The sequence below is a fragment of the Harpia harpyja genome, chromosome 12, assembly GCF_026419915.1.
Source record: "Harpia harpyja isolate bHarHar1 chromosome 12, bHarHar1 primary haplotype, whole genome shotgun sequence".
Classification (NCBI taxonomy): domain Eukaryota; kingdom Metazoa; phylum Chordata; class Aves; order Accipitriformes; family Accipitridae; genus Harpia; species Harpia harpyja.
Window position 1 is genome coordinate 12225645 of NC_068951.1, and position 285200 is coordinate 12510844.

Sequence of the window (285200 nt, forward strand, 5' to 3'; positions counted from 1 at the left end):
AGATGCAAAGGGCTGTGCCCAGGAAATATCAATCGGTGCCAGAATGTGTTCCCTGATAGTCAGCAAAACTTTTCAGCCCTTCATTTCATTCTGTTATTTCTGCTGATGGCACTATAAATAATTACTCCCCACCCTCCGTATACTTGTGAGGCTTGAGTCACTTTGCTGAACTAAGATGTACATTTTGTTCGTCTTTCCTTGCCCCACTTATATTTGTCGACGGTTTTCAAATCCTGCCCTGGGTTTTCCAGCTCTGCACGGTAGAGGAAACAGGTTTCAGGGGCTTCACCCAAGAAGAGTTTGTCTGCAGCCCTGCTCGGACCACAGGAACAGGTTTTTTTACTTTCAGGATTCCTTGCCAGGTCATTTGCTCCCTCTGCAAGCTGGAAACAAGGGAGCTATTATCCTGTGTCTCGGTCACAAGGGCCAAGCTCCTTCCTGATGTTACCAAAAGTCACAAATGGTTAAATTGCTACCAAAGAGATGGGAGCCACTGATGAAAGCAAACCCTATCAGGAAAACTGATAAATGCAAAACCCCATGGTACACAACATTTCTTTTCCTCCGCAGCCCTGCATCCCTATGGGTTAACTGTGGAGCCTGCACTGCAGATTTCACTCTGCCCTGGCATCTTTGCTTTTGCTTGCAGGCGCTGTGCCTCCTCCTCTCTAGGTTTCATTCCTTCGACTGCTCAAGTCGAAACATCTCACTGCCCACAAACCACCTGATACCTCCAGGTGCTCTTGCTCAGCTGCTCATACACCGATATACGATTCCACTTCTCTTGCTCACTTGCAAGTTCCCTGTCCCATTGCGCTCTCACTTACAGCAAATGCTGTCCTGAGAAAAAAGCCCATTTCCCCAACACTGTTGGGCAGCCCCGCAGTCCTGAGTTCTTTGGGCCATGCTGAGTTCACAGTATTCCCTATACAAGCCCGCTGTCCTGCAGAATGATGGCAAGGCAGAGGTTTTGCTGGTGGATTAACAGAAGGATTATTTTTTTTTTTGCTGTGCTAACGTCTCAACATGCTGTACATAAACAGCTTGTCTCCTGATTTACTGAGAGCGGTGGCCACCATCTAGCACTTCTCAAGGAGATTAGTGGCTGTTTTTTCAACCCTATTTCAGTCCTCGAGGAGGTCTGCTATTTGTCAAAAGTGCTATTAACCACAGATAGGCACCAGGATAAATGTTTTCCTGGCAGAGCCTCTGCTCCCCTCCGGGGATCCATGTGGGAGAGAGGCTCCTTGGGAACCACGCTCACCTGGGACCCGGCTGCAAAGATTAAAACGGACTCTCATTAAGGTCAGGGCATCCTAACGATGCACCAACCTGAGACAGCGATGAAGGAACTGCAATACATAATTTAAAGAAATAGCAGTGTTCATGAAAATACAAATGAAGAGATCACTCAGGAGCAGAAGGGGAGAGAAAAATCGATCAGTGAATGGGATAGTTAGCAGTTAAATGTTCTCCGTGCACAATGTTCCCGCTGAAGGGCAATTTATAAGCCTGGCTAAAGCTGCTATGGGTTATACTGCTGAAGAGATGAGACTCCAGTGTGAATACAACACCGTCTTTCCTAATAACCCCAGGATTCGGTCTGTGAGGCTCTTAAGAAATGCTCTGCATTGAGAGTGCAATGCGCATGAAAGGATATGGCAAAACTCTCTTAACCTGGTGCACTTACAAGGGGGAGGCAGAGGGGAGAGGAGCCACGAGTGGAGCCGGTGGGGGCAGTCAACGGCGAGAGCATGACAGGGACCAACTTCTCCGGTGATTTATGAAACAGGCATCCCAACTTATCTTCTGCTGAATGGCAGCTCTTTGATTTAAGGAGTGAGAGGGAAAAAAAAAACCCCAACTCTAGATCATGCACTTAGTTATTTAAAAGGGAGGGAGAGGGGAGGGAAGAGAGCAGCAATGGCAGGACAGGGAGCCCCTTGCCCCCAGGTGTGCTGCGGGAGGATGCCCTCTGCCACTGTCCCTGTGCAAGGCGGCAAGCCAGAAGAAACGTGTTAGACTTTCTCTCCAGCAAATGAAAATACATTTAAAAAAAAGGGGGGGATGCTTCCAGCTGACAGGAGAGGGGAAGAAGCCATGCAAGCAGCACCGTCCCTCTGCGCGTACCTACTGCTGCTGGTCCCAGGTGAGCGACTCCCCCCATCCATGCCGCGGTGCCGGCGAGCCCCAAGATGTCCTGAAGAAGCAAGAGTGACTGCCGTGACTTGGGAAGACAGAATATGGTACAAGCTTTAATTAAAAGAGTCTGAAGGCTCTCTCCTTCTCGCTCGCCCTTTTTTTTGCAGTACTGGATTGGATTTAAAGGGCTAGAACCCCAATTTGGCGTTGCTGCTCCCCCAGGAGCGATGGTCTCCTGCCCCAGCCTGCCAGCTTCAGCAGCATCTTGCCGCCCGTCAGGGGCATCCTGGCAGCTGAGCAAGTCTGTAGTAAGCAGCAACAGTAGTTACTCAGTGGCAGCAGCAACAAATTGTAAATCAATGTTCTGGAGAGCAGGCACAGCGGGTGGTGAGTGGGGATGCTATTGGTAGTGGGGTGGGCGAGGGGAGCCCGAGCGCTCCTGTGGATGCAGGGAGGAAATTTTGTGCGCTACCAATGCTCTGGTGAGTCGGGAGGAGGGTCATGTCCCCTTTGTCCTGGTGCTGCCACCACTCTGCGGTGGTCCCCAAAGGCATTGCCCTCCCACCACCAGCTCGAGCCAGGTGGCCATGGGGGTTCTGGGTGGAGGGGGGCTGTGGGGAAGGGTTGCATCACCCCAGCTCAGCTCTGCAAGACGGGGTCCTCGGCCTTCTCCTGCCTGTGGCCAGCAAGCATGGCAGCGTTTCCATTTGGATTTGATGGCCGCTTGCTCGTGCCAAGGCAGCAGGGAGAGGATCTGGCGCTGGCAGACGTATGAGCAGCGCTGGTCTATCCTTCGGTTTCAGGTTCCTCCAGCCGTTTTCCAGATGTCCATCAAAATGCCCGTCTGCAATAGGCCAGGCCCTCAGAGTATCCCAGCCTGCTCAGCATGGCAGGGATGGTCAAAACATGCTGTCAAGCCCTGCCAGACTGCTTTCCCATTCCTTCCCAGCAAAGAGGTGCTGAAGATTGAGTGCAGGGTTTTCACTGAGCACTACTTGGTCCAGATCTTGAGTTGAAATGATAAAAAAGAAGGGGAACAACCAGGAAAGAAAGAACCTCTTCTCCTTTTCCCCATTTTGGCCCCAAAATGCAACCCACCCTCACCAAGGTCGGCTTCAGAGCACCCTGGCTGTGAGCTGTGGCACTGGCTGTGTCCGATCAATCCCTTCCTCATGCTCAGGGCTGACCCGCATGTTCTGGCTTTCTCTTGTCTTATTAATTACACGAGGCGGTGGATGCCAAAATGAAAAGCTGGTTTTAATTCCATGCTGCAACCCAGTTCCAAGCTGCTGAGATAATTAGCAGGTTTTTAATGAATGAGAAGACTACCAACATGGAGGAAGGAAGGATAGGGAGGGAGGGGAAGCGCAGTTTGGGCCTGGTTAGGGAAACCACATTCAAGTCGGAGACTCCCTTCTTCAAGCCAACACATTGGACCACCTTCAGTGTCCGGTGAGATGCTCCTGCCCGCAGGGCTGCTGGATGGCTCTGCAGAGCAGCACATCGAGATGTCTGCTTGGCTGGGGGCCATGCCAGGGAGTGAAATGGCTCTTTCTTGTCACCATAGCCTGTTGACATCCATCTGTCTCTGGGGAGTGGAGAGGAAGCAGTTTTGGAGCCTGCTTTTTCGCAAGTCTTGGGCAACCGCAGCTGTGAGTTGCATCGACCTGGGGCTATCAGGTTTGCTGGAGCATCAGCACCACTCTGCAAGGGTTTCTGCTGGCAGCTGGAGGGTTTCACCCCAAAACACATCTATTTGAATTGCTTATAATCTATGTGAACATCTCCGCATCTTCTTTCTAAATCAATCTGGTAACAAGCATAGATACAATTTCCCAGGCTACCGCTGAGGTTAGCCATCAGTTGCAAATTGCTAGGTAAGACGTTCCTTGGCAGAGGCTGGTGGGAAAGTGCTTTTCTAAATAATGAGGTATACCAGGCAGAGGTGAAATGTCAGCAAAAACAGTGTGTCCCCAGAGACTCCAGCCTCTAGCTTGAGCTGTTGCTTTCTTGTGTGTATCTTGGAGACAAGTGGTTGTTGTTCCTTTAATTATTAATCCTTGCATTGACGTATTCAAATGTGCACAGGCTTCTAAAGGATGCTCTGATATAAGAAATGAAGAATAAATTTCCTTCTCTCCCTCAAAACTTGTCTCAATCCCATGACCAATTTTATTGCTGTTCTGCTCTAATTTTAAATATAACAAGAAACATTAAGGCTTTCAATTAAAAGATCCCTTCCTTGAGATACTGGAAAGTAGCCTGAAGTATAGACCACGTGTGATATTTTTCATTGGGATGGTGTGTGCTATAGCTGATTTCCAGATCAAACGCCTTGGCGATCAGGCACGGGCTTGCACGCTGGCTGGCTTGGCCAGGCTCAAGTGGCAGCACCAAGCTGTTCAGCTTTTGGAAGATCCTCAGCCTGTTTGTATTCTCAGCCACTGACAGGTGTTTCTGAAACAAACCTTGCATTTACTCTATGCAGTTTGGTCAACCTGTAAGTCCCCGGTGAGGGGCAAAAAAACCCTCAGCATGATGCCACCCTGGATTCTTGGATTTTTTGGCTTTTGACTGTGAAATATTCATCTCTTCCCTTTTCTTTATAATAGGCCGAGCCATGGCCATGACACAGGAGGTCATCCTTCTGCAATGAGCTCAAAACCGCTCATTTGCCACGATTTCAGTGTTGGGTTCATTGAACACCATTAAGCATGAAGTTTGGTTCATTGAAGGTTTTCTCATGTCGTCTTTTCTCCAGCAACCTAAATCTTGCACTTGACCTAATTTGGTCCTGTCTCTGCAGGCAGCAAGTCTCCTGGAAAGCTTGCAGCTAGGGAGATATTTAATCTCAGGCAGAAATCAGTGTTTGCAGGTATTTGCATTACCAAGGTGCTGGCAGTGCTAGACCCAGCTGAGCTTGTGAGGTTGCAGCATTGCTCGGTCAGTATTGTAGCAGCTGGCAGCTTGTTTTACTTCTGGTGGGTTGCTGCTTTCTTAATGGAAAAGATGACTTTATTGCCTATGAGGATGTTAGAGGATAGCTTCTCGTGACGCCGGGGTAAATAGCAGGTTTCTGAGGATGAGATTAAAAGATAGAGCTGGATATTATAGCAACATGTAAAAAGCACCAAGGCAAAGGCATTTCAGGTGAGAGGAGCAGCTAGACTGGATCAGACCCTGGGTCTGTTTACCTTGCCCAGAGCACCCAGACTCTGCAGCAAGCAGAGACACTGCTTGCCCTTGCCTGAGGCACCTCTCTTATTTACACCAGCTTAACCATCCTTCCCCAAATCTGTGGGTCTGACTGCAGTTAGGCAGGATGGGAAGGCCACAGAGGCAGGGAGATCACATGCAATCCAAGAAGCAAGGCGGCAGAAACCCCATCAGCCAGATGCAGAGCTGTACAAGATCTTGTCCAAAAATCACATCATGTTGCTGCTAGATTCCTCCTCTGACCCAAATGGTGAGGCTGCCTGGAAAGCCAGGGATGTCCAAGCACACAGGTGAGCTGGCTCTTCCACTCTCAAGCCAAATAGTGTTAACTTTTGTCATTACTGCATGTTTTTGAGGCATCAGGATGCATCTTGTCTCTCTACATCACGTTTTCTGGAGGGCAAACCATCTTCTCACTTGCATAGATTTTGAGGCTGGAAGACCCCAGCGCTGCTTCTGTCATTCAGTTTCCCACAACACAGACTAGAGAGTTTCATTGATATAACATATTGCTACAGGACAGCCATGCTGGCTGGAGACCCTAAATCTGATTTAATTAATTCATAATCCAAGGAGGAGTCTGTATGATAACCCTCTTTCTGCTGACATAGAAGTAGGATTAGGTGTATCTGCTCTGGGCAGATGATGGATTCTCAAAGTACAATACTGTGTTAGGCCAAGAAAATAGCCATATGCATTTGCAATTAATCACACAAATTACAGCCCTTTAATAAAGATAAAAAGCAAAGAGAATAAAACATGCTGGAAACCTATAGGCAGAGTTTTACTCTCCTGAATTCAAATGCAAAGCTTTGAAAACCTTGTTTGCTTTCACCAAGTATCACAGGGGATTATTTAGAACTTCAAAAGGAATTTGGAAACAAACAAAAAAACTAGTTAAACATGGGGGGAGCTGATGCTTAATCCACTTCTGTATATCTGCCCCCAGTCTCTCCTTCTGCTGACTTTCCAAATCCCTCCTGGACATCGGTGTCCAAGCTCAGGCCATGGAGGATGTTCTCATCCATCTCTCAGAATAAAGGGGTACTTAACTAATTTAATCACAAATTATTCTTTTTACCCAGATTTGCAAATGAAAATAAATTCATGCCACGTGGATGTGCATGTGTCCATCTGTCTCAATGGCTTCTGCATCCCTGGAAGCAATTTAGCTATATTTGGCAGGGACATGTCCAGCTGATGAAAGGCTTCAGCCGACCCTGATAGATGCCAGGCTGTCCCCTGAGGAGAGAGCCCTTCGAAAGGTTGAAATCTGGCAAAAAAACCCCTTCACCTGGGCTCTTAAGACAGAAATCAGCAGGACACTAAGTTTTACTAGGTCTAGTGCAAGGGGATAGGATGAAGACACATAAAATAACAGTATCTGGGCTCCAGATAATGGCTGTTCAGAGTTGGAAACTAAAAACCAGATTTTTTGTTTGCACAGTTAGTGGGTGATATTTTGAGCAAGACACTCTGAAAGCAAGGGCTTAGCAGAACCCAGGGAAGGACTGCTTACAGGCAAATGTTGGGAATCCCTACTTCTACTGGCAAACAGTTTGAAAGAAAAATGTGAAGGAGACCTAAATCATCCTGCTTCAGTACATATATCAGCCTCTAGCTAACAGTGGAAACAGAAGATACCTTATTGATGGGCTGGTTTAAGTTTTGAAAATGTAAAAGAAGAATTAGGAAACTGTTCGCTGGCAGTTTTAATAACAGCTTCTCATTTTATGGCTGTTCCTAGCTTTAGTCTAAGGAAAAGCCAAGGTCACAGAGCCAGCACATACACTCATTTAACTATCCATCCTTCTTCACTAAAAATCATTTTGCATATATTGGCCAACTCAAACTCCATTTCATACTGGAGCAGAGATCTCAAAGATCTGCTCTTCCAGCAGGTTTCATGACAACTGGCTAGATAGAAGAGAAATCCAAAAATAATGTCGGCAAGAGGAAGAGGCAAATTCAACTCTGCCATGTACTTACTGTCCAAGACAGGACATCTACTGTCCAGCCCATCAGCAAACACATAGCTCCAAACCAGCAGCAGTACACGGTGCCACCTGCCCTGCCAAACTGGCAGGGGATAAGGGGAAAAGCTGGGAGTACTAGGTAAAGAGTTTAAAGTCATAAATCCATAGGAAAGCAGATCCTGTTGATTCTGCCATTCACAGAGTTATTTGACTGCTTTTTTCCCTTTCGACTTAGAGACACAGTTGGAAAATTTCAAGTTGCCTCGAATGGGGAGAACAATTCAAATAAAACCCACCAAGGCTTGGTCCATGCAATCTGTTCTGCTTCTGAGCATGACCTCTCTCCGCAACACCTGCAGGACTGGATGGATTTGCAGGGCTCATCCATCACGGCAATTCCCACTTGCCAGCCTGTGCTGTGGCTATAACGTGATCACCATCCCTTTATCGCCCAAAGCTAGGCTTTGCCTACAGGAGGGGAAAGCTGAGAGAGCGCCTTTGCAAAGGGCCAACAAGGCCTTATCCCCAATGTGTTTCATACTTTTGTGGTCGTTTTGTTCTCTTTTGCTCTTTCAGGAGGACACAGAGCAGCCTGCACATACACGTACAGTGGAGCAAGCCAAGATGCTGGTTTTGTTACAAGACCTCAACAGCCACCTCCCCATCTGTGGGGTTTTACCATGTGCTGTTTCACCAGCTCTCCATCCAGCACAGCCAAACCCAGCTCTCGAGCAGTTCATGCCCAGCTCCAGGAACCCTGTCCTTAGCCACTAGTCCTGCTGGGTGGCCCTGGGGGTGCCAGATGGACCCAACCCTGGCATGGACAATGCAAACCTTCAGCATTATGTGTATCGAGCTCAGCCCTTGGGAGTCCAGCTACTGCCATCTCCACCCAAGCTAAATCACATATGAGAAGGACATGGGAAACAGCAGTTTCCATATTTTAATGGCAGCTCCCTGCATTCCAGCCCACTGAGAGCCAAGAAAAGGGGCTGGTAACATGGTGGGAGAGGACATGAGCAGTAAAGGAGTGTTCAGATGTCTGCACAAGGCAGTAGCACCTGCTCAGGAACTGGGGTCCCTTGCCAGCACAGAGACTAGGTCTCAGCATCCTACCCTGCCTATGTGAAAGTGTTCCCCAAGAGGATGAGAAAGTTTGAGTCCCCTCTTCCTAAGAGAAGAAAAACATGTCCTGACAACCAGGGTGTCTTTCAAGCAATTTCCAGCCCCTCCGTGCTTGCTCTCCACTGTGAGTTTGGATGGATACTGGCATGCTGGGTGCTGTGGCAGGCAATGCCATGCCCACAGGCTGTGGCCTGCCCCGCAAAACCCCGCTCGGTGTTTCAAGAGCCACAGCGCACTCACAGCTGCTAATTGGGTTTTTATGAGCTCCTGTACTGCTCTCCTGTGAGCAACTCAGAGGGCTCAGCCAAAGAATCATTAAGCAATTCTTTGAAGTGTAGCTATTATTACCTAAAATGCTAAGCACAGTTTAATGCCACTGAGTTGTGTAACCTGCATCTGGCTGCATGCTACGCAACCTGTGTTTGCTCATTTATGTGCAGCTGGCACACGAGTGCGTGCAGGAGGAGGGAAGGTTTCAACGTGTTCTTGAATATTTACATCCCATACAGAGCTGAGGCATTTGCTTAACATAAAAGCACCAGTGAAGGATCCTGCCAGTGATGCCAAACTGCGTCGTTGCAGCTGGGGGAATGCTTCTTTCCCCGCTCTCCCCTAGCAGATGCTGCAGGACTCAGGGTGAGGTCCTTGCTCTCAGGATGCTGCCAGGAGCAGCACGGCTCCTTACCTTGGCTTTCTGTCTCCATGGCAATGGCTCTGCGTCATCCTTTTAGCACAGCAACCTCAACCTATGCAAAATCTGGCCTCGTTTTGGGATCCCAGGGTGGAAACAAGTGCAAGCAAGTTATCCTCACTGCCGCATGCTGGGTGGAACGTGCTGTCCCGCTGGGATGGCCATCACGTCAGGTGCACGACGCTGAGCTGCCTGTCCACATCCAGCACTCATGCAAGGGAGGGATGGACAAAGCTCGCTGCTCAAGGGGGTCTGCAGTGCCCAGTGGAGGGGCTTCAAAGTCGCCTCCAGCATCACCTACCTTCACCCCACAGCACAGTGGGTGAGCCAAACTGAGGAGGAGTTTTGTCACCCTGCCGCCTCATCCCCTGCAAGAACAGCGCCTGGCCCTCCCTGCCAGTGGCATCTGGGCTGGCGTTTCGGGCTGCTTTTCAGTTCTTTGGGCCCTGTAGATCTGAATCCCACAGAGAGGACGGCTGACCAAAAATACCATTACTACTGGTGTTCCCTCTACCACATGCAAAGAAACCCTCAAATGCAAAGGCAAAACACCTGCCTGACTTGCACACCAGAGAAAGTCCAGAGGCTGTCTGATGGGCTGTGCCATGCCACAACCTCTTGATGTTCACGCTGCCCCTTCCCTGCAGCTCTGCCTGGGGCTGCTCCGGGCAGGGCTGCATCCCTCCTGCTCTGGCACCCACCGGCAGGTACAGAGGGAAAGTGCGGGGCAGCAACAGGGGTGGGACAATGCTCCCTCATTTTGTACCTGGCACACAGCAGATGTGGCATCTGTGTTTATCTGCCTCAACTTATATGTTAATGCAGGCCCCAGAGGAGAGGAGGTGTCCTGAGTATTTGCTCAGGAAAAAGATGATTTTTTTTTTTAACATATTTTAGATTAAAATTAAAGAGTAAGAGATTCTCCCTCCTAAACCCTCATTTTGGGTTAATCCTGTATTTATACTAAATGTGAATGAATCAAATAATTGAAGGACTAGGACACTACAACAACTAATATCATCATACAGAGCTTCTCATTAGCATATGTGGGATTACATCAATTCAATTCAGTCCTGGAGAGCAAAGATTAACCCTTTGTGTGGCCCTTACCTCCTCATCAGGCATCTGGGAAACCTCTCAGCTGACTGCCCCTCACCAGCCATCCCCCATGCTGGAGGAGAGGCACAAGGAGAGCAGCCCATGGACCCACCCAGCCCTCCTTTTTGGGGTGGGGAAGGGGCCAAAGGGTGCTGATGGATCTTGAACATGAGCAGACGGAGCGATAGGATGGGAATAAACTTAAATGACCTGGGAAGAACAAGCAGGTGACACAATGCCCCAGCGCCACCTTTTGCTTGGCCACTGACCTTCTGGTCACACTGCAGCCACCTGGGAGGTCCTCGGGGATGGAGGATGTAAAAGGGCCTGTTCTGCAAGACAAAAGCCTTCAAACACACGTTGACTCATGGTTTTGGTAGAGGACCATCTAAGACCATCTAAGCATGGACAGCCCTTGCTGTGGAAGCCAGGTGGGTTGGCTGGGCAGAGGCTTGGAGAAGGGACCTTCACCATGAAGCCCCTTCAGCCTGGTCCCAGACTGCCAGAGGGACTGTCTTTAGCCGGGAGTGGGACCCTGAGGAAAGATCTGAAAGGATGCTAAGGACAAAAGGGATGCTGGAGGCAATGGGGGTGAGAGGGCACAGGGAACAGCATGGTGGCAATAAGGCAGGGGTGGGAAATCCACATGATGGCCTTGTTCCTGGGTACGTGGTCAGTCATAGCTGTTCCTTTCCAGCCTGCTCCCATGGCACAGGCTGAGCCAAAACACTCGAGCCAGGCTCACCTGAACTACGTCCATGGGGCCATCGTGCAGGAGCTGGGCAAGGGCCTGCGGGCTTTTTTCCAGATGGATTTACAGGCGCATGCATGAGCAGCCCCAGTGTATGAGCACATCTTTCCATACAGGAAATCCCCCAGCTAAGAGTGCGCTTAGGTATAATTCCCTGGCCATCTCCATAAGGAGAGGTGGGGGGTCCCACCACACTCCCCTCTCCGAAGGATTATTTGAGGAGACGTCTGCAAGTAAACCCTTGCAAACACCTCCTCCCCCAGAAGCATTCTTTCTCCCATGGTTGTTCAGCAAGTGACTAAAGGCCTCAGGATTTTGTCCACAAATAATATAAAACAGGTGCAGGAGTAAGAGCGAGTTGCTAGCTCCATTACTCCTTTATAGTTCCTGGCCGTTCCAGAAGCAGACTGGCTTTGCACAGTGCAGGACTGTGGCACACTAATAATGCAAACCCGGTCCTACTGGGTTTATTCAGATTGCAGGAATCCTTGAGTTCAAAGGAAAAGAGGCAGCATGCACCTCTGCCATGTTACCTGCCACCAGACCATCACACCAGCACAGTCCTGCACAGCAGAAACACTAACTTGAACAGTAACCCCTTGATCTATGGGAAACACATTTCCCAGATTGAACTGACAGTGGAAATTTCTGGGCAGTAGTCCTGCTCCAGTTTCCCATATGTACTCACTCATAGTCGTGATCACAGTATTATTTTTATATTCGTGCTTGGTATTAATCGGTTACTGATATCACCGTAACACAGTGACCACTGTTTGAGGCACAAGCTGGCAGCACTGCAGGACTGTTACCTGCACAACTTCCATGGCATAATTAAGGGTCAAGAAAGGCTGCTCAGACTCTCCAGCTTTGTCATCTTGCTAACACGAGCCAGGGAAGTCCTCCCAGCCATGTCTTCAGCATTACTGACCACAAAAACACCTTTGCCAGAAAGACAGCTCTACCCCCATCTCCACCTGGGATTCACACTGGTGCACAACTAGCAAAGGTGGAGCGCACCAGTTTCTCCAGTTTAAGGGGAAAGGATTGAAGCGGTGGCATATTGCACAAGAGCTCAGCAGTTAAAAAAAACAACCAAACTTTAGAAGAAATGAAGGGAAAACAAATCCCAAGACCAGGGTTGTTGCAGTGATGGGCACCCCAAGTGATGCACAGGCATCTAATGAAACCAGACTGAGGGCAGCAGGTGCAGAGAAGGATGGTGCAAATGCCAGTAGTGGGCCCAAGCTGGTGGGACAGTGCTCAGGGAAGGCTGCTGAGGACACCCTGTTTTGCCTCTGCCCATCAGTGCTGCCTGCTTTTCTTGCTAATTTTGGGATGTTTCCTCACCCCTGCCCTCTGTTCCTCTCTCATGCTTTTTGTGCAAAGCTGAGCACCCAGACGTGCCCTCAGGGTGTGTGGGGGGTGATGTCTCCCATGGACTGTCCCTCCACGACACCCTTCCTATCAAGTCTCCTGCAGACATGGCACCACAGCTTGGTTTCAGAGCAGACATGTCCCTCCTGAAAAGCTTTTGCTGGAGCAGGCAGCAATTGCAGGCAGCTGGCTCAGTGGAAGGGAGATGGCACATAAAGGCATAGTGTGGGAAGAGACCTCACAAACCCCAAGGGATTTGGTTAACCCAGCCCAGGACAGCACACACCCTTGCCCAACCCCAGCACGCCGTGAGCAAGCTGGGGTGTTATCCAAGGTGGCGAGATGCCTCCTGCCAGTGAAGAGCTGCTGACACCATGCCATCATCCCCATCACGAGTTAGGTCAGAGCAGGAGCTGTCACAGGTTGGGGGCTGCAGTTTGTGCCCTCGCCATGGGACAGACCCTGCGGTCACACCGGGGCCGGTGGCTGAGCTAAACCTACTGTGATGGTAGCATCAGCCCCAGGGGGATGAAGCCCTGTACCACCTCTCCCCAAAAGGAGATACACATCTCCATTTGTGAGCGCAAATGCTGCCTACATGCAAAAAAACCCCCAAATCCTGGCTGAGCGGTGGTTGGGTTTGGCTGCGTTTCCCAGTGCATCGTGCAGTGCCCTCTGGTGCACGGTCAAGCAAGGGAGGTTTGGGGTTTGCAACAGAGTCTCCCACTTCAAACACAATTTCAAAGCCAATGCAACCCTCACTTCACTTAAATTGAAAGAAAAAAAAACCCCCAAACTAATCCAAATGGTTGGGTTTTTTGCAGGAGCTCAATCTATTTAAGATGGGATCTTTTCCAAAATAATAGAAGCTATTCACCATTAAAAAAATATCTATGTCATAATATTTCTCATATGAATGATGGTATTACAGGCTCTGATAGAGCATTAGACATGACATCACACATTTCTATTATTTTAAGGGACAAAGTCAGGTTAAAATTAACAGTCCTGCCTGCTCATTCAGCAATACGAGACAGGGTAGCAAATCTGGCTTCAGTAAAATTGCTCTTTACTTCTGTCAAAGCGATGTGATTTTTTCAAATATGTATAATTTCCTTTCCCATTATGTTAGGACTGGAGAAAGATGCAGTGTCAAAATTCAGATTGACATTATCTAGCAGTAACAGAGACGGCAACAGCTTATCAGCTGGGGCTGTTGTTCAGCCAATAGCATCCCTCCAGGAGCAGAGGTCAGTGGGGAGCTGTGCCCCATTGCTCTCTGGGGTCTGCCCCAGCACCCCCAGACCTTCTCAACACCCACATCTGGCTGAAAAACCTCCCCTGGAAAAACCTCAGGGGAGTGGGGAAAAAACCACAGCATTTCTTGCCCAACTCTAGAAATCTTCTCTGATTTCTGGAGTTAGCAGCAAGAAGCTCCAGGGATGCTTGGGCTTGGCAGCAGACTGTCAGTTAGAGTCCAGGATATAAAGCGTAATGAGCCAAAGTGAGCATGACTATTTGGTGGGATGGAGATATAAAAGAAGAGTGAACGACCAGGCTGCTCAGCCTGCTGAAGCACTTAATGCTGTGAGGAAAATAATTAGCACCTAAAATGAAAAGGGACCAGAATCTGAAGATGCCAGGAGAATTAGAAAAGAAAACTTGCCATGGAGGGTCCAGGTAAACAGAAATAAAGGTGCAAGTAGTGACATTTTCAAAAGTGGTTTAGGAGGCCTAAATTTCATTTTATGCAGGGCTTTAATTTCCATGGGCTTCCAATGAGGTCTGAGCTACAGGGGACCTCACTTGAAGGATATTTAAAACACCTAAAATGCAGTCCTGAGTCTGGGGCTGCAATTTATTCACTATGAAGTCCTTTGGTTTGACCAGCATCTTTAAAAGCCTCTGGCCAGACTCGTGCAGATTGATTCTATCTCTCAGGACCATCAACCATTTCAGAAATGGGATTTGGGACAGCCTGAAAACTTTGCCCAAAACCCCATTTCTACAAGCAAATGTCACCGTGAGTTTGGCTAAAGTGTAATTTTGAAAAATCCCTCCAAGGGCTCCAAGCCACTAACAAAAGCCCAGCGCAGTCTGGGCAGTGGCTGCACTTCCAGCTTGTCAACAGAGTCCAGGAACAACGAACAGAAATCCAAAAAGGACTTAAAGGTAGGAGGCTGCAGGCATGAGCTCATATAACATAAAAAAGGAGAATAAAGTGATGGCAGGGAGGACCCAGGTCCTGCCCAGAGGACATGCAGGAACCGTGTTTATCAGGGACACAGATATGTGCTATGGGACAAAGCAAGATCAATGCTGACCAGCACATTAATAACAGTAGAGAAGATATTTAGTGAGCACAAAAGGGAGGGATTGCTGGAGATAGCCACTTCGTTACCGTGATTCACAAAATGGGTGCCCAGGGTGTGATCCAAGCACAGCTCCTTGCTTTGGAGATGCATCTGTTATTTCTCCGTCAGTAAATCAGCCTTGTAGGAGAGGCTGTCTGATAATGCTGCCTAATTGCCAGCAAGGAGGTACAGATAAACCCCTCCAGTGCCTTTTTTTTTTTTTTCATTAGTATTCCTGCTGTCAAGGAAGCTTATTCTGATCCATTTGATCTCTTCTTAGTCATCCAGCCCAGGAGACGGGCAGCTCTGGAAGTACAGGCTCTACATTTCACTCAAATTTGCATTTCCATTTGTCCAGAGGTTTTCTCCTCCAAATGATCCACTGGGCCATCAGCCAGCAAATGCACAGGGCACCCACAGGGTGTTTCCTCCAGCCACGTCCATCAGTGACAGTCCCACATCGCTCGTCTCTTCCGAAGCCACCTAGAGCTAGCTCAGCCCAGTGCCAGCATCCCTGGGAACTCCACACCAAGATCCTAATGGGATGCTGCTGGCTATAACACCCATGTTTCCAAACATTCACTCTTGAATGTCACACCCTGGTGGGTTAAGACCCTCTCCAAAAATCTACCAGAGAGGCTCCAGCATTGCCCTCGGAGCATGCAGCTGGGAGTGCTGCCAATAGGTAAAACTGCATTTTGAAGCTCATCAAAGCCCTTGATTGTGGATTTCCTCAGGAGTCTTCGTCACCCGGAGACAGCAGCAGTGCAACATAAGGAGGGGCATAGAGGGCAAAAATAAGCAGAGAAGAAGAGTCAGATATGACTCAGCTCAGGGTCTTCAGAATTTTGGCTGGCTCTTACTTGGAGCTGGCTCAGTGCTCTTCTCCACCTTGTCCTGGTCCCTGCCAAAGCTTTATTTTCTCATACCAAAAATACAAAATGAACAGAGAAGCTCTAGAGGACTAAGGCACTTGCACACACCACAAATATGTTGCTTCATAAATCCTTGTGTGGCTGAGATGTTTGAAGCTAGAGGAAGGAATTGAATGATGGTATATTCCATCCTTATTCAGCGGATCTCAAAACAACTTTCTGTGCAGCCTTAAGGCTTTGTTGCCTCCTCCTTTCTTTGGGATACTGAGGAGCCAGATCTAGGGCAAAATGAGAAATATGCCTTCTCCTGACATTTTCTCAACCAGACACCAACCAAACCATGTTGACACTTGAAGGTTTTATCTTCACACTTTTGCAGTTGTTGTTCTGTTGGGAAATTCATTGGGTATCTGGGGTGAGGTCTTGATGTGCCAGGCTCTCCACACACACATGAGAAACTATGACCTTCATCTAAGCAACTCCCAGCCCGTGGTTACAGAGCCTAGACTTCCAGGGATGTGCTGGGTAAAGGTCAGTCCCACAGGCATCGAGCTCATCAGAAAACCAACCAGCCTCTCTTCCCCCTCCTCTACAAAACTTAGTAATTTTTTGCCATCACGTGAGAATATACATCTCAAGTACATAATTCCCATCAGAGACAGAGATTATGTGGCTGCAGCCCTAAACTGTTACTCTAAGAATGATGTTCATGACTCAGCCACAACTTCTGCTGTGAAGCTGGACGTGTCTAAAAACCCTTCTGTCTCGGTCTGCCACCTGCAAAAGCAGGACAGTTAAGGACTGGTTTTCTCCAAGTCTTTGCTATTTTTCTGTATCAAAATTGTAAACTGCCGTGGCCAGAGATGGTTCGGAATCACACCACCTCTAGGCTTTTCCTTAATGCAAATAAATACTTCCATTATGACTATGGTAATCAAAAGCTCAATAACGCTGACACAACATCAATAACAATGCCTTAAGTGAATGAATGTTACAATTTGGCATCTTTGAACAGTCACGACTTATACCAAAGCTCTTGGATTTAACGTACCACTATAAAAAAAAAGCCTCAGTGACAACCCCCAACAACTTGTAAACAGACTTATAATAGCCAGTAGCCATCGGTGACATGCTGAATTACCTGGGTTGCCATGTGTTTGGGAATGGCAGATATACCTGGCAATTCTCCTTTGAGAGGTAAAAGAAAAACATCAAAACACCCCATTTGATCCCATCTAGTTCTATTATTAGAAATGCAAAGAAAGTAACCAGATGCATGCAGGTAGCACCAGGATGATTTATATTATTACTCCTACAATTACTATTAGAGCTGAAAAAATCCTTAGGCACAGCAAGACCATTATAGAATAAAATATGAAAGTAAATTGCAGAGGAAAGTAAAATAATTGAAGTAATAAGTGAAAATACATAATGCACAAGAAAATACTGTAACCCAACAATGACTTTCAGTGCTGTAAAAACTGGAAGACTCCCATAAGAGGAAAACCAAGGAGCATCCATTTAGGAGAGCCTCCATAATGCTGAAGTGTTTCTGTGAGCTTTAAAGCACACAGCAGAAAGCAATTCTGCCTGCACAGTTGATTTTGGGGGAGAGCTGGGGAAAAATGCCAAGACTGGGGGATCACAGGCAAGGAGGCATCATCTCTCAGCTTCTGCTGGAGACAAGAGCCTGGGCTAGAAGCAGCCAGCTGCAGGCGGAATCACTCAGCCTCAGGGCAGAGCCACAAGCAATGCCAACCTGCCCCTCCAACCTCCCCCAAATTCAGGGTTTCCACTGGGGTCCCAGTTATAGCAAGGGGAGCTGCCTGAGGAGTCCTTATTTCAACAGCTGCAATGAAAACATCTACATGAGTCTTACCTCTGTTTTCTGCACTTTGATGCTCTCCAAGTTTGCTGGGCTCCTGCTCGGTCCAGGCACCATGGTGATCTTACCCCCCTTGCGTCCAGATTTTGCTGATTAACCAGCATGGTTGGGGCTTGAGTGAAGTTCTCCCATTGAGCCTCCTGAAGCAGCAGCTTAGCCTGCATCATTAAAGCGCATCCCTGTGGCCTGAGCAGATGCTGCAAAACAGCTGCGGGCTTTGCAATGCCAACCCAAACAGTGGTGACACCTACACATGCACAGAGGAAAGGTCACCACAGCACCTTTACCTTGCTCCAGCTTTTCATTCCACCTGAAGCATGTGGCCTCAGCAGATCCCAGGCTGCAGCATGCTCAACACAAGGTCCCAATGGCTCAGAAAAGGAGAAATGCTCACAGCAGAGATGAAAGACTAAAGGGCTGGGACTTGTCATGCCTGCAGCACAAATTTTGCAGTGGTTATAGGTACAAGGTGTCTATAGAGCAACGTGCTAAAAGGAGAGTAAATGAAGTATTGGCCAAGAGCTGTGGGAGTCCCAGGTGGAGAAAGGCACAATTTTCTCTTCACAGTGAATGTCTCTCTGAAGAATTACTGCCATTCCCACTAATCTGTTTACTAGTAATGGTGTGGCACTTCAAATGATGGGACAAGAGCACCTTGTGATATTTTAAGGATCATGCAGAGCAATTTCTTGTTCTCCTGGGGGATTTGTTCTTCTCCTCCTGTTTCCAAGCAGCAGCAATCACAGCGGTCTGTGTGTCAGGGTTATGCTTATGGGTTTTACAACTGCCACAAGAAATCAGAAACAGATGCAGATGTTGGACACCTTTTCCCCAGGGCACTAATGACAGCTGTCATCTCCTCTACCTCCATCAGTGGCATTCGTGGAAGATAACAAGCTACCATGCAAAGAGCAGCTGCAAGGAGGTGGGAGGCTATTTATGGTTGGGTTTTGTTCTTTCCAGCTTCTTTACACCCCTCTAGATGGTACTGGAAGGGTTTGGTCCTGTTTTAAGCTGTACTTCTCACAGCAGCCCTCCAACTCTCACCTACCTGTAAGGACCAGCAGGGTGCTGTGGGGCTGGAGGAGGTGGTCTTGCTTCTTCCTGGGGTTCAGGTGGCTCCCTTGGACCTCATCAAGAGCAGGCACAGCAATCCCACCTGGTTATACCTGGAAAAGGCAAGCTGTGTTTTAGTCACAGCCTTTGCAATGCAGGCTTAAGACTGCTGAGTTCACAGCAAAACACATTGTCCTCCTAGCTGAGTTCAAGCATGACATTAAGTACCTCTTTCAAAGCAGGAAAGACTCACATTTGCTTTTGCATAAATGTTCTTTCTGATGCATATAGGAGGACTGTGTTTGGTAGGAGATGAAGTTAACATCAAGCAGTCCCTAAATCCTCCTCTGATTTCAGAAATGCATCCTCACATGGTGCTGTGGAGGCCCAGCTGTCCAGTGTAAGATGTTTACAGCAGCTTCTTAGCTGGGAAGATAGTTCCTCCCTTCACTACCATGTACCAGCAAGACTTTTTTATTTTTAAATCTTAAACTACATCAGATTTTTTTCCACTTCTCCTTGGTTTTGTTGGTTGGATTTCAGGGAACTTGCCAGCATGAGGTTATCAGCAAAGCTTTTCTAAGCTTATTGATAGGATGCTGAGGAACAGGTCAATGTGAGGTTATCATTTCAGCCCTTCCATGTTGGCTGGTCTAACAGCAAGGCAGAGGACTCCACAAAGTTAGTTTCTGGACCTTGGAACCTCTAGGTAGATCTTTGCTCATTGGCTCAGTCGCTGCTGCTGTCTGCACACGAAAACACAGGCTTGGGCAGATTATGGGCTCAGCTGCATTAGTTTCCCAGAAGAGCAAGTTATTTCTGAAACACCTGGATTTCTCAGGAGCTGCAGGCAGTCTCTACACAGAAGAACACAGGGCTGTGCTGTGAAGGGCTGTAGGCATTTTGCCTCTTGGTGCAGTGAAGATGGCAGCAGGCACGTACGGGCAGGATTCCTGGAGAATTCATGTCCCAGCCAGGCACCAAAATAAGCCTCAGTATTTCAAACAACACCCACCAACCTCTGATGGGAGGCTCACAGCTGGATGTTCAATGTGCAGTATGTGCGCCATGTGGTTTTGAAAATCTGAGCTTTCTGGGTTTAATGGGTTTTTCACAAAGAAATGAAGCAGAGGACAAAAAGAGCAGTCAGAAAATGGTTTTGTTTCAAGCAAAAAAACAGAAAAATGTGAACTTCCCAAAGCTGCTGGCATTTGCTAAATTGCAGTGGGAAGAATGGTGTGCAGGGACTAAGTCTGACTCCTTCCTCCAGCATTACAATTACAAACAAATCACTACTGTTTTCTCACCATTCTCTTTCTGTAGCTGTGATTTTTTTGTTGCTGATATTTTCCTGTGACTAGTGCTACTTCACTAGCTAACATAGCTTCCAAAACTTTCTGCGATGCTGGGCTTTGAGACCACTGCAAAATGCATGTCAGAGGAGTGATGAGCGGTATCACCAGGGGCTTTGCATTTTTAATGAAGGAACAGAGCTCATACTGAAGGGGAAGCTCTGGCCAAGCCACAAGTGCAGCCTGCCCGCCTTTGGGACCTGGGTTTTGGAGGTGAGCTTAATTTTATCATCATTAATTTCTGCAGAACATGCTGTACTTGCTGTTCTGGAGCGGTGGAGCTCAAACTCACACCCAGCAAAAGCACCAGAACTCACCCGTTTTGCAAAGACTACAAGAGCAAACTGTGCCCCTGGACTGCTCAATGCACTCAGCTAGCATTTGCAAAAAAAAGGTAAAGATGTGCTATGCCACCATCCTTTCCTAGAGGAAAAGGCTGCTGAGGCACTACTTAATAATTAATGCAGTCTCTTAACTCCACTTAACTCATATCGTTAATATTTACAGCCAAGAAAAGACAGGTTGTGGGGCGGAGCCATGCAGAGACCAGACAACCTGGGCCAGGGATGCTTTCCTGGTGCCATGCTGGGATGCACGAACCAGGAGACGAGTGCTCAGCAAACACAACCTGCGGTCAGCCCATCACCAAAACACAGACCCGGGTGTAAAGGTCCTGGAGGAACAAGACCCATGGATCCAAGAGACCATGCCCCAAAGCACATCTCCCAGATCAGGGAGCCACTGTGCACCATCCATTGGCAAAGGGACTTCAGTATCAGAGGGGTTTGGAAAAGCTTAACAGGGTGGTCAGGAAGGGGGAATAAAGCAGACACAGTTATCGTAGCTGTTTTCTCACTACCCAGCTCGCACATTGTCATTGGAAGCAAAGACCTTTATCCCAGAGCCTGGTTTTAGTGTTAAAGGTTTAACGTCAGCAGAATAAATCAATGGCCATTAGACTACCAGAGAGTGCTAAGGTCAGCTGAATTAATCCAGTCTAAGGGTTTTAAAATTTCACAGCAATGTTTTTTTGGATACATTCCCTTGGCTGTAGCACACTGGGGATGTGACTCCCCATGCAAACCAGGGCAGAGTGATCCAGCCACACACTCCCCCGTGTCTCGCAGGTGGCAGGAGTCAGAGGCAGGGTTGTCAGGAAAAACACCCACCCTCCAACCCTGGCATGATTGCAAACCATACTGCAGGAGCAGCTGTAGCCCTCTGGAGATGGGTGATATCAGTATGTAAAGTGTGTGAAACATCTGATAACCTGGAACAACAGTAACACAGATGTTTATGATGACAGAGCAGCTCCTGCACCATGGTAAGGGATGTGATGAATACCCTGTAGCTATTTCTACTTGCAACGCACACCGGATTTACAGCCTCATCTCCAGACATCCCTCCAAGGAGACCAGCTCTGTGTCTTATGGGAGGACAGCCACTGCCTCTCCTCCTCGGCACGAAGACACCATTAACACAGTCACAGCCCAAGCTCTTATCCCACCTTCCCTCCAGCTCAGCTTTTAGTTAGACCAGATACCTCCAACAGCCCATAGCTCCAGAGCAAAACCAGCCATAAGCCACACCAGCTGCACTCTTTGCTCTTGCAGGGGACCAGCACCCCATCACCCCCAGCCCATGCTCCCCTCTATCTTATCTTCAGATGTTCACCTCTCACTCCTCGACGCACCAGCTCACTGCTCTGCCTTGCAAACCTCTTCTGCCTGTGTCTGTGCCCACAGATGTCCATCTGCATCCTCCTTGTGCATGTTCTTTAAGGAGAAGTGACTCTGTGAGCCCTTCCCTGAACCCCTTCTTCTGCACTATACACACACACACATATATATAATTAGATCATTAATACCGATGAGATTAAGCGTTTTCAATTTAGCAATTTTCAAGAGCCTGAGGGCTATCAGTTCCTTTTATTTTCCTTCTCCCTTCCCACCCTCACAGCCCAAAGAAGCCCATTTTAAGGAGGTCCATGCATTGCTGGCCTGGCTGGGGGGACCTGGCACATGCGGGGTGCCGGGAAGCCCCAAGCAGGGCTCATCAGAGCCGTTGCTCATCTGGTATACACAAAACAACTGCAAATAAAATCATTTAACCCAGCTTACTGAACCCTCATACCACCCACCCTCCAAGATGTTCCCTGAGGCTCACTTGAGTTTTTGCCACAAGGCTTTTAGTTTAGTTTGTGGATTTTTTTTTTTTTTAAATTGCAAACTTGAAACATGTCTTGATAAATTACATCCCTGCTTTTATGGCTCTTGCCCTTGTCTCTCTCATATTTTCCCCATTTATGCAACTCTTTCTTTCCCCTCCCTGCTGTCCCTAGACTTTTTATCTTATGCATCATTCATCCCAGCTTACTGTCTTCTTTTAATACAGGCTTCTGGGAGATGCATATCTCCTTGAATTCCTTTTTCTCCTTCTGCCTTGCCCTGATTTGCACTCACACACTCACTTTCCCATCTCTACTGTCTGCAGTCTTGCTGGGAACACTACCTCCATGGAAGAGCAGAGGGAAGGAGAGCAGCCTCAACGCACCTTTCACCAAACCTTGGAAAATATCCATGCCGTTTTAACAACCAGAGCCTGGCCCCAGGTTATCCAGAGGGAGAAGCCGCTGCTTAGCAGTGTCTACTGGCATTAACACATGGACAATGGAAGGTGACAGAGCAACATAATGGTGTTAAATGTGGTAAAACACAAGGCTAAATTAGCAGGAGACCTGCCAGGCAGGTTTCACCAGGCTTTGGGTATGCTCCAATGCTAAGGAGGATGCTGTAGCAGCTTCACAGCAGCACTGGTGAGGACACCATGTCTCCCCACCAGCACGCTGCAGGGTGATGCTCGCTTCTAAACCCCATAGCTGGTCTTTCTCTGAGCAGCATCTTTGGGAACAGCCCCTACAGATGCCATCCCTGAACCTGCCAGCTGGATTTTTAACCGTGGTTCAAGCACCCAAAGGCCACCATGGTGTCCTTGGCACGCCCACCACAGCAGTGTCCATCCCAGCAGGTGCTAATATTTCCACCCTGGATATTTCTATTGCATTTCTCTGTTGTTTGCCAGTTCTCAGCTAGGGACCAGCCAATGTACCAGCACAGCTGTGGGATAGCTCAGTCCCTCCTCTCCTCTCACCCTTTCCCTGTGCTCCCATTCAAAACCACAGTGCAGATTTGCCAGAAAACCCAAGTCCTCCTTTGGTGGCACCTGCCACACTTGTGACATTACAGCTGACAGCTCAACACACCAGGAAACTCCCTCAAATTCCCCGAATGTGCTTTCTTCTGAACAAAAATGACAGTCCTGGGTAACATGAACTGAAAGACAAATGCAAGCACAGAAGTAAAAGCTTGGGAAGCGCTTTCCAGTCCTTTTGTAAAGCCTCTCAGATTTCTATCAGCTACAGAAGCCTGTAAATGTCCCATCTCTTGTTTCTGACACTAGTTAAAAAGGTAAAAGCTTCTGAGAAATTACCACCTATACCTCAGGGCTGTTAGGAGAGCTTACAGCTGGGTATTTGGCCTCTTGCTGGTGAGAGAGAACAAGACAGAGCCATATCCATCTCCTTTCATCAGGTACTGGCCCCTGTGACCATGCCAGGTGTTATTCTCCAAAGTGCTCACACCTGCCAAGTGCATGGGACTAGCACATGGCCAGCACTTTGCTATTGGGTCATAAAGGCACATAAAATTTTAGAGGCAGAACATGGCAAACTATTGCTGAGAAGACATAACAGCTTTTCAGATGCTTTTTGCCTGTACTGAATGAATTAACACAGCAGGTCCTTCCCTCCAGTAAGCTCCTCTGCTTACCAGTAGCTCAGAGACCTTTTCCAAGCAAGTCCATAGCTCTAATGCCTTGTAGAGCTGATAAATAGATATACAGGCAGGTATACATAAGCATGACATGGCTTTCAACCTTTCTTTAGGGTAAGATGTTTGACCATTGACCTGCCAAAGCAAAGTCAGCAGGAAACCACCTTCTCAGTGCCAGGGTCATGGGTGCTGCGCAGCAGAAGCAGGGCTGAACCAGGGAAAACCATCAGTGAAGTCGTATCTGGACATGGGGCAGCCTAATGCCAAACCACCACTGGAGGCCTTCTGGGAGTGATGGACCTTCATGAGGGTGGGGAGAGACACAGGCGAGATGCCTCTGGAGGCGATTTGGCCATATCCAATTGCAATTCCCATGCTCTTAGTGGATCAGAAATGCTTGGGCTCGTCCCAAGGCAACCCTGCCAGGCTCCACCCGAGGCTTGACATCCCACTGAAGGGGAGGGGGACCCACCCAACTGTTTCAAGGCACATCTCAGGAGAACAGAAGGGGTGACCAGGCATAATGAAGGACACCGGGATTGCTCTGTGACCCTGGCTGAGGGCTGATCCCACCTGGAGCTCCCTTCTGCATCCAGGCATGGGATGCACAACCAAGTGGGACCCTGGGTGGGGTGATCAGTTCACGATTCCCTTACTCAGCATTTGCAAAGTGCAGTTCACTTCTGAGAGGATTTCAAATTAAGCTCTTTAAGTAACAAAGCAAGATTTCTCTTTTAAACCTCTATTTAATCACATAATCCTGAGGGAAGACCTCTTCTCCCCTTGGGGAAAGAAAGAGAAGTAGGTTTGCTGAGGGAGACATAATTACTTTATCCCCATATAATTAGATGATATTTGCTGATTAAATACAGAAAGCCTTGGGGAAAGTTTGATTTTTTTTTATAACAATTTAAAGATCTTTAAGAAAAAAAATATACTCCCTAAAAAAAAAACCCCAAAACCATAGGAAGAGCCAATGAAGAGGCTGAGGAAAAGAATGGGTTGTCTTCTGGTGGCTTTGTGGTGCAAGCAGCAGAGCATGTTTTGCCTTTGCTGCAGGAGGATGGAGGAAGGACTCACAATGACTCCCGTTATGGTCCAATGTGGCAAGGAGCTAAACCACCCCCAAACCCTGGCTGGCTGTGGTGGGAACAGGGGGGGCTGTTATTTTGGATGACCCATGGCAAAGTTCAGCTGTTAGATGAAAAAGACCACCACCAGGCCAGCCTTCTTATACATGGTCAGCTATGGGGTCACACCAGGTTGCTCAGGGCTTTATCCAGGTGGGTCATAAAACCCTCCAAGGATGGAGGCAGCACAGGCGCACAGGGCCAGAGCTTCACCTCCACCCAAACACAGGAGGCTGCAACACTCCCACTTCCCACATTTGCTAAAGCCAGGGCTGCTGGGGGATGGAGTAGCTGTGACTACTCTGGGTATGCGTGCAAAGCCTGATGCTTTGATCACCAGGGCCTCCAGGCACATAGAAACACAGAGAATGAGGACCACAAAGGCCACCCAGCACAGCCATGTGGGAAAGTGTGTTTCACTGAAGGCAACAAAGTGCTTTGAAGACTTTAGATGGAAGATAGGAAATATCAAAAAAACCCCACATTATGTTATCAAAGCAACAGTGAAGCAAATCTGGAAACAGCCTAGAAAATATTAAATACTATTAAAATAAAATATTATTGAATACCTAAATAACAGTAAGTCTCATTTTCTATCTGACTCTCCTGATTTTTCTATGCATCTTTCTGAGGTTACTCAACGCTACTTATATTTAATGTGATTTCAGCACATATATACAAAGGAAGCAGCTTACATGGGTTTGAAATCTGTTTCAGATGTGGAGCAGTTGACTACTGCCAGTGCTCCTACAGAACTGATCCTCCATCCATTGATTAAAATTTAGAAACTCTGTCTACAAAGTTGTTAGAATAGTGAGAATAAAACTTACACCACTGGTAGCTGCTTTTTATACTACTCTGAGACCACAAAAGGTTATAAAAATAGCAATATTTGCAATATTACTATTGAGTATTTAATGATAATGAATACACTGGGCCATTACACATTGCACCTGAGAAAGGAGCATGCAGATGTGTTTCAGCTGCAAGCCCACACTGCAGCATGGGCATCACCTGTGACAGGGACAGCTGAGCATCAGGACAACTCTAAGTGCTCTGTGGAGGAAGCCAGCTGCAAGGACATCCTAGAAGATTTCCCCAGAGTCATCGAGCCCCAGCCCCAGAGCTGCCTTCTCTGCTGCCGCGATGCCAGCAGCCCTCACACAGGTGATCCCCACAAAGCCCCTTCCCTCCTCCTGCAAACCAGGTGGCATCGATGGCCACCAAAGAGGCATCAGGGACAGCCATGCTTGGCAGCAGGGGACCAGGATGGGGCAATGAGTGGTGACGAGCGCTTGGCACCTTTCCCTGGTGGCCCTCTAGGGTGGTGGTCCCCAGAGCATCATCTCCCCAGCATTCCCAGGGCTCCCAGTCCACTCTGCAGACATCCAGATCTCTTACAGAGACAAGACTCCCAAGACTCAAGTGATTTGGGGAGATTTGGCACCAGGTTCACATTAAAAGTCTTGCCACGAAGCGATGGCTCAGCTCCCTGGTAACCCAGGACCCTCTGCTCCTCTTCCAGCAGCAGAGGCAGCTGCAGCACTGCACCAGCAACATCCCACCCACAGCCACGACGAGCCCCATAAGGAAAACCTGCACAGCATTGTTTACAGCAGACATCAAACAGGGCCTTTGAAGAGATCAGAACTTTACAAGGATTGTTCAAAAGGGCCTGGGTGCTCCCAGTGTTCTCTGTTTAATCTTGGGAGAAGGAGATAGAAAACAGGGAGGAGGAGAAATGCAAAACCAAGAAATATCTGCTGCATGGGTGAATACAGGCAGCTGGGGTAGGGCACCAGCCTCGGCCCATCTGGCATCTGGTAAGCAAACACATCCCATCCCCTTGCAACAAAACTAATACCCAAATTAACCCTCTGCATCAGCTGCAATTGGGGAAACCCCTACCCCATCACTCCTTGCTCTCTGCTACAGTCACCTCAGTATGTGCTGACAAAGCCTCTTCCAAAGGCAGATCAGCACATCACAGAGTCAGATTGGGTGCACAGGAAAGGCTGCCAACACAGACAGAAAATCTACTGACCCTTCCTCACTCTGAAGAGACCGACTATAAAATAATTTGAAAATCTGGTTTAAAAAAAAAATACCCAAGACCACTTCAGAAAGACAGCCGGTTGTACAGGGCTCATTTGGTTTTTTATGGAAGCTTCACGGGATTACACTTACGAACAGTCCTCAGTTTGATGCACTTGGTTATTAGAATATCAGCAGGAAATACATACCTGAGACCGGCTGGCCAGAACAAAGGCAGGAAAGAAACACTCACCTACAAATTACAGCCTGAAACTCAAGCTTTCAATATAAACACTGGCAGTTTTGCCTTATTTTTTTTCCACTGAAAGTATTGCCAGTGCCAATGTGTTGCCAGACCCAGAATTTGGGCCAGGTTCTGGATAAACAGGCAGTTTGGCACGGCTGGGCTTTCCTGTGCCTGGTCTGAGGTCAGAGGGTTCCTTAAACCTGCATCTGCTGGTGGTGCATCAGGTTGGACATGCAAGTGCAGGCAGGGAGCCCCAGCCTGAGAGCCTGGCTGCTGCCCACAATAAGGGGGATGAAGCCCCCACTGCCACAGGGGAGGTGGAAGCATCGCTGGGGGGCCCTCAGCACCCTTTGGGGCAAGCACTTAGAGGCAGGAAAGAAACACCCAGAGCCCAACCTTGCAATCGTTTTTCTACAACAAAGGAGAGGAGCACAAGCACTCAGATGGGGCAGAGGGAGGACCAGCAGGATGAGATGAAGCCATGCCAGAGATGGGAGGGATAAACGAGAGCTTAAATACAGTAATATATATACATATTTTGCCTTTTCTGGGAAGTCATAGTGTGCTTCTGGCAGCTCCTGCCCAACCCACCCCAGAGTGCCGAGGTCATCCGGCCCCCCACAACACATCTCCCATTGTGCCAAGCTTTAATGAAGGAAAATGAAGGATTCAGGCAAACAGAGATGCAGGATGAGTTACACACTGTTCCTCTCAGCCCATGGGGTTCCGGGCAGCACCACAGCCCCCAGGAAACTGGTCCATGCCAGGGCTCCCAGTGGAGATGATTTTTCAGCCTCTGAGAGGCCAGAGCAGACCTCAAAAGAATCCTAGCAGTCCCTTTTTTTCTTTGTTCTTGAAATTATAAGATTGATTTTGGTAACACTGTAAAGCACCGGAGCAATTGTTGCTCTATTTCATGGCCATTTCCTAGCAGGTTTCCCACCCACCGCCTGCCAGGATTCATTTGCCACCTCTAACCCCAATACCAGGAGTGGGGTGCACCCTCCTCATCTGCCTGCAGCAGAGCCTGGTCTGGCAGGGCAGAGCTGCCAGCAGCCCTCACCCCATGGGTCCCCAAGAAACGTGGCCAAGGGACCTCAAAGCCACAGTCACCATTAACCCCACCAGCACAGTTTGTCTGATGTGGCACCACAGACAGCACATCCCCATCCCTGGTCACACCAGGCTGCAAAACTCACCTCAAGCAACATCCATGAGCAGAGACCTCTTTCAGCATCAACTGCCCCATGCTGAAAGATCTGCCTTTGAAGCTTAAAACCAACCTCCTTTCATTTGGGCAGCCCCAGTGGCTTTTATAACCTTCCCAGTGCCCTGCCCGAGTCCCCCCCCCCTGCTGTCCTTACAGCAAACCAGATCCACCTGTAGAGAAATCGTGTGCTGCTGGTTGTCCTCCTCCAGAGCCCTTTGCCAGCTGCTTCCACACAGCAGTATGGCCCTCACGGGCATGGGAAATACCCTGTAACACTGACCTGAGAGACCACAAATTGCAGAAAGTGGAGGTTTTATGAAAATAATTACAGGGACCAAATGGGTTTTGCTGTTGGCCATGTCCACCTTTACAGCGGTGCATCAGGATGCAGGTGGAGATGGATGCTCGCTGCTGCTCTCCAGAAGAGCTCTCAAGGAGCCATGGTGGGCTTCTGGGGAAGCAGTAAACACCTTGACACCAGAGATAAACACATCTCCTTCCCATAGATTTGATATTACTGACTGCTATGGGAGTGTGTATCCCTGGAGTTTGGGTTAAGCATGGGTCTCCCATACCCGGCAAGCACTGTGGGAGCACCAAGCATAATGCTTCCAGCCATGCACACCACCCTTGCTGTCAGTCTTCCCAAAATATTTAAGAAAATATAAAGAAGGAAAAACATGTAAAAAGGGAAAATTGGGGAATAACATATTCTTAAGCCCCACCACAGCATGCAACAGAGCGCTGGCAAGCCCTGCTCGCCTGAGAAGGTCCTGCCTGCAGCAGGGCAATCAGAGCCAGCAATCCCAGCAGGGAGGACCACAGGACCTAACTCCCATTTGCCATTTTCACATTTTCCCTTTTAAAATAATAGGCAGCAGATCTCACTCCCTTTAGATAAGCCCAGGACGAGCACAGCATCATGGGCTGGCAGCCTGACAGCAGGCACAGACAGCCTGCAGCAAAGCCAGGGCAGGGAGGGTGCTCCATCCCCACTGAGACCCCAGCAAGATATCATCCCTCATTTTGTTAAGTGAAACTTGCTGCTTTCTTATGGGCCTGTTGAAAAACCACATCGTGTCCACTCCTTGTCTTTAAGCTCACATTAACCACCCCACTGAGGCTGATGGAACCTGTCCCATCCTCTTCCCAAGGGCAGCAGCAGACCCAGAGGGAGTGAAGGGGAAAAACATGGTGTCCCCATCCACTCTCCACCCGTAACCCTCTTTGCAGAGAGCTCCAGGACCAGACAAAACCCAGGGACAAGGTGATGCCCCATCCCCAAAGAGGGCTTTGCCCCAAGCAAGGTGAGCCCCAAAACTGCTGCAGACTTCATCATGGAGGGGCCACCTCCATGAGATGAACAAGTTGGTTTAGTTACAGGGAATTTGAGCAACCAGCTTTGTCGCTGACATTTTAAAAGTAGCCACGAATGTGTTCAAGGAAGGTGGCGATTACCTTGGCACACCTCTCCCAGTGATGCATGGTGCCCGCAGCAAAGGAAGCGACAACATTGATTTTAGCTCCGTTGTCTTAATACTGTGCATTACACAACTGCACGCTGAGGCTACGCTGCTCCTAGGATGCTCTCCGCTCCAGCAGTATTCGTTGTGGTCAGGATACATTCATCATTGCTTCCTCAAACCAGAAGGCATGATTTGGTGCTTCATTTTGAGCAGCTTTGATGCTGTTCTCTCAACCCATGAGCTTTTTCATCTCATTTTCTCCCCATGTTGCCGAGGAGGGAGGGTGAACGAGCGGCTGGGTGGGCACCTGGCAGCCAGCCACACACTCCACACGTTTGCTCCTTTTCCAAGTGGGCATCTGCAGACCTTCTAGAAACCATGTGCTCCCCAGGGTACAAGGACAGTGGGCAGCTTGGCATCGGAGACGGCTCCCACGGGATGGGGGCTTTTGTGCCCCCATGTCCCCAAGGGCTCCACTTGGCCACTGCATGGGACCATGCATGTAGCTGCATGCCACCACCCTGAGATGTCATGAGTGTGCACGGGCTCAGAGACCTCACCAGGAATGGAGATCCCATCCCTCTGAGTGAGGCTCGAGTCAAAAAAGCTGGATAACAACTTCAATTTCTGTGGCCTTGCTTTCTCACTGCTGTTTCTCCATGGTGTTTAGCAGCTTTTGTATCTTATTTGTTTAAAGGAACCAAAAAGCTTTGTTCTGAGCAGACGTTGGGAGAGCAGCGGCGCAGATATTTCGGCACTACCCACATAAGCTGAGCAGAGCTCAGAGCAGCTTTTCTTGTAATGCTGTAAGCCTGCCGCCAAAGAACAATATTTTATTATTAGCATGCTAATGCCACGATCCAGCGTTTCGCAGCCTCAGCTCCTGCCTGCAGAGCTCACCGCTGGTTTTCCTTCTGCATTAATCTGGAGAGTAGATTTCAATAATACGTGGACGATATATCATATCATTCATGGGGTGGTCTGCTGGAGGAGACCAAAGCATGCTAGAAATCGCTCCAGGAACCCCACATTGTGCTGAAATATGCCACACAACATCAATCCTATGCAAAGGTACTGAGGTGGACTTTTATTTATTAGCTCCCTTGCAAGGACCATGCAGCCTCAGTGCAACAAAATCCACTGTCACAACATGCTGGAGAGGACAACTCTGTTATAACCTATATCACCCTGATGCTGCAAGCACAGCCCATGCTGGCAGATGCCCCACCAGCCCCTGGTAAGGTTTGACCATGGCCAGGGGGAAAACAGACCTTGGTATGCAGCGGTTCACAGGCAGAGGGCTGGTTGTTAATCAGAAATAGAAAAGATGGGTTAAGGCTTTCTTTACATGCCCAGCCTGCACCTGGGCAAGAAGAAAAAAAAAAAAAAAGGAGAAAAGTCCAAGTTAAACCCCCAGGCTGAAAAAAATGTGTCTGCACTTCTCTGGCTTGCAACCATAGAGAGATCGGAGCCAGTGACGGATGGCTGGGAAGAGCCGTCCCCAGTCCAGAGGGGCTGGAGCAAGGATGGGTGAAACTCAAAAGGCTCCTTGAAGTGCTGTCAGTGCCCATCCACTGACGGGAAGGGAAAGCAGAATCAAGCCAAAGACTTGTCCCAAAGTGGCAAATAGAAACTGTAAGGCACAACTAATTCTCTTTATGATTATTGTTTTATTATTTATTGTCTTACTGTATTATTGTGATTAATTAGCCTATTTTCACATAAAAAACGACTTGCAGGATCTCATTAAATAATACATAACCTGTGCGTTTTATTTTAAAAAAAAGTCAAGGAGAGTTATTTCACTTTCATTTGTGGCAGCCTTAACACCACGTGTAAATTATACCCTTACCCATTGCAGCCTGACGTGACTTTGCCCTGGCAGCGGGTGCCACAGTCACCTCGCAGGGGAGCAGAGGCGCCCAAACTGCAGTGAGGGGCACGGCACGATGGGAGGCATCGCCTGCCGATGGAGCCAGACCCCCCAGGTCAGGATGAAATGCCTCTTCTGATGCGGTTTGCTTCAAAGCAAGCGGTCAATTAGCAAATGTCATCTTAAATCAGTTTTTTTGAGTTGAATCACACTGTTCATAAGCATGATTTGAGGGATGGAATAAACATGGAATTACTGGAGGCATCTTTGCTCGTGCTGAGCATATGTGTGTCTCAATGAAATGAAGTGCTGGTGGGTCTGTTTCTGTGTTTCTGGGCTAGATTCCTACAGATCTTGCCTTTTATTGAAAATAAACCCCAAATGAACATATTTCCGAAAACTCTAAAGCTGCTCCCCCCAGGAAAGGGGGGGTGTGTGGGACACAGCAGTGGTGGCAGGGTGGGGAGATGGGGAAAAGAGCAATATTTTAGCATCATCTTCTTGCTGGGCAGCTGCACCAGCAGGGTTTCATGCAGGACCTCAGGACCTGACCCCCCAAAAAGGCTGAAAGTTTTGCACCTCCAAGTCCTGCAACCTCCTGGATGTCTGGGACACCCTGTCCCTCCTGGGCTGCAAGAACATCAGAGCCAAATAAAGCCAGAGAGGAATATAACAGCTGTGGGATGGGAATGAGTAAAACTCTGATTAAGCAAACATTTAAAAGCAAGTGCATGTGGTTTATATCACATATTTAAGCAGGGAAGGCAGGAACTGGTGACCCAGCACAGGGTGTCAGCAGCTCTATGCAAACCTCCCTGTGGGCTCTCCATCCCCCCAGCACCACTGGCTTTTGGGGGTTTGGACTAAGAAGTGGAAATATCAATGCTAAGGCCAGGGGAGCGAGGCAGCACTGCCCCTCTGCCAGCTCCAACAAGGGTGTGAGATGCTACAGGTGATACACCAGCTGCCTAAAGGCATCATTCCCCCCTTATAGAACTTCATGGCCAGGGATGTAGCAACAGCAAAGGCTGCAACAAGCCCGTTTTGCTGCAAAACTTCACAGCCAGGTCCCGTCTTTGTGATTACAGGGGAAATCAACCTGCCAGCAGGGTTTCACCTGCTGTCCTCCCCCAGTCCCAGCTGGAGGAGAAATTACCAGTTGCTGCGGACAGCTCAGCAGCTCCGGGGGCTGCGGATAATTTGACAAGTGGCTTCACATTTCCTGGGGCAAGCCACCACACGTGGCTGCAGCATTTAACAGCTAATTATTCATGTCTTTGATGCTTTCTCTCTGTTTTCCAAATAACATGTATTTAGTGCTAAGATGATTTAAACAGCTGATCTAATCTGAGTCCCTGGCAGAGAGGATAAAATTTAGCAAGGCAGTGGCAATTTAAGCTCCCAGATGGCTGCCCCAGAGGTGAGGATTATGTTATTATCAGCATCCCTAAAAAATCCCGGCAATAGGAAAGGCATACAGCAATGCGGTGGCGGGACAGAGGTGATGGAGCTGGCCCTGGCACAGGTGCAGGTGTTCGTAGGATGCGAATGGACACGTCCCTTGTCCCCTGTGGCCACCCAGACGGGATGGCCAAGGGCTTCTAACTCACCCTGCAGACAAGGGACTAGTCCTCCGCTGGTTTAGGGAGCTGAACCACCTCATGCTTATGCAAGCCAGGCTCCATCAGAGCAAAAAAAATGACACCACATTTTGGAGGATTTTCCCCATCAGCATTTAACCACAATTTTTTTCCAAGTGATTGCTGCTGTTGTGAATTTTTTCAAGGGTTTTTTTGGCTGGAATGATTTCTTGCAAGCCTTCTCATCGATTTTGACCTACCCTGAAAAGATTTTTTTGGTTTAGAAAGTTTAATTCCAAAGATGCCAGCAGTCACCATGGAATGGGGGAGCCAGAGCTGTCCCGCGGTCTGGCTTCCTGTGGCCAGGATGTCCTGGCAGCAAGCACCCACCCATCCTGGCAGCTGCCCGACAGGCTTGAGCCCACCCTGAAATGAGATGGGGAAGAATGTGAAAATACCAAAGCAGTGAGGCAGAAACTGTCCACAAGGAAAGACCCTTCCCAGCTCATCTTCCAGTTCAAACATTCATTTTTAGGTTATGAAACCGTTGAAGTTTCCTTCTTCATTCAAAAGAACAGTTTATGTAAAAAAAAAAAAACCTTTAGTCACTTTATTCCTTAAAAAAAGGTTTCAAATACATGACAGTAGAGAAGTGTAGGAGAAGATAAAAGAAAAAAAAAATCTAATTAAATCTCCCAAGCGATTTAATCTAAATGTCATGGAAAACCAGAACTGAGTTTTTTACCATTTATTGGAAAGCTTGGACCCCCCAGGCCAGTGCGATTGCTGCCGACTCCTCTCTGACCTGGACCACACCGGCATAGCTGAGATGAGGGATTAGCTGCTGTAGCTTGTTCCTGCTGTAACAAACCCTCTTGTACTGGAGATCCACCAATTTCTGGCATCTTCTGTGTTGCATCCCCCCCAGATTTCCCAGTGGAAGTGGGGAGCCCTATGCAGGAATGCCGTCCCCAGTGCAGGGCTGCATCTTCACTACCCCTGTAACATTCTTCAGAGGAGCCAACAGCCGTCCTGGGAGATCTGTCACTGGCAATAACCATTTTGGACACTTAATAAACGCGTGGAGCTGTGGCCTTGGCAGCCTGAAGACAGAGAGGCTGGGAGACAGAAACAGGGAGGATGCTCCAGCCCTGGGCTGGGGTGTCCCTAGGGCTGGGCACTGCAGCCAGGCAAGCATCCCCCAGGGAGGCAGCATCGAGTGGCATTTCCAAGCCACTGCATTGGGTTTTTAGAGGTATAAAAGGAAAAGGCCAGGTCAGGCACAGCAATATCACATCAGGGATGCACATGGCAGGTCCCCCTTGGCTGTGAAAGGCAGCCCAGGGAGCTCTGGCTACATGGGTCCCTGGGGAGAGGGCAGAGGGTCAGCCAGGAACCAGGGAAAGTCACAGCTGAGGTACAAAACCTGAGGGATAATGCTGGGAACATAGGGCAGGTATTTGTTAAAAAAAGAAGAATAAATAGTAAAACTAATAGAAAGCCTGCTGCGACAGTAAATTATTTCCAGTCTGACATGAACAGCAGCTTCTGGGGGAAATGCTGTAAATCACCAGACTAAATATAACTGTTCCCAGCATCTGCCTCTGCATCTCCAGGGCCCTGCTGTGTCTCCAGCCACCCTCAGCACCACCGGCTGCAGGACTTCAGGAGCCATTCCCTGTACCCTGCCTGGGCCAGCCCAGGCTCTCCCCACCCCAGGCACCCCCAGCCCTCTCACTCCTGCAGCCTTTCTTCACCTGGGGCTTCCCCACTTGCAGAAGATGCTGATAATTAATTAAAACCAGCGATTTGCTCTTGGAGGTGGTTATCGGCACCTCTGCCATCTTTCTGCGAGCATTTCCCAGCATCACCTTCTGGAGGATTGCTCATGACACGGTGTCACCAGGGCTGTGCAAATGGCAGAAAGACCTTTTCTTCCTCAGTCTTTCCAAATAATAACAGAGGAAGGCTTTGGGATGAAGCGAGAGGCCAGGATTTGTCTAAGAACCGGGGGGACAACCCAAGCACGGTGGCCCTGCTCTGGGAAGCTGAAGGATGCAGCCACATGGGCTTGTGCCGCACACCGGAGGTTGGACGTAGGCATCAGGGATGGGGCAGTGGACAGTGACAGCCATAAAATCACCCCTGCTTCGTGCTCTCACTGGCTTCAATTGTGCCGCTGCTCCCTGGATTTTGGGAGCAAAGATTCAGACTGGCTGAAGGAGCCAGGTGATGCCTGGTGTAGGTTCCCTGCCTCCTCCTAAATATCCCACCACTGCTGGAAATGAGACCCAGGAGCTCCTGGCACCTCCACCCCTGCTGCAGTGAGCGGTTGCTGGTTGGTCTCACTTGGCCGGGGAAGGGAGGAGACAGAGACGGAGCTGAGGAGAAGGAGGGGAACGAACCAGTGAGCTCCTACCTCTGGGAAAGCTCAGCTCCAGAAAAGCAAGGGCTTCCCTTGAAATATTTCCCCAAGATTAATTGCCTCCCCTTCATCACAGCGAGATGCTAGAGCAGCACATGTTCTCGCTGCTGGGTTGGGTCCCCTCCCACGGGGCCCACAGCCTTTGCCAACTCCTGGCTTAGTTTGCAGTTGATGAAATAAAAAAGATGCCCTTCCTTCAATTAATTCAGATAACTTCTACCTTTACCCTCGAGGCACAATAGTGGCTCTAACATCATAAATGATTTAGGAGCAGAGCTAGATGAAGACAAAGCTGATGGATGACAATTCTCTCTTTGAGGGATGTTTTCCTGCTGGAGATTTTTGGAAACAAATACATTTATCCTCATTCAAAAACGAAACACAACCCCCATCCCAAATGACTCACCCCGTGAGTCAGGGCACAACAGCAGCGCAGTCAGACAGAGCCCGCAGCGCGGCGAGGAGGGACGCCAGCCTGTGCCATGGAAGGACAAGCTGGACCAGGTGGAGGAGCCGGGGCACAGGGCTCCTCAAATGCTCCCTGGCTTTGAATTATTAAAATAATTTTTGCCCAGTTTGCCTTTAGGACGAAACCTCCTGAGCCTCCAGGTCGGCTATTGAAGCAACAGGTTCCTCTTCGCTGGGAACAGCGTCCAGGACGCACATCGTGACCGGGCTTTGGGCAAAACTTCCCAAACCAGAGGGAGATCAGTCCTTTGGGAGGGTCCTGGGGGCAGCGAGGAGGATGGAGACCCCTCCTGCACCCCAGCAGCACCATAGGCATGTGCTGCTGGAGGGTGGCTCTGGTCCAGATTGAAACCTATGGAAAATAGGTTGGCATTACCCAGTTAAATATATTTAGACCGACAGAGCATCACCATCGCAAGAGCATGGGCTGATCCTGAAATCATGAATTTGGAGAGGTTTTCCTGGACTGTATCTTTTACCAATCTCTGGAAGAATAGAAAAGACTTCATTTAACTGAAGATGATTTTTTTTTTCAGGGTGCATCCCATATCATTAAAGTTTCCCTGTGCAAAAACCACAACCTCCAGCCTGCACAAGCATCCCGGTGAGTAGCAATCTATTTCAAATCTAGAAGAAGCAATTTCAGGTGAGGCATGAAATGCTGCTGTTGGAGAGCAGGTAAAAAAACCCTCCCAGCAGAAGCAAAGCTCCCTGGCCCCAGCACACCCGGAGCATGATCCCTGAGACTGCCTGCAGACAGCTGGAGCTATAGCAGCAACCCATGCTGGCTGGCTGGGTCTTCAATTTAGGATGTCCCCGAAATAGCTATAGATGGTGATTTGTATTAAGTTGTACAATTGAAAGCTACTTGTGTAAGAGGATTGCTTTTGGATACATGCGCTGAAAGATTTGCTTTAAGCACAAGGCAAATCCAAGTGTAATTGCAGAAGTGAATCCTGCCCAAATTGCTCTCGAAGCAGCTTCTAGATGTCAGATGGACCCCAGGAGGGACAAGCAGGCAGAATGCAGCCCTGGTTACCATCCCGCCTGGTATTCAGGGGCTGTGTTTTCCCTCTAGCTGCCAAGCAGGGGAAAGCATGATTTTTCTAAGACATCTCAGCTGCCAATCCCCATGGGGATGCCACAGCACTGGCCTCAGTGCAGGTCACCCACCTTGTCCCTCTCCACTGACCTGTCCACCAAGTCCCAGCGGTGGTGGCCCAGTCAGCCCCATCTTCAGGGCTGCAAACCAGCCACCAGCACCCACTCATGACAGACTTGCCCCAGAGCCCTGGACTACAGTGGGGGGGATCAGGGAGAAGGATGGAGGGAGCACAGGGGGACAGGGAGGATCAGGGAGAAGGATGGAGGGACCATGGGGACACAGGGAGGATCAGGGAAAGGCCTCTTACAGCACCAACAAATTATTTCAACTGAGCCAAATGGTCCACGGAGAAGCACTGTGTAATGGGTTCAGCAGCAATTTGTGTGTCCCAAGGGGGGCTGGGAGAAGAAATAGTGCTAGTGCCACAGCACAAAGAAAACACACAGACAAAGTCTTCTTTAGGGCTCCCCTAGGATTTCTAAGCAAAGGCATTGTCAGGGTTTTATGGAGCATTTTACATGAAGTGCTAATCACCATGGCAGCCATTGAAGGCAGCAGCCCCAGGGCTCCTCCGGCATGGGGGCCACATCTCCCAGGGCAGCACCGGCTGCTACCAGGGCTCACCATGGATGAGCAAGGGACTGGGGTGAACACTGGTGATTTATGGCTGCTTTGTCTGCCAGGGAGGTGGGTGCAGGATGGAGGTGTCTGGCCCAGGAAAGAAGAATAGGTGCAGAGGGGAATCGAGGGGAATATGGTGGGTTATGGTGGACACCAAACACGCCAGCCCAAAACTCCAGCTGCACCCACATGCAACTGATGCTCCAGGGTTAACAAGAGAGTCCCACAAAAATGCCTCATGTCTTGCCTGAGCAGCTAATGACCTCAGTTAACCTGACCCACAGGAGGTTGATAATGAGGAGGCAGTGAAACACTTACAGACCTTTATTTCTTATGGCATGAAGAACTTCCCTTCCCTAGGACTTAGCTACAGGAAGGTGCCCCCATCCTCTACATTTACAAAAGGTCACACAGAAGAACAAGGAAGACAGTAATCCCACAGCTGATCAGGAAACAGTGAAGACCACTACCTAAACACACATCTGGTGGTTTGGGACATGCCCTGGGACAACTGCCAGGGCTGGCAGACGTGAGCCAGATCTTCCAAGAGTTTTGCAGAGCAGAACTGGTGCCTGGAGAGGTCTCTGCACCTACTAAACATCTGTGTTCACGTAGCTGCATCTCACCCCCGATATTTTTACTGAAACTGCATTAGTTCTGCAAAATAAGCCCAGAACGCAACAGTTTTTAACTAAAATGTGGTCCAACACTGGGAATTTCTGAGAAGTCACCTTTTCCACACAGCATCCCTCCCATCAGAAACAGGAGTCAGAGAACAGGTGTCACTAGTAAATGTATTTTTTTTCCTGTTAACAGCTTCAAATCTTTTGGCATGTAGCACCTGGGCTTTCCTCTGCTGCTAACCTTCACCCCAAAGCCCAGATGAGAGTTAAATGGTGTCAAACATGACTGAGAGAACAGGGGAGCAACTGAGCAGAGGATGGGATTGCCCCTGGTGAAGCCACGGTGGGAACACAACAAATCCTTCTCCACAAGGGAAAAGGACAGCATCTTTTCTCTAGCCAGGTACTTAAGGAAACCAAATCCCTATTTTGAAAATATGGTCAGGAAAGGAAGAAAAAAGTCATTTTGGAGACCTTGGTTGAAGACAGGTGCCCACTGCTGAACCAAACACAAGAAGATCCTCACCCAGAGCTTTCAATGCCCTTAATGAATCCATGTCTTTCCTCCACCGTTCACTGAACAACAAAAAGTATCACTAAGAACATAAAAAACCATTTTCTGGTGGAAGAAGGCAACAAACAGGAGCCCTCCCAGCTGAGCTGGGTACTCGCCAGCTCCCATGAATGGGCTGTAAAGGATGAAGCACATGGAGACATCTTAGCTAGGAAGCAGCACTAGCAGCCCAGATCAGATCTCACCATGACCATGGCCTGGCTCATCCCAACCACAGCTTTTGAGATGGGCCATGACACATGAGGCCTAGGCACAGGGTCTCACCAGACTGGCTGGGACACTTGGTACACTGAGCTCAGCCTCCAGCCAGATGCAATCACACAGTGTGGACACCTTGGGGTTGAGAGTCCCACAGCTGGACTTCGGTGATGCAATGCACACAAAGCAGTAACGTTACCGTGCCAGGTTTCTGTTGTAGGAAGATGGCCAGATGACTTGAAAATGTGCTGTCCCTCCCCAGGGCTTGCTGGTGCCACCTGTGTCCTGCTTGGCATTGGCCTGAGGAAGCATGGTAACTTCTCACCACCTCCAATCTCCATTCAGCACTTTGGGGAGGGGAGCCGGGTGACTGACCCATTAGAGCAGCCTCCCATCAGCCACACCCTCTCCATCATCCATAGACACACAGATGCCCTCCCTTCCACTCCACATGCTATTAAGAAAGAGAGAAGATATTCTGCAACATTTGCGCTTTCTATCTCCTTAAAATCCCTTTAGCATCCTCTCTTACAAAGTCTTGTACAGCAGTGACACACCAAAGGTGCTCTAGGGAAAATGACTTTATTTTCTTTCTTCTTTAAAAACACTTTTTACAGCTTAAGAAATTAGGTTCTTTTAAAAAGAAATAAAATCACAATCTCAGGAACGCTCACCATCTACAGCGCCGTGGGTGCTGGGAATCGCAGGCTTACGGACCTCACCTTTAAGGTGGGAGCACTGTGAACACCTCTGATCTGTGCTCCTGGAGTTCAACAGGAAAACAAAACCACTTGAGCATGATTGAGTTTTCTTCTCTCCACCAGCTGACACCTCTAGGTCTAAATTAAAGCTATTTCTGCAGCTGGTTCAATCGGGCTCCTCTGCTGAATGGCTTGAGCTGGAGCAGGTCAAGCCACAATGCAGCAGATGGAGGAAACTGAGGAGCCCCACTGCCCTCCAACACCACAGCCCATTCACGCCAAAAGGCTGGCTGGGAACATGGAGGGAAGAGGGAGGAGAGCGGCCAGCGCTGCCCTGTGCCTTGGGGGCTGCCAAAGGGTGGAAGCCATCAGCAGACGCATGGGAGGCTAGCTGGGTAGCGGTAGCATTGTAGCCTAGTTCAGCCATTCAGCAACTGAAGGCACAGCCAGACATCAGGGGTCTGCCCTGGGTCTTTGCAGACTGATCCTTTGCAAGTCATCGGGGACTGCAGCCAACACAGATGTTGCATAAACAGAAAGGGAAAGGTCGTTGGCATGTGAAAGTGGGGATTTTCCCCAACAGAAAACAACCCACCATCCTCTCCTTTAAATGCAGTTTTCCAGCCAGACTGCAGTACATCCAAACAGAGTGCCAGGCATAGCCCAGGGTCTCCGAGAGCAACACCCAGGGACACATCACTGGGCCTCGCTCCTAGATGTCACCTCTCCAAACTAAAAGAGTTGGTTTCTTGACACAAGAGATCTCAACCAGATTCAGTTTTCATTTACATCGGATTACCGCCTCCAGCCAAACCAGCAGCACCACTGTTGACTTGCCTGGGTGGAGCGAAGGAAGCCATCCACTGACACCCAAGCCTGCTGGCTCCCCACAGCACATCCTCACCATCAGCAGGACACTGGACACACACAGTGGGAGCCTAACAGGACTTTGAAGAATAATGTATGTTGTTTTGGGCTGCTGGGGGAGTGGGATAAAACTACTCAGAAAATATTCATTGCCAAACGCATGAAGCTGGAAGATATTTGGAGAGATACTAGAAGTTGCATATACCAGATGATATTAATAGGGGTGCTGTTACTTACACCATTCCCAAGCTTCAGCTTCTTGGGGATGGGACAGGGTCTTTATAGGAATTGGCACCAGTGTTTAAAATACATAAATCTTTGTTACTGTCTGTACAATGATACTTCCAGCAGGGCTCAGGCTTTTAGATCCAGATCCATCTGCAGTCCCACCTGCACAGATCCAACCAGCCTGTGGCGTTGAAATCCCCTTGGCACTTATGGATGCATGTGCCAGGCTCTCCTCGCAGCAGGGCACAGAATTCAAATGAATGCTACTCCTCCACATCCAACTCCAAACACTCTCTGCTATGGAGACCGCAGCCACTGCCTCTCTCATCATGCTGCCAGAGACGATAAATTGCTAGCATGCACCATTTATGATTTATCTTGAGCTGGAGAGCATTATAAATATTTTCACCCAAGAAGCCCTAAGAAGAGGAGGAAAGGGTTAAACGAAGGCTTTACCCTCCTTCTCAATATAAAACATCAGAAAAATCTAGGTGAATAGATTCAAAAAATCGGTGTTAGACTAGAAATGGAGACCAAAACTCAGCAGCCAGCCAGCCCAGAGTTAGGCGAGCCCCAACCTAACCTCAGCACCCAGAGATGTCTCTCGCTTTGTTCTTCCGCTGGTATCTTACATCCAAGGGATCGAATCCCCTTTCTCTGGACCCAAACAGTGCCCAGCAAGGAGTTCTCGCTGCATAATCGGCCGCTGTGAAAGTCTTGGACCCGCTGCTCCTCTCGTGCTCTTGCACCAGCTCCTGGAAGCGGTCATAGTTGATCCATGTCCACCACTCGCCATTGATCTTGAACTGTTAGGAAAAGAAACATGTTGCTGAGCCAGGGAGCAACGAGGAGTACCAAATACCACATTTATGCCAAGAAAAGCTGAATGCATATTAAATTGGTTACCCAGCTGTAGTCTTTTTTAATTTTGTAGCCACATTAAGGTTCAAGGGTAAAGATGTCCAGAAGCTAATGTAGAGTAACTGCTTTAATAGAAAAAAAGAAATTCAGGTGAACAAATACCCAGAACTTACTGTTTCTGAGCCATATTTCATCCATAGAGTTTGACAACACACACAGATACAGGATGGCTTGTTTTTCTTACAGCTGTAGTCATTTAGTGCTGTCTACCAGCAGATAATCTCCATGAGGGTTTGACTGTTGGGTACTTTGCTGGACCCTTCAAATATTTCAAATTAAACAAATAGTCTTGGATGCTTTTACAATGTCAGATGGGAAATCAGCCAGAAACTAGCTGATATCTTACTGTTCCTTGTTCTTCAGTTGATTCTGCATTTTCCAAAAGATTTCTCTGCACCAAACATGTATCAGAACATGGTTAAGCTCCATCATTCCAGTTCACAAATTTGATGTTAGGAAGAAACATGGAAAGTGAGAGTAAATCAACAGAAATGGTCATTTTCATCCCCTTATATGTTTTTTCTCAAATCAACATGAGAAACATTTCACAGCTAATTGTGAAAACTGGTACCTCATTACCTACTTTATTATTTCTTATGACTTATTAAGGATTATTATCATTGTTCATTATTCTTCTTAATAATGCATAGCCTGGCTATCATACCATGTTCTTACTGGATAGCAGTAGCAAACTCTTACATTTAGGGTCACTTAAACAGCTTGTATTTAAATAGGAGAATAGTGAACCAGATCCTATCACCACTTCAGCCCCACTTTGCCAGGAGGAACACTTCCACGGTACATCTCAAATCATTTCCAGGCATGTCTGCACTTCCCAGGTGTCACTTATACCTGAAAGACCTTGGTTTGGGGAACTGTAAGAGTGCAGGAGGAAATGTGTAAATTGGAAAGCAATGCCCAGGTACCCCTTGATGAAGGGACCTTTCCAAGGTCAACCAAAGCGCCTGTTCAGAGCATGTGACACTGACTGCAGGGCAGCCACAGCCTGGCAAAATGGTACGGGAGCAACACCAAAGCCATGTGCTGTGGTGATTGGGATGGATTTGGGTGATTCTTGAAAGGGACAAGAGGGCTGTGTTTGGGAACAGGGGAAGATAAAAAGGTTTAATGACATGAATCCTCCTTCCATGTGAGAATTTTAAGAATTACTTATTTTGACAAGCTGAAGCTGCATTTGTTTAGCAGACCTGCTCTGCTAATTTAGCAACAGCCTTGACTGAATCCTCAATTAGGATTTATCTGAACTAAGAGCTTATTATGCACTTCATCAAAAAAAAAAAACAAACCAAAAAACCACCCACAAAAAAAACCCCAAAGGAGGCAAAACAGACTGACTCCCTGTTTTTTTCAAAAACCTGATGGCTATGCATTTAAAATGGCACTTGACTTTCTGCCCAAGAGCTAAAAGCTTTTTTGGTTGGAAAAACTGCTGACACGCAAAATTCTGCAATCAAACATTGCTGGCACTAATCTATTGCTGCCTGCTTAATTACAGTGAATTCTTGCAGGAGTCATCCTCCACACAGAGCGGAGATGTGAGACTGCAGAGTCATAACAGCAGCGAACGAGTCTCACCGTAAGTAAACTCGCCCACTGCTCACTCTTCATACACTAAGATGGAGGCCATGTTTCACCAAGGCGACACGTCCTTTCCAGTGTGCACGTCTCCAAGTAAAGCAATAGCAGAGGAGATAACGTATCACCTGTAAAGCAGCAGGTCCCAAACAGGATCCAGGCTTCCCTCCCAATGTGTGTGGAGGTGCTAGGTGACAAGTTCACACCATGCATAAGACTCTCTGCTCCCCCCAAATTTGATTCACTAACACTCAGCAAATTCTCATACAAATTAAGGGGAAAAAACCCCCCAACCCACAGGATCCAGCAAACCCTTTAACACACATGGCACATGGGAGACTTGTTTAGCACATGAGCTGTTGAGCTTGTTCCCACGATGGATATGGGTATGCAGCTCTCCTAACACGTCAGATGCGTCCCTAGATAGCCTTAAGGCCAACTAAGAGAAACCTAGCACAAAGAACAAAAAAGCTGACATGACTTGAACTCAACTGAATAGGTAATTTGGTAAAGTCCGTTTCCTTGAAAATCAACAGGGATGCTCTAATGTCAGTATGGAAGAGGGAGCTTGCAACAAGCCGTTAACCCTGTGGTCAAGAGTGGCTCAGCAAGAGCACCAAAGCCACAGGATATACTGGTGCCACCCAGACCAGCTGAAATGAGGGTATGGACTACAGCCACCAACCCCGACCCAAACACTGGTGTAGATATTTGCCTTTCCAGAATCGCAAAGCTAGAAACTGCATGAAAACAGTGTACTATTACCTGTAGGAGATATTGAGAACTATTTCTAGAAGAAGCCCCACTCAGACCACTGCTGTGTCAAGGCAGTCAATGGTGATGCAGCCGCACTCACAACCAGTTTAATTGGCAATGGGTAGGTAAAAAACCACCATCCTATGAATGGGCTGGCATCAGTGCTGGTGCTTTCATCATCCACAGCAGCTTCAATATCAGTATAACACTGTCACTGCCCAGCCAAGGGCAGAAGCGGTCTCATACAAGGATAAGAGTTTGACGTGACTTTCTGGGACAGTCAGATGGTTTCTCTCTTTTTAGAGGCAAACTATTCCCCCCACCCCCATATCATGCCATGGCTGTATCTCACCACATCAGCTGCTGTTCCATGGAGTTAGTGACCTTTGATGAGGCTAGTGGCAGAAGGAAATAAAACTGAAGATCTCCCAACACCAGACCCCAAAAGTCCCCATCACTCAGAGTTGGGCAGCAAAGCTTTCAGAGGCTACCGGAGGAAGTGTGCAGTGGAGCGAGCAAGGACGCAGCTGGCCCGAAGGCAGCGTGCGCAGACCCGCCGGCTTTTGGGCTGTGCTCCTGAGCAAGGTGGGATGCTGCGAGCTGGGTTGGTGAGTGGCAGGAAGGGACCTCTGCCCTCTCCCCTCTCCTCCCCTCATTGCTCACTCCCCTTAGCATAAAGCACTACTGTCCTGGGGATAAAACTGCTTCCTTGAGGGATAAAACACTCCAGGCCTGCATAAACCACGTGCATTGCTCTGCATCCTGAACTTTGGCTACGTCACCAAAGTGAGATTTTAAGCTATTTAATTTTGACTCCATCTGAACATGCAGCTCCTGACACAACAGAGCTATTAAGGCTGGGAGCCACCTGCTGCAGACTAAGGTGACAATAACATTCCCACTAGAACAACTAACTGAAGGCTGCCTGGGATTCATTACAAAAGCAGATTAAATAATATTAAGTATTTTTAGTGCTGCAATAGCATGGCTATAAAACATGAAGAAATGGGAGCAATCCTTTAAATGTGTCATGGAAAGCAATTACTTCTGCTGAGGAATAAAAAACAGACAAACGTGGGGTGGTGGAGAACAGCCTCAATTGCCTACAAGATTTACAGATTGGATTTTAACAATTTTGTGATTATTCCATAGATAACAAAAGATTTAAGACTCAAAATAGTTTCACAACATCCATATAACAGGTGAGCCAATGCTAAACATTGGTGTTATTTCAGACTAATGCGGTCAGGTTTTTTATTGAATTTTTCACTACCTGGTTAAGTCTTTTAAGGTGATAAATATATCGACAAAAGACAAATGGCTGAAACTCTTCCCTCGTGGTTTTTTTTAAGCTAGCGTCATAAAAAAAAAAAGTAATAAAGCTCCTTCAGTTGGCTCTGAAGCCAGGCTGTGTTGTCTGGAAAGGCAAACTCACTCTCCTCCCTGAGGCCTTTGCTCGACCAGCAAGATGACATGGGAGCCAGTGCACACCTGCCCCTCAGAATTTGTGCTCCCGGGGTCCCCCAGCTCTGGTCCCCAAGCTCCAGTCCCATGGTCCCACCACCGATTGCTTCCTACAGACATGGCACCAATGCACAGCAATGCAAAACCTGCCTGATTTCTGCAGATTGTACAGCCAGGGCAAGGAGTACTGGCCTGAGCTGACATTAATGTTGGGAAAATGAGAGGCAAAGGAAATGAGGGGAAACTCATAATGACCTTTAAGCCCAGAAAAGCAGATCTAGGCATGATGCTGGACACCACTGGGGATGTGTGTCAAGGAGTTACATACCTCTGCCAGGAATGGCATGGCTGGACCCAGGGGAGCCACAGGACAATGGTGCAAGAGGACAGAGCTACCTGGCTGGGGTTGTTTTGTCCATGGACATGGCCAGTCCCTCAAACAGCCTATAGCAAAACTAATATATATACTGCAAAGACCATCAGGAGCCAGGACTGAAATGGAGAGCCAAGTTACCTGGGAGCATCAAGAGAGCATGGCTAACATCTCCCTTTTCTCTTATAACTCACAAGAGTGGATATGAACAGGAAATTTCTTTAAATTGTCTTCTGCAGTAGGTTTACAGCTACTCTGGCTGCAGAGAGAGAAGCTTCTTGCCACAGAAACCCATCAACATTCATGAAGGAGAAGAGCTACACTACTTATTTCTTTTCTTATCAACATATTTGCATAAGCAATTTTGGGGGGGTAAAAATGTATGCATATATTGAGGACAATATAGTAGTACAATTTACTACATTCCTCCAGACATGCATAATTGCCAAGAAATAAACACAGGGTTTATACGAAGGGATAAAATAGAGAAGAGAGGCAGAGATGGTGACACATGAAACGCTAACACTGAAAAATGGAAGTCAGCCAAAAATCAGTTAGTTTGTCCTAACAAGGATAATGTTATATTTTCTTCACAGAAAAACACACTGAAAAGAGGAGGCTCCTCTTCATCCATTCATTCTGGTCTTTCTCTAAAAAAAAAAAAAAAAAAAAAAAAATAAAATTTCAGGAAAGGACTAAATAGTATGGGCCACATAAGAGAATAAAGCAGAGCAGTGGGTCAAAGCCTGCTGCGGCTCCTTGCAGTCCTCATCCTCACAGAGCAAACCCTGGGTTGGAAGGACAGAGTCCGTCCCCAATGGGGAGAAGACCCATGGGAAACCTTTCTCTGATGAGCTGTGTTGCAACGCAGCATCCCTGAAGAGCAGGGGAAGACTAGAAAGATAATGCCGAGCTTTGGGTCTTGCAACAGCTACTCTTGAATTACTTGAGGACACAGAGATTTAGTAGTCCAACAAATGGATTCTTCCCCAGACAGATGCACAGGGTTTAATGGTTAGATACAGCAGTTTTATGCGTAGTTTTAAAGACCACACACACAAAAAAAATCAATCGGGGTAAGCAGGAAAAAACAGCAGGTGCTTCAGTTGCAGGGAGGCACAGAAACTGGGGTAGCATCAGACATGAGGGCAAGGAGAGCCCACTGCTCCTCTGATGGCTTTTCTAGTTATGATTTCCAGCATTTTAAGACCTGGCTTTGCAAATGTTTCAGTAGACACTTATTTTGGTTTGCACATAGCATGAGACTTTAAAGGAGCATTTTGCAAAAGCAAGTCTCAGCAACTCAGCTTTTATAAGGCCAGCAGGTCCAATGCTTCCCAGTCCACACTTTTATGTCCCATCCCAAAAAACAAATTAAACCCAACTGCCAGTTCTGCTCTTAGACATTCAGAAATTATTAAGCCTTCTCCCTGCCTGAGTGTTAAAATCCCAGCCAAGCAACAAAAGTTGACAGCTCATGCAGGGGCTCTGTGCTGCCGGGGTGCCTCACTCCCTCTCTCCTCTCCCCACGGAGCGGCTGGATGCAGCACCGTCTGCCCCTTCCCGGCTGCCACCCGCAAACCAACTCCCAAGTGCCAACGGCAACACTGCTGCCTGTGGCTTTGGAGACCCAGGGCTGCAAGATGCATTCAGTGTTGCAGGCAGGAAGTTGCTTTAAAAAAACAAACAAACAAAAACCCCAAAACCCCACAAAGAAACCCCCCAAAACCAAAACCCCAAAAGAACAACAAAATAATTTTGTGTGCAAAGACTTTTTTTTAAGGGAAGTAATGCATTCAGAACCTGCAAACATTACAGTCCCTGCACTGCCTGAGCATTTAAACACACAGAGGGATTTAAAAAAAACCCAACCACTACTACGCTCCATTTATAGTCTTTCCTGAGAAGAAAACTTATCTTTGAATTATCTTTGCAGAAGCAGTCAGGATATCCTCAGTCTCTTTTTCATTGGCTTTCCTTGAAACACTTTCTTTGCTGAGCTTAAATATATTCTTTTGCTATTAAGGAAAAGCATTGTTCTGGGGAGAAGGAGTGTGGCTTTGCACACAGGTCTTAAGCAGATTTATTTTTAATTCCATGCTTGCATATCTATGGTCCTGAAACTCAAAAACTTGTTTTCAAGTACCATGCAGTCTCCTGCCAGCTGTGCAGACTGTGTATCTCAGGTCGGGTGAGCTCACAGCCCACAGGGTCACTGAGGACCCCTCATCCCGCACAGGCACACTACAGAGCTTATATTAAGAGTATTTTGAGAAAAAAAAACGTAGTAGAAATGCTCCTCTCCTTAGAGCCCCTGGCAGCAGCTGGAAGAACTCAGCAGCATCAAAACACTGCAAGTTTCATCAATCTGCAGTGATATATGTGAATATTTGAATAAGAAGAAAAAGTCCATCCCAGCTACTTTTTATGCTGGCCACACTGGCCATATGGCAGGGCAGAAGTTAACACCCATCATCCCTTTTATTTCCTCTTATGTTTTCATTGTCACCAAAAAGACCAGGGGACACTTACAGACCCCAGGCCTGCTGCAGCATATCGGTCCTAAAGAAACAGCACAAAGCTTGCAGACAATTGCTCTGTGAACCACATCCACACATTTGGTGGGGTAATGTACACATCTGGATTTTCTATAATGGACAGACAGAAGTCTCATGAACTGTCTCGATGGTGCAGCAGGGCTCTTGCAGGCTCCAGGAATTTAAATACCACAGCCACCAAGGCTGTGTGTGAAGCCGGGATGGGCAGGTTCATCCCACTCTCACCATGGCTGACTTGCCAGTCTTTACCTTTATGAAAAAAAAAAAAAAAAAAAAAAAAAAAAATCACATCTTCCTGCTCACTTCACCTCCCCAGGTCGCTTGGCTTAGAAGCATTTAAGACAGCTGGTACCTGAAACAGGTGATGTCTGAGTAGAGAGTAATGCCATGTCAAATGTGTTACTTGGGAATTAGCTACCACTCCAGATTTGCAATGCAGCAGCTTTCAGTCACTAGTTTTCTATTGTGGTCTCCACCATCAGCCACTTCTCTGGGCCAACATCAAAAAGGCAGCTGGAAAAGTGATCTTGATGGCTCCAATCCTGAGCTCCTTAATTTAAATTTTAAGACAGCCCATCATTGCAATAAACAAAAGAGCTTTTACATTTTCACACAGGCTATTATTAAACAGATCATATATAATGTGAGTGCAAAGCACTCACATTACACAACCGCTATGACTATTTTTGTCACCTGCCAGTACAAAGCTCTCCAAGTCAAACAAATAATTCAATGAATTATTACACACAGTTTCTCACCTAATTAAGGCTCACCATCATTTAAGGCTCCCTTTGTTCGACAGTGGGAGTGACTGAATTGGAGTCACTCAGGAAAAAAAGAAAAAATATTGTAGATAAATTAATCTTAACGGGGTCAAATTGCTTCTTAAAGAGCTAAAAACCTTTTCTTTTTAATTACCAGTTGTAACCTCAGGCTTTAGGGGGAAGAAATTAAGATTAAGCTGGTTATTAAGTTAGAAATGCGTGCAATAGAAGGTAATAACCAATCCAACAGGGCACCAAGCATGCAGAGGCAAAAGTCAAACTACATCCCATGCCCATGGGGCTAAATGAAAATCTGCACAGTGACACCAAGCCCCGGGAATAACTGAGCTTTAAACCCCTCAGCAACTTTGCAGACAGTATCTATGAACAGTTAACAGCATAAATTTCAGATGGAAACAAAATGTAGCCTTGTAGTTATACATTCGGTGACTTAAGTGCTTATTAGCAATCAGACACATTAAAGTAGATGAAACGCCTTCCAATACTGGCAACTAGAATGCCTGGAAATGGGATTTGCTATTGTGTTTTCCAAGAGAGTGAAACAAAAAGGTGACACCAAACCATCGCTCGCTGACCCGACCTGTGCACTGCTGGGTGGGCACCATCCCTCGCCAGCGCTGTATGGCCCTACACCCGTGGGACCATTCCTCTGCAACTCATTAGCTTCTATTTATTACATCTAATCTTGTGTGAGTTATTCTAAAGAAAAGATTCATTATTGCAGATTTTTTTTCTCTTAATCCCTACTCGCTGCAGAGCAGAACATCTCATCTGTCAATAAAACCAGCGCTACATCCAGACAGTTTTAATTCTGATGGGTGAAAAATGGATTACTTTAGCACAACTGTGATCTTCTTTTAATAACTAACAGATCAAGCACAGCAGAGCCACCTTCCTATTTGGAAGGAGACAACAGAAAGAAAAAACCGTCCGGAAACATAACATTTCATACTCACGCCTGCACTAATGCTGTTCTTTGGCTACTGAGGTACCTTGTCTTCAGCTGGGGAGGAACCCCATTCCCTGCATCTGCTGCAGACACTGGGATGTTGCACCCATTTGGTGACCTTCTGACACGAAGCAGCAACCCAAGTTTGTTTTTTCCCTTTCACTGTAACGCTGTCACAGGTATGGGGTAACTGATGGGTGAGCAGGCAGAGAACGTGATCTAAATTCTGGATCTGGGATGCTGGATTGCAAGGACAGCTTACACTCTCCAAATGATTTGCAAGGCAGGAAGGAAACAAAATGTGATGGACTATTTTTCTCTAATATAACCCTTGTTTAGTTGATTTGCAGCTGGTAGTTAAGTGCTTCCTTTTCCTCCCTAAATATAGATGAAATGCTCAGCATGGAACAACTTCAGAGCCTTTCACCCAACCTCTTGAGCCTTCTGCAAGTGCAGCCAGGACACACGTGAAGCCTTCACATCCCATCCAAGCCCCCCACGGTACAGACACGGGTGGTGCTGGAAAATCCAGTGGGAAGGAAAAGGCCGATTCCCTCTTTGCTGGGAAGATTTCTTGGTTGATGGAGAGTAATGAGCACCTTTGGCCAGGCTACTATCTCCCCTCAACTCATTTCAGTTGAAACTACGCACAACACCTGCCTTGGAGGTACCCTGTGTACCCTCAGCACTGCATTTTGGTTATGGGAAATGAAATGATTACAGGGACCTTCCTAAAAGCACCTGCCTTGGGTTATTTTGTGGATGGCAGGCTCACCCTGCCGCACTGGAGAATGCAATGCTAACCCAGACCACGTCCACCAGGGAAATAATCCAACTGGTGAGCCAAGGGAGGTCCGGGGCACAGGACTGCATTCGCACCATGAGGGAACATCTGGATCCAGGGTATGGACTCAGATCTGCTTGTGGAAGTCAGGCGTATCCATTTATTAAGGCAAAAATGGATGACGACAGCCACTCTTCTGAGCTCACCAGCCATTCATTTCACCTTGTTAACTGAGACCTCCAAAGAGAGCAAAAAGGGACAGGATTTCAGGACTATTCCCTGTGCCATGCATGGCTAATTGACACAGAAATCAATCCCAGCATCACAGGAAAGAGGCAGGGATGCTCACACCTACTAGCAGATCTAAGGACCAGACCGAGCAGCAGCATACGATACAAATTGCACTAACGAGAAACTCGCAGCTGTAAAGCAACAGGGAGAACGTGGCTGGAAAACAACCCACTTGCAAAAGCGAGGTAGATATTTAAATGAACATAATAGGACATAACTGGCAGGCAAGTATTTTGACACAATGGAGTGGGTGGTAAACACAGGCATAAAGCAAATTCGACAAAGCGGGGCAGAGGGTTTTATTCTAGAAATTACCAAGATGCTAACTTTCATTCAAAAAAATCTTTTCTGCAAGACAGCTGCAGCACATTCCCCCTTCTTAGGCACTTGTTATGGTAGTCTCAAGGATACGTTTCTTGTTACAACCCAGGCAAAGCAGCTGCCTAAGGTCTCTCTCTGGAAAAGGTTACTTGAATTAACTGTTAAATTATAAAGTTGCTGCTGTCTCAATATCTGAGCCAATTAGTTCAAAAGCGCAGTAATAAATTAGATTTTTTCGTACCATGGTGTTTATAGGATTTGCTACAAAGCAAATGTAATTACTCAAGAATTTAGCACTACTGCTAAAGAAAAGAATCAAAGAAGATGGAGCCAAAACACACCAGGCACCTCTCAAGGAGAGATGGAAACCAGCACGTGGGGGGGAGCGAAAAGCTGGGAGAAGGATGCAGAAAAGACAGGGAAGAAGAGCTCTCCCACCTGTGGGAGCCCAGACCAAGCCAAGGGAGGGCTGCACTCAACTCTGGTTGTCTTTGCTTGTCCTTCAGGCTTAAGCAGCTGATACCCAGTTGGCCCCCAAACAGTGGAAATACCAGTAACTAATGGTTTTTCAGGTCACTGTGAGCAGAGTGCAGGTGTTCTCTGTGTTATTTTTTTAGGGCTCTGTGTGGGCTAACTGGGAAACAAACATTTTGCTGTAAGGCTTAAGTTTATGAGACTTAAGCTGTCCTTGGATAGTGCAGGAGTGCCATATTCAAAGCTCTCCGAGTTTAAGTGGGATACATCTCACTTCCCGAGACCTATTGAGTCCTGAAGGCTTTTACAAGCGCCTCACCTGTAACTGCAGAAAGCCACTCAGACACCTGCAACGCACTTCTGGTCAGCAGGAAAAAAAAAAAAAGGTGCATGTGTGTGGGAAAAGACCTAAAAGCCAAAGATTTTTAAGACACTGAGGTACCCCCAAAATGCAACAGCTCCTATCTCTGTATTGCCTCTTGATTTCCCAAGAAAAGAAAATAATACCAGACATACATACTGCAATTTCCTCTACCTAAAATCCCTTTTTCTACCTAAATCCCTGGCCTTAAGAGCCTAAATCCTAAACTATTATTCATCAAGTAAGCAGGTGCCAATCAATGATTCTCCATAAATCAAGGAGCAGAGGCTACAAGCAAGATGCATTATTTCTCTGACATTTCCAGACTCTTTCATACAGGCTGGTATTACAATTTTGGCATTTAAAATTATTAATGTGAGCATTGTTTGAACACCTCAAAACTCAGACCTAGCAGGACACAGTGAAATAAATCACATTTCCTAATGATTTTTATTACCATCTTCCTGCAACTCTGTAACTTTTTAAAGATACCTTTGATTTTGCAATTACTCACTACAGTTTGATTGTTCCCAGAGTAGAGGTTTTCTTGAAATAATATACACTGACAAATTTTATTCTCCACTGGTGCCTGAAATTCAGAATTAAACATAATAGAAATAAATTTATTTTTTATTAGTTCTTTTAGTACTGAGTATAGATTGTTTCCAAAAGACGCCCTCTTCTAACGGCTTTAGAAAGCAAAGCAGCTGTTGAATTCCTCCTGGGCCAGTATCAATCTATTCTTGTTACTAATGGTGTTACTTACATTATGCATCAATAAGTTAGGTGGCAATCTGTTTCCTTTCTTTCTCTGGGCCCTTCACCTTAGAACAGAAAAGAATACTTTTCATTCAAGGATTTGCTCACACACCGTTACTAGTGGCAACAACCAAGACTGAGACTGTAAATAAAGCAACTTTAAGGTGAGTTAAAACAAAAATAATGCCAGGTATCCCATTTTTCTCTGCTTCTTTACAGCTGTTCCCATAAAACAGCACATCGCAAAAGCAAGCAACAGTTTTGTAACTATGCTGTTTTCAACAATGAGACTCTAATCCTTTTAAAACACTAATTTAAAATAATTTGGATCTTTTGCAAGTGGTGATTTTAACCAGTTATTTCCTTTGTATACTGTGGATAAGCTCGCATGGAAAGCCCTACACAACCACTCACTAAAAGCAGCTCCCATTTAAGTGAGGGATGAGAGAGCATCCGTGACTTCAGCAAACAACTGAAGAATATACAAAGAGTAAGATCATCATAATTAGCATAAGTAGCTGCTCCATCAGTTGCCTAGCTAGCACATTATTATACATTTTTACTATCTTTCTATTAAGCATTTCTGGAGCTCAGAAAGCCAAATTGTACTTGGTATCTTTCATATCCTGCATCCTTTAAAATGAATTTTTTTTTTTTTGGCATTTCACTTCTATTTCAAATCATGTTGATGCTATTTATGAAGGGACCCAAGTTTCAAACAAACCATTTTATACACACACAGGCTGCTAAGACATGCTTGGCCTGCGAAAGTACTCCAGTAGCATAAGGGATGCTGGACTGGTGTCAGAAAGCAGCACCACTACCTCTTCTCCATCATTAGGATGGAGAACACGTATAATTGTTCTAGCTGCTTCATTTGCCCTGCAAAACAGTTTTGCAGAAAGGCAGCTCCAGTCTTAAAAGGAAAGCATTCTCTGTTAACATTCACATAATGTCTTTTACAAAAATTATTTCTCCAAAGGAAGAAAAATACATTATTTCAACTCTGGATGAAATGAAGGAGGTCTACAATTCTGGTAGGTATCACAAAGATCCAAGAGAGAAAAAACACAGCCCTAACCTATTCTGGTGTAGCTTCCTTACTGAGCTGTATATACCACTGAAAACCATCATGACAAAACAGAAACAAGACAAACCAGCTGACCCACATCAACAAGATTTGTTCTTGCCTTTCTCAAAATGCAGAGTGTGACAAAGCACACAACATATCGCACTGCACTCCTCCTGGAGTCGTTAAATGCTTCTTCCCTGGATTGCCACGGTACTGCTCTGAGTTATCACAACTGGCTGCAACCTGCAGTGGCTTCAGTAACTATTCCACAGCCCTCTCTGCAATATATGCTATGCATTTCGTGCCCCCCCCCCCCCCCGGCCAAAAGTATCCAGCTAACTCTAGAGAGAAAATGTGTTGGAACAAGGTTAATTGTGCAACACTTCCAAGGAAAAGATACAGTGCTTGGTATTACACTCTGGCAGTCTCACCTTTTTGTGAGCTATTAGGAGACAGTTTGAGTGTTCATGCTCGCACGCGATTTCATAATCAGGGATGAGGTCTGCCAGCTCCTGGACGAAGCGCACCACCTCCTCGTGCCAGGGGACGTTGGCCATGGTGAGGTTGCTGGCTGAGCTTTCACCGCAGTACGTCACACCCTGAGAAGAAACATGGAAACTGTCACTGTCAGCTTAACTCTTCACAAGTTCAGGGCAGTGCCAGCACATCAGCTGCAGCAAACCCTGAAAACAGTCTGTTTTGTCCCCACTTCACACCGTATCTCATGGAAAGGTAACAAATTTGGAGATGGCATCAGAAATCAGTCTCTCTCTCAGTGGCACATCACCAAACTGCTGTGTGCCCAAGCTTCCCCAGCAGTAAAACACAGGTTAGTCTTTATCCCAGAAAGTAGCTTTAAAAGCATTCAAATGAAGGACGCTCATGCTCCTCAGTTACCAAGGTCACTTCGAGAAGGTCACTTGGTTTTGAAACACAACATGTCTGGAAGAAAGTCTCGCAAACAACCAATGCAACAAGTCAGTGTGACACTACTAGAGATAACTGTCCTATGTGCCACAGAGGTAAGGACCTCTCCCCTTCCAAGCCAAGGCTGTGGTTTCTACCACTGTCCTCTAGTATCCATGCAAATCTCGTTCCAGCCCCTTGTAAAGCCATCCTCCCTAATCGTGCCTAGGGAAGCTCCCCCAGCTGTACAGTGCTGGCTCTCCCTGCTTCCAGCTGTTCAATTTAATTACAAGAGAATTAAACCCGCCTATTTTAGATGTAGACAATTGCTGTAACTGCCCCAGATCAAGACCATTTTGGCAATCAAGATGAAAAGACACTGCCTGCACTCTGAAACCCATTTTCTCTCTTCCCGGTGGTGCCCATGCAACGAGACCCTGGTAACCACAACCTGGGGCTCTACGAATACCTACATTGGAGATTTTGAGTAAAACACTCAGTTGTGTTCACATGATTGTTTGGATCTTGAGATCTCAAGGTTCTTCCCCACCACTAGTCATTTTATAGAAAAAAATCAAGATAATCCCAGTTTTGGTGTAAGAAATGGGCATTCATAAAGCATTATGCATCCATGCACCGATGGGCTGGGCAGAGTCCCACCAGGCAGTGGTGCCCAGACAGAGATGTGGCTGAAAGGTGTAGATGCAGATGCTAGCAGGGTAGCAGCAGCTTGAGCCCAGAGAAACAGCAGATTTCTTTTAAACGCCTTTTCTTCCAAAGAAAAGGGGGGGGTGGAATATCTGCAAGAGTGCAAATCATCCTTCTCTTCTGTGCATGCACTAAGTGTATGATTCTTCAGAGCACAAAGAGCAAAAACACTATAACAAATTAAATAGTGCAAAAGTAGAACAAAGCAGAGGATGTCTGTGAACCTTGAGGTCTTCCGAAGACAAGTGCTAATTTTGGGTTCAAACCAGAGGGATGGAATTGGGCTTTAAAGGTGGAGAAATGGTGAATTTGCATAGTCCAGTGCCATATCACCCATTCCCTTCTCTAAGACCTTTGCTGAACTGGAAGAAACTCCATGGGGATGAAAGCTTCTTCATTGGGGGCAAAAACAGAGTTCCCCCAGAAAAAAAACAGGGCTTTCCTTCTTCCCCTCTGCTCAACTAAGCTGGTTTTCTGCAGTAGCCAAGCACCTAATGATCCTTAATGAAGCCAACAAGTCAACACCTCTGGGAGGGACATGCTCTTACTCTCATTTGTCTCACTTTTTTCCAGGCTGTAAAAGTTTTGCACGGGGACATGGGGTAAGCCATCAGGGAGGAATGATGGCTGCCCTGGACAGCACCATGGCACTGCTGAAACCTCATCTTCCTAATCTAGCCTGCTTTGCCTCTGGTCTGCTCCTCTCCATGGCAGCACTGCTCCTCCAACTTCCAGTTAGGACAAGACTTACAAAACCATAAGAAAATTTCAAGGCTAGGGGAATGTGCTGCTCTTTGTTGTTCATTCACTCCTTGGGAGGCAGAAGTACCCCAGTCGCTCAGCAATGAGCTCACTGTTTTGAGGCGACCACAGCACAGACCACGAGAGCTGATTTGCTACTGGCTCTGCTGCTACCTCCAGCGATTCAAGGTTCCACCAAGACCCTCAGCACCAGCATGAAAGGATGAATGCAAAGCCTCATGTGGCCAAGTGCTTCCAGAAACCAGATGGAGAACTCTGCTCAAACTCCTCTATCTAGCTGAAGAAACACAAGTCACCAGTTTCCAAGATTATTCTTTAATTCCCTGGCTTGGTATCAGCAGCTCTGTTCGCATGGAGGTCTGCAGGCTGCTCAACAAGTGCCTGCTGGGGGTGGTGTGGTGGTGGTAGAATTTTAAGGAAGATATTGAGCGTGTTCCTCACTGCTTTTCCCCCCAGACCTCACCTACAGGAAAGACAGCTACAGTGACTGCCAGGTACTCAGTGCTCCAGACCCTTGTTTAAAATAAAAATAAATTAAAAAAAAAAATAGAGACCGGGGGCACTTGTCCAAACTGCTCAATATCCTCCCTGGATATCGAGGGCCATGAGCTAGATACAAAAATAACATCAGCACAGTAAAGCCAATGCAAACACAGTCAGTAAACACACAGATTATTTTTCAGGACTGAGTACACAAGCAAACACCCAAAAATATAAAGGCATTTGTAAAAATTCCCTCCAGCTCATCTTACTCTTACTATCTTTTGCTTAAATTAATTCAATAAATAATGAGAACTGTTTGGAAAAAAGTCCATCTCTGCCTGCGCCTCCTGCACACATAGAGGGATGGTGAAAATCCAGGCTTGAGCTGGTGCTGTAGAGAAATTCTTATTGTTTACTGATGAGTAGAACTGACTCGATGACATTAAAAAGCAGCTTGTGTTGTTTTGGTCAAAGGCCACCTGAACAATTGAGGAATTTCTATAACCCTACCACTCCACAAAGAGTCCGTGCTGCTTTGTGAAATGCTGAGAGCTGAAGTAATTGCCCCAGAGCGAATGTCCACAGGAGACATTGAGGGACTTTTTATAAGACTGATTTGCACTGATTGCAGATCTCCCACCTGTTGCTGTCTGCCAGCCAAAAGGCCAGCAGCATCACTCATGCACCCCCAAAGGCCCCATCGCTCCTGATCTCCCCTGACTTGGCAGAAGTAAAGGTCATGCAGTGCTGGCACATTGTACCTGCACCCAAAAAAAAAAAAAAAAAAAGTCCATGGGGTGGGAAGTACCCAGCACATGCAGGCTGATGTGATGAGCACTATGAGCATCTCTTGGGCAGAGCACAGATAAGTTTCCCACCACACATTGGTCTGCAAAGCTCTGCAGCTCACTAGTGTGAACAGGCAGGAGCGTGATCTTTGGGGAAACAGCTTTTCTGATAATTTTCTGGAAGCACACTCAAAACTAGTCACTAATTTAGAAGTGGTATTGTTCAAAAGACACCTTCATCTCAGATTTAATTGTATTAAGTCAGCAGAGATAGTGGGTTCTTGCTCCAGCTCCCTTCCCAACCACCCGATACAGCAAACGAACTGAAGGAGGGCACATTGGAGTGGGATGTGTTCCTGCTGTGCCCTACACAAAGCCAAGACACAAGCACTGCTCATTTGGGTGATTTACTTGCAACAGAAGCTGAGGTCCTCTGGGTCACTGCAATACCCACCCCCTGCAGCAGCCAGCTCCATGCCCTGCAACAATCACTGGTCAGCGAATGCAACCCCTCAAGTTCTCCTATACCCCACTCTACCCACCTTCAGCCTCATCATTTTAAGATCAGCTGCTCTTAATGTGGAGATTTGATCACTTGAACCTCCTGAATTACTGATTTAGTCTTATTCACTACTGCCTTGCTCCATCTTTAATTTAGTAAAATTCTCATAAATTAGCCAGCAGTATGTGGCTTGCTGAGATGTATTTTTGCTTATTTCTTTCTTTCCAGATAAAATTAATTAAAGCCTCATGCAACTGGTTTAACCTGTGGTACCACAACACAAGTCACAAGCCCACCCCACCCAAAAGGGCAAACTCACACAAGAAATAGCTTTTCTTCTAGACAAAAGCCCAACTCCTCTGTACCTCTGTAGGTGGTTTCATCACCTTTGCTCTTTGGCTGAGCTATTTTATTCCAATCACAAAATCCCATCAAGTACCGGTCTTTAAAACAGAGCACACACAATTTTATGGATGATTATGTTATGCATTCTCATGTTTTTCCTCTATGAAGAACACTTCTACTTCTTTTAAGTGGCATTTGCATCCACGCTATATTTACAGCACCTGGTCCCAGCTGACACTGCACTCCCAAGACCTAATTCACATACATTAAAGTTGAACATGTCATGTTCAGCAATAAACAGAGACAGATCCTTTGCAAACACTTAAAATTAGAGCAAGGTGAACCACACAGTGCTTAAATAGGGCTACAAAAGAAACAGACTCCTACTAATTAGAAACTGTACAAGTTTTGGAAGCAATTACTTTCTCACTGGTAAATTTATGAGGGACCTCCTCTATTAATCTGCCCAAGCAAAGGATATTAGAGCCATGCACCATAACTCAGAGCCAGCATGGAAACAGGTTGACTGTGCACAACCACAGACAAGTCAGGGGAGTGTTAAAAAGGGAAGTACATTAATTTTTTAGCCCGGCTCTGAAAGTCTGAAAAAGACTTTAAACGTTCTTATATTACAGCAGCCAGCCACACAAATAATAGGATATGTATCTCCAAAGTTCAGCTGTATAGACGCAGCTCCATATAGCAATATTTTCCCTGCGCTCATTATACAGATTATGATTTGAGCAGCATGAAAAATGTATAACTACAGAAGGGTAAAATTCTTAGGAAGCTACAACATGACTCATTCTTTTAATAAACTTCAAAGATATCATTTACAAGCAAAGAGAGTGCAGAGGCAAATGGCATAACTAAGTGCTCGGATGGCTGATTAATTCACAAGCACAAATCAATGAAAATCAGCTTAGCAGCACACCGAATGAAAGCACATCAGCTTTCAACTTCCCCAACTTCTTAAAACTTGAGTTAATTAACAGTGCTGATACCACTTAAAAAGTGTGAACAGTTGATTAGGGAGGTCATGTTATATTTTTCAGTAATACATGAAGACAGTTATTAAGACATCAAGTATTAAAAAAGGAAACCATTCTATTGTACACCCTAAGCTCTTACACCAACTTCCCTGCAGCAGCAACATCAACGATGCTGCCTCTTAATTAGTCTTTAATAAGGGTGCTTTTAGCATCCTAATCATGCCACATAGCTTTGGCCAAATACCTTGAAATGCAGAAGCCTTTTGAAAAGCATCTCAGCTATTCTTCATTATGCCAGTACAAATCCAGAGCAACTGTGCTGGGCGTGCTCTGGATTTCTGTGCTGCTGTAACGGAGCCGAGGGTGCACAATTGTATTTAAGCAACGCCTTGTGCTAAGATGATTATTGCTGCAGCAAGAAGCACAAGCAGCACATTTCTTCCACTGCGATCTGGCTCCTTGCCGGAGATCTCAACAGCCAGCAATCATTTTAATCCACGCAGCTATGAAGGAAAGATCACGAGGGAACTAAATATGACAGCGCTTTGTTTCTCAACTTTGAAACTCCAGGCTTCCCGACTTAATTACTGAACAAGAGAATTTTCTTAACTCCTAGCCCACAAATTAGAAATTTGTTTAATTGAGGCTCGTGTGAATTAACAGAAGAACAAAGTGTCACCCAAGCTGCTGAGCGACAGAGCCACTGTTTAAAAACTGGGGCAGCCCTGACCCAAGACAAATATAAAAAGCCTCAAATGACATGTTGATAGATTGCACTCTCTGCAATAAAAATGCTTATGATCCGAGCATCGGCATTGTCCAAATTATATACACAAGCTCTCATGCACGTCTGCTCCTTGGTGGAGTGCATTCAGGCTCATTGGTTGTTTTTAATAATCGCTTTCAAGTTGATTTAACGAAGGACATTGGTTTATTTGTGTCAGTTAAATTTGAAAAGCAGGAATGGAAATAGTTAGTTACGCAGCACAACCCCAATATTTAACACCAGCTCTCCAGATGCACCACACGTATGGCTATATGCAGATCGGGGCTACAGTGGTCCATAAATCTTCAGCAACTCCCCTGAAGTCAAAGGAACTTCTCCTGTAAAAGCCAGATTCTGAAATGCTGGATGCAGCCTTTCATTCCAGCTCTTCAAAATGAACCATATAGATATTGAGAGAGAAATAGCCACTGTTAAATCACTCACTCCTCTGCTCCTTAGGCCCTGTTAAAGAGAGATTGCACAGAGGAAGGCAGAAGGAGTAGAAAGACTCAGACTGGAAGGCAGGAGGTGAATTTTCAGCCAGTGACCTGCTTTGCTATGACCCACTCCTACCCTGCCTCTGTTTCCCCAGCTGCAAAACACAGTACATAGTGCTAGCCCTTCTTCTCCTGCAAGCAAGCACTCAGAGCCATGGACAGAAATTTATTATTACAGACTGTTAGTTGAGCACAGCAGCACTGGGCCATCACACACAACCAGTCTCTATATGCTCTTTATTTTCTTCAGCTTCCCTTGGTCATATCTAAAACTCTCACAAGCCTAATGCAATTTCCAAGCCCTGTGCTTCTTACTTATTTTGGATACTAACCTTTATTGAAACACAGAAAATAGCTGAGAACAACCCATTTTAGCTTGGATTTTCATCAGGCTTACATTTGCACCCAAGCCCAGTGCTGGACTGCAAAAATTCCTCCTCAATTTCAGAAATGTATTTGTATCAAACCACAGGCTTGGACTAAAGACGGACTTTTCAATGAAACTGTGTGGCAGTGTCACCTGAAAATTCAAAATTCAGTCATTCACCTATGTTGGCAGTGAAACTTGTTATCGAGTCTTACTATGTACTCACAGCATGAAAAAAACCACTGATGTCAAGGCGAACTCCTCAGACACATCTATTAGTAACTTGTAACCTTTAGCTGGATCAACAGAAATAACAAGCTGGGTCCCTGCCTCTGTCACCCACAGATGCTAATAAGGAAAGGAGCAGCTTTCACAGCAGAGGCTGCTCAGGACCTGCCTGGAGGTAGCTTTCCACAGCAGTCCAGGGCAACTGGGATTTATCCAGCAGAGTCACACACCTCAGGTGCCCAACCACCCCGCAGCTCTCCAGCATGACAGTGAGGTGGTACAGCCCTAGGCACAGCCCCGGGCAGCCCTGCCACTGCCTACCCGGCCACCTTGGACCATCCATGCCTCGTGTCTTGTCCTTGGACCCATGACTCACAGTTGAGAGGACATTAAGTGGTCAGTGCTTTTTTTTCAGGTGTGGAAATTATACATTGTTTGGATTTATTTCATAGCAGGCACTAGGACAGGAGATTTTTTTTTACCTTCACCTTCTCTTCATCTAAATGTAGACTGGAATGGTAGCAAGACTCTGAATAGCTTTTTGACAAGTGGGGGCAATTGCCTCTGCTGCATGCAATTAAAAACTCATTAAAGCAGAGCTCATTTTCCTCATTATTTTAAGCACTTATATAATCTTTACTGTTAAAATGACAAGACTGAGTAGACTGGGACAGATACTTCCCTCTGGTCTTTCTTTTCAGACATTTACTTGGTCATTTTAATTCCGTACCAAAGCCTCAGATACCAAGAGCAGGAGCTGCAGTCCCAGAACATCAACCTTAGCTCCACCAGACACCAAGTCCATCCACCAATACGAGCTCAGCGCAAGCGTGCTGCACTGGAGCTGCAGAAAAATCATCAGGGACAAGTGCCTTCAAGTAGCTGAAAACTGATTTCATGAAGGCCTGAGGAAATTCTGTGCGGTGAGACTCTCATCTCTGCTCTGCCCAAGCCCTGCCCTCAGACAACACCATGATATGAACTGCCCTCAAACAAAGGACAAGCCAGGCTTTTTTTTTTTTTTTTTTTTTCTTTTCCCCTTAAATTAAAACAGATGGAGAGAAGCAGCAAGGCTCTGCTCAGGCAGGCAGCAAAGGCTGCAAGATGAAGCTTCACTTTAGCAAATACAGACTGCTTCCCTAGGGATGTCATTTCACCTGCAGCTCTGACCAGAGCAACCGGATCTCCCACACCATTGCAGAAGTAGCTCTGAAATCAAAAGCCATGTTTGCAAGGTTGAGCACTTGACATGCATGCTTGAGCACCTGATGTACACGCTTGCATACGCACAACCTTAAAGCTATTGACAGTGCAGAGAGGATGCGTGGACACAGCCACAATTAAACATGCAAGTGTGCCCAGCTGCTCCATGATCTGTCTGCAACGACCGAAGGTCCAGACTGGGTTTCTGTGCGCTTATTTGGCCTTACGCTAACATGACCCTGCAGCACACTCCGCTCACACATCTGAATGAGTTCTTTACGACCCATTTTCATTTCATATGAAAATCCTTTTGCCTCTTTACTTTAAGAAGGAATATAAATGGCAAAATACTGCATGTCAACACAAGCCTCTGGCTGTTTAAACAAAAAAAGGGTAACATTGCAAAAAGATGAGTTGCACGTTCTAGATCTTAAATATAACAATCAACTTTGCACAGCTATGACAGTGACATTATGGCATTAAAACAGACTAAGGCAATAAATAAAATTGATGCGTATTTAATAACCACATGACTGTTCTTCCTTTACTTGGGTTTTACACAAGGGTAATCAAGGCTAATTTCTATTGGCTTAAAGAAGAGAATAGGGTCCCACAGAGTTACACCGCTGTAAGATACTCATGTAAATGAGAACAAGTATTAAGCCCTGCAAGAATCTAAATCTCTATCCACTCCACGAGCCTCTCCGGAGCAACAGTGGATTAGCTACATTCATTTTAAATGAACGTCATTTATCTCAAGTATTTAAGCAGGAAATCCCACTGAGATGAGCCTTATTTTCTGGCAGATGCTTTGCAGTATCTTGTAATATTTTTTTGTTTATTTTCTTTGAGCAGGACCTGGCCTTTGCCTTTTTAACCTATCACACTGGGGTTTTGGAAAAAAAAAAAAATGCTAAGTCCTATCCACACGCCAAATAGGTTCTTCAATACGCTTCATCCTCAAAGGAACACAAGAAATTACTTTTAATAAAAAATATGAAGCCTTTTGGGGAAAATTCCCAGGTCACAAACACTGTGTGGACACCACAACTGCTGGGGCTAGACTAAAGGCCAGTTACACACTGGCAGGAGTTTTTGTCCAAGTGCAGATCAATACATAGAACACATGAAAGGGAATACCGACAGCAATAATGAGTGCTAAATTTGAACACACCTCAACCCTACCTGTCTTCCTTTGGGTCAGAATTTAACTCCTGACTTTATGCACTATTGCATCAAGCATCACTTTGAGTGCTGTGGGATTATACCTATGTGATCACTCTGCTTACATACACTTTGCCTGCACAATTGCAAACTCACAGGCTTTGCGGGGGTACCCCTCTTCTGCTCTTCTCCTTTGCTGAGAGGGAGATCTGCTCACCTTTTATTCCAGAGCAGTCAAACATCGCAGGGACAGAGACCCCGGCTTTTTGCTTCACCCCACAGGTGTACAGGCAGAAGCAACAAAGCACCTTGAAGCATTCTCAACCCCAGTTTGCTCAACAGCACAGCTAAGATGCCTCTGAAACCACTGCAGCAGCCATCTGCACCAGCGATCCTGCCATAAGAGAAGGCAGATCGCATGGGTAGGGCATTGGACAAGAACTTTGCAAGCCAGGATTAAAGATGATCAGATGAAAACAAGTTGCCTGCAGAGCACACAGCTAAATGCAAAGGAGGATAACCTACTAATTTATAGTTAGGCCAGACCACAGGGTAAGGGTCTGAGTGCAGGCACAGCAGCAACACGAACATCTCCAGCAGGGCAGGGGGCACACCACCCCACCAGCAATCAATCAACACTTCAGAGAAGGACAGCCAAGTAAAGAAGCCATCCTTAAGATGACATCCCCTCTGTCAGCCTCTCCGGTTGGTACTTGGCCGGACTCTCTCACTACCCCGCAGCAACGCAACTCATTGTTCATCAGCTACTCCAAAACGTGTCGCTTACTCCCTCTGGTCAAGAAAAGGGAAAAATTGGTTCCATGCTTGAGGTGAGAAACTATGTAATCCCCTCCCATTTCAAAGTCACAGAGACTGCGCAGCAAGAAGAGAAAGCCATTGCACCTCCCTACTGAGCCAAATCTTCCGCGCTTTAGAAACGCTGTTGTTTAGCGGGAACTGGCAGAAGAAACTATGTGAAACAAATAAGGCCACTGACTTGGGCTAATACTATATTTAGTGTGAGCTACTTCCCCTCTGCAGAGCGCCAAGTGCCCACCTTTTGGAACATTACTCTTGCTCCAAAGAGGCAAGGAAGAAAGGCAACTGTGTTAAAAAAATCCTTGCTCTCACATAACTTCCCATATAAAAATCTGCAAGCAAGACCTTTCATCCAACTTGGGGTCTATTTAAACACAACCCAGTGTCAAGAAAACCCCCCACTCCAGGGAAGCCATCACAAAATTTTGTGACTTTTAAAAGGGATGGAGATGCCATTTAAACCCCAAATGTTGTGCCAGGACAGAGTTGCACCATTTGTTTCAGACAGTGATACCAGTTCAGCTCCCAGTGCAAATGGGTACTGCCAGCAACACTACTCATGATGGCATGCTTCATACTTCAAATATATGATCCCTACTTTCCTGTCCTCAAAATTAAGATAACAGGACAGCACAGCTCTATTTAAAAGCTCAATTAAATGGAAAAAAATTGAGACTATTTCAGAGCCTGCTGGTGAACGAGGTGGAGCAGCACCCTGGCAATTCATTTCTGCTGCTGAAGCTGAAAAGGAATTAGTGTGTTTTCTTGTACTCAGCTCCTCGCTTCTGTCTTGTGGGGCTTAGCTGCTGTCAGACTTGCTCTATGGTTTTGAGAGCTTTGGAAAATCGTCCTTCCTCCACTAGACCGGAAAAAAAGAGCAAACTGCATAAGACTTTTTTGGACTTAGAGTATACAGATCACAATGAAGTTGTGAAGTGCTGTACTGTGGTTTTTAATGACAGCTGTAACCAGGGGAGGGAAGACCTTCCTCATTGCTCCCAGCCTAAGTACAGCAACTAGCAGAGACAAGGGAGAGACATGCTGCATCCTTTGAAAAGGCTTAAACCTGAGTCTCCCTGTGTCCCTGAGTACTGCTCTTGGGATTGGAAAGACAAGAGGCTTTCCACATGCCAACTACAGACTGCTTTTGTGGTCACAGTATAGGCACAATGCTAAACCATTCACAGAAGAAGAAACTGAGGCATAAGATGTTTTGTCCCTTAGCTTGAAGGCACCATGATCTGACAAGGATCAGCACCCTGGTAGTCACTTCTGTCCTCCAGTACTTGCAGAACTTCACTTATCTGCTGGAATATTTCTGAAAAAATTACATTTAGATCAAAGCATCCCACTTGCAAATTTAATTAAGTAACATTAAACAGCATACACCTTTAAAAAAAATCAAAACCAAAAACAACCTGCAAAATTATACTCATATCAGTCCATGAAAAGACCCAAACCCACCCAATCAGGTGGCCATCAGGTGCCAGGTGCACCCCTCTGCCTTCCTTGTCCTGCAACCCCTTTGAACACCCTTTGCAGCTGGTGTTGGCAGGTACACGAGTGATGCTGAACCCCCAGAGACACTACCATGCTATGTGGTTTTTGGGAATGTCATGCAGTGCCTCTCTGCCTCAGTTCATACTTTGGCAAACATGGTGAAGGGCTTAATACATATCCCCTCCTCGGAGAAAGTCCTTGCTGGTTGAGATGTGACAAGCACTGTGAAGCACTTGGAGTGCAAAGGTGACATTTTTGATTGAAGCAGTGCGGGCAGGAGCCTGTCCCAGCTGGAATAGTGTCGGGAGTACATCTATGACCACCTTGAGAATACCTCTGACCACCTCTTCTCGCTTATTTCCCTGGCAGTTCAAGGCATGATTTTGCCAGGGAAAAGCCACTGAGAGAGCTGAGCTCCACACTGCTGGGAAACCATGACTGCAAGGCTGAATCCTTCCCCAGGCAAAGCGAACAGCAGCCCTCCACCTTGGAGGAGACAGATGTTTGCCTTGGAGAACACTCAGAAACACATGAGAGAGCAGTCTAAGTAGCATGTACACCAACAGCCTCATACTCCACGCTGGCGTGCACACTCATCTCTGCCCTCCTCGCATGCTGGAAGAAAGGATCTTGTACAACCAGGCTACAGTAACGGAGTCAGGAGATGCAAGATGGGAAGGGCCCCATAGGAACACTCCTCCTTCTAGGTTTTACCTGAAGAATATAAAGCAGTCTGATACACATTGTAAAACTGAGGCTTTTTCCCCAAACCATACTCAAAATCTTATTTTGTATTAAGCTATCAACGTCAGCAGCACATTCAGAGAGAAAGAGACCTCTCAATACTGATGATATCAAAACCTTTGGGTTTTATTTCATAAGGAAATTGCAGCAAACTCCAGGCTTTTTCTTCAAAGCAGCAGTAAATAAAGGTTAAAAAAACAGAAAGAGAGAAAGAAAAGAGAAAGGAAAGGGAAAGTCCAGGAGTAATAGAGTTGCAAAAATACAGACCTGAGGTAAATGTGCTGGTCTGCAGGGGAGTTGCTGGATGAAAATGCTGATAGTGATTCTTTACAGAATACTTTGTAATGTGTCTTTTTTTACATTCTCTATATACTAAATTGATTAACCCCAAGAAAAAGCACCTCCTGTCCTGCTGTATCTCACATGTTTCTGTTAGCAGGTCTTCCAGTCCCAGAGGGTAGTATTTCCCTGTTTTGCACCACCAAACAAATACCACATCAGTAAACCAGACATTATCACCTTTTCCCCTGGCAGAATTTGAGACCAGGATGGGAAGAATAATACCACAAACTACTGGCTTGTCCCAGAATATTTTGTTTAAAATGTTGGTTGACATAAAGAAAGAATATCTATTTATCAGTCTCTGTTTTCACGAGAAATATAAAAAAGACCAGAGGGTTATGATTCTGTTGGGCAGAAATTGATGCTGGCTTGTACAAAGCTTGTCTTGCATAACACTGAAGACTGCTCCAAATTCACACATAACATATTAGAAACCTGGCTGCCTAACATTAGAAATAAGAGCTAAGGTCCTTGGTTCCTTACGCATCACTGAAATCTTTGGAAGAATTGCATTTACTCATATAAGTTTAAGACTGGGGGGAATGGGGAGGGGAAAAAAGTAAAATACTGACAGAAAAAAATAAAATAGCTCCGTGCAGCTCACCTTGACCTCGATGAAGTCTGGTTTACCGAGGGATATCAGATCAGCATAGGCTTTGAGTTCATCCACATTCCAAGCTTTCACCAGTGTTAGCCTATAAACAGTACGCTGTTGCTGAAATAAAGGAAAAATTACATTAGCAACACATTCTGACACAGGGAGGATGTTCCACCCTTGCACACAGCTTCAAACAGGGGGGGAAATTCATTCATTTATTCCAAGAACCCAGGGGCTAAAACAAACCAGACCCAAACCAGGAGCCACCTCACTTGTTCTTTCAAGAAAGGTACTACACATCATCTGTGAACTGAGCCACCTTTTTCTGTACAAAGACTTACCTTCCCTCTATGTATCCCAGGCACTTTGTTTTTACAGGAGCTTTAACTTAATGGGAAAATAATCAGGAAGTTTCTCTCTCTTTGATTTGCTTCCCCAGGCATAAAATCTCACCATTTGTTGCTATACGGATATTTTATTTCCTCCAGCTGGATCGTGTGGCATTGGTGACTTTTGGACAGGACAAACAAGAATAGAGACCATTGTCTGCCCCATCCGTGAACATTTCCAGCATGTCAGGTACAATATCGCAGAGAAAAGGCTTGCCTGTGATCAGTTACGCAGAACATTTTATTGGAAGCACAAAGTGACAATTAAAATCACAACCGGGCAACACTGAAAATACCCTGCTTATGACCTAGCCTTATAAAAAGTGTGGTGCAAACCATTAGGAACAAACACAGTAGCTGCAGCGCTAATGACTACAAGAGCGGCATCCACCCCTCATTACCCTCTGCAGCAGGGCAGCTGGATTTCTGCCTGGCAGCATCCCTGCATGGATCTGTCCTCTCCATCCCGCTGCTGAGCGCCACAGCGCCTCATCACACCAGTGCCTCTCCAAGATGCACAGACCTGACTTATTTCTGTGCACAGTGGCAGACAGCACTCTAAGAACTTCTTTCCTTGGAGTTATTCTGATTTTCCTAAGGGCTGCTCACCAAAGAAGTTACTGGTGACAAAAGGACTTCTACTATCACTATATGCACTTAGCCATGGAACAAATCCAGTCTCACTGCTTACATCTGCTTGTTTCCATCTTTCCCCTATCCTTCCTTTCATCTTCCACTAATGTTTTATTTCACTTATCTCTGGAATTTATTTATAGAGCAATCTTCCAGCAAAATTGTTTTTTGAATTAACCCATTTTCCTGCCTTGGCACACTGTAGACTGTAAAACATGACAAAAGTACCAGTTTAGCCAGAGAAAAAGAGCACCGTAACAAATCCATGGCAGCCCAAGACTCCACAGCTGGGGCCAGACTGTATCCCAGGCCTGGGACTTCATGGCACAGCAAAGGTGGGAATCAAATTCTCCTGCTCCAGAAAGTCCAGGCTTAGACTCAGGTTAAGAGATTCTCCCCTACCTACTACCCATGACATGCCTGTGGCACGAGGTTACCTGAACTTCAGTGCCACATGTGGGAAGCATGCACACTATTTGTTTTATTACATTTTTTTCAACTCAGGATAAGCTAGTAAGGAGATCTGCTACCGAACTGAACTTTCCATCACTAAACCTCAGACAGTTTCCCACTGTGATACCTCTGACAGCATCCACTGACCAGGGGCAAAGCAGGGACAGATCCCAGGACCCTGAGTCCCAGTCCAAGGCTATTAAAAAGTTCATGCTATTATCCCTCCCCAGATAAAACCAATACTTCCCACTACCAATCCCCAATCTAGCCATGTTTTAGTTCTTCAGAGCCTCTGACCTACATGCTATGAAGTAAATTTTGTCCTCTGTATAAAAATCAAAACATCACTTACCTAAAACACATTGCTATGTTTTCCACGGGGTGTGGGGGGGAGTATTTTCTACACCAGTTTGCTATGGACACATTCCAGATTATTTACTAACAAATAACTAGAGGACAAACAAATAAAAAACAGGAGCATCTTCTTCCTCCCACTAACATCTGAACACAGGCAGGGGTAGGTCTTTAGGGTAGATACATACAGAGAACTAAACCCAATGCAGGCAGAAGTGTCCCAACACACTCACTCACTCACTACCTGTCATCTTGGGAACCTAAAGCACCAGGCAAACCTCCCAAAATTCTCCAGGGGACAAACGTGAGCAAGGGTTTGATACCTACAAGGAGTCAGTGTCTTGAGAAAATAAAGGCACAGCTGCTTTTTGACAAAGTCTGTGGAGAGTAACTTTAAAGAATTATTGAGAGAATGATTATTGAAGGCCAATTATTACAAGAATTAAAATAGCTGGCCTCTATTTTACCCATAGCATATAAGCACATATTTAAGAACAAGAGACTCTTATGATTTGAATGGATTGGCAAAAGAAAGGTTCAGGCCAAGAGACAACAGGAAAGTATGAAATCAACAGTTCATTACTAAAGAGAAAAACAATGAAGGAACTAATACATAAAATAAACGCATCATTTGCCATATAACAGGGAAAGAAGAAACCAGAGAGAAAACATCTAACAAGAGGAAAAACTCCAATACACACACGCCTGTCAATCGTCTGAAGTGATTAGATACCCAATTAATCAAGAAATGTCTCCCCAAAGGTCAGCTCACAGTGGTAAACAAATGCAGGCAGCTTCAAGGCAACAATAAATAAAAATAGTATTTTAATACCAGTCCCTACCAAAGACTGCTGATGCAGACTCAGTCCTGAGACTGGGAGGTTGGGTCCCCGGTGCAATCATCAGAGTGGGGAGCCCCTCATGAAGTGAAGCCTTTAGGGGCATTTCTTTTTTTTTTTTTTTTTTTTGGCAGGATGGTTTCATGCTAAAATTAAGAGTAAATTTCTGGACACCTCTGTCATGCATAGAAAATGTAGTTTGGCAATAAGCACACAGCAAGTGGGACAGTGCATCCTGTTAAATCCAGCACCATCGCCACTGCTGGCTGAATAGTCTGCAGCAGTGGAGGATATAAAAAAGGAAAAAAAGAAAAGAAAATCTCAGCCTTAACACAGAGAAATAAAACACAGGAAATCCATTTGTGGGATGAAAGTCTTAGAAAATCTACTTGATCTTCAGACAGCAGATACTTGTTATTTGGGGAATTTGAACATAACATACAGATAATGGGAGGCTGGACCAGGCAGAAACTGGTCTCAAGTGCTGGAATTAAGGATAATGAATAATATCAACAGACATATGGAAAGCTCCTATAGACTAATGAAAAATATTTAAACCTAGCCCAAATATGAAATGGATCAACTAGAGCTTTACATGTCACCTCTACTGAGCAGCAAGGGCAAAACCTTTAGGTAAGTGAAGTGCTGGCAGTTCAGGAGGGCATTTGCTACCCTGAAGAACATATGTGTGATAAGTGTCATTTACAGTACTGCCACAATGCTTGAAACAAGCTTAGAAAATGATACCAAGTGTTCTCCCAAGGTTCAATTCCTTTATGAGATCTTCAAAAGGACAGAAAATTGTTTTCTAGAGGCTGAAAGGACAACTCCCATAGGAGACCATGCTCGAGGGGACTGCCCACACCTCATGTTTCTGGCCAAAATATAGTGGAAGCAATATGTTTTTTAAAAACCACCAAGTCTAGTCTATTAAAAATGCATGAAATCAGATTGCAAAGATTAACACAAACCATTATTAATGCAGAAACAAATACATGCTTGGTTCTTATTTGCCAGTCCTCAGGACTGCACTTACAGCCACCACCGGGACTTCTCTCCCTGGGACGGCTCCCCAGGAGGCAGCACAGAGGAAGGTTTCTTGCTTGCTCTTATACATGTGGCTCAATCCTCTGCTGACGCAGAAGATGGGAGTCCCCTGGGGTTCATAAACATGGGACTGACAACTACGGAGCCCTGCCTCCTCCTGGGATCACAGGTACAGCCTCCAGCACTTGTCAACTTCTTTTATACATGCTTGGTTGTTTCCCAAGTGGTCCCTGCAATTGCCAGAGCAGATGGGGCAGGTTCAGGGAAGGCCACAAAACACTGACAGCAACTGGAAGAGCTGCCCTTCTTCCCAGTGGCTGCCACCAATACAAAGGGAGGGTGTGACATGAAAGCTGGTGTGAAGGCACATAGCCCACCAACAGCTGCTTCTAGCTTGGAACAGCAGGACATGCACTCAGGCAGACTTGACCAAAACCCAACTGGACTGGCAAAAATACAAACATTTGCAAAAAAAATCTTATGTTGGCAGAGGACATCCATGTGCAATGATAACCATCAAGCAGCCTGCCAGCCTTCCCTCCCCTTTCCTCTGGTGTCTGAAGTCCAGTCACTTGTCATCTTACAGGCCAGGGTGAGTGGAGACACCCTCTGCCCAACATCTTGGTGCCTGCAACTACTGGGACCATCTCACTTCTTCCCCCTATAATCTAAAAAGTGTTTTTTAGGGGCTAATTCCTAACCACTCTCCATGCTTTGTTCTTATAACTCTAACAGTTTGCTCTCTCTCCTACTTTGAAACTGGGCTGAAGCATGCAAACACTTCTTCTGGGGGGAAAAAAAAAAAAAATTCATTTATTCATTTTACACTCATTCTGCAGAGGGACTAAACATGAATGCCAAAAAACAGTTCGAAGCTCAGGCCAACAGGTTGAACGCAGGAGGAATGCTGTCAGAGACAAGTAAATGCGATATTGCAAGAACAGTTTTGTGGAGAGGATGACACGTTACCAGTTTACTTTTATTACAATATTTTCTAGCGTACATTAAGTACAATGCTTCAGCGAGTGTTTCTTCTTACAGCAATGAAGGCTTGCATGAAGGGAGGTACTTTTTTCTCCTCCCATTTAAATCTCCTTTTTAATACTGTCCAATATACATCCTAGATCATTTCAGAAGTCCAAGTTTAAAGTTCAAGTACTTCATAAAACTAAAACTGCTACAAGTGCACTAAAAGGGCTTTTCTGCCCATAGGGCAGCACTAACTGACAAGTAATAACCAGTCTGTGTGTATTATCTATCACTTCAATAACTGAACTATCACAAAAACTATATTAGCTTCTCACAACCGGTGGTGAAAGAAGTAGGTAAAGAAACTAAAACACTGCCAAAGGGATACAGAAAAAAGGCAGAAAAATCAGAAATTAATATTACAACTGAAGAAACTTCTTTCCAGAAGGCAACATCTCTCAAGTGTTATCTGAGCAGAGAGAAAAGCCACTTTTAAAAAAGTGGTAGAGGGTACAGATCAAAATGACTAAGGGCCTAATACCACAAAATGTTATATACAAGTAATCCTTACAGACTGCCAGCAGTACAAATACACAATCCTGTTTTATTAATGTATTATTTGTATTTGGTTGTACAATAGGGCCCCAGGAGATCCTCTTATAAGCACTGAAAAACAAGAAATAAGAGCTTAAGCCCTGAGAACTTGATGATCTAAACCATCAGGATATAAAACCAGACTGCAATGCTTTACTCCCCACGTCTCCAGGAAAAGCAACCATTATTTCACTTCAGACAGTCATCAGAATACCATTAACGGAAAAGTTAATATCATAACAAGCCTTTTGAATGGGTGAAAGTCAAGGGTGTGGAATCACATCTATTTTACCCCAAAAAGCTCTTTATGTAGACAATCAGCCTTCCAGGAAGGGGCAGCTCTAGGGCCCTGCAGGACCATGCATGCCTATTGGGTGGCAAAGGAAAATAAGAAATGGAAAAGAAAACAAGAGACTGTGCCCTTGTAAATAAATACCTGGCAGGGAGAGTAAAGCGGATGGAGCCAGACTCTTCCCAGTAATGCCCAGGGGAAAGGACAAGACACAATGGGCACAGGCTGAAGCACAGCAAATTGCATTTTTAAATGAAACTTCTACAGGGAAGGTGACTGAACACCAGAAGGGGTTGCCTGGAGAGGTTGAGGAGACTCCATGCTTGGAGATATTCAGCACTCAACCCACCAAGCTGATCCTGCTTTGAGCAGGAAGGTTGGACTAGACAATCTCCTCGACAGCTCCCATCCTGCCCATCTAAGAGTTGCAGATTTTCGTCAAGTGCCTTTCAGAAGGAGAACTGAGAGCAGTATGCAGACCATCTCCATGAGGAAGGATTACAAGCTGCAGATGTTAGAGAAGGTCCCCTTAGATCAGGCGAGCATCAGCACAAACCAACAATTTGAGAGGGCAACAGACAGTGCACGCTGCACTCAAGCAGCCTAATTACAGCCAGAGTGGGAGCCCTACCACCCATCAAAGGAGACTGAATAACCAGCAATTCAGACCTCCATGAAGAACTGGGAGCAGACAGAAGAGCAGTTGAGCACGCTGAAGCAAATCTATTCAAGGCTGGGGAAGTCAGAATAACTTTTAAAGTAATACTATGAAAAACATGGAGTTCATTAGAGCAGTTATATGGCACAATGCCTGCACAGCTGCATGGAAAGCAGGATGCATCCTTGCTCCAACACAACCCTCTGCTCTGAGCACTGAGTACGCTCATCCAGCCCAGGCAATAGGACAGCACTCAGCAGTAATCTTCAGCCTTTTCCTGATTGAGACCATGGCTGAAGAGCATGCTTTACAAAGAGTTGATAGCAGAAACAGAATAACTGACTATTAAAGGGTTATTTTTCCAGTTGTGAACACTTGAAAGCCAAGTGAAGCCTCTTTGGCTGCACTCCAGGCCCAACTGGTCTCCTCACAGGGCTGCAGAACATTGCATTGGACTTCTTGATGCTTCTGCTCCTGTCTGCAGCTGAGCAGTGGAGGAGGAGTCATCTCACTTTCTGTCTCCGCAAGGCACACAACAAAACTGTTGCATGGCTGCAGGTCACATCACATTCGCCATGCAGCTGGGAGGGCTAAGGATGGAGGAGTCTGGTGCTGCTCAAAATCTCAGCAGCCTCCCAAGAGGTTAAGTAGCATCTTTGTTGAGTTCCTCCAGGCACCCAACACATGCTCCATGCCCCAGAAAGCAGCATCCCTACAGGACCACCCTTCTCTGCCAGGAAAGCCCCTCTCTGTTCCGAAGCTTAGAGGTCAGCAGTGCTTTTACTCTTGCCCTTGGTAAATCAGTTGACTCAGGAGGAGATGCTACTCTGACAGAGCACATCATCAGACCTGCAATAAGCACAGGTCACAACATATGCCAGAAGCACAAAGCCCACCCTTAAGAGCTGCCAGAATAGCACTAGGAAGGGCCCATGCTGCTGCTTAAGGACAATTACCATCGAGTACTGTGAGTCCTTCACATTAAGAGATGTTCCTTCAGGCCAGTGCACAGCACTCAAGGAACAAAGGGACAACGTGTTTCTGTGATCCTGTGCAGTTCTGATGAACTTCTCCAACTCTCAACACACAACCTCAGGTATAAAAAGCAGTTAATGAGGTGCTTTTGACCACACAGGAAACTAAGCATACGGGTAGAAACTGAGCAATTTGATACAAATACCCTTTGCCTTCCCAAACCCTTGCTCAGGTTATCATAGCAGCCTTCTCTAAAATATAGCACACGTGGTTTGTATGGGATTGTATGTGGTAGCTGGTCCATTAAAGGCACCTTAATACAGAATATTGTTCAAGAAATATCTTAAAAGAAGGAAAACCACTGAGAACCACCTTGGCACATACCACACTATGACTTGTTCCCCCAAGTCTTTCAATTTTACTCTTTGGAGGACACCTAAACCACATCAGTGTTGGCAACAGGCCTCAAGAAACAGAGATATTGTGCTTTGTCTCTCATTGCATTCTGAAAACTATGTAGCAACTGTCACCCTTTTAATAATGAGGTCCCAAAAATACAAATCAACAGTGGCCAGTTCAGCCTTCTGTTCCCCAAACACCTGAGGACAAAGTAGACTTGAAGACTAAGGAATGAAGAACCAACCTGGGGAAAAGCAGTATTTGCCCTTTGGGCAACTCCTGCTAAAATCTTTCCAAGCTACCCCAAAAACCATTGCATCCCTTGAATTCCAGAACAGGGCACAAGGAAAAAACAAACAAACAAACAAAAAAAACCCCCAAAACAAAATCAACCTGAACAGGGCTAGGGAAGGATACTTACAATAAAAAAAGCCTTTCATTAAGTGGATCTGAGATCCTAGTCTCTCATTCGACAGACAAAAAGAACAAAATCTTTGTCTCAAAGAGTGCCTCATGCCCTGGTCCCAGCAACAGCAATGCCCCACGGCCAGAGCTCAAAGTCATCATCAGGGCCAGCAGACAGGGATGTGGCTCTTCCTCTGTCCTCTGCAGGTTGGCCAAGACTCAGGTGAACCCACAGATGAGTCACCAGGCTGCTGCATCCTTGCACCCCTCCAGCAGCTCACATTGAAATACAACCCCAGGCACTGTGACAGCTCTGCAGCCCAGCTCAGAGAGCAGCAGGGTGACACCCTCAGCTGCCCCGGCTATGCCAAGTCCGGCACAAAGCCCAGCCCTCGGAGCAGCATGCAGCAGCACTGATGTTTCTGCCTGTTTCCAAGGTGGTTACATTTTCCCCTGAAACCATCCTAAAATTTTGCTAGTCCTATAACAGTTGCAAATGAACATTTTCTGTATGCACATATTTTGCCGATGGCCAAATCTCAAAGCCAAACCGCTGAACACACCTCAGACCAAGACCCAGCCCACAAGGTGACAACTGCTCTCCCAGCATCCGCTGGCCCAGAAGATGTTAATAAAGGATTTGCATGTCAGTTTGACAAAGTGCTCCCTTGTCGCTTCACTAACCAAGAGGGATTGGGGCTGCTTTTTTTTTATCATTTCTTTTTAATTCCCTCCTCCTCAACATTCATCTTTTTGTAGATCAAATATAATTATTCTTCATAAAACATCCCAGGTCTAATCTTGGGAGGAAGAGGGAAGGGTGAACACATCAACTGTGCTGCAAAGAGCAGGTTGCTGGATTGATATGAGTTTGGCTGGGGCAGGGGAGCACCTCCCTTCTCCAGCTGGGGCAGTGGAGCAGTGGGAGCAGGACTGGAGAAGACTGGGACAAAGGGCAAAGACTAGACAAACCTCCTCCTCCTCCAAACCATGCACTGAGGTCCTACAAGACCCTTACCTTGGATTGCGTCACTTGAACTTGCTCTTTTGATAAAGCAGAGTAACAGCACCCTACTGTTTGGAAGTAAACATAGCAAAACCCAGATTTTTATTTCAACTTGCTAGCTTAAAGTCAGATATTCTGAACACTCATAAACTTCCCTTAGATAAAATAATTTTATTGTTTGAAAAATGACATTTCATTCACAGACTCCTCAACATAAATCCATATTTTTGCAGCTAATTAATCTCAAGTAACAAAACCAACATTGTCAATAGAAACACTGCATTGCTTAAATGGAAAAAGCACTCTTGGGGGAGAAGAAATTATGGCGCAGAATCTAAACAAAAATTGTTCTTTCACACAACTTCATGGATCCTTCGCAGGTGTTGGATGATGAGCAGTGTCCTGGTAAACCACGACAAGCAGGAAGCCACTTCAAAAGTCGGCTTCTTAGTTTCATTAATATTTCTTATTCCCTTCAAGGAAAGGCTCAACTTGCAGACTGATTTCATGACACATTTTCAGAGTTTCCTAGCTGGCAAAGACCCACTCCGATCATGATCCAAACAGCCAAAAAACTGAAATGCATGTGCAATCCCGCAGCCCAGCACAGCGCTGGCACTCTTAGTAGGCTCCTTGCTCTCACACAGCAGCAGTAGGTGAGCTGCCCTTTCCGAGCGACAGTCCCTGCGAAGGGAGAAGCCGTCCTCTCCAAAGACTCGATTTGGCTCCCTTGCTCGGGTTATGCAATGCCTTACTAAGTAAGCAAGTCCTGAATAAAGATATCAAAGCAATTTTCACACTTGGAAATTACTTGTCACAGGGATGCGATCAGAAGAAAACCCCTGCAGCCAAGTATCTATTCACTATATTCAATAACATGCATCTTTATGCATAAAACCCCACAAAGTATAAAAGACCCAAAACACAGTAAAAGGAAATCCCAGATGCCAACACACGCCAAATTTCACAGCTTTCCAAACCCTTCCGGTTCAGCCTGGAGACAGAGTGTCTGTAAGAGGACTGGAGATCACTTCTGCCTCTCCTGAATCCAGCACTGCTGAGCCTCCAAGCTCCCAAGAAGCTCTGCAGATGAGCTGTGGCACCCATCAGGAGAACATCATCAGGGAAAGACTCAGTGGCCTTGAAAGGATGGCAGATTAATCTAGTCTTTTGGCAACCAGAACCCTCCCCTTAAATAAAGGGCTCATCACTTCATCTGGGCTCATCTACCACTACATGACCAGCCCTGAAAACAGGCACTGGAGAGATGACATCCTCCTAAAAGTCACATTGCAAACACCTGGAGCATTCTGCTGAGCCGGACTTGCACAGCAGAAGAGGTTTCTTCCCTTCAAAGATTAACTCGGCACAGAGCACAAAAGTTTTCAGCTTCCTTTCTTCAGGCTAATACAGTCATTAAAGCAAAAAACCTGAATAGGTTATGCTGCGTAGGTATCTACTAAAAACATACATTGTTCAAGCATTTGCTATTAATACACCAGTTTAAAGCAAGCTAAAGCTTTGTCTTCATTGCTAAAAAAGGTGCATATTACCATAGGATAATTAACACATTAGCTACTCTGCTGTAAAACCAGAGCAAAGCTCAGAACTTTGATTTTACTGCTAGGGAAGCGAGAGCGCTCAACCCCAGCATTTACCTGCACATCAGCACCAAAGCCCTTGGTCTTCGCCCAGGATCTTACAGCATGACAGTTGTCCCCATGTCATCCCCAGGACGCAGGAGAAAACCAACCTTGTCACCACCACCCTCTTTTTGGGCCCTGCACCAGCTCCAGCACAACATTCAAGTTCTAATGCCAAAGAAATTAGGATGTTTTTAAAAAAACAAACCCAAACTTCAAAAAAACCAAACCACAAACCTGGTACTATCTTTTCATGCAAAACCAATTCCTGCTCTTTGAGAGAGAATCGGGTAACAAAACCAATTGTAAGGTGCACACATCCAAATGATGAGGGACTGATCCCACATCTCATCTTGGCATCTGGACCCCAAGTCAGTCCCCTTAGACAAAGGCCAACGAGCAAAGCAGACTAGTAATTCTTTCAGTTTTAATATACTTCTGTAAGAAACAAAAGTGTCTCTATCAAATATTATTATTATGAGGTGCCAAGTCTGAACGCCCTACAAAACTTCTTATTCTTCTAGAGCCTTGAAAATAAGATGAAAAACTCTCATGAATAATAATTACAAAACCAGGAAAGTTGGACTTTTGGTTTGCACCAGTTTTTTTAAAAGACAGAAATCAGTCAACATAACTGTTCTTGTATCATACAAAAATCAGTGTGTATAGACCAGCTTTGAAATTCTGCCTCAAAATAAAAAGAAAATCCTGGAGTGAGACAAGCACATCAACACTAATCCTCAAGCCAGAATTTTAAACCAAAAAAGCCTCTCAGCCTGTGAGCAGTCCTGTTGATGTACAAAGCATAAGTGATCCAGACTGGAAACCAAGGAGAAAATAAATCAAATTATCATTATCTTACCTTCCTAAACCAGCATCCTAAGTCACATTCCCCTCCACAATCATTCTTTCTGTACTCGCCACCTATTGCTTGTAATCTACTTTATTGCTTCACACTTCAGTAGAAATTAAAAGTTTTAGTTAAAAATCTCTAGAAATAAAACAAAGCATAGCAACAGCTTTGTTCTGAGACCTAAAAATGTTAAGTAAATCCAGAACCATGGCTGCTCCTTATCCATTTTCCGTGGACTTGTTTTCAATACACTTACTGTTGCAAATCAGCACCAACAATATTCCAGTGATTATTTATTTCCTTTCAATATTTCTAGGGCAGTTTCACAGAATTATCATGTAAAATTTATGCCAAGGGAAAAAAAGTCCAATGCAAGGTAACTTAAAATAGAAGAATAGCATTAAAACAAATCATATCAAATCATCAGAAAAAAAACACTTCAAGTTTGCTGTTAAACAGACCACACAGTCTGACAATATTTCATTTCCTGGGGAAATAGAGTATGTTTAACACCAAACAGCCAGAAAAAAAGCATTAGCACAAGCCTGAGTAGCACTCCCACTGAGCCCTGTGCCAAAGAATCATCACAACCAAAGACAGGCTCAAATCTGAGGAGAAAGTGAACTTGTGAAACTAAAAAGCCCTTTCACCACGATAAAAGCCTTCAGCAACACTCCAAGTTTGTGTCCAGGTCCCACTGACTTTGAAGGGACTTAAACCAGAAGCTTGACAGGGGATGCTCTTGTGAAGACTCCCAAATATAGGTGAGATCAGGACCTTTTCCACACAGGCATCTTCCAATTAAGCATGGCAGCAGTCCCGTGGGTTGGAGCAGCAGCTGCCGCAGCAGCAGGGACCTGCCACACAGGCACCAACTGACAAGCACTTTGTCCAGCTCCAGCTGCTGCTCTTTAGCACAAAGTGAGGACAAACCCAGGAGCTTGGCCAGCAGCTGACCTGCTCGGCCACCTTGGCTCCATCCCATCTGCAAAACTGCCCCTTTGCCAAAGGGGTGCAAAATCCAGGAGAATCACTGACTTGCTTTGATCTGACCATAAAAACAATTTCTCTTTAAGCTGAATAGGCACCTCTACTTTCGTCTGGGCCAGCACTTTGCTTACAAGGTCACAGGATGGGGTAGATGTACTTGTGTCTGGTCACATGTGGGAAAGAGAAGAGGCATTCAGAGCCAGTCTTGTGATGAAGAAGAGCTGAAACCACACTCTGGGACTTCCCACAACCTTCTTTTGTTTCACATTCCCCAAAATGTCCCAGCTCCACACTGTTACATCCCTCTAGCTCCATGACCTGATGTCTCCAGCTTGGCTGCTTGGCCAAAGGTGAGGGTAACCTGTGGTACCTGGTGCGGTGTTCCTGGAGAGGCTCCATTTCAAACATATCACTTAATAGCACACAGTTGTAACCCCAGCAGTGCAAGGAAGTCAAGAAAAGGACAATGTTAAGAACAAACTACAGAAAAGGAGGGAAGCCCCAAAGAGGGCAACAAGGAGGAAAGTTTGCCTCAAACAATAACGTGCAAAGTATCTCAACACACAGATTGGGAAACTTAAAGAAAAAACTTGAACAGCATTCTTATGTGCAGAAGAAGAAAGTGAGGGATAAGAGCAGTTTAAAAACAGAGCCCAGCTTTAGCCAAATGCTTCTGGCTAAAGAATGAACTGAATGTTCACCAAAGTCACTTTGGATCCAACAGAGGAACCCAGTCTCCCCCACGTCAGCTGCCAGGTGTTCACTATTTTTATGCCATCCCAGCAGTTATTTATACATACAGCCAAAGACTTGGATGCTTCCGTACAGACCTCTGTAGTTGGTAATCTCAGCCAGGAAAACAACATCCCACTGAAATTTTGCAGGGCTCTAAAAGAATATTCCTCAAAATCAGTGCTTTTTGCTCAGCAATGGGGGAAACAGGACAGAAGAATAAACCGCATTTTAAAATAATCCTGTAATAACGGTGGTTTAAGTGAGCAATTGCAGTTTAATGAAAAATGAAGAGGCAACACGTCTGTAAGGTAAAAAGACAATCCATGATTTGACAACATGTCAACACCTTCATGGGTATAACTCACAGACAGCAGCAGCCAGCGATGCAGACACAACGGATGCGTGACTAATGGCACGGCACGCAAGCTCAACTGAAGCCTGGGAAGGGGATATTGTACTTAAGAGAATAAACTGACACTCATTATCTTGGGAAACAACAAACCAGCAATGCAACTTCAAGAGTCAAATGATGAAAGCAGAGATTGATCTGCTATAAAAATATAATTACCTCATTAAAAATCACTCTTGCAGTCTGCGAAGCAAAGGATTTATAATATTTTTCTTCTGGGTTTTGTCCAAATCATCTAAAAATAGAACTGAAAGCCCCACCACGATTTGCTGAAAATCCTGCCGTTTTATTTAACAAAGAACAACATAAACAAGGAGTCTGAAATAAATTTCTTTCTTATTGATTAAGCAATCCTTGCAAGCCTACTGCTCTTGTAAAGCCCTAACTCAGGAGTTAGGCTCTAAAGTAATGAACATTATGGAAAGGTAAATAAGCTTTAAACATTTTAACTGCCCATCCTATTAAATAGTTGAGCTTCAGCTTGAGCTGGGGACTGAGAGCACTCCTGCATAGTGCGGGGGCGCAGCAAGACATGCCAGGAGGTGACACGTGGAGAGGGGACGTTCTCCACCTGAGCATGCACAGGAACAATGCTCCACACAGGCAGGCTTGTAAAAGCAGCACCTGGATGATGCTCTGCAATGCACTTGGGGTCTGGAGATCAATCCTGCTGCAAAATAGCTCTTTGCCAGGCAGCAGCTGCTGTTAACCCCCCTCTAAACACTTCTCACTAGCACTACCTAAGTGTTCAGATGCAGCACTGGGAGTCTTTCAGCAGCTCCCGCAGGCTCTGTATCTCGCTCTTCATTTTGAGCAGTTACCCTCTGAGCTTTAGCCTTGAGGAGCTGGACTCCTTTCAGTTCCCACTGGTTTACAGGATTACTCCCTACAGATACACTCTAGGAAAATTTGTAGAGCATCACCACTTCAGAGCAGGCAGCGGTACTTGAAGTCCTCAGCCCTTGCCCCATCACTTCCATCTGCTGAGAAAGTTTCTTCTCCTGGCTACCCCAGTCTCACAGCCAGGTCAGCATCACGGAGCACCATCTGGAGGGACTGTGGCCTGCAGCCTGGCAGCCCCCAAGGCAAGAATCACTTCTGCTTGTAAAGGAACTGCCACTACCTTTCTGTGCAGCACTCCAGTCCCCTTGCAGCCGTGCAAAGATACATCCAGCAATCCACTGCAATCTCTCCTATCTCGACATGATGAAAACCACTACAAGTTCTTTCACATGTCCCAGGACCACTAGGTGACCATCACAGACTGCATGCCTGATCCAGACTGCTTATACCTACTAGGGAGGACATCCCTGTGTACGCCAGCTCCAAGGGGGACAGTCACAGGCAAAGTCAATCTCTTTGCAGTCCCACTCCTGTGTGTGATGTGCTCTCAAGTGCAGAAACATGAGCATGAAGTAACTGGGCATCTCCAAAAGCTACCAGATGGGATGCTCTTGAAGCATCACACAGAACATCCTGCTGTCCCCACATCACTCAAAGTGTGGTATTGCTCCATCAGATTCATAAGTCGGTTCCCCACAGACAACTGCAACAGAAGCAATGCATGAAAATGGAGTCTTTAGAGCAGAATCAGAGGGATTTGCTCAATGCAACAGAGGCTGAGTGAAGCAGGAAAGAGAATTAACCTCTTAACACAAATTGTAGAAATAATCCAAAGTCATGGCAAAAACCAGGGCTAGTGTCAGGGTCTAAATGCCAAGCCTCTTTCCTACAGAGCACCTGGGAAGCAGCCAGCTTCACAAACCTTCCTGAATGCAAACATCAGGTGTGAGGCACCATGCATTGCTACTGATGAGCATCATCTCCTCACCTAGTTTCACTGAGGCATATGTTCAACTGTCAAATTACATTACAGTTGTGGAAGGTGGGTATCTACCTCTCTGGCAGCCTGAACAAAAATGGCAACTTTCTGTTTGGTCAACTGCCGGCATGGCCAGAGCCTTTGGCGGGAAGGCTGCCTAGCAAATGCTGGACGAAGAAGATAGCTATGCTATGCAGTCTTTACGTTCTGTAAAGGAGTGAGTCCAATCTGTAACACAGTAATCAAATCTTGCACATTTCAAAGGTATCCATGAGCCTGATATATGGATTTAAAAATTATGTTGCTTCTTAAAAAAGAAAAAAAAAAATGGCAACAAAGGGTTTAACAAAGTCCTAAGTGTCTCTGGATGCACAGTGCAACTTCTACTCCTGCTTGAGGAGCCTGCCTTGGGGGGGGTACATGTTTGACACTACCTGAAACCCCGATATCTGGAATTAAAGCATTCTTTTAGAGACCCAGTCTCTATGAAAAGCCTTCAGATCCTCCTACTTTCACAGAAAGTTGGACTCTTCTGAAGAGCCCTACAGGGAGATAAGGCTCCTCAGGATTGTTAAGCAAATATCAACACAAAACCAGAATGAAATAAATGCAATGAGGCAGACACACATTTTTATAGGTCTGTAAACTGCTGCATTAGCACTACGGATCATCAACTCTCCAGTTTCAGGGCTCACCACCACCTATACTATGCTCCTCTGTTTTTAGAACTAAGTAGTTAGAGGAGATCATTTACAGTGCATCTAATATCAGTTCCTCCACCAAACAGATTTATGAGCAGCCAAGTGCTCTTCTGGGATAACAAGAAAGGGAGATCCCCAAATTAGTCAGCACAGTAATTGCGCCCAACTATTGCACTTAGAAATGGCTGAACAAATTTGACAGAAGCCGAGCTCACCCGTCACAAAGGCCTTAATTGTGTAAAAAATGAAAAATACATCACCTTTGATTTGCCAGTCTGCTTTGACCTTTTGTCACTGTTACTAATTACCAGCTTTCCGTATTCAAGTATGTACAAGACAATAAACTCCACAAATTTATGTGAGAGATGCTCCAGCAATTTAGCAGCTTCAGAGGAGACTGAATCCATGTGTTGTAGTTCCTGCATTTCTTACATTGGCAAATCTAACAGCAGTTTCATCCAAGGAGAAAACACAGGACTTGGCTCTCAAGCACACAACTTGCAAGTCAACGAGGCTCCAGATGGGTTACTTCAGCAGCTATGGAAATGATGGATGGGGCACGTGGTTTGGGAGGTCACAGACCACCCCATCGATCACAGCTATCATTTACAGCCACTAGCAAGTGTCCAAAGTTACAGTTACCCAACTCACACCACCAGCTCCTTTTGGATTTTTAGGGGCAGGAGCCATACAAAGGAACAGGGCCAAGGCACAAACATCTACATGCAACAAGGAAAAAAGCACTTCTTTGCATGAGCTGGTTTATTGCTAAAAGTTGATCTGACAAAGGAAGTATAGGGTCAGATTCAGCTCTTGCTGGCACTCAGGTAACCCAAAGAAGCTGAAATGGGAGCTGAGGAAGAAGATTACTGACAAGCAGAGCACTGAAGACACGACCATTCCCTGAGCTCTATTGCCACCTACCTGCTGCAGGATCCTGCCCTAAAGGAGAACCAGGGGAAGAGACCAAGTGCTCCTCAGCTGTTTCAGTCCCAAACCAACTAAATTTGGTCAAATCACCTTCAGCAGCAGTTTGAGCCAAGCACACTGATCTCACCCTGAAACAGGAGAGCCTTCCCAGAGCCCACGCCACCAGATGACATGCAGCACTGAACAGCCCTGGGGCACCAAGTCCATGTGTCACTCCAGCTATTCTGCAAGCCTGGACCCAGCAGCCCAGCCTCTGTCATCCGAACACACCTGCACTACTCAGTCCATCATAGCTAAGCACTTACAAAAGGATTTCTCGCCCCCTCCAAAGCAGTAAGTCTTCCTGATTTTATTTGCCTTGCACAAGTCCATAAGTATGTTCCCTCTGCTTCGGAAGAGCACAAACACACCCGTTACCACACTCCCATAAAATCCATTTTCTTGTTTGCAGTGTTTTTGCCTCAATTATACACTCACCATCCAAAATGAGAAAATAGATCACTCTTGCAGATGCTTTGTCAACTCATCTTTCCCCAAATGTCAAATGAATGGATTCAATGAACCCAATAAATGCTTCTTATCTGAATCATCATGCTAGAGCCATTGCTAATCGGTCAGCAAGTAGAAAAATCCAACAGCTAATGCATTTAGCAGAATGCAATATTATGCAATGCTCTGCACAATCCCAATCTATGGCATTTGGCCCAGTTACTTCAACTTTATAGGCTTAAATAAAAACATGTTTTAAAATAAAGTGCAGATACAAGTTTCCTTTGCCTAGTTGCCACAAGCAGAATTTTAGGCTCGCTCTTTCCTTTTTAAGAGTTCACATAAAAACACACACGTGCTCTGTCTTCTCAGGGTGCTTTTACATGAAGACTACTGCTCTATTTCACAACTAGAGAATGAAAATGTGAGAAGACATCCCCAAGACCACAGAGCCTGTTGGGGTAGTTGGGAGTTCTGGCTCCCAGAGCCAAGCCCCAGGCAACAGAGCAGCCCTTTGATAGTGATTGGGTTAATAAATAACAGAAGGGCAGGAAGGGGGAATAGAAAATGGTTTGAACCAAGTTCTCTAAAAGCCAAGTCTGGCATCTCTCACGCAGCCTCTAGGAAGAGCTCAAGGCAAAAGAAAGATCATGATTAATAAATGGTAAGAACAGCAAATGCTTCTTAAATGTTAAGTAGGAGAAAAGCTAGGCAAGCTACATCATGTGTGCTAGTTAAGGAGCGAAAGAGAAGAGTGAACTTGGAAGGGGAGGAGGAGGGCCCTCTGTTTCTCCCATTTACACTTCATAGGTCAGAGCCCATTTCCCAAAGACATGGGAAGGGGGAGAAGTGCCTTCTACCAACAATGAGGGTGGCAGCCGGGCAGCCTCTCTGCAGCCATAACTACTCCCCTGGCAAGAACAAGTAGCAAGCAAATAGCCCACAGACCTGGCTACTCCAAAGCACCAGGCAGTAATGAGGAGGAGGGGATTGATGTGGGATAACAGACAAAGCATTGGACAAGGACTAAGACAACATGGATTTTACCCCCACCTCTGCCTCAGGCTCACTGGGTGGCCAGAGGCACTGTGCCTTCCCCCCTAGCCTCACTATCCTGTCTTCGTAAGACACACATTAACAACCAGCGGCTTGGAATAACAGGTCATTTTGATTATGAAGTGTGTTTATGAACATTTTTCCCCTTTTCTTGCCTGCAAGCAAACGAAGAGGTACTGGAACAGGCAGAAGAAATAAGATTTCACTCCCTCTGCAGCCAAGAATCTCACTAAAGCCTCATTTGGATTGCTGCTTGCTGTAAGCTAAACTGAAAGGAGATGATGTATTTCAGAGACAATAACTTAGTATTAAACATCATACCTTTGTAACACTCATATTGCATTTCAAAAGGCTTACACCAGAAGTCTCATTAGCAAAACCATTAAAACAAGCACACAGCTGGTGGAAAGCATTTACTGTGCAGAAGAGTCAAATTTTTCTAAATTTATAGCAGCAAAATTGATTGCTGATTCTAACATCTGTTGCAAATTTTACATTTAAATTCTCCTTAAAAAGTCACTTAGCTCAGAAACATCAGACTATGCTCTACAAACCAGTTCCCCTCCCCCAGTAACCACATAAATAATCTCCATGCAAATCAAGTGTGCTCTTTTCATAAAAGCAATTGTTACTGTCATATATTATATAATAAGCACTAAAACGTGCTTAAGATGTAACTCAATGTATTTACACTACGTTTGTAATCACATAGAAGCCAAGGGTAACTTTGAAGAAAGGATCACATTGGAAAAAAAACACTAAAGTAAACAGCACCAGATGCAAGCCTGAAAACATTTAAATATGCAAGCTGGCATCTTCATCATCCAGAAATATGAAAGAAACTACCTGTAAGCAGCGTGCAAATGCAGACCTGGAAAATGGTAATAGGAGACATTTTTGTATTTCATGCCTTTCTCTGGACAAACCATCTCTAGCACTTTCCAGCAAGGAGTACATAGCCACAGGCACCAAATCCATGCACTGTCAAATATGATATCCTAGGACAAGTAGGGCTAAGAATTTCCCTTTTTCATCCTTTCTTAATAAAAGGGGGGGGGGGGGGGGGGAGGACATTTGCTACACCTTGCCCACAGAGCCATGACCCTGTTTCTCTACAAAATCTTAATTCTCTTGAAGCAGAAAAAGATTGAGGGCAATGTTTTACCTGAGATCTAAAGCAAGAGTCATGTATGATTTCTAAAGACACAAGTCCAACTGAACTCCAGAAAGTGCCAACAAGCTGTTTCTTTTGCTTTTTGTGACCCTCCTGGAAGGACAGGAAGGATAAGGTTCTGCTTCATCATCAGTTCCTGCAGTGCCATAACATCTATTAACCTAAAGGGTTTTTTCCCCCCGTTTGCTTTGTGCATGACTCCAATCTGTTTAAGAGAACATTGGCACCTGTCCTCTGAAAGTTAAAGCAGTTCAGCAATGCCTACTTGGTGTCTGGCAGCACAGCAAGTATTATAAGGTACAGCGTATCGAGCAGATTGGACAGGATTTATCATGATTAAGTCAAGAAGATACAGACAGAAGAGGTGACACCACGTCAAGGTTGGAAGAGTGCTCCTCAGAGCACATGAGCAACACCAGGGACCTTTTTCCCAGTGCTCATCAAGCCCATGAACATCCATGGACCAGCAGCCACTTGCTTTCAAGAGTTGTCTTACTCTCTCAACAGGTGGAAAAAACATGCTCAGAGATGTTGCAATGTAATGTTAAAACCACAAACAGGGCATGTTCTGCTGGTATGTCCATCACCTTCTTTTCTCCAGTTATTTTCAAAGTGCTTGGGTAGAAATCTGTAAGCACTTTTGCCATACTGGGTCACTGCATCCCCACTTCATTTATCAGCAACTCTGTGGGGGATTCCCATTTGTCTCAGTCAACATCCCTGTCACCTGGGAAAACACTTGGTGATTTATGGATGACAACACCAAGAACAACAGTTTTCAAAGTTTCTCAACCTACAGAATCTGGTCTAATAACAGAGGGAAACGGAGCACAAAGTCAAAACACAAATAGATCACAAGTCTGACTGCTGGCGGATGAGAGCTCAGAGAACATCGGTTTCTTATTTTCTTGCTCAGACAGCACACGTTTAGTTAATGGTATTTTTGAAAAAAGCATCAACTTGATCATAAAACTTTAAGAGATGGAAAATCTACCTCCTCCCTCCTGAGCTTCTGGACCCTTGTTATTAATTTGTACCTCATTTCTCATTTGGATATAGCACTATGAAGCAGCGGTGGCTGGAAGAAATACCTTTCAACCACTAGAACAGAGATTTCTCATCCTTAAAACAAGAATAAGGATTCGCATCCTTAGCACTTGCTCCAAGCGCTTGTCTATCAAGTCAAGTCACCTCTCAACCGTTATGAACTCAAGGCTGTCAGAGAACAAGACTCCAAGACTTTTCAAACGCGACGTTTGGAAAGGGCACATTCTAAATTGCACATGTTAACATCTTTCTTTTTCCTCTCAATTTAATTTGGAGGGCAGAAGACACATGACAAGAAACAAATGGAGCCTTCTGGGACCTACCTGCTGTTTAACATAAACTTCTCTCTCAAAAAACATTCTCAGCATAGAAAATTTAACACGAAAATCATCTCAATGAGAATCACTCTAGAAAGAATAAAACTTGCTCCAAATAGTAGTGGACAAAGAGGGAGTTTCTTGCTGTTTGCTGCAGAAAGAAGTATCACAAAAGATTTTTATCTTTTATTCCCGAACTTCCTTTGAAAATACTGTAGCAACTAATCACCAACATGCTGTATGATGCTGTCAAATCATACTGGGAAGTATTCATTATTAAATTCACTCCTTTATTAAGGGCTCAGGAACTTTGTGCAGAACTTCAGTTAAAATAATGAAATCCATTATCAGTATAACTACCTCATTAAGGCAACAGATTTGAAACCCAACTCTTTGCCCAGGCCCTTCCATTTCCATTTTAACAAGAATCAGCCTGTTTTTTGGTGGCAGGAAAGAGAACAACCACGGAGGACATCTTCACTCTTTTCTCACCTAGGACTGTGTCCTCTCCTCCTCGTTTCTCCCACTGGTCTGTCTGGATTATCAACACTTTGCAGCAGGATCTGTCTCTAACTACCCATCCCTGCAGTATCAAGCACAGAGCCCCGGGAACAGCCAGCAGGATAACTGTGCAGGAACAGCACTTGCCAAACAACACAATGGCAAGCACAGCAAGGTACAACTTGTGTTTTAAATGTGCATAAATCAAACCTATCCGTGATTCTTATTAGCAGTGACTCATATCAGCTGCAATGCCAGCTTGTGTCAGTCTCAGGAGAATTGAATAAGCCTGGATGGTTTGTCAGGCCATGTGAAAATATGGGACTTTTATTTTGTTTCCAGATATATTAGCATCACTTACCCAACACAATGCATCAGCACTTCCCCACCTATTCTGAAATAGGAGCTGTATTTCTCAATGATCAGCAGATACGTTAGCTTTCACCGTCTTTCATTCATCACAGTCCTACAGAACAGTGCTTAACATCACACATGAACACCAAGCGATGCGCTCAGGAGGAAAACAGAAAGGTCCTTCTGCCTAGCAGCAGTTCAAGATAATTTTGGGGTACCAGAACCATGTATAACATTAAGAAAAACCTAACAAACAGCAGATTCCCAAGACTTCTTGCTGTCCCCCATGTGCAATGATGCAATATGCAGCTGAGCAGCGGCTGGCAGAACAGTGTATTACCAACTGGAGCAACTATTAATTGGCTCTTGTGTTATCAGTGTTTCAAGGACCCTTCAAAGTGCAGTTGCTTTGAGGAGAAAATGCACCTGCTAGTTGAGCTTCTTTTTCCTCTCCTCTTCACCTTGACCAGAGTATTTTTAGCTGTATGGACAAACTTGCCAATACTTTCACCTTCAATTCTTTGCAAGGAAATTTCTGACAACACACAGCAATGAATGAACCCTATCTATCCAGGGTCAGGAGAGGCAGAATGGAAGAAATGATGGGCAAAAGCAAGTTCCCAAAAGACTTTTTCAATATTTTTGCCTTCAATATTTTAGCTCCCCTTCTTTCCACAGCCTCCTCTACTCACACAGAGAACTTAGTAAGTTTGTACCTCATTCCAGTAAGCTCAGAGTTTGGCCTGAGATTTTGCTTAACAAGATCAGCCTGCACACTTGCACGCAAACAGCTTGATCAAGCTACTTACATACCTTTGCAGAAGAAAGTGTTGCTCAATTACACAGAGTCTCCCAGATCTACTAATGTAAGTACATTGGCAGAAAATGGTCCAACATTGTCATCTCAGAAGGCAGAAAAACTCATTATTCAAATAAAACACCCTCTCTTGTCTGTTTATCTCAGCAGGTAACACATCAACTTCTGCCAAATCAGTAAACAGAAGTACTTGCTTCCATCAGAGCACAGTATCAGTAAACAAGAGAGGGAAGACGTGCTCATGAAGCACTATTCTTATTAATTCATGTGATGCTGGGACCACGAGTGCTTCATTAATTACAACAAAAACTTACATGGTAGACTAAGTTCTGAGCTGGCAGCAGCAGACATGATCCCACGGGCCTTCAGGTCACTGTTCAGCTGTCTCAGACACACACAAACTACTACAAACCACTGACGGTATAAAGGATCACCCTTGCTATTATGCTCAGATCTACTGTTTTGGGTAAATCTTCCAGAAATAAGCAGATTTCTATGTAGCAGGAGGGCAACTAGAGCTAGTAAACTCCAGCACACACATAATGTCCTTTATGTTCTGTAGCTTCAAGAGAACCTTTGAGAACCAGTGCTAAGAGCCACATGGGAATTTATGACTCTTCCTAGGCTTCCCTGAATTTCCAGTTTTCCTTCCACAGCCTGCCTTCAGTGTAAACGCCTCATTAGGAAATCGCCTATTATTTTGTAATCTCTTCATCTCTCATGTGTCTCTTAACATTCACAGCAGAGTTTACTGTCCCATTTGACACACATTTCTGCTCTCCTTTTGTCATTAAATTTCTCCCCACATAGAAAACTGATCAAACTTGCAGGACTTTATACACCTTAATGTACAAAACAGGTAAATATGGCTCCCAACACATCCAGAAGCCACTCCACAGTCCATCTTAAGCCTCTCAAATCTTCTGCTTTTGTCCTGAGTAGGTAAGGTGCAGAAAGAAGAAAAAAATATTTAAAAAAACATTCTTAACTGGGTACCTTTTCAGACAAGGCTTTTAAACTGTCTAGAAACCTCTGCCAGAAATCCTTGAAGAGGGGTCGATCAATTCTCTTCAGGCTCTCTTTGGTGCTGGCATCCACGCTGACATACAGCTGCGTTACTGGCCCAAGGTTCCTTGGAAATAAAAGGGAATTGTTTTCAGACATTACTGCTAGCTGAATTTGTGTTTTCCTACCAAAGCACACATAAAACACAGTATCTCCGAACAAGCTGCTCTGCTGGTCCAGTAGCGACTTTAACTATACAGTATTTACAGGGAAAACTATCAAAGTCTAGCAGTTCATCTCTGCCAAGTGACCATTATCTTAATAGCAAGATGTTACAACCTACTTTCAACAAATAATACACCCCAAAGCTAAGAACGTCACATACAGAGGCCTTGGCTGACATTTTAATTATCTTTTCCTCACTGAACTGGAACATATTTTACTCCAGCGTACAACATTCAGAAAGGCTTCCCAAAGCAGGCTTCCAGGGGTTCATGCGAGGCACTGAAAGGCTCTGCTTCTCACCACAGCCCCTATGGTTAAAAACCATAAAGCTCAGCCCCTTCTCAAAGTTCTATTTGTCCTGGCCCATGGAAAAATAATCCCATTCAATAGAAATACAGCCATAATTCACCCAGTTTCTACTGCTGGACATGTTGAACTTACCTGACCTGCAGCTGGCATCAACAATCAAATAATTTTTTGAAGGGAAATCAAAGCTGTTTAGAAAATAAAACCAAGCACAATCCTCCAACATGTTCTCCTTCCACTTCCAAGGCTCTTATTTCGTATAAATCCTGCAGTATAGTCTTTCTGGTCACATAATGCCAGGGAGCACAGCATCTGTGAGCCCAACAGCAGTAACTTCTAAAAAGATTAAACCTCCTCTGCTGTGTGAAGAGCCTGGGTTGAGTCTAATCCCTTCCATAAACCCCAAGGGTATAAAGGAGAAGCAGCAACCTGCAGTCCCTTAGCAAAGGGATAATGAAGAGCATTAAGAGGAACAACCTAAAATGAGCTCCCTTGTCACAGACAAAACTGATAAAGCCAGTGAGTATAACACACATCCACCCCTCATGGCATCTTCTACCCCAGTGTCTCCAAGATGAAATGACAGCATCCCAATTGCACCACAATACTCTTCAGCTCTTAACAGTTTTAGGACAACGTTTTGCAAGCATTTTTTGTGAAGTCTGTTAATGGACTTCTGGAGGGCTAACTTTGGCCTCTTCAAGGCACTGGTTGAGAGAGTCCCTTGGGAGACGGTCCTGAAGGGCAAAGGGGTCCAGGAGGGATGGACATTCTTTAAAAAGGAAATCTTAATGGCTCAGGACCAGGCTATTCCCATGTGCCGCAAGTCAAACCGCCGAGGAAAACGACCGGCCTGGCTGAATGGGGAGCTTTTGCTAGGACTTAAGAAAAAAAGGAGAGTTTATAATCTCTGGAGGAAAGGGCGGGCAACTTGGGAGGAGTACAGGGATCTTGTTAGATCATACAGAGAGAAAATTAGAAAGGCAAAAGCTCAGCTAGAACTAAATCTGGCCACTATCGTAAGGGACAACAAAAAATGTTTTTACAAATATGTTAACAGTAAAAAGAATCCCAAGGAGAATATCTATCCTTTAATGGATACAGAAGGGAATGTAGCAACCAGTGATGAGGAAAAGGCCGAGGTACTTAATGCCTTCTTTGCCTCAGTCTTTAATAGTGAGTCCAGTCATCCTCAGGGTACTGCACCCCATGAGCTGGAAGGTAAGGATGAAGAGCATAACATACCCCCCTTAATCCAGGAGGAATTAGTTAGGGACCTGCTACGCCATCTGGACACTCACAAATCTATGGGACCTGATGGGATCCATCCAAGAGTACTGAGGGAACTGGCAGAGGTCCTTGCCAAGCCACTCTCTATCATCTATCAGCGTTCCTGGTCAACAGGGGAGGTCCCAGAGGACTGGAGGCTTGCCAGTGTGACTCCCATTTATAAGAAGGGTCGGAGGGAGGATCCGGGGAACTACAGGCCTGTCAGCCTGACCTCGGTACCGGGAAAGATTATGGAACGGTTTGTCTTGAGAGCACTCACATGGCAAGTCCAGGATAAGAGGGGGATCAGGCCCAGTCAGCATGGGCTTACGAAAGGCAGGTCCTGCTTGACCAACCTGATCTCCTTCTATGACCAGGTGACCCACCTAGTGGATGAGGGAAAGGCTGTCGATGTTATTTTCCTAGACTTCAACAAGGCCTTTGACACTGTCTCTCATGGCATACTCCTTGAGAAGCTGGCGTCTCGTGGCCTGGATAAGTGCACTATTCACTGGGTGAAAAACTGGCTGGATGGCCGAGCCCAGAGGGTAGTGGTGAATGGGGTGAAATCCAGTTGGCGGCGGGTCACAAGTGGTGTTCCCCAGGGCTCGGTGTTGGGCCCTGTTCTGTTTAATATCTTTATTGATGATTTGGATGAGGGGATTGAGTGCACCCCCAGCAAGTTTGCAGATGACACCAAGTTGGGAGGCAGGGTCGATCTGCTTGAGGGTAGGGAGGCTCTACAAAGAGATCTGGACAGGCTGGATCGATGGGCTGAGGCCAATTGTATGAAGTTTAACACGGCCAAGTGCCGGGTCCTGCACTTCGGTCACAGCAACCCCATGCAGCGCTACCGGCTTGGGGAAGAGTGGCTGGAAAGCTGCCGGGCAGAGAAAGACCTGGGGGTGCTGGTTGACAGCCGGCTGAATATGAGCCAGCAGTGTGCCCGGGTGGCCAAGAAGGCCAACAGCATCCTGGCCTGTATCAGGAACAGTGTGGCCAGCAGGAACAGGGAGGTGGTTGTTCCCCTGTACTCGGCACTGGTGAGGCCGCACCTCGAGTACTGTGTTCAGTTTTGGGCCCCTCACTACAGGAAAGACATTGAGGTGCTTGAGCGTGTCCAGAGAAGGGCAACCAAGTTGGTGAGGGACCTTGAGCACAAGTCTTATGAGGAGCAGCTGAGGGATCTGGGGTTGTTCAGTCTAGAAAAGAGGAGGCTGAGGGGAGATCTTATCGCTCTCTACAACTACCTGAAAGGGGGTTGTAGTGAGGTGGGTGCTGGTCTCTTCTGTCAGGTGTCTGGAGATAGGACAAGAGGAAATGGCCTCAAGTTGAGGCAAGGGAGATTTAGGTTAGATATTAGGAAAAATTTTTTTACTGAGAGGGTTGTCAAACATTGGAATGGGCTGCCCAGGGAAGTGGTTGAGTCACCATCCCTGGAGGTATTCAAAAAGCGAGTGGACAGGGTACTCCAGGGCATGGTTTAGGGGGCATGGTTAATGGTTGGACTCGATGATCTTGAAGGTCTTTTCCAACCGAAATGATTCTATGATTCTATAATGAGCAGGCTATAGTCCCAGCTTGATTTAGTTCTTTATAGAAGATGAGAAGAAATTAGAAACTACTGTTCGGTTGCCAAACAGTGCCACCTAAAAGTACACCAAACCCCTGCCTTCCCCAAAAGGTGACAGAGTGACAAGAACTGTCCAGAATGAGACCAAACAGAGCTCTTAGCATGCAGAAAAATCCACTTAACATGGACACTCAAACGACCTATCTAACCATATTCTCTCTGTATATATTTAGACAGAAGAATGAAACAGCCCAGAACAAATTTAACATTTTAGGTTAAAAAAAAAAAAAAACAAACCCCCAAAAAACTGTTTTGTAAACAAGCTTGTCTGGACTGGCAGCCCAAAGCCACAATCTCCAAAAATGACCAAATGTTCTAGGCATAAGTGGATTGAAGTATTCAGTTTCAAAGAACATAGCCAAAATACTCTTTTCTTTACTTAATGCCAGATTTGCCTAATTAAAAGAGGCCCCACTGAAAATGGAGCGAGTGTTTTTCAAAACGTGAGCTGAGAAAAAAAATCTTCTCTTCTCTGAGGATATCAATCCTAAGGACAGGCAAGAGCCAGACTCACTGTTATAGTGGAGAAAATTAAGGAATTAGAAGAGATCTCGGGGTGGGATTGCTGCCCCATGTTGTTCCAAAACAGCGGTCCACAGGGCTCTGCCATGGCTGGGACTGGAGCCAGGACAACCTCGTGCATGTGCTCTGATGAAGGGGAACAAGAAGAAAGGGCAGTGATGGGTCCAGCCAGGACCAGGGAGAAGCAGAGCACAAACTAATGTTCCCAGAACACAGCTACATTTCATAACTAACAGGAAATTTAGTTGCGTGGTACTAGAATAGATTTTCCAACGTTCTTCCTTAATTTTTGGTTGTAATTTCCAAGCTAGCTTAGACAGCTGAGATCGCATCCAGGAGATCAAATTCACAGCATCTACCACATATGAACTTGGGCAGAAATCACAACCAAGTAGCATAGCTGAACTCAAGAGCAATAAATTGACTTCAGGCCACCAGCCATCAGGTGGTTTCACAAGCCCAACAGGACACAGCCTAGTCAACAATTCAAAGAACAGTAACAACAATATAACAAAAATAAGCATTTGCTTATGAGCAATAATAAGCATATTATTATTATTATTATTATTATTGATGCTCATAAATGCAAACACATACACAAATGGTTCATGTTCACAGTCACTTATCAGAAACAAGAGGAGGATGAGGACGAGAGCCAGGTCACTGTTCAACAGGAGCTCACATGCTATAAAACCTCCTTCACTTTATGAAAACGTGTGCACCTGTAGGCAGATGAAGCTGCAGTCCAAATACAAGAGAGGTGGAGAGGAGAGGAGAGAGGAAGGCACAGGCAGCACCATGCTGGAGACCTAGCCAGGGGGTCTGCAGAGCCAGCAGGCCCCTATCCTAAACCCAGCGAACACCCCAGGCCACACTCCCCATTTGTGTGCTGGATGCCAGAGGTCATGCAGCCTATTTTAGGACTAACTTTTAGACTATAGCTCCCCTCTGCTGTCAGCTCACAGAAAAGTGAGCTTGGTGCATACTTCAGTTCCCACATTAAGCAAATCATTTGCTTTGATGAGCCAAAGATCAGTTGCAAATTTTAAGACAGCAAGACTAGCATTTTATCACTTTCTTTTTTGTTTCTTTTTAAAAAACATTCAGCAGATCATAAGAAATGCAGCTTCAAAATATAGTGTCTGCTCTCTTGTTAAAATGCTATCTTTAGGAAAGAGCAATTTCTGTCTATCAGGCACATAATACATGACAAAGTAACTTGATTACACAATTTTTCAATCATTTGGAATGCCTCTGTAATATATAATTACTCACTCAAAAATTGCATGCCCTCCTCCCTCGCTGCCATATTCAGACCATGAGAAGGAAGTGAAAAGGAAGCTCTACCACAGAGTGCTAACACGGAGAGGCACTGAGCTGAAATGACAAGCTGACATACCAAAACCACCCCGCATACAGCTCCGCTAACGTGCTCACGTAACTCCAGGGTTGGACTTCATCAGCATTATTAGCTGACGGTATTCTGACGAGTTCCCAACCACCTTGAAGCTCACACCACATGCTGCATTTCCTTGCTACATGGCTTCGGATTTCGTTAAAGGCAGCCTGGATGCTCAGGAACATCAGAAACAGGGATTCTTTGCACTTGTAAAGACTCTTTCATCAGAGTTCATTAAAAAGTTTTGAACATTTAGCTCAAGTCCCTCTGAGAGGGAGGTTAAAAACTACTGATCCCACTTTTGCAGATGAGTATATGCTTTTCACCTTTTCTTATCCTGCACTCCAGGTCCTGCTGGAGATGCTGAGCTGTATAGATCTGTGGTTTGAGCCATTATGGCTTGTCTTATGGAGTTAGAACAAAGATCAGAGTGCAAGAGAAGCACACAGACCAAAAAGGCAATTTATGAGTTGGGTCTCCTGCTCTAGCTGTCGGAAACACTCACAACAGTTATACATGTCCCCAAGCACAAAACGCAGCTCACCCACTGTTCTCCTTCCCTCACACCTCCAGGAAGTACTATATTACATTCTCTTCACTTTCAGAAGTAATCACGCTTTAAGAGATATAGAAAAGAAAATCAAACTGGGGCAGAAAAAGAGATGAGAAAGAGCATGGGGAGATTAAAGTTAAAATCAAATAGATGCTGAGTAGGCTTCTTCATTGTCAGTGCTCATGCAGACCTGACTCTGATGAGCGATAAAATGGAATTAAAACACAGGTCAGCACTCAAATGTTTTAGTAGGGAGATATTTTGTCCAACTCTTACCTAATCTCATCTGGGAACTGTGCATTTGTAACCAGGAAACTAGAGATGCTGTGCTGGTGCAGGAGCTTCACAAATTGGTTGATCTCCGGGTACATGATGGGCTCTCCCACTAGTGACAGTGCACAGTGCTTTGCTGTCATTGCTTCCTCAAAGCGATCTGCTTTTACTCCTGACACGCCTGCAAAAAGAGGGAAGACAGGCTTAAATCAACGCAACCCCCTCCCAAACCATGCATCCATATCTAAAATACACCCTGGCACAAGGAAGACTGAGCAAAACCAGCTGCAGCCCTCCTGAACCAGAGGGGACACCAGGACACAGCCAGTACCCATTGAGCCAACTCTGCAGGAATCCACAAAACAGCGTATGCCCAGACACACGGAGCTTGGGGCTTTGTGTGCCCTGTTCACTACTGCAAGTAGTTTTCTAGTAGCAATGGAAAGTTTGACTCAAATGTTAAGACCTCAGTGATGCTGCCCAAATGCTGAGACAGAAACACAAGAGCTAGTTTAATGCCACTTCAAGTAGGCATCTTAAAAAAGAAAACCAGGTTATGTCTGTCTCTGCTGCTGACCCCCTGTGGTCTCCCAGCCCCATGAAGACCAGCTCCCCAGAGGAGCTGGGCACACTTCACCAAGCAGAGCACCAACAACCAGGTCTGAATCCACATTGGAAACCACATGAAATGCAACTCCACAGATGATGCGTTCAAAAAGAAAACCCAACACATGACACAGTCCTGAAAAGCAAGACATTTGAGAACGAAGAGGAAAACACAAGGAGCTCAACTGAAAATGCTAGCTGCAGGTTTAACCAATCTGAGTCATATCTATTATACCCACGGGAGGGCAGAGGAGAGGCAAATACTCCTCCAGCCCATCCACATCCGACCAAGTGCTCAGGACCCCATATGGAATCATCTGACTACAAACAAGCTTTTGTTCCAAATATGTCACTTCACATTTCCTTGACGTGCCTTGATGTACTCAAATAATATCTGCAGTTTTAGATTGGGGGTTGGTCTGTTTTCAAAAAAACAAAGACTTGAATTTGAAACCAGGTCCTCAGCTCACCTCTCGTTGCCTAGATGCTGGAGCTCAAGCAGTACAGAAAATAACATGCTATGCTGCAAAGCCAAGATAAAAAGTGTTCATGGATATTACTTCAGCCTCACATAGAAAAGCTGGTTTGCGATCAGAGCAAAGCTTAGTGCATTTTAAACCAGCCAGGCTCAGTCCTGAATAAGTGACAGGACTCACGGTTATTCTGCAGAAACTTGACAGTACTAAATGAGAACTTTATTTGAAAAGAAAGAAGCATCTCAACCACACACTGAGATTAAAGGACTAACTTTCATATTCCTAAAGCTACTGTAAGTCATTTTTGGAATTAATTAATTTCTCTCTCTCAGCATCTTCCAATTGGACTATGATAATTACCGTGCCAGCTTTAAAAGCAGACAGAAAAAAATTCCAACATCACGTAAAGTTTGAGAGTAACTTTCTCAAAACAGTTTACAGCAAATCTGGCATATAGTAAATACACTCCAGAGCAGGGTAGAGGTTTTGTATGCAATCATTTGACCATATAAATCACAAGCTAGACAGGGATAAACTAAACAGGATTAGTGGGTATTCCAGGGAGCACATGAACTCTCCTGCACTTTTGGCTGCCATACTGCTACAGCACTCAACCTCTGCTCCTGTAGATTAGCCTCCTTCTGTCTTCAGTCAAACTCCAGCAAAGTCAGAGCCTGGGCAGATTTCGTATAGCAATACGGTCCAATACAGGTGCAGGAGCTTGGACCCGTAGGAAGTTGAGAAGCCTCTGCAAGAGGCAGTGGCATACAGCTTTTGGCTCCTGCTGAGCTCAGATCTCAAAGCCTCCTTTGATCAGCAAATCTCCTTTGAAAAACTGATTCCAGCTGCTCTCCTACTGGTGCAATTTGGGAAAGAAAAGCATCATCTGGCACATCACCCTAGAGAGGCTGGTTGTTGACTTTGGGTACCCCTCTGCAAGTACCTGTACACCAGTCATCACAAATGCCTGGGTCACTGGGGAGACAAGGAACCTGTTTTATCCACTCTTACAGCAAGACACACAGGTAGTCTTAGGATTTCCTAGCTCAGGTCATACATTTTCATTTGTTTTTTCATTTTTCCACCAAGTTGAACCAGAGCTGTATTAGCCGAGACTCCCACTTTCCTGGTTTTGAATTATGTTTCCATTTTGTGTGTGCCCTTCGCAAGGGCACAGAGATTTACTAGTCACTACCTCAAAAATGTATCCATCAAATAAACTACTTCACACCTTCCCACCTTAGCTCCCTCTCAGTAAGATGTCTCTCCATCAGTTACTCTAAGAGAGAATTATGTGACATTAACCAACATCTACGGTCTTCAAAAACAGTACAAACTATGGCAACAATAAAAGAGAAGGTGACATATCTCTAAAAGCATGCATAGGGACTCTTACAGGATAGAGGGCTATCCTCTATGATATCCTACAGGATAGAGGGTCCCCAAGAATTTTTCTGTTCCTTCAAAGATCTCATTTTTACTGCAATGTGTGGAGTTGTTAAAGCATCAGGTTAGCTCACCATTTCCTTTGGTGCATGGAGATGTCTGTATGTGTGTACCTGAATGCAAAGCTGTGGTACTGGTACTGGAAAGAGCACCAATTTATTCAAATAGCTTCAGGTATTATCTTAGCAGCATTACCAGACATTCAAGACCTTTGAAGGCTCTCTAGCTAAGACATTTTCCCCATGCTTTTTTCCTCCAGTAGCCCAAATAGTCTGGTCTGCTATACGTTGGGGCTTGGTGTTCAAACGTCTCGGCAGACGTGCACAGGACCCTGCTGGGAACTCCTCTGGAGTCCCTGTGGCTGCCCAGCCAGTGCTGCAGAGCCCAGCTGCAACCTGTCCTCCCTCTTCAACACAGCAATCTAGTCCACCTCACTGCTCAAGCCTTGGGGTGGTTTGTGGGGTTTTGGTGGTTTTTTTCTTTTAAAATCAATCATAACAAAATCTGACCTACCATTTGTGGAGTGCTGCTAAGTTTGCTGGAAGTAGACAGGCATGTTTTCTGCCTGAGGCACTTCCAACCTGGACAGAGGACAGCTCTGACAAGGCACACATGGGACTTTCCTCCTGTAAGACACTGCACATCTTTTAACTCTCCCTGGCTTCAGCTTACTGCACAGTGTTTCAAATCAATTTTGCTTTCACTGATTCTACTCTAACAATATTTTCATATGCACCTCAGGGAAGCAACAATGTAAAATTCACAAAATGTAACAACGAGCTACTGGGTTTTTCTTACTGATTTTTCTTCTCCTTAATAATCCTTTTGCTTTTAGACTCCCAAGACAGGAAGCATGTTGCCATCTATCACTCCGAAAAAGTAACACATCTGTTCTTTCCACTTTGCAGCACAGTTCTAGTCCAGAGCCTTTTTTTTTGTGGTCTTTCTCCTTTCCCAGTTCCAGGTCAAGGGTAACTGTGCTGAGGATGCACATGCAAGTTTCAGGGAATATTTATGAATTTGTTTAATGGAAAATAAGCTCCAAAGAGACAATTGGGATGTCCTTACAGGCGCCTCGACACTTTGGGAATATCTTCAGATGCTGCCAAGTCCATCTATAATCTCTCCCTCTCTCCAACCCTTTTTGGGTAGACACCAGGGAGTAGTGAGGGAAGAGGGTTATTCCTTAGTCTGAAGTTGGGTTTGAACAGATTCCTGCACTCAGCATTCAGAAGAAGGTAGGGCTTTCGCGCATCTGCAAAATAACTTTTGCTTTTCACCTTTCTTTAGTGCAAACACCACACATTTCTGCCACACAGGGGCAACATTTCCATCACACTGCACCAGTACTGCACAGCTTGAGGGCAATTCCTGCCGTCACAAGTATACCCTCAATACCATCAGCAACTGCATGCAAATATAGTCATCACTTTAAACGACATGTGGCTTCTTCCTAAGCAAACATAAATGACTATTTTGAGTCAAGTCCTGCCTCATAAAAAGAAGGAGGGTTGTTATTGTTTAAGACTTTCAATTTTCACAATCATAACAAAGGTCACAGAACTACTGGTTACAAGGGGCTCCTGCAGGTCTCTAGTCCAGCCTCCTGCTCAGAGAGGACAATTGCCAACACTGGACCAGGGTGATAATGACTTTACTTAAAAGACTTGAAAGCCTCCAAGGTTGAAGTGTCCCCTACCTCTCTGGGCACCACCTTGGCTGAACAAGCTTATTCTGGTGTCTAACTTGAACTCCCAAGCAGAAACCCAAGTCTTTTGTCCCTTGTTCTACCATGGCAGGTGGGTCTCCCAGCATGGACCAACGTGGGGTTATAACACTCTCACAGAGAACGTTCCCCTTCTTGCTGAACTCCACACGCATCTATTGGCCCAATAATCATGTTTCTCAAGGTCCCACTGAAGTAAAGCTATGCCACCAAGTGTACCTGCTACCCTCCCTAAATTAGTATCACCTGCAAAGCTGCTGAGGGTGTATTCAGTATCATCACCCCCATCATCTGTTGATGGAGATGTTGTACAACATAGGTTCCTGGATCAATCCCTGAAGTACCCTGCTTGTTATCAGCCACCAAACTGACCTCAAGCTACTGATCACAATCCTTTCAGCATGCCCAGCCACATTTCAACTCATCTAAGAGTCTGGCTATCCAGAATAGACTGAATAAAAGAGCAGAGGTTGAAAAGTGCTCAGTGCCTTAAGCATTAAACATGCATACTCTTGTTTATAGCTGTAACAGTCTTCTATGGCTGTTACAACCTTCCAGACAATATTTGACACCCTACATGCTCTTCACTTATGCAAACCACCTGTACCCAAACTCCTGCTGTGCTGGTACTGCATCCCACCAGCTGTGTTAACAGGCAGACATGAAACCCTGCACCAGCTCTGGCCCAGCCAGGCAGGCAGCACTGCTGCAGGCATCCTGCCTTAACTCAGCACTCTCCCCACACTGCCCACATGGCTGCAGTGCAAAAGAAACACCAAGGCTAGGGAATGAGACCTGCACTTCCTTACAGACTGCCCTGCCTCAAGCACTGACAGCTGTGCTTTGCTTATCTGAAGGAAGGCGCACTAATGACACCAACTACCTCCTCCACTGACTCCTCTCATCTCACTACTACTTCCCCAAGGAAAGCTTCCTCTACCAAATTAACATCATTTTTCCCTATGCCACTACAGCACCTTCACTGCTTTCCCCTGGACGAGCTCTAGAGCTGTGATCCAGTCCACCGGACCACACGTGTGCAACAGGCAGAGTGCAGCCAGGTCTGGTTAGTCTGGCTGCTCCCTATCCAGTTCAGCACAGGAGCTCCTAGGGAACTGGCTTCCCTGGAGCTGCTAGTCTGAGAGTGCAAGATGATTCAAACCAGCCACTTGATGAAAATGAAGCTCATGAGGCCATAACTTGAGTTATTTTTCTGCCTATTATATAACTCCAGTGAATGAGACAGAGCAACTCTGCTCTGCTGACAGAAGGGGTTTTTGCCTGTCACATTTTTAATCCATCGGGTTCCTTCTGTGCACGGCCAACATAAACAAACGGGCTCTCAAAATGACAGCCAAGACTAAGGCTCATCTTGCACATTTTATGGATGCTTCGTTCCACTCCTGCTGCTCACAGAGCCTCCGCTGTCAGTTAGGAAGAGCAGAGTCCTAGACCTGTCCTGCCAAGCTGGCCAGCCCTCCCAGCACACAAAGCTGACCTTGGCAGAGTAACTAAGTTTATCACATTTGGGAAAAAAACCCAACCATCTATATATAGAGATAGATATAGATACATAATGAATAAATAACGAACTCATAAAGAGTTCCTATAGGAAGCAAAATACAGTACTTTTCAGAGGTGCTGTGTAACTGCAGCTTCAGTCACAAACAGATGTACTGAATAATTCCTGAAAATAATAATCCCCTGAATGCTACTGCTCACTCGTTAATGAGAAAAATGCAATCTAGAAGTTTCAGAGCTAACATAAAAGCTCCCAGGGGATTAAGGCTGGGCAGTGTATTTCCTGTCAGGTTAGAGGTTGTTTCCTTTTGCCTTCTACCTGCCCTCATTTTTACATGAGAATCAAGATTCCTCATCATCCAGGCCAGCTTTAACCACTGCGGAAGCCTCTGTGCAAAACGAAGAAAAGGATGACAACTACCAAGATGCACAACAGGAAACTCCACTCTACTCCCTCACGGCAGTAGTAGATGCCCAATGGCTGACTCATGTTCTAATGTCAAAAACAAGGCAGAACATCTCAGAAAACAGTGTGTACCACAAAAGTTTCTTCTCACTTATCCATCTTTCTGATATTATAAATCTCATGCCTCCTTCCCAGCATTTCACAGATGACCAGAACGTTTTCATCTATGCTTTGAAGATGCTACTGTTGGTTATCTTCCAAAAGCATCATTAATGGGGAAGAAGTGGGAGAAGTTACCTTTGAACTGCTTGATCATATTCTGATGGTTCTCAATAGCCTCCTGCAAGATCATTTCAGGTTGGTCCATCTTCCATCGCCACTCTGTGCCCACTGGATTTGTATGATGTCTGAAGGAAAAAGAGACAGTTATTCACTATTGTTTGTAACATACACAGAATAACCCATCTGTCGCCCTGGGGACTTTGGCATTGTTTAATAATATTAAAAGCAACAAGAAATTCTCAGTGATATCCTGCTTCTGACACAACTTTCAGATGTCATCTTTGAACACCGTTCTCATACCCCTCTGCTTCCAGGCTCTGGTCTCCCCAGAAGGAACAATGGACCTTGCAGTTTATATTCAACTTAACATACCTATTTTGAGTCACGGGTAAAAGGTTTATAAGCTAAAATGATGTTCTGCAGCCAGAAAGACCTCTAAAGAAAGGAAATCTGGTTCTACCTCCTCTTCTGACCACAGCTGCACAAAGCGTTAGAAAAGGAGGGCCCCAAGACATTTTTAGTTCCACTGAGAAGGTACCAACTGGTACCCTGAGAAGGACAGGATTTGCTTCTAACCCAATCTTTGTGTAATGCTGTAGTAACAAGACAGCTGAGGGCAGACTACTTCAAACTATATGAAGAGACTAGGAAGTCTGCAGTATGCCGGAGATGCATTGCTGGTGGATCTGGTTAATCTCCCAGATTTACTCAATAGGGGCTTCTCATCACTTCTGAGATCTGCTAGCTACTGCATTACTGAAACCCAAATGCAAAAAATAAAAATAAAAAGTTAATTTCTCCAAGTCAAGCAGATTGCAGGATAAAAACCACTGATCTTCCATCTGAGGGACAGCTGGTGTCACATTGGGTTAGGAACCCAACCTTGCCTACCCGGAAAGGACCACTGTACCCATATATCATTTTCTCCAAAAATGGAAAAAGCCTACCCAGACAAATCCACCCAAGCACCTGGAATACATATGGAGTTTCTCTCCATTCCCTATTTCACTAGCATGAGAGGATGTTACAAAGCCATTGTAAGTCACCTGGAAAAAAATGCATCCTGACTAGCAAATGAAATATTACAAGCAACTGGCATGGCACCCACCATGCTTGCACCTGGACAAACACAACCCGGAGAGAACCTGTACAGGGGCACAGACCTCTCCCTGGTGAGAGGAATTTCCCACTAACATTACTGCACTTAGACTGGTATCAAACAGGGATAATTCAGCCTTTAAGTATCATCCTAAGAAAATCAACAAATTTCTGTGTTTTCACCTCCTTGTTCTCTCTCCATCTTCTCCTGCTTTTTTCCAAAATATGTTACAAAAGTTCCTCCACTTTTCCCCTACCAACTCTACTGCAGTTGATAGAATAATTTATTAATAGAAGAGTAGCATATTTTGCAGTGTCTTTCAAAATAGCACTACTGTATTAACATAGCTCTGGACAAGAAAACAAGATCAAGCAATATATACTCCTGAAACTCTGTTTTCTGACCAGCTGATCTCTGTTTCCTCTACCACTCTCCATCATACCTGGAAGTCAGCCACGGAGATGCTGTGAAGTTACCTGCTGTATTCTGCCTCCCAGCTACATGGGCATTAGGACTTGATGCCCAGTATTTAACTAAAGGAGAAAAGACAGAGGGAAGCACTTTCTCAGAGTGAAGCGACTGGCCCAGTGCTTACTGAAGACAATTGAAAGACTCCCACTGACTTCTCCAAGTGAGAAAGACCTGCAGCTCCACACTTTGACAGTGCTAACACACACAAATTCTAGACCCGGCATCAATAAAAACAGCCCTTTGGCCCAAACATTTCTTCATCCACTTCAAGAGCAAAGATTCAAATGCTCTTCTCAAACTACTTTACCATCTCAAAGATCCTTTAAGCTAAAACAGCTTTGCTTTTTGAATTTCCCTTTTTTTTTTTCTTCTGTCTGCCAACATGGAAAGTTTTCTGAATGCCAACTATAAAAGGCATTTATAAAACTCTTACATGTTTATCTACATAACTTGTAGCTTGTATATTTAATAAGGCAAGTTGGCAGAAAATCAATAGGCTCTTGATGCATGCTGGACAGCTATTAGTGTCTAACAGTGCTTGAATTTTTAACACATTCTAACTGTTTAATAAACATACCAGGTCATGCCTACAAAGCAGCTTATTTGGCAAAAAGCAGTTTCTCTTCAAATACAGGGGAAAAAAGTAATGTCTTGTGGCTGATGAGATTTTTTCACAGTCCCTGGCACAGACAGAATTTCACTATCACCTTCCCATTCTCCTGCAGGCTCTGCGACACTCCACATCATCCACCTCACCAGCTACTCAAGTCTTGAGCAGGTAATTGTGCATAGTATTCCTTCCCTTCCCAAAATAACACAAGCAAAAAAAAAATCTCACCCAAAGCCACACACACCAGAAAACCCTTATTTTATTAGAGATTCCAGGTGTGAAACAGGTTTGATTTGATACTTCAGAGACAAGCCATCACTGCCACAGCACCCCACCACCACAGAGCAATGCAAGACTGCACAAAACATGATGGGGAGGTCCCAGTTCACTCCCACTCTCCCCTGACTAACAAGACTGCCTCCAATCCAGCCTTATTTGCATTCTCATCAGACCTTTGATCTACCAGTATTACTTGCCAGCATTACCAAAGTGTCCCTGGCAGTCAATCAAACCTCTGTGAAGAAGGTGTATGCTTCAGTGGGGCAGTGCATCTCCCTCCCTGATCCCTTATGTATTATTTTAATAAATCAGCTTTTGATTTATACCGTCTTAAAATGGTCACTCTTCTGTGAACAATGCTTAGTATTATGAAGTCTTTCAAGAAACTTTGAGGGAAAACGCAGCACAGGTGTAAAGTATCATTTACTCCAGTGATCAACTGATTGATGTTGATGCCTGGTGGGGAACATGAAGGTGAGGAAACACTGGTGGCAGTGATCATGAAAGGACAGAGCACATGGTTCCCAGGAAGGGACAGGAAGGAAAGAGCAGAATAAAAACAAGAGAGTTCAAGAAGCACACTTCAGTGAATCCTGAGAACCAGCAGGTGAGAGCCCAGAGGAGAAGAGTTTAAGGGCAAAGATGTTCAGGAGAACTGGCAGGTTTTTTAAACCTTATTAAGGCAGAAGTGCGAACTGCAGCAATAAAAAGCAAAGATATGAAGTGTAACAAGAAACCAGTCTGGCAGAATCACAGGCACTTCTGCAACCTTGTGATCCTCCAGCTGAAAATAAAAGGAAGAGCACAAGAATACAGGGTCATAATGGGAAAGGTCAAGGCAAAAAAAAAAAAAAAAAAAATCAGATGCAACTAGCAAAGGACATACAAAAGGGCTAACAAGAACAACTTTCCCTATAACAATGTGAGGAGTAAGGGGAAGACCAAGAAAAAAGCTTGTCCAATGCACAAACAAACAACGTTTAATGTTTCTCCATGATGACAAGAAACCTGTTTGCACCTTTTCTTCTGCCATCTCCTGATGGCAATGGGAAGAGCACAAATTGGACGAGAAAGAGGACAGGTTAGAGATACTTAATCTAAACAAAACTTTTTCACTAGGATGGTTAAACTCACCATAGAACATGTTGGATGAATTGGCTGACAGTATCAGTCACTAGTAATAAGCTGAAAGTTTGTGAGTAGCATGTAAAAGTGATTTAAAACATAACAGAAAAGCGCAAATGCAATGGCCACTTTAGCAGGAGCCAAAGATTTCTATACCAGCCCCTCTTAACTTCCAGTTCCTCAGGACATACTGGATTAAATAAGTGTTTGTGAGCCCCAGAACACAGCACTGAGATAGGTAACAGCCAACATGAACCCGCTGAGAACCTTCCATGCCAAGACCATCTTGTAGGTGGTCCTTGTAGGCAAAGGGAAAGGAGAAGAGGTTGAGCTTTTGACACCATCTTACCCAATATTCTCATAATCTGCCCAAAGAAATGCTCCGTAAGCAGCACTGTTTTGTAAGACAGCACAAATCAGGGTAGAAAACTTGAATCAAAGATTAGTTATCACTGGTTCAGTAGGACACTAGATCTATCCAAAAGGCATCTGCAGGGTTGTGTCCTGAACTGGTCCTATTTAGCAGCTCCCAAGAGTTGAATGATGGCTCAAGAGGCAGGCTTACCACATCTGAGGTAGAACCAACCTGGCTGGAGATGCAAACTCAGGGAGGACAAAGTGCAATTAAAAAGATCACCACGTCAATGGTATTACATAGTCATAACTCGCATTTGACTGCAAAATGCCTTGTGGCGGGGACAAAGTAAAGACTTCAAGTATCTCAGATTTACTTTCTACAAAATCAGATGACACTCACTTCAAAAAGAAAAAGAAAGAGAAGTTTTGATAGGAACAACAATTAAAAAATCCCTATCTAGACTGCTGTCTGAGGAGGAACACAATGTTTCTATACAAATTTCCTGTTAAATAACAGACAACTATTTCTCACGTTGCTCTAAGCAATCTTTTGTTAGCTGTAGCAATGAGAAAAATAATGTTTTGTTACGAATAAATTCAGGAAGAGAAAAAAGCTTTTCAAAAGGCATGGAATTATTCCTAAATGCTGATATATTTAAACCATTTTAATGAAGAAAAAAAATCAGGGGAATAAGGCTGAAGTCAAATGTTTGGCTATCTTAACATCCGAAGAAAACTCTCAGTTTTAAAATGACAAAATATTCAGTATTTTCAAAAGAAAATTTGGACTTTTTTCATGTTTTAAAATCAACTTAAATAAAAAGATTTTTCAGAAACATGTGAAAAAGCCCAAAATGAATTGATGAATTTTAGATTAAACAAAATAAATCAACCTGTAACTTCTACATTTTCACTAGGAGTGCATTGCAGCTCACTAACTTCCTAAGGTTTTTCAAATCAGCTGTTCCATCAGAATAAATTTAGTCTTCTCCTTGTAAGATTATTTGGTCCTATTACCACACCTGGCAGCAACTCATGATAGTACCAATAGTGAGGACTTTAGGTTAGTTTTGCCAGTTCCTCTGAACAGAGAGGGGACTGAACTTCAGAAGATTTTTAGAAGAACCCACTTCTGGTACTGGCACTAGTACTCGGCCCTGGTGAGGCCACACGTCAAATACTGTGTTCAGTTTTGGGCCCCTCACTACAAGACAGACATTGAGGTGCTGGAGCACGTCCAAAGAAGGGCAAAGCTAGTGAAGGGTCTAGAGAGCAAGACCTATGAGGACCGGCTGAGGGAACTGGGGTTGTTTAGCCTGGAGAAAAGGAGGCTGAGGGGAAACCTTATCGCTCTCTACAACTACCTGAAAAGAGGTTGTAGCAAGGTGGGTGTTGGTCCCTTTTCCCAGGTAACAAGTGACAGGACAAGTGGAAATGGCCTCAAGTTGTGCCAGGAGAGGCTTAAATTGGATATTAGGAAAATAGGAAAAATTTCTTCACTGAAAGGGTTGTCAGGCTAGCCAGGGAAGTGGTGCAGTCACCATCCCTGGAAGTATTTAAAAGACACATAGATGCGGCACTTAGGGACATGGTTAGTGGTGGACTTGGCAGCATTAGGTTTACCGTTGGACTCAATGATCTTAAAGGTCTTCTCCAACCTAAATGATTCTATTATTCTTTTCTAACTCACACTTCTGAAATCTTAAGGATGGAGGATGCTCCATGCTGAAAAACTACATCCCAACTCTAAGAAATGCTCACTTTCTTTAAAAGCACAGTTTCTAGAAAGGCAGGCAATGCTGAGCACCTCCCAGAAGTCTGCCCTGTGCTTGTGTCAACATATTTCATTCCTTCCCAGCAGAACCACACTCAGCAGCCTCAAAGACTATTTCAAAACTAACCTGAATGTCAAGATGTACAAATTCGCTTTCAAAGCCGATAATCATTCCATCACGTTACTCCTTACTGTAAGTGGGTACCAAGTCACCAACCACCTGCAGTAACTATCAAGACACGTGTGAGCATTTCATAGCCAATAATCTGCTTATTTTCACTACTGATGCCATAAATATGTAAACTAATAATGACAACTACAGAAGCATTCAGCAAGTCCAAGACCAGGAAAATGCACACTGCTATAAGATGAAAAGCACAGATTTCAATCCCAGTAAGTTGCTGGCACAGTACTTCTTCCTATCATAAGCCTTTTGCATAACAGGAACGAAAACACTGCCCACTGCACAGCGTACGCTGGGAATCCTCACATGGCAGATACTACTTTGGGGACTAAGTGCATTTACAGCAACCTTACCCCGACACTTCTGTGCCTGACTTGGCAAAATAGTGTCTAACTAATACTGAGAGCCACCCTGAGCACCACACCCTTTTGCACAGTACTGAGCAACTGATGCAACCCCATCCTGCGTAAACATCAAGCACCAACAGCACTGCCAGCACCTCAGCAAAGTGCCAATGGTTCTGCGAGCTGGCACATATGCACCCAGCCAAGACAGTCCCCAGGGTCTACTCCCATCTCACCTGATGGACCACATCAACATTTTCTCCTAGAAATGCCTCACATTATTACAGTGCTGGCAGAGCAGCAGATAAAGGCACCGCGACTTTTTTTTTTTTTTTTTTTTTTTTTTTTTAAAACATTGACAGGGCATGAACTAGGTATATTTTATGATGTCCTGCCCCCCACCCCATTTATATGGTTATTTCAAGAGCTCCTGGAAGACAGACAGGCCCAAAGGTCAACAAACCGGTGAAGAATTAAATCTGAAGGAAACAATGAACATGGGTCACAATATATTAATTCTGTAAACAAAAAATAACCAACTTGAAATACTGAGAGAAGAGAGTATTAACTTAGCGGAACAAGGACTGGTGGCTGTAGATGCAAGGAGACTCTGAGCTTTCAGGCTCAGGTTCCAAGTTTTACAAACCTGCAGTGTCAACTCCTTTGATATCATAATATTTCACATTTCCCTGAAGAATTTAGCCTCTGGAGTCAAGTTACTTAATGAGAAGAAGCTTTTGTTTTAATCTATGTTTTCTTCTTAATTTTTTAATGACCTTATTAAGTACCTCTCCTATGAGAGATTTTGAATTTTTAATCTCTTCATTTTGCAGGGCTTACTGTGATCACTGGCTTTTGGCCACACACGTATTTAGATTGTGTGAACAGAACTTCCGCTGTTGCCTACTGTACAAGCTAAAGCTGAAGCGTTCAAGTACAGGTATAAATATCATAAAGTTACAGAAGAAGAAACATGAACCAATTTCTTTACAGGATATTTCACTCTGGTTTGCCGCCTCCTCAGATGCAAAAATAATAAACCCTATTAATTTAAATCTTATTTAGCTGTTCCATCTCTCCACAATAATTCATTGGGCTTTAGATACTCAGCCAGAAAACATAATCAAATCAGGTTTGCCTGGTGCCACGATACAGTGTCAGAAAGCCTCAGTCCCCATACTTGCTTTAATTGATTAAAAGATTCGGTCACTTACACATTTCCATTTAGACAATTAAGCTAAAGAGACACTACAAACACAGCAAGACCAGCTGAGAGCAATAATGGATAGTGACAGACTATTTTTGTAGGGAGAATTATGACTTAGGGATGTTGCAGTAATTAAGGTGTTGGTTCCCCCCCTCCATGCTCTTGATGCAACAGCCTCAGGAGTTCAACACAGCATGATTGCTTCCTTGCAGGGGGAACACCGTACAAATGAACAATCTGCTCTTCCTGTCCTCCCAAGAAGCTGCCACATTATAAACCTGCATCACCAAACTCTAAGCCAGCTCTCTGAAGGGGAGAGGCAGGGAAGTACGAGCCAGCTGTCACATCAGTAAGGCGTCCTGGCAGGCTTGATATCTACCAGGGACATACCGCTTCCATGGACGAGGAGAAGGAAGGTCTCCAGTGCAGTCAAGCTCCATCTTTTACAAAAACCCCTAACTTTGAGTGTGTTTGGCTGCTGGCTCCACCCATGATTCCTGGTTCAGGGCCAAAATGTGTCAGTCACAACCAGCCAACTACAATGACATCCAGTTCCCAGGGAAAGTGGCTAAACTACAGCATTTCTTGCCGAAGTGAGGAAGAGAGAACTAACAGGTTCCTTGGCCTTTTCCTCAGTGATCCGGGGAAAGCTGTGGTGGTTATACAGTTGGAAACATTGGCAGACTCTACAAATGCCAGAATCCTGAAAGAAGAGATCAAGAAAAAAAAGAATCACAGCAGTCTTATCTGCAACTTAGTGGGCAGAGCTGCATGACAAGACCAGCAAGGCATAAAACCTGTATTAAAAACATTTTGCCAACAGTAGATCAAGATGGTAACTACTACTAAGAAGGTAACACGTTTATCCTACGCAGCCACTTGGTGACTGCAATTCTACATTTAATCTCACATGATTAAGAATCTGCAAGGCATGGTGAGTTTAAAATAAAAAGTATATAGATAGCCCTGGCTGCAGGGTTTGTGAATTGTGCTGACGTGCAATCAGTAAGGAGGAGAGTGTGTACAGAAATCCCTTCTTCCTACACCAAATTAACCTGACCAGCACAGCTCACAGCCACACAAAGGCTGTAGCAACCCAAGCACAGGGTCTGAAAAAGCAACCAAAGTGAAGAAAGCTTCTTTCAGCAGCAGTTCTGGTTTATGTCAAGCTTAAGGTGTACATAAAGTGAGCCTTGGGATGTGTCTCAAACTGAGCCTTAAGTCCTCCAACTCGATAGAGGTCTAAGACAGACAGCTGCAGTCCGTATGGAAGAGTCAAACAACTGCAACCCATTTCAACCACCGAAGGTAAATAAATGAGAACATTTTTCAGCACAGTCCCATGGAAAGCTGTTTCCTTGCATTCAGGTTGTTAACATTAGTAAAATAAGCATTCTAGCACTCATTATCATTAGGGCTACTGTTTCCAGGATTCCTCTTAAAAGTGACAAATGACATCTACAGGGTGATGAGTTAGAGGCATGTGGAATGTATCACACATGGCGATTTATCCCAATTACTGCACTTTTCAATTTACACTTGATTTCCCTGACTCAGTCCGATACTCAGGACACAGGCTGCTGCTGCTAAGAAATACTGAGTTGGGTCATTTGGAAGGGGAACAGTGTTAAATGGTCTGCCATGCAATACTAGGAACAAAATGCCTCATTCTGACGATGTTATTGCTTTCTATTTGCTGTTTATGATGTACCTTCTGCGTAGGGACAGAAGGACAATAACAGGCATGCTAATCGTCTTCCTACCAGTACAATCACCACTGCAGAACTAAATGCACCAATGCTAGCTGATACATAAAAAAAAAAAAAAAAAAAAGACAAGCAGTACATTTTTCTTCCCAGTCATTATTATTGCTCTGACAAAAAGCGGCAAAACTTGCACATTGAACATGCCATTTGCTGGGTCCTTTCAAGCCAGGATATCATAGAATCATTGAATGGTTTGGGCTGGAAGAGACTTCAAAGATGTCTAGTTCCAACTCCCCTCCCATAAGCAGGGACACCTTCCACTAGACCAGGTTGCTCAAAACCCCATCTAACCTGGCACTGAACACTTCCAGGGAGGGGGCATCCACAGCTTCTCTGGGCAACCTGTTCCAGTGCCTCACCACCCTCATAGTGAAGAATTTCTTCCTTATACCTAATCTAAATCCACCCTCTTTCAGTTTAAAGCCATTATCCCTTGTCCTATCACTACATGCACTTGGAAAAAGTCCCTCTCCAGCTTTCCTGTAGGCCCCCTTTAGGTACTAGAAGGCTGCTACAAGGTGTCCCCAGAGCCTTCTCTTCTCCAGGCTGACCAACCCCAATTCTCTCAGCCTGCCTTCATAAGAGAGGTGTTCCAGCCCTCTGATCATCTTCATGGCCCTCCTCTGGCCTCACTCCAACAGGTCCATGTCCTTCTTATGTTGGGGGCCCCAGAGCTGAATGCAGTACTCCACGTGGAGTCTCATGAGAGCAGAGTAGAGGGGCAGAATCACCTCCCTCGACCTGCTGGCCACGCTTCTTTTGATGCGGCCCAGGATAGGGTTGGCTTTCTGGGCTGCAAGCACACACTGCCAGGTCATGTTGAACTTCCTGTCAACCAACACCCGAAAGTCCTCCTCCTCAGGGCTGCTCTCAATCCATTTTCCACCCAGCCTGTATTTGCACTTGGGACTGCCCCAACCCATGTGTAGGACCTTGCACTTGGCCTTGATGAACTTCATGAGGTTTGCACAGGCCCCCCTCTCAAGCCTGTCAAGGTCCCTCTGCATGGCATCCCTTCCCTCCAGCGTGTTGACTGCACCACATAGCTTGGTGTTGTTGGCAAACTTACTGAGGGTGCACTCAATCCCACTGTCCACGTTGCCAACAAAGATGTTAAACAGTGCTGGTCCCAATACCGACCTCCGAGGAACATCACTCAATGAAAGCCCATCAAGAGCACCAATTAACATTCTTGAACAGACTCCCAATTGCAAACTTAACAGGATGACCAGTGTCTAACGCTTATACTTAACACTAACATGGGAGACAGCTTCAAAGTGCCTTCAAAATTATAGCAGTCCTTTTGCACTGATGCTGTCATTTAAATATTCTCATGAAATATTTGCATTATTAAAACTTGAAGACTATGAAAGACTGAAAGTGGTACTCAGAGGAATTTGGCTGGTTTTGCATGGAAATATTGGGATGCTGAACACCCAGGCTTAGGGATGGAATGGGTGTTATTGGCAGCCAGCCCCCTGGGATAGCCATAAATACCAAAGGAAGCACTACCCCCATGGTTTGAATTAGCTAGCAAGGTAGAAGACAAGAGCTCAAAGAATAACCTCCACATCCTCCCACCCAGTACACTTTCATATCACTGCTTTTATTTCTGCTGAGCCTCTCATTTTCTCTCATTCTGCACTCCCCCAGCCTAGCAAAAACCTCCCTTGGAAACCCAGGCATTTCGGTGAGTAAGCAGTGCTAGAGCAGCTCACGGTTCAGATCCAGGCAAAGCTCATTTCCTTTAGAGAATTAACAACAAAGTAATTCCGCTCAGATAAGGGGTCACTTTACTGACTAAAATGGAAAGTCATTTATTAGCTACTGTTTTAGAAAGGCAACAGTTACTAAGTCATCACTTTTTCACTCATTGAGAACGCAACTGAATTGGTGGGGGTGAAGGTACTTTAAATAAGAAAAAATGGTCCAATTTCAAAACAAAGATACTCACATCGCTTAGTGCCTTGGTGGCTTTGCACAACAAGAGCCAGCCCATGCTCTCCAGAGCACCAGGAGCCATGGGGAGTCCCAGACAGTGATCTCCAGAAGGAACCAAACCTCTACCAAGTGCTCGGCACAAGCAGCAGTGGGAATTGCACGGCAGTAGATGGAGAGGTGTCCGTCTCCTGCCTCCCTGATTCCTCATTTCACCTGTCCCCAGCTAGTCTGAACTCGCTGGGGCCCAAGACCTGGCTGCACAGGACTCAGCTTTAAAGGAGGCGGCACTGGGGAGCCCTCAGATCCTCTTCAGCCTCTGAGATGTGAAGCCCACCCACCCAGCTCACCTACCATCCCTGACCTACAGACTCTGCAGCTCTCAGAAGGGGAGGAGTAGAGGAACACTGCTCCCTTCCAAACACTTCCTCCCCCAATTTCCAAGTGAAAAGGGCACACAAGTAACACTGCCCTAGGTTTGAGGAACAGGACAGGGACAGAGTAGAACAGAGTCCCTATCCCAAAGTAAAACTGCATCAGTATTTTACCTCCAGCAAAAGACGCATTTGTTTGCGCAAGCCAGGCTCGGCGTGGCCTCCATGCAGCGGTGGCTCTCAATTCCATAAAACGTGTGTTTATAGCAGCCTCCTCGGCCTCGAAGCATCGACTAACAGCAGAGAAAGACATACAAACACCAAGAAAGTTAAAACACACCATCTGTAACCAAACTGGGTGCAAAGGTTTAAAATCTGCTCCCTGGGCATATTTGCAGTTTTCAGTCACTAGTAACTTCGGTGTTCAAAGTCACCTGTGACAGACATTGAAAGTGAGGTCACAGCTGCAGAGCAGATCAAAATAATGATGACAGAAGCAGTCTGTTTTAAGAAATTCATAGCACATAGATCAGGGTATAGTGTGACTGTTTATATACACCCTTACAGAAAAAAGGCATTTATGATGTCAAATTTACAACTGTTGTAGAGGAGAGAGACTTTAACATAATCGATAACTTCTCAGTTGCAACACCACAGCATAACAATGTGCTTTACTGAAGCTTTTAACTGAATCAGCCCACAAAAGAAAGCAGGTGAAGCCACTTAAGCTGCAAGAAATATTATTGTAAAAGCTCACTAAAGACTAACAAGGATCAATTTCAAGGCTACCCTACTGAACACTCAATTCTTTTCATTTGTCTAGTAGAGTATTTCTTTTAGCACTAAATTAAATAAATACCCTGACCTTATAAACCCTCATTCACACCAGTCAGCAGCTCCAGTGGGACACTGCACTTCCCTTCACAGCAGAACCACAGCAGCCTTCCCATTGGGTTTTAACTCCTATTTAGCATGCAAGTTGCTTGGAGCAAAGACTGTCTTTCATTATCTCAGTTAAATAATAATAAATGAGAATGAATCTTTACTACTCTCAAGAGAAAATTTGAAATATGACATAGTAACTTTTAATCTACCTTCCTCTACCTGAAAAGTCCTGGTGATCCACAAGAAAGTCTCCACAGAGTAGCGGGGAAAGAATATACAGGTAACCCCTAACATATGCACAGCCTTGTTATACAGTTGGAAGATTAAACAAATTGGAAAATACTATTTATTCTACCCATTCCTCAAAACAATAGAGATGTCAGGAGATTCACAAATTCTAGGAGAGCAAGTTATATTTTGGATTTCATAAGACAGGCAACTCAACAGACTCTTCCTAAAATTTGCAGGTTTTATGCTCTTTTCCAGAATATGACAGAACACAGTCATTTAAATCTGAGATATCACTATGAAATTCTACTTAATACTAGTCCTTCTAGCCCTCCTCCTGCTTTCCACTGATACAAATCTCAAACAAGCCTCCCAAAGATATTCACATATTGGTGTGAATCTGAGTCAAAGCCACTGCCTGTAACCAATTCCAGCTCAATTTATTAAAACACTTTACATTCAATTCCTGCTTAAGCTAAAAATAGATGGTCCTATCTAAGCACACAGGGCTGCTATTTATTTTGTGAAATGGCTTTACAGTGCTGCATTAAATTCTGGTTCTTTAATAAAAATAGGTTCTCTGGTCTTCTCTCTCAGTCACAGCATTGATGAAGTTTGACAAGTTTTTCTTTAAAGGTTTCATGGCCTTCTCTGACACTAAAAATGACAGGAGAGAGAAATATTTGTAAGAGTAAACAGCAGAAGCATCAGTGGCATCAGTATATCTCACAAATATTCATGACAATACAGCAGTGGGCTCTTTAAACCATTCACGAGAACAAGTCTTTTGATGAAACACTTCATTGATACCAGGCATTTCAATAAGAAAACCTCGCTGCAGCCACCCACTTTGGTGATTGCCATTCAAAGAGCTCATTTCAAAAATAAACAAAGTTAATCATGCAGCAAAAGAGAGCTGAGAGACCAAGGAACTGATCACTGCGACAGCGCAAGAATTACAGATGTGCTGGCATTTTAATGAGGTGATGATTCCCATAGTTTATCACCCCATGAATGCTGAAGGCTTTAGTATGTTATATCAGTGTTACTCCCCAAATGCATAACACTATTGACCAGCTTTCAACTTCTGGGCTTCTCAGGCACCTGCAAAGGACAGATGAAACAACAAACATACTGAAGTGGCTGAAGTTTGTTCTACAGGGCTCTGTGCCCCTGCTGGGAACTTTTTTACGTCTGTGAACTACTTGAAAAGCTACTAGCTTACATAGCCTACAATACACAACTGCAGAGCTTGGAGGATTACTTTTTTCATATGGATGTGTACATACACACACAGAGACATATTACACACAACTATATACATACACACACACACTCCCACAGAGTAATTTTTAAAAAGTCCTAGCATTCACAAGTGACAGTTACCTCACTATCTGAATCTTACTTGACAAATGCTGAAAACCAGTGGAAGAGCACTGTCTGTCACAAACCAGGTATATCAGTCACAGAACAACAGGCTCAAATGCCCTTGTATGCCCATTCGAGTGTAATGACAGACTGTGTTATCTTTGTTTCAGAAGACCTCACACTGGTGAAGTAACTTTCCCACTTTTCTCTGCGGTGTTCTGTTCCTGCCATATATTTCAGCAGGCAGGAGATATTTTAGCAGACAGCAGAATAACAGGAAAAACAACAGAAAGTGATGTTCGCAGCTCTTTGCCATGGTCGCATTCTCACTTCTTGCAGTGGGATTTTAATAGCTTGAAATGCAGAACTACAGCTTGGAAGATGAAATTTGTTTTCATTCAAGTAATATCACATTTTTAAAGGATATTTCATCTGGAAATTATAATACCTGAATAAGTCTCTAGCTTTTTGTTGTTGTTGTTGTTGTTTATAAAATGAGAAAAGAAAAGAGAGCATACCTTTGTCCATCGGCAGAGCTTCACCCCGGAATGGCTTCCAATCAGTTTGTAACCTGAAAATAAACAAACAAACAAAAAATCTAACAATTCATTTTAACCTGCAGTAATTGATACACAAAACATACCAATTGGTACACAAAATTATTAAGCATCACAGTCTCAATGCTGCTCTTACCCATTGGCCCAAAGGTGACACTACCAAGATGATGTCAGTGCCCACCCACAGCACCCTCCATTTGATTCTGGGAGCCTGCACATCAGCGCAAAGGCCATGGCCACCCAAGGGACTTCAGCCAACTTGAAACAGTTTCTCTTAATGGGAGATTTATTTATATTGCTCAGTCTTGTTTGAAACAACAGGGGGTGGCCAGAAGACTTCATATAACAGGATGGCAGACTAACAGGTCTAGCCCAGCGATGTGGGACATCTCACTGACCCCAAGGGACAGCACTTGGGTGGGAGCAGGACAGGGACCCAGAAGCATCTCCCTGGCCCTAAGCCATCAACGTAGAACAGACTCTTCCCCAAAACCAAGGAGACCTAATTCCCACTGCTCCTTAGCAGGTCTGACCCAGCCTGGAGGACAACATTTGATTCACAGTGCAGCTGCAAGGGCAGAGGAAGAGAACTGAAATGCAGGGCTCAGCTTGAACCCAAACTTCACAGGTTCACCAGTTCCATCTCCACTAGCTGTGGTGGAGCCACAGTGAGGGAGCTGCTCCTCCGTACCCAGAGCAAAGCTGATTTCACATCACTTCCCCGCTCCCCAGCCAAGATCAACACAATTTCATTTAAATTTATTGGTCCAGGAGGATTAATTCCACAACGTTTGTTAAGCACTAAGTACTATTATTACCTAAACTGCTTGAGTTGGGTTATTTTCCTCTTTGAAAAAAGTACTTAAAGACCAATATCTGAAGGATTAAAAGTCACTTCAAAACCAGCATAAAAATAAGAGGGATTTGAGAAGCCTCACTGTGTCATTCATACGGTAACATTTATACGTCAATGGCCTGGTTGTCCCCAAACCCAGCACGTCTCAACTAGCTGCTTTAGGCTGATGTTTATATTAACACTTTCAAGGGAAAAACCCTGAAATTTTAGGTATCAAGTCTCTTTCCTGCCAACCAGCATGAACTTAACAGGGAAAAAAGCCTTCTGCTCAGCAGAAGAACTGGCCTTCACCTCCTACAACAAAAAGTAGCACAATTACCCTGCCCTGCTCATTTGTCACCATGCATCTTTTGCACAGCAAGATCCCAGGGGAGTGCAACTGCACCTCAGAGTCCCCCACACCTCCAAGGACACCAAACCAGCCAGGAACTACAGTGACAGCAGATGTCACAACAGCTGCACCAGCTAAAAGTTAAACTGTGTGGAGACACACATGGCCAATGAGGAATCACACAGCATCATGCTGTAGTTACACTGTCACTTAAACCCAGCAGAGATCTGCCCAGTTTCCTCTTTCTTCTTGACCTCACGTTTGCTCCTGTCGCCTTGTGCTGCCTCTAACCTTGCTGTGGGGTTAGGACATATGCAATTTTAGCCTCATCAGTTCCCTGAGGTGACTCACCAGGAGACCGTACGAACACAGGCCAGCGCAGGGGAGGTGGGTGGCAGGAGCAGGCAGTGGGGATACCCTGTTAGATGGCAAAGGGGCCAATTGCCAGATTAAGTGAGGCTTTGGGGACTTCAATGTCAGGCTGCTCCTGTGTCCTGAGCTCCCTCTGTCCCTCCAGCTCTGTGGGAATGAACAATATTTCAACATTTTCCTCCCTAAATGAACAACCTCCAATACAGCAAGGAAGAAAGAACTGCTGTAAGCCAAAAAGCCTTGGTATTTCACGTGGCAGATCATCCAATCCTTTCCTGGAGAAAGACATCAGTGTAACCCTGATCAGCACTTCTAACATAGAACTGATCGCCTGCAAAGCCACATGCAATACTGGGGACACCTTTAACTAGGACTGGATGAGACCCAGAAGACCTTGTGGCAACTTCTGACTGACACTTGTCAGAGGCACAGCCAAGTATGCACAACTGCATTCAGCTGCATCACATCACCTCTCCCATCCTGGGTCTGTCCTGCGTATTTCTTCAGCATTTCTTTGCAAACAGGCTTGTCCAGCAAGGTCTAATCTCAACTGAGACCTCCCTGTGCTGCTAAAATTTGTGTCCTTACAGGATTTCTTGACGAGCGTTGTTGAGCTGCTAGAGCATGTCCAGAGAAGGGCAACCAAGTTGGTGAGGGACCTTGAGCACAAGTCTTATGAGGAGCGGCTGAGGGAGCTGGGGTTGTTCAGTCTAGAAAAGAGGAGGCTGAGGGGAGACCTTATCGCTCTCTACAACTACCTGAAAGGGGGTTGTAGGGAGGTGGGTGCTGGTCTCTTCTGTCAGGTGTCTGGAGATAGGACAAGAGGAAATGGCCTCAAGTTGAGGCAAGGGAGATTTAGGTTAGATATTAGGAAAAATTTTTTTACTGAGAGGGTTGTCAAACATTGGAATGGGCTGCCCAGGGAAGTGGTTGAGTCACCATCCCTGGAGGTATTCAAAAAGCAAGTGGACAGGGTACTCCAGGGCATGGTTTAGGGGGCATGGTTAATGGTTGGACTCGATGATCTTGAAGGTCTTTTCCAACCGAAATGATTCTATGATTCCAAGAGGGTGCTGCATTCCTTCTCCCTGTAATACAGCTGTCCAAGCCAGACTCTTTGCTGATGTCAACCAGCACAGCCCTAGCCTTATTTTTTTCCATTTTTCAGAATCCAGCAACAGCATTCATGTAAGATTATTCTCTCACAGATCACTTGTTAGTAGAAGTAATATGGCTGCTTCAAAATGGTTTTAGATTAAAATTAAAATTGGAACTAGGACACGCTTGCCCAGATCTGCTACTGAGTTGTTTGAGGGAAGAGAGGAAGCAGCTAAACTGAGCAAGGTGCCAAGCTCTAGAGCCCAAAGCTGCAGCATTTTCTCTTAAGTTACTTAAATCAACTTCCACCATGTGGAGCGCCCACAGCTTCCTTTAAAGGCCAAGAAAATTGTACACGTTCAACATCAAAACAGAGCCTTACAAACTTCAGCCAGCTTTAGTGATGAGAAGGGGCTTACTCATCTTGTTTGCTGCTGCCAGGAGTCACAGCTATGGTTACAGGAAGAAACAGCATATACTTGCAGAACGTCTTAAAACCACTGTATGAAGCTGTTGAACTCTGGTCTTCACCACGTAGGTAACTCTGGTAGAATGTGCGGTTACCCTGCTAAGCCATCACAGTGAACACTGGCCACGTCATGCTTTTTCAGACTTGGAAATCAGATAATATATCAGTGATGAAGGCTGAACACTTTTTACACATCTGCTCTAGGTGATCAGAGTCTTTCTGCCTCTGTAAAGCCTGTTTCTTCAAGCACTTGCTTTACTGCTGGCTAGTAACACAGGCAGCAAACCAGTTCAGGCTAAAAGAAAGTACAAAGGGTTAAGCAAGAACCAAGCAGTGCTAAGTTTCAAACCAAACGTGAGAAAATGTGTTTAAGAACCAGGGGTCTTCTCAGTTCTGTTTCCACATCACAGCTTCTGCTGAACCCTTTTGAAAGCTCAGGCTAGCTCATCTCAGCTTTGCCACAACTTCACTGCGGCTCTGCCAAGGCAAATGGTGGTTGAATGAAATCTTCCTGATGGCCCAGAAGTCTGCACCTACGTATGCCAGGACTCACTGAACACATTCACTATTTTGCTTTTAAGGCATATTACTTGTGAGCAATAACTCTAACTGAATATGGATACACCACCTTCCAAACAATACAGCGTACTGTCTTGATGGGACTCTGCTCACAGTCCATATGTATCTTCAGATACTAAGGCTCAACAATACCAATCCATTTATTATTCCTACAGCCTCATATTGAAAGGATTCCTTAAACTGTAAGCAGGCTCATAGTAATCAGCTCAACTCCTGACTAAAGGCACAAGAACATCTAATCTGAAGTCTATGTATTAGTTGATGCTGCTCTAGATGATAAATTTTGAATGACCTAGAAGCCTGCCAAACTCCACTGAAATTAAGTGTCATTTTTTACTATATTAAGACATGAATTAAGCTTTTAAACAAGCTTTTGGGTAAAGTGAGTGTTATCAGGCAATAACACTAGGCTGATAAACATTTGGTGACTGCTCGCCCTGATAATCCAACTGGATTTTAATAGACCACAGACAGACTTTTAATCAAAGAGATGGCAGCATCACAGATGGTGACTGCTCCATTGTCTGGGGCAAAACTGTTCTGTGACCATTTAAAACTACATTGCAGCATTTCAACTCCATCATGTAAATAATAGTTTTAAAAGTCCATTCTCTGAAATTCAAAGAATTCATCAAGGGAGCCTACTGAGCTCTCAGCCACTGAGACAGGACACTGCTATCTATATACCCATGTCACGTTCTAGGATATCAAGGTATTCTGGTTGTGGTTTTGCTAGTTCCCCAGTGCCGTACACATAACAAGACTTTCTAAGCTCCTGAATGTGCATGAATTATGTGTATATGTGAGCAATTAAGTTATTTTAATCTTGAAAGCAGAACAGATATGATAAACCAAATTTCTACAACTGTCCATATCACAAGCAGTGTCATGATATCTGCAGTCTAACAAAAATGCATCTGTAGGACAGCTATACTGAACAGTTTTCAAAGATCGCCAACTATCCCAACATGGCAAACTGTCCATAAGAAAAGCCAAAGACACCTTCCAGCTCAGATTTCTACACCACCAAAAGCTTGCTTCAACAGAAGACTTTGAAAGCACAAAGGAAAAGATTTCATTATGAAAGAATGAAATAGATCAGTGGCTGAAAAATCCCCAAACGGTACAAGACTTAGCCATCCTTCTCTAAGAGTGCAGTCACTGTAAGCTTGGTAAAAGCCAATCTGATGTCACATTGTGCTTCACAAACTCAAATGAGTTTCAGAAGGCTTTTCTTCTGAGAAGAGTAATATACAGCTGACAAATCAGTGTGGTTCTATCAAGCAATCTCCTTAAATAAAAGCCCTCTGGTTTGAAGCAATGATTATCCGTTAAAGCTAAAACTCAGTGCAGAAAGGGGAACTTCACACTAGAAGAATGTTTACAGGGAAAAAAGTTTCCAATTCCCTGCTGTTTTGCAAGACTGCAGTTTAAAGGGGCCAGAGCTGAAGGTCAGCAACACAGCAGTAATCCATCTCCACCACTTTACCATTTTGAAAGTTGTAGCACAATTGCTGCACTTGAGCCATGGCCCAAAAGACAATGTTCAGACTAAAGCTAGAAAATGAATAAAAATAAAAAACCAAGAAATGCCATTGGTGAAAGGAACCTGTTCAAATTGTAACAGTATTTTGTACAAATACAGAAAGTGGCAGCATCTGGGCAATGGAATTTTTCAGGTTGCCCAAGCACGATAGGAGAAACCTCCAGTTTCATTCCTAGCACTGCTCAATCTTCAAGAAACCCTTGCCAAGCCCATCAAGATCTACTTTAGGTTTCTCTTTTTTTGAAAAAGAAGAAAGTGTTCTTCAGAAGTACAAAAGGCTTGTGATTTGTGGAAGGACTTGCTTCCATGAACTCAAAGCAGAAGTGAGGACATGAGAAAGGATTACAGGACTGTACCTTGTATGCAAAAAAAATACTGTCATTCCAAAATGGATGGAAAGTTTGGTCTTTCAGTAGAGCTGCTGAAATACTGCTTCAGATCCTTCTTATCATACTCAAAACAGAGAATATCTTGAACATTTTTAACACATAGTAAAAGCCTGCTAAGGTTAGTGAAAGAAATACAGCTGCTTCAGCAGGCAAACCAAACCTAACCTAGTATCAAGAAAATGAGACTGGCAAAGTTCAAGAGTGGGAATGCCAGTAGCTATAATAAATTCCAGTCTCAACAGCTGATCATAAAAGAGCTAAAAAATTCTTAAAATCTGGCTTTTCACTTAAACCCAGATGTTCATTTTAATCCAAAAGCACCTTTTCCTTTGCAGCACAGAACTGCCTAGGCAGTAGGAATATAAAACCTCCAATATTCAAACGCATAATTTCTTGTCAAACTATGCCTTTGACAAAAACAGCCAGAGACTACTGATGTTTTCACCTACATCAACTAATACTGAAGATAAAACCAGAAGAAAAACCTTCTGTATCTGGCACCTTTGACAAAGAGCAATGTGGTAAGCCAGACCATTTGCTGAGCTGTTACAAAATGTTTGCCATGAACACGTCGTGTTGGTGACCTCCACCAGGAGCAACGACAGCAAAGCATGTCTTCTAGAAGTGAGGTCATGGGCATCAACAACATGGCGGCCCATCCCATTTTAATCCATCTCCCAAATAAACTGCAAGTACTTGAGACCTCCTCTCACCCAAAGCGAGATAGAGAAAGGATGTCCACCCCTCAGCCCCAGTAGTTTCACCAACTTCTGTGTTGGCTTTGCCATCCCAAGAGGAGAACAGCTGCTCCCCTACTCCCAAAAAGGGATTTTGGGGGCTTGGCAAACAAATATCCATCACCATCCACCAGAACAATCCTAAGAAAACAGAACTAACCAGGCATTCCAGAAGTCACCTTCCAACTGCTCTCAGACACCACATTCAAGATAAAGACCTGTAATATAAAAGCCCCTCAAACGTTCTGCATAGCAAAAGAATCCCCACACCTCTGTCTGGGAGGTTGAGAAGACACAAGCTCCACTGAGGAGGAAAGCACATCCAATTCATTCTCCAGCTGCAAAACAGGCAGAACAAAAGAAAACATGATGGGACTCTTGAACAGGCTGTCTCACAGAAGAGCCGGTTTCCCCACAAATACATGCCCTGCACTGCCTCAGCTTCCCTGCTGGGGCCAGAGCAACAGCTCCATTGCCAGGACCCTGGCCTCTCCTCTCACAGTCACCTGCGCTCCCACAGAGGACCTTTGGGTCCCTCCAGCGCCTTCTGTAGCCCTGCCTCGTATCTCCAGCTCCCCTCACATCTTCTACCTATTTTGGCTGGCCTGATGGCTCGGCAGGAGACGGCAAATGCATACCTAGCCTAAAATCTCATCCTTACCAAGTAGCAATAACCAGCTGGCCAAACAGAATGGGTCATAACTCAGAGGTCATGACGTTCAGGGAGGAAGAAAAGAGCCTCAGTGTATCTTCTTTATTCATAGTAAAATTCAAGAAATCTGCAGGAACTTAATGTCTTCAGGAACTGTACATCAGTATCAACTTTGGCTGAAAAGTTAAGTAGAAGGCGGCAGCCAGCCTGCACAACTCTCCTCCTCAAGTACCCAGAACAAATACATAAAGAGTCAGAGACAGAACTACAAGTTGCTACAGACAAGATCTTTTTATTGTTTGTGTTTTATTGAGTTGCTCTTTTTCAGTCATTCTGGGCCCATTTCTTTCTCCACATTTCCATTTGTATAAGCTGTCCCCTTGCTTGGGGAGAGTGTCATGTTTTCATGAAAGGACAGCAAATTTTAATCCTTGCCTGAATGTATCTTATATTTTGTTCCAGCTTAATAGACTTAATTTCAAAGACCAATACTCTTCAAAGCCCTTCCACCACCCCCCCCCCAAAAAAGCATGCACTTCAAGTATAAATGCATTTATGCTTATTTTCCTCTATTATGCACAGGGTAAGTGTACCAGCTCCAGTAACTACACAAGGAAAGAATCAGGCCTGCAAGAGAAAGCTTTCACCATCTACTCTGCTCCTGATAAGCTGCTACATCTGTGCCAGCAAATGAGTATTGCAGTCAGCTCACCACCACCAGCTCTTGGCAGCTTCCACACTATGGGACTTCAGCATCTTCTGCTTCCTGGATTCTTCCTCTTTAACTGTGTATTTGCTGTTTATTTACACAGACATTTTCTAAGGAGCTGCAAGAAAGTTTACCAGGCTTAACTTTGCCTGGTTTTGGTCATTGCATTTATTCTGCTTACTAAGAATAATTTGCTATTTTGCAAGCTAATTTTTAATCTTCCCATGGCCAGTATTTGAATTCTGTGGTACATTTCAGGGACTGCACCAGTGTTACTAATCCCTGACCCAGCTGTGAGCTGCTAGTGCCACCTGGAGTTTAATAGCTATACATAAAGCACATCAAATCCCAAAGATGCATGCAAAAATTTTAGCATACAGCCTGCAAAAATATACATCCAGCAGCACCAATCTCTGTGCAACATCTTTGCACAGTGGATCTCATTCCCAAAATCTGGACACTCAAAAAGCTCAGCACAGTGAACCAAGCTAAGACGGTCAGAAGAGCTCAGAGCTGCAGACAATGGAAACCTCAGTCCAAGAATGGACAGCAAAAGCCACCAAGTACTTTTAAAAACCTAATCTCAGATAAGGTTGATAAGCACTTGAAAAGCCCAGTCTTCATTTTTTTTTCTGAAGTCAGCCTCTTGATTGCCCATACACACTGAAAAACATAGATCAAATTGTATCTTTATATCAACCACGAAGTCAAAGCATGAAAATAAGTGGTTACTGAAACAGCCCATAGTATTTCAGATACAAGCTGTCTCCTAATACCACTTGCCTTTGGATACAAGTAAAACAGAGGTATCTTGAACACCCTGGTGCTAAATTGTAGGCTTACTTAACCAGTAAAGACAGAACAATCCAACTGTACTGCAGCAAAACTGTACCTGTGGTAGCAGAGACACAACAGAATAATTTATACAATGTCAGCGGGGTTAGTCTTTGGGTGTCATTAATCCATTCCCATTGCGTTGCCTACCATGAAAAGCAGTTTTATTTAGTAGTGCTACAGTAGAAAACAACAAAGCAAAGAGCGTGTCGGAAATACAGGGTATGAGCAGCTTAAGAAATCCAGGTCCTTGGAATCTCCTAAGCAAACAATCAGCTCTTCAGGATTTTGAGTTTGTTTTTTCCTCTGTTTTATTCCTCCACATTTAAGAGAAGCACATCAAAGAGGACCTGAAGCACTGCTAAATACAACCGTAACTTGATAGGGATGATGAAACTGGCTGTCACTGTGTGACATCATGTTTGACCTCCAAATATTTCAAGAAGTCAGCTGCAGTAAAACCATGATACCCCAAACTGCCAGCCTTTGCTTTCATATTCAGCATGACAATTTCTTTGGCTTTCAGTCCAACCATCACCGTCAATAAAACATTTGGCAAATCAAAGAGCGGTTAAGACTAACAATGGTTAGCAACCCAAACAGAGCACAGGTCTTTGCACTATTGCTGTACTGATTTTACAGCAGCAGGAAAATGATAGTCAATATTTTGTACTCATAAAATAAGCACAGCTGATACAGGGGACACTGAAGGAACCACCATGGATTCACAATGGGTTTTTTTACAGTCACCTTTCCTATTAAAACAGCAGCTTGAGACTCCCTCAAAAGCTAAAGAAGGATTTAACTGTACTTCCTGAAAAATCGGGAGCTCTGGAAAGGCAAACTTCACCATATACAAAATTCTCCTGGTACCCAGGCCAAGCAAAAAACCTTTAAGCCCAGCAGGGATTGTTTCAAGAATCTACAAGCAACTGCAGAAAGCAAACGCAAACATGTTAGGCTGTGTCTACTAATCACCACAGGAAACATTAATATGAAAAGTTTGCTTCTATTTTCAGTTTATTTCTACCTAAACAGGTGAAATTACTAAAGCATTAACACAGCAAAATGGTACCACTGCAAATAGAACACAGCCAGATACTTCAACTGTCAGCCTCTCTCCTACAATATTTGTCACTTGGAGGCACTAAATAGTTTGCACTGTATTTGTATTTTATGCAAGACTGAACACTGATGGAAAGGGAATCAGCGTTTTCTCACCACACAAGATTGGCTACGACTTTAAAAAGCAACTATTACAGAGCATCTTTTATAAAGTTATTTGCAACCAGGCAACTACAAGGACTAACACCTATAGAACCCAATAAGTGAGGCTATATTTAGCTGAAATTCAACACCAGTGCCCAAATAAAACCATTGTTTAAGCAATATTCAGTTTGCCTACAGTAAAGTAAATTTGTCTGAAGGTGAATCAAAATAAAAAAAGTGAACATTACAATAGTCTGAAGAGATGCTATTCAAACGCAAACTTCTGTTATGCAACTACAGTTTAAAGGAACAGCTTTCTCCTGAATCTCTAGTACTGGTTCTTCCTTCTCTTGAGCTAATTATGCCCTCAAGGATAATCTTGAAAAGACACTAAACCTACACCCAAAGCAACCAGTTGTTGCTAAATTAGATTATCTTTTGACTACATTGCACTTGTTATTTTGGGGGGAATGGTGCTGAGGGAAGGAGAGAGTTGTTTCATTTTTATAACCACATAAGCCCGTCTTGATGTGTTATTTGCAGAAAAAAACAACATTATATGACATGTGAAAAAAGAAAGGCAGCTTCTCTTCACTATTGAGTGACCATTGAAGAATTAGGTGAGCAGCAGAGGAAAGGAGAGGAGGGTTGTGACAGGGAGAAGCAGTTGTAAACTGTCAGGATACAGACACAATAGTTTTAAGTCTTTGGAACTGCAGATTTATGTAAGTAGATGTTACCAGTTGATCCAACGCTGGCACTATCCTGAATGTCAAAGGAAGGGAGAAATACATACCTACTTATCTGGATAATGAATTCCTGCCCCTAGAACATCGCAAGGAAGTCCAAGTTCTCTGTGGAGCTTGTCTTTGTGTCAAAAAAATTACGGTAGAAAGATGGCCTTCCCTCCAGCACTGTTTTCATTTTCCAAATGACCACTTTTTATATACCATTAGAAAAGCACAGTTTCATTCACTCCCCAAAACTGAAGAAATACAGACTGGGTCAGAAAGTGAGTCAGTGTGAAACACTCCTGTGGCTACCACAGCACAACGCAGAGCCAGCAGAGCCCTGCACTACAGAAAAGAGAGGGCAGTGTGCTAAAACCCACCCACTACTCCCCTCTCAGAAGTCAGTACCACAAGCAGTCTCCACAGCCCATCTAGGGTTCCTGTGTCCCAAAGCAAAAACTGAGATGTCTGGGGGACTTGGTACACCCTTCCACGGAGTGAGTAGCCCCTTTAACCTCTCAAAACAGGGGACTTGCAGCAGACAAGCGTGCTTACCTCCCTGCTGTCCATTTCTAGACAGCCATGTCTCCAGCAGCTCACTCCCACAGGCCTGCTAGCCAAATCCACCTGTCCCCTAAACCTCCTTGCAAGCAGATAGAACAATTAGACTTCTGGATCACACACAGACAGTAGTAACTAATTAAATGAATAAATAAAAATAAAAGGCTGTAACAGTGCTTCAGCTGCTTTGCAGCATGCTGCAGTGTAACTGCCACCACATTACAGCCTTCAGAATTTAAGCTGAAAAGATGTATTGAACCAGTCTCCTACAATCCAGCAGCAGCACCACTATGGACATGAAGAGAAGGCAAAGTCACTGCCACTCCTTGCTAAGCCTTTGCTTTATTCCTTCAGACTATGAATTTAAAGACTGGCTTTTTACTTTATAACTGTGCTAAGGTTAATGAAAAAAAACAATGACCAAACATGTCAGATACTTGATGGGCAGAACGCAAAACCAGTCACCTACAAAAGCTTGGGCTGAAGAACACTTGAGATCCTGGAGAGCAGGCTGAGATCCCACAGCTGCTGGATTCACACACGACATGGTTAAAACTTCAGAGTCCAGCTCTTTAGCAAGGTGCCTCCACTGCAATAACCAGAAGTGCGTTCTCAGAAGCATCAGGAGAGATACTATTATTTAGCAAGCAAGAAAACTGAGCATTCTCTCATCCTAAGAGATAAAAGAAATTAGACTAAACTCCCTTTAGTCTCCAACTGAGCAGCATAGGAAAGCTCACACCACCCTTCTGGCTCTGTCACTCAGAACTGAGGCTTCTGAACCACAGGGCTGTCAGTCCAGCTCTTCTCATGCTTGTCCTTTGTTTTAAAAAAGGCGTTAAGTTCATTAAAACTGTTCTCTACAGCTCATAGGAGCTCTACTGATCTAATCATCTAGTGGATTGTTAGAGTTAGTTTGAACTACTTCCATTTCTGGAAATAAAGTTTCAGCAACAAAATCAGAGTTTGAAACTGAAATAAAAGCAGGGGACTAAGATGGAAAACAGAGATGCAAAGCTGATCTTTAAATATTCTTTGAGAAACCTACACTCTAGGAGCTAGAGGCATGTGGGACTATCATCTCTCTCAAGCTGCCTTAGCAGATACATTAAACCCTGTGAACTCTGATACGCTCTCCACACATTACAGCATGCATCATGCTGAGATGCATCACCCAGCTTTAGATTCTTCCCCTGCAAACAATTAGGTACAAACAGCCCCTGCCTAATCTCTGTCCTGCCTTTGGTTAGAGCCTAGCATGACTGAGGGTACAGAGCAATATTTTTAACAAAGAACACCATCTTCCACTTGCTCTATTAGAAGTCTACCACCAAGACCTCAAAGCCTGGTCCCACCATCTGGTCTTTGCAGATCCTCACCTTGTTTTGTGAGCGCATCTCTCAGAGCCGGGGTTATCATCTCCCTCTTTTCACCTTCCTCCTTCCTCCCAGCATTCTTGTGAGTCAAGCTCGTTCCAGTATCTCCTTCCTCAAGCTCACGTTCTCTCTGTTTAAAGACAGTGAATTACAGTCATTTAGATTCAAGCACCATGTTTTAAACACTGTGGCACAGTTCAGCCACAAACCTGCTAAACTTAAAACTGACACAGGTGCCCACACATGAATTCTTGCATTCATGTAGTCCTGCATTTTATCCCATCAGACTCTGACCCTTCAGTAATTTAGGACAGTAAATTTGAAAAGAAAAAACCCACAATACACTGTATTTGTTCTAACACAGCAACAAAATTCTCTAGGAAATTTTAAGAAACAAGGTGTTTGAATCTCATCTGAAGAGTGATATGGACTCCAGGATTTAAGCCCAAGTGTTTCATGATCGCACAATAAACTCATCTCTCTGCTGAATGCAAACTGGAGGGAACAAACCATTTTGTGCCTGACACACAATTACCTGGAGTGACAAGCAGCTATTGTCCCAATTATTTGGGATAGGTCAGGGAAGAAAGCCACATCACTACAATGACTTAGCCCAGGAGTTTACAGAGTAGAAGTTGTGCTCTCCACAAGTCACCTAAGAAGGCAGCCATGTGCACCACCAACATTCAGTGATCATCAAAGGCCCTGCAAGAAAAGGCTGTTCCCCCCTGCCCCACAGTCAACTCCAGACACACGAACTCCAACATCCCACCCAAGTTTGGCTTCCAGCAGACCCTGGTTTATAGACACAGTTAAGCCCTTGGAGCTTACTTAAAACCAAATGCAGGAGTATCATGTGTTAGCATAAAGTTACAAGCAGAAGAAGCAAACCCTAGCACGCAAGAAATCATGAATCCCCTGCTGTATAAGCATCACTTCTGAGACTTTACAGGTATTTATTGTTTCATGTCTGCACAAAGAAGCATGAAAGTGTAAATAATTACTTTGATATTTCATGCAACTTGTAATCTGTCAGTCCTTTATGGCTTTTTTGAAATATTAAAGGAGCTGTGGATAACCAGAAACAAAAACCAACAGAGGACATTTTGTTTTCACAAAACTGAGGCTATTTCACATCCAAGCCTCTTTTGTGCCAAAGACATCAAGAAGCTCATACAAATGCTCCCAGTTCGAGTCTACCCACCGTTAGCATCACTAAGGAAACCAGTGCTCTTGACTTGCCAAACCGTGTTTTTCACAAACAGGGAAAGTAATCTAGCTGTTCCTAGACACACAGACAGATTTCTTTTGTACCTGAGCAAAACTTCAGAAAATAAAAGGTGTCTCAGAAGAAAAATAAAATAAAATAAAAAATTAAAAAACAACAACAACAACAAAACCAAACCAAAAACCAAGACACAGACTCAGAGCTTCAAGGACAAAACAGAGTCCATAATAAGCACTTGAGAAGTGAATAAGAAAGGAAAACATTTAGGGACAGAGGTTATTATTACCTTTCCTACTCATTTTGAATAAAACTTCACTCACACTTTCAGGGAGGTTGTGCAGGAAGGTATTATCTAATGACCAGTAACACAACATGGTCCTTACTGAAGGAGAAAGCTGTTTCCATTTTCTACTTCCTTTCACTCAGTTTGCTGAGTTTTTAGGCAGGATTTCACTGGTTTCTACAACACATCAAAACTTCCCTGAAAGGCTAGCTCTATTAAGTACTTGTCATTTGTTGGGTTTCAAAGCTCTTTTCTTGAGACTTCATTTATCAGCACGATGCTTCAACAGTAAAATATTCATATTACTGGAAAAGCCTCATGCATAAGGAAGGAAGGAGATAAAATCTTCATCTTTTAACTATCAAGTCTTAAATAAAGACCTTCTCCTCCCACAAGCTATCATTTAACCCAGAACTAGGCCCAGCCATCCACTTAAAAAGGAAAGGCACTATCTTAGCACAGATTTGTTAGCTACTCAAAGCAAAATGCTACGCAGGATTTACAAGTGGACGCGACCTGGCTTGTCTGCTCTACAATCTCATGCCAGGTTAATTCTCCCAGAAGAACTAAATATGCATTATGGAGCACATAATAATATTAAAAATGCAGCGATTGACTTAAGTATAAATGAGACATCCCATCCAAGACAGCCTTCAGATACAGAAAAAGTCTTTCTGAATTTAAAGGTTTTGCTTTTCTACCTGCCTGTTACTGCGATATCTGAGAAAAGCAGCTAAACATAAGAACAAGTAAAATTGTCTTACTGGCAGGGCAGAAACACATTTCAATAATCATTTTTCCCCTCACAGAGATGATAATATTTTTCCCCCCCTCATCCTGATATGAAAGCCTGTAAACAAAGTAATCATTTGTTTTTCTTTGAATTGCAATACCTGACTTGTTCGGTTTGGCAAGTGGCTGACTTCAGATATTTCTTGCGGGAAATGGAATTCGCAGCCCTGGGAGTTTTACTTATTTGCTTAATAAACCTGTCATATCTATTATTTAGGGTTTGAGTGGAGAGAACAAAGTTAACTTCACACAGAGCAAACTTCTCAAGTTCTGGTGATTTAGCAGAAAGCCCTGTAGTAAATCCAAGGCAAATTACTGTCTTTCCATAACAAATCAAGCAAGCAGTGACAAAAGCCAGCTTTTCATGCCCTTGAAATACTTCACTGCCGAAAAACTGAAGAGTCATCCTCTGGTCTGTGTTCACAAATGAGAGAACCCACAGATGAGAAAACCTAGGGATACGCTCCAATTCCTTGGTACCTCGAGGCTCAGCACAGCTCCTGCTGCAGCCTGCTGGAGGCTTTTTTTTTGCTACTGCCACTGAAGCTGACCTGAATAAAAGCAATTGAGCCTCAGGTGTAAGGACTGATGATCACCTCCTCTACAGGTGAAGGCAAAAAAAAAAAAAAAAAAAAACACAACTCTTCCTTTTTACCACCATACAGGCAGAGGCAGCACATACTTTAAGGACAGGCAGAAGCCCATTTTTGATGGGTCAAGAGCAGAAGGTATCTGACACAGGACATAGACACAAGCAAGGACCTCAGCATTTCCTGCCAAAGTAGAGGTGCAGCTGCCCCTCTGACAAATCACAGTTCAAGTGTTTCAAATTATTTCCTGCAAACATGCCTATCAAACTCATCCACAGCCACATCCAAATATGACCAACAGGACACTGCCACTTCTACTCCTCTTTGGAGTGCTCTCTCCAGGATGTCAAGGTGCCTGATATCTCCCTGTGTTTTTGATTTTATTACATCAAACACTCTTCAAACTAACATGGCAGGGGTGAGAAAAATACAGGAAGAGACCTAAACTCCATGCAAAGAAGTACTCCCTAAATTAACTTAATTTAGCATTTTTAGCCTCATGGCTCTATTTATTGATGTGCCATGGCTGAAAAAAGAAACAAGTTCCCTGAGAAGTTTTTACTCCTGGAAGGAAAATGACACCCAGAAATATCCCAATTTTGACTGAACTTCTTTCCTACTTAACCTCCCAGTGGTAAAACAAGAGGGAACCCCCGGCCCTATCATGATTTACAGCCTCATCCATCATAAGGCTCCAGGATCTTTTAACAAATGAAAGGCACAAACGTTAAGAAAACAATAATACATCAGGAGCTGGAGCCAGGACTAACAGAACCAGCACTAAAGGAAAACGTTGGCAAGGCTATCAGGAAAAGACTGCCTGCAGCAAGAAATTTTAGTAAAACTTTCCCAGGGGAGTCGTTAAATGAAGTGTTAAAGTTAATGAATTACATGAAGAGTTAAAGTTCACACCAAGCGAAGCTCTGGAAGCAATACTCTAGCAGCAAGAGGACAGCTAGAAAAGCTGACAACTTTTCCCCTAGTTCAGGCTTATCTGTCAGTGGCATCATAGACAAGAACCACGTGGGGGCTTTTTGAAAGTTGATTAGACATTAGGCTGCCCACAGGAACAGCACTCATTTCCTTACAAAGCAGCCTTCCTGCAAGACTAAAACACATGGAAAAAGAACAGGACAGGGAGCAGACTTCCACAAAGATACTCTTAAACACAACAGAAGAGGAGCAGAAGACTGCTAGTGTACTGTGGGGACCTTCCTGCTCCAGGTATAAAGCTGTCACAACCCAACCGTGACAAACGGAGACAGAACTGCAATTTGCTCGGTCCATGGATGAAACACGCTGCCAATCCCACTGCAACATGGGATACTCTAACTGCTGTCAGTCACCAATAAAAATGGCTTTGAGCATTTCAAAGTGAGCACAAAAATGAATACTGGAAACTTGGATTGAGTAATCGATGAACCAGCAAACACCCCAACAGCAAGAAAATCTTATTAAAAATAGCTACTAGAGTCTACATAATCACAGGCTACATACCCACTCAATACATCGTTGCTCAGTTAAGCACAAAAGCCTGAACTGAAGCAAAAAGCAGACAAGGGTTGAAAGCATGACAGCTGAGAGATGAGGAACTTGGCAATACATTACCTTGCCATGACTGAAATAGGAGGTGGCTTGATCAAAAGCAAAAATCTTTTTTCAACATGTGTCCCTAAAATGGGAAAAGCCCCTGAGAAGTTCTGACTGATACCAACAAAAAAACCCACACAACAAAAAAAACCAAAAACCACCACACCAAACCAAACGCAACCCACCAAAATAAACCACCAAAACTCAGAAGCAACATTTTTTTTCTCCTGGAATAGAAACCTTTGTGAATTTTCAATAATGAGCTAGAAGGAAGCCTCCATCCACATCTACCTTATTATGCTGTAGAATAACAGAAGGTCCCTCCCTGAGGCAGCAGGTACTAGCTGCCATCCAAAGAAAGGATGCTACCGAAACAGACCTGCAGCTCAGCCCCCCAAAGGGAATCTTGCATTTTCTTTTGTTTGAAAAGTCAATGATGAGATTTTTGGACATACAGAACAGCATTTTAAAACCCAAACTCATGCAGACAAGTAATGACTTATGCTGCTACCCAACTGAATCAGTCTGAAAGGGCACTGCACATCATCTGTGAAATGCAGAAGGATAAATATCCCACCAACACCCATTTTCTTGTAGGTTGAACATTGGCCAGAATCCTCAAGGACAAAAAAATTCCCAGATCACAACTCTAAAAAAAAAAAAAAAATTTCTATCTGCAGGGCTACAGAGCGGTTTAAGATTGCTTCACTGAGCTATAAAATCACTGCTGTGCTGTAGGGAAGGTTTTTACAAGGTGTCGTTAAACCACAACTCCATTTCACATACTGTTGCATGATTCTGTTGACATTTGTTTGATTTGGGAAACTTGCTTGGATGCACCATAAAGACGACTGATTTTCAAAGGAAACAAAAGAATCAAAACTAAAAAGGCATCTGTCTCCACCCAAAAGTGACTAGCTTGTATTTGAAAATTGGGCTATATATTCACATTTTTATTCCTTTCTTCTGTGCTACAATTATCACAACTAAAATCCAGGTAACACGATTTAACAAACAAGAGTCCTGAAATGCCCAGCCTAAAACCAGCAAGATCTTCCACTTCAGTCTATTCTGCTTTCTCACACACAGAGCACGCAGCACACATCCTTTCACAACATCTTGCCATATTTTGCAGATTTTTTTTTAAATGGCTCTGTAAAAGACTTCTCCACTCCATCACTTAGTTCTTTTCCTTGCAGTTTAGGACTAAAAGGGCATTTCATTTCAACACCAATCTTTCAAGTGGTCAAAACACCACACACATATTTAAAAAAAGAAAGTGCGATGAATTTTGATTCTGCAATCATCTGTTATGTTTGAAGAAGCCTCCAGCCAATCTGAGCTAATACCAGCTAGAGGTGTATTTCCTAGTAGCAATATCTGTTGTGGAAAATCCAGCCCTTGTAAGCAATGAAGCTGGCTGGACTGCAGATTGCTATTTTATATTAGAAACCCTGAATGCCTTCCACAGGAAGGAGGGCATCCAGTCCACACTAGCACACTGACATAAGTCAGACACCAGCGAGCAGCAGCCAGTTCTCATAACTGCCTTAGCTTTCACTGGTCTTCAGAATTCTTGCAATGCAGGAAAGCATCTAACCATAAAATGTTAATAGAGGTTATGAAACACTAGGAAAAGTGTCAGGCAGAGACACACTTTTCCTAGGACCATAAGAGTCCCAAGCACAACTCCCCACTTGGGTTAGTCTTCCCAGGAGGGCCATTTTGTCAAAGACTATATGCAAGCTCATAATCAGCAGAAGTCAGTGCTAACTGGAGAGCAGCATGGGAAAGTCCCTATTTGCACTTTCTCCACCTGTTTCCTCCCTGAGTAAGAGCTGCATACAAGTCTTCCAAGCACCCAAATTAACAGTTTTGGTCTGTAGCCCATTCGATGATATGCATCAACCAGCTTTTCAGAATTATTGGATGAGAAGCCACGAGATTATCATAAGAATACATTATTAAAGTCAAAAGGAAATTGCCTGGTTTCTACCATAATCAATCTTCATTGACTGTAAGATAATGTAAACTAGTCAATTAGGAAAACAGACCAAGACAGATATCCAGGAGCCCTGCAGAGCATCCCTCAAGACCCAAAGCCCCACTTTCCAAAATTACAGGCCAAAGAAGAGTCAGAAACAACTTGGTGCTTTATCCTCTCAAGAGGGACACAGCACAGTTCCATGCACACAACCGCACAAGCTGCTCTTCCAGCAAAGCCTTGTGCTTCACACCTGGGTCTCTTCTGCACACTTGTTCACAGTAGATGACATGTAACAGCACTCCTCTTTTAAAGACTACCAACCTGTTGTTGTTTCAGTAGTGCTGATCGTTACAGGGACCCAGCCCAAATGAGCTGGGTCAGAATGACCCCACACACAGGGACCACTTGCTAGCACAGATATAGACCCAGACTGCCTTGCTGTGAACCACTAGCACAGAGGCTCCAGCCATGCCAGTGGCAAAAGGGAAGATCATTTCCTCATGCAAAAGCTTAACTGCACTATTACAAGAAAAATCCACAGCATGGTTTGGCACATGTGTAAGTACTCTGTGTAACACAAAAACAGTTTAATGCCATATTATAGTGTCCAGCTCCATCTGCAGAGCTGGATAATGCTACTTCCGTTCTCTTATGCCACACTTTTCTATTGAGAAAGCTTTTAGGAGAGGCTCCATCTCGTCTGCATATCCACACCACCTAGCAAAATGCAATCCCCGTCTCATACCAAGCCTCTGCAACCAAGAGCAAAAGAGGGATGTTGGAATACCAGCTCTGACACAAACATGGAAAGGTAGATACTTTGCCTGCTTTGGCAGCCCAAGTATCAGCAAAGGAAGTAAAATCGTTGCTCATCTCATAACAGGAAAGAAAAAGCAGCTCTCACTGTCCATAATTAGTGCTGCCCTTCACACAGAGGGGCAGGACACTGAACAAGACAAGAATGTATGCTTTTGCAGTTGAGAACCACTTATAAACTATGCTGACCACCGGGCAGTCACAGCAAATAAGCATGTTTGATGGGAGACTACGTGTGGACAGGCTTACTGCCAGCTGCACTGCTGAATGACCAATCTGCAGGGTTTGTCTAGCAGAACATGGACACGTTTACTGTACCTCGCAATACCTTATTCAAACAACATATTTATTTGGCAACAGATGCTGTGCTCCCACAGGACATCCTTGTGCTACTCTCTCCTTGGATACAGCAATGACATCAACAGGCCAATTCCTGCATGCTTCTCCCAGTAATTACCATCAGCAGATAATTACTCTGTGCATTGATTTGTGGACTTCTGTTAACTGCGTTATTTGGCTGGCAAGAACCTTAAAAAATGCACAGGAAAAAAACACCCGAGAAAAGCAGCACAAAGTTCATGAAAAACGGTAAGCAGATGGGCTGGAGTGCTGCAGGCTAAGCCCTGATCATCTCCAACAACAGATGTGGTCAAGAAAAGGTTGCAAATAAAGAGGAAGCCTAGCACTCAGGGGGACTTCAGACTTCCAGAATTTTTTATAACTCTCAGCTCTGCTTCACTACCCATTTACTAAGTTACAACAGACTAAAGAACAGCAAGGGATATGGGATCTACCACCCAGGGCAAACATAAAGAGGTTTCATTCATAGATCTCAAAGCCCTTTACAAAGGCTCATCAAGGAAGCCAGTATCATTATCACATGTCAAAGACAGAACGTCCAGCCAGAGGTTACCTTTAAAGTAATTTTTTCTTTTTTTTTTTTTTCCCTCTTTTTCATTGGGCACTCCCAAGTCTTACATAGCAAAGGCACACCTCAAGATCTCTTGTAATGTTGTTTATGAATTGTAATTCTTTTCAATAGTCAAGGTTTAGAGATGAAAGATTTGAACACAGGAAAGGGGAAGGGTGAAGTGTCCCTGTGACAAATCCAGATTTTAATGCTGGAAGTAGTCCCCAAGCAGTTAAATGGTATTTCTTAAAGCTTACTTTAAAGTGTAGGATCACACTGAATTCTAAGCCAGAGCAGCAGAGGTCAAAATCTAGCCCAGAGACTGAGCTATTGCAGACAAGAGCACATTTTTCCTATAGGAATCTTTCACCCATTATAAGTTAGAGAAAGTTTTTGGAGACCTCTAAATGTGCACATCACTTTTAGCTGTTTCTAAATCTGACAGTGAAGTACCCCAGCCTTATTCAATTCAGTTAAAATATGGCTAACAATTCTTGCATACTCTAAAAAGTTTCTGCCTGCAACACAAAGTTGCGTACAATGCTTTGTCTGTAAGCCTAATACCTTAACACTCACTGCCCCATTTTCAAATAAAACTCCAGCCAACTTCATGAAAAGTTTCTTCACCCAGTGTCAGCAAGGTTTTGTCTTCCATAGTAGTCATACGCTCACAAAGGGCTCTTAAGAAACATTGCAAGTGGTGTGATTTACAATCCCAGTAATGGTAAATGCTGACATAGGATGACTTTTTAGGCAAGAGTGCCAAAGGGGATCAGGAAACCTCCCCTGTAGCAAACGGACATAGAAGTAAACTGAAACTTCTTGAACATGCTCTCTGGGACATATTTTGTTTCCTATAAACTCAGTCTCGGTTTTGCTCTCTCACACACACCCCTCCTCTGTATTTACATTGCAAATGTGACTACTAGCATCATTAAACTTTGTTTTAGAAAACAAGAACATTAATCTCAAAATTTTGTCAACAAAATATGCCCATTTGATTACTTCCCAACCCATCCAGAAAAAATTAGGATATTATTATTACTATTACTCATGCCTGCAGTTTATAAATATGAAGGTTAATAAAGCCATTTCATTCCCTGGGAACAAGTTTAGATTGATCTGTCTTCCTAGTTTATCACAAACTCCCAGCTGTGGGAGATAATCTACATTAAGAAATGGTGTCCCTATGATTAATAGCAGTCTTGCAGGCCACAAACATACCCATTAGATTTCACATTTTATCTGATAAATACATTTCAGGGGAGTAACTTTGGAGGACAGGGAAAGCATGCCACAACTGTAAAACTTAAAAGTTCACTTAGTTATTAAATTCACTAAGAACCACCACTGCCTTCTGCTGCTGCATAAAAGCAATTTGGAGAACAGGCCCAGGTTCTCAGCCTAAAACCCAGCAGTTGGAAGGGTAGTAAATGCAGAGAGAAACCCAGACCTTAACCCACCCTAGCTGTGCATCATCCAGCCGCACCTGGCACCACAGCCTTGGATCATCAGGCACCTGAGAGAAGCAGCCTCAGAGCTGACAGCCTCAGACCTCCCCAGCCCTCCTTCAGGCCATGGTCATATTACGCACTGTTGGACTTTCATGCCTAGCAATTCCCTTCATGAAAGCATAGGCATTATCTGTACTGACATAAAGGTTTGATTCCAGTTCAGGACCCTAATAAGCATCACCTGCAACTTTATCATCCACAGCAAGTTCCAAAAATTTAATTACTCGGAAAACAAAGGGCTGGATTTTAGGAGCTACAAAGCAGTCATCACCACATAGTATGAGATTTGGTAAACAAAGCGTGGAATTTACCTTTGTATCAGCCATCATTTTATATATTTGAATGATTTCCTGTTGCCACCCAGCCTTGTGCCAATTTTTGCGCTCAGATTCAGTGTGCAGAAGGCACCATCACCTTGAAATGTGTACCTTTACCCTCAGAAGCTCTTTAAAAATCCATCTCTCTTCAAGGGACAGTATGTAATAGCTACAACTCTACCAGGAAGAGAGGTTTTGGCATTCACCTTGAACTCCTGAATCCATCTGCCTGATCCAAATGCCTGCAAGAATTCAGTACCTGTCTCAAGCCCTTTGACAATACTTTGTAAAGTGCAATGAAGCTGCAGCACATGGGGAAAAAAAAGCTGTAAAACAAAACTCAGCCTTGATTTCGTCAAGTCAAGCAACAGGAGATGGATGCAAAATTAAATTAAGATCACCTGCAGAGATGTGAGCAAACATTTATTAGACACACTCACCTCTACAGCCTCACTCTGTCATCCCATAAAAGGCAGGACAACAAGGAATTATGACTATCTGTGACTGCACATCTGTCTTATCTGCTAGTGATTCTCACAGGAGGCAACACATGCCTGCAAAAGAGATCAAAACTGAAACCTAAAACGTTTCAAATTAACTATGCTGCACAAGGCAGAACCTGCTGTTCTATCTCCGATATGCAGAGGAGTTAATACACAACACTGACAACCACAAAACACATGCTGAAAACTGTTAGGCATATTTCAAATAGAAGTAACTCTGCATACGAAGAACTGTCTGTGATAAAACCCTGAAATACACAACTTTTCTTCAAACTTGCTAGCTTGTATATGGATAGTTCAGATACAAAAACCCAAAGCACTTGCACATGTTGGTAAGGATTACTGCAACACAACAGATTACATCAGTGTAAAACAAAAGCATCAGACTAGTTTTACACAGTTCCACCATTCCACGACAGAAAAAAATGGTTAAAGGGACAATGCAACTCATCTGAAAAAGAAAACTTCTCATTGAGCAAACTCATAGCCACTAAAGTGACAATGTGACTTAAACCAAAATGCACTGGATTTAAACAACTAAATCTCCCCACCTGGGAGCAAGAGACTCTGATCATGATAAATTACTTTCATAAACACAGATCATCCTGCTCTTCATATCAAGTCTTCAGCATTTATTTTTGTTATAGTATATAACTGCACCTATGGGATCATTTTACAATTCAAGTGTTTGCATAAACCTGTTGCAAGTCAATGCACACATTCCCCAGGAGATTCACCACCAAGATAAAGTCATTCTTTCTTGCAGCTAATGACAGGGATAGGCATCAGTTCAGGCTCCCCCATGAAATATTTACATAGCTATATCTTGCCATCACTCTGGAAACGACACCCCCATTCAAGAGAGCTGAGGATTTATACTGAAGTCACCGCTGAGGGCCCTTTCTCCATTACCTGCTCTGGTTACAGAAGCATGAAACCAGAAACGTAGTTTGCAGCTAGGCAGATCAACCATGCAGAACAGGAATAAAGGGGCCAGTAATGAGAACTACACCATTTAAGGTTTCAAAATTAATCCAAAAACCTGGGACATGACTACAGCAGCACAGTTCAGTGGCATCAGTGACAAAGAAAGGCTGATCCACAGTTTTAGGGCCTCCTATCTCATCAGCTGACAACAGCTCACATCCAAAAGGGCCAGGACACTTCAATCCACAGTAAGAGTATAATTCCAGTCCAGTTCCACACTGACACTTGCACTCTCAGGATTTAACCATTTGCAGAGGCAAGAGGGCAGCGTTCAGCTGTCACGGCAGAACAACTGTTTGCCATCTCCTCCAAGGAGAAGGCAGCTGATCAAAACCTGCAGCTTACAACTCCAGATGAGCATCTGTGCTCAGACAGAAGCTGTCCCTTGGGGCTACTTGGGTCAGAGCCACAAGAACCTGATCTACACAGAGATACTTACACTTCTGTAGTAACTTGTATGTACAACATACAGGCCTTACGTTACTCAAGAAAAGCAACGAGAAAGGTAAGGAGAAAGTAGTTAATTGTTTGAATTGTGCATCAGCCAGTCATAGACAGCAATGAATTTTCACTGCCTATGTACAAAAATCATACCACATTGGCTTCAGCCATGCTTACTACCAGGACAATGAGCACAAGAAGCTACGAGCAGGAAGTATTTTATTGCTGTGCTCACTTTTTATTCATAAACTGGACTATGATATGTGGTTTTCCTGGTTTACAACACTATTTGATCGTGGTGTTGCCATATTTTGTCAGTCAGTGAAAACTCAAAGCCTAATTTTTCATAAAACTGGTGGACGACACCACCTCCCTTCTGTGGTCTAAATCATCTCCCAGGGCATGCTGCTCAGAAAACAGTTCCCTTTTTGTCAGTGACCTCTAGTGGTGAGCACGTGCAGGAGAGGCGAAAGAGGACCACTTCACAGCACGGTTACGCGGGGAGAACAATTGATCCTTTCTCCCTCCAAAGGAATACCAAACGGTTCATCCACCCTTCTCGTGCAAGCTGCAGTGCACAGGTCCATACAAGCTCAGGGACAGGAGCTCTCACACAGCAGTCTGCCTTGCCCCAACTCAGTGGGGCTACTCTCCTAACAGAGTTTGTTGCAAGCAGCAGGAAGTATTTTACCTCCTTCCCCCTCCCTAAGGTGAGGAACAGAGATGCCCATGCTCCTCTTGTAACCTTCTCCCCTCCTAAGCATGAAGCCTCCTGTGATCCAAGGCCTGGCTTGCTGTGGCCCAGCAGTGTCATCTCAGCTCAGACTACTGAGGAAATTCTTAAGTTTTGGGAAAGAGCTGTGGGAAGTCCACACCACAGAGGCATGCAAGATAAGGAAGGTGTAATTACAGACAGAAGTAGGTTTGTTGAGAGAAGGATGGATAGCAGGTGTCACAAGGAAAGACACCACCAGGGAAAGATCACTAAGGGGGAAACAAGAGTCAGCAGATGGCAACACAGTACATCACAGGTCCACCCTGGGGCCAATCCTTCCCATCCCAACTGCCAACTGCTCGGCCAGCAAAGAATGTGGGGAGCACACTAAGGCTTAGCCTAGTAGCTATTTATATCCTCACTCCTTTTTGTGTGCTAATCAAATAAATGAGTTTGATATATCCTGTTTGCAGACTGAAGACAGAAAAAGAAACATGAACAGAACCACACAGGAACAGAGATAGTTAACACCCTGAAACGAAGCAGGAATTATGATTGTCTTTGACAGGCTCAGCACAGGTCAGATCAAGCTCACTGGTTTGCTCTGCAAGCATAGCACCTCATCTTAGGGCAGCAGCGAGCAAGACAGAGAAGGTCTTGCAGCAGCGTGTTACTACTCCACATGCAGCTTTGCTCCCCATCATGACATACCAGCACACACGCTTGCATTTCAGCTGACATACCCACAGGCAGATACAGTAACAGGATTTGTGTTTAGACACTGGACTATGAATCACAGTGGCAGAGATGTACATTCAGATCTGAATGTTAGCTGTGGAAGTGATTTTTCCTCAGACTGAAAATAACAGGTTACCACTGCAGCATTTGGTTGGTGAACAAGCCACAGTTGGCCGGTAACTATATCCAACACACCTCCAAGTATGTTCTTTTTTGTGACAGGTTCTCCAATAGCTCCTATTTTACTCTCTTTTTAACTAGACCCTACAAATTCGAATCCAGCAGGTAATATTTTAATCAATTCAACTGATCAGTGACAAAGACCTGACAGTTCTATACTCGCTGTAACAGCAGTACCTTTGCTTTCTTCATGTGGCTCATGATACTGCCAAGATCTTCAACATCAATGACGGAATTTGTGCCTCCAGCTTCCTCACCATCAGCCTCCTCATCGCTACTGGTTTCAAACAACTCCTCTGCCTGGGTAAGCTATCAGAGAAAAAAAAAATAAATCAGGAATGTATCTGAATTTGAAACATAAGACCTTCATCTATGCTAACCAGTGAAATCAGCTCTCACAATCAGTAAAGACTACTGAAAAACAAGGCATAGTCTACCAATAACCTGTATAATGTATATGAGATGCATTTAAGCTTGGGGCTTATCAGTGTGTATTTTTAAGAGTTCAATAGCACACAGAGCACCTGAAACTCAGTCCAAATGTCCTGCCTCCAGACTGCTCTGTTCTCCTCATGTGCATATCTGATCATATGAGAAGCAATACAGAGGAGTCCAACTCCCACTGCATACTGTGATGATCTAGAAGCCTAAACCCCTTTAACTCCTCCAAGTGCCCCTGTCTGAATGAACAGGGAGTGAGAGATCTGCTTTCCCAGTCAAACTCTTCACAGAGCAGAAAAGTTGTCTCCCTTTCTGTACGCAGCCAAGGTACAGCACAACAGCATTGGTGTTGGTGTAACAGCAAGATTTATTCCTCTTGTTCCTGCAGCAGCCAGCACTCTCAAACCCACTCAGCCAGAAGAGCCCCTATTTCCCTACAAAATTCAACATGGCCATAGCAATCATTTCCAACCCACAATAAATGGCTTGCAGGGAGGATTAAAGTGCCATAGCAGCTCTGGGTCTTGCACTGTAGAGCAAGAGAGAGGATTTCTTATTTAAAAACCTGCAATCAACAAACACTCCAGAAGACACACAAATAATTACAGGCAGACACATTCAGAGGAATTACAGGACTTGCTCAGATAACACTTCCCCAAATGCCTTTGGCAAAATCTTGGGATGCAGGCAAACCACCTAAACTTCAACAAGTTGAAGTGGAAGCAGGTTAACTGCTCACTGGGAACCAAATGCTTAATTTGGCCATGAGACAAAGCAAAGACCCTGATGACAACCCAGACTGGCTCCCTGGAGCATATGTCACAACATGTACCTCCCCCTATTCAAGAGGAAGACTCCCTCATCATATAAATGCCATCTAGCCAAGATCCATCACTAATTCTTTGGTCCTTCTTTTTGGATGGCTTATTCTACTTGTTATCTGCCATGGGATCTCATCCCTCTTCCCCCCCTGCTCCAGAACAAAGAAGTATCAAGCTCCCAGAGCACCCCTCTGGGCTGTAGAAGGAAGGAGAGAAGTTAAATAGTGCTCCAAGGGGCACTAAACCAGAAATAGGGTCCCACGGATTTTGGCTCTACCTCAGTACTCTCATATTCTGATGCCCCATGTTCATGATCTGAGCTCTCCTTGCTCTGCTTCCCCGGAGATTTGCACTTCCCTTTCTTGCACTTCCCACTGCAGGGCTTCTTTTCCCCTCTGCAGAGTGCCTGGAGCCGACTGAGGAACTTGGCTTTCCAGGCTTCAAAGTCGGCCTCAATGCTGCCATGCTTGCTCTGCGCCACATTGCAGTCCCCCTCAGCACGAGTCATGATACGGCTGGCACTGAGCATCCACAGCCACCTGTCAATATTTCTTCCAACCTAGGATAGGACAAAAGTTAGAGGGAAATTAAATGAAGTCCAAGTTAAACAAAGCAGGCAACTAAGAAAGCAAGGACCAAGCCTGGAAACAGAGCTAGTGAGCTGCACAGGACTGCAAGGCAGGGACTTCTGGACTCCCTCTCACCTGCTGACTGAGACCACAGACAGAAGTCAGTTTGAACACCAGCACACACCCTCAGGCTCCCATCTGAAAATACCTCTGCTATTACTCTGATGTGGTAAGAGATGAGCTCTGGGAACAAGCTGCTTTGTGCGATGCTCATTGGTCAAAATGGCCACACGCATAACACATTTCATATGGCCCCAGCTATACAAACCTAACAACCTGGTGACAAGCCAAGCCATTTTTCTGACTAAGATGAAACTAATTACCAGGCTAAGATACTGCCATATTTTACATCAGGAAATAAAGCTGAAATCCACACAATACAGCAAACTACATAAGTTCAGGAAAAGTGCTCTAAACTAAAAGGCAGCAAGTGAGAGGGTTTACAGTCCTGTGCCCTCATACACTGATGGAACGCTTTCAAAGCTGGGAAATTAACTCAGTAAGGATTCACCAAATGTATTACCATACCTCCCAGATTAATGCAGTGCTTACGGGACTCCTTTCTCATTTAAAAGGGCAGCACAATTGCTTCAAAGCTGCATTGCCTGTGCCCTAAACCCAGTCCCTAATCAAGTCCGCACAACAGCTGCAATTCTCACACAAACTACCAGTATCATTCAGTTTTGTAGCATTTAAGAAAGCTTAGCCTTTCAGAGGAGCAGAAATCAAAGAAAGGTGCACAGGAGATACTTACTGTGTTGTAATGATCAGCATAAACTGAGTTTCCCAAGCCAAACACAGTGTATCTCAGGCCTTTCAGATACGTTTTCCCAAAGCGGAAGTCATTTGCAGCCTCTTCTAACCACTTGCAGAACCACGCTGCACTCTCGGTTGGCTGTCCATCTGTGTATGTAGCTACCAAGAACACACAAATGTTCCTGCTGGTTGTCTAATAATATAAACAAAACAGAATAGGAAAGATCACTGCATTTTTTCAGAACACTTTACATCAGCAAGAGAGCTGTCACACATGGGCAGTTGGAAGAAGTCAAAAGACAAGTTTTTTTGCTAAGTGGGTTAATAGTCTTCCATGTGTGATGCTGCAGGTGATAATCCCAACAATGGTGAATGGCCACTCTCCCTGCAAAGCCATCCTAAATTAGCCAAGAGAGATCAAGCTGTCTTTCCCCTACTTAACAGACACACAGTGCTAAAACAGAACTGGACATCTACCTTCCCCACCCCAGTCAACAGCTTCTTGAATACTCTTGCAGCAATAAAGTCTCCCATGGATTCAAAAAGCAACTATCAATATTCACAGAAGAAAAATCCATCAAGGATTACTCAATATAAATACACCTCACAAGAAGTTTCTAACTTGTAAGTCTATGAAGGCTGCAAAAGTACCACCATCTACTTATTCTGATTTTGAACACTTCCCCAGGTGTACACTGTCAGAGACAGAACAGAGGGACCTGGTGCAGCCACTCACATAACTCACACCCGAGTTACAGCACTAGCTCATACAAAGCCACTGTCAGCACTAAAATATTCTATATGATCCTTTCACAGTAATTTTCAAAATTTAGGTATTTTCTGCTGAGGATTGATGGGCTATACTCACTTACATAGAAGGGAAGCAATTTTCAAACACACAGCTTTGGGGATTTCCAGGATAACAGGAGAGAAATACAAGAGGAAAACAGCTTTCACAATCTCAGGAAAAGCTTGTATTTATTATTTATATTTATGATGTACCTACCTCCTCTGATAAACAATCATCTGGATCGTAGTCTCCCATGCTAATGACTTCCACAGGCAAATTAAGGGAAATAACTGCTTCAGCCAGACCTTTGGCAAATCTCTGAAAAAAGAAATGTAGAACGCTTTGAAAGCGTTCCATCAGTGTATGAGGGCACAGGACTGTAAACCCTCTCACTTGCTGCCTTTTAGTTTAGAGCACTTTTCCTGAACTTATGTAGTTTGCTGTATTGTGTGGATTTCAGCTTTATTTCCTGATGTAAAATATGGCAGTATCTTAGCCTGGTAATTAGTTTCATTTTAGTCAGAAAAATGGCTTGAAATTACTTCAACCCAACTATCATAAGATACAAACAAGCCCTGCTATGCCCAGTCACAAGATTTCTCCCAGCACAGAAAGAACAATAACACAGGAGAACTGGACACTGGACCTATAATTCCTCATGTTAAAATAAAAAAGTATACTGGCTGAAAGAAGAGTTTTACATTAATTTTAATGACTCATGATCTTACATTTACACACACAAATTAAATTTCTTTTTGAGAAAGCACCCAAAACAGCCCTTAGCTGTAAGACAACCTGCTAGCAAATTAAGAGTATATTGTAAAAGTAAACTTTAAGCTTCATAATCAATGTCTCTACTGCACGCCCCACTTAGAGGGAGTAGAAAAATTGTTATTTTTATATAATTTTCACTTATCTTTCATGTTGGGCAATGACTTCTAATGAGCTAATGAACTTTCTGATGAACTTTCAGATTTTTACACACTGCAGTGTTTCTAAGGCAAGCAACATACTTGAATCTCAACAACAGTTCAAACCAACTTCATGTGTGTGAAAAAAACTTATACCTTTGCTGTGCCAGTCTGAGACCCATAGAAAATCTTTACCCCAGCAACATAGACCTCCTTTGCCTGCAGCGTGGCATATCCATTTACTACTTTGTCTTCTATTCCTTCAAAAGAAGCAGGATTTCCGTTGGATTTTTCACCCTATGAAACAAGCATTGTGTTGCATTCAATCCCTTTTCAAAGTGACATTAACCCCATTTTCCCAAAAGCATTTAAAATTCAAATCCTCTGACCAGACTCTCAGCACTACACAAATGCAACAGTCAAAGCATTTTAGTTTCTCTCACACCTAGATAAACACACAAGTAACTATTTCTCTGAACTAAGCCATGCTACAAATACACTCATCTCACACACTGGGGAGATAACACGATCCAGCTGAACCTGAGAACCTTCCAACTTATGCAGCAGAACTTTACTCACCTGCGCGAGGAGGTTTTAAATTCCTGAATGGCCTAATCCCACTCCCATTCTAACACCAGTCCAACCTTGTCATTAACATCACTGGAAACATAAACATGAAAACACTGGGCACAAGCAGAGTGATTTACTTGAAGTGACACAGCAACCCAGGCTGACACATTCTCTCAGTAACAAAGTGAGAAGTGTTCAGCTGAGAGCTGCTCTAACATCATAGCAACAAGGGCATTTAGTTAGCCACAAACATAAAACAATCCAGACTGAGGATTATAACCATCAGATGAAGTAAACTACGTTTGGGATTTGCAACAACCTAGGTGGACCCACAGTGAAGTAGCACATTTCATTGCACTACTGGGTACCTTTAACCCAGCAGCTATTTACATCCACACATAGATTTTTGGGGTCTTCTCAGGCAAGAGTGTTTACATGTTCAGTTACCTTCTTTTTGGTTTTGGTGGTGGTGAACTGAATGACAATCCAAATGCTGATCCCAAAAGCAACAGCAGAATAGATGTAAAATCTATGCAGCCATAAGGACACCAAGCAAGTATAGAAGTTCCACGTATCCATTGAGATGTCTAAATCTAGATTAAATCACAGATTTAGCAAAAGCAGATTCCTAACAGTATGAATTTAGAATGAGCACACAAAAAGTAATCATACAGTACCCACAGTCTCATGCCATTCCTCAGGCTCTGCAGAAAACAGCTTTTGGCTAAAGACAAGACACTACAATTGAATCAAGGAGCCTTCAACTCCTCAGAAGTGTATCAGCTGAGTTTCACCTGTGTATCCAAGCTAACATTTTAGGCTGTCATACCAAAACTCTGTTGTTTTTTTTTTAGATGGGGCAGGTTCTGTTATAAGGAAAGGCAGAAAATACTTGTGCTGTTCAAGTGTCCGAAAGTAAAAAGTCCTTGTGAAACATCCACTGTATCGTACTGGCCTTAGTTTTGCAGAGACCCAACACGTGCACATCTGTGGAGCTAGAAAGCTCCATTTCAAGAGGGAAATCATCTCCACAGAGCTTGCTGCTGAACACAACCCTTTCTGCTGAACACAACCCTTGCTTGTACACATTAGGTACCACACTGATGACAACAGTTTTGTTGCAGAGTTTCAAAGCCAGACTCAAACCTGGATTCAATTGAAAGTACTTTTTTTGGAATTCTGTCATGTGAGTGAAGTTTGATTTGGAACAACCAAGATTTTTCAAGTTGGTTCAGCACATTCAGGGTACATAATATTGTAGCCATGAGCGTGCTTGCGCAGTGGGTGTGATTATCCATTTCCTATGAAACATTCAGGAGCTTAAATAAGGCTTGTGACATTTATTGACTGAGAAACACAGATGACACCCTCCTACTGTTATCTGCAGTCCTCTTGGATCTCGTTTTTGCAGACATCAGACAACAGCACAGAAGCCAAGTATTTCCAAGAGGCTGGAAACTTTGCTATCTTACTTTTCCCCTGGGCTGTTACTTACAGTACCAGATCAAAAGCTTGAGGGAATGCCCCTCACCCCTCCACCAGCAACACCAAACCTCCCAAAAGAAAAGAGCTGAGAGTGCTTCCTCTTGTGTTAGCAGCCCCAGTGCTGCCAGCTCACACGAGCAGCAAACCCCTCGAGGGGGGGGTCCAGAAACCTGCAGCAGCCTGGGTATCCCACTCCACCGCACCCCCTGTACCTCCCCCCTGGAATCACCCCACAGCACCCTCCTCCCCATGCCTGACACCCCGCTGGAGCTGCCCCCTGCCCCACACCCCTGTACCTACCCCAGTACCTGCCCCAGTACCTGCCCCAGTACCTGCCCCAGTACCTGCCCCAGTACCTGCCCCTCTGCCCGCCCCAAGCCCAACCCATTTAATTCCTCCTCTGTACTCATCCCCACCCATATAACTACCCTTCTGTACAAGCCCCTCACACAGAACTCCCATTCCCCCCTCCTTCCACCAGTAACCACCTCAGGGTTATTACCCCCCCACACACACACCCCCCCCACATCCCTCACGGTTATTAACACACCCCCCAACACACGCCCCCCTCACGGTTATTACCCCCCCACACACACACCACCCCTCAGTTATTACCCCCCCACTACCCTGTCACGGTTATTTCCCCCCCCCTCACAGTTATTACCCCCACCTCACCCCCCCCACAGTTATTACCCCCCCACACCCCCACGCACAGTTATTACCCCCCCTCACAATTATTACCCCCCCACACACACACCCCCCTCATGGTTATTACCCCCACACACACACTCCCCCCTCACAGTTATTACCACCCCACCCTCCTCCGACACGCGCCACTCACGGTTATTCCACCACCACCCCCCCCAGTTATTACCCCCCACCCTCCTCCGACACACACCCCTCGCTACACCCGACTCCCGGTCCCGCGGCCCTCACCGGCACAGCCCCCTCGCCTCAGGCCACGTGCCTCCCGCCTCCCCTTCCGGCCACCCCCGCCGCCTCTCCCCGTTTCCCTCCGGACGGCTTTTGCTGGCGCGACGGGGGAGGGAGAGGGGGGCGGGGAAGGCGTGGCGGCGGCCAATGGGGAGGCAGCGTGGAGCGGCCCCGCCCCCCGGCCCCGCGCGCGCCCGCCAGTGGCGCAGGAGCGGCTGCCGCCATGTCCATCTTCACCCCGACGAACCAGATCCGCCTCACCAACGTGGCCGTGGTGCGGGCGCGGCGCGGCGGAAAGCGCTTCGAGATCGCCTGCTACCGCAACAAGGTCATGGGATGGCGCAGCGGAGCGTGAGTGACCGGCCGCCACCGGCGGGGCCTGACCGAGGGGCGACGGCTGTGGTGGGAGGGGCGGGAAGGCCCGTGTGGGGACTCGGCTATGGCCGGGGGGTGGGGGGCACACTCCTGTGGAGGGGGTCCCGGGAGAGGAGGGATCCGGCTGTGGAGATAGCCGGGGAGGAGGAGCAGGCCCGCCTGGGGATCGGCCGTGGAGCCGGGGAGGTTGCGTGGTGCCCGGCTGTGAAGGCCGTGGGAGCCGCGGGTACCCGGGGGGGGCCCGTGTGGAGGCGGGAAGGGGGAGCGGCCCGGGGCGCTGCGGTGCCCCTGCCCTTCCCGGGAGAGTGACACTTCGGTAAAAGAAGTTTCCAGGTGCCACCGATTCAGCCCTTGGCAGCAGGACTTGTTCATCCTCGCTAAAAACTCGTGTGCTCTTTCTTACATTGCTGACTTCACAAGTTTTCTAATCCTGTCCTAATCTCTAGGGAGAAAGATCTCGACGAGGTCCTGCAGACACACACGGTGTTTGTCAATGTTTCCAAAGGCCAGGTCGCAAAGAAGGAAGATCTCGTTCAAGCCTTTGGGACAGATGACCAAACAGAAATCTGTAAGATGGTAGGTTTCACACGCTTTGCTTTATAAAAGCTTGGAGAAGACTTTCCAAATGTTTTACATAAGGCTCACACAGACATGGTAGGTTCGTTTGTTACTGGAAGCTTTTCATAGAATGCGGTGCTGCTGTAGGCAAAAGGGTTGTTCATTTGTTAAGAAATGGGTAGAAAGGAGTGGTAACCCTGTGGTGTAGTCTTAAATTTTATATGTGCATCTGGCTGAAAAGAGTTCCGAGTGTTCCGTATAGCATACAGCTTCTGCATGCTGATGTCTATGGACACAGGAAAAAGGTTCGCTAGCACTGAAGAGTGTCTCTCCTAAGATATGTTATTAAGGATGCAGGGAAAAGAAGGGGACAATTGCTTACTTTGGACAGTTCAATTAAGTGTTAAGATTTAATTTCTTAGTCCTTCTTGGTAGGATATGACCTGTGGACTTGTTGTGGGTGATGAGAGTTCAAGTAAATCTGTGCTTCTCTTTTTGTAGTTTAGTATTTTTGTGGTGGGTTTTTTGTCTGAAGTCTTTCCAGTGTTGTCTGTCACAATGATGTACATTATTAATATGGTTATTCTTTTCCTGCACTTCACGTCTAACCAAACCATTCAAACAATTTTTAAATTTTAAAAAGTTATTAGAGTTTTCACTCTTCAGACAAATCTGTGATGTTTATTAACTGATTTCTTTATTTTTACTGTACAGATTTTATCAAAAGGGGAGCTGCAGGTATCGGACAAAGAACGACACACACAGCTGGAGCAGATGTTTAGGGACATCGCAACTATTGTGGCTGACAAATGTGTGAATCCTGAAACAAAGAGGCCATATACGGTAATCCTTATAGAAAGAGCTATGAAGGATATTCACTACTCCGTCAAACCACACAAGAGCACAAAGCAGCAGGTTTGTTTTCTCACAAAATCAGCTTCTGCTCAGAGGTGTTGTTTCAAGTATAATTTCTCTGTTAGCAGTCCCAGAGGGATCAACAAAGCCGTGTGGTCTAAAGCCCGCGGAGTGATTACTCAGCTGGCTGGCAGTTGAATGCTGGATACAAGCAGCTTCTGAAACTCTCGCAGTTTGTTTTCTAACAATTCAGGGAAGAGAAAAAGAAAGAAACTAATTAAAGCAGCAACAGTGATATGCCTGGAACACAAATAAAAGGTTTATCATTTATTTCAATTGAGTTAGTAAATCAGACATTGCAGCTTAGCCACATGGGTTTCTGTTGTTTTGCAGTATAACTGCTGTTTAACATTATTTCAGACAGGTCTTCAAGTTTTTGAAGTGGTCACAGAAAGCAAGAACTCTGCCTTTTCTTGTTAATCTATCAAAATAGCAAACTCCCTGCAGCAGAGTGGCAGTGATCAGTACTGAGAAATGTGTCTGAAGCTAATGCAAAGGATTTGAGATTTTGATCTGTGTGGTGTGTTTTAAGCAGGTATATAAATGCGCTTGCTTCTTAATGTCTTAACAGGCATTGGAAGTGATCAGACAGTTAAAGGAGACCATGCAAATTGAACGTGCTCACATGAGGCTGCGATTTATTCTTCCAGCGAAGGAGGGGAAGAAACTAAAAGAGAAGCTGAAGCCACTAATTAAAGTTATTGAGAATGAAGACTTCCATGAACAGTTGGAAATTGTAAGGAATAAAGCAGTCCTTGGGTTTCATACTTGATTTGACTACACCTGTACATTTTACTAGAAGATGAATTAATAAATAGTAGTTGTTTAGATAAACTGCAAGTTTACCAGAGATTTTAAATCAGAGGTGTAGTTTGTAGTTTTTGATTTCACACAATCCTAGTGATGTAAGCTTGAAAGTAGCCTTTGTTATGCAGAGATTGCTGCTTCATGCTGAGGAGAAGCACAGTGTAATTTCTCTCAGCAGTGATTATCCTACAACACTGGTAAGTTTCTCTGCATATATGGAATGTTGCTCTTATTTATTTGGTGGGTCAGGCCTGTATTTTGACAGTGGCTAATTAGTTTTTTAAAAAATAATCTGTGATAAAGCAAGATTTGGTATTAGTAAAAGGCTTTCCGAGAACAGTTTAGAATCTAGCAATCCCAACTGTCAAAAGACATGTCCAGCATGGGTAAATGGAACTGCAGAACTTCTGTGGAAAGATTACTTGATAGAAATCGCTTACCAACCCTGCAAAGTCCTTCTTAGTAACTAAACAATATCTTTTTTTTTAATGAGAATTAATGTTAGACCTTGAAAAGGGGCTGATGAAAATCAAATATTACTGCTTGACTGATGAAATGTGAAACATTTCAGGTGTGCCTTATTGACCCAGGCTGCTTCAGAGAGATTGATGAGCTGATCCGGAGTGAGACAAAAGGGAAAGGAACACTGGAAGTGCTCAGTCTGAAAGATGTGGAGGAAGGAGATGAAAAGCTTGAATAATGAAAACCTTCCTGCAGCAGTTCTACTTTAACAACATCCTACAAAATGACTGGCATTAGCCGCTCTCTTCTGTTAGGCCTTCATGTTTTTTCCAATCTCTTGCTGCCAAATATTTTCTGACACTAATCCTTTGGGATTTTTCCATGCGGTGTGGTTTTTTTTATCATTTTACACTTGCTTGGTTTACAAATGTCTTTGCCTGTAGGAACATTTTGTGTTAGAGTTGCACTAATGAGGATTGAGTTAAGATGTGATACGGAAGTTGCTCTGGCTTTGATTTACTTTAAGAGTTGCTATCGAAGAGTGTTTAACTGATAACGGTGCCAATCATTTTTACTTGTAAGTTGTCAGTGTTGAGCGGAAGATTGCATAGGTCACTGAGGGGTGGGGTTTGTATGTGAGGAGAGGAACCTTAAGAAGAGCGCGCTGCATTTTCACTTCTAAACAGGTGCAAAGTGTGGATCATATCTAAAAACCAATCTCTAGGCAGCATGAAAACTGACTTAGACTTCCATAATTGGCTGCTTGATAAGTAGAGTACTTTAAAGGACCATTCTGAAAGATTTCCTTCGCTGGATGTAACGATACTTGCTGACGTAGAAAAAATGTTTTCCAAATAACTTATTCGTAAAATATATTTAGCTACATTAATAAAAATTAATTATCATCTATTTATATATTATAGATACAGAAAGAAATAATTATTTTTGTTAATAGTATAGGAGGTATCTCTGGCTGTGGTGATGCTTTTTGTAGGCTGAAGGGGTAGCTTGCTCTTGTGAGCTGTTCAGGTTCACATGATAAAATTAATCTCGAACAGGCAGTGGTCGCCTCTGGCCATTGAGCTAGAGAGGCTTTTGTTGGGCTGTAATTCCCTAGCGGTAACTGTTTGTATGTGCCCCTTTTCTTTTTAGTGCGATAGAGAACAATTCTGGCAGCTGTCCTTTATCTTCTGTCTTTTTATGCTGCTTTCTAATACATGCACAGAACTTCCAGCCAGCTCCTGAGGCACAGTACATAGTTCTTGATAATTCTGTTAAACCTTGTTTCAGCTGTGTTAGACAAATGCTTTTAAGTTGAACTTGGGTATTTCAAAGAAGAGGGGAAGAGAGGACAACAACTGGAGAAGGAGATACTAAAACTACAAACCACCAGGCAAAGCATTATATGCTTGGGTGACTAAAAGCTAAACCAGCAGGAATTTAAGGAACCTTTAGAATTACATAGCTGTTTCCATGCTGATAGTACACAGCAAGTCAGGAGCTGCAGGCTAGACAACGACTAGACCTCTCTCCCAGGTGAGCATGTGTTGTGTTCATTGTTTGCTGTTCGCTTTTAGAGCGCATGACTGTCTGTTATATGACAATTCAACAGAGCTCTGGTTTGTACTCTTGACGTGACCTTTTCCTGTGTATCATTAACACGTTGTGAATTTTCTAGAATTTAAGCAGGGAGAGTTGAAGTCAGCTGGAGGAGGAAAGGTTTGACCTGTCAAGTGCAGGGGGCCTGTGGGACTAGATCTAAAGCTTCCTTTTGGAAGCTTATCTCTGCAGCAGTCTGTTGACAAGCTTGTGCAAGGTTGGGTTAAATTTCCTTAGTAATATTTTGGAAGGACTTGCCACTATAGAGTCTGTGTTCTGCTGAGAGCCAGTGAAATGGAGATTCTTGAACCATTTTATCCGTTTTAAAATGCTTTCTCTTGCCCCCAAGGTAATCTTCCATGGTGTTTAAATGCTGCCCAGGGAAGTTTAGTGGCATAATTACTGTATTTGCCATGTGGACACAGCCTCAATGTGGAGATCTCTGCATTTATGGACAGATTGGCAAGATTCCTCATGTGTACAAACCCTTAACTGCTTGTTTTTCAAACGGCCATCTCTTTATGCACACTTTATGAAGCACTGAAGATGATAATGTTGATACTTAGCTTGTCACTGGCAATTAGCGCTAACATGCAATTCATAAATCTGCAAATGAGACACTGAGTAAGAGCCTCAGATGATACTGTGTCAGTAATACTTGATTTCACAGTCCTGTAATTTCTTTGTGTTCTATGCTCAACACCTAGAGCGCAATAGGATGGCTGCAGGTTAAAGATCCTGAGTTACAGAAACTTCAAGCTGATTTACGAGCTTGGTGCTAGGAAGGCAATTTCCTTACAAAGTGTTTTTCTGCAAATCAAACATTGAGGATTTTCCCTGGTAGAGGGAGCTTGATTTTATTTATCAACAAATAAATGTACATGCTTGCATTTCTCATCATATTTGTAGTTCAGCAAGAATATATGGTAAGCATCAAAATAAATACCAGTATTGGTAGCTGGTTTGTTCTTGCCTGTTTCAACAGGAGCGTAACTCCTGCACAACTGTTTCCTGACTAATTAACTGAAATTTCTGAAGCTACATATCTAGGGAGTAATAGACTCCTCTTGCCATCTGAAATAAGCCAGCAGCTTCCAGGAGAGCGTTGGTAGTGTGTTTCAGTGTAAGTGTACATGTATTTTCCCTGGAATTGTCCTCACCCTGTTTCTGGTGGGGCTTGGAGGACTCCCTGGCCTGGGTGGGTTGCAACTGCCATAGCCACAGTGATGGGAGCTGGGATCCCCACTACCTGCCCTGCCTTTGGCTACCTCAGAGAGCTCAGTAATTGGTTATTAATTAACCTGTTGCCCGCAGAAGTGGAGAGGAAGGGGTTGTGGGCGGTGATGGCCGAGCGGGAGGTGGTGGCCGAGCAGGAGGTGTGCAGTGTGCGGCAGTTGGAGGTGCCACGGCGACGGTTCCGTGCGTGGTCACAGCCCGGCGACATCCCCACTAGGCAGTGGAGCCGCCATGGCTGCCACACACGCAGCGGGGCTGGAGGGCCGAGGCAGGAGTGCCGGTGCTGCGCAGGGCCGGAAGGCAAACCTCAGCCAGCACATCCAGGAGCTGCACACCATCATCACCTTGCAAGGTGCTGCCCCTTTGGCTTCGCGGGGACAGCCCGGGGAGGGTAGGGGGCTCTTGGTCCCCGCATCATCCTGCATGTTACCAACAGCAGCTTAATGTCCTCCAGAGCAAGGGAGGAAGTTTTTCACGCAGTCATGGGAGGAAAAGCTTGGTCAGAACAGAGAGCTGCTCCCCCGCCTGCGTGAGGCAGTGCAGGAGGACGTCCGTGCCCTGGGCATTGTTCAGAAGGTACCGGCAGGTCCCATCTGCTGTACCCCTGCCTGGTGCTGGCCCTGCAGAGCCAGCTCCTTCACCAGTCCTCTCCAAGAGCAGGCAGCGCAGGGCCGCATTGGGATGTGACTGTCCCCAGGCTGGCAGTGATGTTCTGTCTCTGCCCCTCTCCTGCCCACAGTGCAACAAGCTCACCGTTTCTGAGGCTTGCAGAGCGCAGAAGCACTTGGGCATCACTTTGGCCAGGAAGACGGTGGAGGTAACGGCAGGGTCCGGCGGGCACAGGCTGCCCCTGTGGGTCCACAGGGCTGGTGTGGCAAGACACAGGGTGTTCATGTGTGGTCCCATGGGTCCCTTTCCACTGCAGGACCCATCTGTGCAGGCCCTCCTTTAGGTCCCTGAGCAGATCCTCTGCCCCAGCAGAGCTCCTGGCCGTCCCACCCTGTCTGTCCCCGCAGCTGCCCGGGTTCCTGCGGGGTCCAGCTGCATCCCTGGGAGAGGGATGCTGTCTCTGCCCTTCACTGCCTCTCCCAAGGTTATGACCTGGTTATCAGCCTGTGGAGATAGATGCGCTGGCCCCGCGCAGCTGCCTTTGCCCAGGGGCCTCTTGCAGGGACAGAGAGGTGCTGCCGCTCTCCGCCAGCATCCAAATCTGGGGCACTGATCGATTTTATTGACACCCAGCTCTGGGTCTGTGTTATGCAGAGTCCCTAAGCCCAACCCACCATTGCCATCAGCAGATGCTCACCTCTGCCTTACCCCCACCAGCCCCCCAGAGCAAAGCTCTCCAGACCCTGTCCTGGCAAGGGAGTGACGATGTCCTGGAACAACATCCCAGCGTCCCCAGCTCTGCCTTGGGGGGAGTTTTCCAGGCAGGACCCCCTTGTCCCATGGGTGCCCAGCAAGCCCTGCCTCCAGCCTGGCGAATGTTCGCATGCCCATCCAGGTGGCCCAGGAGAAGCTCCGGGCTGAAATCTATGACCAGGTGAACACGTGCAACATGCTGCTGTACCAGCTGAGGCAGCGGAGCCGAGCCCGGGATGAGCTGAAGAGGCAGCTGCAGCAGCTGCAGGATACCAGGATGGATGACAAGCGGCACCAGGCGCAGGTGCAGGTACCCAGGACCCCTTCCTGGGGTGGCAGCACCCGCAGGGAGTTTTAATCCAACCCCTGCACCCCCCGGGTGGGTGCTGGCCTTGGTACACGGGGTCACCCCATGTACCCTGCCTCGTCTCTGCCCCAGGTGGTTCACCAGCTGGAGAACAACATTGAGAAGATGCTCACAAAAGTCCACGCTGGACAGAAGGTGACTGCTCTGTACCTGGCGGTGCGGGATGTGCTGAGGAAGGTGAGCTCCTCCTCACCGTGCCATCATCCCGCCCGCTTCCCCTGCAAAGGCAGGGAGCTGAAGGGGCTGAACTGGTGTCAAGGGGCTGCGCTGGTGGGACACCCTCCTGAATCAGCGAGGTCCTCCTTCTCCTCTCCATCCCCCCACAGTGCAGGGAATCCCTGGGTCTCGGTGGGATGACGTGCTGTGGTTCCCTCTGTCCCAGGAGCTGGCCGACCTGCCTCTGCACCTTGACCTCCTGTGCAGGATGGCCGAGCTGTACCATGGAGAGCTGGAAGACATGGAGCTCATGGCCTTGGATGCCCTCAAAGCCGCTGATTTAACCAAGGTGAGATGGTCCGGGTCACCTCGGGGCCCTTTGCCACCCTCCAGAGCCCACAGATGGCACCATGTGCATGGGCTAGTGAGTCTTCCTGCAATAAAGAGCAAAAGAGAGTGAGCTGGGCTTGTCCACAGTACCCAGATGCCTCCATATCTTCTCCCGGGTCTCACTCTTGGGCCAGGTTGCCCTGGGGCACCAGTCATGGTGAAGGCAGCATGCTTCATCTTCCAGCCCTCCTTGCCCAGTTTTCTTCCCAGCCTGTTTACACAGGGGGTGTCATTTTTGACTCTGGCCATCCCAGAAGCTCAGCTGGATCACAAAGGTCCATTCTGGCTTTGGCAGCCACTTCTCCCTTCTCTGATATGTTCCAGGAGGACATGGCCAAGATGGAAACCCAGTTCCTTGCAGAGAGAGAGTTCAGGTACCGCTCCCTGGCCTCCCAGAAGGTACACATCGACAGACACTGGCTCAAGGAAGCAAGCGAAAGGCACCTGAGAGTGGTGAGCTGGGGGGACCCGGCACAGGCAGGGCTGCAGGCAGATGGCAGGCATCAGTGCTGAGCCCCCCGTGAGTGGGGTGGGCTGCAGGGCCAGCTCCCCCAGGGTGCCAGCAGATCAAGGGGTGACAATGAATGTCCTTGCAGCAAGCCAGGTACGAGCTCGCCATGGACTTCCCGAACCTGCTCCCACAGGACCCACTGGTGGGTGAGTGCCTGTCAGGGTGCACGGGGGTGGGACATGGGTGCAGCCACAGGCCATCCTGTGCTTCCCTGCTGCTTCCCTCCCACCCCAGGCACCAAACTGGAGGCCACCAAGTCCCAGATGGAGCGCGAGGCCCTGGTGACCGAGAAGATAGAGAAAGCCAGGGCTGCGGTGCAGTGTTCCCGCCTCTGGGTAATGTAAAAACTCACATCTGGTAAAACCTGGGGCTGCTCAAGCCCTGGGGAGCTGAGACCTCTCTGCTCGCCTTGTTTCATTGCGGGGTTATCTGCTCTCCTCTGCCCCTGGAGCCCCCCAAAGCCCCTCTTGTGTGGGCAGGGATGGAGCTGCTTTTCTCCATGACGTGAGCTTGCAGCAGTCCATGGTGCAGAAACCTCCCCGAGGCCACGGCCTGGATCCTGTACCTTGCAGGAGTGCCGTGGGCTGAGTCCTCATGCTCTCCCCTGGCCAGGACATCCCCAGCAGGCTCCTGGCACAGCAGAAGTCCTCAGTGGACCTGGAGCAGTACGTCAAGGAGTGCAAGGAGAAGAAGCAGGCACTGAAGGAGACACTGAAGGAGCTGGAGCTGAAGCAGGCTGAGCTGAAGTTTCGCCAGCCCCCCAACACAATCAGGTGCTACTAGCCTTGGGACAGTCATGCCAACCGGGCCATCACCCTTGGGGCGGGGGGGGCGGGACATGAGCCGCCCACCCCTCCTGCACAGGGAGTTTTTCTGAGCAGGGTGCTCCCAAAGCTCCTGCTGTGGCAGCAGGAGGACCCTTGCTCATTGCCTGGCATGGGAAGTGGTACCAGCAGCATGGGGTTGGGCTGCAGGCAGCATCTCTGCTCTGCAACCTGAGCAGCTTTTGCAACAGATTTGGGGTGTCTCTGCACCCCTATGCAGTTGTATGAATGTGAATGTGGTTGGCTCCAGGATGCTGGAGGAGGAGCTGAGGATGAACCTGCAGTGGGAAGAGGCTCGGCTGGAGCAGATGCGAGCGCAGATGCTGAGGAGCCAGGAGCTCCTGCTCGAGTTTGAGAACGGCATCGACAACCTCTTTGTCCGTTTGCATGGCATCACCGTGCCTGGCCAGGTACCCACGTGGCACTGGGATGAGCACAGCCCCGGCCAGTGCTTGGTGGTGCAATGGCACAGCGCAGTGACACTTGGTGCAGCCACCGTCATCCCAAGTGGCTCATTTTCCCCACCAAGGTGGTTGTTCTCTCTCTGACCCCAGGATGATTCTTTCAAGGCCAGGGGAGTGGAGGAGAAGCTCCAGCACTGTGAGCAGAAGCTGCAGTACCTGGTGCAGCGGGTGGCCAACCTGCCCTCCCACAGTCACAGCCCTGACGAGGACAATGAGGTGCTTGGGGGCTCCATCCCTGATGTGGTCTTTGGGACCCATATGGGGCTCTCCTGGATGGTCCAACAGAAGCTGTCCTCCCAGCTGGGAGGATGGAGGTGGCCCCAGGGAAGAGCCATGGAGCAGCTCAGTCCTAGGTGGCACTGGGCACTACAGGGTGTCCCCTCCAGGGGGACATTGAGGTGGGGCACCCCTTGGGTTGTAACATGCACCTCCCCTTCAGCAATTAACCCAGAGTGTCTTTTACAGACTTTTGTGAAGGTCAGAAATCTTCTAGAGAAAACAATCATGAATGATCCACAGAACCTGAAGATTTCCTTTGAGGACATAGGCAGTAGGGTCCAAGGTAGGAGAGCACAGCACGGTCATGTCCCACAGCAACTGTCCTAGCCCCTGCCCACTGGGATTTCTGAGCCTCCTTGCCTGTCTCCCACTGTCCCAGCAGACCCCAACCCATGAATTGCCTCCCAACCTTGGGACTGACCTTGGCTGTCTCCAAGGCTTTGAGTGTGGGTGGTGATTTTAGGTGGGGATGTGGGAGAACAAAGGCAGCTGGTGGGGTGGTCAGTGTTGAGCCACTGCAGGAAGGAGAGATGCAGTGGAGCAAGGAAGGAGACCCTTGTCTTCAGAATCACCTGGTTGTGAAGAATAACCAGTGCTTGACTCTGCCTGTGGCCTCCTCCTATAGGATGCTCTTGGAGGAGACAATGAGCTTTTGGCACCTTTTTCTAACAAACTGTGAGCTGTACCCACCATCCCATAGCTCCAGACCTTTATGGGAAGCCCCAGCAGTGTTGAAGATGGGCCACAGCAGTGGCATCACCAGGTCCTGCAGGTCACCCTGGGATGCTGGGGTAAAAGAGTCAATTTGGCAGTGCCTGTGCCTGAGGGCTTGGCATGAGGGCTCTCCAGGATGCCACCAGCCCTCCAAAACATGCTAGCTCTTCCCAGGGACACAGGCACAGCACAGGTGGCCCTGCAGACCCTCCCCAGCCCACTCCTCTCCACTGTCTCCTCCAGACCCCTTTGATTTTGCTGACAAAGACTATGGCCTTGTCCTCACTCGGGAAGACATCAAGAAGCAGGGGCTGCACCTGATCGAAAGCAAGAAGAAAAGTGGCAAGAAAAAGTAGTGGTTGCTTCACGAGAGCTTTGGATGCCCCAGACCATCTGTTGTGCTTTGGATGCCACCGACCACCCCTTGTACCCTTTTTCCAGCAGGTTTAATAGAGCAGATCTTTTTCACTCCTCCCAAGCCTATGGTAAAGCTGGAACGGGGGGTCCTGGGTCACTTCTGTCACCCGGAACACATGGGGGTCAAACCCTGAGAGGTGCTGAGCTGGGTTTGGAGGCAGCCCCAAACCCCTGCCCCTCACCCAGCTGCTGTCCCCGCAGAGGTGGGGAAGGGCTGAGGTGGGGACAGCAAACCTGGGGGCAGGCTGGCTTTCTCCCCCTTGGTCCTGTGGGGCCAACACCTTCCTGGAACCTCTGCCTCCCCCAGACAGCTCTGGGACCCCAATGGGCTAGCATCTGTCTGAGGCAGCTGTGGGGAAACGTGGGGCAGGGGCTAAGACCTGTACAGGTGTGGGACCTCAGGGTAGGCGTCTTCATGTCTGTGCGTGGGAGTGGAAGGGCAGACCCTGCCTTGGAAAGGGAGATCCAAATCTGAGATGAAGCCCCTAGCCTGGGGCTGTCTGACCTGCCTGTGGACCCTTTGTGCCTCTTCCCTCCCCTGGTGCCCTCACACATGTTGTGCGACTCGTACTCATAACCCTAAACTGAGAGCAAACGTCAGATGTTACTTTGGGGCTGCAGGGAGGTGCCTGGAGGTAAGGTCTAACCCAACGTGACCTAGGACAGGAGAGGATCCTACACCAAGCCTTTGGCTCCAGGATGGGATCCCCAGCCCTGCTGATGGGTCACAGACACCCAACCGTGGAAGCCACATTGTCTTCTCTACAAAGGCACTTGTAAAACAACACTGCAAATAGATGGTGCTGTTTCCCCAAGTACAGCCAACGCTGAGGGCCTCTGCCAGGGACCTGTAGTCCTAGCTGGAGACCCAAGAGAGTGGCACCTCATCCACTTCTGCAGGGGGACATCAGCATCAGACCAAGCTTTTGCTGTCATTTCTACTTGGTCCCTGTGCTTCATGCTGACATCACTTGTGACATCATCATCGGGGGGAAGGAACGGCTGTTTCTGCCAAGCTTCTCAGCAGACTGGCAGGTCACACCAAATGTTCTTGGTGGGTTTTGCGTGACTACAGGTATGGGGATTATATTGCCAAAATACAGCACAACTTGTGTTTTTTAAAGGAAGCTCCAGAAATAACATAGTGTGCCAGTGAACACATCTAATGGCGCTTCCCAGAATTGATAGCCATATAGGCGGGCTCTTCTGCAGTTAAAGACCATGCTATAATTACACCCATCTATCTCCTGTCCCTGTCCCGTTCTCACGTGCCCACCACAGCCAGGGTGTGTGCTGAGGTCTGGATCAGGGAGTTCTCTGCTGTGTGGAGCTGCCCAGCCATGGCAGCAGCAATCTGAAAACACTCTGCAAACCATGGGGCCAAGCAGACGGCATGGGTGGATGGTGCTGGGCCACTCTGAAACTGTCCATGCTCAACACAACCAGGGTTTGAAGAAACTTAGCCGGGCCATGTTGGATAGGCTATGCTCAAATAGGTGTGATTACGAAGCAAAATACCTGCACAACACCACCCTTCCTGCTGACTTGACATCTCTGCTTTTGGTGCAGGGGGCCACCAGGCTCTTGGAGCACCCCTGGCACCCTGGGGCAACACAGTTGCAAGGATGGCAGTATTGACCAGAAATCATGGAAAATCTGCCCATCCATGGGCTTTTGTACAAACCATCCATCCCTTCTCTCTTTCAAGGCTGCCTACGGCTGCTGCCAACAAGGCTGTAGGAGCCAGCATGAACTCTGGTGTTTGCCTTTACAAGGTCTGGTGCAGCAGAACTACGGAGCATCAATTTTTGTCTCAATTGGCTTAGAAGCAGGAGCTCCAGGACATGTCTATTAGACAACAGTCACCACACCACTGAATAAATATGAATGGTTTGAATCCAGTTGATAAAACAAAGAGAGACTCTAGCTTTATACACCTAGCTATGTGGGGGGTGGTTTCCTCTTGTGATGTCCTCAGGACCTTCTGAAGGGCTTCCCTTCCTCACTTGGTGATGCAGAAATGAGTGTATGCCGCAAAGATGCTGCAAGGGGAAACAAAGATTTTTCACGTCTCCTCTTTCCAAGAATGCTGGCTTAAGCAGAGATGAGCCCACAAACAGCTGCCAAAGTCTCAGGTAGCTGAGAAACCCACCTCTCAGCAGTGACATCACTGAATCCAAGATCCAACGTCTGTTGGTCAACAATTGAGAATGTCCCAGTTCCAGGTATTCTGGTGGCCTGAAGGCCGAGGAGACGAGAAGGAGCAAATAATAAGTGTTTTGTGGATGGTAGAAATGAAGAATGGCTTTTTAGAGCGTGGTGGTGATGCTTTGTCCCTTGTGCCCTGCCCTGATGTACAGAGGAGCAAGAAGAGACACTGAAAAGCTTTGGGGAAGACCTCCATATGCTGAGGTGTTTCCTCTCCTTCCTCTTCAGCCTCTAAAAGGTATTTGTTGAACAGCAGAGCCAACATCCCTCAGCTAGACCAGGGGTTCCCATCATTTGGGATAAACCCTGAAAAATGTTTCAAGCTCTTGGTCTGGTCTTTCCACTCTAGCTGTGGGGAACAGAGAAGCCACAAAATGTGTTGAAGAATTCTCTCTGCTAGAGCTGGATGGAGAATCTAGTCCGTAGCCCATTTGCCAGCTGCAAGGTAATTCTGGAATGTTTTAGCTGCCTTTAAAGGAGGGGAAGAGCAATGGCATGCAATAGCATAGGGGTTTCAGGTCTACTGAAATCATCAAGTTGTGAGCGGAGGATACAAAGGCTACCTGCTTCATCATGAGCATTCGCTGAATGCATTCAGACACAGCATCCCAAATCCTCATCACATCTGCAAGGTGAGGGGAAGGCATGTCATCTCATCAGCCAGCAGCTCACAGCCACGCCGCCTGCTCCCAACAGAGCAGGCAGCGCTGCATGCAATCAGACTGACTGCTGCTGCCTTACCCAGACCCAGGAGAGGCGGTGGTGGAAATGGATGTGACAAGTGGCAAAGAGGCACAAGAGAGAGTGGGAAGAAACCAGAGGCAGTGCCTTGGTTTCTGGATTAAAAACCAGCCAACCACAGGTGCCCCAGGGAGGCAGCAGTAGGGTCAGGAACAGCACTCAGGCATCCTCCTGCCAAAGTGACCCCTGAGCCATATGGGACCTCCCTGCCTGGGGCAACCTGCCTGCAACGGGCAGGGGAATGGCGTGGGGCACAGTAGGGCACTGCCCCCACCCCACGGAGACCATGGGGCAGGAGAGCCACACGGGGGGGGTCCCCAAGCTGGGGTTCACCCCATGCACACGTCCCCAAATGCTGGAAAAAGAGGTGGGGCTGCACAGGGCCTGCCGATAGGGGAAAATATAATAAATAATATAAGGAATAAATGAATAAATACAGGGAAGGAAAGGAAGGTCTGATGCCAGTTGGGGTTTCACTAGGTGGCAGGCATGGGGTGGCACAGCCCAGGGAAGGAAGGGAGAGATTTCCTTTTGTGCCCTGAGAAACCCTTACTTCTTTCCACCACAATTGCTGCCAAAGGCTTGACGGGAGCTCCAGCGCAGATGTCTGCAGCCAGTGCTGGCGCTGGCGAGAAACCTAAAATAGGACGTTGGAGAATTTGCATTGGAGCATTCACCACATGGAAATATCTCTGCCCAGGGAAGGCTGGGTTTGAGTGGATTTGGGGTTTTTTATTTTTAAAGACGTGATCAAAATCACATGGAATGAAGCACAATGAAGGGTAGGCACAGGCTGGGACTGTCACCAGAGCCTCAGCACTGGGTTTTATCCTCCAGAGAGAAGGGGCACCAGGCTAAATTGGGGCCAAAACAAGAGGCTCTGTTGGCTGTTTTGGGAAGGGAGGTGCAGGCAGGGCCACCAACGTGGGAGTCTGTCTTGGAGTGCTGGGAGCTGCAAGGGTAGGATTCAGGAGGAGGCAGGTTCACACATCCTAGCCTTTGGGGCAATTGCTGCTTCCACCCAAGGAAGCACAAACATTTTCCATTTCCGTGTTGATATTAAGAGGGTTAATGTTTGTGATGGTGATTTTTGGCCCAATAAATAGCCTATACTGGCATCACTAGCCACAGGTGGGTTTCAGCATCTTTGTAAAATGAAGGAGGGTGCAAGGTGGGACTGAGGCAGCGCTGGTAAAGGAGGGAAGGACCCCATGGGGGGCATTTCCTGCCCCAGCTCCAACCCACAGCAAGGGGAGAAGGTGGATGGGGTTGGCAGCTCCCCACAAGGCAGCTTTTCTCCATAGCAGAGGTGTCCCATCCCTTGGACCATTTTGGTGACCTCCTCTGGACCCTCTCTAGCAGGTCCATGTGTGTCTTGTGCTGGGGACCCCAGAGCTGGTCGCAGTGCTCCAGGGGGGTCTGAGGAGAGCGGAGCAGAGGGGGAGCATCCCCTCCCTCGACCTGCTGGCCACGCTGCTGGTGATGCAGCCCAGGAGCCACCTGGCTTTCTGGGCTGCAAGCCCACATTGCCAGCTCATGTCCCATTTTGCACCCACCAGTATCCCCCAGTCCTTCTCCATCCATCCATGCCCCAGTCTGTGCTGGTTCTGGGGACTGCCCTAGCCCAGGTGCAGGACCTTCCACTTGGCCTGGTTGAACTTCATGAGATTCACACGGACCCACTCCTCCAGCCTGTCCAGGTCCCTCTGGATGCCAGCCCTTCCCTCCAGCGTATCGACTGCACCACTCAGCTTGGTAGAGAACCAAAACTGGTATGTCTTGGGTGATGCAGAGACCACAGAAACGCGGAGCCTGGCCTTAGCTCTCTGCCAAGGACATCTGGGGCACCTCTTTGAAGTGCTTCAGCCACTTTAGCAGAGAAAAATAACACAACCACACACTTAACAGGCTTTCGCCATCCACATGGGGATAAATGACGGCACGGGGATGGGCGTAGCTCTCACTCAGGAGTTCCCTGGCTCTGACACCAACATCTGAGAGAAATATTGATGGAAGTATTTTGTGCTCTGTGGTTCAGGTCATCTGAAGAACACAAGCAAGGAGGAGAGTGACTGCCAAAACCTCCGCGCTGGCCTGACCAGCTCGATCTTACCTCCGGAAGGAGGCAGCTGGCGCTCGTCCCAGCCTGGCCATGCCGCAGGTGACCAGAAGCAGCCGAGGAAGCAGCTGAAAGCAGAGCCCCTTTCTGGGCTCCCTTCCCTGTGAGACCACGGGGCAGGGTTCCATCCATGGGGAAGACGGGAACAAAGCCTGCCTGAGATCTCCCTGCCCTTGCAGGCCGTTCTGCCACATGGGGAGCAGAGGTAGGGGGCAGAGGGGTCTGGATGGCCCCGGAGGGGCTTGGAGCAGACCAAAATGGGGGACACAGAAACCCAGGGATGGTCTTGGAGGCAGCAAGCAGAGGGGTCCAGAGAAGATCCAGGCACATATCGGGAGGGGGAAGGGGATCGGAGGGTGTAGGGGATGTCACACGGGGGAGTGAGTGAGCACAGAGGGACCAGAGCTGAGCTGAAGGTGCTCGGTGGGGGGTAGAGCTGTTCGAGCATGGGGAGTGGCAGGGGGGGGGACCAGATAGGAGCAAAGCCCTGCAGAGGGGAACAGAGCTGACTGGGGTATGGGGGTAAAGAGGAATGGGGGGTACCTGGACAGGGCCAGGCAGGGATATGAGGGGGGGGTTGAGTGCCAGTAGAGGGGAGCACAGGAGTTGATGATGTTTAGAATCAGAGAGACCAGAGGGAGGGTGTGCTGAGGAAGAAGGATGGGGAGAAACTACAGTGCACAGAAGGGGGCCATAAAGGACTGGGGGTGCCCCCAGAGTGGGAAGGCTAGTTTTCCAGTCATTCCCCCCCTCCACCACAGGCTTCCTACCCATGGGGTGAACGGCAAGGAGCACAGGGTGCTCTGCTCACCAAACAAGCTGGGGGGGCTGTGGGTGGCCCCAGCACCCACCATCCCAGGGTGGCAAGCGAGGCCACAGCAGCAGGTCCCACCCACATCCAGCAACCATCGGGTGGAAATAAAACAACACCTAAGGGGAAGGCAGGAAACCCTACAAGCAGGTGAACAGGCAGAGAGGACAGGGCTGGGCCAAGCACACCCACGGTACAGGGGCTGCTGAGCTTAAACAGGGTGTCAAGGGTGTGGGTGGGGCCCAGGTGAGGGTGCTCAGGTTTATTAAGGCATCAGGGACAGGGATGTACATGGATGGATGGCATGGCATGGCATGGCATGGCATGGCATGGCATGGGCATTTGCTTCCCCCAGCATGCCACAGCCCAGCCCCGCAGGGTGCAGGCGGACATGTACAGCCCTGTGCCATGTGCATGATGGCTGCTGCTGGGTGTCATGGCAGGGGACACAGGATCACCCCAACACACTGCCCTGGGCTGGGGCCAAGCCTGCATGAGTGCGGGTGCCCTCCCAAACTGCCGGCTCCCTGCTCCTGTGCACCCCCCCCCCCTCCGCCAGACCCAGCAGGGCTGGACTGTGCCAGGATCTGCTGGTTCACAGCAGGATTTGGGGGGGCCCAGGGAAAGCCATCGAGCACCCCCACCCTGTGCTGGACTGGGCACTGTATGGAGGATAGTGGGGTGCAAGGGGGGTTGCAGGGGAGGGTAGCAGGGTGGGATAAGGGGGTGCAGGTGGATGATGCCCACTGGAAGGCAGGCAGAGACACAGCTCACCCATCCTGGTGCCACTCTGCCCACCCCTCCTACCCCTTCATCCCGCCAGCTCCTGGTGAAGCCAAACTGGGGTACGGGGCGTTGGTACTCGCAGGGGAGGCCCAGCCACGCCAAGTGCCCGCAGTGTCTGCCGGCAGGGCTCACCCCACCGTGGGGGGTGTGAGGATGCCCGGGGACAGCATGTGGAGGGCAATTCCATCCCCTGGCTCAGGCTCTCCGCTCTGTCCCCCCAGTTCTCATCATGGCCCCAGCACCAACAGCACCCGGGGCCATGGGATCCCAAAGCAACACGTGAGAGGGGGACCAGCCAGTAGCAGGCAGGGGGGAACCTCATCCTTGTGTCGCCTCCATCCCCAGAGCTGGGTCCCACGGGGCTCTCCCACCCTACCCTAAGATGGGTGCCCCTGTGGATGCAGCACAAACACCCCAATATCCATTTTGAGCCTTTGCCAGGGAAACAGGAGCCAGGAGCAGGTGGCCATTGGGCTGACCACCATCAGCCCTGTCCTCACCTGCCCAGGGGTGCCCACTGCCCGTGCAGAAGTGACTCGGGGTTGCAGACAAGCTGGGTCAGCCGTATTTATTGAGAACAGTTGTGGAGGGATAAAAATATTTCCACTAGCTCTATAAGAATTTATAAACCTATACTCTGCTTATCCTTTAATAAATGCCTCTATGACCATCATGCGAAGGTAGGTACTTCTGTAAGAAAATAGCAAGATTAAAAAAAGGAAAGCGCTAATACACCCTGCGAGGTCCTGCCTGTGGGGTCCCTGCCCACGGGGGCCAAGTGACCCTCCGGCTGGCATGGGGACACTGTGGCACATGCCGGACGCTGCCCCAGCACCCTGCAGCACCCACCCTGAGCCTCGGCCGGATGCAGCCCCCATCAGCCAAGCTGCCTGGATGCAAAGCCCTTGCCCAGGGGTGAACCCACACAGGGAACCCCGGCTTGGGTGGCCCTGCTGGGGAGGGGATGTGTCCCCATGCCAGCAAGCTCCCAGTGATCCCACTGCTCCCAGTTCTGCCTCCACCCTGCAGCTTTGCCATCCCCTTTTGTCTTTCCCCATACCCAGAGGGGAGCAGGGAGCTGGGGGGGGTTCGGGTCCATCTCCCCAGGGATGCCCTGCGGCCGCTGCCTGGGGATGTGCAGGCCAGGGCTTGCCCGGGGACACACAGTGGTGCTTTTCCAGGAAGCAACGCAGATGGGGACATCCTGGGGGGGACACAACACAGTGCTCAGCAGGGCAGCAACAGGGATGGGGACTTCCTGGGGGGACACAGGCACATAACACAGTACTCTGCGGGAAAGCAACACAGAAAGGGACAGCCGGGGTGGGGGGACACTGCAGTGCTCTGCAGTGCTCTGCAGGGCAGCAACACCAATGGGGACATCACGGGGGAATATGGGGACACACAGCAGTGCTTTGCTGGGAAGCAACATGGATGGGGACATCCTTGGGGGACACACAGTGATGCTCTGCCAGGAAGCAGCAGGGACAGGGCCATCTTGGGGACACAGAGGGACACCACAGACAAGCAAGTGGCACCAGGAGCAGAAACACCAGCAAGAGACGATGCTGTTGCCACGGGTCAGGAAGCACCGCAGGTGCAAGACAGTCATTATTGCATTACAGAGCCAATATCCAGGGGGCCAGACTGGGGACCCAGCATCTGATTTGGGGTTCAAGGGACTTTCTCTGGGGACTGTGATTCACCAATACTCCCCATGCCATGGCCCTCCCCACCGCCTGGGGACATGGGGTGCTCCCAAGGGATGACGCTGGGTGGGGACAGGGTCCCTGCCAAGGACACAGGGCTGGGCACCTTCAGTCCCTCCTTGTACCGGTGCTGGCATGGAGGCAGCCAAGGGTCTGAGTGCTGGCTGCCACCCTGGCCAGGATGGCGGCTGCCCCTCCATCCCCTTGGTCACCTGCGGTCCCTAGGCACTGCTGTCCCTCCATGCCAGCCAAGGCCAGGGAGGAGCAACCCTGTCCCCCACAGCAGGGCAGCTGGGGCTTTGGGGAGGCTGGGACCAGTCCCCCCCTTTCCTCTTCCCTTAAGCCAGGGCCAAGCTGAGTGTAAAGGCTGTAAGCAGGCAGCCCAAGGTGACACAGGGACAAGGGACATGACATGGGGAGCAGGCTGGCCGGTGGCTCTCCCCAGAGCTGCGGGGGAAACAGGGAAAGCCAAAGCTCGGGGGACAAAGCTGTCCCCAGCCTGGGGCAGGGCCAGGGCAGCAATCTAGCTGGGACAGGGGACCCCCAGGCTGGGTGCCCTGTCTCCTAGCTGTGCCCATGGGATGGGCGCTGGCCGGTTGGATAAGGCGATACCGCAGCAGCTTAAGGTGGCGGGTGCGGTGTTGGTACCAAGTCTCGCAGTGGGGCTGGGGCAGGATGGAGCGTGATGTAAACACTTCTGATCTGGGCCAGTGAGGAGGAGGAGGAAAAAGGGGCTACTGCGAGTCCTTCATCTGCTTCTGGATCTTCTGGAGCATCTCTTGCATCCGCCGCAGCTGGAAGGTAACAGAGCAGGGATCATGGGGGGGTGCTGGCACCCCCCAGCCATGCCAGCTCCCTTGCAAACGTATTTGGGTCAAGCACCCCAAGCAGATTGGAATCACTGAGAACAGTGGGCGGAGTGGGGGGGAACCGTCTGATGCCCCTCCAACACCTCCTCACCATGGCCTAAGGGGCAGCAGCTGCAGGAAGGGTGGCCTCTCGCAGCTGTGCCATTGCTGGGGCTGGGGACATGGCGGGGAGACTGGGGGCAGAGGGGGCTCGGCCTTCCCCCACACTCACCTCCTCATCCTTCTCCCGGATGAGCTTCTCTGTCTCCGCGTCTGGCACCGGGGGGATGACAGGGATGGGGAAATCCGTCCCGCTCTCTCGCGTCAGCTTGCTGTGGGCAGAGAGAGGAGGTGAGGGTGCTGCCACAGCCCTCCTGGCTCCCCACGGGGACATTCCCCCATGGGTGTCTGCAGGCCTGGAGACCCCGAACCTTGCAGATACCCACCACCTGCCTGCACAGACACTGAGCCCCCCTGGCCAGGGCTGTGCTTGGCCCTTTTCCCAGTGGGGGGAAACATGGGCAGCTCCAAGCATCCCCCAAAACCCAGCACCCCCAACCTGCTTCAAACCAGTTTGGGGGGACCCAGGGAGGCACCACCACAACAAGGGTGCCAGGGACCCCCCAGAGCACAGAGCCCTGCCTGGGTGCTTCAAGCTAGGGTCAGGCTCTCCTTGCCCAATATTTTCTCTGCTGCTTTAAAACATCATAAACTCGGCATCTCCCTTCTCTCCCACAGCCACAGCCCCACTGCAGGACAGGCTCCCTGAGCACCCCACAGCCCATCCAGCCCCAGGGATGCTCTGCACCCCTTTTCCCGAGCATCAGCTCCCATTCAAGCCCATCCCTACTGGAGGGAGCTGTGGGCGTCCACCTGGGGCTACCCCACCACACAGGACCACAGCCAGCCGAATCGATGGCTTCTCCCATGCCAATGGCTATGGGGAGGGACCAGCAATCCCAGCTGGGTCCCTGTGGATGCCACGTGCTACCCCAGTGGGTGACGACATGGCTGGGACACTGCCAATGCGGCTGGCAGGGGTCACGCATGCTGCCACGTGCCACCGCCACATGCCACAGCTGGTGCAGCCCCTCCGCATGCAAAGGAGTGATGGACACGGCGGATGTTGCACGGGTGGGCTGGGCCACCCCTGCCACGTGGGGTCCATTGTGATGAGGGGGCTGTGTCAGCATGCCACAGCAAGGATATGGGTTTTGGCCACGTTTTAAGCTGCTTTGGAAGTCGCTGCCCGTTGTCACGACTCCTCGCCATGGGAGGACCCAGGGGAGAGCACGTCAAGCTCCTTCTATCCCTGGCAGCAAGACAAGGTTTGAGCCAGGCACTGGCAATGGGTCAAGCAGTTTCACCAGCCCAGGAAAACCTGCCTCCCTAGAAAAGGCAGCAGGCCTGCCTACCGCTGCCTCCTGCACCCCAAAATCACATTGCCCCTGGGATGGCAGTAGGATAGGGGTGCCAGCCTGCAGCTCTTTCCTTGGGCAGCTTTTGGCTGGGAAAAAGCTAGGTGCCACCAAACAGTGACATGTCCCCCCAACCACACCTTGCCTGGGTGAGCTGGGGTGATGCTACTGGCACACAGCGTCCTCCCGGCACCGCTGGTGGTGCCGGCACCCCAAGGGCAACTTGTGTGGGCAACAGGTGGGTGGCCACAGGGCCAGCTCTCCCCGAGATCGGCTGCCTGGCCCTTGCGTGGGCACAGAAGGACCAAGACAGCGTTGGGTACCAGCAAGTACTTTATATAGGGACCAGGGGGATGGGCAGGGAGAGGAGGGCAGCGGGGGCCCAATGTGGCCCCGGCTGGATCCTGGCTCAGTCAGCAGAGCAGTCGGCACAGCACAGCCTCAGCACGGAGGGATGCTGCCTTCTCCAGCAGCACATATGGAGAGACCATCTTAGAGGCACCTATAGTCACTGCCAGCCCCTCCCACTGGCACCGCTGCTTCAGCCCCCCACGACCCACTTGCTCCCACACCACTCCAGCACCCTGGCTAGAGGGTCCCACCAGGGACCCTGCTTTGGGGGGCTCCCTGCAGCATCTTGGGGTGGCTAAAGGGGATGCGAGTGCCATGAATCCAGCTAGTACCAGTGGCAAAGCCCCAGCACTGGCTGCTTGCTTAGCTCCCGCTCCAGCCCCAAAGCCTGCAGGGACACAGGGTCCCCCTCACCGCTAGAGCATCCCCCCCAGTCCTGGGGGGACGCAGAGTCCCCTTGACTGCTGGAGCATCCCCACTGAGACAGACCCAGCCCAGCAGGACACACAGGGTCCCCCTCACCGATGGAGCATTGCCCCCCAGCTGGCCCCAGGGGGATGCAGGGTCCCCTTCACTGCCAGAGCATTTCCCCCCACCCTGCCAGACAGCACCAGCCCTGGGGGGACACCGTGTCCTCATCACTGCTTGAGCATCCCCCCTAAGACAGACCCAGCCTTGGGTCCCCTTGCTGCCGGAGCATCCCCTCCCAGCCAGCCCCAGCCCAATGGCATGGGAAGGGCTGCCCGCTGCACCAGGGCACCCCACCATGCTGCCAAGGATTCCTTTCCCAGCCCACCATGATGCCTGGCATGGACCCACAGACAACCCCAACCCCCTGAGATCACCACTTGCAATGGGCTGGGGTCACCCCTAAGAGAGGAGACGCTCCCCCCCACCCCCCTTCAGCCTGGCACCCCACTCCCAGCCCCGTACTTGCGGTTCCTCTCCTTCACCACCATGCGGGTCATGCTCTGGATGCACTGCGTGCGGTAGTTCTCATAGTGGGTTTCCCGCGTCACGTCCTTGAGGTCCTGCATGTGGGTCCTCACCAGCATTGTCCGCAGCTTCACGAAGTCACAGTGGGATGGGTTCTCCACTGCAGGGGAGCCTGGGGTCAGGGGGCCACAGCCAGCCCCCCCATCCCCCTAAGCACGCCCAGGCTGAGCAGCGTGGAGATGGAGCACGCGATGTCCCCATCCCCTCAGGGCTGGTGGGATGCTGGCAACACGGCCCAGCTTTACCTTCCACGATGCCCCAGGGGTAGAGGCGCCCACGGACACGCCGGCCTTTGGCCTCTACAACCGTGTTGCTGCCGATGACGGCGAAGGGGATGCTCTCCTGCAAGAGGACGGCAGGGGTTAGCAGGGCTCGGTCCTGCCCACTGTGGCCCATATCCCTCCACACACATCTCTTCAGCCATATCCAGCACCCATTTACCCAGATACCCGGGGAGCCCTGGCTATGGAGCACCCTAGGTGGGACAGCAGCAGTCATGGCATGGGTTTCTCCACCCCAGCCCCATCCTACCAATCTGCAGGTGGCACCTGTGGGGTCTTGGTGATGTGCCTGGGTAGTGTGATAGGTAGTAACCCCACCATCCTGGGGCTGCCAGAGGGCTTGTGTGGCCCCAAAGAGTCCCAAGGGTACCCCAGAATGAGATGTCCTCCCAGCCATGGGGTTCTGCCCCCCCCAAGGATGGAGCTGGAGGAACCCGACCCTTTGCAGGGGCGTTGGACTAGATGAGCTTTAAAGGTCCCTTCTAACCCAAACCATTCTATGATTCTATGACCCACCTTCAGTGCCTGGTCCTGAAGCTTGAACTCCTCATCCTCATCCGAGTCACACTCGGGGAACTGGTAGATGCGGATGCCATAGTGGTCGATCTCCTCCCGGATCTGGAGGCAGACGGCCCTGCTGAGGGCACAGTTCCGGCCCTCGGAAAAGGGGTGGGAAGCACCACACAGTGCCAGTCTCCCCCAAGGACCCACAAAACCCTATCCCCTGCAGGAACCCCTGAGACTAGATGTCACGGACACCCCCCTGCACCCTTCCAGTCCCTAGCTGAGCACCAGGGAGACATGTCCTTGGTAGCCACATGGGCAACATGGTCCTCTACAGTGCTGCGAGCATGGAGGATGCTCCATGGCAAAGTCCAGGCAGGGGTTGGAGAGAGCCCCCAGCTGAGCGGGGGACCCCAGCCCCAGGGCACCCCCATCACCAGGGACCCACTGAGATGGCTTCAGGCTGTGCCAGCCTCCCCGTACTTTGCTCTTCATGCGCTCCACCTCGGCAGGGGTCAGGGTGTCAGCCTTGGCCAGCACCGGCACGATGTTCACCCGCTGGTGCAGGGCTCTCATGAACTCCACGTCCAGGGGCCGGAGGCTGTGGGGGAAGGGCAGTGAGCACCATCCCACCAAGCCCCTCCCCCAGCCCCCCCCCAGCCCAGCAGCACAGGCAGGGGCTGCCCGTACCCATGGCCAAAGGGAGAGATGAAGTAGATGCAGCAGTGGACGCGGTTGTCCTGGATGTTCTTCCGGTTGAGGCCACTTTCGTCACGGAAATACTGCTCGAACTGCTGGTCGATGTAGTCGGCCACTGGCTTCCAGCTGCGGGGACAGGGAGGCAACTGTCTGAGTCCCCTGTGGGACCCTCAGGCTTTCCCTGGACCCCCAGCTCAACACCTCCCGTGGCTCAGCATCGCCGCCCAAGGAGCCATGGGCATCTCACCCTCAGAGCCACTGGCACCCACGGTGGTGCTGCCCGGCCCCAGGGAGACACCCCCCACACCCCCTCCATGGGACGCACCACTCTGTGTTGTTGACAGCATCACCAAAGCCCGGTGTGTCCACAATGGTCAGGCGCAGCTTGACACCCTTCTCCTCGATGTCCACCACGTGCTTGGTGATCTCCACCGTCTGCGTGATGCGCTCTGCAGCGGCAAGAGACATGTCGATGGGGAGGGGGAGCACCCCGGGCAAGAGGTGATGTGGGTGACGTGGGGAGATGCTGCAGCCCCTGGCTGTCACCCCCCACCCTGGGGGGCTGGGGTGGCTTTGCAGGATCAGGCCCAACGTGTGCCAGGGTCCAGCACCAAGAGATGATGCTCCATGCCATGGCCTCCCACATCCACGTGGATGTGCACCCATCCCTCAGTGGCTGTGCCACTGCCACCCAGTGACAGCCCGGCTCCGGCAGCACAGGGGTCTGCTGGGGCCAGGCGTCACTGCAGGAGCATTTTTGGCTCCCTGTACCCCCACGTGTGACCCCACGGCTCCAGGACTGCACATGCCCCTTTATGCCCATGACCCCTCCATGCCCCTGCACCCCCAAGGATGCTTCTGTTGCATTGTGTGCATGTGGCCACACACATTTTGGCTTTCGCTCCAAGCAATGGAAATAAATCAAACAACCACCTCAAAACAAATCAAGCAACTGCCTCTAACCCCTGGGGATTTGGGCAAGTCTGGGCGATTTTAATTCAAAAACTGGCTGCAGCTGAACCAGCACTGTGCCCTGGACCCCGACTGACCCCCGCCTCCTGGATTTGCTGTGGCTCCAGCCGATCCCCAACAAGCTTGTTTTCCCAGTGGGGACAAAGCCCCCACAGGGGGTCCCTGTGCTGAGCCAGCGGGGAGGTCCCCACTGCCTTGGAGCAGTCCCCAGTGCCGGCAGGCAACTGGCAACATGCCACAAGCAGCTTCAGAGACCCAGAGGAGCCCAGCTGGGCAGGGACAGGGGCTGCAGCCCCCTGGGGATGGCAGAGGGCGCTGCCACCTCCCCCCCCCCCGATACCCAGGACACCCCACCACTGGGACTGTCATACCCCCCTTACCTTCAGCATTCAGCAGCTTGCGGTCTCTGTACATGTCCGTCAGGAAGAGGCTGTTGACCAGGGTGGACTTGCCCAGCCCGGATTCCCCTGAGATACAGGGACAAGGGTGAGGGGCGGCAGCCGGTACACACCCCCCGGCTTCATGGCTTTTGGGATCCAGAGTAGGATCAGTATCTCCCATGCCAGGCTCACTCCCCTGTACCTGCCACCATGAGGGTGAGCCCTTCTTCACTGACTTCCGATGGACCTGGTTGGGCAGTGTGGCAAAGCCCACGTACTCCTTGTCATCCTGTGGGCAGAGGGGATGTGGGACAGGGGATGCCACCATCCCACCCCCCACCATCCTGGCGGGCCACCCCCTTGTCGTGTCCCCGCCCTGGCCCCCGAGGGGTCCCCCAGGTTGGAGCACCTCAGGATGTGGCCATGCCTGCCCAAACCCCTTGGGTTCGGAGGGTGGGACCCATCCTCCACCGTGGCTCCTGCAGCCCCTCACCCCATGTCCCCCCACTCCCTGCGGATGCATCCTGCACCTCGGAAGAGTCGTAGGGGTCCAGCTGCCCCCAGGGGCTCCGTGGGCGGTTGGGGCTGGGGGACGGGGGGGCAGCGATGTGCTGCTGGAAATCCAAAGGCCGAGACCGGGAGAAGATCCTGGCGTCCCTCTCGTTGGCAGGTTCGTCAGGGGTGACCCTTCCCACGCCACAGAGGGGGTGGCCAGGCTCCCGCCGGCTCTCCAGGGGCTCCACCTTCCTGGGGCTGTCGGCCGGTGGGCAATCCTGCAGGAGCTGGGTCAGCTCAGCCTCCTCTGAGTCCTCCTTCAGGAAATGCTTTATCTGGGGACCAAGGGACGAGATGACACCAATGGTGGCAGTGCCAGCCTGAGGTGGCATCACCCATCTTGGCATCATGAGCCCCCAAGCTACAGCAGCCAGACACATGCACCCCAAGGATGGCAGGGATGGGAGGAGAGGGGGGACACAGCTACCCCAGGGGACCAGCCACCACCCTGGGGACAGCCATGGGATGGCAGTGGGGACAGCCACGGTCCCATGCACCCTGGGAGCTTACAGCTTGCGGCGCGGGGACAGCAGCCATCTCCTGGCACTCCAGGGGACAGGGACCTTCCCCCTGGGCACCCCACTGCTCCTTGGGGTCTTCTGGGGTAGCCAGGGCCCCCACGCACCCCATGGCCTGCCAGGAGGACAGGGAGGGGGTGCCGGGGGGAGGGAGAGACACCAAGAAGAGATGAACAGCAGCAGCAGAGGAGTTGGCAGGGAGGACAGACCCAGGGGGGAGGCAGACTGTGGGCAAGAGTCTGCCTGTGCCCCCCTGCCCACTCACTCGCAGGGTCTTGGCATGGGCGATGGCGCAAGGGGCTCCCACCGCTGCAGTCCCAGGGGACAGCCAGGGCAGGGGACCTGACCCACAGCCATCACCAACCCCACATGCAAAGGGCTCACGGCAACACAACCTGTCGTGCAAAAGGGCCACGAACCCCATGGCCATGCTCAGGCCGTGTCCTCACATGCACCGGGACCCCAACACCCCCTTGGCCTGGCTCTCCCCATCCTGGAGCTGGTGCAGGCAGCAGCCCCAGGCAGGAGCTGGGGGGGGGGGGGGTGCAGACACAGCAGCCCCTGAGCTGGTTGGCCCTGTGGGGTGGTGGGTCTGGGACAAGGGACAAGGACGCTGGGACTGGGATGGCTCCACATCCTGTTTACAAGTGCTGGCGGGAGGAGACGTGTTCCCAAGGGCACAGCCGGTAGTGGCTCCCATGGGACCAAGCCCTCCTGCCAGCAGGCACCGGGGTCCCCAATGCCTTGCCACAGCAACTGCCAGGATACCCCAGCCCCATGGGCAGGGAGACCCCCAAATGGGGGACACACAGGGTCTGGGGGAGACCCTGACCCTGCAGGCTCACACCTGGGGGTCAGTGTCCCCCCCAGATCAGGGCCTGAAGGTGACAGCCCTCCATGGGGACATGTGTCCTCCCCCATCCCATGTCCCCGCTCCATCGGTGGGGAGGGCAGCTGTGCCGGCGGCAAGGCACGATGCACCGAATTAGCGGGCTGGAAACAAGGTCACAGTGCTGTCGGGGCTGTGCGCTCACATGCCCGTGCCCCGCTCCCTGGTACGCCTGTGGCCACCAGCACGGGGGGCCATGCACGGTGCCAGGGTGGGGGGGCAGCAGGTGCCCCCATGGCAGGGGCTGCAGGGCCCCCATGCTCCCTTCTCCCCCAGCGGGTCAAGAGTGCTCTGTGGGTCTGTGTGACCACAGCATCCTCTTCTTCACCGACCTTGACCTGGAGGGGCTCAGTACCAGCCCCCACTGCAGCACAGCCCAGCTGGGAGCCACACAGTGTTGGGAGACGATGCCACCGCTACCAAGCGCTCCCAGCCCTGCTGCCACTCCACCCCACAGGGCTCCAGCCCTTCAGGAGTCCACCTCATCCCCCACCCCAGAGAAGCTGATGGTGATGCTGCAGCACGGGAGGGGTTTGCTCCGCATCCCCAGGGGTCCTGCAGCAAGTGCATCCCACAGCAAGGCTGTCCCGGAGACAGAGCATTGGCTGTAGCACCTCCCCGCAGCACCGGGGTACTCCGGGTCCCCCCATCCCCATCTGCCCCCTCTCTCGCCCCACCTGGGAGGAAGGCTGCCCCTGTACCTCTTGCCCAGGCTGCAGCTCGGGGCAGGTGGCCATGGCAGAGCCGGCGTCACCCGTGGTTGGGAGAGGATGCCGAGTGGTACCGGCTGCGCTGAGGGATGGGGAGCGGCATTAGCATAACTCCACCCTGGGCAGGGACCTTGGCCCCAGCATCCACCGCACCCAGCAGGCAGGCACGGCCCCTGTAGGCCCTGGGGGGCAGGACCAGTGGGGGGGGGGGGCACAGGAGGGGAGAGGGAGCCCCAGGGCAGAGCAAAGCCCAGCTCCTGCCCAGTTGTCAAGATGTCAAGGACCAGCAAAGCACCGTTGGCCAAGGAGGTGGCAAGGCAGGTCCTGGGGGGCTGCATGACCACCACCACCAGCCCCCCTGGGCTGAGCACAGTTTGGCTACAGCCCAGGAGGACATGAAGCCCTTGGAAACACCTCCACCCCAGAACAAAAACCTTCTCCACCCCAGTGCACACCAGATCCTCTCCTGCTCCCCACCCTGGAGCAGCTATGCTGGCAGGGCCCCCCAGCCTCTTTGAGGGGAGAAACCCAGTTTTCCATGAAAGACTGTTTGAGAACTCAATGCTTTTGTGCCTGACAGTTAAAGCTTCCCCGCACAGCTCCAAGTCACTGCTCTGGCTGGGCCTGATGGGTCTGGCTGAGAAGGACCTGACCCCGGGCTGGGACAAGCAGGGATGATGCTCACCACAGGGATCCCTGGCAGAAGCTCCAGCAGTCCTGCCTCAGCTTCCCCAGCTCATCCCTGGGGAGGCGAAGGGTTAACGGTGCCCCAAGAGGCAGCGAGGGCACCCGGGCTGGGCTGTCACTGTCGGGGGTCACCAGGGACAGTGATTCACCTTGATGCATGTCGAGATGCATCAGAGCAGCTCAGGCGCACAGCCAGGGTCACTCAGCCGCGGAAGGGCTGCGTTCGCCAGGAAAGCGCTAAAAAGCCCTGAAGCATCAGCCGGTGCCGGGACAGGTGCGATGAACCGCAAGCCTGTGGACGCAGAGAGGGGCCTGGATGCTTCTGTGCCAGTACCCAGCATCCCTGGCTCCCAGCCACCCTCCTAACTCCAGCTCTGGATCTCCCCCCCCCCCCCCCAGTTTTGAGGCCACCCAATGCCAGTAGCAGAGACCCTGCTGTCCCCACCTGGCCTCAGCGGTCCCTGCTGTCCCAGGGGAGCAGTGCCACCATCCCCAGCTGACACCGCACCTCCGTAAGGGATCTCCCCGATGGCTTTACAGCCCCTTTCCCCGCCCCATCCCAGCCTGAATCACTGCCCCCCCCGCCACACCACCACCCTGGCCAAGCTCTGCACCCCATCAGCGGTGCCCCTCGCACCCCATATCCACCCTGCCCGGTGTAGCACGGCTTTCCTACAACAACCACTGCTTTCCAACAACAACCACCGCTTTCCAACCGTCCCACCCCACACTCCTGACAGGACTGGGGATTTACCACAGCAAGAGCTTGGGGCTGCGCCGGTGCCCCCGTAAGCGGATTATACGGCCGGCTGCGCGTGAGCCAGCACTCGGCACCGGGGCTGTCACCAGCCCGGCATCTCCAATGAGGTGGCACACGCGCTGCCTCATCTCTGCCTGTCATGTTGCATCGCACCTTCCCCGCGCAGTGACAGGCCGAGGGCCGTGGCAGAGCAGGGCACGGGGGCAGTGGGCAAAGCCTGAGCTGGGAAAACCACCAGCTGCCCATTAGCATCCTCCTGCCTGGCACCACATTCCCATGGGATGTGTTTTCCCAGCCTGTTTCTGCGGGGAAAAGGAAGGGAACATCCCAGCAAGTGCTGTCCCCGCAGCCAGGCTGGCCAAGGCATCCCCAGCCCACCTAAAGGTGACATCCAGATGTGCCACTCACGGCACAGCACACTCCACTGCAGCACAACAGCTGAGCGTCCCAGGCACAAACACCCTCTCCCAAAGGGATGAACCAGCCCCATGTGGGACAAGTGCACGGTGGCCCCCGCCAAAGCCCAGCTCTGCTGGGACCAGCCTGGCTCTTCCCCAGGGCAGCCAGCACCTGTGCTGTGCCTGCTCCAACCTGCCTCCAGATGACGGGATGCTCCCACTGGCATGCTGCAATTGGAGTTTCTTACCCCCAGCTCTCTCCTCCCACCCTGTCAGCAGTATCCCAGTTGGGAAACTGAGTCTACCAATAGCTTTAACAGGAGCAGGGTGCTGGGCACCCTATGTATGCAGGCACAGGCAGTGGCAGGGGTCCCTGGTCTGGGCAGGGTGTCAGCACTAGACAGGCGAGCCCATGGGATGAGAGCCTTTCCAACACATCCCTCAGTGAAGCAGCTCCAGCTCCTTTCCTGCAGGGAATCCTCCAGCTCAAAGGGCCTGCAAGTACCTGTGTGGGGACCCCAAGATGGGACCACGTGCAGTGGCTCCCCACAAGCCGGGAAGTGAGAGTGGGGCCTGTCTGCACTGGAAACAAGGCACATGGGGATGGGCGAGAAGATCCAGCCCACTGAGCCAGGAGCAGAGGTCAAGGGGGACCATTGCTCATACTGCTTCTCCGGGTGAGTTGTGGGCTGCTTTAGGGACAGAGGGATGTGGCACTGGTGTCAGGGGGCACCGGCTCCACCTCTGCGGGTCCTTCTGGATGTGTCCACACCCACCTCCAGCCCCAGCTCACCACACATCCACAGCCAAGGGAGCCCAGGTCCCCTCCAGTACCCAGCTGTGGCTGCCGTCCTCCCCCCCAGATGTTTCCAAGCCTGGATCTGTCCATCCCCAAAGCCATGGTTTGGAGCCTTTTGGGAAGGCGCTCGCTGGAGCCGGTTGCGACACGCTCCCCAGCCGCCCTCCTATCTGGTTTCACTGTGTCCCGCTCCGGAGGAATGTGCCGGTCCTGTTCCCACGGCGGCTGCTGGGGAAAGACGGCCGCAATGGTCCCCACCAAGGGCAGTTGTCCCAGCGGCCGCAACCCTGGTGCCATGCAAGCCACGGCCACAACCCTCCATCTCCATCCCCACCCTGGGCATGGCGAGTGCCTCGGGGTCCCCGCGGGGACGTAGCCCTGACGAGCGGCTCCTGGAGACCTGCCACCACTGTAGAGGGGTGAGGCAGTACGAGTGATGCAGGACAGGCTCCCACCGAGCCGGGAAAGCCGTTGGCGGCTCCGGACCTTGCCGGTAACTGCAGAGACAGCCCCAAATCGCAGCTAGGCTCCGGGCGTGCGCGACGGTCCCCGCAGGAGGGCCCGGCCAGCCTGGCAGCACCGCCGGGACCGCAGCCCGGGGGACCTGCCAAAAGCAAGGCTGGGTGACCGATGCTCCCCTCGGAGCCAGCCGAGAGCGGCCCCCCCTGCCCACGCAGGGACACCCCGGGGGTGCCGCAGGTCGTGGGGACACGCAGGTGCCGCTCGGAGGCAGCGTCGCCTTTCCGGGAGGCGCCTGCCCCGATGCCACGGTGAGGGGCGGCGTGCAGGCTGTCCCGTGGTCCCGTCTCCCGCCTCCGCATCTCCCCGGGGCTCGTCCCGGAACGCTGCCCGGCTGCTGCCCGCCGGGACCGGGCAGGTGCTGCCTCACTGCCCGTGCCCCCCCTCCCCCCCCGCCCCGCTGCGGCACCGGCCCGCTCCGCCCCCGCCGCACCGTCACCTTCACGGAGGGCACCGGAATGCGGGAGCGGGCCCGGCCGCCCGGTGCGGTGCAGCCCGGTGCGGTGCAGCCCCCCCTCCCCGGCCTTACCATGGCTGCGGCGCCGGGCGCCGTCCGGGAGCGGCGGCTGCCGAGCGGCACGGCCGGGCCCCGCCGCCGGGATTAGCAGAAATAGCAGCCGGCGGGGGCGGGGGCGGCCCGGGGCGGGGCGGGCGGCGGGCGGGGCGGGGGCGGCCGCTCGGCACCACCGGCACCGGGCACCGGCATCAGCACCGGGCACCGTCCACCGGGACCAGGCGCTGCACACAACCCCGGGCACCGGCACTGGAAACGGCACCGGGGCACCGGCATCAGCAGCCAGCGCTGGCACCCGTTACCGGTATAAGCACCCGGCGCCTGGCACCAGCACCAGACGCTGTACACCAGGCACCAGCACTGGCATCACGCACCGGGCACCGGGACCGGGCACTGCACGCTGGACACGGGGCAGCGGTACAAGGCAGCAGCACCGGGCGCCGGGCTCCAGCATTGGCACCGGGGCACCTGTACCAGGCATGGGGTATGGGGCACCAGTACCGCTGCCTTGGTACAGGGAACAGGACACCTGCACCGGGTACAGGGCTTTGGCACTGGGTACCAGGTACAGGGCACCAGTACCAGGTATAGGGCACAGGCACGGGGGTACTGGGCACCAGCACTGGTTGCAGGGCACCAGTACCAGGTGCAGGGCACCAGCACTAGGTACATGGCCTTGGCAATGGGTACCAGGTACAGGGCACCAGCACAGTGCACCGTGCACCAGTTGCAGGGTCTCAGAGCAGTCAGCGGGTAGTGGGTACGAGGCTCCAGCACCAGATATTGGTACAGGTGAAAGGGAATGAATGGCTCCAGCACCAGCAAGTGACCCCCCTGGCAGCAGGCACCAATACCGGGCATTGCTTGGCAGGTACCAGGTACCGGGCAGGAGACACTGGGTGCTAGTCACTGCACACCAGCCACTGTGTGGGAGCGCTGGGCACTGGGCACCAGTTAGTAGGTATTGGGTACTGAGAACCATGCACTAGGTACTGAGCACCAGGCAAACGCACTGGCACCACACATCAGGCACCACATGCCGGGTACCAGGAACTGCACTGGGCACCAGATCCCAGTCTTTCCCAGTGTTCCCTCTGCAAATTCCCAGCCTGCTTCCCCCTCCCAAAGCCTTTCCCAGGTGTGATGCCAGGCAATCCTGCCCGCGGCCCTGCCTTGGCTCAGCTGTGACTGGCTGGTGGGCTGGAAATCTGGCAAGGGGAACCAGCAACCCTGCGGGCAGTGTCCCTGTCCCCATCCTATGCCAGGGGCTGCAGCTCCTTCCCAGGATGCCCCCAGGCCCGTACTTTCAAAGGCAGCGAGTGCCAGCGGCATGTGGCTGCAACCCCCCCGTCCCCACTGAGGGCAGGGGAGGACTCTGGCACAGCCGGCCAGGGCAGCATGGGGTGCTTGTGTTCCCAGCCATGAAAGGGGCCGGTGGAGTCTTGGCTGGTGGTGGCCATTCCCTGCAGTGAGCAGCTGGCAGAGGCTCAGCCATCCCCAGATTTCAGGCTCCCGGTCCAGCTGACCACTGAGGCTGTCCTTGTCCCCCCCAAACGCACCCCATTCTGGGGCAGCAGCAAGGCCACACGCATCCCCAGAGCATCCCTGTCGTGGGCAGCTCCTCCCTGCCTCAGTTTCCCCACCCATAAGACAAAGCTGGTGGTAATTTCCCAGCAGGAAAAGCTGGATCCAGCCACATACAGACACTCCCACCAAGGCTGGGTGACTCTGCAGGGACCATCTCAGCCTTGTCCCCACCCAGGACCTCATTCCCCCCTCCATGTTACAGGGCCAGGCTGCAGCCAGATGGCTCCGCATTCCCTTTATTCCCATAAATAACCGACGCAGGCTCAACATGGTGTGGGGGAGCCCCAGCAGCCACCAGGACCCCATCCATCTGGGGCGGTCGGGCAGCAAGCCTGCTCGCCTAGCAGCCCTTCCTCCCCCGCTGCCAGCCAGGGGGCTGCAGGCAGCACAGCAGGCAGGGACAGGTAGGCAAGGGTGGCTGTTTGCATCTCTAATCCCCGCAGAGAGCGCTTTCCTCTGAGATTACTGGGGATTACAGGCTCGGGTGCTCCAGGAGCTCAGCCCCATCTTTCCCTGCCCTTCAAGGAGCAGCACTGAGCCCCGCAGGGGGCAGGAAGGCAGGCTGAGAACTGCTGTGATGAGCCAGGCGTTCTCAGCCATGCTGGCGGGCGCAGCCTGAAGCAGCTGCCAGCTTGCCATGGCCTCGCTCCAGTAGCCCAGTGCCCATCGAGGCCAGCGAGCTGTAGCCCAGGCTTTAAATAGAGCATTAAAAGCTGAAGGGATCAGCTGCGGAGCGGGAGGAGGGATGCAAGGGGCTGCATTTTTCTTGGCCGGGGGATGACGCAAGGGGAGCAACGGTGACGCTGAGGGAGGCTGGCGCTGTTCGAGAGGTCCCCGAGGTCCCTGAGGCACCCTGGTCTCTCTCGCCCCAGCTGGCAGCAGCGTTATCAGGTCCCAGCAAGGCGCAGCGGGGCCGGGAAGCCACTGCGAGCCACTACCAGGGACCAGAGCTCTATAATTACGATGGGAGGCCGAGTTATTTTGGGAAGCGGCTACGCCACTGCCGAAGCTTTTATTCCTTCAAACCAAAACAAGATGGAAAGAGCCCAGCCCAGGATGCTGCATCCGCCGGGCGCGGGGAGGTTAACCCCTTGCGTCCTTGCTGCCTGCACCCGGGGGCTGCCTGCTGCCCCCCTGCCTGCACCCGGCATTGCCCCAGTGTCAAGGCGGGTCGTGGTGGGTTTGGTTGCACCGGCGGGGCTTCAAAGGGGGGGGGTGTCACTGGGGGAAAATTTGGGGTCGTAGAGGCCACAGGGTGTCTGCCGGGCTAGGGACAGGGCTGGGGGTTCGGCCCCGTCCTCTGCTGCTGGCAGGTTCAGAGGCCGCATGTTCAGATGCTTTTCTGCATCCGCCGTGAGAACCGCTATTTTTAGCTCTTTCTGCTGCAACGGGTCCAGTTTTGGGGCCTTCCCAGGGCAGAGGCTAGGCCGAGGAATGCCAGCCGGAGCAGAGCACCTCACTGCTGCTCCAAATAAAATGTCCCAGGAGACAAAGCCCTGAAGGGTCCTTCCCAAAAGCCACCCCGAAGGATGGGCAGAGGCGGCAACCAGGCAGGGAAACTGCGCTTTCCACTCTCTGCAGCAGCCAAACAGCCTCCAAGCTGGGGATAAACTCATTTTTCCCTGTACAGAGAGGATGAGCCACATCGTGCACCCCACGGTGCTCCCAAAGATCTGCTCCAGCCATCCTGAGCACAGGGTCCAGGTGGGCTGAGGGTCTGTGCTCAGGGGGGCACCCCAAAAGCCTGGGGTTTGACTCTTGCCTCTTGCCTTCTTTCCCTTGATCTGCCCATGCCTGGGTCGCTCCCGATGCTTGATCCCTGCAGGGCAGCAAATAGCCCCCAAACCCATGTGCTGGGGTCCCCCAAATCCTAAACCCACATGATGCCAGGCTTGCCCAGTCCCCCAAACCCATGCACCGGGGTCTCCTAGCCCCCCAACCCATGCACCAGTGTCTCCCAAGCCCTAAACCCACACATCAGGGTCTACCAGCCCCCCAAACCTGGGGGTCTCCCCATCCTTGCTCCAAGCCCCCCAGGCTGTCTCTCTGCAGGCAGCTCTGGTCCCCAGTCAGGGACTGGAGGCTGTTGGGGGCCACACTCCCTTGTGTCCAGCAGGTGCCAGCCCCTTGGACATGGGGCAAGCTCCTTGGGATGGCAGTATGGCAGTGGGGACAGTCATGGCCATCCAAAACCGCAAGTACAGGAGGGTCCCACCCAGCTGGGATCACACCCCAAGCCCCAGATCACACACAGACCCCCTGCCTGCCCACCCCCCTGGGCTGAGCCCTCCCACAATTCATCACGTCGTCAGCCTCGACAAACCTTTTGCAAAGGGTTCACTGGCCAGTGCTGCGCATGTCCCGGTACCAGACCTGGGGACCTGGTTGCACTGGGGAATTGGGAGCCTCCCAGTGTCACCCCAAGCTCCCACCCCACAGTCCCCAGCCCATCGCTTACCTCCTCATCTGAAGCCATGGCCGGGATGGGGTTTGCACCGGAGCCAGTGCAGGACAGCAGCGGGACCGAGAGAAACAAGTTTTCCATCAGATGCAGCTGAGGTTTCCCAGGACCCCCATTAAGACCCGGCTGTCCCTTCCCAGTCCCTGTGTTGTCCCCCCGCCTGGTCCTGTATCCCCCAGCACCACTAGTGAGGTCAGGGCTGGGAACCCGGATGTCCCCAGTTGGCAGAGAGGGGGGCAGGGATGGGTGCATGGTCGGGGAACGCAGCAATGCTGCAGGGAAGCACAGGAGAGCCATATCCCCCAGTGCTGTTTAAAAATGCCACGTTTACGCAGACCCTACAAAAAACACTGGCAAGCAAGAGGCCAATGCATGGACCACAGGATTTCCCTGCCTGGCTTTGCCCAGGGTGAGCCTCAGCTTTTCAGGGACCAGAGGACGTTGGTGTGCCTCTTGTTGGCCCCATCTGTGGGGGAACAGGTTGCTGGAGCAACAGCCCCTTCTTCACATCCTCACATCCAGCACCCCTGCCCCACACCCTGGCATGAAGGAAACTGAGGCAGGTGGGTACTGACCTGCCAGCATCAGCCTCGGCACCCCACGGGGGTTTCTAGGGTCTGGATTTGCCCCATGGAGCCACAAGGTCCTGGTGATCCAGTGACATGCATCACCCAAGGCTGTGGCTCCTGTCCCAGCCCAGGCTGCAGGAGGCACATGGGCTGTGACAGTGACACCTCTCTGCCCAAATCATAGAAGCAGGGCTCAAGCTGCTCCTGTACCACGCAAAGTCCCCAGTCCTGAGCTGGAAAGATGGACACTGTACCCAGGGGACAAAGGGTGGCTCTGGGGACAGTGCCAACCATGGCAGAGTCTCTGCAGAGCCAGGCACCTATGCCTGGAGGGTGGATCAGAGGGTTGTAGGACAGGAGAGACCTTGGGACATCTCTAGTCTGGTCTCCGGCTCAAAGCAGGGATGGGCAGAGCCACAGAAACACTGTTGGAAAGGGATCCGGAGGTCCCCACCGCCACTTCCCACTCACTGCCAGGAAATCCTCCAGCACCATGCCAGCATGCCTCATTCCTGCAGGTGAGGATGGGGACCTGTCCCCACATCCTTATGGAGCTGGGTGCCCCGACCAGACCCCAGCACCTCCTCTCTTTGCACATCTCCTCAAGCCTCATGAGGACCCTGCTGCCCATCACCCCCCTGCCTGCAGGCAGCCGCTGTCCCCCAGAGAGGGTCCCTGCAGCACTGCTGAGACACTGGGGGAAGCTGTACTCTCCCTCCCACCCTGTCCCCCAAACTTACCCGTGAAGAAAGCGATAAACCCGGTGGCCAGTGACTCATCCCCATCATCGTGGCCAGAGCTGGAGCTCTCCATCTGGGCCTGATGCAGGAGGATGGTGGGGGAGGCTCTGCTGGGGAGCACCGGCTCGGCCATGTCCTTGCCGGAGCCACCGCTGCCTTTGGCCACCACCTCAGTGGCACTTGGCTGCTGGCCTGCCAGCAGGGATGTGGGACACAGGGACACCTGGCTCCCTGCCTGCAGCAAGGGCCGCCACGCTGAGTTGGACCCAAGCCTGGGCAGAGCCCTGCCAGGGACCACCTTGGTTGGGGACAGAGCAGGACCCTGGGGGGGACAGGGGGCGCAGGGGCAGCTCTCGGTGGCCTGTGGCTTGGTCTGGGTGCCCTTCTTCTTCCTGGGAGGTGACGGCTTGGGGGGACAGATGGGTGCCAAGCCCCTCATGCCGGCATCAGGCTGGGTTGGGGGGGGCTGCGGGGGCGAGGAGCCCTGCCAGTCTGCCATCGGCTGGGCAGGGGGCTGGCGGGGGACCGGGTGACGCACACGCCGGTGGCCAGATTTGGGCATGGGATGCTGCACACCCCCGTGGGGGGGCCTTGGGTGGGTAACAGCCGTGGCGTGGGGCCACTGGGACTGTGCTGGGGCCACCTCCCTGCCTGGTGAGTGGGGGGTCCTGGCCAGTGGCTCGGTCTGGGACAAGTCACTGGTCACAGGGGTGACCGAGTGGCCGCTGCTTTGGCCCTGCCGTGGCTGGCTGCCAGCTCTTGCCCGGCTCTCCCCCTGCCTGGTGCTGAGGGTCTTCTGCAGGGTCACCAGCAAGTAGCCTGATGGCACCGGCCGCACCAGGCACATCCCACTCCGCAGCTCCACCCAGCTGGGCGAGGGGTTGTGGGGGGACTGGGGGTCCTGCAGGGATGGGGGACTCCCACTGCGGGGCTGGGGGTCACCCGGGGTCCTGCTCTCCCGTGGCAGCAGGGGACTGAGGACCATAGTGTTTCCCCGGGGTGACGGCTGCAGCAGGTCCCCCGCTGCCACGATGTTCCTGGGGAGTGATGGTGTCCTGCTCCCGGAGCAAAGAACCAGTGCAGCGTGATGTCACCAAGGGCGCTGTGACAACACTGCGATGCTGGCGGGGTGTTTGCCCCTGTCCCTTCACCAGGGTGATGTGGGACAGGCAGTCAGACGAAGGAGCCACCCCTGGTCCCTCCTGTGCTGAGGCTGAGCATCCCCGGAGCAATAAACCATGAGGTTTTCCTGATGGGGGGGTCCAGCCTGGATGCTGGGACGCCTTTGGGCTGTGCTGTCTCCCCTCCTCACCCCACTGCAGCATCCCTGGGGACATCCCCCAGTCCCTTCCTTGCCACCTCCCATGAGCTCCTTGGGGTCCAGGTTTTCTCTAGCTGAAGCTCAACCCCCTCCCCCCAAGGATGGAGATCCCCCACCTTGGGGACCTTAATTTGGTTTAGGAAGGTGACAAGGACAAAGGGACAGCATGGGATGGCCATGGGCCACCTCGCTGTCCCCTGGGGCTTGTTTTACATCGCAGGCAAAGCTGCTCAGCAGTGCCCATGGTCATGCAGCCCCATCACCTGCCTGCCACCACCGTGGGCTCTGCCATCACATGGGGTGACAGTGGGCACAGCCAGGCCCGGGGACACGCGGCGTGGGGGCCTGGCCAGGCATCGCAGGCAGGATTGGCATCAGCCCCAGGGCTGGGGGGGACCCATAATGGGGTTGGAACAGCACGAAAGGGGACAACAGTGCTGCCACCATGGGGGTGACTGAGCGTGGGGGCTGCCACCGAGTCCGGTGCCACCGCACTATCCCGAGCGGAGAGTCCAGCCCCTCCTGCCTCAGTTTCCCCAAGAGCTCCCAGCCCTCCCGGGGGGAGGCGAGCGATTCCCAAGCAGGCCGGGCAGTGAGCGGGGAAGGATTTATTGACTCACGGCTCGGGGTACATCACAGTTTGAGCTCCCTTCCCGCCTCCGGAGAGGACGTCGCCTTGGACTTCCCGGGCAAAGTGCACGGAGAGGCTTCACAGTTTCATCCCTTCGGGAAAGCAGAACCGAGGCAGTGACAAATGGCAAATGCTACGTTGTATGAAAAAATAATACAAACTCTTCTCTTTAAATATCTTACAGAAAAATGAACCTGAATAAAGAGCATGAAAAGCACCGCGTGGCACAACCCCCCCAACCACCCCTGGTCAAGGGAGACAAGCCGCATCCCCGCATCCCTCTGGACCACCCGTCATCATCCCCAGGGATGCACGGTCACGGAGTAGGACGGGCAGCAGGGATGTGGAGGAGGCGAGGACCGCTACGTGCCTGCCCCCATGCCATGGGGGTGTCGCCCCCCTCCCCCCATGGACCCCTCACTCGGCCAGGGGTGCCGGCAGCCCCCCGAGCCTGGGGTGCCGGTAGAAGCAGTGTGAGAGTGTCCGGCCGAGGACGAGGGCATTGCTACAAGGCTGCCCCAGGACCCGTGCTCCCTTGGGGGGTCTGGGGGCCATGTACCACCGCCCCCCAAAGGAACCAGGGGGCCCCTCCTGTGTTGCAGTGCAAGTTCACGGAAAGCCAAGGCACCGCCGCGAGGCCACGGCTCTGTACGGGAGAGCCCACGGGGCTCGTGCGGGTGCGGCGGCCACGCAGCCCCCGGGCGTGCAAAGGCGAAGCGAGCCGGGACGGGGCGGGGGGGGGGGACATGGGGACAGTCCCCGCGGTGTGGCCGGCTGGGCTTGTCCTGGGGGTAAGAGCTATGGTGTCGGGGGGGATGCAAAGGGGCCGTGCAGCCCCAGGAAGAGCCAGCTCCCAGGGATGGTGTGGGCAGCAGTGCGGGCAGCAGCGTGGGCAGCCCGTGCAGAGGAGACAGGGTAGGGGGGCTCATCCGGGGAGCCCCAGGGATCCAGCCCCGGGGCGGTGGCAGCTGGAGGAGATGCTGGCGGTAGGTGCAGCTCCTTCTCCCGTGGCTTCAGAGGGGGTGCAGGTGGGGGTGCTCTATCGGGGGGGTGCAGGCAGCCCGCCTTCGCCCCATCGGTGCATCTCCCCGAAGGCTCGGTCCAGCTGCTCCAGCTGGGAGCTTAGCGGCAGGTGGATCTCCAGGTGCATGCGGAGGGTTTCCAGCCACTGCTCCAGCTTGCTGAAGGATGGCCTGAGCAAGAAACGGGGACATGTGCCAGCTCCACTGGCCCTGTCCCTCCACCCCACCACCAATCCCCATGGTCCCCTGGGTGGGGGTGGTCCCCAACCACTCACCGCTTCTCGGGGTCCAGGTCACAGCAGCAGACGGCGATGGGGAAGAAGCTAGGGGGACACGTGGGGGGGTAGTAGCGGTCCAGGAAGCCCCTGACGTTGAGGCCGAAGTCGGTGGTGCGGGGCAGGTAGTCAGGGTCGGCACTCACCCGGCCGATGATCTGGGAGAGAGCGGGAGAGAGGAGCGGGCTCAGCCCCAAGAGGGGAACCGAAACCCAGCGAGGACCACAACTCCAAGGGGAGACCCGAACCATAGACCTCAACCCCAATGGGAAGACCCCAAGCCCAAAGGTACTTGCCTCGCACAGGACAATGCCAAAGGAGAAGATGTCCACCTTCTCATCGTAGCTCCTCCCTGCGGGGAGAGATGGGTCAGGCCATGCCACACATCCTGTCCCTGCCCCACCAAGTGTCCCCTACTTGGGGACAGAGCCCTGGCTGGCCACGTCCCCCCTCCCAGCACCACAGCCAGGCTCACCATTGATCATCTCAGGGGCCATCCAGTACGGGTTCCCCACCACCGTGTACCGCTTCTTGCGGTCCGGTTTCTTCAGGTTCTTGAGATGTTCGGGCTGGTTCTTCTCGTCCACCATCAGCCGCGCCAGCCCAAAATCAGCCACCACCACGCTCTTGTTCTGGGTGGATGGAGAGGGGTGAGGCACGGGGTGGAGGGGGCCATGCAGGGGGCTGAGACCCCCTCCCAGGCCAGGGGAGGACACCACCAAGGTGGGACTTACCTCCCGCACGAGGCAGTTGTGAGAGTTGAGGTCACGGTGGATGATGTTCATGGAGTGGAGGTAGGCCTGGGGGAAGGATGGGCTGAGAGTGGGGGGCACACCCACCCTGCGGTCCCCCACCCACCAGCACCCATCCCACCCACCTGTCCCCCAGTGGCACCCACCATGCCGGCGGCGATGTCCTTGGCGAAGCTGACCCGCTGGCTCCAGGGGTAGTGGCTGTCCTGGGGACAGGAGGGGGGATTTGCCAGAGAAGAGGAGAGAGGAGAGGGGTCCCCCAGACCCACCAGGGCTGTGGGGTGGTGGGGGGCTGACCTGCTGCCCCAGTGCTCACCATGCTCTTGATGAGGCCCCTCAAGGTGCCCCCCTTGATGTACTCCGTGATGAAGTTGAGCCTCTTCTCCTTGTACAGCACCCCGATGAACTTCAGCACATTGGGGTGCTCCAGGCAGCGCATCACCTTCACCTGCAGGACCCCCCATGCCTGTGACACCCCAAGGCATGCAGCACCCACCCAGACAGACCTGCTGCTCGTGTGTTTTCCATTAAAAAGGCAGGGCTGCCTGCACCCCATGATGCCTGGCCACCCCCACTCCAGGTGTCACGCCCAACATCCCATGTCAGGGTGGGGGACAGGACTGGACAGCCCCATCCCTCGTGTGTGTGTGTGTCCCCTCCAAACCAGGGGGATTAAAGAAAGGGGAAGCCCACCTCTTTGAGGAAGGTCCTCTGTGTCTCCTCGTCGAAGCGGATCAGCTCCTTCATGACCATCACCTCGCCCGTCTCCCGATGCGTCACCTGGCAGGGAGCACAGGGGCTGAGCCACCAGCTCCCTGATACCACCCCCACCTCTGGGGACAGCCCGGGGGAAATGATACTCCCCCCCTCCATCCCGGGGAGCTGAGACCCTCATGCTCAAGACAATTGTGGCCGCCCAGCCCCACCTTGATGGCCTGGCCGAAGCAGCCCTTGCCCAGCACTTCGCCATGGATCAGGTCGGAGGGGCGGAAGATGCGATGGGCACGGGAGACGACGCGCAACGACTCGGAGCGACCGATGTCCTTGCGCTGGGATGCGGGCGAGCCCACCGAGCCGGAGCCCGGAGATTTGTCCGTGCTGCAGCTCCTCCTGCGGGACGGATGGACAGAGGGTCAACCCTAAGCAGGGACCTCAATGGGAAAGGCGGGCAAGCTGGCGGCCAAGCTGGTGGCCTTACGTGACAGTCCACTGGCGCATGGTGCCGGGCTCCCCACAGGGCGGGAGGGCAGGGGAGCGCAGGGGGCTGCACGGGGCAGGCGGGGGGCTGCAGGCAAGCCCCGACTCGCAGGCAAGGGGCTCGTGGGGGTCGTGTTCAATGGTGAGCTGGAGCAGGCGGCTGGTCTCCTGGATCAGCAGGTCGATCTGGGGGCAGAAAAGGATGGCAGAGATGGTTTTCAGGGGGCAGGGAGGTGGTGCTGGTTTGGGGGGCACCCAGGGGGAGCGTACCTCATCCAGGGGAACGTGGCCGATGGGGGTGCCGTTGATCTCCAGGATGCGGTCGCCCACGTGGATGGAGTTCTTCATGTCAGGGCTGATGCAGTCTGGATCCACTCTGCAGGGCCGGCAGGAAGCAAGGGTCAGCCCCCCGCCCCGACACCATCACAGGTGGGGATGTGCCGGGACACTGCCCACAAGCCACCCCCAGCCAATGGGGACAGGCTGTCATGTCCCCTGCTAGTCACCTCTGCAAGATGGGGACATGCCATCATGGTACCCATGAGTCACCCCTGCGAGATGGGGACGTGCAGGCGAGCTCCCCACGAGCCACCCCTGCTAGACAGGGACACACAGGCACGCTGCCCACAAGCCACCCTTGCTTGATAGGGACACACTGTCACGGTACCCACGAGTCACCCCTCTGAGATGGGGACACGCAGTCATGGTACCCACAGGTCACCCCTGCTAGTTGGGGACACATGGGCATGCTGCCCACAAGTCACCCCTACCAGATGGGGACATGCAGGCATGTTGCCCATGAGTCACTCCTCCTGGATGGGGACATGCTGGCACAGTACCCACAAGCCATCCCAACCATATGGGGACATGCCAGCCTGATACCCACAGCCCACCCTGGTAGATGGGGCAATGCCAGCATGTCACCCCCCTGATGGCTGGGGACATGCCAGCACGGTCCCCACAAGCCACCCCAGCAGCTAGGGACATGCCACCATGGTCCCCTCTGGCCAACCCCGGCTGATGGGGACACACCAGCCCCATCCCTCATGCTCCTATCCCAAAAAGTCTCTGTGGGGTGGATCCCACCAGCAGAAGTGGCACGGGATGCCCCCAGCCCCAGGGAGGGGACAGTGGCAGAGGGGACACAGACGCACTCTCGGACACGGACGGTGCGGGAGTGCTCAGTGCCGCAGCCCTGGTCGATGGAGACGGAGAAGCCGCGTTTGCCGTCGGAGCAGGCGGGGATGGAGACGAGCGTGACAGTGTGCGGGATGCGGGAAGCTGGCGAATCCGGCAGGATCTGCTCAATGACCGGCGTCACCACCATCTGGTAATAGCAGTGCCCGCTGTGGGGCCGAGAGGAGGCTGGTGGGTGGGGGGGTGCCAGGGGACGTATCCTCCCCACCCACACACCCAGGCTGGGACGTACCAGTAGAGCTTGGAGCGCTCCACCAGCGCGTAGGTGTCCCCGTCCCCGATGAACGTGTGGCAGTTGAGGCAGCTGAAGCACTCGGGGTGGTACTTCTGCTCCCCGGCCACCTGCGGGCAGATGCCATCAGCTCCAGTGACCCAGGTGTCTGGGGCACCAAGTGCGGGTGCTGGGGCTCGGATGGTGCCGGGAGCACCCATGGGTGCACCAAGGCCAAAGGAAGGGCAGGATGAGCCACAGCGTGGCGGGGGGTGACGGTCATGCCACTGGGCTGGGGATGGCTGCAGGGACACCTCCCTGCCACCCTGAGCTTCCCCGCTCCAACGCCAACATGGGGGCATGCCATGCCCCAGGGTCCCCCTAAAGCACAGAGGACACCCCTGCCACCCCCAAAGCCTAACCTGTGCTGGGGGTCTGCACCCCCTCCTCACCTCAACCTCTTTCCAGGGAGCTTAGCCTTGGGTCAGGGCTCCGTATCCCCCCTCAGGGCCCCCCCCGGCACTCACCATGACCAGCCCCTTGGTGATCTGCTCTGAGCAGCCATGGCAGAGCTCCCCAAAGCGCGCCCAGTAATCCTTCTTGCAGTACAGGCGCCCATCCTTCTCGTAGTATTGGTGGGACAGGGAGGCCCCGCACTCACAGCACCTGCGGCAGGGGATGAGGACCCCCTTGTCACCCTGTCCCCATTGTCACCCCGGGGGGCAGCCAGTGCCCATCCACCCCACGGCTCTCTGGGCAAGCTGCTTCCCCTGTTTCCTACCCTGCTGCAGGGCCACCGCATCCATGTGTCACCGTCCCTGGGGTGGCAGCAGGTGGCTCCAGGGGTGCCAGCGCAGGCTGGCAGTGTGGGGACATGCAGAGACACTGGGGTGGACAGGGCAAGGGACACAGGGCAGGGACAGGCATGGGGAGGGAGATGGCAGTCCTGCATGGACATGCCAGCCTTGTCACAGACACACAGAGGGATGTGCCAGGCTGGTCACAGACATGCCAGCCTGGTCACAGACTCACAGAGGGACATGCCACCCAGGTCACAGACACAGGGACATGCCAGCTTGGTCACAGATGGAGGGACATGCCACCCTGGTCACGGACACATGGAGGGATGTGCCACCCTGGTCACAGACACACCACCCTGGCACAGACCAAGGGACATGCCAGCTTGGTCACAGATGCACAGAGGGATGTGCCACCCTGGTCACAGACATGCCAGCTTTGGGGGTGCAACGCCCTGGGTGCTGCAAACAGGGTGCAGGGAGACGCACCTGCAGTGTGGGGTGCAGGGAGCTGCTCTGGGACTGTGAGATGGGGGGTGCAGGGGGACGGAGGGGTGCAGGGAGGTGCAGCAGGGGGTGCACGGGGCTGTGCAACAGGAGGGTGCGCCCAGGGGTGCAGAGGGGGCTGTGAATTTTGGGGGTGCACAGGCAGCTGCAGGGGATGCTGCATCAGGTTGTGCAAGGGGGGTGTGGTGGGGTGCTGGGGGGTTGCACGGAGGGTGCTGTAGGAGGGGTGCAGGGGAGTTGCAAATGGCAGGTTGCTATAGGGGGTGCGGGGGGTGCTGTAGGGGGTTGCTGTAGGAGAGTGCACGGAGACTGCCGCAGTCCCCCCTCCGCCCCCTCCCTCAGCCGGGGGCGGGCGCCACGCGCAGGTGGAATACCAACCAGGCGTGACGTCACGGCGCGGAATTTCCCCACCCTATGACGCCACCGCGCGAGGACTCCGCCGCCCGATTCCGCGGCCCGAAGCCTCCCCTGGGCTTGGGGGTTGGGAGCGGGGGGGGCGCGGGGTGGCCAATGGGGGGCTGCCGCGCGGCCCCGCCCCCTTAACCCTCGCCGACCCGACGGAGCGGCCGCATTCCTCCTCCTCCCACGCGCGACCAGGCTGAGGCCCACGCTCCCTTCCAGGGCTGCAACCGCGGGGGGGGGGGGGAACAGGAGGAGGAGAAAGGGGAGGGGGAGGAAGGCTTTTGCACCAGCGAGCCCAGGGCTGCCGGAAGCCGGTCTCCCGTGGGTGGGGGGGGCGGATCCAGCCGTGGCCGCCGCAGTGGTTTCGCTGGGGTTGATGGCCCGGGGGGGGGTGAAGGGGGGGCGTGGATGGGTGGGGCTGAGCGGGGAGAGGGGGAACAGGCAAAGCATCCCGGGGAATGCAGGCAGAGCACCCCAGGGGTCCGAGGGGGTGCAGAGTCCGGCCCAACCCACTCCCACTCACTTGGCTCCGGCGCTCAGGACGCAGCTCTTCCTCAGCACCGCTGCCAGCATCCTGCCCGAGACGGGGGGACCACCCCGGTGCCCTGCCACACCCGGCACCCCCAGCCCCACGGGGACCCCCGCCAGGTCCCGGCCACCCCTTGCGCCCCCTGACCCGGGACCTTGGTCCTCCTCCTCCTTGGGGCTCCCACCGCTCGAGCTGCCAAGAGGGCGCGAGTGAAAGAGGAAACAGGGAGGGAGGGGGGTGGCCGGGTGACATCAGCCCCATGCGCCCCGTCACTGTCACCAGGCAGGAAGGGACAGCGTGGGACAGCAGCAAGGTACCGCCAGGCTTGGCATCACCCGGCAAGCCCTGCCTGCACCCCATGGGCGCGAGGACACGCAGCCATGGATGGCATCCCGGTGCGTGTGACAGCCTCGCACGTGTCCACGCCACGGCCAGACTGGCGGGGGTGTCTGCTGTCCCTGTCCTTGCGGAGCATCCCAGTGTCCCCGAAGCCGGCCCGGCCGGCCCGCGGGCTCCTACCGGAAGCAGTCGGCGTGCCAGTCGGCATTCAGCGCCTGCAGGTACTGCCCATCATAGATGCCCTGCCCGCAGCTCGCACACACCGGCAGGTCGGTCCCTGGATGGAGTGGGGGGACACAAAGGGGACAGGGCTGTCACCCTGCCGCCTGTCGCCATCCTCCCTGTGGCAGCACCCAGGCACATCCCCCAGGATTAAGTCCCTCCATCCGGGGTGACGAATTCCAGCCCCCACCCATTACTCTAATGGGGACAAGGTCGTGGTGCTGATGTCCCCAGGGCTGGGGACAGGGCAGGGGCTCAGTGCGGTGCTGCCAGCCGGGGCCCACGTTGTGCCAGGCCACCTCCAGAGCCCCTGTCCCTCGGGGGCACTGCCATCACCGTGGGTGCCCACGTCACCATGGGGTGCTGGGTGCCCACGGGGGTGGGGGGACACGGGGAGGCTGGGGTGCAGGGGCGGGGGGGGCAAGAGGTAGCGTTGGGTTGCTGGAGGGGGTGCAGGGTTCGCACAGCACAGGGGACATGCAGGTCGGGGGCGGGGGCAGGGGGTTGGAGACACAGCAGGGTGCTGAGCAGCAGGACAGATGTTTGGGGTGCACAGAGATGCTGGGGATGGAGGGGTGCCCCGGGTGGTCGCAGCTAGGCGTGCAGGAGGGGCAGGATGGGGGGCACATGCTGAGGTACAGGATGGGTACAGGAGGGATGATAGGGTGTAGGAGGTGGGCAGAAGGTGCAGGGGGGGTGAAGGGGTACAGGATGGGTGCACAGAGTGCAGGGGCGATTAAGGGGTGCAGGATGGATGTGGGGGGTGCAGGGGGGATGAAGGGATGAAGGGATGCAGGATGGAAGGGTTGTAAAGGAGGGATCCAGTGGGACATAAAGTGCATAGAGGGACACAGAAGGGTGCAGGATGGGTGCTGGGGGATGCAGGGTGCATGGGGGGAACACAGAGGGGTGCAGGATGGGTGGAGGGACACAGAAGGTGCTGGGGGATGCAGCATGGATGGGGTACAGGAGCAGTGCAGTGATACAGAGGGGTGCAGGATGGGTGCTGGATGGGGGACTGCAGGATGGAAAGGGGTGCAGGGGCACACAGGGGGTGTAGCGGGGGGATACAGAGGTGCAGGGAGGGAGGTAAGGGATGCAGGGTGGCTGCAGAGGTACTGGGGGTGTGAGTTCAATGGGGGTGCAGGGAGGGATGAGGGGTCTAGGGGGTGCAGAGTGGATGGGAGGCACAGTAGGGATGTGGGGGTGTAGGGAGGAGGCAGGAGGCATAAGGGGTGTGGAGGGATATCAGGGTGCAGGGAGGGAGGGTGCAGGGTGTTTGTGGGGAGCAGGGAGGGATACTTAGGTATTTGTGGGGTGCAGGCAGGGATGCAGGCTGGAGGGGGATGTGGGGGTGCAGGGGGGTGGGGATGCAGAGGGGGTGCAGGCTGGATGGGGTGCAGTAGGGGGACATGGGGTGTGCAAGGGGACATGTGGGAGTGTGGGGGGTGCAGAAGGGGGATGTGGGGGTGCAGGGAGGGATGCAGGCTGGAAGGGGGATGCAGGCAGGGATGCAGGAGGGTATGTAGGCTGGACAAGGGGTGCAGGGTTAGATGTGGGGGTCCAGGAAGGGTGCAGGCAGGGATGTGGGCTGGATGTGGGTGCAGGGGGAGATACAGGCAAGGATACAGGCTGGACAGGGGTATAGGGGGAGATTTGGGAGTGCAGGGGAAATGCAGGCTGGATGGCAGTGCAGGGGGGAATGCAGGCTCAACAGGGGGTGCGAGGGGGGATTTGGGGGTGCAGGGGGAGATGCAGGGGTGATGTGGGCTAGATGAGGGGTGCAGGGGGATGTGGGGGTGCAGGGGGATGCAGGCTGGATGGGGGGGTGCACAGAGGGATTTAGGGATGCACACTGTGGATGTGGGGGGAGGCAGGCTGGAAGGGGGGTGCAGTGAGGGGTGCAGGGGGTGATGTGGGCTGAATGGGGAGTGGAGGGGGGAGATGCACGCTGAACAGGGGGTGCAGGGGGAGATGTGGGGGTGCAAGGGGGATGCAGGCTAGAAGAGGAGTGCAGTGGGGGATGCAGGGGGTGATGTGGGCTGTATGAGGGGTGCAGGGGGTGATTTGCGGGTCCAGGGGGGGATGCTGGCTGGCTGGGGAGTGCGGGCGGGATGCGGGGGGGATGCAAGCTGGATAGGGGGTGCAGAGGAGGATGTAGGGATGCAGGGGGGGATGTAAGGGTGCAGGAGGGCTGCGAAGAGGATGTAGTCTGGATGGTGGGTGCAGGGGGGATGTGGGGATGCGGGGGGGACGCGGGGGTGCAGGAGGGATGCGGAGGGGATGCAGGCTGGCCGGGGGGTGCGAGTGAGCCGGGGGGGGGGGGGGTCGCGGGGCCCCAGCGGCAGCGGAAGCGCTGAGTCAGGCGGGGGGGCACACGGGATCCGGGGGGGTCACGCACCTTCGTCCTCTCCCATAGGCTCGTCCCTCCAGGTGCAGCACAGCAGCATCAACCTCATGCAGCCGCGCTGCCCGGCGCAGCGCCAGGCCCTGCCCTCGCCCCGGCCCCGGCCCCGGCCCCGGCCCTGCCGCTGCCGCTGCGGCTCCGGCGGGCGGGCGGGGACGGCCGGGCGGGTGAACGGCGCCGGCGCGGCCGCCGGGGCGGGGGGGGGGGCGGCGGGGGGGCGGGGCCAAGGGAGCAGGGGCGGGGGCGGGAGAAGGGGCTGGGGGCGTGGCCGAGGGATAGGGCGTGGTCAGGTGGGCAGGGGCGGGGCTCGCGGGTGAATGAGGGAGGGGCCGGGGGAAGTCGGGGCACGCGGGGCGCTGGGGCTGTCACCGCGGGCAGGGCAGGGGTGTCCCCTTCTGCCCCGGGACGTCACCGTGGGGCTTGACATGGGTATCGCTCTCATTCCCCGGGTTGTCACCATGGGACAGGGCACAGACGTCCCCCTGGGTCCCCAGTCTGTCACTGTGGGACAGGGCATGGACATCCCCATCATCCCTTGGTCTGTCACCATGGGGAGGGCATGGATGTCCCCCTTATCCCCCAAGCTATCACCATGGGACAGCATACGGATGTATCCCTTGTCCCTTGGGCTGTCACCAAGGGCAGGGCATGGACAACCCCCTTGGTCCTCAGGCTGTCACCGTGGGTCGGGGCATGGACATCTCCCTGCATCCCCAGACCATCACCATGGGACAGGGCATGGACCTCCTCCTGGGTCCCTAGGCTGTCACCATGGGACAGGGCATGGATGTCCCCCTTATCCCGCAGGCTGTCACCACGGGACAGGGCATGGATGTCCCCCTCATCCCGCAGGCTGTCACCATGGGACAGGGCATGGATGTCCCCCTCATCCCGCAGGCTGTCACCACGGCACAGGACATGGACATCCCAGCCATCCCATAGGCTGTCACTGTGGGACAGAACATGGAGGTCCCCCTCATCACTGGGCCTGTCACTGTGGGCTGTGATGATGCAGTAGGGCGCATGGCATCCCCGGACCAAGGACCCAGCACGTCCCCAGGCTTGGGCAGAGCGACGGGTACAAGACATGGAGCAGTGCCACCCGCTGGGCTAGGCTACCCGTCACTGCCACCGCCACTGGGAGGGGGACAGGGACACAGGATGGAGCCAGAGTCCTTTAAAAACTTGTCCTTTATTAGTCTGTCGGAAGCGAGTCCCTCTGTATAGGGCGTCCCACCCAGTTATAGCAAAGTGAGTAACATGAAGGGACTGAGGCCCTCCTGCCCACGACCCCCCCGGGCCGGGCGGGGCACAGGGACTGGCGGGGGGGCCCAGGCCACCGGGGACATCCCTCCCTGCGCAGGCCCCTGCTGCCAAGACCCCCCTTCCCACCCTCCCTTCCTCCCTCCCTCCAATGTGGGGTGCCCCTCATCCTGCCCCCCCCCCGGGGTCAGCTCTGGGGCTTGGGGGGGGGGTGTGTGACACCCCAAGACACCCCCCCCCAAATCCTGCAAGGAGCGATAGCACCAAGGGGGACGGCTGCTCCCCGCAGTTTATTCCGTGCTCCCTGCCAGGACAGAGGGGCTGGTGGGGGGACGGGCACTGCCGGAGGTGTGGGGTCCCTCCTGGGAATGTGGGGCCGGGGATGGCCCTGGGATGGGGGGGGGAGATCCGGCGTTTTGGGGAGGGGGGGGTGTCTCAGCTTTGCTTGGGATTTACATTCTGGACCATGCAGTAGCACCAAAGTTCATGAGGTGATCGGTGACGGCGAGTGGTTACTTCCGCTTCCTGCCGCAGTACTTCCCTTGTGCGCAGCCCACGCCGCCTGGGGGGGGATATACAGTGTGAGCCCGCCCCTGCACCCCCCGACCCCCTGGATGGGTGGCTGGGAGAAGGGCAGGGGGTGCAAGAGCCGACCCCAGCAGGGCAGGGGGTCACCTGGTGGCAGTGCTCACCTCTAAAGCCCAGGGCACCGAGGGCTCCTCCGAAGGTCTTGGGGGGCTTCACTGCAGGGAGGAAGCAGAGCGGGGTGAGTGGGACCCCCACCCTGCTTGCCTGCTGGGTGCAGGGGGGATATGCACCCCCCACCCCAAAAATGGCCCGCTTGGGGGATGGACACTCACCACCAAATCCCAGCTGGCCGGCGACTCCACCTGAAAGGAGAACGAAGCCCTCAGCACCCAGTGGGCACCCACATTGCTCTGCCCTGCACCCCCCAGCCAAGCACCCCCCAGCTCAGCCCAGCCCCCTAGGTCCCTCCCCAGGCTGTGGCCACGTCCACGTGCTCCATGGACTGTGCGTGTCCCTGTGAGCCGGCCAGGCACCGAGATGTGCCCTGGCTGCGTGCCGAGGCGCTGAGCTGGGGATGGTACCTGGAAATATTGGTGACACGCCGAAGCCGGGAACTCCAACCCCTGGGGAAAAAGCAACAGCCGGTGACAGCCTGTGACACCAGTGCCACCCCAACCCTGCCTGGCTGGGGACACCCTGGCTAGGGACCCTTGCTCCCTGCAGGGACAGGAGCCGCTGCAAAAGTCCCTGTCCCCGCCATGGCACCCATCTGGCTTCAGGATGCTCTCCCCACATCCCAGTGGGGGATGGCAGCAGGGTGGGGAGGAGTGTGGCGTGGTAGGGGACATACTCCCACTCCAGCCCCAAATTGCAGCACTAACCTGGCTGCAGCCCCCCAGCACCAACACCTGCAGGATTGGAGAGCCCTGGTGAGGGTGGGCAGCGTGGAGACAGGGATGGGGGTCACCCCTCTAGCCCCTCCCCGGTCACAGCAGACCCTGTTCCTTACCTGGCTTGGGAGGTTTCCCAACAGCTCCTGGATACAAGATCCCTGTGTCAGAGAGGGGCATCAGTGCAGCCCCCAGTGGGGCTTGCCGCCCCCGGGGCTGCAGCCAGACCCTGCTATGAGCCCAGAGGGTCTTCAGGCAGGGACCTGCATCTCTGCATGTTGGGGACATGGTACAGTACCATCCCTTGTCCCCATGGCAGGGGCAATGCTGGTGCTATGGCCCTTGGTACCTTCTCGGTGATGGCATTCCATTCCAATCACACCCCAGGAGCAGGGCAGGCAGCGGACACAAGATGGGGCACAGGGTATGGTGACAGTGTGGGGTGGGACCGTGCCGTGGGACCGGGAGGGGACAAAAGCGACCCTGCATCCCATACACCCCCTTTCCTTTTTGGCACTCTGCCAGCATGGCACTGCCACTCTGCTCCCTGCACTCCAGCCCTGGGGAGCCCTGATGCCAGGGGCCAGCATCACTCACCAGCACCAAGCCCACCAACTCCAAGGCCACCGACTCCGAGGCCACCGACTCCAACACCACCTATGACAGGGACCCCAGATGAGCACCAGCAGGGACAGGCAGCGGGGCAGTGTCTGATCTTCTCCTTGCCAAGCCCCAGGTGTGCCCATCCTTCCTCGGGCAGCCTTAATCCCCCCATGCCCTGGGAGAGCATCCCTCTGCCTGCACTTCCCAGCTGCCTGGGCTCAGCTCCTGCCAGCACCTACCTGGGATGCCGCCAACCCCTGGGACTCCAGCCCCTGGAACACCTGCCAGAGAGAGACCATTAACAACTGTCCCTCCGCAGCCCAGCACCCACAGCTCAGGGCACCCCCAGCCGGTGCTCAAGCCGCTGGGGTGGCCCTGACACCCATTCTGGGTGTCCCCGGCACCCACTGCACAGCACCCAGAGCAAGATGACCCAGAGGGAGCTCACCCCCTGCATGACGCATTGCTGCAGGCAATGCAGAGCAGGAGAAAAATGTCCCCAGTAAGTCCAGGGGAGGGGGCATGGGTGGCACTTTGCACCCACAGGTGACAGCATGCCACCTCCCATGCCTGGGCCACCCTCCGCTGGGGCACCAGGGACCACACAGGGACCACAAAGTGAGGCCAGCACCCCAACGGCCACACAAGGAGGGTGCCCGGTGATGGTCCGAGGTGGACCTCGGGCAGAGTGGCAGATACGTACCGAATTTGGGAGGTTTAGCACCAGGCTGCACCCCTACTTGGGGGATGCCTGTAAAGCAAATGAGGACACCGCAGTTAGGACAGTCACCCCTGCACCCCTCCTGTGTGCCATCATCCCCCATCCCACCTGCATCCCCCTCTGCCACCCCTCCACATGGCTTGGTGGCTTTTAGCATCCCTGGCCACTGCTGTCCCCAACTGGGGTGTGACAAAGCACGTACCTGCCCCGGGAAGGATGCCAGTACCGGGTACCCCCACGCCCGGCACCAACCCAGGCACAACACCAACGCCGGGCGTCACTCCGGGCACTCCGGCGACACCGGGCACCCCACCTGGCACCCCTCCAACCCCAGCACCTGTGGAGAGAGGGGGTGAGGCAGCATGGGGGCGAGGCCCATGTGATCCCCATAATCCTGTGGGATGATGTGGCCGGCATGGGGTGCCCAACCCTGAAGCCCCTCAGCTCCCCCTCGACCAGTCTGTGCCATGCCAGGGCTTCATGGGGAGACCCCAGATGCCCACTGGGCAGATAGGGCTGCCTGCTGTGGGCTGAGCTGTAAGCAATGGGCTTCTCCAGCTGACTTACCGAATTTGGCTGCCTTTGCTGCTGCTTTTGCTGCTGCAGCCGGACCTCCGACCCCTGAGTGGAGACAGCAAGAGGGGGGTCAGTGTCCCCAGGGGGATCCTCTCCAGCAATGCTGGGCAGACCCCATCCCTCCCATCTTGCCTGCATCCCCCAAAGGATGGCCATGAATTGATGGAGACCACCGAGGCCCTCCTCACGCCTGTCCTGCCCCAGACCTGCCCATGCACCAGCCAGGCTGCCACTACCACCTGCCTTCCTCCTCCTCACCTGGGACACCTCCAATGCCAGGGGCCAGGCCACCCACTCCAGGAGCCAGGGCACCTACACCGGGAGCCAGGGCACCTACACCAGGAGCCAGGGCACCCACACCAGGAGCCAGGGCACCTGCTCCTGCAAGAAGAGAGGGAAGGATTTGGGCTTCAGCTCAGGAAAAGAGATGGTGGAAGGAGCTGGCTGAAAAGGCATCACAGGCTGGGGTGGGCGGATGGATGGACGGATGGATACGTGGATGGATGTGGAGTGGTTGGATGGAAGGCGGGGTGGATGGATGGATGGATGGTGTGGATGGATGGATATTGTGGTGGCTGGCTGGCTGGTGGTGTGGATGGGTGGGTAGAAGGAAGGGTGGATGGACTAACATAGGAGAAAGTGTATGGATGGTGAACCTAGGACGCTCCATGCAGACCAGCTCTCTGGAGAGCACTCCCTGACACAGCCAGCACCTCATCCCACATACAGCCCTGCGGAGAGATCATCCCTCACCCCAACCCACAGGGACCCTGTGCAGTGCTCAGGCCCAGCGAGGGGAGCAGCATGGGGTGGGGAGGTGGCAGGAGACAGGACATGTGGGATAACCCCAGAGAGATCCCGGCTTACCGTACTTTGCTGCTTTGGCGGCTGCTTTGGCAGCAGCGGCAGCCGCTGGACCTCCAACTCCTGGGGGAGAAGGGGAGCATGAGGGGCAGTGATGGGCCGTGGTGGCCATGCCGGCATCCCTCAGCTGGCAGTGCTGGGGACGTGCCAAGCATCCCTTAGACACCACCTCACCTGGTATGCCTCCGACACCACCGGGCAGCAGACCGGGCACGCCGACACCAGGCACGCCAACTCCAGGCACACCAACTCCAGGCACACCAACTCCAGGCACGCCGACACCGGGCACACGCCCTGCTCCTGCAGAGAGGTTCAGAGATGTGGCTGAGCAGGCAGGGTCCGTAGGCAGGGGTCCCGCTGATGGCCCCACCATCCACAGTGCCAGGGGTGCCCCCCACCTTGCCCATTTGCAAGCATCCCTCCTCCCTCCCTGGGAAAGGATGATGGTGACTCACCGTATGCTGCGGCTTTTGCTGCAGCCTTTGCCGCAGCTGCCGCGGCTTCTGGGCCACCCACTGTGGGGACAGAAGGAAGAGAGTCAGGGGACCAGCATAGCCAGCACCACCCCATTGTCTCGTGCCAGCCCATACACTCACCTCCAACACCGGGCACCACGCCAGGAACTCCAGCCACGCCAGGCACACCGGGGACACCGGGGACACCAGGGACACCGGGGACACCGGGGACACCACCAATGCCAGGAACGCCAATGCCAGCTCCTGCAGGCAGCAAGAGTGGAGAAGTTAGATCTTGTTGCAGCAACAGTTGAAAGGTGGGACCTTGTCAAAGGTCTGCTCTCGTCGTCATGCTGTGATGATGAGAGCACCCCACTGCCTCGTCCTGGGAGAGATGCACAGCGGTACAAGGGAGGGACTGGTCCCATGTCTCCCAAGAGGCCCCAGTGAGGTGGTAAATCTGCTGTTGTAAAAGAAAGGCTGGGAAGTCACCAGCACAGAGGACCATGATGATCCTCATCATCGCAGGGGGCTCCAGATGGTCCTCATCATGGGGACATCAAGACTTGCAGCCAAACAGGCCATGGAGGAGAAGTGGCTGGCGGTCCTCAGTAGCTGTCTGGAAGGGCTGGGTGCCCTGGGCACTGGCCAGACTGGGAAGCTGCCCAGGGCAGTGACAGCCTTGACCCGCTGGCACTCATTAGTGCCACAGGGACAAGCATCATGTTACTTCTGGAAGGGCTGAGTGCCAGAGGGGTTGTCCTCATGGTCCCCTGCTCGGCAGGTGCCTGGCACCCCAGCACAGAGCACACACCCCTTAACTTGTCACTGCCAAGTTTCTCCCTAAATCCCATCCTTCCCCAGGCACGTGGTGGGATTTTTTCATACATGATGCAGAAGAGGAATGTAAGAATTGGCCAGCAATGGTTTAGCCCTCAAAGGAAAGCTGCCATCGAGCGTGGCTGCTCCCAGGAGACTCCCAGGGCCCTGCAGTGATGATGCAGAAGGTCCTGGGACCTGGCCATGTAACCTCTGGCACTGCCTTTTGGAGCAGCACATGGATCCCCCAGCCCTGTGTGGAGCCTTGGGGCCACTTCTGCCTCCTCTCTCTGCACCTGGGCTCCCAGCTTCACTGCTGCTCGGCCATGTCCATTGTCCCCTCTGCACTCCTCCTTGCTGGAGCTCCCTTGGGGGTGGTTGTGCCTGCTGAGCACCTGGGTCTTGCTAGATCAAGTTGGATGCACTTGCTGGATCCCACCAGGTTTTTGGAAGGCGGTGACCCTGGGCAGGGGTCCCACTGCCAGGGATCTCTGCCCGCCTGGGCAGCGAGGCTGAGCCTGTGGGCACCAGACCCTGGGTCAAGTCTGCTGCTGGAAAAATGCATTTGGTACAAAACCCAAGAATTCAGAAAAGGTCTAAAGACATGAGTTCAGTCTCGTCAGTTCACCTCCATGAAGCAGCCTGCAGAAACCCCAGAGAGGGAGAAGGTCCTGCCCTGGGGATGAAGCCAAGCCAGATGCAGCGGCTGGGAGCTGGACTGGGCACAACCCGTCCCTGGATGCTTCCCCGTAATGAGCCATCAGGAGTGATCCCCAGGGGAGACGTGCCTGTCTGGGGGTACCCTGAGTGCCCTGGGTGGAGAGGGTCAGCAGGGGTACCGAGGGAGCTGCTGGGGAGCTCCTTGCACTGCGCGGCACATACCGTACTTAGCTGCCTTTGCTGCTGCCGCTGCTGCTGCCGGCGTCCCAACTCCTGGAGATAAAGGAGAGAGGAACCCTCAGCCACCAGCCCCCATGCCCCCCGCAGGGCCAGGTGGTGGGGACGGGGCTCCTGGGAACAGTCACCTGCCACCCCGGGGACACCTCCGACACCAGGCACCAAGCCGGGGACAACACCAACGCCGGGCACGAGGCCTGGGACGCCGCCAACCCCAGGCACAAGGCCTGGACCTGGAGGGAAGCAGAGCAGTCAGACCCCCCCCAAAACACCCCGTGACACTGGTGGGGACGCGGTCTCCCCTGGTGTCATGGGAGGCTCTGAGGCACCTGGCTTTGTGGTAGGCTCTCCATACCTCCCAAACCAGCTGCTCAGGTGACCTGGGATGTGCCCAGGATTGGGATTTCCAGCTCCCTACACCCAACCCAGGGGTATGGAGCCCACCCAACCACCCAGGAGCTTGGGGACCCCCAAGGTTCCCCAAGGCTGTAGTTGTAAATCTCAGCTGCTCCTGAGGCTGACATGTTTCCTCTGGATGCTCTAATGAGCAGTTGTTTGCTACTCGCTTTTCTCCCGCAAAACAGCCAACGAGGGGAGCAGTGAACACAAGATCTGCATCACCAAGTGCATCCCTCTGCTAATGAATGACAGCTCGTTACAGACGCCGTCTCCCCGGACACCTTGCCGGAGCCTGGCACAGCAAAACCACATCTCTTATGGAGAAACCATGCATGATGGGGACATACTGCCCCATGTTGGGCTGCTGCATTGCGAGGTTGCCACCGTTGAAAAAGCTGCTTTTTGCAAACCAGGCTTTGCTACGCCAAAGCCCAGCTCTCCCAACAGGCTGCTGGAAGCTGCGCCCAAGGGGGTAAAGCCCCTCTGCAGCCCTGGGGAAGGTTTTGCACCTTGTTGCTTTCCACCCGCAAAAGCTGCTGGCTCAGCAGAGTGGCTTCACTTCGCCCCAAGCTCTGGCAAGCAGCTGCTGGAGCCGGGGCAGGGTTCTGGGGCTGGGAGAGCACCCCAGGAAATGGGGCAGGTGGTGGTGGGGCAGGCAGTGAAGTCACGCAGCCCCGCACCAATGCACGGCTCTTCTGTGACCGGAGGGTGAGCCCGACCCCGCAGGCAGCTGCTGGATCTGTCCGAGACAGCAGGCAACTCACCAAAAGCTCCTGCCTTCGCTGCTGCCTTTGCCGCTGCTGCTGCTGCTGCTGGCCCTCCAACTGCCAGGATAGCGGGAGAGAGTCAGGGGTGTGGGATGGGGGGAGGCAACCCTCCCCGAGCCCCAGGGCCGAGCCCCGCCATCGCCTCACCTCCGACTCCTGGGACAACACCGACGCCGGGTACCACTCCGCCAACTCCTGGGATGACACCAGCCCCGGGCAGGACACCGGCTCCTGCCAAAGAGGAGAAGGGGACCGTCAGCTCGGTGATGCAGAGACACACCCAGCATCCCCCCCAGCCTGGGAGGGAGGGAGGCAGAGTTGCCCCGCTGGGGAGATGGCTGATGGATGTGCCCACAGAGGGTGACTCACCATATTTTGCTGCTGCTTTCGCTGCTGCCGCCTGTGCTCCAACTCCTGGGGAAGGACATGGGGAGCCGCTGAGGTCCCAAGACCATTCCCACCTCAGCTCCCCCATCCCGCAATGACCCTGGGGACCGGTCCCTCCTGTCAGCATCCACCCCCCTCTCCTTTGGGAAATGATGCACCCCTCCAGGCTGTCCCTGGGGTGACACTGTCACCCTGGGGCCACCAGACAGCCGGGCAGTGCCCAACACCCCATCCAAGGACCGGCAAAGTGACCAGGGTGCCCGGTCCCCCCGCCATGCCTGTGCCAGTCGCCCACCCTGGGGCTGCCCAGGAAGGGAGCATACCTGTCCCAGTGGGGTACCCTGCCTTTCCTCCTGCCCCGATGCCGGCTCCTATCCCGCCGGGCCCAAAGCCTGCAATCACAAACAGAAAGGCAAAGCCAGGTCAGGCACTGGCCCTAGGAAGGGGGGCGAGGCAGATGCAGCAGCTCCTTCGGCCCAGAGGTTCTCCCCCCACCAGCATCGAGGGATGTGGGAGGGATTCCGGAGCCAGCTCCCCCTGCGTTGAGGTGCCAGTTCAAACATCCCTGCCTGGAGCTGGCCACAGCTCAGGACATGTCCTAGCAGAGAGCCAGCCAGCCAGCTGACCGCTACTGGTGCCACAGCATGCCTGTGGATTAACAGCTCCCGGCCCCATGGTGTGGGATGCCAGGAGAGCTGGCTTGCTCCCAGCTGGGTCCAGAGGCATCATGGCAGGAAAAGGCACGGGTCCCCCGAGGGACCACCTCGCCCTGGGAGCGGGATGCCCCTCACACCGCCCTGAGGGTCAGCGGCCACGAGGCCACAGTGGCAGCCGGCGGAGCTGTGAGGAGCTACGACCGCGGAGCAAGGGCTACGAGCACTCACCATAGGGCAGCTTACCAGTGCTGTAGGGCAATCCATAGCCACCTGGAGAGGAGAGAAGGTGGCGGGTTAGCACCTGGCTGCCGGTGGCCGTGCCCCCTCTGCCCCGCGGTGTAGCCCCTCTCTGCCAGCCGGCTGTGTGGCACCAGCCCTCGGGGCTCCTTCCATTGGGATAGTAAATCCTCTGGGATACAACCCCCTATGATGGAGCTGGGCCAGGAGATACTCTTCTCCATCACCTTGGAAGCCGCGGCTCCAGAAAGAGCCACCCACTCAGCCCTGCACTGAGGGCTGTGGTGCCCAAAGCTGGTTTTGCAGGAGCCTCCCATGATCCCACTACAGCGGGGGGTCCCCTGGGAGCCCCGCGGCAAGAGCTGTACCCAGCTGGCCATGCCACGGCCAGCTCCAAATGAAAGGTTTTAATTGGAATCAGGGCTTGGGAGCCTCTGCTGAAATGTGACCTCATTAGGAGGTTGGCGCGAAGGGATGGGGAGGGATTACAAGCAGGAACATCACAGCCAGGGAAATGTCTCCTTGCAAAAGAGCAGGATCCCACCACTCAGGACGGAGCGGGGATGCCTGTGACTTGGCAGGAACCATGTGCCAGCAGCACTGAGCTCCCATCACTGCTGGCAGTGGCCTGAGGGGTGATGGGCTGCCACATCCCTGATGGGGACACCTCGAGTGGTGCGTAGGGTGGAGGGTGTTTCACACAACAAGCCTTCCTGCCAGAGGGGGTTGTGGGCAGGGTGGGGATGAGGCTGCCTGCAGCCAGGACGGGATTGCTCATGGCAAAGCATCTCCTTGAGCACAGTACACCGTCCCCTCCCACCAGCCAGCATGTGGGGACCAGATTTGTCTCCACCCTGCCAGGCTGTCCCATTGTGTCCCACGCCAGCACAGCATTGCTGGAAGGCTGAGGCTTTCCAGGCTGCAGTGGCTATGAGCCGTGCTGGGTGTCCTCCACCTTGGGGACCCCCCTTGCCCAAGCCAGGGCACCTCATCAGCGCCTCACTCAGCCCAAAGCTGCGGAAGGGTCTGGCACTGGGTGACACACACGGAGGTGACACCAAGGGTCAAGACTCCAAGCCCTTGGGTCTCCAAGGGTTTTGCTGGGTCCAAGCCCAGCTCCCCACCACCCTGAGTTGGATGTGAGAGCAGCCCCTGCTCTGGGGCTGTGTGCATCCATCCTGCACCGGCATGGTGGATGCCACCAGCACTGCTGGGGGGCTCAGAGCCAATGGGGACACTGGTTGGCATGGAAAGGGCTTCGCACAGACCGATGCCACCCCAGTGCGGCTGGGCACTGGGGAGCAGTCCCCATCCCTACAGCATCAGGTGGAACCCTGATTTCAGGCACAGCTTCAGGCTGAGCCCCCAGCGAGCAGGGTGGCCCCAGGGCCGCCTCCTGAGCAGGGACAGTACAGAGCAGGAGCTGGCTAGGGCATTTGGAGCAAATAATCCAAAAAGGAGACTTTCCACTGAAAATGTTACTTTCCCCGCTGTTCCCTTGTCCCCTCTCGACCTGGACCTACTGCAGCTGGCACACAGCACAGGGGGTGCAGGGATGTGTGGCAGCCCCTGGGCCCATCCACAGCATCAAAGTGAGAGCCTCGACAGCCAGCCCAGTGTGTCCCTGTGCTGCCAGCGCAAAGCCCTCAGAAGTGACAAACTGGCATCGCCCAGTGCTCCGGAAAGGATCGGGGTGCCAGGCAGCACCCAACAGCTGAAACCACAGCTGGGGACACCACCACTGTCCCGCTGGTCCCTGAGAGAGGCATGATGCACTGATGGGGCTCCCTGGCCAAGGGGATGGGTGTCCTCCCCTGATTTATTTAACGAAGTCTCCCCATAAAGTGGGTCAGCCGGCAGCGGCGTCCCGTCCGGGCTGCGGGCCACTGGTGGGGCCGCCGCGGGATGGAGCCAGGCACGGCTGCGCCATGTGCCGGTGGTTTTCTTTCTGCACCGGGCACCCCATGAAAGGCGGTCTGGGGCCGGGCCGCAGCCAGGAGGCCAGACGGTATCCGATGGCGACGGGGCCAAGTCACCCTAACGAGCGTAACTCTGCCTCCGCGGGAGGAAGCCGGAGCGGGCCAAGTATTTCTGCCGCCGTTTGCGGCGATGGGCCCCAGTGGGGGGAAGCTGGCAGAGCTGCTGGGGCTGGCGCCTGTGCCGGGACCTGCTCCCCGGGGTGGGCTCCCCCGCCAAGGCTTTCCTGCCTGCAGCAACTTGTTTCGGTGAGTGGGAAAATGCCCATGGATCTACTCGCTCCCCAGCACTCCAGGGGTGCAAGTCCCTGCCCAGATCTGGCCGCCCTCCTCCTCAGGGATGCTCCTGGGACCAGTAAGCTGGCAGCATGGCCCTCGGAGGGCACAGAACCTGGTACTGGCTGCCTGGCACTGCCTGTCCTGCCACCGTCCCTGCGTGGGCATGGCTGGGAACAGGGCAGAGCTGGCACCTGGCACAGGACGGGGAGGTGGAGGTCCCCAGAGCAGCCCATCCTGGGAAAGGGGTGTTGAGCACCCCCAGGCTTCCCTGGGCTGGGGCTGAGCCTCATTTGGGTGGGCAGTGGGGAGGGAGACCTGCTTGGAGCTTCATCCCTACCACCTGCCTGCTGTTGGGGGCCTTGGCTAGAGCTCCTTGAGCCCAGGTGAATGCCCAGCGATGCCCAGCACAACCCCAGGAGCCACAGAAAGCAGACAGTCCCTGCAAGGGCTATGCCTTGTGCCAGGAGGAGCTGGCAGGGATAGCCTGGGGTAGCCTGGCCCAAAGCATGTCCCCAGAACATGCTCTTTCCTACCTTACAACAGCCGAAGAGGCACAGCATCATCCTCATGGGCTGGGGGCAAGACCAGCAGCAGCATCCAGGCAGCTGCCCACAAGGCTGTGATAGGCAGGGCTGCTGCTGGACTCACCTGCCCCGTGCCCCTTACTTTGTCCTGCTGTCCCAGAGCCAGCACTGGCACTGCCAGGTCCAGGGGACCCAGGGGCACCACAGTTCAGCCCTGGGGAACGGCGGGTCCTTCTCCTGGCAGCGCTGGGGGTCCTTCACCCCTAGCCCCATTGGCTGTGACAGCTTACCTGGGAGCTTAGGAGCTTTGATGGGATACCCCAGAGGGACACCGGGCTGCTGACCTCCAAAACCTCCCAGTCCTGCAAAGCCAACAGCAGACTCTCACCTGGAGCCCGCGCCCAGGCTGCCACCAGTCCTTGCGAGAGGGGAGTGCCGCGGGGCACCCCGAGAGAGGAGAGCAGGTGTCTTGGGGAGCCCTGAGGCATCTTCTGGCATGGGGAGGCCATGGCTGTGATGAACAGGCTTGGGAAGGAAGAGAAGGACAGGCGAGAGAGATGGGACACTCACCAGGGATTCCTGCGAAGGCTCCTGCTCCTAGGCAGAAACACAAAGGCACCCACGTGAGCCTTGGGGCTGGTCCTTTGGCTCCAAACTAGTCTGCGTGGGCTCAGCCAGAGGTCGGCTTCGCTCACCCACGTGTCCTGTGGGGCTGTGACCCCAAAGGATGGGCTGGAGCCAGCCCCAGCAAGATGGAGATGAGGGCAGAGCTGGAGCCAGCCCAGGACCCGCCCTCCACCCCAGTGTCCCGAGGGGATTGAAGGGACCTACCTGGACCTTTCGGCTTGACTCCAGCACCAGTGGGTACTCCGGGTAGCACCCCTATGCCAGGGAAGCGGACACCTGCAGCAGAGACCAGAGGGGCCAGGTGACCACAGTGGGGCATCGTGGTGTTGCTGGTACCCGAGACCCCTGCAGCCAGCTCCCAAATCCTTGTCACCCATCTCTGGCTCAGCACTAACCCTTGTACCCTGGGATAGGGTACCTTCATCCCCCGGGGACTTGCTGGGCCCCCCCTGTGTCAGCCACACCGCACCCCCTGGACAGAGCTGCCAGTGAAGGGTTTGCTCCAGCCCTGGGGCTGCCTGTGGTTTGGGGAGGGGCAGGCTGCCCACAGAGGAACTAGGGGTGCCTGCAGGGTGCATGGCACCCACGAGTGGGTCCCACAAGTAACAGCAAAGCACCAGCCCACATCATGGTGTAGCCAAGCCCAGGCATTGCTCTCTGCCCTGGTGATGTGCAGTGGCTTCATGCAAGCTGGGGCTCTTTAGGGAGCGGGAGCAGGGGTCCTGCCCATTGAGCCCCGACCCTCCAGGGCCAACAGGCAGTGCTTTGGCCTTGCAGTCATTTGGGTTGGGTTTTTGGTTTCAGGGGGTTTTTTTGGCTTGTTTTTTTTTCCCTTTTACAAATGTCTTTCATTATAACTCACGTGTTTTCAGACATGGAAAAGACATTCCTGACCAGCAACACACTTCTCCTTCTGACAATGTTGAAACATCTTGTTTTCACAAGTTTTCCTCCTCCAAATTACTTTGCAGTGAGGAATTCCTCTCCCCCCGCCACCTCCTCCCCTTCCTTCCCACGCCGCCTTTGGCTGGGCAAGCTGGCCCTGACATGGTCTGTGCCAGCTCCTCTCCTGGTGCTGATGCAGCCTGCTCCCGCAGAGCTTGGCATGAGACCTCTGGAGATGCCGAGTCCCCCCGTCTTTGGCATGGTGGAAATGTCACTATGGCCCCAGTGAAAGGGTTTGGAAACTGCAAGCAGCAGCGATGGGGCAGGCAGGGAGTTAGGCAGGCAAGCAGCATGGGGTTGCAGGCAGCCTTCTGCCGGGCAGAGGTACTAAAATGCCCAGGGCCACAAGGCTATCGACTCAAACCAGGGTTCTGGCACTGGGTGGGGAACCCCACAGAGGTCGGGGTGCTGCTGGTAGGGTGGGGACCCCTTTGGAGGTTGGAGTGCAGCTGGCAGGGTGGGGACACCCTCAGGGGTCAGGGTGCTGCCGGTGGGGTGGACACCCCCAGCTCACCTGCGCCAGGAAGCACGCCACCCGGGAAAACTCCAGGAATCCCAGCGCCTGCAGGGCAAGAGAAAGGCTGGGATGAGCACCCAGCCGGAGCCGTTCCCCGCCCCGGCCCCAGGCTTCGGGGCCGTGCACCTACCTGGTACTTTGGGGGGTTTCCCTGCTGCACCAACCCCGGGCTGCACCCCGCCCGGTACCACCGCACCTGCAGGCAGCAGAGACCCCCTGAGCCCTGGGCACCGGCTCCTGCCCACCCTGGCAGGCATGGGGACGGGTGTGCCCTGGGCTCGGCTATGCTGGGGACAAGGAGTATTTCCTACCTGCGGAGACCCCAAGCCCACCAGGACCACCAATTCCACCCATGCCAGCGCCTGGGGGCATTGGGAAGAGGAGTGTACCAGTGTGAGATGCCATTACTGGGCTATGGGTGGCTGGGGCGGTGCCGAAGGAAGGGACAAGCTCAGGATAGCTCTTGGGGGGCAAAGGGGACACCCTGAGGCAGTACCAGGGATGGGTCCCCCAGACCTGGGCACAGGGACCAGGCAGCTCAGTGGTCTCTGCTCCTAGGGGCTCAGGTTTGGCCAATGCCCCCTTCCCAGCACACCAAGATGTGCCAGGGTCCATCCGAATTGGCGGGGATCCCCGCGAGAGCAGCACCTCCCGCTTGTAGCCTCCCAGCTCCATGGGGAAAGCTGTCCTAACCCAGGCTCCCAGGGGACACCAGGAGTCCCCGGGGGCTGCCCGAGCCCCAGCGTTGCCTTGCCCGGCATCGTTGCCTGGCCCAGCATCGCATCGGACACCCCCAGCACTCACCAGCTTTTGCAGCAGCCTTGAGCGCAGCGGCAGAGGGAGCACCTGGGAAGACACCCCCAGGGTAGGCACCTCCTGGGAAGAGACCTGCAGCTCCTGCGGGGAGGAGAATAATCAGCGTGAACATCCCCAAAAAGTGGCCAGCAAGAAGGTGTCCTGCCCTCCACGCCGGCCACGGTGGGCGCAGGGGGGTGGTGAGCTGTGGGAGGCTGCGCAGCAGTGCTGGAGGCTGGCGTTAGGCTGGGCAAGGCGGTGGTTAGCAGGCACTGCCCTGTCCTGCACTGGCTTCTGCCTGCATCCCCCCAACTACCTGCTCCCATCCACATTCCGCCTGTCACCAGCTGTGCCACCACCACCTGGGGCACGCTGCGGTGTCACCAGCTGCTGCATACGCCGGGGTCCCCTGTGGCCCAGGGCAGGCTGGCCAGCCACGTGCAGGCACTGTCCCTCTGCTGCAGACCCCGCGGGGACCCCAGGTCCCTCCTCGCCTATTACTGCTTGCGGTCACCCAGCCATGGTTGACGTCATGATGTTGGGGGACCACAGGGCTGCCTGTTGGTGGCTGCCAGTCCCTCGAGTCTGGGAAGGGTGCCCGGCCTGGATGGAACCCACCAGGCAGGCTACGGAGAGCACCCGATGGGGATGAGCCATGTGCTGTCCCCAAGGTGGGTCTCTGGGGTCAGTCCGGAGTGGGGGCAGCCGGTGGTCTGTGCTCACCTGGCTGCAGGCCAAGTGGGCCAAGTCCCCCGAGGCCTCCGACCCCTGGAAAGAGAAGTGGGGTGAGGTAGCAGGGGGACAGCTGGGGCTAGAGGAGCAAGAGCATCCCACTTGCACCGTCCCCGTGGGACAGGAGCATGCCCCAGGGATGGGCACAGGGACGGGTGACAAACGTGCCCGCCAGCATCCAGGTTACCCCATCCCGTCCCTTTCTTCCTCACCCGCCCCCCACCCCACCAGGCCACGAGGGGACGGAGCCGAAATGTTTATGGCTGAGGAATGAGTCCCTCCGGCTCTGGCCAGCACTGCCTTCCAACATCTGGGGCTAATCAGCCCTCGCTCCCTCCAGGCGCAAATTCCACTGCCTTTGGCTCAGGGCGCGGACACCACTCTGGCTGGGGCTTCGCGGCTGCACCGCGTTTGGTTTTAATTACGCGGAAATAAAGGGCCTTGTTTTTCTTTCCACGAGCTGAAATCTGAGTAAACGGAGGTTGCCGGCCCCCACCTCGGGCTGGCGCTCCTGCCGTGCAGATGGGCCGGCTCAGGGGGCCGGTGGAGTGCAGTGTGCCCCTGCCCTTGGGTGCAGTGGGTGCTCCTGGGGCGGGCAGGGAGGGGAGACCTGGGTCTCTGCCTAAAAGATCAGCTCTCCCTGGGCCTCGATGGGCACCAGGCATCTCTGTTGGCAGCAGATTTGTCCCCTGCACATTCGGTCCCTGCTGCCCTGGCACCTCCCAGCCATGCCCCAGGCTCGGTGCCCTCAGGCTGTGCATCCTCCTGCCAGGATCTCATCTCTCTCCCAGTGATGCCCCCTCTCCCCCCGTCATTTCTAGGCCAGACAAACCCCAGCACAGGCTGCAGGAGCCCCAGCAAAAGCTGCTTGGCCATGAATGCAAGCAGATGAAGGTGCTGCCAGCTTCCCGTGGCCACTGGCTCCCAGCAGGGCTGAGCGAGCTTTGCATCTTCCCGAGCAGCTCTGGCACAGGTTTGCAGGCAGCAAGCACCCCAAAAGGGTGGTCCGTGGGGGCTGGAGGGGAGATGGCAGTGTGCCGAAGCAGCGGATGAGGGAGGAAGGCTCCCTTGTGGCTATGGGGTCTTGGCAGGGGTTAGTGTGGCAGAGCAGGGTGGAAAGTGCTGGCTGCTGCATGCCTTGGCCATGGGGGAGCCCAGGATGGGGGGGTCCCTTGTCCACGTGGGTGAAACATGAGGGCAACAGAGGTCAGGAAATATCCTGGCCACTGGCATGGCTGAAATATGGTGAGAGCGCCAAGGAAAGGCTTCTTACCTGGTTTGAGAGGTTTTGCTCCAGCCCCGAGTCCTAGGGGAGAGCGCATGGAGAGGGGTGAGAGCCATCCTTCCTCTGAGCATCCCCCAAGGCGGCGACACCGTGCGGTCCAGGGCCAGCCTCATGGTAGACCCCGCTGCCCACCACAAGGCAGCTCTGCTGGGCGTGCCGCCCCCCTCCCTGTCCCTGCACACCCTGGGCAAAGGGATCCCAGCACTCACCTGCTCCCAAACCTCCAACCCCAGCACCTGCAACCAATGGCACAGTCTTAGCACCCATCCCTGTGAGCATCCACCACCCACCCACCCACACCAGGCTCTCGGGGGTCCATGGGGAGGCAGAGAGGGTGACAAGGGTGCAGGAGGATGGGGCATCCCCCTGAGATGTCGCCAAGCTTTTGGCTGAAACACTGGGGACAGGCTGTGACCTCTGAGCACCTCCCGTGGCCAGGGCTGGGTAGGGTGTAGGTGCCAGCCCTGGGCTAGTGACCCTCAGTGTAAGCCTGGCACTGCCACCCAGTCCTGTCCCCATGCTGTGGGGGTGGTGCTGGGGCAGCCACCCAGGGCTGAGCAGCCAGACAGGGTGTCCCCATGTCCCCTGATCCCAGCTGACAGGTCCCCAGCCCTCCATGCTGGCTCAGAGGCAGCCAGAGACCCCCCAGGCACCTGCCGCATCCCTGCAAGCAGTGTGATCCCCCCCCCAACACTGCCTGGACCCCTTTACCTGGGAAAAAGCCTGCTCCTGGAACTCCCCCTCCTGGGATAGCACCAGGGACCCCTGCAAGAGAAGAGTCCCTCATTAAAATCCCCACAGGGATTCAAGTGATCCCACCCTGGCAGATCAGGGTGGGGGGCACCTCCTGGGACATGGAGCTGCTCCCTGCGGAGGGGGTGAGAAGCAGAGTCCCGGGGCAAGGGGCCAAGGGCATGTCCCTGACTTTCCTTGCACACCTCAGTTTTTCCAGTGCGACGGTGGTGATGGGGCTTGGAGGTGCCCCAGCTGGGAGCCAGGGAGGGTATCTTGGTGGAGATGTCAGCAGGACTTGGTCCTGCATGGGAGGGAGGGACATAGGGCTGGCATGGAGCAGGGCTGGCTGGTGTCCAGCTCTGCTTCCCAAAACCTGTCCCATACCACAGCCAGTGCCGTCTCCATCACCGCTAGCTTCCCGTGGGTCTGGGGGGACAGGTCCAGGCATGGTGATGCATGGAGGGGTGAAGCTGTCCCAGTTCATCCCCACAGCCCACGCTGGTCCCAGCCAAGCCTAAGCATGATTGGCTGTGGCTGCCCCATGCCCATGCTGCCTGCCCTGCTTTGCCCTGCCTGCTGAGCTGCCAGCAGGAAGAGCCAGCTCAGGCCAGCAGGACTGGGATGTTGGACTGGGGGGACAGTGCTGAGACCCAGCAAAACCACCTGTGTCCCTCTGCCCATCTCTGCGAAGCTGAGATAAGCACCCAGGTCCCACCGCTTTCCAGGGCGTCTGGAGCTCATGCTCAGAGTTTGGGCTCAGACACCACAGCAATGTTTTTTGGCTGGTTTGGACACTGACAAAGGTCTGTCTCCTGCAGACACCCAGGCAGCCATCCCCTGGGTGGTCCCCCATGCTCCATCAGGGCCATGGATGGGGTGGAGGCTTGCAGGTGGCTTGGCGGCACAAGGAGGTTGCAATGCAGAGGGATGCTCCGCTTTTGGGTGGAGCATGTTTTTGCCACTGGGGGTGTTGCCACAGGGTTTGCAGTGAGATTTGCAGGATGGCTGGCAGGGCTTGCAGGGAGGCTGGCAGGAGGATTTGGGGGTTGCCTGGCCAGCAATCCTGTGGCAAGCTGCACCCAGCTCTCCTGCCTGCTCTGGGCAGAGGGGCTGGAGTTCAGGGTGGACGGGCACTGGGGACCCTGCGGTGGCATGGCTGGGACCTGAGGACCTGCTGTCCTACTCCGAGGCTGCAGTGGCCTCTCCAGCACCCTGGCCAGGGTGGAGGGCCCCCGGCATCCCCAGGAGCTGGGTGCATGCAGTGGCACAGCCCTGGCAACACCATCGCAGGCTGCATGGTGCCCATGGGCTGGGGAGGGTAGCCAGCGCAGGCAGGTGCCAGGCAGGTGGCAGAGCTGGCATGCCATGGTGGGGGGCACATTGTGCTGCACATCTCCATTTCAGATGTGATGCAAACTCTGGGGGTCCCCCCTCGCTGTGCCCCATAGCCCCCCACTTCACCCCAACAGCTGCCCGCTCCAACATGGCAGGGATGAGGGTGTCCCCTGGCCCCTGCTCACGTGTGTCCCCCACCACCGAGGGCAGCTGGGATGGACCCGCAGCCCAGCCACACAGAGAGACTGGGCAACAGGATGCACCCACACATGTGTCAGGGCACACACACGCGTGCAAGAGGGGTGTCAGGCTGTACGTGCACAGGAGGTGTCAGGACACATGCACCAGCAGGACACACACCCACAAACCCATCGGGATGCATACGCAGGCGGAAAACCCATGCCAGGACCCATCACACAGCCCCCACGTGCCCCAGAGATGCCAAAGAGCCGGGCTCAGCCCTGTGCCCCCCCAAAACGACCTCCCAGGGCCCTGTGGGGACCGGGGGCCAAATCTGGCCCTGGAGCAGCTGATGAGCTGATGTCCCTTGGAGTGGAGGGGACAAGTGCTCAGTCATCGCTCCAGCCGGCCGGCTCACCCCTCTGGCACAGCACAGCCTGGCCCGGCTGCCGGCCAGGGGTTTACGAAGTGGCTCCTTTTCCCGGCACATTCCCCGCCCACCCCCGCTTGGAAAAACAAATCCCAACCTCTTGCCTGTTTCCAAACAAACTCCAAGTGTCTGCACATTGCCTGTCCTCCCCCACCCGCCCTGCTAGGAGGGGACGCCCCACCACTGCTAGGAATGAGAGGCGGCAGGACAGCCAGGATCCGGCCGGGGACCTCCATGCCCGGGGCCAGTGACAGTCCCCCACCAAGCAGGAGGGCCCTGTGGTGCCCCCCAGCCTTAGCCCCTCATGGCTAGGCAAGGTCCCTGGTGCTGGGTAATGCTGGGCACCCCAGGGACCCGGGCTGAGCTCCCCTACCCCTCTATCTCCCTGTGCCAGCGCTGCCTGACAGAGACCCCTGGGGAAGGTGGGACAAGGCAGGATGGCTTACAGCCTTCCTGGGGTGCGTGGGGACCCTAGAAAGGTCCAGGTGACACCTGCCCACAGTCACAGCTGCCTAACTCAGCCCTTCATCATTGTCACTCTCCTGGGCGCTGCAGACCCTGGCAGGGGGGTCCCACTGTGGTGCCACTGTCACTGCCCCCCCCCCAGGCATGCCCCAGAGACCATCCCAGGGCCAAGGTGCTGAGCTCATCCCAGTGCCTCGCGGCAGGTCTGCGCCTTTTGGAGGATTACAGGGTATGTGCCAGTTCATCAACCATCTCCATGCCCAGATCAGGAGGTGGAGGGGGTCAGCAAGTCCTGGCAAGAGCCTGGGTAGCCGGGGGGCAGCAGGATGGCCGGGGTAGGAAAGCCATGTGGCTTTGGGGAGCTGATGCTTTGGCTCAGGACCATTGCAGGAGGCTGCTCCCCCCTTGCTGCTCTCCCTGACCAGCTCTGCTGCCAAACATGGCCAGCTCTGCACTTCTCTTGAAGCTCTTCTACAAGCTGCCTTGGTGCTGGCAGAGCCGGGCTCGTCCCAGTGGGGAGGCAGTGCCCATAGCCCAGCTCAGGGTCTGCTCCCTGGTGTGGGCACTGCCAAGGGTCATGGGGGTCTCTGACCCACTCAGCTCTCCGGCTGAGGACCAGCCTCGAGCAGCCAAATTCACCCCAGCATCACCAGTCCCACCCATCAGCAACACCACCACGGACGGCTCAGGTGTTGACAGCAGCCCATGCACTCAGCACCAGCTACACCGTGAGCTCCCCGAGGCTGCACCGGACTACAGCAATCACTCTCCAGCCAGTCTCTGTCCTTCCCCAGCCCTGTCCTTCCCCAGCTGTGGAGGCAGGAGCCCATAGACCAGCTCAGGGTCTGCTCCTCAGTGCAGCGTGCCCTGCTTTGGCCTCTTCATCCCACAGTCCCTTGGCACATTGGGGAAGGGGAAACTGAGTCACCAGCCTCCCAGCACTAAAGGAGCTCTGTGCTGCCTCTGCCCCTGGTCCAAGCCTGCTGGGACTCCAGGAAGGGGGGTTTCTCCTATCTCCCAGCTTGTCTCCTGGGCTGGGGCTGGCTGTAAGCCTGCAGAGCATGGGGCTGGCCCCCAGCACCCCAGCACCCACCCTGGGGATGTCTTCTCAAGCCAGGGGCAGGAGAATTTGCACCCACATGTGCAGCCGCAGCTCTGGTAGGGTTTGACCCCTGGAGGTGCTCAGGATCTGGCGTGGACCCTTGTTGATAGAAACTGGACTTTTTCTTCCATAGCTCTGTACCACAGGTCACTATTTGCAATATCCGCACTATTCCATTACCTGTGCTGTTTCAGATTGACGACTATATCATCTGCACCATTTCTACCTGCACCACTGCTTGCAGCTTTCTTTACAAGCCAGAAATACAAATGTTTTCTCTATTCAACATCTTTCAAGACAGAGACACAAGCTCACACCAGCACCAGGCGGGCAAACCTCGTACCTCGCCACCCTCCCAGCGCCCATGGGTGACCGCTGCTGGAGAAGGCTCAGCATGTAACTGCCACAGATATTCCCCTCTTCCCTCACACCGCTGTTTTCTTTTTCTTGGGAGAATCAGTTTTGGAAACACGCAGTCTCCAAGCAACTTTGAAGCTCCATTGCATCCCAGCTCGAGCTCACTGGTAGCAGCTTGGGGGGGGGGAGCAGAGGGGGCTGCTGTCGAAAGCCTGGCTCCTCTCCAGCCCTCCCCCCCAACCCCCGCCACCCGAGGCTTCAGCTTTCATTTCAGAGCGCTGGCAGACAAGCTGCACCCTGCGAGTTGTTTGCAGAGGGAGCAGTCCCAGCAGGCTGGTGCCTCGGGGAGGTACCCAGCTGGGAAGGGGAGATGCCATCCCAGCCCCACAACTGGCACTGCTGGCCCTGGGGCATCCTGGGGACTCTGGATGTCCTCGGAGGGTCTCCACGGTACCCAGGCTGGGATGCCACCACACCCAGTGCCAGCCTCTCTGCACCCACCCGAGCTGCCCCCTGTGGTCCCAGAGCCTGCAGGGCTGGGACCCCACGGGGTCACTCCGGGGGGGATTCCCTGTGCTCTGGCATGGGAAGCACTGAGGGATGGATGGAGGCACTGAGGGACAGATGCCCCACTCCAAACGCTGGGACATGCTGCACTTGGCACCTTTTAGGGAACCATACAGCAGCTTCCCCACGCAGTGGCCTGGATCCGGCCATGCAGGTGCCCAGTACAACTCTGCTCCCCTGGGCTGATCCTGACCCGCTGCTGGGAGCTTCCCAAGTACCGCCAGCTGCTGCAAGCCCAGGGCTCAGCCCCTTGGCACTGCGCTGAGGGGGACAGTCTGTGTGTGCAGGGGGGCTCCCCCTGTTCCCCCCTTGACCCTGGGATCTCTCAAGGGTCCCTTTCCTGCCAGGCTGGTTTGGAGCTGCACTTGCAGTGGGTGCTGGAGGATGATGCCCTGAGCCCTCTCCAGCTTGGGTGCACCCCACAGCATCCTGGCACCCCCACACACACCGTGCCACTGGCTGTGCCTCTCTTCCAGCTCAGTCCCCGAGGGCTGGCAGGGCAAGGAGCATGGCTGAGCCTGCCTGGTGCCACGCAGCACACCAGGCTGCAGAAACACTGATCACTCCTCCACAGGGAAGCATTCTCTGGTGTCCCCATCAACACTGGGACCATCTCCAGGGCCAGGGCCACCTCTTCTGTGAGCTGCTTCCCAAACCAGCAAACACCCCTGGAGATCGAGCCAGGGACTGCAGCGGGGCCAACAGCCCCAAACTGCTCAGAAACTGCTGCAGGATCTCACCTGGGGGCCAAAGTCCTCCTGAGGCTGTCCCAGCTGCCCACTGCTTGAGAGCTGGGGGGCAAAGCCACCGTGGTTCAGCAAGCCAGCGCAGAGCATCACTGCTGGAGGCCGAGAGTGCCCGGGACTGAGCTGCATCTCATCAAGCACCTTCACCCTGAGCTGTAGCTACCCAGGATCAGGCACTGACAGTGGCGCGGCTTTACAGGCAGCTGCCTGGCTTGACACCACTCTGGGGTCATGCTGCCTGCACAGCCGGGACAGACCAGCCCATGGTCAGGGTCCCAGGATCCCACTATACCGGGGCAGAGTAGGGAGCTGCAGGCCACTGGCAAATGGAGCTGCTGGCTGCAGAGCCCCGAGGGCTCTGCCCTGGGCAAGGGGTGCCCCAGCCTGCAGCTGCCTGGTGCCAGCCCTGGCACTGCCCTCCCCTGCCTGCGGGATCCTGCCCTCTCCCCTCCTCTGGTCCTTGGTCCTCTCTGGCTGAGAAGCCTCATGCGACGGCTCTGGCACTGACCCCATCACCTCTGGCACCGACCCCATCACTGACAGTGGCTCTGCCCATTGCACACTCTCCATGGCACCACACGGGGCGACCACCGCCTGGCTCTCCAGAGGTGGCTGTCCCATCCCTGACCATGCTGTCCCCACCTCGCAGACCTTTGCCCAGTTAAGCCATTGCAGCGGGCTGTAAATCTGTGCTCAGAGCTGCTCTCCCCACCTCTGTGCATGCTCATGGCCTGATCACGAGACGCAAGCCATCCGGCGGGCAGGCACCTGCTGCTCTGGTGGCTCCGGCTTCGTCACGCGGCACCGTGGGATGCGCACCACTGTGCTGGCGTTCGCCTCCCCGTCCCGGCAGCAGGTTTGCTGCACGGGTGTGTGCATGTGCTGGGGTGTCACGCACCCCCTGCCGCCGCTCGGCCAGGGACCAGCCAGCAAGCCGTGACCCATGCCATGCACTGGTGGATGGACCCGACACTGGTGAGACGAGTGCAAGGAAGGCGGTGCAGGGGCCACCCCAGGCACCCAGAGCCTGCGATTCGGGCAGGTCGAGCTGCTCTGCAGCTGCACCAGCCCCGCAGGCTGGGTCGCGGCCACACACTGCGCAGCAGCTTGCACACATGGAATGCGGGATGCACACACGCACGCCCCCCACCCCCACTGCCCCTCCAGCTCACACCGCCATGGCACCGGGGGAGGGTGACGGGTGCCAGCTCCCCCGGCCCCTTGCACTTATAAGTCCCATGGGAGCTTGGCGGCCACCCTTGGCTGCCCTGCCCTGTGACCTGCCTGCGTGTCCCCGAGCCTCTTGTGACCCGAGCCTCTCGTGTCCCCGAGCCCCTCGCCAGGATGCAGCACCTCGCAGCCCCCCCCCCCCCCCCCCCCCCGTCCCGTCCCGGACAAGTGCTTGGTGCAGAGGTGCCATGCCCGGACTGCCCTGTGTCACTGCCCCCGGTGACATCCCGCCCGACCCGGGCACGGCACACGCCGCCCATCGGGTTGGGGGGCAAAGAGCCCTCCGGGGAGGTAGCACCCAGCTTGGGGGATGTCCCCAAGGCAGGTCAGGGAGGGCTGCCTGTCCCTGCTCGGGGACAGGCAGCCGAGGCAGGCGGGGGCTGCCCGGGGGGCCGGGGGAGAACGGGGCAGCAGCCGAGCCCCTGTGCCCGTGGAGGGTCCCCGCAGAGCCGGGGAAAAGCGCTGGCCGGTGCTAAGGGGAAGGAGCCTTTTCTTTCCTTACCTCCTTGTTGAGAAGCCGGGAGGATGGAGAAGAGGAGGAGGACTCCGGGAAGGAGGGGTGCAGCTGCCCGCCTTGCCATCTCTTGAAGCAATGCCCCCGTGCTCCCGCAGGCAGTGTGTTTTATCCCAGAGCTGCTTAATTGTTGCTTCCAAGGATGCGAGGGAAGGGGAGGGGGGGGGTGGAAGGAGGGAGGGGAAAAGGAGAGGGAGAAGCGGGGAGAGAGGCACAGGACACTACGTCATGAGGAAAGGGCAAACACACACAAGCCTCTCCCGCCGATTGGGCTGGCTGCTTGGGTTTGGGTTTTTTTTTTTTTCCTCCCCCCCCCCCCTTTTTTTTTTAATTCCTCTCCCTCGCTGCTTTCTCCAATCCGGGCGCGCCTCTGCCAAAAAAGCTGGAAGGAGGGGGGGGGAGCTGCCAAGGCTGCCTGCGGAGGGAGGGCAGGGGAGGGCTGCGCCCACTCCGCTGGGCCACCGCGTCCCCGGGTGGCAGCGCGGGGGGGGGGGGATTGGTGGCAGCGGGGGGTTTTGTGCCCCGGGTGGCGGCGGGGGGGTCTCGCATCCCAGGTGGCACCGAGCAGAAGGGGGATGGGGGAGGGGGCAGGTGCCGACCGGCTGAGTAAAGGGATGGGGGTGTCCGGGGATGCAAGCGGGCTGTCAAGCAAGGAGCCGCTCGGTGCCGCGGGGTGCAGCGGAGGGGACCCGGCCTGGTTCTGGCCCCGGTGCCCGGCTGCGGCGGGGCACCACCGGCGGTGGCCGTTAGGTGGCGGGCGCGGGGTGTCCGGCCGGCGGCAGGAGGGTGAAACCGGGCAGTTTGCAGAAAAATTGACTGCCTGCACCCGGGAGCGGAGCCCCCTCCCCGGCCCCGGGGTGTCCTGGGGACACGCAGGGCCCAGCCCGGCCGCGGCTAGTGATGGCCACCGCGTCCCCCAGCCACCTCCAGAGCCCGGGGCCGGGGGAGGCGGGGGGCGGTTGTTGCAGCTGACGTGGGCTGCTCCCCTCTTTCCAGCCCCAGTTCATTTGGCCACCCGGGCTCCGATCCCCCACCAGCTCTGAGTGCAAAACCAGGCACTGCGTGTCCCTGCTGGCCACCTTGTCCCCCTTCTCATGGGGTATCCCTGGATAAGTGTCGGGGAGCAGCTGAGGCAGGCAGCAAGTTAAACATGGGGGGATGAAAAGTAAGGAGCACAAAATACCCGTCTCCCTACAGCCCGCAGCACTGGCCATGCTCGAGCGCTGCATGCCATCACCGCAGGTCCAACACAGGGGCTTCCCCTCTGCCAGGGGCCAAGGCACTGCTCATCCTGGTACCCAACTCCCCGTGAGCCCTTATCTGCTGCCCAGGGAGTGAGAGCATGTGCAAGGAAATGCCCTGTCTGCACCCCCTTCCCGTGAGGAGCTCTCCCCCATTCCCCATGCTCCTTCCATGGCTGTGGAAATTGGCAGCAAATTATCAGCAAATCCACCCAGTTCCTCTCCGCCTGCGAGAGGTGTGAAGTCCCAAACCTGGACGCCCACTTAAAGAAGTGTGAGCTAAATCCATGCTCAGGACAGTCCCTCCGGAGCCCTGCTGCCTGGCTTATCTCAGCTCCCACTTTATTTTAGGGAAAGTGCTGATGGCTACGGCCACAGGAAATCCAGGAGGTGGAAATTACAGAGCGTTTTGCCCTCCACACCCACTGCTGGGACACATCAAGGAGATGGGGGGGACCGTGCAGGAGCCACTGGCTTCTTGATGGGCTTTGCATGGATACTGATTTTTCTGTTCACCTGCATCCTTGCAAAAGGCTGAGGGCTGGGAAGCACAGAGCCCCCCCGTGATGCGGAGAGGGGGTGAGCATCGGCAGGGGCAGAGCAGTTGGGTTGTCCCGTCCGTCCGCCCAGCTGGCGTTGCTGAATGACGTAATGCTTGAGCAAAAACACACGCGGTTGTTAAATACGAGCTCTCTGCTCGAGAGGAGCGTCGCGGGAGCAGATGGACACCGGGACAAGCAGCTTTGCAGCAGTTCCAGCAGCCTCAGGGCTGCGATGTGGCCTGCAGGGATGCAGATCCCCGGTTGGGGCCAGCCGGGCGTCCAGGCAATGCATCCTCGACGTGTGTGTGCAAAACATGTAGAGAGCAGGGCTGGGAAAGTGGCCTTGCTGGGAATTGTAACTGGGGCAGCTGGCCGTCTCCAGCAGCTTCCATCTCTTGCCAGTGAAATGGCTCTGACTTTTGAAAGTGTGTTTTGTACCTAGAAAGAATAGATGCGAGGCAAGATCTCCCCGCCCCTGGCACTCACACTGGGGAACGAGATCCAAGCCCTTTGCAATTTGGCCAGGGCAGAGCCGAGTGCTTCACGAGCTGCCCGCAGGGAAGGGCTGGGAGCATTCCCTGAAGTTTGCAAAGTGTCGGGGAAAAGCTATGCAATTTGGCCCATGCTGGGAAGGCACGGATATGGGTATGGTCTGACAAGAAAGGGGGAAAGCAGAAAATCTTTCCTGCAGGGGGGCCCACATGGAAAAGAGGGGGTTTGCTGCATAGTGCAATATCTGGGTGAGAAAACCCGCCACGAGGGCTGGAGCAAGAGTACCTGAGACGGCATCCAGCACCTGCCTGTACCAGCACAGAGGCGGGTGAAGGGCTGGGGGCTTTGCTGGGAGCTGTGGCAGCTCTGGGGAGGATGCTTCCTGCAACCGGTCCCCGGTGCGTGTCCCATCACGGTTACTGGCAGGTGTAGGTCGCACGCGGTTCCCCTAAATGCTGACATAGTTACTGGTGGAGATGCCAAACAGCTTTACCCTGCTGTTGCACACAGAGAGCTGTCCCGGGAGTAACACTGACACGCAAAACACAGAAGTAAACAGCCCTTTGCCATAGCTACGGAGAAGCCCTGCACCTGCCCCCCCCAGGACCCAAATCCTGCTCCGAGTGCTGTTGACGGCGTTGTCATAGGAAACGCTGCTCGCTAACGGGGTGTGACGGGGCTTTACGGTGCCTGTGCGGGAGCGCACGGGATGCGCTCAAAGGAAAGGTATGTGTGAGGGGCAGATCACAGAAACACGGGTGGAAGAGGCCCTCCGAGGTGTCCAGCCCCGGCACTGGCTCCCAGCAGCAGTGTCGCCAGCACTGACTCGGGGCAGTCTCGGCTGCAAATCCTCCAAGGATGGGGATCCCCCACCTCTGCGGGGACCTGTCTTGGGGCTGCACCACCCTCCTGGGGAAGAAATTTTCCTGATCTGGACTTAAGATGTGTTTGCAGCTGGGGATATCCTGAAATGCCCAGGGCAGCGCCCACGGGAAGCCCTGCATCAGCTCATGAGAGAAGAGGCAGAGAGCAGACATGCCATGCAGGCGATGATGGAGAAGGGGTCCAGTGCACTGCACTTGGATGCAGACATCCTGGCAAACTGGAGGAGAGAGGATTGCTCACCCCAAAGCAGATGGCCGTGAGCAGGACACATCACACTTGTGTCCTGTGGTTGCATTTCTGGAAGGGACCAGCCACGGCAGCCAGTGCTGGGACAGATGCAGCTGCCAGGACTGAGGGGCAAGGAGAGGTTGGGGACGCAGCGGAGTCACTGCAGGTCCTCGCTGCTGCCGTGCACTGACGCTGGGGTTGCAATAGCATGGTCTTGTCACAGTCTCAGTGAAGCTGAGGCTGACATGTGGGTTTGGTCCATCCAGCCTGACTGGCATCGCGTGGACCAAAATTTTCATTTCACCTGCCCATCCCTCTACTGAGCAAGTGCCTCGTGTTTGGCCACAGTGTGTCTTCCAAAAAAGCGGTGCAACCTTCATCTAAAGCACCAAGGGACAGGGAAGCTGCCTCTTCCCAAGGTTGAGCATCCTTATGTTTTTCTGCCTTGGTTCACCAGCTGTTAATTGTTAACTAACATGTTATCACCCCTGTAGCTGCTGCAAAAAGAAAGCTCCAAACTAAAGAGGCTGTCTGAAATGGTGACCACTGTAAGTCTGCCTGCTACAGCATCCCAGAGAAATGCCTCCCAGGACATGGGGCAGGAGGAGGAGGCAGGTTTTGAGGCACAGACAGGGCTCTGTAGTACCTGGGAATGAAGTCAAGTCTCTGCTCAGTCTTATTTTTGGCAAGTGAAACCTTCAGGCTTGTCAAGTCCCTCATTCAGAGGTATTTTCACCAGCCCACGGTTGTCTCCGTGGCTCTCTTCTGAGCTAACTCTGACATTTGCAGCCAGGTCTGAGCAGTGAGCAGCAGGAAGGTGACCAGTCAACACCCCAGCACGTGGCTGTAGCTCTGGTGTTTTCTGGCCACAAACTTGGATAACCCCTGCCCATCGGTGGGCATGCTGGGGGCAGCCAAACGGGAGGGCAGGAGTGGGAGGCCAGGGTGGAGTGTGTGCTTGGGGTGGTGTATGGTGGGAGCTCTGGAGCAGGGGAACATCACCCCCTCCTCACTCAGCCATCCAAGAGTCACGGCTTTGGTCTCAAGACTGGGCTGGACAGGTGGCTATTAAAACACTGTCATCTCTTTTGAGGACTGTTGGCTACTCCAAGCATGGTCCAGGGATGGGGTCTCCATCCCTCACTCCCCTGTGCATCCCATCACATTTGCCCCGTGTGTTCCCTGGGGAGAACATTCAAACACTCCGCGTGCAGCCCATGACGCATCTCCATGGGACATCCAGCTGGCAACCACCCAGCACTGCTGACGGAGTCATCCCATCCCTGGCATGAGGCTGGAAGCCACCACAGAGACCCATTTCAGCATCATGGGCAGGATCTTCTCAGCTATCCCCATGTACACTCGGTGCTGGGGTGTTTCTCAAAGCATGAGAGGTGTTTCCAGCACCACGGGGGCTGTCTGGGGACCGCAGGGGCTTAGGCAGCCTCTCCCTGCCAGCTGCAGATGGCTGATCGCTGGCAGGTCCCATTGTGTGTGTCTGTTCAGTTTGACTGAGTAACTAACGAGGCTTATGTGACCCCAGCTGTACCCCGCCCAATCTTAACTTTCCATTAGCTCTCCTTTCTCTGGCAGTCACTTCCCGTGGTTGTTATGGGAAGAGGTTTTGCCAGTACAAGGATGCTGCTCAGTGGGACCAGTGCTGGAGCCACAGCCACATACGGTGGTGGGATGCTCTTCCTTGGCGTGGCAGACAGAAGCAGCATCATTAACCCACAGCCACGGAGGGACCCCGAGATCTCTCGGGAACGTTTATCATCGCAGTCCCCTTGGGGAGACAAGGGGAGACACCATCCTCTCCTATTCCATGCCCCTGCAGGTAACCAGCTCTCCTTGTGCTGAGAACACAGGTGGATGTGCAGCACCTGTGAGGCTTGGGTTGTGTTGTGAGTGCTGCAGCCCTGGGACAGAGGTGGTGGGATCACCATCCCTGGACATGTTCCAAACATGCCTGGACAAGGCCCTGAGCAGCCTGACCCAGCTTTGGAGTGCTAACTTGCTCAGGGGCTAGGCTGGAGACCTCCAGATGTCCCTCCCAACCTAAATCCTTCCATGATTTACATTGAATTCTCTTTGGTATTTATGTAGTTCTGGGAAGCCTTCAGTGATGTATCATTGAACCGGTATAATCCAATGCTGGCCAAGGAGGGATTTAGTGGTCCTGGCTCCATACATCTCATTCACATTGTCCTTCTCAAGGACAGCTGAATATCTGCTGTCAATAGGCAACTCCAGGCCGTGGTGTAGCCCCACTCCCAGCTCAGGCGTGAAACCTCTCCTCTGCCTGCCTCCATCCCCACTGCTGGGGACATTCGGGCAGATCTTTTGAGTGGCTGTTTTTGTCCTTATCCAGGCTGCTTGCAAGCTTTCCACGTGTTGATTAAAAGGTACCATCACTGCAAAACGTGCTGTGCCTGGGTGGATATAGCTTTCAGCAACTAAAACACAGTGTTTACTGGAACGCACCACGGTCGTTCGCGGTCAGGACTGATTCCCTGCCAGATGTCAGCTCTGACCCCCAGCAGTGTCAGCAGTAGAGCCGCTTAAAAATTGGAAGATTGTTTTGTATTCTTGAAAGAAAAAAAAAGGGTATGTTTATTATGGAGATATTGCTTTTCACTGCCCACATACTCTGAAATGGCCAAAGCGTGTTCAAAGAGACTTTTAAATTGCCTTTGTGCAGAGACCGAGGCTGGAAAATATCAACCCAGAAGGGGAAAACTGAAGCAAGTTGAGGGCAACTGAGCACAGAGATGTAACTGGTAACACTCAGCCAGAACATGAACTTTAGACACTGCCTGTGCTCCAGTTTGTGTCTGTAGCACAGAGGGGCCCTAAGTAAAAGGCGGTGGAGCTCTATTATCTCTCAGCCAGATCCTTGTGGTGTTGAGGGGAAACATATAGCAGGCAGGGCTGGGCTGTCTCCCTCCCCTCCCAATGCACCCTGCAAATGCCAGTCAATGGCTCCCAGAGCCCTGATAATCCTGAGCATGAGTCAGAGCCCAAAAATCAAGAGCAGAGCTTCAAATTAAGAATTATTTAAAAAAAAAAGCACATACTGGGTATGGTTTCTTGTGTTCTGCTTTTTAAGCTATAAGGTTTATGCCTCCAGCTTTTCTATGCATCCAGAAGGGCTTAGTATTTTCCTTTCAGCAAAGTGAAATCTGAGTCTCTCCCAGGCACATGACCCCAGGAGATGGGGATTAAAAAACCTGCAAGGCGAGTGATGCATTCGCTAATGGCAACAAGGTTGTGGATCCACAGAGGCAGTGCCGTGGGGATGTCCTTTCCCCAAAAGTCCCCTTGCAAAGAACTGTAACTCCCCACAGAGGCTGGAGGACACCAGCCCCTCCTGCTTTGAGGTCAGGTGGAGGCTGGGAGGACTGGCTCATCCATGGGGTGACCTTGAGATAAATTCCCTGTGCCAAAATGCTTGTCAAGGGGGGGATTTGGTTCAGCAGTAATCTCCAGCCTTCTTGTCTGACTCCCAAAGAGGCACCACATGTGCGATTAAAAGACCCTCAATCCTGAGATCTGGCATTTCGTGATTTCCTTGCTGGGAAATGACAGAAATCCTCCAAAAAGCTAAAAATGTGCTTTCCAGCAGGGCTGCAGCTGACTACATACATGCAGGCTGGTGGCTCGGTCCCTCTGCCACCCTCCCTGGGCTGCCCAGGGACCTGCAGCTTCCCCATGGGGGCTTTCCCCATTATTTTTCCCCTTGGGAAAGCACCCGCTGCTGTGCAGGGTGGTCACCCACAGCTGGTCTGGCTCTGCCCAGGCAACTGGAAATGTGACTGTGGGATTTAATGGCTCTGGCAAAATAACATGGTGAGGAACATGAAGAAGTGATGGAGGAGGTCTTGGGTTTGTGGGACAGCAATGTTGGGGGGTTTCCACAGCAATGCGGGTGTGGGGACAGGAGGAGAGGGCAGAGGGGACGAGGGGGTGGACTGGGAAGGTGGCTGGACCAAGGCAAGGAGAGCTGGAGCAAGGCTTGCAGCCAGCAGCCAACTGGCATGACCTGCAGCAAGGGGGACCCAGCCGGCACTGCCAGTTGGGGTGTCTGCAGCAGCAAAGGGGTCATCAATGCAGGAGAGATTTAGGGGGCCAAGGAAAGTGGGGCAACCAGGCGCCAAAATCATGAGAAAGACAGAAAAGGAGAGCACCATGGAGGGGCAAGGAGACGGATGGGTGGCCCAGTGTTGCAGAGCAGTGATCAAGGAGGACATACTGGTCTGGTCCAAGACAGGAGAGTGAAGAGGAGAGGTCAAACACAATACAAGATGAAAAGGTCCAGCTGTCAGAGCCAGGAACTGAGGGAATGAGAAGGGCTGAGACCTTGTGACAGGGAGTCAGCATGCCAGAGACAGCAGAGGGGTCAGGGTCTGGGCAAGGGCTGGTGACACCAAGGCAGAGGTGATGGTGGGAAGGGAGCCCAGAAGTTCCCGCGTGAGGTGACCTGTGGTTAGAGACATCAGGGATGGGAGCTGCAACAGGGCAGAGGAGGTATGGAGGTTCCTGGTGGGATCAGGGACACATTTCATCCCAGCACCAGCCAGGACTTCCTCACACCTCCTGGGGGTCCTCCAGATCTATGTCCCTGCAAGACTCTTCCACTGCGTTCCTGGCCATCTCTGGCCCATTCTTCTTGAGTTGATACAGTTTTTCAGTCTTTCTCCCTGAGCAGCAGCAGCAGCAGCAGCAACCAGATCCTCCTGCAGACATGCTCTGCCCAGCTCAGCCTGGCTGTCTTTCCGCATTGCTGTGGGGCAGTTGGCCAGCAATGGTCCTGCTCTTCTCCAGCCAGTGACTGTGCTGGAGACATCCTTCCCAACATATCCCCCACCCATGTTTCCCTCTGAGTGTCTGCTCTGTGGGACGGGATGAGAAGGGGGAGACTAACCAGTTTAGCATCAGCCTGCAGAACCCCATGTCTCCAGACCACCACTGATGCCTGGCACAGTCGGGAGGAATCACGTTAAGGAGGTGCCCCTGTATCTCTCCCAGGGATGCATGAGGGATAATCCGGAGCCTCTTCTTGCTACCTCCTCCTGGAGATGGAGGCGAGAAACACTGATAGACCCCTGGTTTGTGGTGACAGGCAGGCTGGCAAGAACCCGTGGGCAGCATGCATTGCATTTTTGGGGCTGTTTGAATTGCTTTTCTCCTTCCACCAAGCACCACTATAGCTCTTGGCTTCCCAGGGGAAGCCATGACTTTGTCCGTCTGTTGGGGTTTGGCTCTCCTCCTGAAAAGCCCTGCAAGCTGCTGCCCAGACCTGGCAGGTCTCAACGTCCTTTGGTTCCCATTGGCCTGTCTGGGCTGAGGAGCGAGCCCCAAAACACAGCCCCCCAGGAGGGATCAGCCGTTCGCCGTGCAGTCTGGCAGCAAGCTCCAGCACAAGTGAAGCCCTGGCCCTCCACCAACGCACGCTGTTTCCTCCCGGCAGGCTGGCCAAAAGGAGTCAGATGAGGACACAAGAGGAGCCGGGAGTGCAGGCAGCGTAGGGGAAACGGGGGGTAACAGAGGGCACCGGGCTTGGTTCGGTGGCTGGACGGCACCAGGGATAAGCCTCACCGAATGGGAGTGGGAATTGATGCTGGTGGGTCCTGCTGCCAGCTGTGTGGCTCATCTCCTCCTCCAGGTTTTGGGATGTCTCTGGTTCAGTCCTTTGCCAGGGTCCATCGGCAGCCCCTGGTGTTTGGGGCTTTTCTCTAGGGCCAGAACTTCCCCACTTTCAGATACAAACAACCCATTACCTCCAAATTCTCCCTCTGCTCAGGGTCACAACCATCACTAAATTTTTCTCCCAGCCTCAAACATTCACCTGTTGCTTCAAGCAATGGTGTCTCCACCCCTCAAGTCCTTTATTCCTGCTGAGATAAGAGAGGCTTCACTGTCCTCGTCTCTTTATTCCCAGGAGTAGGCTCTGAACAGAGACAACTCTTCTTGCCACATGCTCCTGTAAGCTGGTGTTTGAGGTGCCCGCTCCCCATGGTGTGAGTGCCCTGGCATCAGCCATGTGCCAAAAACAGGGGCTGTTTGCCTCGGGGATGTGCATCGATGAAGCTCTTGAACAGCTTTGAAGTTTGCCTCTGCTCTGCCACCCAGATCCCATTGCCCACACAAATGCTTTGGCTTAACTCGGCCAATTAAGATGTCATTTGTAACTAGCAGATGGATAATATTTCAGTTTAATTAATACTTTTACTGCAGAACATTGCCTCGGGCCAGGTGAGCTGTTCGCTGAAGAGGCTTCGGACAAAGAGAATATTGACAAAATATTTCATCATTTCAAAGCAAAATTTGGGGGATTTTTCATTCTAGCATGGAACTGGGTTATATGTCATGGCTGAACAAATAAGGCAAACCCAGCCATTGTGTTTCAGAGTGAAACAGGCGTTTCACTTTGAATCCAAATTATTAGGGATTTAGTCTTGATTTCAGGGATAGAAATCACAGAAATACTGGTTTTAGGTAAAACAGATAAACATCAGGCTTTGAGTTCCATTGGAAATGCTGAAGGTGTTTCCCAGTCCCAGAGGTGCCCCTGTGCTGGGTCTGGAGAGCCCCAGCCTGAGCAGGTGAAAGGACGGTGAGTTCTGCAGTGGGTTCAGGAAGGTCCCCACCAGTCCCACGTGTGCAGATGTGATGGGTGAGAGGCCACTCACAGCAGACACCGTAGGGCCGAGGTCACCCCGCTGCTGTCATGTGTTAATCCAGCTGGATGCAAAGGGCATCCAAATGCAAAAATGAAGAGTGAAGTCCCAGCAAAATGAGACTAAAGAAGAAACAGCCACACTGCGAACTTCCCCAGGGACTACTGCATGAGAACATCCTCTGTATCGTCATTTTCATCAGACAGAGGTTTTCAGGTGGTACTTTCAAGGACAAATATTTCACTCGGGGAATGGCTGGCCAAGCCTCTCCAGATGCGTAGTGCCGGGAGCTGGCAGTGCCCTCGGGCGAAGGCATCTTCCCCCCACTCCCATCCTGAGCTGAGTAGGGGCTGCTTGGCAGAGGGAGCGAGCTGCGCTGATGATGCGCTCTGCCATCTCTGCTGTAGCTGCTTTTCCTCGCAGTACTTCACAACTCAGCACTCTTGAGTTAATTAGAGAACCATATGCCCCTTTTTCGCACATCATAAAAGTGCATGTTTAAATCCGGGTGATAAAAGGGAGCATTAGTCTGGGTCACTGCATGGCTCTGATCTCAGCTCAGCTCCGCACACTGCCTCACTCTTCTGGACCGCTCTCAGACCAGGTGGAAACGATGTTTGAGTCCATCTGAACTCGCTTTCCTGCCAGCTTGCTTGAGAGACTACCAAGTATTTTACAGCTCTCTCCCAGGCACGGTTTGTTCTCTAACACCCTCCTACATCCTGCCTGTCCCTGCTTAACTCTCCTGGCTCCCTTCTGCTCCGGGTGCTGAGTTTCCGTCTCCCAAAGGAAACTTGGGACCTCGCCTGACATCGGCTCGTGGCAGCGGTCAGCAGGTCTGTCCCTGGTTTTGGTCTTCAGATGACTTCAGGCTCTTCCAGATGGCCGTGGACCCTGCAGCCTGCTCTCTCCTGGGGCACGCAGGGTGCAGGGCACGTCTCCGAGCCATGGCTTTGAGCACATCCTGGGGGGATGCAGGAGCATGGGGCAGTCAGCACATGGAGATGACTGGTCCAGCTGCTCTTGTGCCAGTCACTGCATATATCCAGAGATCTCCTCTTTCCTCCCCTCTGCCTGGAGGACACATTTTTCTCCCATCCTAGTGTGCAAGGCAGAATAACATGCCAGATGTTTTATGTTAAAAACTCCCTTTTTCTCCTTTCCACTTTCTTTAAAGAGTCTCAGACGGGGAGGTGAGGACCCTGTCTGCTCTGGTGAGGACCACCTAATCTGATCAGGTCCCTTTTGGCACAAAGCATATCCAGGCTGCCGTCAACCCAAAATTTGAACATGAGATGGAGTACAGCCTTTGGCAAGGAACTGTGCGGGCTGTGCATGTCTGATGAGCAGGAGAGCTATGGAGCTGCAGAAAGAGAGCCTGCAGCATCGTGCAAGCCAGTGTGGCTGTCCCAAGAAGCCCAGACTTGTGGAGAATCACCAATATTGTGAGACCGTGTGGCCCTAGGAGATCACTAGGGATGGGGTTTTGCAGCCACCTGCACAGAGATCTGAACTGGGAGAAATCCTCCCAGGGGTGCATCTGCTGTTCCCCAAGGAAATGTGTGTGTGCCAGCCCCACTGCACCAGGCTGAACAGAAGGGCCACCTTGGCAAGGGTCCACCACAGGCCATGTAGCCCCTGTGTCCTGTGAGCAAGCACTGAAGGGTGGGGAGATAGCAACCACCTGCTGGTCCGTGCACGAGGAACCTGGGCTTGGAGGGTGGAGATAGCACTGAGAAGAGCATGTTCAGTGGCTGAAGAAGGGAAAGTCACGGAATCATAGACTGGTTGACGTTGGCAGGGACCTCTGTAGGTCATCTTGTCCAACCCCCTGCTCAAGCAGGGCCACCTAGAGCAAGTTGCCCATGGACCATGTCCGCTGGACTGTGTCCATGACTTGAAACGTGTCCGCGTCCTATTGCTAAGATGGAAAGTGGAGAGGACCTATAGCCTGGGACACTCCAGAAAGGCCAGGACAACATCCTCTGGTGGAGCTAATCCCCCTGGTCCTGTGTGGGACTTCCAGCAGTTTTCTTGCCTGCAAGCCCGTGGCACCATGACTTCCCTTTGCTGTAGCACCAGAACCATGATCAGTGTCTGGAAGAATGTCTCCAGTACTGGTCTGCTGGGGATGACCCTGGATGGGGGGGGCCTCACCCCTTGCCCTCCTCCAGGGACAGGGTCAGTGACAGCACCAGTCCTGCTGGGAAGATGTGCAGAGAGACGAGGAGTCAAGCAGAGCACCAGCACACTCCTGGTGCCATTGCAACCCGTTTTGACATGGATTTCTGAATCTCCAGGGCCAGTGGTGTCTCCAGCCCCAGCAGAGTAGGCTTGGGGAGAGCTGTACACTACATCCCTGCCTGGTCAGGCACCCGGCATGCTCTTTGGCTCTGGGACAGCCCTGGCTTGCTCTGCCTGCCCAGCATTCCTGGGACCTGGCTCCAGAGAAGGCAAGGATGCTGAGCTGTGAGCAGCGAGCCCCGTGTTATTTTTGCTGTGCTCAGAGCCTTGCCCTGCGTTCCTGTTTCCTTGTGCTATGTTTAGACAACTTTGCAGGACACACTTGCTCCCACTCCAAAAACATCTTTTTTTCTGCATGACTCTGAAGCCTGACAGGAGGGGGGCAGGCAAAAGCCAAGGCAAGGTCTGGGGGTCTGTGTGCCTGGGCCAGGCGGATGGCACGAGCAATGTTGGTGTTGGGCTTCCCTGGGCTTAGCAGGGTTGGCTTAATCCTCTCTCAGTGGATTTGGGTGGATAATCTCCATCTCGCACATGGCATTGCCAGGGCTTGGGGCATCCTATTGTGATCTGCTGGATGGAGCTCTGCAGGAGGACAGGGAGACCGTGGCTGCCCCACGTCCCTTGCTCTTGATGCACTCTTGGAAGAGCAAGGTGGAGAGCTCAGCGGCACATCTCTCCCAAGCCCTTGCATGGGGGCTCTGCCGAGCTCACGCCTGCCCCTTGAACATCATTATGGCTTCACAGCCAGGTGTCCAGCTCTCCTTGTTTGCTGAGGCCCAGGAAAGTGGGGTCACCTTTGAGGGAGACAAGTGTTAAATATTCCCCTTCCTCCCCTGGCTCTGGCAGCTGAGCGATCATCTCTGCAGTGCCTAAGTGGGGAGATTATTAAGTGAATATGAACATCCTTGAGTCTCATCCACACGTAAATGCAAAGTTAAATTGAAACCAGAAGATGGCTTTAGCAGCAGTTTATAGCCATTAACCCTTGGGTGACACAAACTGAACTCCCCCTGAAGTGCCAGGAGAAGGTGGCCCACCTGAAACTCCAAGCATGGCCTGGGAAGAAGGAGGTCCAGAGGACAGCTGTGGCCACAGCTGGCATCTGTGCTGCATCTCTACCTGCCAAGCCCCGTGCCTGAAGCCAGGCATGCACCAGGACAATGCGGGTCACTGATATGCATGGCTTGGGGTCAGCAGCATCCCAAAGGGGCGATGCATCTCCCAGCCCAGGAGGGCTCCCGGCCCTGTGCATGCCCTGGGATGGTCTCGCTGTGCACCCAGAAGGGCTCCCTGCTGCCCTGCACTCACTGGAGACCCTTGGAGGCTCACAGACCTCTTCAGAGGAACTGAGAGGAAAACATATGCCCCAGATAGAAGTCCTGACACACCTTGGTACAAACACTTTTGGGAGATGCCCAGAGACACTGCTCCTCTCTCCAGCTTGCCTGTGTCAAGTGCTGGACCTCAGAGGAGGCACTCAGTGGTGGTGCTGCATTCAACCCCAAGGGTGCAGAGTCCCCACAGGGAGAGGGAGCAGGACGGACAAGGCAAATTGCAAAGAGGCCCTGGCCAGGAGCAAGGGGAGTGGGTCGGAGTGAGGAGGGGAGATGGAGAGGTGGTGCAGCTGGGCCATGGTGAGCAAGGGCAGAGTGGTTGGCTGTGCCCAAGAAGGAAGCCATGGGACAACCACATGTTTCCAGTGTGAAAGCAGAGCCACATCAGCCTGTGCTCATCTGCCTGCTGCCTTGGGCTGTGCCTGCCCATCCTTCCTTCCCTCTCCCCCTCACTTGCTTCCTCATCCCCTACAGTTCCCTGCCCTCTTCTCTTCCACTTGCTCCATCTTTCACGCACTTCTCCAGCCACCCCTTCCCCAGCCGCTGCCTGTCGTCACCCCAGTGCCTCGTCACCAGAGCCAAGCTGGGACGACGTTGTGGGGTTTCCCCTCTCTGGCACACCCTCCTGGTCTCTCCAAACCCCTCTTTGAATCCCAAAAACCTTCTTGGGGCTGGGATTTCTCTGAGACTCCCAGCTACCCATGCTTTCCCTGCCACGCTTGTGCCAGCAGCCCATGGGCTGCACAAAATGCTTGGCAGGAGGCAGGGTGACCTAAGAGATGCGGACCCCATCCGAGTGCGCGGGTCTTGCAGCAGTGTGTTCCAGAGAGCACAGGCAGCTGCCAGCAGGAGTGAAGGTGCACGAGGGGAAGACTTAGGACATGGTTGGCAGGTCCACGGCCGCCCCTGCTCCAACGACCACAGAAATATGTAAATGAGAAACTCGGCCCCTTATTTATGAGACTTCACGATTCATTTTTCATTTAGGGAATGTGAACGAATAAAAATATGAAATATTTCTCCAATGATACAGTTTCCACCCAGAAAGCACATTCCTTGGAGGCGATGTGCATATGCACGGGGGCCACATGGGACCAAGCCTGGACCCTGGGGCAAGCTCCACTTTGCGAAGGGGTGGAGGCTGTGGGGCCAAGTCCCACGGCAGAGCTGTGCTGGGAGAGCAGTGAGGGTCTTGCTAAACTGAAAAGCCCTGCTGGAAAGGACAGAGCTGAGAGCAGGGGACAGAGCTAAGCTGAGCCTGGTCCAAGGGGAGAGGGGGCAGACTGTACCACCCGGTCCTCCTCCCTCACAACTAGAGCAAGGATTCAGCCTTCTGCTGCACACTGAAAAGAGATTTCCTCCTCCCAACATCTAAAAAATACTCACTCCTGGCAGTGCCTGAATTTCCCAAGGATGTGCAAGTATCCCTGTTTATTGCCTTAACAGTTAAAATTCATTACCAGCTGGCTTCTTCAGAATGGCTCCTCCACGTCAGTCTTTCCATGTCCTCTATGAGCCCCATGGGGAAAATCCACACTACTAAAATCTATAGTATCTATGGATTTAGTATCCACACTATAAAGACCACAATCTCATGGGCCAGACCTTGCTGCCTCCCAGCAGCATCAGTATCTCATAAACCAAGCACACTCCACCTTATAGTCCTCACTATTCCCACTGCTCTCCTGAAAGGTCTGTTCCAGCCCTTACCTTCTCCTAGCCCTGAGGCAGCAGAGAGCTGTTCTCCACAAGCTTGAACCCTTCTGTGCCCCTTCCAGTAGCATCCTCCAGCTGCTGCCAAGCCCACCCACCTGCTGCCATGCAGAGTCTGATCCCCCCCAGCTTCTGCAATAAGCCATGCTCTGCCAGTCCTCTGAGTCTTTGAGGGGAGCAATTTCTTTCCTGGTGGCTCCACCTGTGTCTGCTGGAACACAGAGCTGTTGTCTTAAGTCAGACATCAGACCTTCCCGAACAGCTCACACAAACTGCTGGTACAAGTTATAGCTGTTTCCCTCTGTCCTGACTCTTCCTGTACCTGCTGCTGTCTCATAGTCATGTGCAATAGCCAACATCTCATTTTGCTGCTCCCCTGCCCCAGCCTTTCCCCTAATTGCCTTTTAAAACTGAGAAAATAACCTATATTCAAAATCCTTCCTGCTAGTCCCACAGTGCAGGATTTTGTCCCTTGCACTGCGCAGTGTCACCCCACCTCCAGAAGCTGCTGCCATAAGAAAGCCTCCTCACAGGGACAGGGACGGGAGGTTCCCAGGGCTCCAGGGAGACATGTCTCAGGGCTGGGGGTGGCTGATGAGCCCCTCCATCCTTGCTGGCCCTTCCCAGCCCACACTGACCTATTCTCATGGGAGCTGCATTGAGCTGGAGCCAATTCTTCTTCTAGGACTGGGGTAGGTGGTTTCCCCTGGGCTGAGACCACCACTGGGTTTGGTTTCCTGGGGACATCACCATGACCCACCCTATGGTGAGTGTATCATGGACCTCACAAGAAATGCAATGCATTTAGAATGGGGGCCATCCTGAGGTTGCCTTTAATCTCCACTCTTCTCCCCGCATACCAATCCTTTCTCTTTATTGACTTAGCTAGAGAGTCTTTCAGTATTTGTTTGAACTGCCTTTGCAAGGTCCAGCTCAGCTTGACTTCTGGCAATTCTCATTTACGTTGGGCACTTCCAGGTCCTCAGACCCACTTTTCCCTGAAGATCTGCCTGGTCTCTTTAAGCTCTGTTCATTCTCACTGTGATTTTTGTTGGGCAAGCCATTATTGCAAGGGGTACCAAATAGTTTTGTAGCTTTGCCTTGAAAACCCTGTCAGCCTCTGAGCTCTTCAGTTCAGTTGACTTCAGAGGCTGGGCCCCTAAACTTCTCCCAATACAGGAAAGAGAAATACTCCACCTGAACCACTAATCTGGCAGAAGTTATTCTTCCATTTGTTTTAGACGAAACCTATGCGGTCAACGTGCATGTTCTGCAACTGACTTTCCTATCATGTCTCTCCAACAGCAAAGATCAAGTCTAAAATAGTAAATTCTGGAGCCATCTATTAGCTGCCACATCCCAGAATAGTCGGTACCATTTGCTCTCCAATCTATATCTGGAAGTGAAAGGCTCCCTCTGTGACAGCAAGATTTATGACCAGTCATGATTAAGGTACATATCCAGACTGCTTGCTCCGGTGCCTAAAAAGGACTTGAGCACAACCGACATGAATATTCCCCGAGGCCATGCTGGGCTCCTACTCCATGGGCCCATGTTAGGAGAAGCACAGCTCAGCCAGTGCATCCCTCCACAGGACCTCTCTGCCCTAGCTCCCCAGGGGATGGAGACAAAGTCCCCATCCCACCCATCACATTTCGTCCATGGTGGCCTTCTTTTTATGAGCTGCAGATCCCAATCTGGAGGCAGCCACAGTGCTCTGGAGGTGCCTGTTTCTCTAAACCATCCTGGAGATATTTCTCCTTCTCCCAAAGCAGAGCCTGCAGTCAAAGTCAGTCAAACCTCAACCACTTCAACCCGCAAAGCCCTATCATCTGAGCAGGTTTCTGGCATATCCACAGTTATGTATTATGTTTCTGCATGGTAGTCCCCATCACAGGGGTCATCCCTTGCCCCTCACTCATCCCCTGTGTCCCCCCTCACATCTCCCTTCACCACAGCCGTGTCCCGCACCAGACGTCCTGTGATGAGCTACATGAGCTCCTACCACAGCACACACATCTCTCCCTGGTTTTGGCCTCAGTCTTATTGCTTGCTGAGCCCAGCACTGTCCTCCCCTTAACCCGAGTGCCTGCCCAGCCTCTCATGCCCTTGAGCTGGGCACGTGGTTGACCACGCTTGCTGTGAGCAGAAACCTGTGGGCATCAGGTGGTGGCACCAGTGGGGCAGAGTCATGGTGATTTGTATCATGGTGATTTCACTAATTTGTGCCATGCCCAGATTAGCTCCTGTGTTGTATTTGGGGTGGGATGACTATAGAAAAGTGACATGCTGGAGTGGGTCCAGTGCTCACCAGGATCATAAGGGCCTGGAGCAGGCAATGCATGAGGGAAGGCTGAGGGAAGTGGGTTTCTTCAGCTAAGGGACTATCTAATTGCTGTCTTCAACTGCCTAATGAGTTACGAAGACATAGCCAGACTCTTCTCAGAGGTGTGTGGCAAAGGATCCAGGGGCAACCGGCACAAGTTGCAGCAAGGGAAAATCAGGAGTGATGTGAAGAAAAAGATTTTCACAGCAAGGGTGAAAATCCTCCTTGGAGATGTTCACAACTGGCCTGGACAAAGCCCAAAGCCACCTGGTCTCTCCTTGGAGCTAGCCCTGCTCTGAGGAGGAGGTTGGACAGAAGGCACCGGAGATCCCTCCCAGCCTGCAGCTCTGTGCCATACTACAATGTCCTGCGTACTTTGGTGAGCAGTGCACGGTCTCAGCTTTCATTCCAATTAATGGAGCTTCTTTCCCCAAATATAAACAGATCTGCTCTTTTCAGGAAAATCTGCCGGCCTCTCTTCAGAGCCTGGGAGCCACATTCCCGGTTATTGCCCGGCCATTGATTTACTGGTGTGACTACGGCCAAGTTGGACAGCATCTCCATGCTGAGATCCAGCATCCTCGAAATGCAGGAGAAACCCAGTCTATCAGCTGGTCCATCTCATCCTAATCCAGTGCGGGGCCTTCGCAATGATCAGTGTAATAAGCTTTCAGATGAAAGCCACTGGGGGAGTGCATCCATCATTGTTAGTCTGATTAGAGCTAATTCACAACACGACGGTTTTCTAGAGATTGTGTCTTTTTCTCTGCCTTGCTTCCTGTTTGCAAGCAGATTGCAGCAGTCTTTAATTAATTGTGGCTTGAAATTATTCAGGCACTTCTCAGGGAATAAATCTTCCCCAGCTGAACAGGGCGTATTGCAGCAGAGGCACAACCCAGAGTGGGAGAGAGAAATGTCTCCCCGGGCAGGGTTGTGTCTTTGTCCGAAAGCACTTGCCCTGCTCTCGGTCAGTGCCAAGGCCTGGGGCTGACCCCCATCCTCCACACGTTTTGGGGCTGAACACTCCTGTTCCTTCACCGTTCCAAGGGCTGATCTCTCTCCTGCTCGTGAACAGCCGGTACAAAGCGTCTGCAGCCGAATCCTGATCTGCCCATGGAATCCAAGTGAATTTTCCTTGGGAATTACTTTCACTACTTGCTCTGCTGTTGCTGTCAAAGGGCCATGAGAAGTGATTGCCATAATGATGGTTGAAATCCAGTTTCCCTTCTAAGCCTTTTTTAATGTTATTTAGAGCTCAAATCAACTCTTTTTTGGTTGAAAGTTTCCACTCTTGGGTTCAAGCCAAAAGCAGATTTTTCAAGAAATTGGAACCAACTGGGTTCAGTCATTTCTGAGTCACACACATGGAAAAATACACATTTCCCCCTCGCACTCCACGGAGACACTTTGGACATGTACGACTCAAAACCAGCTGGAGCAAGACACTTCAGACTTGGCTTGTTTGAGAGTCCGCACTGAGGTGTAAAAATCAAGCCAGGTTTGGAGAAGCTCATATTGGCATTTTCACACTTCTCTCCCCAAAAGAGCCATCGACTGGTGTGCAATGGGCGAGAAGATGCGCTGTTCTCTCCCCCATTGCTTTACATTGCTTTCTGCAATGGGATAATCCCAGGGGATTAGCATTTAAAGTAATGAATGTTTAAAGTTAGCAAGAGAAGAATTCCAGCAATGTTCAATTCTTCCTAAGCCCCTTAAATGGAGTCGAGCTGAGGGGGCCTCAAACAGGGAGACATCAGTCAGCTCAAGAAGTCAAACAGAGTAAACGCAGGCGGTAGTCCCTTCCTCAGTCTAAGACAAACGTAGGGGGACTCTGTCACCCCAAACGGCCGAGCCACTTGGATGGTATTGGTCTAACCATCCCCGTTGCAGACCAAGGTGGTGGGGAGCAGTTTGCTCCAGAGCGGCCCCGAGGTTTTCATGTGACTTGCCTGGGACTGAAGTGTGGCAGAGGCAGGAACGGAAACATGTCTTAGACAACAAACTTTTAACCAAAAAACCCTTCTTTCTTCCCTTAATGAATTTTGTCGAGACCGCATGAATATTGCTGCTGGAAAATTCTGCCTTCCCCTCCTTGGCTCCCCGAGGCAGTTGCTGGGCATGGGATGAGCAGTCACTGTGAGACACCAAACGTAGCTCCTGGAACAAGTGAGCATGCTTGTCCACATGGGTGTTGTGTGGTTGCCACCAGGCCTGCCCTTCTGTGCCCAGGCTGTCAGGTGGGGGTGGTCAATCTCCATCCCCACCCTACGGGCATGGGGCACCTCCAGGTGTGGGGCTGTGCCAGGGGCTTTCTCTAAGGTGATGGCCAAGGGAGACTCTAGGTTCAAGGACTTCCCAAAAGGCCATCCTCTGGAGGCAAGTGCCTGCGCTCAGGGTGCTCAGGTGTGGCTCAGGGAGCAGCAGGAGGGCTGTGGTCAGCCTGGAGACCCATTGCCTGCTCTCCAGCCCCCCCCCCGGCTCTGTGATCTGGGTGGTGTGGAGCAGGGAGGTGCCTGCACACAAGAAGCACAGCAATCGCTGGGGAGCAGGGCTGCGATAAGCTGGGTATTTCACAGCCTTCCCTGCCAAGGAAGGGTGGGAGTGGGCGGGAGAGGCCAGGAGGTGCAAGTGGCTGGGAGAGGAAACCAGCTGCATGAGTCACCGCAGCGGCCAGCAGCTGATGGGCAGGACACCCGCAGGAAACGCTGTTTCCCCTGGATAAGGTGCAGAGGACAAGGTGGCACCAGCCCATGGGCACAGGTTGTCCCGAGCACTGCTGGGTGCAGGGCACACATACAAGCAGCAGAGCCAGCTGGCGAAGGTGGCAGATTTTTGCCCAGCACCGTTGGTCTGGATAGGCTGCACTGGAGGTGGTGGGTTCCCCTGTGCCACGGGACCCCTCCTACTAGAAACGTCTTGCACTGGGCTAGGTCTGGTGCCCATCTCTGAGGCTGCTCCACTGCCCATGGCGGAAGGGATATATCATGGCTGGTCAGCTTTCTGCCAGGGCTGAAAGTGCATGTGCATGCTGAACTGAAGGGCTTTGAGCAGTCAACCCCACCACTGTGGACAAGATAATGAGCCTCCTCCTCCCCACAAAACCCACACAGAAGACCAGTACCGCTGGCACCCTGAGCGCTGGCCCAGACCATGGCTTTGCTCATCTGCTGCAACTTCATCTGCTTAGATGTGTGCATCTAAGATCTTAGATGTCCCTGCAGCATCCCTTGTGCCCCTCAGCAGAGCCATGGCCAGAGGACACTTCCAGCACTGGTTATTGGCCCAGTGGAGATTGCACACCAGGAGTCTGGGCAACCCAGGTCTCTTCCCAAGTGTGCTCCTGGGACTTGGTTTGGGCAGGCTATGGTGATGACCCAGCAGAGTTGGAGAAAGAACAGTGTCTTCTGGCTTCCAGAAAACACCTTCTGTGAAATGATGGAGCTGGTGTCTCAGGGCAGGTTGTGGAAATCCTGCCCAGTGGGTCATCCCAGGCTTGTCCCCAAAGAACTCCTGGATAACAGCACACAAGCAGACCTGATGTGGAAGGAGAGCAGGACACACTGCCCAAGAGGGCTCTTCAGCCTCTCTGTGCTGGACAGGCATCTCCTGCAAGTGCCGGGGGCACACAGCAGCCCAGCAAGCCATGGGCACTGCCTGGCTGAGTCCCTCCTGATGGTGACAAGGGCCCTGAGTGACCAGATGTGGGAGGCACAGAAACATCCCAGACACCACAGCACACGGGCCTGGGCTGGGACCAGCCCTGCCTCAGTGAGGCTTTGCCTTCCCAACAGCTCCCATGAGCTGGAGAGTGGCCTCGGGCCATTGCATAGGTCATGCTGGGGACCAGGATGGAGATCCAGGATTTGGCATCAGCAAAGGGAGTAAAGGCAGGCAGGCAGGGGAGCCAGGAGTGGTGCGTGATGCCAGTGCGGCAACCCTCGCCGCTTTGGATCAGCCACCGCTCATCTGGCCATGGGACCTCTCCGTGTCCCCAGCCTCCTCTCATTCCACCCCCTCATCACCTCCCAGGGGCAATGGGATCCTCCTGCCATCTCCAGTAGCTCCCTGGCCAGGACAGGGACCCTGTCGCAGGTCCCGGGGCAAGGGGAAAGAGTGACAGAAGAAAAATGTGGGCAAAGCAGAGGAGATGGAGGGGGAAGAGGCAGCCTGGCCCAGGTTGGGAGGGGGGCAGAGCCTGGTGCCCATGCCGGTGCCCAGGGATGCCCACAGGATCTGAGAGGTATGGCATGGGGTCCAGGAGGGCTCCTGGGTGTTCTGCCATCCTGCCCTGCCCCAGCCTCAGGGCCAGGCACTTCCACACCATCAGAGCTGTGCTGGCCGCTTTGCTCAGACAGCTTTTCCCAGTGTTTAACCTGACTTTCCCCCGCTATAACTTAAGCCCATTTGATATCCTGTCTGCCACGAGCAGGGAGAACAGACTGTTCCCTTCCCCTCTGTAGCTGTTTCATGTCTTTGAAAGGACCAGCACGTCTGCCCTTGCCAAGCTCTGTAAGCCCCATCCTGATCCCCAGAGTCACTCACCCCAAAGACCAATGCTTTCTCCCCTCTCTTTCTCACCATGCCATGGGCAGCAGGCAGTGGGCAGTGCGGGCAGCTCCCTGGCATCTGTCCCACCGTGCAGCCTCACCAACACATGCACAGGTCTGTGCAGCAGAGCCTGGCATGGGTGCTCACAGATGCACACACACACCAGGAAGGGCACAGAGTGCATTTGCTGGAGAACACCCCAAAGCATGTCATCTAACATGATGAAATGGCTTGAATTCCCCATGGCTGCCAAGACTGGGCTGGGAGCATGCGTGCCATGAGAAGCCAAAATCTGTGGCCCCCGTGCACATGGCAGGTCTCAGAACGGTGTCCAGCGGTGCCAGGCAGAGGCACCACAGTGGGATGCGGGGAAGGATGCTGGGGAGCGATGCTAAACCTAACAACAGCCACACAGGAATGGCCCCTAAATAAAAAAAGGTAGCCTGGAAACAGGGTATCAAAAGCTGGCCTAGCTGTCTGACCTCCAGGCAAGTGATGGAGCTGGGCACGGTGGCAGGAATGTCCCCGTGCCACCAGCTGCATCCCCGCTTGCTGGCCTCCTTGCTGGGGTGCCAGGGGAGAGGGCTGGGGCGCCAGGGGAGAGGGCTGGGGCGGAGGCGAAGTGGGGCCAGGTGGGGGGAACTGTGCAGGCACGGTCCTTACGGCTTTTGGTCTTTTTCCACCAGAGTTTTGGGGTGGGGGGTGGTTTATATCTAGATTTTTTTGGAAGGGTTTTGGTTTGATTTCCTCCTCCGCCAAGCACTAAGCAATCTCTCTTTCCCCCCTTGGCAGGAGCTGCCTGTCTCGTGGTGTTGACCTTGGCTGGGCTTTCTCTGCGGCTGGAGCGGACTCACACCATAAATTCCCTGTCTTCTAGGAATCTAGCATGGGAAAGAAAAGAAACACGAAAGAGAAACGTGGATTAAAATATTTTGTATCTCAGCACATAACAAAGAGGGGTTGGCATCGAGCAGCCAGCTGACTTCCCCGAGCAGAGAGGTGTTGCATGCACAGCCCGGGCACCAGCAGGTTCGGGTGCTGTGAGCGCCAGCACCTCGTGGCACCCATGCCTGAGCATGGGGCATATGGAGACAGGAGCTGCCCTGTCCCAAGGGAGAGCTGTGGCAGGGTATGGCACCATCTTTGAGCATGCACAAAGATGAGCGCTGAGCACTGCTGCCTTTCATGTCCCCATCGCACAGCCTGCTGACATTTGGGGCAGCAGGACAAGCCAGCTACAGTGCATAGGGTGGGATGTTGACCCAGGAGCAAGGCTGAAGTTTTTGTAGGACAGGTGCTGCTGGGGCAGGATCAGGGCTGGGGCAGGGGCAGGGCTGTGCCCTTGCCACCACCTGAGGTACACAGAGAACCCTTTGCACAGAGCACACCTGTCCCCAGCGCTGCGAGTTTCCCCTGGCAGTGCCCTGGCTGGTGTTCACCACAGCTGCATGGCTTCAAGGGCGGTTTCAGCCACCTTGCCCAGCCCCAGTGCAGAAACCCTGGCAGCAAAGCACTGAGGCGAAGCAGCAGACACCAAGTGGGCCAAGCCCCAGTTGCTTTCACAAGTAGGCGAAGTGCAGCACAGCCCATAATTGAATCCAGCAGAGCTGCCTCAGACAGACAAAACACAGCAGTGACTCAGAGCACTGGACTGAGCAGACACAACTGTCCCAGCGCCCAGGGAGATGGGCTAGCACCCTGAGGTGGGGGGGTCACCCAGCTCAGCATGGCAATACTGCCCCATGGGCCCCCAGGCTGTGGAGGAGAATGGACCCCTGTGTGCGAGAAGTGTTGGGACAAGCCCTGAGCCTGGGATGTCCAGGGTCCTCTTGGGTGTGCAGGAGCCAGGGGTGCTGATGACACTTGGGTGATGGGTGCTGTGGAGCAAGACACCCACCAGTGCTGCTGGTATTGCCAAAGCCCCGTGGTGCACAGCGCTGCACAAAGCCAGAGCAGGCTTGAAGCTGGGCCATGAAGCTGAGGATGCCTGAGCAGCCTGGGGCAGGGTGTCAGGGTGCCCCCCAAGGGTGGCTGTGGCCCCCACATGGAGGGTCAGGACTCCTGCACCCTGACAGGGCTGGTGGAGCCCACTGGCAGGGTGGTGCAAGGGGCAGGAGTGGCTGGTAACTCAAAAACCCGGCTGCGATCCTTTCCCACCCTGCTCTCTGCTGCCTGGGCTGGATATTAGCTGAAGTATGTCATGCAGGTATGGGACAGGGATGTTTGAAGGTCCTGCAGGGAAGGAAGGACATGATCACAGGCCACTGGCAGCTTGAGCACTGACAGGAGATAAAATCTTTCTTTGTTTCCACACAGGAGAGAAAATCTTTCTGTGTATCACTGTGCCTGGGAACTCTGCAGAGCAGTGAATCCAAGACAGGCAGGGCCCATCCTAAAGAGGGGTCCCTGGGGGGGTCCGAAAGCAATGATGTTATGGGGACGGGAGTGTGCGGTGCTCGGGTAGCAGGTTTACATCTTATGTGTTCTGGGAACGCCAAAGCACCGTGTATTTGACACTTTTAAAGGGCCTCATTTCCCAGAACTGTAACCTGCTTTAAGCCCAACCAGCTGGAAGGAGGCCCTGAGTCCCCCAAGTGTGAGCTATACTTCTTCTAATCTCTTTTAAAACACTTTACTACAGCCATCACAACTGCCCAGCTGAGAGCATCAGAGCTCGTTACTGCTTCCCCTGAGCTTTGAGGGATGGGGAAGGGGCAAGACATTAAAATAAAACAAAGCGTCCAAATCAGCTGGGAAGAAAGAGGAAATTGATAAGGAACGTGAAGCAATAGGGTCACATGGACAAAGCCATGAGCAGCAAAGCTGGGTGGGAATCCCCTCGGTGACACATTGTGAGAGGGTGCGACCGGGGAGCACCCGGACTCCTTCCTTGGGGCTTGCAGGTGAAAGCTGGCTGCACTCGCGTGGGATGCGCACACCATGTTACACATCATGCATCAGCCATCATGGAGGGTAACCACCTGCTCTCCACTCCCATTGAGCATCTGGAGGGGTTGAGCAGTGGGGACCAAAGCGGGATGTCTTCTCACCATGCCTGGGGAGCTCTTGCAATGGGGAAGGGTGATTATGGGAAGCCTGAGAAACATCAAAAAGTGGGAAGTGGCGTAATGATGGCCCAGGAAAAGTGAATGGTAGCTCCGTGAGCCTGACCCAACACAGGCAAGGTGAGGATCAGGTGCAGGGTCTTTCTGCCAGCGTGCGTGGCTCTCGCCCCACCTCTGCATCACTGATGTTGGCTGAGAAAGACAGCAGTGCTGGTACTGACCCCCTTGGGGACAAATCGGTATCTGGGACTATGGCATCCCCGCCAAAAACCTGCTGGGAGCCACGAACGCAGTGCAACAGCCTCACCCCTGAACCTCACCGTAGGCAGGGAACGTCTGTGAGGCAGCCCAGCATGGTGGCAGTGAGACTAGCAGGGGGCTGCCCTCACTGAGGCTTTTATCAATGTCCCACCAGAACACGGCTGTGGTGAGAGGAGAGGAAAGGAGCATGTGGAGTAGGGGAACATCAGTCCTGGGAAAAGGGCTGGGAGGAGGATACAGGGTGGGGGTGACTAGGTAGCACCATGGACCCCCAGCACACAGGCAGTGCCATGGCAAGGGGGTATCAGGTGGCTGCAGGAGCCCCCTGAGTCAGCATGTCAAGGAAAGCTGAAAGGAAGTTTGATCCCAGACCATGTGGGGAAGTGAAACAGGATAGCAGAGACTCCGGGCACAGCAAAGTGGTGATGGGAGGAGGGAGCTGGAGGACAAAACGGGACCAAGGAGAGTGGGAGCGATGTGCAAAGTGCCCTTGAGCATCACCCTCGCATGGCTGTGCAGAGACCAGCCCTGAGCCCCTCCTGAGCATCAGTTACATCAGCTATGAGATCTGCCTGCAGCACCACCTTCCCGGGCAGCACGGTCAGGACTCATGCACCTCTTCTTTCCGAAGGATGATTTCCCAAGGGCAGTCTCTGTGACCATGGAGCAGAGCTGGGTGGCACAGGAGGGAGGAGAGCGGTCCCATAGGAGGGTGGCCAGGCCACTACTCCCAGCCCAGCCATGGCAGGGTGTTTGTGTCCTCATGCGCCAGGCTGCAGTCGTGGGTCGAATGCTGGCCCAGGAAGCACTCCTGAGGGACCCATTCCCATCCTCTGCTACCACAGGCAACCGCTCGGGTAATCCTCCTCATAAATTTTTCAAGCTCCATCTTGAAACCAGTCGGGCTATTTGCAGCACTGGCCAGGCGCCAGGGTTTCTAGTTCACCAGAAATGTCGTGTTTGTTTGTTTTTTTAATCTGGGCCAGGGCCAAACTGGATCTGCACCAGCGTTTGGGTTTGGTTTTTTTTTTTTTTAAGTTTCCGGTGAACCACAAGCTTCCCAGCCCCACAGCTGCTCAGCAAATTGACGTGCCTGTCAGATTCATGGCTCACACCAGCAATGAGCGTGGTGGGATCTCGGCTGTGGTGGCATCTGGGGCTCTGAGCATCATCCCAGTGATGCTCCCAGGTGACCCTGCCAGATACCCACCCAGGCTAGTCCTGCCAAGGGGCTCCCCTTCTGTTGCCACCCCGATAACATGGAGGCGTTCGAGGTTATGAAGATGCAACATGATTTTTGACAAGGCTGTTGGGCCGAAGGTTTCCGCTGAGCTGCGGGTTTTGCCCCTACTTGACCCCAGGAGAGGCTGTCAGAGGGTTGCCTTTTGCAAGGAGGGGATTGTTCCTCTCACTCGCAGTGTAACCATGTTCACGGCCAGCTGATAGCCATCTGCTTCTCTGCCAGCACTGTCCTCTAGCCTAAATAGCTCTTATCCCTCCTGCTGTTTACTCCCAGATGTATTTATAGACCAATGATCTCCCAGCCTTCATTTTCCTAGACTAAACAAGCCAAGCACTTTCAGGCTCCTCTTGTAAAACCAGCTCCCCTTCCACCCGCCCATCCCACCTCTTCCCGTGCTGAGCCCTTCATCGTGCCTGTGGGTGAGCAGAGCTGGGACTGGGGCAGCTCTCAGCAGTGTCCGCTCGATGGCATGGGTACGAGCCAGTCCCCGCTGCAAGCACCTTTCCAACAGGGTTTGTCCTTTCCAGGGCCACACTGGTGGCTCCCATGTTCCCAGACTGCTATTCCATTTCTGGTTTGACTTTCATGGACACTTTTGGGGGTGCTGTGCAGACTCCTGACCTTGCCCTAACATTTCTCCCAGCCCAGCCTTTCCAGAAGGCTATTTTGCTCCTTCTCTGTGCCTGTGATGCTCTCCCATTTGGCAGCCCAGCAAATTTCATTAGCAAGGCCATAGTCTCAGGACCAGCTCCAGCATCTGCCTTCAAGCTCATCTATCAGCACACACTCTTGCTGCCCTCCCTTGTTCAGTTCCTCCTCATCCAACAGTCCAGCCTCTGTCCCCATTTCCCCACCTTTCCACTCTATTTCCATGCAGCTCTTTCCCGTGTACTTTGCCAAATGAAGGGCAGATGGACAAATCCTGGCAGCAACCCCAGCCAGATGCAATGAGCAGGTCTCTGCAGCACTGCAGGAGAGCATGGGCAACCTCCTGGATCGGGCCATCCCGGAGGCTCAAAGGCATCTCTGTGTCGTGCCTTGGAGACGGACTGAGGGAGGAGGTCTAGCTCCCAGTCACTAATGCAGACACTGGGCTCCCAACAGTGGGGGACCGATTCCCAGTATCCAGTGGCAAGTGTTGGCTGGAAGGAGACTGAAGCCTATGGTCCAATCTCCCCTCGCAGCAGTCCCCATCCTGGAGCATGGGAGCCACGGAGGGAGGAGCAGAGACCTGGGCTGGTTTAGCATGGTGAAGAGGAGACCAAGGACACCCCTCAGGGCTTAGGCAGTGCATTTATCAGCTTTTTTAGCCCAGATCCTCTAGCCAGATACTGGCAGGATGCATTTTTAAAGGAAAGCTGTTCCTGATGTAATCAGAGACTGGGAAGCTCAGTTTAGGTCTGCTAAAGGCTCAGGGTATTGCATGCTGCTGCATCACTCTCCTGCCGGGGAAGCCACACAGCAGAGGTCTTTTTGTCCCTGGGGAGAGGGATAGACAGGTCCAAAGCACCCGCAGGAGCACCCTCGTGCCGCAGATGCTCAGAAGTGCACTGGGGGGGTCTCCCCGCCACCATGAAATGCCTGTGGCTCTCCAAAAGACAGAGCTGATTTCTGAAGCCAAAATATTTCTGCCCAGCATGGGGTGGTGGTAGCATGGACTTCACACCGACAGCAAAAACGAGGTCACTGTCATCTGGCCTGAGATGCTGCAGTCGCCCGAGGCACAAACATGGTTCAAGGGAGCTCACTGTGAGCGAGAGGGATACTGTCTCAACAAGCAATGATGTTTTCTGGGTCTCAGGAAGAGCCAGTTTCCTAAATCTGAGAACAATTATGAGCGAGATTGTCTTGGAGGAAAAATTTAAACAGAACAAAATGGGAATGATGGCTGGGAATCATTCAGAAATACTTTCCGAAGAGCCCGAGTGTTGGCCGGAGGCAGCGGTGCAGAGCTTGAACAATTGCAAGACCCACCAGACCTCCCCGGACTGGCAGCACATCTCTCTCCCCCACCCCACTCCCAGCCAGAGACCTCGGCAGCTCTCCTCGGATGGTGCCCATCTGGATCACTGTCTGCTTTCTAAGAAAAGTGGCTCCGAGGAGCAACAGCCGGCAGGTCTCTGCCCCCAGAGCTCACTAAAATTGTCAGCTTGACCCCCAGCTTCCTGCACTGGGACAGCTCTGCAGCATGGAGAGTGCTTCCCCAGTGGAGTTTTGCTCAGCCCTTCCTCTGTGCCCTCAGGCTCAGGCAAAGCCCTGCTCTTCATTAGGAGAAACAGCCACAGCAGGGGATATGTTTTCTCTTGTGTTTTGCCATCCTTTTTCTCAGCCCCTGAGGTCTGTCTGCACTCCTGTTTGCAGAGCCCCCACCTCCTAGGGAGCCCCAAGAGACTTGTGCCCCGCAGGCAGCTTGGGTGGGGACAAGTCTGGGACACCAGACCAGGACTGCCCAGGGTGTCCCACTTGGCCAAGAGTTCCCAACAGAGCTGATCTGTCCCCAGGGACACTTGGCAGCCACTCAGTGTCACCTTTGTTTGCAGACAACCCGGTCCCACCACTGTCAGATAATCCCAGATACTGAATGGAATGGGCATGCAGATGCAACATCACCCAACAGCAGAGGGCTAATCTGTGAGCTGAAGACACAAATACAGCAGAGGTCCTGTGCCAGAGGGGAAAAGATAAACTTTTAGCTCTCAGCACCATACTCTGGAAGGAAAACAAGCAAAGACACCAGCCCTGGGGACGATGGCGGGGAGTCAGCTCACGCAGACCCAGCTGGGCCATGGGAGCAGCACGGGGTACTGCCATGGAGAGGGCATGGTGGGCATCAGGGAAGATGAAACCGCTCTGCACTTCATTTCTACCCCTGCTACCTGTATGAGACAGCTCTGGGTTATCCAGAGCCTCGTAGAAGCAGGGGCAGCATGATGCCAGTGGGCATCCAGCTGCAGTTGGGGACAGGGGCTGTGTCAGGCAGAGCCTGTGCGAGCTCAGACAGAAAAGCACTCATTTGCTTTGCCAAAAGTATTTGTTTTGTTAGGAAAAAGCCAGAATGTCTTAACTTTACCAAGGCAATAGAAGGGTTTTGCTCATAAAATTGAATTAATTTCTATTAAGATATTAAAATGAAAGGAAGGAATTTAGAAGAGTTCAGATCGCTAAAGAGTTGTTGTCAGACTTTGATTTCTCCAAAAGCAGAATCTGTTTGTTTTAGGCCAGACTCAAACAACTGATCAGAGGCCACTGAGTTGCCCTTACATGAACAACCTTGCCTTGGCTGTTCTTCATGGCAGCGGCCACGTCCTTGCATCCAGCTCCTCCACCCATCACTGCTGCAAGCCCACGGGAGTGGCTAGATTTGGATACAGCCAGATCTCCTCTGCAGGGAGAGGGAGCTGCAGCAACATGAGGTGCAGTGGTGATGGCCAAGCATTTCCCTCCCAGCGATGGTGCCATGGCACGAGGATGGGTGCAGGGAGCTCTGGGTGCTGCTCAGAGGCAGCAGATGGTGGCTGCCAGCACTGCAATGCTGCCAGTCGTCCCCCTACCCGGGTGCAGGAACAGGTCTGGGGCAAGGGGTGCTTCATGGCCAGCCATCAGCAATGGTCCCTTCCCAGTGCTGCTCCCAGGAGGCTTCAAGTGAAACCTCCCTTCCTGAGGCTGATGGGATTCAGGTAGGGGTGCTGAGGGTCCCAGCCCAGCTTTGTGCACCCAGCCTGGGTAGAGCAGAGAGGTCAAAGGCTTCAGAGCACTCTCCTTCCACCCTTCCACAGGGACAGCAGTGCTGGCACCTGCATCTGGAAATCTCTTTCCACAGTAGCTTGACCATCCGTTGTGCAGCTGCAGCATTTGCTGCCCATGTGTGCTCCTCCCAGGCTTGTCCTCCCTTTGCAAACATGGATCAGACACTTGTAGAGGAGAGACACCAGAACAAATGTAAACAGGAGGAAAAGCTGCAAAGATTGTCTCTCACTCAGCTGCTTTATAGGGACATGATTTATTTTGGGTACCTAAATGCAGGTTGACATTCTGAGGACATGAGGTTAATCCTAGCTGGAGGCTTGTTGCACTGGCGCCAAATGTTGCTGGTGTCCCAGCAGACTGATGCAGTTGTGCCAATATCCAGCCCAACACAGTACAGGGAAGTCTGAACATTTGATCTAAGCCCCTCTCTATACCTCCCTCAGCATGCAGGGCTTTGAATCCTCATTCTTGGTTGGAAAGCAAAACTCTGCTGCTCCGTGGTCAATGCCAGGCATCATATAGCTGATCCTCTTTGCTCTTGGCGAGACCCAGAGTCTGAGCTGTCTGAAGTGACAGGCTGTGTGCTAAAGCAAGTCAGAAAACAACTTTGCAAACCACTATGGCGGTTTTTCTGATCTCCTCAAACACCTCCTTGTTACTTGCAGCTTGGAAGTTTCCAGCCAGGAACATATACCCATTTTTCTTTTCTTCCCCTCCACTGCTCATGGCCATAAAAATCAAGAGTGTCTAGGATCCGTATTCATTGCACTTTTCCATTTCCACCCGTAGCTTTTCCAAACCTCTTCACCTCTGGAAGAGCTACAGAAGCAGCAAAAGGAAAACTGAAACCCAGGAACGCACCACTGCGCAGCTGTGCCAAGCTTGAGGACTTTCGAAGTGTCAGCAGGACAGAGGAAAAAGCCCCTTTGGAGTTGTTTAGAGAGAAGCAGATACTCTTCCCTGCAAGAATCAACTGTGTGACTTTGACTTGCAGCCAGATCAAGCCCTTGGCCCCACAGCTCAAGGATGCTGACCCCCCCATCCCTTTGCTTCAGGCAGCGGGAGGCATGGTATCCCCCACAGTGGTAGAGGATGAAGGGGTGGCTGCTGACTCCATCCCAGGGCAGAGACTCCCAGCTGTGTGTCTGTCAGAACTGGTACGGGCAGGAACAGCGCTGCCTGTGGAGGAGCAGCTGCTTGGGGATGGACGAGATCCACCCCAGGCTGGCACTAGGGTGTTGTGGGGATGAAGGTGGAGGGAGAGGCAGGGAGAGCCTCCATGTGCCTGAAACTGGAGACTGAAAAGGTGAAGCGGGCAGAGAGCACTGCCGATCTTCCCTGGGCTCTGAGCTTACACTGAGCACCACCCCTGCAACCCCTGAATCCACACGCTGCCACCCCTCAAGCCCAGGCTCCACCAAGGGCATTCCTGGAGGACCCCGCTCCCGTGCTGACCCAGGGCTAGTCCAGACCCATGGGGGTGCTGCTCTCCTGGGGGTGCGGGTGCTGTGCTACAGGGCAGAGACCAGCTCAGGGCTGCAAGTGCGCAAAGGCTGGGTAGGTTCATTGCACACAGAGCTGGGGAGACCTGGAGGTGTGCAGGCTGCACCTAGAGACTCAGCACAGCAGGAGATCTCTGCAACACATCTGGCCACATCCATGGGTCAGAGAAGTCCTGTGGGACTTGGGAGAGGGGACAGAACTTCTGCGCTGCACTTACAGGCTGAGTGTGGTCGAGCCAGGGCGCGAGAGCCACAGGAACCTCATGGCATGTATTACAGATGGACGCGTCCCAGGTTAAACATGCACCATATGGGCTTGCATCAGCACTGAGGGCTTTTCAAAGAGCGTCCCGTTCGCAGTAACCAGCCTGGAGGCTGATGTTATCCAGATGATACTGTTGTCTTTGGAAAGGCTCCTAAACACTTGAAAAACACCTTCAGCCATACTCCAACGCAGCAGAGACGGACTGAGATTAGAAATTACACTTGACAGTGTTCAATCTGTCCAAAGGGATTAAAACCAGATCCAGTTCACGTCTCTGCAATTACACACCTCCCTTCCATAGAAGAAGTGCTTTCTCTTTCATCTTACATCATGGGTATGCACATTTTATTCCTGCTTAAGCCTCAGCTGTAGGGCTCTTGAGAGTATTTCAATGCAATCTCAAACTATTCTGGACAGATGTTGCACAAACTAGTTTCAAAACAGTGGTGGTCCTGATCATGGCTAGCCCAGAGTTTAATACTGTTGGATTCTGGGTATCCCACTGGGACAGCATACAGATGTCTTGGACTAAGGATTTTGAATTATACTGCACCGAATCCATGAAGGCAGTGCCTTCATGTACTTGTGTCAATACAGTAAGAGAAAGCACTTCACAGTAAAAACAGGAGCACTGGCTTAGTTATGCATAGGTTACAGAAAGATGGAGAGGTTGGAGAGGTTGATGATACCTTTGGGATCATCCATCTGAAATGGGGACACCATACAACGGTCTGAGGACATCACTAGCCACCAAAGACCCAGCCCACAGTAATGGAACTGGCTGAGGATTGGCACGGTTATTTCTAGTTCATAGTCCATATCCCAAGAAAACGCAATGGAAACCACTTTTTTCCCTGACCTTATTTTTTACTGGATACCTGCAGAGTCGTCACCAAACATCGTGGCACTCGGAGCTGTTTGCTGAGGGCCCCTGATTCAGAAATTACATTGCCTGTAAGGAGACATCCAATAAGACAGCCTAAGATTTCCAAGCACCTTGTTCAGTTCCATCACTGTCTTCAGCCCATGGCCTTAAAGTTTCTCAGCAAGATTGAGGTGCATACAATATTTGGACTTTGATGGACGGAAGCCTCGAGCATGGACGATCTTCAAGTGGATCTTTAAGCTGGACTTTGTAGGAACTTGCTAACCCGTGAGCAAGAGCTCAGAAATTTCCCTGCATATCTTGCCAGCATCCTGATGGGCTTTCCAGAAGGGGCTGCAGGCACGTCCTCTGCCCTCTGGGTACAGAGGTGGCTTTCCCTCTCAGCAAAGGTGACTGTCCCTTCCCAGAGAGATGCCCCTGATGCTACAGACCTCCTAGGACAGTCCATGCACAAGGCTTGGGCCAGACAGTTGGGATCAGCTGTGGGCAGAGAAAGTGCCAGCTCACTCTAAACCCCCCTCACTGGTATTTCTCAGCTGCTTTGGTGTTTTATTACAGACTGGTAGTTCTAAGCTCCTGCTCATCGCCCCTGCGCATACTGTATGTGGGTAGAAAGAGAGGTGAGCTCTGGAGATAGAGCAGAGACTGCAGGCTCTGGGAAAGTCCCATCTCTCCAGCCACGCACCAACAGGTCTCCTGGGACTCCTCACCAGTCTCTTTGCCAGGATAACGGTGCAGAGATGGAGGCATAGAGCTGTTTGACTGTCTCTGCTGGAAGGGGAAGAGGGAAGAGTCTGAGGCAGCACTGCCGGAATCCAGAGAGCACTGGGCTGCCAGGAGGGAGTGAGAAGCAGCCTGGAGAGGACAAAACTTTAGAGACATGTACAGCAAACTGGAGGCTGTTGAGTGATCAAAGGGAGTACTGGAGGGTATTCAGGTCTCTAATTGAGCCTGGAAATTAATGAGGACCCCAAAACCAATGCTGAGAGAGATGGCTGGAGAATCCTAGCTTATGCTTACAAAAACAATCTGATTTTGCCAGCCTGGAGAACACACCTGGATGGCACTGCCAGTCCTAGGTAAAACACGGCCATGGCACAGCAGAGCAGGCTGGCAAACATCAGGCAGCAGCAGCAGGATTGCAGGCATCCAATGAAGCATGTTCGTGCAGCAAATGCAGGATGCAGCATGAAGGGTTGTGTGTATCTGGCAGCACGTGCAAACCTAAATGCACTGCCCTGCTCTGGGATAGAGCTGCTCTGCTTGTACGAGGCAGAGCCATCTCTGAAGGCTGAATCATTTAAAAAAAGGGGGGGGTAAAGGAAAAAGAAGAAAGGGAAGGGAAGGGAAGGGAAGGGAAGGGAAGGGAAGGGAAGGGAAGGGAAGGGAAGGGAAGGGAAGGGAAGGGAAGGGAAGGGAAGGGAAGGGAAGGGAAGGGAAGGGAAGGGAAGGGAAGAGGAGAAGAGAGGAGAGGAGAGGAGAGGAGAGGAGAGAAAAGAAAAGAGAAGAGAAGAGAAGAGAAGAGAAGAGAAGAGAAGAGAAGAGAAGAGAAGAAAAGAAAAGAAAAGAAAAGAAAAGAAAAGAAAAGAAAAGAAAAGAAAAGAAAAGAAAAGAAAAGAAAAGAAAAGAAAAGAAAAGAAAAGAAAAGAAAAGAAAAGAAAAGAAAAGAAAAGAAAAGAAAAGAAAAGAAAAGAAAAGAAAAGAAAAGAAAAGAAAAGAAGCCCCAAACAAGGACTCCTTGAAGAGAGGAAAATCTCGCAGTGGGGGATTCATTGTGGGCACTGTGGAGTGACGGTACATGTAGGGACTGGAAAATCCCCTTGGTCATTGATGAACTGCTTGCCTGTAAGCCAGATCCTGGTGTGCAGGTTTCATAAAGCTGCAGAAAGGAGCTCATTGGAAAAAACTCATCATGTTAAGCACAACCACATCACAGCTGGATGGGGGGGTGGGGGGTGATCCTGCAGTGGCTGCATGGGAGACAGAGGAAGCACAGAAAAGATCATGCTGGAGGCTGTTTTGGGAAACTTTTGGGGGGGGGAGGGGGGAATATGCCAGATGGCAGCGTGGGACCGCGCTGACCTTCAGATGGGTCCAGCAGGGCTCCATGCATCTGCACTGGGCACCCAGCCTCCCTGCTGGCCCCTGGGGAGAGAGGAGAGTTGGGGGCAGTGCCTGGACCTGTCTTCAGTGTCCTCTTTGGGAGGAGAGGAACAGGGCTGTAGAAGCTTAGGAAATGATCAGTAACATATAATTTTAGAAAATAACATTGTCCTTTCATAAGAGCACCTAAAAATGTCCCTCTGGCACTCCAGCAGATCTGACAGAGGAACCAGCTGGCAGGAGGGAGACGCTAGATAGTAAAGCACTGCAGAGTGGGTCTGTGCAACACAGAAAAAGAAGAGGCTCTTTAGCCTGTGATTAAATTTGGTGTGAAAATGGCATGCTCTGCTGTGCCTGGCAGGGGAAATGGTTTGGAGCAAGTGACAGGGGTCAGATGTTCTCATGTAGGATGTTTCATCTGGATCCTCACTGGTTCCCCTGGACAAAGCCCAAGCCGTCCTGCATGTGTGCTCCTAATGCCTTATCTGGGAGGTGCTTCCCGGGACTCCCTGGGGCTATGCTGTGCATCCAAAATACTTCACGAAAAGATACTGCAAATATTTGAGATACTAAAGGCAGTGGAGTTCACAGGGATCATATTATACTACAGGGAAAAATGCCAGAAGAACAGAACCAGAGTCCTGAAAAGCTCTGGGAGGGACTTACAGCAGGAAAATACTCCAGGTTAAAGAAATAACATATGAGAAAAAGTGGTTGAACAAAGGTTAAGCCTCAGCCAGCCCAGGAGCTGCCTGAGCTGCCCACACAGACCATGCCTGCTGCCCCAGCATTCATGCATGTGGCATCGCTTGGTCTCCCACCCGTGCACCAGTCTAAGCCAGCAATGCTTTCTGAACCAGCTGGCTAATCCCAGACCATATTCAGCTCATTCCCATTGTGAAATGTACAAAAATGGACAATGACACTCACTGGGGACAGGTCCCCAGCACGGTTCTGGGGTGCACCCCTGCAAGAAAGCCAGGGATCTGTGCACAGCGGCACAGCCATCCTTCCCACCCCCTCCACCTGCAGCCACACTGGAAGCTTCAAGATTTGGGCTCCTTAAACTAGCCAGAGGGCACAGTCTGTCCTTCCAGGCTAAGACAGAAACCTGGGAAAGATGCAGTGCTGGCTGAGCCTGTCTTCAGAGGTGTAAGAAGTGAGGCAGAAGGGAAGAGTAAACATGGAGGACACATTCCCTGGTGTGGGCAGAGATGTCCTGTTGCAGCAGAGACCATGCATGAGGTGAAACTCCAACCTGTTAACGTTGCATGTCCTGGCAGCACATGTATGGCAGCATGGGAGGAGAGCACTTACAGGCAGGAGTTCTTGCAGAGGTCCTAGGCTTTCTCTGCTTGGAAGCAGGATGAGCCTCGAGAAGGACAGGCATGTCCAGGGACCCACTGGCCTGAGTTCACTGTGGCTGTAGAATAAAACATCAAATAATGCAAGACATCAAATGCTAGAAGCTGTCAAACAAAACAAATGAGGACAGTAGTTTCAGAAATTAGAGACACAATCCAGTGCTGGCATCAAGTCTTTTGTATAATTAATGACACACTAGTTCTCAATTATCATTACTGCAATCCAGAAATAGCATTATTACAGACTACGACGCCCAGTCATGTAATGGCATATATAAAAGCTGCACTCGCTAGACATGACATACCTACTGTGCTGGCGACAAATAATGAACCATAATTCCCTGTTAGGAGTTTGAGTTTCTGTAGAGACCAGGCTAATGATCCACAGCCTAATGAGGTCATGGAAAACACTGTCAAATACTTGAGTAGAGGCTTGACATACCTTCAGGTACCTGAGCCATCCCATCCGGATCCCATTCAGTGTTGCTAAATTCCCGGAGAACTGCCTTGAAACTGCAGCCATCACCCACAGAGGCTGAGAAACAGATGATCTGGTTACAAAATGACTGCAGCTGAAACCTGGTGAGCCTCACCAACCCCACAGGGAAAGCCAGCAGAAGGCACATGCTGGTGGGAGACAGCTACCCCAGGCTTTGCAGACACTGTAAATGGGAAGAACTGGGCAGGATGCTGTGGAGATGACTCCCTGAGACACCTAGGAGACATGATCTGTAGTCCTCATGGGTCAGGGTAGCCCTGGACTTTTTGCTGCATGCCTGGGAGTAGGACGGCCGGGAGGATGGACCGAACATGCCCCAGATCCTGCAGCATCCTGGTTCAAGGGATACATCACCCATTGGAAATTGGCATGGTGGCATGGTGGATCTCCATCCAACCCCCCCCAGCCTTTTCCCTCTAATGTTTGTTAACTGCTGTTATATTAAAGGCTGCTCTAAGATCCAGTGCATGGCAGTTGTTAATGAAGACAAGTCCACTCCTCTGCAGAGATCTCCAGGGAATGTCCTGCCCTCCTTTCATCTCCTGGGACAGCCTGGTCTCCAAACCCTCCACAAAAGAGGGCAATGAGCCCTCTCTGCCATGGAAGACCTCCCTCTGAGGTCGGCATTCCCAGAGCACAGGGCATGCTGTAAGAAAGCAAAGAGTGACAAAAATTAGTCCCTTAAACAGGGACAGTGGCAGTGGGAACCTGGCGAGGATGCAGCTGAGCAGCACCGGGGCTGCAAGGGCTTGGCGTGCTGTGGCACCGTCCTGGCTCTGCTGGGAAGCCCGGCAGGAGCAGGGCAGGCTCCAGCCACCCTGCTGGGCTAGAGGCATTGTGAAATGGCACCTTGTGGCAAGATGCTGGAGGCAGCTGTCTTTCCTGGCTGCAGAGTCCTCCACCCATCAGTCAGAGACGTCTGGGCTTGTTGGGGCGGTGATGGGGGGGTCTCATGGGCCGTGGCGGAGGGTGGAGGGATCCTGTCCACCTGCTGTGTTTCTGAGAGGCAGCCTGGGTGAGCCAGAGGCTGAGCTATCAGGGTGGCTGGCAGCTCCCAGGTTCAGTGCAGGGATCATGCACACCCTGCATATGTTAGCCCATTATGGGGCCAAGAGCAAGACCAGTGCCAGTGCACTGGGACAGCAGTGTCCTCCCATTTCTGTGCAGAAGGGCAATGCCGGAGGGGAGGAAGGGTGGACGCTGGGGCAGAAAAGCACATCCAGAGCCGACGTCCCCCCATCCTGAGGGCTGCCAGGCACCCAAGCTGCATGGGAGTGGAGGTGCACATCAGGGGACCGGACAAGGCATGCACCCCAGGGCTGGGGACGGCTGCTCACTGCTGTCCAGACGTGCTGAGAACCCAGGGTCTGAAGGGGCTCTATGTCCACGCCACTGTCCTTAAGTGGCTCTACCGGTGCCGAGCTGTGCCAGGCATGTTGCCAAGACGGCCGTGTTAAGCCCTCATTATGTCTACTTGTCTAAATTTAATGGGTTGTGACGGAACCCTTTGGAGATATCTAAATAATCTCTGCTAATGGATCCCATCTGTTCCTCCCCAAGCACCAGAGCCGATGCCGTCAAGCCCAGTCCAGCTGCCTGGGCACCTGCCCAGGGGGCACTGGATACACCTTGTCAGAGAGGAGATGTGCCATGTGCCCCCTCCCCATGCTTCCCCTTCCTCACAGCAGAGCCCAGACAGTGTCCACCAGCCCCAGGTCCATGCTGGGAAGGGGGGACATCTGGGAGGAGTGCTGTGCTGAGGGATGAGCAGTGCTGCTGTGAGGGGCTGCGGGGAAGGCTGTAGGTTGCTCCATTACTGTGGGACCTCAGTTTCCCTTTTTTGCTCTGGCTTAGCCATAGTAGCATCTCTCCAGAATTCATCAGCATGAATGGGAACTCAGGTGAAGATCCAGTGCCCGTGTCTAGGCTGTGAACACCTGGATGGCTCCTGGCCATCCCCCGTGCAGGGACGGGGCCAGCCTGTGGAGGTGGCTCAGCTGTGAATGTGCAGGGAGGTTGGTGGGGAGACCTCCCAAGGTCCTGTGCAAGTCCTGCAAAGGGTGACCCCTCCCCAGTGGCAGGAGGTGAGCTTTGGAGCAGAAAACTGTCAAGAAGGACATAACAGGGCAAATGCAATGACTGGCTTTAGAGGGAAAGCCCATGCTCCAATGAGTTTTGCTAACAGGTGGCAGAGCCTCCAGACAAAAATTGCCCCACGCCAACACTGCAAAATCTGCATGGGATACAAGAGGGGGCTGGAAAGAGAGGGGACATGTGGCAGTGCACAAGCAGAGCAGCATGAGAAATGCAACACAGCACAGCATGGCCACTGGAGCTTGGTGTGGTGGGGTATGACCTATGGTGCGCTGTCTGGCACAGCTGCATCACCCTGCCATGGCACAGTGGCATGTGGTCTGCCTCCTGGCATGGCACAATGTTGTCCTCCCTGTCACAGCATGGGGTGACCGATGGCTTCCTGCCTGGTGTGGAGGGGCCCAAAGGACCTGACTCCCATAGGGAAGTGTTGGAGCAAGAGCTGTGTGCCCCTCTCAGCTGTCACTGCAGGGTTAACCACCAGATACTGCACAGAGCCGTGGTGAGGGATGATCCTTCAATTTTCTATTATCCAGCAGGCCCTCTGTCACACTGGAGCTATTTATGAGGATCTTCCCAAACCAATGCTTGCGTGCTCCAGCCGTAAATCACCAGAGATGATATCTGAGTATCATCACTATGCACGAGATTACACCGCTGCCAAGTCCCAGCTGCAAGGAAGCTGTTCCCTCCCCTCCGTACACACAAGCATCCCTTGGCCGCTTGGATGTCCAGGGAATGGCTGCCCCAGCACCCATCAAGGCACTGGTGGATGGGTCAGCAGAGCTGTTGTCCAGCTCCGCATGGGCAACGTCCCTCCTGAAGAGGTCTCAGGAGCTCGCGGACCTCTCGTTGCAGGAGCTCTCCATGGTCTCGGGCACTCGCTGCACTTCAGCAGTGACAACCGTGGCCACCCCTGCTGGGAGCACCCACCACTGAGCACAGTGATGCTGCTGGTACAGCCCAACAAACGGGCATGCTGCGTGTCCTGCCTGTCCCCAGCCTCGGCAGTAGCAGTGGGTTGGCCTCTCCTGGCCCTCATGAGCAAAGCTGTGGTTCAGGAGGAGAATTGCATGGTGCCATACTCCCTAAACCCCCAGGGAGATGCAGGCACAGGGCTGAGCCACCCGTGGCATCTCCTGCCTGGCATGGTGGTGCTATGGGGAAAACAGCCAGGGTCCAAGGCCTTGGGGCAGCTGGAGGTCTGGTGGAATCTGGGTAGGGGGGCAAGGGGAAGGGGCTGGTGCTCTTGCCAGAACAGGTTCACAGCAGAGTCTGCCCTTGTTCCCCTGTGGTTGTGGGAGGCATGTGAGACCCCTGCCCCAGATCTGGGATTGCAAGCCAGGGGCGTTGCTCCAGGTGCATCTCCTGAATCTCCAAGAAGCACTCTGAGTGCAGGGATGGGGTGACCTCCAAAGCACCTGAGGATGGCCTGGCCACACCTCAGCAAACACCAGATCATCTCCTTTCACCCTCACCCAATCCACATTGTCCCTTCCCCAGGCCAGTGGTGCATCCTTCTACTACTACTTTCCACTTGCTCAGCTCCCAGGGCTGCCTCAAGACCATGGTCACCTGGAGATGTCCACTGCTGGGCATGGGTCAGTGCCACAGCCAAAGGCCAAGGGCAACCACAGCTTCCCAGCTGCACAGTACAGGCACTCACAGAGGCAGGGACCTAACCATGGCCACACATCAAGACCATCTGGACATCAGTCTCCTTGCTGGGGTCTTTCCCCCAGCATCCTGGCTAACTGTGGCTCTCCTGAGTCATACTCTCTTGTTCCTCCTCATGCTGTCCTCAGTAGGACTGTCCCTGCTCTTCTGCAGGTAGGCACAGTTTCTGCATCACTCTGACATCCTTATTTATGTCTTTTCAGAAAACTCACCCATGCCCAGCTTCTTACGTCAGTTTTGCTGGAACTTCTGGAAGGAGAAATTTCTCAGGATGGAGAAATGCCTGACCTGCCCGACCATATTTGTGCCTCCTGGGTAACAGCACAGCACCCCAGAGCTCACCACCCCATCCCAGGCATGCTGGGAACCACCAGCTGGGCTGTCCGAGATGCTGGCTCCAGCCCCTGCCCTGCGTGGGGCTCCAAGGCAGGATTTCCACGCTCTGCCTGCCCTGCTTGTCTGTCTCCAGGCTGGAAATCCCAACCATTGCAGCAAAGTGCATAGGCTCTTTCCTGCCCAGCTCCACTTGGAGTTCAGCCCTCCCATCTCCTAGGCCTTCATCCAGCAAAGCACTTAAGTGCACACTCCTCCCTAAGTGAAATCAGTGTGACCACTCACACACTTAACTCTGAGGCAGGGATCACCAGACCCACTGGCTTATGTATTTCCATGCTACACTCCAAGTTCTGCTCCTTCGCTACATGATCCTCAAGGTCCTGATTTTTTTTTTTTTAATTTTATTTTTGCTTTGGCTAGACCCATGAAAACAAGGAAAGTGCAGGACCTAGCTATGTGGCTGAGCACTGAGAAGCTCACTTCAACTTCCATTACTTGCTCCTGGTCAGGCCCACGTATTATATACCTACCTCTAGGGAAGTCTCCCCCAGCAATAGTGCCAGGCAAGCAAGCCAACTCACAGCTTCTCTTCGTCTCCCAGCACAGCATGCCCTGCCTGATCACATTTGCTCAGTTTGTCCCCAGAGCTTCTCCCTCCCCGTCTCTGCTGCCATTTGGACCTGGAACGTTGTGCCCCAGCAGCATGTCTTTCACACATGTGTTGCTATTTCCCTAGAAGCTGGTGAAAGAGAAGTGCCAAGATGCTGTAGTCACAGCATCATTGAAGCCCGTAAATATCACGCTTGCCCCGTTCACAACACGGACAAGAAAGGAGCTGTGACTTGGTCCAGCCCCATTTATCCTTCAGACACTCAGATTGTGGAACATGCTCCTACTTTCCGCCAGATGTTTAGAGGTCTGCTTCATTTATTGTTTAAGCCGATGATCCGATGAGTCCACAGGCACCAGTCTCTGGACGCATGTCTCTATGCTCAGTACAGCTTCTTGAAACCCTTGAGTCAATGCTTTCAGATGAGCTTGTTTGGAAAGTGTTAGGAAAGCAAGGGAAAAATACTGTCCTAGAGATTACATTGTTTGCCAGAAACCTTGGAGTGAGGTCACCAGGCGCAGTAAATAGGGCCAATTGTTGGGGTTGCACAATGCTTTGAATATGCATCTTGCTGCAGCAACATGGTGTGGTTTTGCTCTTGTTGCAGCGAGTGATGTGACATTGCTTCCGGTGGGAAGCATCCTGGCATCCCGGGGCAGGGACCCTCTCCCTGGCACCGTTTGTGAGGAGAGCATTTCCAGCTAGCTTCAGCAAGTCTGAAGCAAATTTGGAAACCTCTTTTTTATTTCCAAATGAAAATGGAAATGTTCTGAATTAAAGGTGTTAGCATGACATTAGCCCTGTGCAGTTCAGCATGCTGCTGAGAACAACCTGATGCCGGGCAGCAGCAGCCCTTCTTCCCTGTGTTTTTCCTGCTCCCTTCATTCAGGCACTGCCTCACAGATGACCCCAAGGCTGGTCTGGTGCTCAGAGCCCCTTGCTGCCTTGCTGTGCATGGCGAGCAGGTGAATTAGAGATATCTGTGCACCAGGAGCTGCAGGAACCGTGCTGGGGGACTTCTGGTTGCCAAGAAGCCCAAGTAGCCTCTTTCTTGCCCCTAATCCCCTCCCATTGTTGTTCTGAAGGATCTGCAAGTTTATCTGCAGGATAAACCCAGGAGGCCACATGGAAATGGTAGGGGGTAAGGAGAAGGGGCAACACCTCTGGGCTGGTGCCAGTGAACTGATGTGTGCAGCATGAGACCCCAACCTGCCCACAGGGAGGAGAGACCCCTCTCCCTGCCTCGGGAAGGTGGGGAGCAAAACATGTTAACGAGGGGCATGCGGGGCCAAGCGCTGCATCACATGCAAACTGCAAGTGTGAAATTTTCCAACCTGCATTGTAGCTGCTTGCAAACTACAGGGAGCATGAATCATCGCGGCAGATTAGCTCCCTGAAGGCTCTCAAGGGCAAAAGCTCATGGAGTCCCACATTGGCCAGCACTCCCTGTTCCTGCAAAACCTCCTGGTGTGTATAGGTAGTACAAACCATCTGGGGAGGGCTCAGGCTGCAGCAGAGAGGGCAGGTCCCTCAGGAACACTTCATTTATTCTCTTTGCCCAGCCAGGATCCTCTGCTGCAGGTGCCTCACCCCACCCGAGGCTCACAGAAGTGGCTGCAGCATCCTCACGCCTCAGGCAGCCATTCCCAGTTTCTCCCGATCAGCCGGGAAATGGAGCCACAATCATCCTTCTGTGTCCTTCCAGGCCATTATGCCACCCAGGGCCTTGCAATGACACCAGGTGGAGGGGCAAACAGCCACTGTCCCTTTGCCTGCCACATGCAATGAGAGGGTCTGTCACTAAGTGAGACCTCTCCAAGCCACCAGGTTCAACCTCCTCCCCAGAGCCATGCTGCTGAAACACGGCTGATGTGCACAAGACAGTGGCATTTCTCCAGATCCCTGTTGGTACGCATACTTTGAAATAGAAATGATGGACAGAGTTTATGTGGCCCAGCTGAAGCCCGTGCCACCAGCTGGAGTCTGCAGCCAACTGCTCCAGGACCATCAGCTAATGCCAACCAGTGTCCCTGCCGGCCAGAGCCAGGCAGGCACCATGTCCCTGCTGCAAAGCAAGCTCTGCCTACTCCTGCAGCCTCAGGAAAGGCAAGGGGACACAGGGAGGAGCTCTGTCTGCAGCACTGGCTGCTGCTCAGGGCCCAGGACAGAGGTTGTGGGGACATTCTGGCTCCCCCAACACTTGACAGTGGTCTTCGGACCACTTGACATTGGACTTCGGCAGGCATGGGACTGCCTGCCTTCTTAAAGCTACAGGACTGTTTTGGATATAGGATGCATTAAGGGGTATGGGCATCTTTGAAGCCTGTAATGGGACCAGCCACCCACCTTGCTGGGCAGCCAGCACAGGAGACCAGCAGTGCCAGGCATGGACAGGAGCACCCCAGGGTGCAAAACCTTTCCCCAGCACTGGCTATCCAGGAGCCTGTTGGCTGTGGAAGTCTGCAGGTCCCCATCTCCCAAGCTGCTGGGATTCCCTGGGGTCATAGCAGGACCAGGCTGGTGTCAGTCAGAGGTGAAGGGAGAGCAAACCCCCACGCTGATGGGCACTGGGGCTGGGGCAGGCAGCAAGATGAGCAGCAGGAGAGCCAGCACTGGGCTTAGCAGTGTCATGGTACCAATCAGCAAAAGTGGGAGAACTCCAGAAGCTTGGGCGTACAGATGCAAGTAGTGGAGAAAAAGAGCTGAAGCAGTGTGGGAGGAGCATGTCCCATGGCTGCAACTACATCTGCATGTGGGCTTCCCCTGCAAGCAGTCCCTGAAGCAGAGAGGTGGGTGCTGGGTCCCAGATCCAGCTGGGACTCCCCAGGAGCCACAAAATCAGGCTGGAGCCACCTGGGCAGGTGATGCTGATGGAGCTGGCAGACATCTTGTCTGCCCAGGGGTCCCCAGGCTAGCTGCAGGACATGCCACGGCACAGCACAGTGTGGAGCCCAGCCTGCAGGCAGCATCTGGCAGAGGGAGCGAGTGATTCATGTCCAGCCCTTCCCCAGCCTGGAAACATTCTTGGCATGTGGCAGTTCCCAGCCGCCTTGCTGGTTAACCCTGGTTTATCCCAGCCTGGCAGGAGATGGGGCACATGTGGCCCCATTCAGCCCCTTGCAGTCTAACCCAGAACCCACAGCCTTACCCAGACCCAGAGCTCTGCAATGCCCCCCCTAACCCTGCACCAGAGCCCCCCAGCTCTCTCCTATGCATCCCCCAGCATGAGCAGGAACAAGGCAGAGCTGGTACAGGTGAAAATAACAAGAGGAAGGGACTTTCCCACCTCTCGGACATCCCGGTGGGCTGCATGGGGACACGGCTGGTCACCTCTATGGTTAAGTATAGGGGAAAGTTCTGGGAAAGGGCTTTGGGGTGAGCACAGGGCCATGTCCTGGGATAAGGTAACAGCTCATTTTGTCTGACTGCACTGGGAAAATGCTACAGGACAAGCAGCCAGGCCTGTGTCTGGGCTCACAGCAGTGTGTCGGGAGGGGACAGGGACACAGCAGTGTATTGCCAACAAAAGCAGTGAGGCCAGCAGGAGTGCAAGGGCCGGGTGTGCTTGATGCACAGGATGAACTGGTCTGGCACAGGTGTACCAGCACCCACAGCCTGGCCTTCTCGACCCTACACCAGCACTGACTGGGAGGGGAGCACAACCCCAGAGTGATCTGCTGCAGCACCCACATCTAGCCAGACCCTCTTGGGTGACCTGCCCTGCCTGGGGTGGCCCCTGTGCTGGGAGCTGCTGACAGCCCTGTTAACTCAGCCCTGAGAGGCATTAGCTCATCTCCCCACCGCTCACAAAACTTGGCAGGCACCTTCCTGTGCTCCTGCCTGTTTGAGATCCAAATGGGGGGTGACCCCAAGCCCAGGCTGGTCTTGCTCCACCCAGCATGGGAAGACAGCAAGCCATGCTTAGCACCCCACACTCCCCTGGCCCCATCGGGCTGGGGTGCACAGGAATCCCCACCTGGAATGTTGACCCATGCTGCTGGGACCACCCCAGTCCAATGCGCCTGCCATGGAGGCAAGCACCATGGGCCACAACAGCAGAGGGAACCATGCAGATGGTGAGGCTCAACCCATCACTCCAGGACACTCACCTCTCCAGGGATTGAGAGGTCAACATCAGGACAGGCACCTGTGTATGGGGTGGAGCTGGACCCAGACCACAAGCAAGACAGTGCACCGTGGCTGACCCTGAGCTCCAGTGATGGTGGAAAGCAGAGAGCTTCCAGCTGTGCACAGGCACAAGGAGAGATGGTCACTGTCCCCGCTACCCCAGCCATGTCAGTGTGGCCAGAGCAGGGCTACAACATGGTCACAGCAGAAGGGAGCAGCCAACGCAGGAGGAATGTGCTGTTGCATGGGAGGGAGGAGATCACGGCAAAGGAATGTGCTGTGCCACGGCCAGGGCCGGGGGAGCGCGAGAGGAACCAGCAGGCAGGAAAAATAAACTCCATCTCTCCCAGGGCTACAAGGCCGCAGTCCTTCTGGTCGCAATTTTTTTTTTTTCTCCCTCTTAAATAAAACATGATGTCAGCCATTGTTCTGGCTGCAGAAGGGCTGCCAAAAGCTTTTTTCTCAATCATCGTCCAAGCTCTGCTCACCTCCCCAGTATAGGACTGCTGACATGAGACCCATTGGTTAGGGTCACCCTGTCTTCTGCTGCCTGGAGGGTTCAGGGGGCCAAGATCCACAGGCATGGTTGTGGAGTCATCAACCCACTGCCCTTCACTTCATCTGATCCACCAACATTACCCCACCATGGTGTGTCTTTTCACCACCAACATCCCTGTCTGCCTCCTTCAACCCCTTAGGAAGCCTGAAGCCCCCAAAACCTCCCGGGCTGATAGCGAGCCCTGAGCACCAAGCTGGGAACATTGCCCACCACAGGAGTCAGGGTGAAGCTTGCCAGGTCTGAGATGTTCTCCACAAGGTTGTGGACAAAGTCCTGCCCTGAAACAGTCTGCTCTGTCCTCCAGACGAGGAGCAGAGGCAGATCAACACTGGCAAGCAGAGCTGGCTGGAGGGGGCCAAAGCAGGGAGGCACCACGACAAGTGCAGGATGGTGGAAGGGGGAAGAGCATTGCATCACAGGAGGCTGATCCCACCCCATCCCTGGCTGCACTGCAGGTGGAAGGAGGATGCATGGGCAGGGGGGGAGCTGTTCAGAGACCCTGACTCAGCCAGGCACAGAGGCTTACCAGATCTTGCAGGTTGCTACTCACAGGGCTTCAGTTCCTGCTGCAAGGACACCTCCTCTCTGCACCTAAGCATAGCCTGTCCTGGGAGCGAGGGAGTAGCCATATCACAGCCCACCGAGAGTTTGCAGACTGTCAGCATCTGGGTGACCAGCAGCCCAGCTGAAGCACAGGGTCAGCCTGGCCCAGCCATCTGTGAGCAGCTGCTTCCAGCCCTGCGAGGAGATGCCGGCTCTGCAGATGCAGCCCATAAAGCCAGAAAATCACAGACAAAGAGCACCCAAGGGGCTTAGCCCATCCCTCCCCTCCATGTCCACCCTAGCTCATCTGCCAGCTCCAGGTGGATATCAGGCAAACAACATCCAGCTGTGGAGCTTGGGATGGTACCCCAGGACCCTCCCCAGAACAACACATGGAGCTGGTGGCCATTATGCCGCTCAGGGCTTTGGAGAAAACTGGCCCATGGCAGGAGGGGGTGTTGCAGGCTGAGACATCCTCCAGAAGCAGGACTTTGAACATGTTCACAAGACCCACCACCCCCAGGAATGTTCAGTGCAGCCTGTGGTCATGAAAACAAGACTGCATAGGCAGGATATGGACAGGGGGAATGATGGGGTGCTGGTGGGAGAGCTGGACCCCTCCTGCGCAAAACACACTAGGAGTGGATGCATGAAATCAAAGAATCTCGGGGGTGCGAGGGGCACTGCAAAGAGGTCTGCCTATGGAGCTCCTCAAAGCCGAGAGGTGGATGGGAAATGTGTCTGAAGGGATGATGTCCCCTCCACAGCTAGGACACTGTGCCGCCCTCTGGACAGGGGTGGGCAGAGACATCCATGTAGCAGATCTGTAAATAGAAAGGCCAAGTTGCAGTCATGAATATGGGTCAGCACTGCACTCCTCTTGCAAGTGAGACAGCCACAGGCTGGGCTGCATGAGGAGGGGTATGGCCAGCACCTCAGGAGAGGGTCTCATCATCGCCAGTGAGTCCACCACTTCAAAGCCAACTCCATGGTTGGGGCAGGGGTCAGTGTGCCCTTTGATCACATCCAGTACAGCTCCATGCTCATGGGAACTTAGGACTAGGGTGGTCCTGAGCCCCACACCATCTCACTGCTTGGCAAAGTTTACAAGTGCCATCTCTTCTCTTGCCTGGACATTTCCCTAAGGAAAATCTCCAGGACACCAGAGGATTATAGACTTCCTTTTCCACATCAGATTATTCATGGCCATTCATTTGTTTCTTCCTGTGCCAAGACCAGCCATGTGCTCAGGCAGCTTTCATCCACACTACCTTCTCTCCCTCTAAAACCAGGACAGTTCTCATGGCTGTCACTCCACTGCCACTTCCACCTGCTGCCAATGCCATGCGGTCTCCGTCCTCCTGCATCACTCTCAGGATGGGAACCATCATCTTTATGTCCAATAGCAGCTGTTTTTTGTCACAGCTTGTTTCCATTACTTCTTTTTCTTTTGCTGTGCACCTCTGAGGAGAGTCTGGCCTTGTCATCTCTACAACTCCTTCAGGGGACTCAGTCTCACTGCACAGGGTGGCTCAGTTTTTGGTCAATTCAGTGGTCATGCCATCACAGCCTCCCCAGCCTGAGGCTCACCAGGTTGAAGAAGCCAGGCTCTGGTTTCCATCGCTCAGACACATTCCCGACCATGTCTCATCCCAGCAGCCTCTCTCAACACCATCATCTCTGTGCATCCTTAATTAGGCTGTGCCCTGTTTCACAGAGGTGTCAAGGCCAGGCATAGCGGCATTAACACTCCTGTGTCTGCTGGAAGATCTTCCTCAGCATAATTTGGGATCACTCCTGCCTCTCCCAGATGCACTTTGTGATCACCCTATGAGCAATGAATGCTTCTCAGTCCTAATCTTTGGGTTTCACGCTCTTCTAGCAAGCATGGGAGAACACCGGTCTTGAGCAGTCATCACTTCCCTGGCACAGTGGGAACATGACATAAGTAATGAACTAGGTCTGGAGTGCATCCAAGGAGTTCCGTCAAGAGCAAAAGGAGACAGGGATTGAGACATGGCTACAACATAGACCCAAGGGATCCATCCAAGAGACAGGATACCTGCAGCATGGTGCTGAGGTCCATCCAGGAGACAGGGCTGGAGACAAGCTGTCTACAACACAGGTCCAGGGTCCATCTAGGAGAGAGGGCAGAACACAAACACACCTACAACACTACACAGGAAAGCTCTGTATACCCAGGACTGAGCTTAAATGGTGCTCCTGGGCCATGAGCAGGGGTGTGGATGGGGCCCATGTGAGGCTGATCAGGGCAATTAAGGCCTATTAGTACCCTCAGAGCCCTGACACCCTCTAGACACAACCAGGAATGATGGTAGTAGGAGACAACTGCTCTGAATAGAGTACACAAGCAGATGCTGAAGGAGACCTCAGGCAGTATCTGCTCTTGCAAAGCTCCTTCTTGGCCTAGGAGGTTGGGCTCCTCATGCTGTTTGTACCAGGGTATGGTGTGAGGGCTTCATCCATGCCATGCAGGACAAGCCACATGCTGTCAAGCCCATGGCTTGGACTGAAGGAGGAATACTGCATGCACCCCTCCGTGGGGCTCAAGGAATAACCCAAAGTGCTTGGACATCTGCAAGTGCAGGCTGGCACCATCAATTGAATGTCACCTTTGCCAGGGACATAAATCCCTTGGTAGAAAGAATAAATCCAAGTGTTTTCACCTCCAGGGGTTGGTGGGGAAGCAATGGTCCTGTTTAAGATGCCAGAGCCAGCAATATCCCTGGACACATCTGACAGCTGCGGTGGATGCCTGGGGAAGGTGGGGAGAGGGCTCAGCTCCAGGGGGGGGGCACAGCTGGGTGCTGGGAGCAGCATGCTGGGAGAGCCTAGGGGAGGCTGGCCGGTGGCAACATGCTGACTTCAAGACTCTGCAAACACTCTTGCTTGAGAGAGCCCTGTGCCACGCAGTCCTGCAAGCAGGCTATGCATGTCATCCTGACCACAGCAAAGGCCAGCTCTTCCCAGATGTGTGCTGGGTCATTCCTCAGCATCCAGAGGGAGCTGCAAGGCTGAGCACACCCTTCAGCTGGCTCCCCAAAACCCCAAATCCAGGGGTGCATTGGGTACAGGCGTGGTCCTCCCTTGCTCATCCCCATCCTCCAGGCTGCCACCCACAGCTGGGTGCCCTTCCTGGTCCTGCCAGCCCCTTTGCTCCCAGCTGCGCTGTATGGATCACGTCTTATCTGGCTTGGTTCCCTTGCCTGCCTACTCCCCCCCTGCCCCTCACCCCCACCCCGCAGGAGCCCACCGTATCCTGCCTCTCCTCGCCCCCACCCCAGAGCTTGCAGCCCCCTGCCAGAGATCATAAGACCATCACCCCAAACCATCCACTCTTAGAGGAGAATGAGCTCGTGTTTTCTGGTCAGCTCTTTAAGGCCAGAGGCCGGCTCCTACCAAGCCTCCCAGAATTATCATCGAGGTGACTTTGGCCCTGGCAGCAAGAGCTTGCACTGGCTGAGCCCGTGGGATGTGAATGCACGGATGCGCCTGAGGAACTGCCTTCTGCAGCACCAATGGGGCAGTGAGGCCCCTCAGCCACTGCCCAGCCGCTCGCTGTGTGCCCCCAGCCCCGCTCCATATCTGCCCTCCTGTAGCCCCACGGTAGGGCTCTCTGCTCCAGCCCCGCAGCAGGATGTCCCTGTCCCCCTCTGGTGCCCCAGTGATGTGAGGAGTGGGGCACACAGATGCCATGTTTCCACGTAGCAGTGGAGGTCCACGAGTCCTCCCCGTGCCTCTCACTGCACCATGCACCCCACAGCATAGGCAGGGGAGTCTGTGTAAAGGAGGGGACACCCCCCAGAGTGTGCCACCACTCCTGCCACCACATCCCTGACCCTTTTCCACTGCCCATGCCCAGCCCCACAGCACAGCCCTTCACCTGGCCACCACGCACAGGAGGGGTGTGGTGTCCCCTCCACCTTCCCCGCTCCTTCACCACTTTCAGTGTGGACTCTCACAGGGGAACAGGGACATCGTGCTGTCCTGGCATGGTGACTGTCACTGGCTTGCAACCGGCATCCAAGGAAAGGAGCTGGGGAGCTCAGCAACCTCTGGGTGTCTGCTCCACAGAGATCAGGATGCATCCCACAGTTTCACCTTGAGATCCAGTCCTCTCCCGTCCCAGAGGGCTGTCCCCTCTGACCAAGGAAGCAGGACATCTCCTTCTCCCACTACTCACTTATGCATCTCCAGTGCGGTGCAGCATCATGATGCGTGGGATGCAGGAGTCGGGGAGGGCGTGCAAGGCGGCGGGAGCCACACTGTGCCCAGCGGCCAGGACTGCACTCTCACCCCAGCCCTCTTCCTCCACTTGCATAACTGCGGTAAAAAACTCCCCACATGAAAAAATGTGTGTGAAGCGTGGGAAGCATGGGAAAGAGGGGAGCTGTTTCCAATTCTGGACCTCTTAAAACTTGTCCTTCCTGGAATGAGGAGAAAAATATAGTCTTGATCCTGGAGATAAGGCCAGCAACAGTCAACATGTGAGATGTCTGCAAGGATTTTGTGCCATCGTGGTCACCAAAGGGGAGTAAGCATGTCGCCAACACAACCTGTGCAGATCAACCAGCAGCTCAGATGCTGTGATGGGTGCTCAGGGTGACATCTGCTCCTCTCCAGGGTTGCAATGGAAAGGTGATGGGATGGCAACCTTGTCCAAGAAGTAGAGAAATTTGAGCATGGGGAAGAGGCCTGAAGGTGTCCTTCAGGGGAGAGTTTATTCTGTGCTGCCAGGAAGGTGCCAAGCTCTCCTCAAGCAATGCCAGAGCTCTCTCTCCGAACCTCTGTCCATAAATTGAACAAGCACTGAGCAGAGCAAGCATAGTGACCATCTCTTTCCTTCTTCTTCCAAGGCTGGAACATCTTCAGAAACTCTGTCTCCAGGCTGCAGGCTGGGGGAATTTAAAAAGGAGAAGACAGCATCACTGTGAGCATCCTGGGGCCAGGGGCTCTGATGCTCCTCCCAAGCAGCAGCCCATCATGCCACAGAGGGAGCAGATCATTTGCTGTCCCAGCCTCACCCAACATGGAGACACTTCTCCAGAGTCTGACAGAAACTTCGGGTGTTCTCCAGTGGTGGCACAATCACACCCTAAAGCGTAGGGAACAAACAGCAGTCTTTCTCCATCCACGGCTCTGCCAACCTGTTCAATGCTGTGTTATAGGCTCAGAAATGTGATTTTCCTTGATCTTCCTTTATCGGAAAACCATAGGATCAGAGAATAACTTATTTTTGGAGAAACATTTGACGTCTCTAGTCCAGTCACGCTCAGAGCAGGGCTAACTCCAAATCCATTTGCTCAGGGCCTTGTCCATGAGCAACCTAATCTGGCCCCTGTGCCAGGGCTGCAAAACACAATTTTTCTTGTGTCTACTGGTACCTTCCTTGCTTGTAACTTCTGCTTCTTGCCCATTTTCCCCTTATTTTTCACCTCTGAGAAGAGTCTGGCTCTGTATTCTCTACAGCTCCCCTTTAGGCAGAAGAAAATGCAATCAGATCCCCCTTGCGGCCTCTATTCTCCAGGCTGAATGACCCCAGCTCCCTCAGCCTCTTCTCATACATCTTCCCTCCAGATGTTGGCTATGCTGTTGCTAACACAGCACACCAGTTGGCTTTTGTCGCTGGAAAATCACACTGCTGATTAATGGTCAACTTGTCTACCCAGTCCCCATGTCCTTGCTACAGAGCTAATGCACCCAAACTGGTTGGTCCCCAGCCTATCCTGACACATGGGATTGCTCCATCCCAGATGCAGGGCACAGTATTTGTCTCTGTTGAACTTCACAAGGTTCCTATTGTTCATCCAGCTTGTCAACAAGACAGAGGGACCTCAAGGTCCCTCTGACTGGCTTTATCTGAACTTCAATGATTGCTTCCTTCCAGCACATTTTCCTGAACAAAGAGCTGCCGGACGATTCCCAGGATCATTGCTCCTGCCGTTTTTGCAGACCAATACAACATTTGCTTCAGTCCAGACTTCTGGAAAGCAGTAGCTTTAATATTAAATTGCCTGCTTCAGTTGACAGAGCAGCTGCTACATTCTTCGTCTCCCTGAGCACTCAGCTCTACCATGTGGATCTGGCGTTTTCTTTTTTAACGTATCATTTTATTCCAGCACTTTTTCTTCTGCTAGATCAGGACTAAGGTATACATCTGCTTTGCAAACATCTGGGATGGGTTAAGAATGTATTTCTCCCTGCTCATAGGATGGATCATGGAAGTGCTTTTTATGTGCCTCAGTACAAAGTCACCCAAGTTAAGTTGAACTGTCAAAAGGAAATACTTGGGTTTCCAGATGCCTCTGCTGCCCTAAAGCAAATCTGGGGATGTTCACATGTCCTTTTCTACTGCTGAAGCCATTGACAGGATCCTCCAGTAGAACGAGGAAGGGGGCAGAGGCAGATTTCACCTAGCTCTGGTTACCATTTTATTTCAGTCCTGGCCAGTGTTCAACGCTCCCACTTGAGTTAAATCCTTCCTCTTGCCCTAGGACCCTGGAGATGCTCATTTCTCACCAGTGCAGACAGCCTGGAGGTGCTGGAAGTTTTCAGAGGGGATCAGACCTTCTTGGGGGGTTCAAGTGATGCCTCTGCTTAAGGGAACCATCTCGGGCTCACACTAGCTCCAGGATGCTTGTGGTCGCCCCTTGGAAGCACTGAGATCTCCGCTTGACTACTGGTGCCTTTCCCTGCTCCTCTAGTCCCTGGGTTGGGGACCTCAGTCAAAGTCAAGATGTTTCTGGATATCCCCCGATATCTTTTTTCCCCTTTGCCTGCTCATAGTTTCACGGCCTTTTCCCTCCTGACAGACTTAAAGCGTTTCTTGTTCCTGCCCTCTTTCTTCACTCAAATTTTGTGAGCCCTTAGTGGCTTGTACAGATGCTGAAGCAGCCTTACCATTTAGCTGAAGGACTTCAATTTAATTCCTTTTGTGCTTAGGGCATTTTTATCAACTTCCTGATTCTCTTGAAAATTCCCCGTCTCCGGCTCAGAATGATCCTTCTCATTTTTCCCATGGTTTCTCCACAAAACATTGACACGATGTTGGAGTGTCTATTACTGGCAGCTCAGTTTTCGTTGCTATAACACTTTGTAGTTACTTGAATGTCATTCCTTGAACAAACACCCCATAGTTAAGAATCAGCACTTGGACAGACTTCCCTTGGTTTCTGTAGGTGCTGGATCAGGAATGACATCCCAGCCACTGCTAGGCATTCAGGTGTTTAACTCCTCTTCACACCTGGAAGAGGTGAGCACCCAAGTGTCTTGGAGACAGTCACTCCTGTGGAGCTCATCATGGGGGTGAATGCTGCCTCTTCATCCCTTCATCCAAGAGGAAGTCCTGTGAGTGCATGGATCTGCTGGGCCAAGGCATCACTTCTACACTGACTTTGTGTGAACCCCCAAAACTTGGACAATGGCATTCTTCAGCCTTGGAGCTGTATTTCAAGGATATTTGTGTATTCACCTCTAAGAGCTCTGCCCCACCCCAAAGACGCTGGCACAAAGTCTTCCCAACATCTGCCTCGTCCACCTCACCAAGGATTGGGCTTCCTTCTGCAATGCCTGTCACCAATCACCTCTCTGCACCTGGGCACGATCTTGGGGTGAAAGAGTCTCTCCAAGATTTTGAGCTCTTCTCCCTCACTTCTCCTCTCCTGAAAACACAATCCACCAACCAACAACCATAGGCACAGCACAAAAAAAGCAGAGAGCAGTTCCAGCACAACCTGCGAGGTGTGAGCTCTCATGGAGCTGGTAAGTGGGCAGTGAGACACGCACAGCCCCTGTTAGACCACTGGCTCAAGAGCTCTCCTCTTACTGCGTGGTCTGTGCAACAGCACAGTGCTTATCTCCCCTTTGCACTAATGCTTATGGCTCTTTTCCATATCCTTGTTCAATATCTATTTATTTAACCCCCAGCTGGCACTGGCCAACCCCTTCTTACCGAGCACTCTCAGAAGGTGCCCAGTTGTGATTCAATGCCCCTGGAGATCACCTTTAAGGATGTTGAGCACCACACGTAAGAGCTGTAGTCCCTTCTGGTTTCCTTGCTCCCTGAGGAGGTCTTGTCCGGCTGATGAACAGTCTGGTCCCTCATTGAGAGCCAGGCATAGGCTAAGTACAACACTTCAAAATCATGAAGTTGATTTTGAGCTATCTGACAGCTAGCAAGGATGAGAAAAATGTTTGAAAAAAGGAAAACATATTTATTCTGATGCTTACATAACACAGAAACAGCTGAACGGATTTTGTTCAAACCATCCCCAAATAATTCTTCAGTTTTTTGGGATGAGATCAAGCATGAACAAATTCAATCCAAAAGGATATTTTTTGAGCGATGTATAAACAACTGAAAATAGGGGTTTCGGCTGGAATGTGTGTCTCAGCCGTAACTCGAGTGTTGCAAGAGCGGTTCATGTGTGCTTCTCCGGGGAGTGCGGTTTGGCGGCGACATGCGAGATTTAGCTCTCCAGTCTCGCATCCTCCCCTATTGGAGAGAGCTCCTTTACTCTAAACTTAGAAGTATCTTATGGGATCTGTTCCACTCATGATGGGGCCTCACTGGCAAGCAGCTCCAGTGTGTAATTGTCCCGTCTGGTAGAAATGTTCCCTATGTTTGACTTCAGACTGGCCCCTGCTCCATGCCAGCACGTTGCTGCGATACTGTCTGCAGCCACCCCCATCATCAGCACCCGGCTGCATCGTCGCTGCTCTCCTTTTTCGCACGCCAACTTCAGATCTCTCCCTTCATCCTCTCCCCTCGTCAGCCGGTATCCAGGTCCTGGCTCGTCCAGCTCCCAGATGCTCTGTGCCTCTGCAGTGATGCTGAAGCAGGCTGACGGGCCATGTTAGAGGGGGAGGAGTCTCCCAGGGGGGTGGGCTGCCTGGTTCCTTGCAGCCAGCCTGCTGTCCTCCCGTCCCCAGCACTGGTGCGGGGAGAGGCTCTTGGTATCATGGACAGGGCTGCTGTGGGATGGAGGAGGTCCCAAGCTGCTGTCCCCTCCAAAATGTCCACCAGCTCATGGTTGGCCATGAGGTAGCCCAGGGAGCCTCTGATGGCCAGGAGGTCACAGCATCACCTCCCCAAGTCCTTGTTCATCTCACTGCACTCCCGGGAGCCAAACCACTTCACCAGCCCCTCTGCCAGGTCGGTCCATCTCTGCAGACCCATGAAGGTCCTGGGCACGGCCAGCTCCAGCAGTCACCAATGTCCCACATAGCTGGCCAGGTGTTGGCATGATGTACCACAAGCCCTGCCCTCCACTCCGGCTGAGCAGGTTCCTCTGCCCCTTCCCCAGAACAAGCGCAGAACGGTCCCAGCCACAATATTTTGCCTGGCATGGGTGTGCTCTAGACGAACGCGCTTGTTATTTCTGTCTGCTCATCCTGACTTTGTAACAGTGACTAATGCTTTTTCTGGCTGGGAGAAGGTTTAGGGGCATTTTAGCAAGGTGGCTGCAAGGAAACAGGCAGCTCCTCTGATCCCCCATCACTGGCAACACCATTTGTCCTGTTTATCCAGGCAGGAGTGGTCCAGTCATTGGTCTCATTGCTGGGACTTACAGAAACCATGGTCTAGGGGCCAGCCAGTGACATGGCACCCTCGAGCTGGCAACTGGTCTGGTGTGGGGCAGCCTGCCCTCGGCAGCACATCTGGGCAAACACTTTATTCCTGCATCTGGAATCTTTCCCATGCATCCAAAGAAACCGGGCGTGGTCTCAGTCCAATGCCAAGACCATGCTGGAGCCCAATGGCTGAACACAAGGCACGTACAATTAATGTTTCCAAGGAGAAACTCAAGGCATGGCGCTGGAAACCTGCAAAGCTCTTGGAGCAACCTCCAAGCCCCGTGGAGGCAGCAAACCCTGGCACAAGGTGGAGAGGTGGGGAGGACAGGGAGCCAAGAGGCAGCATGACCAAATGACCCCACGCCATGTCCACCTCCTGTGTTCCTGCCCTGAGCCACACTCTCTCGGCCGAGCTTATGCTGGAAATGAGCAGTGCATCTGGGGTAAGGAGAAAAGGCTGATACCAGCAGAGAGGGTCTGGCGGAAGGGGTGTCCAGCTGCCAGTAGGTGTCCTGTCACGAGTAGACATCCCATCACAGTGGAGAGATCAGATTTTGTTTCCCGTTTCTTTCTGTGAGCAACTTTCTTTGCTTCCAAACCTTGTACCCATTCCCATT

The 285200-nt window shown here is 51.1% G+C and overlaps 6 protein-coding genes and 1 long non-coding RNA gene across 34 annotated transcripts; 2 read left to right on the plus strand and 5 right to left on the minus strand.

Annotated features, from left to right (window-relative positions):
- Positions 1–41296: 41296 nt before the first annotated feature.
- On the minus strand, positions 41297–152755 carry LOC128149121 (S-adenosyl-L-methionine-dependent tRNA 4-demethylwyosine synthase TYW1-like). 5 transcript variants are annotated; one of them, XM_052803949.1, is made up of 16 exons: positions 152672–152755; positions 150724–150869; positions 149863–150003; positions 149012–149113; positions 148004–148198; positions 146898–147179; positions 145536–145658; positions 131771–131897; positions 119280–119332; positions 116455–116573; positions 104768–104877; positions 98293–98470; positions 92101–92236; positions 68260–68370; positions 54971–55138; positions 41297–41881 (listed from the first exon to the last, which is right to left on the minus strand). In XM_052803949.1, the coding sequence occupies exons 2-16, from the start codon at positions 150853–150855 to the stop codon at positions 41660–41662; spliced, it is 2199 nt and encodes a 732-aa protein (XP_052659909.1). In that variant the 5' UTR covers positions 150856–150869; positions 152672–152755; the 3' UTR covers positions 41297–41659. The 5 variants fall into 5 exon arrangements, with proteins under 5 accessions (XP_052659909.1, XP_052659910.1, XP_052659911.1 ...); XM_052803950.1 differs by having other exon boundaries at positions 152698–152734; XM_052803951.1 differs by having other exon boundaries at positions 152654–152677.
- Positions 152756–152863: 108 nt separating this feature from the next.
- On the plus strand, positions 152864–158367 carry SBDS (SBDS ribosome maturation factor). The gene is made up of 5 exons (XM_052804259.1): positions 152864–153045; positions 153516–153645; positions 154342–154542; positions 155114–155278; positions 155921–158367. The coding sequence occupies exons 1-5, from the start codon at positions 152918–152920 to the stop codon at positions 156047–156049; spliced, it is 753 nt and encodes a 250-aa protein (XP_052660219.1). The 5' UTR covers positions 152864–152917; the 3' UTR covers positions 156050–158367.
- Positions 158368–158442: 75 nt separating this feature from the next.
- On the plus strand, positions 158443–164661 carry CCDC183 (coiled-coil domain containing 183). The gene is made up of 13 exons (XM_052804260.1): positions 158443–158998; positions 159101–159222; positions 159386–159463; positions 160151–160318; positions 160448–160552; positions 160758–160880; positions 161246–161374; positions 161518–161578; positions 161667–161767; positions 162045–162205; positions 162477–162666; positions 162811–163282; positions 163957–164661. The coding sequence occupies exons 1-13, from the start codon at positions 158878–158880 to the stop codon at positions 164067–164069; spliced, it is 1944 nt and encodes a 647-aa protein (XP_052660220.1). The 5' UTR covers positions 158443–158877; the 3' UTR covers positions 164070–164661.
- Positions 164662–171337: 6676 nt separating this feature from the next.
- Positions 171338–182482, minus strand: SEPTIN4 (septin 4). The gene is given in 16 exon segments (XM_052804209.1): positions 171338–173298; positions 173585–173684; positions 176055–176217; positions 176363–176459; positions 176915–177016; positions 177386–177503; positions 177593–177727; positions 177927–178050; positions 178954–179040; positions 179156–179173; positions 179176–179242; positions 179484–179783; positions 180019–180141; positions 181593–181707; positions 182311–182367; positions 182462–182482. Coding segments are annotated over 14 exon segments (1554 nt in total). The 5' UTR covers positions 181653–181707; positions 182311–182367; positions 182462–182482; the 3' UTR covers positions 171338–173238.
- Positions 182483–187865: 5383 nt separating this feature from the next.
- On the minus strand, positions 187866–189521 carry LOC128149228 (uncharacterized). The gene is made up of 2 exons (XR_008237579.1): positions 189348–189521; positions 187866–188708 (listed from the first exon to the last, which is right to left on the minus strand). It is a non-coding gene; the product is annotated as an uncharacterized LOC128149228 (long non-coding RNA).
- Positions 189522–192573: 3052 nt separating this feature from the next.
- Positions 192574–202638, minus strand: LIMK1 (LIM domain kinase 1). Of its 5 annotated transcripts, XM_052804192.1 has the most exons (16): positions 202463–202635; positions 200020–200116; positions 197793–197931; positions 197287–197396; positions 197012–197203; positions 196128–196233; positions 195859–196043; positions 195587–195770; positions 195354–195440; positions 194977–195108; positions 194807–194866; positions 194643–194708; positions 194384–194540; positions 194205–194260; positions 193909–194066; positions 192574–193804 (listed from the first exon to the last, which is right to left on the minus strand). In XM_052804192.1, exons 1-16 carry the CDS (start codon positions 202518–202520, stop codon positions 193651–193653), a joined length of 1941 nt encoding a protein of 646 aa, XP_052660152.1. In that variant the 5' UTR covers positions 202521–202635; the 3' UTR covers positions 192574–193650. The 5 variants fall into 5 exon arrangements, with proteins under 5 accessions (XP_052660152.1, XP_052660147.1, XP_052660153.1 ...); XM_052804187.1 differs by having other exon boundaries at positions 193909–194260; positions 202463–202638; XM_052804193.1 differs by lacking the exons at positions 200020–200116; positions 202463–202635 and adding an exon at positions 199495–199954.
- Positions 202639–203641: 1003 nt separating this feature from the next.
- ELN (elastin) lies at positions 203642–228171 on the minus strand. 20 transcript variants are annotated; one of them, XM_052804379.1, is made up of 33 exons: positions 227860–228171; positions 220922–220975; positions 220420–220446; positions 220199–220231; positions 218917–218961; positions 218203–218295; positions 217529–217594; positions 217396–217443; positions 216141–216212; positions 215880–215906; positions 215600–215671; positions 212522–212563; positions 211961–212029; positions 211620–211664; positions 211398–211481; positions 211248–211307; positions 210213–210317; positions 210070–210120; positions 208510–208632; positions 208369–208428; positions 208088–208213; positions 207917–207976; positions 207308–207430; positions 207041–207094; positions 206676–206810; positions 206456–206503; positions 205990–206033; positions 205747–205789; positions 205269–205310; positions 204841–204882; positions 204592–204621; positions 204424–204474; positions 203642–204293 (listed from the first exon to the last, which is right to left on the minus strand). In XM_052804379.1, the coding sequence occupies exons 1-33, from the start codon at positions 227936–227938 to the stop codon at positions 204244–204246; spliced, it is 2103 nt and encodes a 700-aa protein (XP_052660339.1). In that variant the 5' UTR covers positions 227939–228171; the 3' UTR covers positions 203642–204243. The 20 variants fall into 20 exon arrangements, with proteins under 20 accessions (XP_052660339.1, XP_052660341.1, XP_052660336.1 ...); XM_052804381.1 differs by having other exon boundaries at positions 205747–205806; positions 205992–206033; positions 210213–210285; positions 211246–211307; XM_052804376.1 differs by having other exon boundaries at positions 205747–205806; positions 205992–206033; positions 212537–212563; positions 227860–228170.
- Between the last annotated feature and the right edge of the window lie 57029 nt (positions 228172–285200).

Coding starts and splice junctions, on each gene's coding strand:
- LOC128149121 (XM_052803949.1), bottom strand. CDS start 150,855: ATGGATACGTGGAACTTCTATACTTGCTTGGTGTCCTTATGGCTGCAT. Junction 148,199..149,011: donor ATGATTGTTTATCAGAGGAG/GTAGGTACATCA, acceptor TTATATTATTAG/ACAACCAGCAGGAACATTTG. Junction 92,237..98,292: donor CAGTTCCCAGATGAGATTAG/GTAAGAGTTGGA, acceptor TTTATTTCCAAG/GAACCTTGGGCCAGTAACGC.
- SBDS (XM_052804259.1), top strand. CDS start 152,918: ATGTCCATCTTCACCCCGACGAACCAGATCCGCCTCACCAACGTGGCC. Junction 153,046..153,515: donor ATGGGATGGCGCAGCGGAGC/GTGAGTGACCGG, acceptor CCTAATCTCTAG/GGAGAAAGATCTCGACGAGG. Junction 154,543..155,113: donor ACAAGAGCACAAAGCAGCAG/GTTTGTTTTCTC, acceptor ATGTCTTAACAG/GCATTGGAAGTGATCAGACA.
- CCDC183 (XM_052804260.1), top strand. CDS start 158,878: ATGGCTGCCACACACGCAGCGGGGCTGGAGGGCCGAGGCAGGAGTGCC. Junction 159,223..159,385: donor CCCTGGGCATTGTTCAGAAG/GTACCGGCAGGT, acceptor TCCTGCCCACAG/TGCAACAAGCTCACCGTTTC. Junction 161,768..162,044: donor TGCAGTGTTCCCGCCTCTGG/GTAATGTAAAAA, acceptor TCCCCTGGCCAG/GACATCCCCAGCAGGCTCCT.
- LIMK1 (XM_052804187.1), bottom strand. CDS start 202,520: ATGAGGTTGATGCTGCTGTGCTGCACCTGGAGGGACGAGCCTATGGGA. Junction 197,932..200,019: donor TGGCACGCCGACTGCTTCCG/GTAGGAGCCCGC, acceptor CCCCTGCCGCAG/GTGCTGTGAGTGCGGGGCCT. Junction 196,234..197,011: donor CGCACCGTCCGTGTCCGAGA/GTGCGTCTGTGT, acceptor CCGGCCCTGCAG/AGTGGATCCAGACTGCATCA.
- ELN (XM_052804375.1), bottom strand. CDS start 227,938: ATGGCAAGGCGGGCAGCTGCACCCCTCCTTCCCGGAGTCCTCCTCCTC. Junction 211,665..211,960: donor AGGGTACCCCACTGGGACAG/GTATGCTCCCTT, acceptor GTCCTTCCCCAG/GAGTTGGAGCACAGGCGGCA. Junction 205,807..205,991: donor AGGGGTTGGCGGCATCCCAG/GTAGGTGCTGGC, acceptor TCCCTGTCATAG/GTGGTGTTGGAGTCGGTGGC.